The sequence below is a fragment of the Mustelus asterias genome, chromosome 6 (assembly GCF_964213995.1).
Source record: "Mustelus asterias chromosome 6, sMusAst1.hap1.1, whole genome shotgun sequence".
Taxonomy (NCBI): Eukaryota; Metazoa; Chordata; class Chondrichthyes; order Carcharhiniformes; family Triakidae; genus Mustelus; species Mustelus asterias.
The window spans coordinates 49,833,616-50,121,973 of NC_135806.1; positions in this window are offsets into that span (position 1 = coordinate 49,833,616).

Below are 288,358 nucleotides of genomic sequence, written 5' to 3' on the forward strand. Positions count from 1 at the left end.
GAAATCTGAGGAAATTACGTCTTTTGTTATTTTCACCTTGAGATATTTTTCTTCGACTCAACATCTGTGGGATCACTCCCATAGGCTCCTGACCTGGTCTGTACCTTTATCTGCCCTTTGCAATTCAAAGCGAATCCAGCAATTGACTAGAAAACCATGATTATTTCAGCTACATTAGACGTTCCCATGTAATCATTGTGACTTTGGAAGATGACAGGACAAGCATTTTACCAGATCTTGGCTTAGGCTACAAACTGCAAACGGACTTATGGAACACTAATAGATCAGTCAGTGAACCGGTAACAAAGTTGCATAAATTAATTAATTTATGGGGATAAAAGGGAAACTAGCAGATATATTTTGACACAAAGGAGTATTAATATCTGGAATGCATTACAGGAACGGGGCCTTGAACAACAACAAAGAACAATACAGCACAGGAACAGGCCCTTCGGCCCTCCAAGCCCGCGCCGCTCCCCGGTCCAGGATTGAATCCTGAATCCAGGATCCCCGCCCAATTTTCCAGCCTATCTACATACCAATATCCTATCCACCGAGCTGTCCCTCACAGCTACGATGCTTTGTTCATTACAACCTATTAACTTACCCCCACCCCCCCCATTCCAGACCATGTGATCTCCAGGGAGAGGCGAAAACCCAGAGTGAAAAACCCCAGGGCCAATATGGGGAAAAAAAAATCTGGGAAATTCCTCTCCGACCCCCTGAGGCGATCGAAACGAGTCCAGGAGATCACAATGGCCCCGATCGGAAAATGCTTCCCAACCCTAGTCATTTCCACTTCCACGAACACCATATGAATTCCCTGCCCCCGAGACAGGTTCCCAACTATCCGCAGTCTCACTCTGTACTGGCACCAGCAAGATGATCGTAGAATGAAGCCTTGAAACGAGAAACCAGGAACAAAAAAAAAGAAGGATAGGAAGGGTAGGATTAGAGAACCGTGGATAACCAGGGAAATTGAGGGACTGGTCAAAAGGAAAAGAGAGGCGTATGTTAGGTCCAAGCAGCTAAAAACGGAGGGAGCTCTGGAGGAGTATAATGAAAGTAGGAAAATACTCAAACGGGGAATTAGAAGAGCAAAAAGGGGTCACGAAATGTTCTTGGCAGACAGGATTAAGGAGAATCCCAAGGCATTTTATTCATACGTTAGGAACAAAAGGGTTGTAAGGGAAAAAATCGGACCTCTCAGGGACAAAAGTGGGGACTTATGCTTGGAGCCCAAAGAGGTAGGGGAGATCCTAAATGAATACTTTGCGTCGGTATTCACTAAGGAGAGGGATGTGTTGACTGGGAGTGTCTCGGAGGGGAGTGTTGAACCGTTGGAGAAAACCTCCATTACAAAGGAGGAAGTGTTAGGTTTGTTAGAGAATATAAAGACTGACAAATCCCCAGGGCCTGATGGAATCTATCCAAGGCTGCTCAGGGAGACGAGAGGTGAAATAGTTGGGCCTCTGACGCAAATCTTTGTCTCGTCACTGGACACAGGTGAGGTCCCAGAGGATTGGAGGATAGCCAATGTGGTCCCGTTATTTAAGAAGGGTAGGAAGGATAACCCGGGTAATTATAGGCCGGTGAGCTTGACGTCCGTGGTGGGGAAGTTGTTGGAGAAGATTCTTAAAGATAGGATGTATGCGCATTTAGAAAGGAATAAACTCATTAACGATAGTCAACATGGTTTTGTGAGAGGGAGGTCATGCCTCACGAACCTGGTGGTGTTTTTTGAAGAAGTGACCAAAATGGTTGACGAAGGAAGGGCCGTGGATGTTGTCTATATGGACTTTAGTAAAGCATTTGACAAAGTCCCTCATGGTAGGCTAGTGAAAAAGGTTGGATCCCATGGGATAAAGGGGGAGGTGGCTAGATGGGTGGAGAACTGGCTTGGTCATAGAAGACAGAGGGTGGTAGTGGAAGGGTCTTTTTCCGGCTGGAGGCCTGTGACTAGTGGTGTACCGCAGGGCTCTGTATTGGGACCTCTGCTGTTTGTGATTTATATAAATGATCTGGAAGAAGGAGTAACTGGGGTGATCAGTAAGTTTGCGGACGACACAAAACTGGCAGGACTTGCAGATAGTGAGGAACATTGTCAGAGGCTACAGAAGGATATAGATAGGCTGGAAATTTGGGCAAGGAAATGGCAGATGGAGTTCAATCCTGATAAATGCGAAGTGATGCATTTTGGTGGGAATAATGTAGGGAGGAGCTACACGATAAATGGAAGAACCATAAAGGGTGTAGAGACGCAGAGGGACCTGGGTGTGCAAGTCCACAGATCTTTGAAGGTGACGTCACAGGTGGAGAAGGTGGTGAAGAAGGCATATGGCATGCTTGCCTTTATAGGACGGGGCATAGAGTATAAAAGTTGGGGTCTGATGTTGCAGATGTATAGAACGTTGGTTCGGCCGCATTTGGAATACTGCGTCCAGTTCTGGTCGCCACACTACCAGAAGGACGTGGAGGCTTTGGAGAGAGTACAGAGGAGGTTTACCAGGATGTTGCCTGGTATGGAGGGGCTTGGTTATGAGGAGAGATTGGGGAAACTGGGGTTGTTCTCCTTGGAAAGACGGAGGATGAGGGGAGACTTAATAGAGGTGTATAAAATTATGAAAGGCATAGATAGGGTGAACGGTGGGAAGCTTTTCCCCGGGTCGGTGGTGACGTTCACGAGGGGTCATAGGTTCAAGGTGAAGGGGGGGAGGTTTAACACAGATATCAGAAGGACATATTTCACACAGAGGGTCGTGGGGGCCTGGAATGTGTTGCCGGGCAAGGTGGTGGAGGCGGACACACTGGGAACGTTTAAGACTTATCTAGACAGCTATATGAACGGAGTGGGAATGGAGGGATACAAAAGAGTGGTCTAGTTTGGACCAGGGAGCTGAGGCAATCATGAAATCTAAGAGAAAAATAAACCTTTGTCCTGGAATTTCCTTCATCAATGCAACCCTGACGCAAAAATGTTCATTTGCCGATGTTAACTCATGTGCAAACCTCATTACAATATACCCAAGTGTTAAGTGGGCAGAAACCAATCAAAATCTAGTGTGAACAATTGGTACACAAGGAAAGTTGTTGAACTTACATTTTTTTTATATATAAAAATTAAAGTTTTAACTCATGTAACAGTCATTCATGCAAATTTAGCCCAGCATGTTTAAGATTTTGCAATTAGGGAAACATTTCAATTTTTAATCCGAAATACTTATGCCATAAAAATCCATTCAAGATAATTTTTTTAAATGCTCAACTATGTCAATAAAACACAAAAAACGATTGACCCCTGCTGTGCCTGAAAAGCCATTTGTAATTTGAAGAGAGTGTCTGAGCAAACATAATTGCAAGAATCGTGTATGTAAGGTTCTGTAAAACGGGTGTCAAGCTATTATTATGGATGGAGTTGCTCTGGAGTAAAACAATCCCTCATTTCCATCATTTCAGATCAATGAGATTTGGATAAATATTGTACTTGCACACATAACTCACTTGTGCCCAAGATTGCATAATTTCCCTTCATGCTATCTTTTTGATTTGATTTCCACCCAGATCTGCATGTTCACCAAGTCGTCAGAAACTCCTGGTTACTGTTACAACCAGGTTAGGAGGGGTGAACTGATTCCACTCTTTACCCCATTCCTGGGTGGTTATAACAGAGTTTGGATTTTAAAAAGAGGTGTTATTTCCAATTTAATATATAAGTGTGGATATGTTTAGCTATGTGTAACTCAGTGTAAGAAATGAGCCTTGGTTTATTGTGAAACACACACAAAACACAGCAGTCCTGTTGATGAAGGCAGTGCTGTTAATGTTGTATATATGAACTTTCAAAAGGCATTTGTAAAATACCTGAAAACAAACTTATTAAAAAATAGAAGTGCATGATGTTAAATGGAGAGTGGTAATTTGGGTAGATAATTTCTCAACGGCCAGGAGGCAGATAGTAGTGGTGAATGAATGCATTTCTGACTGCAGAGAAGTATATAGTGAAGTGTCCTCGCAGGATCAGTATTGGGGCCATTAGTTTATTTATCCTGTACAAATAACCGAGAGCAGGGAAACAAAGTTCAATTATTGTCTCTGGGTGGTAGAATTTCTGGCAATGTAGGAAATAATTTTAAAAGGCTATTGGACATGTACTTGAAGTGGACAAATTTGCAAGGTAATGGGGTTAAAGCCAGGGTGTAGGACTCAATAGTTTTGTATAGTTCTTTCAAAGATCCAGGCACATCAGGTTGAATGGCATTCTAAACTGTGAGATCCTATAATTATATGATTCTATCTAAGAGTGGTGACTAGAAACATGGTCAAAGTCAAGCTTTTGAAGGCAGGCTTTGAATAAAGGAATGGTAGTTGAGTTGTTTAAGAAGGGAATTCCAGAATGTGGTGCCTGAATGGCTGAAGTCATGGTTGTCAATGGTGAAGCCAAGTGAGCAATGAAACATAGGATGCCAAGATCAGAGAAACCGAGAGGGGAATTTAGACTTTGGCAAAACAGCCACATGTTATGCATCTTTCCTGATCTTCATTTCCACTGATGTCAATAATCTGCTGTGCTAAATGCTGTCAAGAGGTTAATGAGAATGACGATGTATCATACTTACAAAGAATGCAATTAATGATTTCAGTTATGGACATGTCAATGTTGCAGGAGGAATAGAATTCAGATTGGAGTGATTTAAATAGTGAATGATAGATCTCTGAGGTGCTCAGACATTCACGGAGGTTGGCGAGGAAATGCAGCTTGGAGATTTGCAGGTAATTTATCAGTACAGATTGGTCAAGATTGGGTGTGTTGAAGTGTGAGTTAATGATGATGGTTTGAAAGTGAGGGTGACAGTGCCTAAGGACAGGGTACTGTTTATAATGTCCTTTATGAAGAAGGAGTATTGGGTAGTCATCCATTTCTGAAGGAATAAGAGATAAAACGTATGGCTGAGATGTGCTCCGAGAGGACAAAGAGGTGGCAAGACTATAGAACAATAAAATAGTTATGATGCAGTAAAAGGCCATTCAGCCCATTGTGTTTGTGCTGGTGTTTCTCCACATCACAAACCACCAATCCAGCCAACTGAGCTAAGCCGACTCCCTTCAGTAAGAAACCAGCATACCATGAGTCACCATGGAAAGTGAATCTCTAGCTGTGAACAAGCATTCAAACAATCTGTGAATAATTTTTTTGACTTCATCTTTTCTACTTGAGCAAGTTTTAACATCTAAAACTCAATGTAGGAAAGTGTGAGGTTATGCACTTTGGTATAAAGAATAGAGGCGTAGACTATTTTCTGAATGGGGAAAGAATTCAGAAATCGGAAGTGCAAAGGGACTTGGGAGTCCGAGTTCAGTATTCTCTTAAGGTTAACTTGCAGGTTGAGTTGGTAGCTAGGAAGGTGAATGCAATGTTAGCATTCACCTCAAGAGGACTAGAATGCAAAAGCAAGGATATACCGCTGAGGCTTTATAAGACTCTGGTCAGACCACATTTGGAATATTGTGAGCAATTTTGTGAGCAATATCTAAGGAAGGATGTGTTGGCCTTGGAGAGGGTCCAGAGGAGTTTCATGAGAATGAACCCGGGAATGAAAGGTTTGATGCATGAGGAGTGTTTGAGGACTCTGGGACTATACTCAATGGAGTTTAGAAGAATGAGGGGGGATCTCATTGAAGTTTACAGAATAATGAAAGGCCTGGATAGAGTGGATGTGGCAAAGCTGTTTCCATTAGTAGGAAAGACTAGGATCTGAAGGCACAGCCTCAGAGTAAAGGGATGCCTCTTCAGAACTGGGACGAGGAGGAATCTTGTCGGCCAGAGCGTACTGAAACTGTGGAATTCATTGCCACAGAAGGCTGTGGAGGCCAAGTCATTGACTGTATTTAAGTCAGAGGTAGATAGGTACTGGATTGGTAAGGGGATCAAAGGATACAGGGAAAAGGTAGGAAAATGGGGTTGAGAAACATATCAGCCATGATCAAATGACAGAGCAGACTCAATGGGCCGAATGGCCTAATTCTGCTCCTATATCTTATGGTGTTATGTTCTAATCAACCCCAGAGAGGGTCAAAGAGTCAGCTCACCCCTCCTAATATGGTCATAATAATACATTTGTCAGTATAACAACAGCCATTATGTGAAGTGTTTCATGTGATGAGCATCATGTAAATGCATCTGTTTATGAGCCCAAACCCCCAAAATGAAGGAAGCGCTAAGCAGCATAGTATCATTTAGGATAGGTTCACATCTCTAATATGAGACCTACCCTATTTACTGAATACATTGACTGTATTCAAGACGCGGCTAGATATAGCACTTGGGGTGAATGGGATCAAAGATTATGGGGAGAAAGCAGGATTAGGCTATCGAGTTGGACAATCAGCCATGATTGTAATGAATGGCGGAGCAGGCTCGGAGGGCCAGATGGTCTCCTCCTGCTCCAATCTTCTATGGTTCTATGACTACTGCACTGTGGTTGCAGGACGTGCTGTTTATGGGATATACTGTAGCAATGCACAATGTTTCAGTCCCACAATCTCCAGAGACAAGAGCAGCAGTGTCGTGCAAACTGAGAGTGGACTGCGATGTGAAACTTCTACAGACTGCCAAGAAAAACAACTCAAGTTGAAATATCAGGAGACAATAAGCCAGGGAGGGACCTGCCTTTGAGCAGACTACACATGAGGACGAGACTATAACTGAATCAAAACCTAAAATTCCTCACCTCACACAATTACTACAGGACTACAGTAGTCAAAGATGAATATTCCAGTGTCACTATCTTCTTAGCACAATGATTGCAGTCTTGCCAAAAAATCAGCTTTCGTGTGGTTAGAACTTGTAAAACTCATCAAAGTGTTTCACTTCTATTCCTTATTTTCTTACATAACACAATTCAAGTTTAAAATTAGGGTTTTTACACACTTATAATTTGGAAAACTAAACTATGGTTCAAATAGAGAAAATGTATTTACATGTTATGATAATCAGAAGTTAGCCATGACTGATAGGACTTTGGGGTTCATTGAAGTTAAATTTGATCCATTCTTTGAAATGCCCCAGAATGACTTCATTTAATTTCATTTGTAAGCAATGTGTCATATCTGTTTGCCTCACATGGAAGTAACAGGCTGCAGCTGATCATCCATTGAATCCTCAGCATGCCATTTAGCAGCCAAGACTCCTTAGGATTTTACAATTATGTTATCGTTGAAGGTCCTTTGGTCCTTACTGTAAATGAGGAGGTAAAACCATTATCTAAATGTTGGGGTAACGTGACCGTATAATAGTACAATTCTGGAAAATAATCTTATTAAGCTTCATTTGATATACATGCACAAAGCAAATTTCAAGTTATGATGCCATTTAGCCAATTCAAATTGATAGCTATTTGGCAATTAACAAAACAAAATTCAGGGGTTCATCGGGTACACTGGATTGTACAAGAATAAATCATTCAAAACACTTTAAATACAAATGCAGAACTTGTAAAATAAGAAGTGAGATTAATATTGTTACTGTTTCGTGAAGAAAACCGACTTGTTTTCAAAGAAGCAGGGCTGCAGGAGCAGTTGATTTCTGTACGAAGCATCATGTCCAACAGAACAATCAATCATACGCCTATCCCCTATTAGTTGAGAATAGGCTTGAGAGCAGCCGTAATATTTCTTTCAAACACAATGTAAACAATTTAGTCCAATTCAAAGGACATATGATGATTTACAAGCAATAAACCACATAGCGACACCAGGTCACATCAACTCCCCAGAAGAATAGATGCACATGAGGCAATCCAATCCCATGGCAACTAAAACTCCCTCCTCAACTCATATCCCATTTTTACAATTTTAAAAAAATGTGTACAATACAAATTAAGGAACTTAATTTTACAAAATAATAAATTAATTCCAGTTTGAGAACCAAACGCATGTTTTGATATTGATTCCATGGATTCACAGTTATAGCATTTCCTCTGTTCCATCCTTAGAAATTCCACGTGCATATGGAGCAATTAAATCTCCTTCTAATAAGCGTGAATATAAATTGTGAAATAGTAATTTAACAAAATAGATCATGCTCAAAGAAGCTCCAAGGAAAAGAGGCCAGTGTCTGTACATGGCACACCCAAATACATCACTGATGCTATTGAATCAGCTGCAGTTAGAAAGAGCTCACTAACTGATGGTGAATGGCAGTAATCTAATGTAATGTGAGGTGGTGGAATGCCAAAATTGAAATGCTTCCCTAATTGCAGAATCTTAAACATGCTGGGCTAAATTTGCATGAATGACTGTTGCATGAGTTAAAACTTTAATTTTTATATTTAAAAAAATGTAAGTTCAACAACTTTCCTTGTGTACCAATTGTTCACACTAGATTTTGATTGGTTTCTGCCCACTTAACACTTGGGTATATTGTAATGAGGTTTGCACCTGAGTTAACATCGGCAAATGGAACATTTTTGCGTCAGGGTTGCATTGGTGAAGGAAATTCCAGGACAAAGGTTTATTTTTCTCTTAGATTTCATGATTGCCTCAGCTTCAAGGTCCCATTCCTGCAATGCATTCCATACATTAATACTCCTTTGTGTCAAAATATATCTGCTAGTTTCCCTTTTATCCCCATAAATTAATTAATTAATGCAACTTTGTTACCGGTTCACTGACTGATTTATTAGCTGTTCCATAAATCCGTTTGCAGTTTGTAGCCTAAGCCAAGATCTGGTAAAATGCTTGTCCTGTCATCTTCCAAAGTCACAATGATTACATGGGAACGTCTAATGTAGCTGAAATAATCATGGTTTTCTAGTCAATTGCTGGATTCACGTTGAATTGCAAAGGGCAGATAAAGGTACAAACCAGGTCAGGAGCCTATGGGAGTGATCCCACAGATGTTGAGTCGAAGAAAAATATCTCAAGGTGAAAACATTTGGACTCAACTACATTTTGTAGTAGTGAATTCCCCACATTCACCATCCCCTGGGTGAAGAAATTTCACCTCACCTCAGTTCTAAATGATTTACCCCTTGTCCTCAAACTATGACCCCTAGTGCTGGACTCCCCTACCACTGGGAAAATTCTTTCTGAATCTACCCTGCCTAACCATGTTAGAATTTTACAAGTTTCTATGAGATCCTCTCTCACTCTTCTAAACTCCAGTGAATATAATCCTAACCGCCTTAGTCTCTCCTCATATGACACATCTGCCAACCCAGGAATCAGCCTGGTAAACCTTCACTGTACTCCCTCTCTAGCAAGGACATCCTTCCTCAGATAAGGACACCAAAACTGTACACAATACTCCAGGTGTGGCCTCACCAACACCCTATAGAATTACAGCAAAACATCCCTATCCCTATCCTCAAATCCTCTCATTATGAAGGCCAACACCACCCCTCCTAACCTGGTTGTAACAGAGGCTCATCCAGGATTGAACCCACTGAAGAACAAGAATAATTGGAAGTGGGAACTAAATTAATCCCGAGATGTAATCCCAAAATGCCAGTACAGTTTTCTTGTGTATCAGAGTGATCCCTCCTGATCCCTCTGTAACAGATTTTTAAGCAAAATCACCACTTTTGAGGCTAGTGTGTTATTAGAATAGAGTGAAATAACTTTGAATAATTTTAAGGCATTGTTGACTGACAAATTGAAAAGTGTGACATGACAGTTGGAGACAGAATATTGACTGAAAGCCAGGAAATAAGAAATTCACAACAAGTGGCCAGAAATTGAATTGGAAGAGCCAGAGATAAGCACAGAACCAGAAACATAAAAGCTAGTTTTAGTAAAGACACAGTTAGAAGAGAAGAGGTTCAAATTAAACTTTTAGGAGAGAGAAAAGAATAGAGAAAGAGCATTTCAAAAATAGAGAGGCAACAATGGAGGGAAGAATGATAATTTCATCAAACTAGATTGGACGAAGAAAGGAGACTATCCTTGAATCCAGTGATGGTACCAATAAGGGTTAAGTGAGTGTGGAAATTGTGGAGGCTCTGGTCATAATTTTTCAGTCTACCTCGGACTTAGGTGTGGTGCCAGAGGACTGGAGAATTGCAAATGTTATACACGAGTTGAAAAGAGGGTTTAAGGATAAGCCCAATAACTACAGACCAGTTACTTTAATTTCTGTGGTGGGAAAATTTATAGGAACAATAATTAGGGACATATTAATAACTATAAGGACAAATACAGGTAAATTAAGGAAAGCCAGCATGGATTTCTTCAGGGAAAATTGTGCTAAATTAACTTGCTGGAGTTTTTGAAGACGTATTACAGAGGATTGGTGAGGACAATGCTGTTGATGTGGCGTACATGGATTTTGGAAAAGCATTCGATACAGTGCTGCACAAGAGATTTGTGAACAAAGTTATGGCTCATGGAATAAGAGGGAGAGTAGCAGCATGGATACGGAATTTGCTGAGTGATAGTGTGCAGCAGTTAATGGATGTTTTTCAGGCAGGAGGAAGTTTGTTAATGGAGTTCCCCAGGGGTCAGTATTGGGTCTCTTGCTTTTCATGATCTATATATTAAAGATTTTGATCTTGGTGTACAGGAGCAACTTCAAAAGGGCATAAATACATTGGTGGAATAGGCAGGCAAATGAAGCTTAATGTGAAGAAAAGTGAAGTGATTCACATAGCCATCAGTTGCAGAGAAAGAGAGAAAATGTGGTGAGCTAAGTAACGGTGATGGGACCACCAAAAAGAAAAAGAAGAAGCTCAAAGACCAGGTAGAAGGGTGCAATGGTAAGAGATTTAGCCAGAACTTGATCAGTAGAGGAATGGGTGACTGACAGGAAGAGATGGGTCATCAACCAGCATGGTGGTGATTCCAAATAAAATGGGGGAAGCCGAAAGAAGAATCCTGTGTTGAATGTTCTGTAAATGATTATCATTGCCCATTGTGTTCTGAAGTGTAGAATCTTTGGACAATCTCAACCAATTTCTCACATGAACAGAAACAAAGGGAGGAAAATGCTGGAACCATTTTCCCATGAATGTTTATCAAAGGTGAATAGAGATCATTAGCAGTTGTCAATATGTATTTATTTGGAAATAGCATGGCAGATTTTTCAATCAGGCTGGAGTCAAGCACTGAGTTATTAACACTCACCTGACCATTAGTATGTTGTTCCCACTGAATTTTTTAGAGCCAACTTAATTTGCCTATGGATGGGCTCAAGGGCCATATTGCACCTGGTGTTCATATCTTGCAGAGATGGGATGGAAAACAGATGTGTAGGTATCTTTAAAGGCATGTTTACAAAGGCTGATAAATTAAAGGGGTTGGAACCAATTACAAGATGAGTGGTCAGTAGCAGAGTTTATTCTCAATGTGTTCATGGGAACTGAGTGCCGCTTACAAGGCCAGCAATAGTTACCCATCCCTAATTGCTCTGGAAAAGGTGATGATGAGCAGACATCTGATGAAGAAACATTGTCATTTATCTGGCACCCTCGACCACTAGCTCAGGTACTGGCACTATGTGTATTTTAGAAGATAGTATAGAACTGAGATCAACGCATGGTGAGTCACTGGGCATAAATGATCTACAGCCAGACTGGGAGGAAAGGAGGGCAAAATCACAGGCGGATCCTGACTTTGATGGGGTGATGTACAAGTAAAGATTGAGGGCATGCATGCAGAAAGGTTTGATGAATTTGCAAGCATGCCACAAAGCCTCTTGACACTCTAAAGCAGCAGACCATTGCTTAAAGAGTCATCCAGTCTCTGAGGTGCTCCCCCAAGGTAGCCCCAGGCAGTGGGTCAGTGGTGCAAAAAACTACTTTCCTCCATCAGGATGAACCACTGGTTCACCCACCACTACTCCATCAGTGCCAATGCAGGGAAACAGGAGTTATAGAGTCATTGAGTTAAACAGCGCAGAAAAGGCCCTTCAGTCCATCGCGTCTGCACCAACAGTAACTACCACCAAAGGCAGGATAATCCTATTTTCCTTACAGCTCAAATGCTTTATCCCAGGAAAATCCTGGTGAACCTCCTCTGTACCCCATCTAGTGCTATCACATCCTTGTTTGATGAATCGTTCATAAAATCCTATAATATTTATATACTTTAGTGTCTTTGTCAGACCAGCCAATGATTTACTGAATTATGTTTTCTGAAGGCATCACCCTGTGCTTGGCCACTTAATCTCACTCTGCAAGCACCCTGAAGTATTGTCTGAAGACACTTGTGTAGGGCCGAAGAAATTCAAAAGCTTTTCAACTCAAAGTCCCATGCTGATATTTTAAAACGGCACCGGTGGGGTTGTGGCTCTTCATGTAGCCGTACAACCATTCAGCTGTACGTGTTGAAGACGGGTTGTGGACAGGACCTACGAGGTCCAAAATGGCAGGTCAGGTTTGAAATCAGCATTAGGTGCTAAGAAACATCACAATCTTTCCACTCTGCATTCTTCTGGCACAAGCACAGCAAACCCGGGTTATCTTCCTTCCAAACATGGTGATCCAGAATGGAAGTGGCTGGGAGCATTTTGACCACCATTTTAGTTCTGCCAGGATCCTGTGTTGACCCTAGCAACACTACAAAGCTCAGTTTTGCAGCTTTTATGGTTGCTGATGAAATGAGTTTATGCAGTATGGTGGGAAAATAAAATGAGCTGAAGCACAATTGAAAGAAACAGGAAACTTCCTGTTGAATCCCTTCAAGCTGAAATCAATTCCAAAATTTACAGAGGCGCCAGGTAGCAGGAAGCCAGCAATTTTCTGGCATGTTTAATTAAGATTCCCATATTTGTAAAATCGGAATTATTGCACAAGCAAGTACCTGCGATGCCATTGCATTGTTTTTTTTTTGATTTGGAAGAGAGCTGACAGGCTTCTTAGATAGATGAAAATAGAAACGCAGCACATGAGGAAGCATAAGCTTTAAAAAAAAAAGCCGTAAAGTGCTTGTTACGTCAGCTTTAGTTATACTGCAGCCAGCGTAAGGAAAAGTGACACAGGACCATCTCCCAGAGGTGGCGAAGTTAAGATTGGGAGGGTAGAGAATGAGCCAGCAAGAAGAAAATCACAATGCAGCACCAACCATAAAACCCCAGCATAATGGAACATTACTGAGCTGAAAACACAATTTAATACATTCACGTAGCAGATCAATCTCTTTCTAACTTCTTTTTGTTTGAAGAATGGTTTCATTACATTGCAATGCCATGCTGAATAGCGATGAACGGATGACTATTTAATGTAACAATGTATGGGTAGAGGTGCTTTGGAAATGTTTTTGTCTATCAGAAACTCAGTACGAAATGTGCCCTTTTAAACTGATATAGGTGATTTGCTGCATTTTTCAGTCTGCTGAAGTTTTCTTAAGAATACATTTGACGATAAATTGCATCACATTTCTTTGTTACTGAATGACAGGAACTGATTTTCCAATTAATTAAAGTGAAATTGCCACATTTAACCTCAACTGCATCCACAGAGAGGCTTCGAGGCACTCTCACCTCATGTGAGTATTATTAATTTCTGAGTTATCTGCAGTTCACAAGACTATGAAACTGAACAAAAACAGGAAGTGGTGTTAGAATACCTGATATGAAAACCCTAAGCTATGTTATGAAGCCAGACTAGACCCCAACAATTTTCTATTTTGGCATTAATGAGAGGATAAGATGTTTCACCCGCAGGTGCGATTTTTCCTGACAAACTAGGGAGCTTTTATCAAAACAAACTTTATTTAACAACACAGTTTAACTATAACGATTGAATTAGCTTAACTTTTAACAAGTAAACAATACTTAAACATGATAAGATACAATTTTTAATTGCTAATCTATCATTATAGTTTGAATCAAGCAATATTTCTCTTATTGATTTAAACCCTTCTTTAAAATTAATTGGCAAAATACAGGCATACTTGCTTGTACTTAGGTTACCAGTCTTGGAGCTTTCAGAAAGCATCTGGAGAGCGAGAGAGAGAGAAACAGACAGACAGACAGACAGACAGAGGCACATCTTTTTCTAGCAGCCCCTGTCAGCAACTACCCTTTATTTTAAAATGAAAATGAAACTCCCTTCTCTTGCAAGCTCAGCTCTTCCCATCAACCACATGACTCTGCATACCTAGTCTAAAATCCCAGGAGAACATAAAAAGTCCATTACATCTACAAAGTAATACATTCCAAGCTAAAATCAATTATTATCCTGTATTCTCAACATTTGAGCTGTATGGTTTCCCAGACAAATTGACTCTTGTGACAAAACACTGCCTCATAAATTAGCACCACCTTAAACATAAAAAATAGTGAAATAGCACAGTATCATCACAGTGGTGAGAACACTTCACAGGAGAGGCAGCCTCTGTCGAGATAGAAAAAAAAAACAACTTTTCAGCTCAATAGCCTTTCATCAGAAACCAGAAATTGAACAGTCTGCCTTTTATGGACCTAATGGCAAGAAAGACCATCAATAGTCTGCAAGTCTTCTGTCACAGCCCCAGTCTCCTCCTGTGGGCTGCTGTGTGCACTGAAGTCCTTCAGCGCATCTCAAAGCAGAGTGCATGAAATGAGCAAGCTGATACCCACAGTAAATGACTCCTCCCACTGAGAGATCTAACAAAGGCATTGAAAGTTAGAGAGCATAATAGAATTGTAAAGATTGGAAGGAAGTCATTTAACTATGGTTCCTGAAGGAGCTATCCAAGTAGTCTACTCTCTCGCTTATGTTTTTTTCACATTAGTTGAGAATCTCATCTAAGGTTGCAATCTTATTCTAATGCAAGGCCCTGTTCCAACATTACAAATAGCACAGAAAGAAAATCCCAACATAAGGAATAAAAGTGTAGCCATATGGCCACTTGAGCCTGGACCACCATTCAATAAGATTATGACTCATTTTCATTCCCAACTCCACCTTCCTTCCATATTCCTATGATTCCCAGAGTCTAAAAACTTATTGTTCTCTGCATTCACTGTACACAATGGCTGTGAGCCTCTGAGCCCTCTGGGATAGAGAATTCCAAAAATTCACAATCATTATTTGCGGGAAGAGATTTCCCCTTGCCTCAGTCCTAAATGGCTAACCCCCTATGTCCAGACTATACCCCTCTCATTCTGAACTGTCCAATCAGGATAAACAGTGTCCTCACATTTACCTTGTCAATCCCTTTTGTAATCTTATATTTCACTGAGCTCACCTCTTATTTTTCTAAACTTGAGTATAGGCTCATTCTACTGACTCAATTTCTCCTGAAAGAACAGCCCACTCACCCCACAAACCAATTTAGCGAGTAAAAGCAAAATGTTGTGGATGGTAGAAATCCAAACTAAAAACAAAATGTGCTGGAGAACTCAGCAGGTCTGGCAGCATCTGCAGAGAGAGTTAACAGAGTTAATGTTTTGGGTCCAACATGACTCTTCATCATAACTGAAGAGGGGTAGAAATGTGATGGGTTTTATGCTGTTGTAAAGGGGGAGAGAGTCAGATAGAGCAAAGAGGGAAGGCCAGAGATAGTTTTGGGGGTTGTGGAGATTAAATTATAAAGATGTCTTGGAACAAAAGTCAAAGAGAGTGCAAGTGGTAATAATAAAGGAATAAAACAGTGGTCTTGAGCAGGTGTTAATAGCAGAATAAAGGTCAGCACTACCTAAAAGCAAAATAGCAGAATGTATTAACAGCAGAATAAAAGTCAGTGCTGTCTGAAAGCAAATCTATCAATCCAGTGAAATTGTGTTGTATCCCTCTAAGGCAAAACATTCTTCCTTGGATAGGAAGAACAAAACTGTACACAGTAGTCCAGGTGTGGTCTCACCAAATCATAGAAATCATAGAAATCCTACCGTGCAAAAGGAGGCCAATCGGCCCATCGAGTCTGCACCAACAACAATCCCACCTAGGCCTTATCCCCGTAACCCCACATATTTACCCCACTAATTCCTCTTACCTATGCATTCCGGGACACTAAGGGGCAATTTAGCATAACCAATGCACCTAACCCGCGCATCTTTGGACTGTAGGAGGAAACCGGAGCACCCGGAGGAAACCCACGCATATACGGGGAGAACATGCAAACTCCACACAGACAGTGACCCAAGGCTGGAATTGAACCCAGGTCCCTGGATCTATGAGGCAGCAGTGCTAACCACTGTTCCACCGTGCTGCCCAAAGCCCTGTACGATCGCACCAATGTTTCCATATTCTTGTGTTCCAATGTATGCACAGCTCGTTTGTTGCACTGAGCATCATATTTCAGATTACTGCACAAATGCACACTCAGACTGCTTCGACAATTTTGACTCCAGTGTCTTTGTAAGAAAGGTCCACATTTGAATTAGCTTCCTAATTGCTTGCTGGACCTGTTTGTTAACTTTCTGTGTTTCGTGTCCATTGACAGCTAAATCCTCTAAATACCAATGTCCACTAATTTCTCATAATTTAAATACCATTTTGTTTTTCAGTTCTTCCTACCAAAGTGATAATGTTACTTTTCTCCACATTATTACTTCATCTGTCATCTTCTAGCCCACTCGCTTAAACTGTCTGTATCCCATTGTTCTTTCCTTCTCGCAGTTAATTTCCAACTATCAGCAAAATGTATTGCACTCGGTCTCTTAGAATCATAGACTCCTACAGTGCAGAAGGTGGCCATTCGGCCCATCAGTCTGCACTGACCACAATCCCACCCAGTCTCTATCCCCATAACCCCATGTACTTACCTTAGCTAGTCCCCCTGACACTAAGGAGCAATTTAGCATGGCCAATCCAATTAACTCACTCATCTTTGGACTGTGGGAGGAAACCGGAGCACCCGGAGGAAACACACGCAGACACGGAGAGAATGTGCAAACTCCACACAGACAGTGACCCAAGCCGGGAATCAAACCCAGATCCCTGGCGCTGTGAGGCAGCAGTGCTAGCCACTGTGCCACCATGCCGCCCATCATTTAAATCATTCATATAAATTATAAATAACCGAGATGCCTCACTGGTCTTTGTGGCATCCAGATAGTAACAGTTTGCCAACCTGAAAATTACCTGTTTATTCCTGTTCTTTATTTTCTATCCTTAAACCAATCCTCAATCTATTATCATATATTGTTCCCAACCCCCGAACAATTACATTGTGCAACAACTCATCTGACATTGCACCTGATTGAATGGGCAGCTTGAAGCCCAGCTCCAAGGAATACTGTTGCGACAGAGTACTTCTTTAACTTGCAAATTTGGTGAGTCAGAGGATTTGGTGCAGAGAGGGAAGAAGTGCTATTTCAGAACAAGGAGTGATCCAAGAGCAGGAGCGAGCTGAAGTCCAGAGACATAGTAGGTGGCAAAGGCTTTATACTTGTTAGGACAGGGAGGGAGCTGTAAGAAATGTCAGCAGCCTAAATGTAAACAGAACAGGACAGAAGATAGGGAACAATCAAATTAGGGAGCACACTGATGTCTAAAAACAAATAGGGGGAATCTAAAAGGATGGTTAAACATAAAGTGACAGGAAATCCTATTACAAAGTAGAGGTTACAGCATTTCAAGTATCTGGGAACACATATAGACCAGAAGCTAAGCTTCACAGAGAACACCGACTGTATTTTTAATAAGGTTAGCCAGCGTCTGTTTTGAATCACAAAACTGAAGTGAGTCAAGATGTTTTGGAGAGGGTATATAAAAATCTGGTGGAAGTATCCTAACATTTAACATGACATTCTGGTATGGTAACCCAAGTGTGAAATGCAAAAGTAAGCTGGCCAGAATTATCAACAGTGCAGGTAAAATCATTGGCAGACAGCATAGAATCAGAGATTAATAGAATCACACAGCGCAGAAGAGGCCCTTCGGCCCCATAAAGTCCGCACCGACACATTAGAAACACCTGAACTCCCACCTAATACCCATCTGCCAGCATTTAGCTCATAGCCCTGACTGTTATGATGTGCCAAGTGCTCATCCAGGTACTTTTTAAAGGATGTGAGGTGACCCACCTCTACTGCCCTCCCAGCAGACACAGCTCGATAACCTATTTCACAACGCAGTTAAGAGGAAAGTTCAAGCCACCATTGGTGATCCCTTTCATTCTTTGTATCTTCAGTTTGAAAGGCTCCCTTCGGGCCAATGCTTTAGAATACTTATGGCCAGGAAAAATATGTTCAAGACGTCTTTTGTTCCCAGTGCTATAAGCTTACTAAATAACAATGTAAACTCAGCCCGCTGTTTTTATTTAGTTTGTTTTTTCAACTGCAGCAAGTGCTGTATTGGCAGAGTGCAATGTGTTATGCTGGTATGGTATGGGTGTATGAATGTAGGCATACATGAAATATTCACCACTTTTAAAGTAATGATATATGTTATACTGGAGATGAGGTCAAAGACAAATTTCTACCTTTTTGTGGACAATAACGTTCTATTCTATTGTATTCTGTTCTAGAATGTCTGTACAGCGCATAGTGATGGTGATAAAAGAAGGGAGTTGGAGGCAATCATGTATTGTGAGGAACCAGACGTAGGACTTATGGAGCCATGAACACAGAAAAATCAGGACTGAGCATAAAACATTGCAAGGTATAACATATTTAGAAAAGATGGGGAGAGAAAACAGGGAGGTGGAATACTAAAGGAATCTAAAGATAAGTCAAGGAAAGAAATTTAGTTGTTTCGATATCAGTTTATAAAAAGGATGAAGGAGAAAGTAATTACATTTAAGAGAGACAAATCTCCAGGATCTGACTGATAAAAAGAAATATCTGAGCAAATTGCAGGTTCATTAGTCATCATTTCCCAAAGTTCAAACATCTTGCTCTTTGGATTGAAAAATTGCAAATGCCACTCCATTAGTTAAGCAGAGAGGGAGAGTGAAACCAGACAACTACAGACCAGTCAGTTTAATATTAGTGTTCATTGGAATTGATCACCTTGGATAGAGTGACTGAGCACTTGGACAAGAATCATCTGCAGAAAGAGAATCAGCACCGATTCGTGAATTATCTGTCATGTCTAACTAACCTAGTTGAATTTTTTGATCAGATCATGGGCATCGTAGATAGCAGAATATCTAGGAATGTTGTTTAGATGGATTGTCAGAAGCCATCTGATAACATCTCACACCAAATGTTATTGGCATAAATGGGAGGTAACCGTGTGACATGAGCGATCAAGGGTTGAATGTTCCTGCTTGGTTCGAAACCCCAATATTCGTCACAATTCCATTGGCAACCAGGATGTGGTCATGGTGCGATGTTGGTCATGATCGCCGAGAGGCAGCCAATTAAGAAGCTGCCTCTGGAGCGCTGTCTAATTAAGAATGGTGAGAGAACCAGAAAGTGCAGTTGGAAGGCCTGCAGCTGAATCTAGCCAGCAGCCCTGCTGGGAAAGGTTGGTAATTCTGAGAGAGCACAGTAAGAAGTCTCACAACACCAGGTTAACGTCCAACAGGTTCATTTGGTAGCAAATACCATAAGCTTTCGGAGCGTGCTGCTCTTTCGTCAGATGGAGCGGTCTCTGTTCTCCAACAGTGTTCTCCAACAATTCTGAGAGAAGCAGGAGACCTTGAGGATGCTTCAAAATGGAGCTGCAGCTTTAGGAAAAACTTAAAATAATGCATTTCCACAGCGGTAAGGCCATCAGGGTGGGGGGGGGGGGGGGGGGGGCCTCCGGGGGGGCCCTCCATAGGATAGCTTATTGCTGCAACTGTGGCTATTGTCTTCCAGTGGGTCTGCACTGAAGTGACAAATTGGAGAAGTCAATGGTTCACACTCACCACCACAGCCAGCCCCTCTCTATCAGTGGGAAGATACATCTAGTTACCAGCCAGTTGCAAGCCTAGGGACAGCAGGTGCCTGGGACCAGGTATATTCATCCCAGAGAGAAAGTATGAAGCCAAATGTTCCTTGGTTGTGGGATATAAGTGGTGTTCCCCAGAGATCTGTACAAGCACCTCAGCATTTCATATTCTCCATTAATGACTTGGTTGAAGGAATGAGAGAGTTATACATTCATAGAATCCGATAGTGCAGAAGGAGGCCATTTGACCCATCATAGAATCCCTATAGTACAGAAGGAGGCCATTCAGTACATCGAGTCTGTACCGACCACAGTACCACCCAGGCCCTATTCCCATAACCCTGCTAATCCCCCTGACACTAGGGTCAATTAAGCACGGCCAATCAACCTAACCCGCACATCTTTGGACTATGGGAGGAAACCGGAGCACTTGGAGAAACTCACGCAGACACGAGGAGAAAATGCAAACTCCACACAGACAGTGATCTGAGGCTGGAATTGAACCTGGGTCCCTGGCGCTGTGAAACCAGAGCTAACCTGTGCCGCCTTTAAAGTTTATTTATTAGTGTCACAAGTAGGCTTATATTAACATTGCAATGAGTTGCTGTGAAAATCCCCGAGTCACCACACTCTGGGTACACTGAGGGAGAATTTAGCATGGCCACTGCTCTTAACCAGCACGTGGGAGGAAACTGGAGCACCCAGAGGAAACCCACATAGACACGGGGAGAAAGTGCAGACTCCGCACTGACAGTGACCCAAGCTAGGAATCGAACCTGAGTCCCTGGCACTGTGAGGCAGTAGCGCTAACCACTATGCCACCGTGCTACCCAGTAAATATCAATTCATAGACCCTAGCTAGTCCCCCTGACACTGAGGGGCAATTTAACATGGCCAGTCCACCTTCAGGTTTGGAGATGACAATAAAGTAGGAGGCAATGTATGTTGGGTGACTGGGAGGAAGAAGGTAAAATGGAATATAAGGTAAGTGAGTAGACAAAATTATGGTAGATGATGTTCACTGTGGGAAGTATGAGGTCTTCCACTCAGGATTTGAGAAAGACAAAATTGGAATAATTTCTCAATGGTGAGAGATTAGGAACTGTAGAGGAGCAGAGAGATTTGGGTAACTATGTACATAAATCCCCAAAAGGTTAATGCAAGCATGAAAAAGAATCAGATGGCTAATGGAATGTTGGCATTTATCCCCATGAGGGTTGGAATTCAACAATTGCGAAGTTGTGAAAGTACTGTGTACGGTTCTAGGCACCACAATATCAGAAGGATGTAAACACATTGGAGAGATTGCAGAAGAGTTTTACAAGAATGGTTCCAGGGGAATGGCGCTAAGTCATGATGCTCATTTGGAGAGCAGTGCCGAGATGATGGGCCAAACGGCCTCCTGCCCTGTAACAATTCTGTGATTATTCTTCAACTACCTGGAGTCATGTTACAGACCCCATCCATTGACCATGCTAAATTGCCCCCTAGTGTCAGAGGGACCAGCTAGGTTAAATGCATGAGATTGTGGGGATAGGGCCTGGGTAGGACTGTGGTCGATGCAGACTCGATGGTCCAAATGGCCTCCTTCTGCACTGTAGGATTCTATGATTCTATGAATGTATAACTCTCTTATTCCTTCAACCAAGCCATTAATGGAGAATGTGAAATGCAGAGGTGCTGGCACCGATCTCTGAGGAAGACCACTTATTATATCCCACCAATCAAGGAACATTCAACTTTACGTCAATCAAACTCCTTTTTATCCCCATCTCCAACACTTTTATAACTAATAAACTTGCATCAGTGTACAGAAGATTACCCTCTAAATCCCGGTGACTCCTAAACACTCCAGTAGGACTGGCAACACTAGCTTTGAATATCATAAAAAGTTCAACAAAGCATATGTATTAGATCATGGATCAGCTCAAGTGCAACTTTTGTTTTGTTTTGAGTTCAGTGAAAGAAGCTGCTTGGGGCAGAAGTTACAACGGTACTCCTGAGAATCTAAAGATGATGGTGTTGTTATTAACCTTTCTTTTACAAAGAATAGGAACAGAAATTTAACAAACGAGAATGAGATTGAATTAATCCGAAATGGAGCAAAATCATCCATCAAACTGCAGAGCATCACACCTGGAACACAGTGCTGAAACTGAATTATTTTCTGTAAGTAGCCAGGACATTTTCAGAGGGACACGAAATCTCCACAAATAATCCCATTCATATCCTTTCTTTCATTTAAACTGTTCTCAATTTTTGCAGTTTGTGGGATGGTAGAAAATCTGATTTGGCACACTCCCAGTCAGGGGAATCAGCCGACAATCATGAGCTGGCAAGCAGAGTAGGATCTTTTTCCTGGATCATAAATGTTGATTTTTTTCACTTGAATTTCCTGTTCTAACACTCTCTTGCTTCAGAAGTGGGGTGGAATCTAGATACACTAGTACTGTTCACTTGGCTGTGTAAAGAACAAAAGTTAATAGTCACTGAGGTGGACAAGTCAAGGGCCAGGATTCTCTACACCAGGAGATCACTCTTTGGCACATAGAACTGTAGAAAAGTTATAGCACACAAGGTGGCCATTAAGCCCATCTTGTCCACAAGTGCCCTTTCTAATCCCACTTTCCTGCACCCAGCCCACAGCCCTGCAGTCACTGCACATAAAGGTGCAGATCCAGGAGGGTAGGGTCACTGCCTCCACCACTAACTCAGACAGTGAGTTTCAGCCACCCTTTGCATAAAAAGGTTCTTCCTCTTGACCTCTCTACACCTACTGCCACATACAAAACCTGGCGTAATTCCAGATCCTTGTACATATGGTGGGAGAAAGCACATTGACCTCCAGAAGGAATTTAAGTGAACCCACTATTGCAGCATGGACCCTAACGATAAGGGGCATGTTTATTTCCCATTTTCTTTTGCATTGCCCCCTTTGCTAAAAGGGTTGAAGGGGCCAGTGGGGCAACTTGCTCCCTGCATTCCTGGGACCTGTCTCTACCCATAGTCCAGATGATGACTCGTCTCCAGGATTTCTGACAATGTGAGATGGCAGATACCTGACGATGCGGCCATAATAGGTGAGCACTCACAAACCCCATAACAATCAGATCTCTCACAGTAACCCCGACATAACTGCTAGGATCTTATACTATGCATCTTCAAGATGAAAGTGTCTCGTTATTGACATTCCGTATTTCAATGAACGCCAAATTTCACTATTGTTGATCATGTGCCATTTTGAAATTGAAACAATTAAAGTATAGGTTTTGCTTCTTTGCCAGGAAAGTGCCTTCAAAGGGACTGAGAAAATTGTTGTGCTTTTTTTGGGTTAACCAACTAAACTAAATTTAACAAGTTGAGGGATAGCTTAAAAGGCAGCCCCATAAAGGGACACTGCATGTAACTAATCAGAATCTCAAAGGAAACTTAAAATGTCAAAACAAAATGTGATTAAAGGGGTCAATAAAACACTCCAGCCCCCGCTGTGTCTGGGCATGGAAGGCCTCGATGGTGTCCGTCGACAGCACATGCTCCCTTTCCAGGGATACCCAGCGCGAACATAATCATGAAAAAAGGGCAGACTGCCCGGAGTGGGTGACTCTCTCAACTGTCAACTGCCTGGACTTATCAAGGGGCATCTTGGTCATGCCAAAGAGCAGGCCCATGAGGAGGTCCTCCTTCCTCCCTCCCTCTTTGCCTCCCTCCATATCGGGTGCCCAAAGATCAGGAGCATGGAGTTGAAGAGCGACCAAAAAGAAAGAACGAGATTTTTCAGAAAACTAAAAACGGGGTGCAACCTAAATGTGTGGTCCAGATTCCACAAGGCTGCAAAGGACACAGGTATCTTGGCAGTCTGTGAACCAATGCAACCTATGGTTGTATTGGAGTGTTTCATTGGCCCCTTTAATCACATGCAACACCCTTCACCCCAGGCCCCCACTGATAAGGGAGAGGACTCCCGTGTGCAAAGCCCTCCACCAGGGACCTCTGCTGCCAGATGTCAACAAGGCATACGGCAAGCAAGGGAAAGGAGGCAAAAGGTGTTCAGTAGCAGCCCATACAGGAATACCCTCTGCGCTGTGCAAAAGCGCATTGCCAGGAGATTGTGGAGCACTGGCACCTGAGGGGGTGTTCGGGGCTTGGGGCCAATGTGAAATTCCATCCGAGCAGGAGTGCACTCAGACAAGAGCCCACCGTACACCTGATTATCCTTCACACCTGGTATACAATTGAAGCCAAGCAGCACAATTTGAAGGCATTGGATGGCATTGGCCATGAGCTGGTCACCCACTGAGGAAATTGTTGTGTGTGCACCCATGCTTTTGTGAGCATGTTCAGAATCATTGTCTATGGTTACAAAATAATTAATAATCCAGTATTCCTCTCAGTATATTCTCATACTTTACAATCTAAGTGCCGAATGGTTATGAAGCAAATTTGGCAGCTTGGTTTTCCATTATCTTTTTGGGTAGAGGTAGCATATTTCTGGCACAGTGGGCCATAATTCTGATTGTAAGCTCTATATTCTATGTAACATTAGGGAGGGAAAAGCAAGCTTCTCCGTCAAGTTGTGGACAAGGGCAATTTTAGTTTTTCTCCCTCCACTTACTCTCACAGATTAACATACACTATAAGGCACAATTTATTGATAGGTAAGCATTCATTGAAAGTGGCCTGCAATGTAATATATTTTCCTTTGTAATTTCAATATGTATTCCCAAGAAATAATTGCAACCAACAGGTCAATGAAGGAAGTTAACAACTACCAATGCCCTATGTCGCTCACTTTTCTTGTTGGATGTAACATTATGGTGAAAGTTACCTCAGTGCATTTAGGTAACCTGTTTGGGGATGAAGCACGAGGCAAATGACAGAATGCAAATAAGAAAAATTATGCGGACATGATAGTTCAGAAGCAGGAACATCCTTCCTTAGTTACAAGAGCACCAAGGTTTTGAGCTCCTGGGCCTACATAAAGTGAAAGACTTTATGTAGGCTTCATATCTCTTTGACAGTTGTAATGTAATATATTTGCTGAGCATTTTGTTATACTGCTCTCTCTCTCTCTCTCTCTGCTGCCCTCTCTGTTGAGGAGGTGTAAATTAAGTTGTTCAATAATGGCTACCTTCAGTTGAGCATGTGTTAATCTGTGTCTGGTTGGGTTTCCTCCGGATGCTCCGGTTTTCTCCTACAGTCCAAAGATGTGCGGGTTAGGTGCATTGGCCATGTTAAATTGCCCCTTAGGGTCCTGGGATGCATAGGTTAGAGGGATTAGTGGGGTAAATGTGTGGGGTTGTGGGGTAGGGCCTGGGTGGGATTATTGTCGGTGCCGACTCGATGGGCCAAATGGCCTGCTTCTGTACTGTAGGGATTCTATGAAAATCCATGAAATGAAACCTCATCCCACTCTGCACCCCCCCACACACACACACACACACACAGTAAACATTAGGTGGGGGGGGGGTGGAAGGATAAGATAGAGAAAATGAATTTTACAGTACAAGAAGCACTGAAAATTAATATTAGTTTACACAAATTCCAGAGTCCAAGGCCAGGAATCCGTTCACAGAGGCTCTCAAGTTCAGATGGCTGAAGACTGGAATTGTAGGATTTGATTTCAGTTGGTGCTCATATCGCAAGGTGAAGTAGGTGTACAGAGATAGAGTTGGTTCAGTAGACCATGGTACAAAATCCTCCGGCAGAGCCAGGCTTGGCGGACAGGCTGTTGTTCTGCCAGGAAGAGCATGCCATTCCCAACATCGTAATTGGAACTGTATACTGCTTCCACTTCCTCTCTTGTTGGTGTTTTCCATGTGACTATAATTAGAAGCTGAAGTGCCAATGACATGCTCGCAAAACACAATCGATTTCGCAGCGGGGAATGCTGTTCAATGGTGAAAAATGCTGCATTGATGAGGTGCTATTAAAAAACCACCTGGTCAAACAGGGAGCCTCTGTATCACAGCCACAACTTCCAACTCCATTTCCATTAACATAAGACGTGAAAGCACAAAGGTGGCATGGGTATTTTTCAAAATTAAATTTCACTTATAGTTATTTCACATTGCATTGGTTTGACTTTATTCTTGTGTGCATCATTATTTGTTAAGATTAGCTTAGTCAAAGAGATAAATGTACTACTGGCACACCTCGTGGTTGGCACACATTGATGGTTGCAGCAGAGTTAGGGACATTTCCTTTATTGTGGAAGAAACAATGTTGTTTTTTTTTGGGTTCACTCTTCAATGAATGTTCATGTTAGTGTCCGGTGTTGTTCTTGCCACTTAGAGGGACATGGCTGAACTTGCAAGCTCAGCTGCCCTTCCCTTCTGTGCCTTGTAAAGGACATTGTCTGAGATCACACTTAGTGAGGATAATTGAAATTTGTAAGTGAACTCAAAACCGTGTAAGGACTCAGCCAGCCAACACCCTGAAGTGGAAACACATTTGGACAGTACTGATACGGCCCTTTAGGTCCCTCATTTTCTTACCTTGGCTGACTGCCCCCACAACACCCATCAAAGCCAGGATGCCACTCTCCTACTTCATTTCTCTATAACTCCACCCCCTAACTTCTCTTGGATCCTTCTTCCATTCCTCCAAGCCACTGGCTCCACTCCAGAGTGTCCCTCACCACTGGCTCACCCTTGCTGGTCCTGATCCTCAATGCAGGCTGCCACTCTCCTGCTCCTCTCCTTTGCACTGCAGAGTTAAACAAGGAAAATGGCGAACCTTACACAGAACTGCACAAATCTAACTGTCGCGCACCACCTTTAAACAATCAGGAACCGGATGGTATGAGATTCCTGTGAACCATTGATTTTATCTTGAAGATAGGATGTCAACTTGAAAAGTTTTACGCTAATGACTATTCACTGAATGCAAATATATTACAAGTAGGAACCCATCATAGGCCAACGTAATGCTCCACACGCCACTAACTTTATCTCAACTTGCTATCAAGATCTTGGGCTTGTTGCAGCCGTCAGTAAGAACATGTCTGATCTGCAACATAATTCTGGATAGATCACAGATCAGTCTCCTTAATTCAACAATAACCAGGAGTTCCACAATCCATCATGCCATGTTTGATGTTTCTCGTAGGATTCAAACCTAAAAATCTTGCTGGAAAAAAATTGAAGATGTGAAGTTTACCAAGAAATATTATTATATGTTAATTTTTATGAGGGAAATATATAACTGAGCTTCCCAAAGAAGCTAAAATCAAACAGTTATTTAGCATTTTAAATTGAATTTAATATCTTGTTCAAATTAAATGTACATGTTCCTCTAATGTACATATATTAAAATCTGACAGGTACATTTATTTTGATGGAAACTGTATATATTTTTGAACAAATAAGAACTATCCCTTGTAATATTTATAGGAGAAGCACTTTAAATTAGAAAAAATCTTATTTGACTCAAAATTTAATGTTAATTCAATAACATTAGTTGCAACAATAATTAATTTTACACTGGTTATTTCCATACTGCAAAAATGCACACACTTTTTCATTCCTCTGGGTACGTGGCACAACTGGAAAGATTTTTAAAAGTCCATTTACAGGATGGGGGCATTGCTGGCTAGACTAGCATTTATTGCTCATCTCTAGTTGCTCATAAGGTGGTGGTGAGCTGCCTTCTTGAACAGCCAGTGTTCCTAGGGTATAGGCACACCCACAGTGCTGTTAGGGAGGGACTTCCTGAATTTTGACCCAGCAACAGTGAAGGATGGTGCATGACAGTGAAGTAAGGATGGTGCATGACTTTGAGGGGAATTTCCAGGTGGTGATGTTCCCTGTTATCTGCTGCCCGTCCTTCTAGATGGTAGAATTCTTGGGTTTGGAAGGTGTTGCCTAAAAAGCCTTGGTGAGTTGCTGCAGTGCATCGTGTAGATGGTACACATTGCTGCCACTGTGCATCATTGATGGAGGGATTGAGGGTTTGTGGAAGGAGTAGCAATCAAATGGGTTGTTTTGTGCTGGATGGTGCCAAGCTTCTTGAGTGTTGTTGGAGCTGCACTCATCCAGGCATGTGGAGAGTAGTCCATCACACTCCTGACTTGTGCCTTGTAGATGGTGGATAGGCTTTGGGGAGACAGGAGGTGAATTATTCACTGCAAGATTCCTAGCCTCTGTCTTGCTTTTGTAGCCTCATTATTGATATGGCTAGTTCAGTTCAGTTTCTGGTCAATGATAACCCCCCAGGATGTTGATAGTGGGGGATTCAGCTATGGTAATGCCATTGAATGTCAAGGGGCAATGGTTAGATTCTTGTTGGAGATGGTCACTGCTTGGCACTTGTGTAGCACAAGTATTCCTTGCCACATGTCAGCCCAAGCCTGAATCTTGTCCAGGTCTTGCTGCAATTAGACTCCTTTAGTACGTGAGGAATTGTGAAAGATTTTGCATGTTGTGCAGTCATCAGCGAACAGCCCCACCTCTGACTTTACGATGGAAGGAAGGTCATTGATGAAGCAGCTGAATATGGTTGGGCCTAGGACACTACCCTGAGGAACTCCTACAAGGATGTCCTAGAAATGAGGTGATTGACCTCCAACCATCACAACCATCTTCATTTGTACTAGGTATGACTCCAACCAGCAGTGTTGTCCCCCGACTGCCACTGACTCCAGTTTTGCCAGGGTTTCTTGATGCCATACTTCCTTAATGTCAAGGGCAGTTATTTCCACCTCACCTCTGGAATTCAGCTCTTTTGTCCATGTTTGAACCAAGGTTGTAATGAGGTCAGGAACTGAGTGACCCTGGTGGAACCCAAACTGGGCATCAGTGAGCAGGTTATCACTGAGTAAGTGTCATTTGATCGCACTGTACATGACCCCTTCCATTGCTTTATTGATGACCGAGAGTAGACTGATGGGCGGTAATTGACCAGATTGGATTTGTGCTGTTTCCTGTGTGCAGGACATGCCCGGGCAATTTTCCACATTGCTGGCTAGATGCCGGTCTTGTAACTGTACTGGAACAGCTTGGCTAGAGGTGCAGCAATTTCTGGAGCACAAATCTTCAATACTATTGCCGGAATATTGCCAGAGCCCATTGCCTTTGCAGTGTCCAGTGTCTTCAGCCATTTCTTGATATCACGTGGAGTGAACTGAATTGGCTAAAGACTGGCAGTTGTCATGCTGGAGATATCTGGAGGAGGCCGAACTGAATCATCCACTTGGCACTTCTGGCTGAAGATTGTTGTGAATGCTTCAGCCTTATCTTTTATGCTGATGTGCTGGGTTCCTCCATCGTCGAGGATGGGGATATTTGTGGAGCTTCTTCCGCCATTGAGTTGTTTGACTGCTCACCATCATTCACAACTGAATGTAGCAGGACTATGGAGCTTAGATCTGATCCATCAGTTATGGAATTACTTAACTCTGTCTATCACTTGTTGTTCATGCTGTTCGGCACGCAAGTAGTCCTATGTTGTAGCTTCACCAGGTTGACATCTCATTTTTGGGTATGATTGGTACTGCGCCTGGGATGCCCTCCTGCTCTCTTCATTGAATCAGAGTTGATCCCCTGTCTTGGTGGTGATGGTAGAATGGGGGATAAGCTGGGACATGAGGCTACAAATTGTGATGGAGTACAATTCTGCTGCTGCTGGTGTCCCACAGCACCTCTTGGATGCCCAGTCTTGAGCTGCTAGATCTGTTCAAAGTCTAACCCATTTAGAATGGTGGTAGTGCCACATAACACAATCTCGAGTCATAGAGGTTTACCGCATGGAAACAGGCCCTTCGGCCAACTTGTCCATGCCGCCTTTTTTTAAAAACCCCTAAGCTAATCAGAATTGCCCGCATTTGGCCCATATCCCTCTATACACATCTTACCCATGTAACTATCTGAATGCTTTTTAAAAGACAAAATTGTACCTGCCTCTACTACTACCTCTGGCAGCTTGTTCCAGACACTCACCACCCTCTATGTGGAAAAATTGCTCCTCTGGACACTTTTGTATCTCTCCCCTCTCACCTTAAACTCCCCTACCGTTGGGAAAAGATATTGACTACTTACCTTATCTATGTCTCTCATTATTTTATAGACCTCCATAAGGTCACCCCTCAGCCTCCTACGCTCCAGAGAAAAAAGTCTCAGTCTATCCAGCCTCTCCTTATAACTCAAACCATCAAGTCCCGGTAGCATCCTAGTAAATCTTTTCCACACTCTTTCTAGTTTAATAATATCCTTTCTATAATAGGGTGACCAGAACTGTGCACAGTATTCCAAGTGTGGCCTTACCAATGTCTTGTACAACTTCAACAAGACGTCCCAACTCCTGTATTCAATGTTCTGACCGATGAAACCAAGCATGCCAAATGCCTTCTTCACCGCTCTGTCCACCTGTGACTCCACTTTCAAGGAGCTATGAACATGTACCCCTAGATCTCTTTGTTCTGTAACTCTCCCCAACACCCTACCATTAACTGAGTAAGTCCTGCCCTGGTTCAATCTACCAAAATACATCACCTCGCATTTGTCTAGAGTTTCCTTAATGTTAAGATGGGACTTTGCCTCCACAAGAACATAAGAACATAAGAAATAGGAGCAGGAGTAGGCCATCTAGCCCCTCGAGCCTGCCCCGCCATTCAATAAGATCATGGCTGATCTGACGTGGATCAGTACCACTTACCCGCCTGATCCCCATAACCCTTAACTCCCTTACCGATCAGGAATCCATCCATCCGCGCTTTAAACATATTCAGCGAGGTAGCCTCCACCACCTCAGTGGGCAGAGAATTCCAGAGATTCACCACCCTCTGGGAGAAGAAGTTCCTCCTCAACTCTGTCTTAAACCGACCCCCCTTTATTTTGAGGCTGTGTCCTCTAGTTTTAACTTCCTTACTAAGTGGAAAGAATCTCTCCGCCTCCACCCTATCCAGCCCCCGCATTATCTTATAAGTCTCCATAAGATCCCCCCTCATCCTTCTAAACTCCAACGAGTACAAACCCAATCTCCTCAGCCTCTCCTCATAATCCAAACCCCTCATCTCCGGTATCAACCTGGTATCAACAAGGAATACGTGATGGTCACTCCTCGAGATACAATGCATCTGCAGCAGGCAGGTTGGTGAGGATGAGCTCAAATATGTTTTTCACTCTTATTGCTTCCCTCACTACCTGCCGCAGATCGAGTCATTTAGGGCAGCTTGGTGGTACCGTGGTTAGCAATGCTGCCTCAAAGCTCCAGGGACCTGGGTTCAATTCGCAGCTTGGGTCACTGTCTGTGTGGAGTTTGCACTTTCTCCCCATGTCTGCATCGGTTTCCTCCAGGTATTCCGGTTTCCTCCCACAGTCCAAAGATGTGCGGGTTAGGTGGATTGGCCATGCTAAATTGTCCCTTAGTGTCAAGGCGACTAGCTAGGGTAAATGCATGGGGTTCTGGGGATAGGGCCTGGGTGGGATTGTGGTCAGTGCAGACCCAATGGGCCGAATGGCCTCCTTCTGCATTGTCGGGATTCTATGATTTTATGACCCAACCATCTCAGTCTGTGGTGGTACTAGCGAGCCACTCTCGGATACTCTCTCACCCAGAGTACATTCCTCCAGGTGGCGTTCAACATGCAGTACTGATTCATCAGCTGAAAGGGGACAGTATGTGGTAATCAGCAAGAGGTTTCCTTGCCCTGGTACCATGAGTCAATGTTGAGGACTCTCAGGGCTACTCTCTCCTGACTGTATAGAACTGTACTGCTATCTCTGCTTGGTCTATCCTGCTGATGGATTGGTGCTGTCTGGGACATTATATATAAGGTATAGTGTGTCAGGCTGCTGCTAGACTGGTTTGTGAGTCAGCTCTCACAATTTTGGCACAATCCCCCAAACATTGGTAAGTTTGCCGACGACACGAAGGTTGGTGGGGTTGTGGATAGTCTGGAGAGATGTCAGAAGTTACAGAGGGACATAGATAGGATGCAAGACTGGGCGGAGAAGTGGCAGTTGGACTTCAACCCAGATAAATGCATAGTGGTCCATTTTGGCAGGTCAAATGGGATGAAGGAGTACAATATAAAGGGAAAGACTCTTAGTACTGTAGAGGATCAGAAGGACCTTGGGGTCCGGGTCCATAGGACTCTAAAATCAGCCCCGCAGGTGGAGGAGGTGGTTAAGAAGGTGTATGGTGTGCTGGCCTTTATCAATTGAGGGATTGAGTTTAGGAGTCCGGGGATAATGATGCAGCTATATAAGACCCTCGTCAGACCCCACTTGGAGTACTGTGCTCAGTTCTGGTCACCTCATTACAGGAAGGATGTGGAAAAGATTGAAAGGGTGCAGAGGAGATTTACAAGGTTGTTGCCTGGATTGAGTGGCATGCCTTATGAGGATAGGCTGAGGGAGCTCGGTCTTTTCTCCTTGGAGAGACGTAGGATGAGAGGAGACCTAATAGAGGTATATAAGATGTTGAGAGGCATAGATTGGGTGGACTCTCAGAGGCTTTTTCCCAGGGTGGAAATGGCTGCTACGAGAGGACACAGGTGTAAGGTGTTGGGGGGTAGGTACAGGGGAAATGTTAGGGGGAAGTTTTTCACACAGAGGCGAGTGGAATCGGCTGCCGTCAGTGGTGGTGGAGGCAAACTCAATAGGGTCTTTTAAGAGACTCCTGGATGAGTACATGGGACTTAATAGGATGGAGGGTTATAGGTAGGCCTAAAAGGTAGGGATATGTTCGGCACAACTTGTGGGGCCGAAGGGCCTGTTTTGTGTTGTCGTTTTTCTATGTTTCTATGTTTCTTCTATTAGCACTATTGTTGGAATATTGTTGGAAGGCCCAGTGCCTTCAGTCATGTGCAGGACTGACAGGGCTGGGTTTGCCATTGTTGCTTCCAGTGCCTCAGTCGATGCCAGGTGGGCCATTCAATTTCATTCCTCTTTGTTTTATTTTCTTTGTAGCAGTTGGCGAGGCTATTTTTAAAAGTCAACTACAAAGTCACATGTAGGCCAGAGCAGGTAAGGAAGGCAAGACATTAATGAACCAGGTGGGTTTCTACAACAATTGACAATGACTTTATGGTTATCATTAGACTTTCAATTCTAGATTTTTTTAATTTGAATTTAAATTCCACCATCTGCCAAGGTGGGATGTGAACCAGGGTCCCCAGAGCATTACCCTGGGTCTCTGGATTACTAGTCCAGTGACAATACCACCATTCACCCACGAAAAAAGAATTCAGAAACAATTTTCCTTTTAATCACCATTCCCTCTAGCCCCAACCCCTCACTCAATTTGCACAGTTGTCAGCGACGACACATCTGAATTGTTTTCCATTTATAATGACCAATCTGCCTGAATTTCTGCATTTATTCACATAGGTCACTTGCTCCTCCATAACAAGCCCACTCCTGGAGAGGGCCTAAGGCCTTGAAGTGGAGGATGGTGACATGTGGAGAAGGAAAGTTAGTCTTTCCTGAAGGCTTCAAAGGCCAGAATTTGAAACAGCCAACAATGTCAGGGTCTTTTGATTGCTTCCCCCTCACCTGTGGTATGGCTCCGATAATGGTCCAGGGTCTCTAGTGAGTGCATTGCCAGCAACTGACATGACTTTTGCTGGCATTGTCTGCAAATCACAACTATCTGCGTTTGATTGGCTGGCAGCTCTTCAGGGGGCGGAATTTCAATAACAGGGTCCTTTATCTCAGGAAAGGCCTATTGCTGGCCAGTTAGGTGCCTGACTGGCACTTAATAAGGCAGGCTTTCCCAAAGGAGGGGCCATGAGGCTTTTTGCTGGCTCTCTTCAACCAGAGAACATATGTAAATCAGGTACTCTACTCCTTTCCTCCACCAAGAAACTCCAGAAATTCTGGGACAATGGAAAGAGGCTGGAGACACAATGCCTTATTTATTTGTTTCTTGCACTTTGAAACTGTCCTTCTTTCCACACCACAGGAATATCAATCTTTTTAACTCCACGTACTGGCTTTTATCCCATGGTTTTAGTACTGGATAGACTGGGATCTGGAGCATGGTTGTGATGTTGAGCTGCTAATATGGCAGTCCATTAACTTGACCTGTTCTTTTAAAGGCAACTCTTTAAATTCTCTTTGTAGGAATTGTTATAAGAGTCTGTTCAGTAGATCTCATTAAGAGGCTCAGAGGTTTGTAAAGTTGTATATTAGTGCATTTTGATAATACATAACTAATACAAAATATAGCCCAAACTAGGAGCTAACTTCTACTCAAATCTCTGCATACAACTCTGTGGTGTGCCTCTCTGCATAATACTTTGGGCAGTACTGTTCTAGAGTCCCACATGAACCCTTGCTATGTCAAACACCCTTATACTACAGGGATGTGGGCTAAACAGGCATGTCCTGGGATCAGTTAGTAACTGCAACAATTTCTATAGTTTGACAGATGTTTCTAAATTCCTGGCACGTGACAGATGCCACTCAGTTTTAAATTTAATAGGAGGAAATGACAACTTTCTTTCACTTTATTGTTTTCTAAAGATTGTTGTGGATCAGCCAGAGCTTGTGATGTGAGATCTTATGTGTGGCATCTGAAATGTCAGACAATTACTGATTGTGCAGTATAGTTTACAAATTGCAGTACAGATGCTTGCCATTTGTGGATGCATGCAATAAGGTCTTAGTTCTTAAATTTGGGTGGTTTTGCTCTGATGGAACCTGGTATTCCATTCTGCTGTCATATTTCTGGGGGCAGACCTTATCCAACAGGGAGCTTTAGAGTTTGTTACTCACAGCACATAATCTCAATTCTGTATCATATTGGGAGAATATAGTTTTCATTTTACACTGTGTTTCAGCAGCCATTTTAATCCCTCATTTCCTCAATATCAGATTTTTTGATTCCACTATCTTGCAGCATTGTATTGCGTGGCTCCCATGTGTAGCATTTGAATCAAGCCATATTAGTTCAACCTGCACTAGAACTATCGCCTCAACAACATAATCTGAAGTGATAAACATCCAATTTCTGCATAAGATACTAGCATAAATGACACAACTTACTATAAAATATAAAACACAAGTAACTTAGTATTTTTGCCTTTCCAAATGAGTCAGTTGCTGCCTTACCTTCACACACAATATGTAATCATGTCAGACATTCTGTTTATGTGATGTACCTGAATAACCACTTTATGGACAGCATATTTAAAATGTAATCAATAGGTCTGACTATGTTGTTGTCTCACTGATATAGATTCAACAACAAAGCACCTTAGCACGGGCAGACTAACTTGTAAATCAGCTGTTTGCACACTAATGATACATATTTCAAAATAATTGAGATTACGTTACTGAGGTAAACATCCCATGTGGTGCGCAGAACAGACTGAAGATAACTTCTGTTGATTGGTGCATAATTGTCTTTAAAGATCGAGGACGTGAAACGTCCGTTCATTTAACCTATAGAATCCCTACAGTGCAGAAGGAGGCCATTCAGCCCATTGAGCCTGCACTGACAACAATCCCACCCAGGCCCTATCCCTGTAACCCCACATATTTACCCTGCTAGACTCCCTGACGCTAAGGGACAATTTAGCATTGCCAATCAACCTAACCAACACATCTTTGGAAACTGGAGCACCCGGAGGAAACCTGAACAGACATAGGGAGAATGTGCAAACTCCACACAGACAGTGACTCGAGGCCAGAATCGAACCCGAGTCGCAGCGCTGTGAGGCAGCAATGCTAACCACTGTGCCACCGTGCTGCCCTAAGATTCAAACTTTGGTCCCCAGATTATTAGGCTGGATCTCTGGATTACTAGTCCAGCGACAATACACTACTATGTGAGGAAATAAGAGGAATTGAAGGGGCACTCACACTCTACGGACACTATGTCAGGTTTCCATTTAGGTCTCATTTGCTATTGAGGAGATGAACCAGAGCTCTACCGCCGCTGTCTTCCTTAATGACTATCCCTCTCAACAGTACCTATACGGTCAACCCTGCAACTGTTTCTGCATGGACTTGTCTGCAGTATCAAGAAAGAGTTTATTCATTCAACATACAGGTATTAAGTGAAGACTAGAGAATGACCAATTATCCCAGATCTTGCCACTAACTATGTAGTTTCACATTTTCAGGGGAAGAGATTTCAGAAGCAAGAACCAAACTGCAAGATATGTGGCTACCCTGGAGTCATCACATCATTGCATCTGTATACTTAACATCATGCTGTCTTTCTTATGAGAGAGAAACTATGGTTTTAAGCTTTGGTTCATGCAGTGCTAAAGCCCCAAAGCCTAAGGCAATTGAGCTATGATGGGACGCAGACATCCGCGTAAGAAGTAATAAAGCACACATTTGGGATCCAGAAAATACAGTTCTGTTGGTTAGATTTTATAAGGCCAGTACATTACAATAAAATTCAATATAGCAATATGGTTTAACAAATAACTTACTGCCTGCAGCACCATCTACCATATGGCAACACTATGGGGTATTATACTAAAAAAACTCCAGTGGCAGTGCTTGTGATGGATGACCCAGAAGCAAGTCAGAATAAGATTTACCATGGGTGTCCATGAAGGCTTCCTACACAATCACTTTTCATAGAGGTTGTTGGACAGAATTATTACAGGCTTATGAGCAGTTCACCATAATGGGATAGAATGAAGAGCACGTGTTTAGAGTTATAAGTATGAGCAATACTTAATGGCATCCACTTAATTGGAAAGCTATTATGAGTAGGATCATTGATTTATGGTTTTTTTTAATAAAGATTTCTTGGATTTTTATCAGTTTTAGAATTGCATTCCACAATTCAGTCTGTTTTGCTGTGAGAAGTGCAAATTAATCATAGAAACCATAGAAATCATAGAAACCCTACAGTGCAGAAACAGGCCATTCGGCCCATCGAGTCTCCACCGACCACAATCCCACTCAGGCCCTACCCCCACATCGCTACACATTTTACCCGCTAATCCCTCTCACCTATGCATTTCAGGACACTAAGGGACAATTTAGCATGGCCAATCAACCTAATCCGCACATCTTTGGACTGTGGGAGGAAACCGGAGCACCCGGAGGAAACCCACGCAGACACGAGGAGAATGTGCAAACTCCACACAGACAGTGACCCAAGCCGGGAATCGAACCCAGGTCGCTGGAGCTGTGAAGCAGCAGTGCTAACCACTGTGCGCCCTATTAGGGCGGCACGGTAGCACAGTTTTTAGGAAGCACAGTAGCACAGCTATTAGGAAACATGGGGAAGAATAGAATAATTCTACATTACCGCATGACATGTACAGAGTAATAGAATCATAGAGTCCTAGATTGCAGAAGGAAGCCATTTGGCCCATCGAGTCTGCACTGACCACAATCCCACCCAGGCCCTATCCCCATAATCCCATGCATTTACCCTAGCTAGTCCCCCTGAAACGAAGGGGCAATTTAGCATGGCCAATCCACCTAACCCGTACATCTTTGGACTGTGGGAGGAAACCAGAGCACCTGGAGGAAACCCACGCAGACACGGGGAGAATGTGCAAACTCCACGCAGACAGTGACCCAAGCCTGGAATCAAACCTGGGTCCCTGGCGATATGAGGCAGCAGTGCTAACCACTGTACCACCCTAATACACAAATGAAGGAGGCCTCAATGTAAAATTTTTTAAAACCTCAGTTTGAAGGGAAAAGCACCAGAAGGGGTCACGAGAAGGCCTTGGCAAGTAGAATTAAGGAAAACCCTAAGGCGTTCTATAAATATGTGAAGAGTAAAAGGATGAGACGTGAAGGAATAGGGCCTATAAAAGGTGAAGGCAGGAAAATCAGTATGGAACCAGTAGAAATGGCAGAGGTGCTTAATGAGTATTTTGCCTCGGTTTTCACAGAGGAGAAGGACATGGGTGGATGTACTGTGGGCTTGCGGTGGACTGAAAAGATTGAGTATGTGGACTTTAACAAAGAGGTTGTGCTGGAATCTTTGAATGGCATCAAGATAGATAACTCACCGGGTCCGGATGGGATGTACCCCAGGTTACTGTGGGAGACGAGGGAAGAGATTGCAGAGCCTTTGGCGATTATCTTTGCGTCGTCGATGGAGACGGCAGAGGTACCGGAGGATTAGAGGATTGCGGATGTGGTTCCTATTTTCAAGAAGGGGAATAGGGATAGCCCAGGAAATTACCGACCGGTGAGTCTAACCTCAGTGGTTGGTAAGCTGATGGAGAAGATCCTGAGGGACAAGATTTATGAGCATTTAGAGAGGTTTAGTATGCTCAAGAATACTCAGCGTGGCTTTGTCAAAGGCAGATCGTGCCTCACGAGCCTGGTGGAGTTCTTCGAAAATGTGACTAAACACATTGATGAAGGGAAAGCGGTAGATGTGGTTTATATGGATTTTAGCAAGGCGTTTGATAAGGTCCCCCATGCAAGGCTTCTAGAAAAAGTGAGAGGGCATGGGATCCAAGGGGCTGCTGCCCTGTGGATCCAGAACTGGCTTGCCCAAAGGAGGCAGAGAGTGTGTATAGATGGGTCTTTTTCTAATTGGAGGTCGGTCACCAGTGGTGTGCCCCAGGGATCTGTTCTGGGACCCTTGCTGTTTGTCATTTTTATAAATGACCTGGATGAGGAAGTGGAGGGACGGGTTGGTAAGTTTGCCGATGACACGAAGGTTGGTGGGGTTGTGGATAGTCTGGAGGGATGTCAGAAGTTACAGAGGGACATAGATAGGATGCAAGACTGGGCGGAGAAGTGGCAGATGGACTTCAACCCAGATAAATGCATAGTGGTCCATTTTGGCAGGTCAAATGGGATGAAGGAGTACAATATAAAGGGAAAGACTCTTAGTACGGTAGAGGATCAGAAGGACCTTGGGGTCCGGGTCCATAGGACTCTTAAATCAGCCCCGCAGGTGGAGGAGGTGGTTAAGAAGGCGTATGGTGTGCTGGCCTTTATCAATTGAGGGATTGAGTTTAGGAGTCCGGGGATAATGATGCAGCTATATAAGACCCTCGTCAGACCCCACTTGGAGTACTGTGCTCAGTTCTGGTCACCTCATTACAGGAAAGATATGGAAAAGATTGAAAGGGTGCAGAGGAGATTTACAAGGATGTTGCCTGGATTGAGTGGCATGCCTTATGAGGATAGGCTGAAGGAGCTCGGTCTTTTCTCCTTGGAGAGACGTAGGATGAGAGGAGACCTAATAGAGGTATATAAGATGTTGAGAGGCATAGATTGGGTGGACTCTCAGAGGCTCTTTCCCAGGGTGGAAATGGCTGCTATGAGAGGACACAGGTTTAAGGTGCTGGGGGGTAGGTACAGGGGAAATGTTTGGGGGAAGTTTTTCACACAGAGGGTGGTGGGCGAGTGGAATCGGCTGCCGTCAGTGGTGGTGGAGGCAAACTCAATAGGGTCTTTTAAGAGACTCCTGGATGAGTACATGGGATTTAATAGGATGGAGGGTTATAGGTAGGCCTAAAAGGTAGGGATATGTTCGGCACAACTTGTGGGGCCGAAGGGCCTGTTTTGTGCTGTAGTTTTCTATGTTTCTATGTTTCTATCAGCTTTATTCTTGACCAACCCACTAAACCATATTCTGTTCTGATAATGGTCAGAAGCATTAAACCCTTTCTCTCTAGGGTACTGGTTACCAAACTGTATTATGTCAGTAATTTTGGTTTCTAAGGTACATTTTGCACTGATCAACTTTGTTGTAAGTGTCTAATTCTATGATCCCATATGCACAAAACGTCAGGGGAACTAAATCGATAGACCCCACAAATGGGCATGGGGATCGTGATGCACGATTAATCTGTGCCCATTGGATGTAATATAGGAAGCATGACATCTTCATGATATTTGTGTGAAACCGAAGCTAACTACACTGTACATTGGTTGCATACATCAGCAGAGCAGGAGGGCAAAACTGTATCTAGAAGGCACTGTTGAAAGCTAGTCTTCACCTCTTAAAGGAGATATATATTGGGGTTGGAACAGGCACCGAGATCCTGTACAAACTGTAACTGACCTGGAAAGGGACAGGAATCCCTGAACATGAGGAAGACCAGGCACCAAGGTCTTCTGACGCATTACTCGAGGCCTTGTTGGAGCAGATAAAAAACAAGAGACATATCCTCCATCCATGGGACTGGTTGTGGGTGGGGGGCGGGGTGGGGTGATGGGCAGGAGGCCCTCCACAACACAGTAGGAGGAAATAGCCATTGAGGTCAAAGCCACAAATTTATCCCCAGGGAAGTGATAACAGTGCTGTATTCACTTCAAAATCAGTGAATGCTTCTTCAAATGTTATATCTTATCAATTTCACCACCCATTTCACACATTGCTCAAATCATCACCTTCCCATCACTTAACTGCAACAATTTCTATCAGGACTCATACTTAACATTCCTTCTCCCTCATTGCACATTCTCTTCCAATTGCAAGTGGTATAAGCATGTACCTCTTGCATTCCCTTCTCTCTACTCCACAAAACAACTCTTGTCCCTTTTTTCTTTCATTCCTTTCTGTCTCCATTGCCTGGATCTGGCCAATGAATTAGATGGATTGGCCATGCTAAATTGACCCTTAGTCTCAGAGGATTAGCAGGGTAAATACATGGGGTTACAGAGATAGGGCCTGGGTAGGAATATTGTCGATGCAGGCTCGATGGGCCAAATAGCCTCCTTCTGTACTGTAGGGATGTGAAAATGAGTGATCAAAGGGGCCTGCATGGTGTCACAGCAGTTCAGCAAGCTGCCTTCCAGCAGATTACTATCATTGCTCAGGCACCACCACAGGGGAGTGGCAATAACTTCATGGAGCACAAACCTATTGCCCTCCCATTCACAATCCCACCCCTGCCAGCGCTTTTGCAGTTTCCTGTCAGCCAACCCTGTTTCCTGTCAGCCAACCCAGATGGCTGTGGCCCATGCCAAGGTGGTGCCGTCTGAAGACAGGGCTTCTTAGCCCAGAGCCTATCTTCCAAGGTTATCTTCCAAGGCCACTTGCAGTGAAAGTCAGCAGCTTTCCACCTGCCGTGCTGCATCCTCTCTTGGAGCACTGCACAAAAGGCTAAGGGCAGGCAAAGACACATGAAAGGCAGGAACTGTCAATTCTGACAGAATTCCAAAGGGTGATTTATTTAATTTTATGTGACATGTTTTAATTTATAAATGTGGTGTTTGTGTTGGCTTTCATTTGTGAACTGTGGTCCAAGAGGATCCAATGATGGTCAGTAACACAGGAACGAGAAGGATTGTTGATGGGACTTGATGAATGGAGCGTTGTGACTGAGGTTATCAGTCTCACACTTGCGTTAGTTCTTCATGTGTTGCCCTATCAGAAATATATTGCCTCAGTTCCTTTTCCTCCTCTTTAACCTTCAATCTTTCACCTCATAGTTGCAAAGACTGCTGTTCCTGCAGGCTGGCAACATTGTGTAGCATGAAGCAAAACAGCACATATCTTGAGATGAGAACTGCAGAGCTCCACCAAAGTTGTCCAAATCATTAACTGGGCATACTATCTGCTCTATCACCTTTCCCCGGGCAGCATGGTTCTTGTTGTATGCCTGCTATGCATGCATTGCCAACTAGAGTTGTTAGACACATTGTCAATGGATCACCCATATCATACTGTAGTCACTCTTTGGCTTGCTGTTGTGGCTGGAATATAAATTGAACAGTAGACTATTGTAAAATGAAGGCATCATGACTGCTGCAGGATACTGGGCATTAACTTACTTAATGCCTGTGGTCGCACCATTTTGAGGATGTGGAGTCCCTTCATTTTCAGTACATGGCAGAGTTGACATGCAACACCTGCATGAGCGTGCAGTCAATGACATCCTGCACCATGGTGAACCTTGCAAACCCTTGCTTCTCTCTGACAAGCAAGAATGAAGTGAAGTTATCTCTTTTGAATAGGGAACCTCAGTGATCTCTGTGATGCAACAGTGCACTGCAATTGATAGATATCGCTAATCTCTCCAACACCAGTTTGGAAAGAGCAAGTCACTTGAAGTTCATAGCCATGATCGCTTTCACGGTCACTGTTTTTTTTATACATTCGTGGGATATGGATGTCGCTGGCTGGCCAGCATTATTGTCCATCCCAGTTTCTCTTGTTCAGAGGGTAGTTGAGAGTCAACCACATTGCTGTGGCTCTGGATGTAGGCCAGACCAGGTAAGGATGGCAGGTTTCCTTGCCTAAAGGACATTAGTGAACCAGATGGGTTTTTCCCACAATTGACAGTCGTCATCAACAGATTTTTAAAATTAAATTCAAATTCCACCATCTGCCATGGCAGGATTTGAACCTGGGTCCTGAGAACGTTAGCTGAGTTTCTGGATTAATTGTCTAGTGATAATACCACTAGGTCATCACCTCCCCTCGTAGTCCTTGTCCTGTTCTGTGTTGGAATTGTAGCCATAACACTCAGCTGGCTAATCTCCTCAGTGAAGCGCAGGTGGCTCACACCTTGGTCGTTCTAAGATTCAGGGAAGAAACTTCCTGACCACCCTGATTAGATATGCCCTCCTGCTGATAGCCTTTCTCCTGCTTCTTTTCCTATATCTTTGAACAGCTTGTTGTACGTACCCCTAGTCATTCAGCATGTTGTGCTGTATTCCAAAGTGTCTGAGATAGCAGCTGATTTGTGCTAGTGAACGCAATGTATGTTTGATAGTGGATTAGAATAGATATCTTACAATGTATGTTAGAATCATTCATCCCACTCTCTGAAGACTTTTGAACTTGAAACAACTATGAAGAGCAGCAACAAATGTGTAGAATTTTTTCAACAGTCAAAAGAAATGAACTAGTAATGAACCTGTAAGTAAGTTGATCATCACTGTGGGGTAGGGATGGGAAGAGGATGCAAGCAGGGGGCCATTCTTCATGCTGCATAGTGCACGTTCCACTGTGCAAAATTATGAAATGGTGTCAGCTGGAGAATAGAGCATCAGAATAGCAGCAGTGTTGTCAAATCAGTGTAGCATGTTGATTGACATTCTGATCTGCCTGGTCTGGATGTCTTCTGCAAGTACTAACACTTTTTCAAGATGGCGTCCCAGATGCTTTGCATCCACAGAGTATGTGCATGCTGTGAACATCAATTTGAATCCAGTTGGATCCCAAAAAATGAGTGCTACTGAGCTCAACTCAACCATCTTTTGCTGAGGCCGATATGATGAGCCTCTGTGGGGGTAGCTCTAACTCCTGGCAACGGCAGTGTTACAAACTAAGTTTGTCATGAGAACTCACACCAGGGCCTCAGTGAGAAACCATCTCTGTGACATGTTGAGAGAGAAAATTGTAAAAGTAAAGTCTGGCTCAAAGACCCGTGGCCTAGGGCAGAGGCAGAAGTGAATTGGAAACATTTCCGTAAGGGGATGCTTGAGATCGAAAACTCAGAAATAATTTCTGTATACCTGAAGGAAACTGAAAGATGAATGTTGTAGGGGCAGATTTGCCTGTTTCCTGGTGAATTGTATTGGTTGGGTGCAGTATATGGAGCAGAGTGAAAGGAAGATGATTGTACCCTTTTAAGGGAGTCGCTTGGCTATCCATTCATTTTGCTAGCTCCACTAATTGGTGTTATTAGTGCAGCAGCCCTAGAAATTCTGTCAGGAGACTGCTGCTTACATTCAGGTTTGCCAAACCCCAGAAGATCTGCTAGCATCAGAACAGGGCTTTCTGGTGGCCAGAAGTCAATGCATTTCAGTGGGTAACTACCAGAGAGGAAAATCTAGGGTAAAAATGAAAAAAGAAACATTTTTTCTGAAGTTGTAGTTGTGTCGAAAGTCAATCAAGGTGTGCTGACTATCTCCTTTGTATGGACAAATAGGCAGTTGGAATATTTGTGTATAATGATAAGGAGAGTGACATACTGCAAAGGCAAATATAGTTTGATTTCTCATGGAACAATGATTACATTCCACAAATGTCCCGATTCAGGGTTGAACAATTTGGCTTAGAACAAGTTGATATTCATACATACAAAAATTAAGATTTATTTGGTATTTTTAAAGGCCAGTTGTTCCTCTCCCTAATATCCTGTTCTCACCTATTTCTGGGGAAATGGATAGAGGAAAACACAACACTGGAGGGGCATGTTAACTGCCAAAAACAAGTGGACTTGGATCAAGTGGGGCATAAACCTTTAAAAATCTAAAACCAAAAGCGATCCGCCTCGAACCTGCCCACTTCCAGTTTTAACAAAGCCAGGATGTAGCGTGGGCAGGCAACCCAATCCCAGGAGGCTGGTTGCTCACTTTAAGGGCACTGCATATCTCAGATTTTATCTGGAACATTGCTGCTCTATAGAGAGCCTAGCCAGTTAATTAGGATGACTTTCAAACTGGGATAATGTTTGAAAAAAATAAGGCACGCACTCTGGAGGAACTTCTCTACAACATCTGAAGCAAGCAAAGCACCCACCCCCAGTATCATTACAAAAGTAAGACTATTTCCTTTCATTACCCTTTCCAAGCTCAGTATCCAACAGATGTGCAATAGCTACCTTTGAAGGAATTAATTTTTCATATCTGGGACTGTATAAATTTTGATCTCCGATTTTATGCCAACACAGCCTTTAAAGCAGTTTAAATTTAGTTTAAATTTATTTAAAAATTTATCTTTATTTTAAGTGTCTCACCATAAAGATGTAACTTTATTTAGCCAGCAGCTGCTAGGAGAAATCATCAGAGGGTCAGGGCAGCTCTGAGATAGGGCAGCTAGACCTCTCCAATAAGTTCTGCTGTTTACAATTCAAAACAGATCAATTATAGGTTTTCTTATCAATTTCTCCTGCCTTTCATTAGCTTAACATCAATCATCTTCAATATACACAAATCAACAATAATACCTGTCATAAATCTTAGCCAACTTCATCCCATCCTCTGGCATAATGGCATTCTATTAGTCTGTAAAATCCAGAAGCTAACTGCCGTCTTGACTGACCCCACTTCCCATGTTGCCTGGTAACCTCAGAAGTTCAAATAAACGTTCTTATGGGTTCCCTTAAAGGCCACTGCCAAACCAGATTAACACATGATTCCACATCTGGGCATGCATCCATCTTATCTGGACAGTGAATAAACCCTATTCATGAAAAGTGATTAAATGTTCTCTCCGTCCGAAACTTTACTGAGAAATCTTGCCTTTTCTCAAGGTCTAAACATTTTCTTGGAATATGGCTTAGCCCTAATGCCTTTTACCATGATGCTTTGCAGCAAACTGCTGATGGCTAAAATGAACAATATATCTTTAAAAAATACATTAATACATTAAAAATATAGCATGTGTGTTTTAAAATCATAATCACTTGTTTAAATCTCTTACTGCATCTCATATGTGTAACTGCTTTCTTGTTAGCTCATAAGCTTGTTTTAAAAGTCATTTAAATTAATGCTGATAGTGCCTTAATGTCTAATGTTTAAAAAAAACTTACTAACCTATCAGGGTTTCCCCCTTACACCTCCCATTCATCAATCACAAGGTTACGAGGGGAATCTTTGTTAGTTTCTTTTCTTCCACTTAGTGATCTGCTTACATTCAGCGGGTTGCTCATCTTCAATGTTGAAGTTGTGACTGCTTCAATCCTTCACCCCGATGGTTGATTCCACAACCTCATATCAGTTTTGATTTGCTTTCTGTCTGACATTTCGGCTGGGATTTTACCTCCCGCCCACCACGGAAATCGGAGCGGGCGAGGGGCGGACAATGGAAAGGTCAGTTGACATCGGCCGCCCTTCAACTTGTTTCTGTGCCCCATCGTTTTAAATCCTTCAATCACGTGATGTACTAACTACTTTGTTCCATCATGCATGATTTTAAATTCCTATCGAATCACTTATAATCTCTTTTTCATTGAAAACAACCCCAACTTTCTAATTCCTCGTAGCAGACGGCATCCTCATGAATCTGTGCCATTATGTTCTCTTTTTCCTCTGGAAGAAGTCTTACAACACCAGGTTAAAGTCCAACAGGTTTATTTGGAATCACGAGCTTTCAGAGCGCTGCTCCTTCATCAGGTGATTCCAAATAAACCTGTTGGACTTTAACCTGGTGTTGTGAGACTTCTTACTGTGCCCACTCCAGTCCAACATCGGCTTCTCCACATCGTGGCTCCTTTTCCTCAGCATGTTTTCCATTGTGTGGAGCGTAAAGCTGCATGCAGTGCTCCAACTCTGATTTGATTCAGGTTGTAACTGAACTCAACTTTCTTTTTTCCCTGCACACCTTGCCTTGAAATGCAGCATTACATGTTTATGGCTTTATCCAACTGAGGTACTGCCTTTAATATCTTGCGGCAGTGAATCCTCAAATCCCACTCTGCACAGATTTCCTCTACTCAAAAATATATTTATTACCTTTGTTTCACACTTACTGACATTGAATTCCATCTGCCATTTATTTGCCCATTTCAGATTCTTACCAATATCCCCTGGCAGCTTCCTTCCTGCATCTATATATTAGGCAGGAGGAATGAAACAGTCAATTTCTCTCTCTGTATGCAATCTTCATAAAGAACCTGGCACCTCTGCTGCATTTCAATAAATTGTAACAGAGGCTGCTTTCTCAGATATAAACATAACTGTTGAGATGTATTGGAGATAGAAATTATTGGACTGAATTCAGGCTAATTTTAATATCAAATAGCTGATGTGGATCTTAGTTCCCCACAATAGGAAGCTAATGGCGTGCTCCTGCAGACATTTACTGCATCTTGCTTGGGTGCATTTGATATCAGCTAAATTAATAGGGGCTTTATGCGGAGTGATATTTTACCCCGTATTTATGAGTATGGCAATCATCTGAATCCTGTTTCACCTGAAATCTGAAACTTGTACAAAGGGATTCATTAGGCATAAAGAGGAACTGCACATGGAGTGGGCAGCTGAAACTAAATGGGAAAGACAGCTCCTATACTAGAATATTAATTAATTCACTATTAGACAATTTGGAGTGACATCCACTGCCACATTTAATATTATCAAGAACTAGCACTGGGTGTTGCTGGTGTTAGGAATACGTTGCTGTTTGCTTTCACATAATTTAACAAAAAGATGAAACAAATGGAATTACCTGCCAGTTCTATAACAAAGGTTATAGCATAAACGTGTGAGAATGCTGGAGGAAATTGCTGAATGCACAATAAGGTCACGTTCGTGAAATAAAGTGTGTGATCTTACGCAACGTGATTCGATAGTTCCTGCACAGCAGCACCTCTGAGACAGTTTGAATACAATGAATGACAGCTGTGAGAAAAGAAAACTTTTAAAAATAAAATACTGAGCAAAAATAAACAAACAAAAGGAGAACATAAGCTTCATTGTACCAGCAGTACTCTTTCACCTATGATATAATTTTAATATGTATTTACTTGGAGAGTCAATTATCAAAAAGGGGTTAAAATGGTCAAGGCTCCCAACACTCCTGTGTGCATCCACACTCATTCCATGACACTTGGGTCCAAATGCAGAGAGAGAAATGCTGCACCGAGGTAGTCAGAGATCTGAGTACAGTAGCAGGTAAAAGGCTAAAATGTTCTTATATGTTTTATACCCCTTACTACATGTGAGTGAAGTTATGGCATCAAATTTAATCCATTCTGATGGGTGGGAAGAGAGTGCAGCCCTGCTGCCTTGCTTCTGCTTGAATCCCACTGACTCTATTTTAATTTCTAACTGTAATTAAGACCGGAATTTTCTGTTCTGGTGTCTAAGTTAGGTGGTGAATGTAGAAATGGGAATGACTTGGCCATAAGAGACAGGCAGGGGAACATCAGAAGAGATGCCAGAGGCCGTACACAAGCTGGGCCAAAAAATGGCAGAATGATTTTGCATTGTGTCTCCTGTTGTGACTGACACACGAGTGCATGGAAAAGGTGACAACCACCTTGGAGACACAGGTCCAGGAAAACGCACAGTGACTGCTGTGTATGCAGTTGGATCTGCACTCTGTCATTCTAGCCTTGTGTGCATTACACCAGTGGATGTGCAAGAATGCCCCTTCTCCTCGAGGAATCACAGAGATGCCATCAGGCACCCACGGGAGAACATGAGTCAGACATCCTGGGGACTTAATCTTGGGATACTCCAAGGAAGTCCTGTTGCTCCACTTCCCCTCAACCAGTGACCCTATTGCTTCCAGCAGGTCAGGCCAAGGAGGGCAACTGCACCTGAGCAGGAAACCCTTAACTGGTCAGGGCCCTGCAGGCCTCAGGCCACCAGAGGATGCCCTCCAAAGTTACCAGAGCCAACAGGGGTACAGCAGTTGGCAAGCTGCCTTCGCCTCAAATGTGCTTCAAAAATAATAGGTGGGCAAAAAAAATGGAAGGTTTTCTCAATTTGAAGATAGGACATTGCCTCCACAAGGGCTGTGCAGTGGTCACTCCTGTCAATGTTGTCATGGACAGTTGCATCTGCAACAAGTAGTTTTGAAGGCACACAGGTGACATGGGAGTACAATTATTGGATATACTTTTGGCACTTGTAAACTTTGCACAGTTTTGCTGCTAGCTGCTTCAATGGTCACTGGCATTTAAGAATATGGAATTTGGGCCCCCATCAGAGTTAGAGAATGGTTTGCTTCTCTCACATTATCAACATAGTTATCAACATATCAATGATATCATTTAGCATCGCCATGCCCACCCTGACTCCTCCTGTTATCCAGGCTACCTGTTTCATCCATCTCTATGACCCTGCCCACTCCCACAAAATGAAACCTTCAGCCACCCGATTATTATCCTGGAGCCACCATCCTACCACATCCCACTCACCCCCTCAGTGGGACTGTTCGTTCCGCTGTTCCAACAGTTCAACCCCCAGGACTGCACTGTAGACAATAACAACTCTGTCCTCCAGGACCATCACTCTCTCACCATTCCTACCCAGAAACACCCACCCCACCCAGCCACAGGACCCATATACCCAACAAGCAAAGGCCTTCCCTTCATCTCACATCCCTGCACTCTGGCTGCCTCCCTCTCTGGCCCGGACAGTCTCTCTTCCTTGCCCAGAAATCTTCCCTCCTGCCCTGGATAGTCTGATTTGCAGACTCATGAATCCATGCAAATTGGTGACCTGTCACGCATTTAGTCATGAATGCCCTTTAGGGAACAAAATCTGCCATCCTTACCTGGTAGGGCCTACATGTGACTCCTAAATGCCCTCTGAAATAGCATAGCAAGCCACTCAATTGTATCAAAACCACTAGAAAGTATATAATAAAGAACAAAATTAGATGAATCACCCAGCATCAACTTAGGCACTAGAAGTGACAACAGCAAAGTCAGCCCTGTTGATCCTGCAAAGTCCTCCTTGCTAACATCTAGGGGCTTCTGCCAAAATTGGGAAGCTGTACAACAGACTATTCAATCACCAGCCTGACACTGTCTGTAAGGTATGATTCCATGAGTATGACTATGTCCCAACATCACCTGGTTCTGACAAAGGGTCATCTAGATTTGAAACATTGGCTCTATTCTCTCCCCATAGATGCTGTCAGACCTGCTGAGATGTTCCAGCATTTTCTGTTTTTGTTTCAGATTCCAGCATCTGCCGTATTTTGCTTTTATCACCATCCCTGGACATGTCCTGTCCCACTGACAAGACAGGTGGTGGCAGCCCAGTGCTATACAGTAAGGAGAGAGTTCCTCTGGAGGTTCTCAACATTCATCCTGGACCCCATGAAGTCTTTGCTTTGACCAGTCAAAAACAGCAGTAAATATCTCTAAAATCAGCCAAGCCAGCTCCAGGTAGTAGAGTTGTGTTGTGAAAAGCAGTGAACTGTGCTGTTTTATGTGGGTAAATGAGGAGTTGTGCTGCAAAAGTCCACAGAGAATTCTTTGTGGGATCCACTATCATTCCTTAATATTAATATTAATTCAGCTCAATCTAATGATAATAATGTACCACATGCTCATGGCCTCATAACTTGAGAAAATGAATTCTCACGTGGGACGCACTTTAACCCTCGGGACTAATTTTCCAGGACTTTATTGGTAAGTGCGAATGTCACAGCATCAATTGCCTGGCCTAAGGAGCAGAACCCATACAGAATCTGAACTCCTAATGATGCAATTCCTCTCTTAATGAAAGATGGGAGAACCTTTGCTTTCTCTTTAAGTAATGACCCATTAACAAACTGTATTTTCAAACCTTACACCCATCTGGCAGCCAGCAAATCTGTTCGCAGCAGGCAATTGTGCCTTCTGAAATAACTCCTCAGAGGCCAATGTCCCTTCACCAGATTCCTTTAATTTGCAAACTCTATTCCATTCCAAGAGTATTTCAGGTTCACAGGCAGAAGACCTGACACTCTCATTTCTATATATAGGTGGCGCACCCTGATTGAGCAGGCAATAATGACCACTCTTTATGGCCAACCAAATAAACTAAATCAAATTAACAAGGGGACAAATTAAAATGGGCAGCTCCCAAAAGGAGAGGGACCGCTCAAAACAAAGGACAAAGTGGAAAGGAAACTTAAAACATCAAATCAAAATGTGAATTAAGGGGTCAATAATGCACCCCAGTCTCTGGTGCCCAGCGGGCATGGAGGGCGTTAATAATGACCTCAATCAGGGAGCTCATGCTCCAAGAGGCCAACCTTATGTGCCTCGTTGAAGTCATTATACCTTACACGTTGAGTGCTAAACGAACCTGCAAAATGGGAGATCCTGGTGCTTTAAAGTTTATTTATTAGTCACAAGTAAGGCTTACATTAACACTGCAATGAAGTTACTGTGAAATTCCCCGAGTCGCCACAGTCCGGCGCCTGTTCGGGTCAATGCACCCAACCAGCACGTCTTCTTTTTCCAAATGTGGGAGGAAACCGGAGCACACCCACGCAGACACGGGAAGAACGTACAAACTCCACACCGACAGTGACCCAAGCTGCGAATCGAACCCGGGTCCCTGGCACTGTGAAGCAGCAGTACTAACCACTGTGCTACGTTCTGCTTGAGGCTCCTGCTCTCAGCTCCATCACCCAGAACCATATTTGCCAAGGCAGACCAGAAAATCCCAGTAATGGTGGATGTAATGGATTCCTGATGTTCCTTCATGGGGTCCTGTGATCTCCCTCTGGAGTCGTGGCAGATGACCAGCAGAGACTCAAGGGACCATTATTTTTTTCTTCAAATGAGTGTAAACGGGCGGGACCCTGGAAGGGAGTCCAGGTGCAGTAACAATTGATTCTTTCTTTTTTTCCCCATTTTCCCTTTCAATTGTCACTTTTTATTTTTTGTTTCATATCAGATCAGTAACTGTGGTTTGATTTAATACCTTTTTTCTTCAAATCAAACCAGAATTACAACATTTATTGCATTGGTTGAAAGTAATTTGGTGCATTTTCATCCCTTTAAAAACTGGATTGTTGAAGGATTTCCTAATTACCAGCAACGGGGTAAAAGGTTTCAATCAATTATTGATATTCCCTTCACTTTCAAAGCCTTCTCTTTTATTACATTTCAGTCAGAAAAAAATGAATTGTCTTCCCACAAATTCAAATATATCTTGCGGTGAATGAGGAATTGTGACAAAAAGCTGTTGGATTCCCGATGCTCTCCACAGACAGATCTTAATATTCATACAAGCATAACTTGTCAGTGAAAGTGAAAAGCTGAAAAGTGATTTTAAGTAAAATTCTAACCACCCTTTTCATGTAACTAACTTTCTGTAAAGACTCCGGATGGGATTTTCTGGCTGCACTCGCCCCAAGACCGGAAAATCCTACCCCAGGTCAACATTCCTTTGCATGGTCCATGACCTGTCTATTACAATCCTACTGGCGGGTGGGTTGGGAAAATTCCACCGATTGTTTGTATTTTAAATGCCTAATAGGATTCATCATTAAGTTCTATTTAAATATTTTATGCCAGGACTTCCCCAACTGCAGATCATGACCTCGAGAGGGGTCCGTCTGGCAAGATTTTGGGGTCATGAGTTCCGAGGCAGCAATGACAGCCATGGAACTTATTGTCTTTAGCAGCACATGTAGTTTAATCACCTGTTCTCTGAGGTCTGATTGCTGCAACAAGCACAGCCTACAGCAAGCTGGATATTTGTCCAGGCTAACCCAGTAGTCTTAAACTCCTTCCAACACCTGTTTAACAACTCTCTAGCCAGCACTCCCACTCCACTGTCTTAGGTTTCAAATTTTCTGAAGTGTAACTTTCTTGATGTTGGAAACAGTGTTGGGTCCGTTCTCAGATCTTTTGGATCCTATGAGGTCAGGTCAGAGTCTTTCTGTATTTAGAACCTGAGAATCTGCTTACAGCTGTTTCCACTCCATTGCTAGAACTTAATGGCAACAGTATCATAGAATCCCTACAGTGCAGAAGGAGGCCATTCGGCCCACTGAGTCTGCACCGACCACAGTCCCACCCAGGCCCTATTCCTGTAACCCCACATATTTACCCTGCGAATCCCCTGACACTAGGATCAATTTATCATGGCCATTCAACCTAACCCGCACATCTTTGGACTGTGGGAGGAAACCGGAGCGCCCGGAGGAAACCCACGCAAACATGGGGAGTATGTGCAAACTCTACACATGATGTGGAGATGCCGGCGTTGGACTGGGGTGAACACAGTAAGAAGTCTCACAACACCAGGTTAAAGTCCAACAGGTTTATTTGGTAGCCAATACCATAAGCTTTCGGAGCACTGCTCCTTCGTCAGACGGAGTGGAAATGTGCCAAACTCTACACAGACAGTGACCCAAGCTGGGAATCGAACCCAGATCCCTGGCGCTGTGAGGCAAGTGCTAACCACTGTGCCACCGTGCTGCCCAAAGGTGGCCATTCAGCCCATCGAGCCTGCACCAACAACAATCCCACCCACGCCTTATTCCAGTGACCACACATATTTACCCAGCTAATCACCCTGAAATTAAGGGCAATTTAGCATCATCAATCAATCAATCCAGCACATTTTTGGAGTTTGGGAGAAAACTGGAGCACTTGGAGGAAACCCATGCAGACACGGGGACACACCATGCAGGCGCAGACAGTCACCCAAGGCCGGAATTGAACCCAGGTTCCTGGCGCTGTGAGGCAGCAGTACTAACCATTGTGCCACTGTGCCGCCCATGCAGGTCAAACTCCTGCCAAGGTTGCGGCAACACTCTGTTGAGAAGATCAAGGAAACTGCAGATCAAGATTTGGTTCCTGCTATCTCTAATGTTCTAACTATATTAGGGGTTGTGGGTTTTAAACAAAAAGAAAAGATGTGGTTTGCACATCTAAATTCAAACTAACAACAAGAGATTTATTGAAGGAGCTGTTGCCTGTACAGAGGACAAAATGAAACAAAGCAGGAGCCTATAAAACACCCCATCACCATCAAATCACGTGACCAACTCTTAATGCCATCATGCAACCACTTAAATATAAAACACGATCCAAGCTGTAAAGTCAGAACCGACATTGTTTGAATCCTTTTCCTTCTCCTGTCTGAAATCTCGAGCAAAAAAAAAGTATACTTCAGAAGGAATATGCTGCTCATTAGCTGCACTGTTAGGCTGCTCTAGTCTTACTGAATGGTTCAATTCTCAGCAGAATATCAAAGCAGTTTAAAGTTCACTTCAGCGCATCACTTAGCATAGGAAATGCATACTAATAAGCTTGGGTCATTTGTCAGAAAGAATCAGCAGTGCTATTTTGGTTGGATGCCAAGAACAAAAGCTGCTTTGATATAATTCTTTGACTTTATACTACTCAGTGAGAACCCTTACCAAGTGAGAGAGCATATTGGAAACTTGGCCATTGTCTGCACATGCTTTTCCAACCAAAGTAGTCAGAAATCATACTGAACGCATACCTCAATTTCCTGGTGGACAAGTTTCTCCATTGTCATTTAGAATGTTGTGTACAATTCTGGTTGCCACACTACCAGAAGGATGTGGATGCTTTGGAGAGGGTACAGAAGAGATTTACCAGGATGTTGCCCTGTCTGGAGGGTATTAGCTATGAGGAGAGGTTGGTTAAACTCGGTTTGTTCTCACTGTAACGACCGAGATTTGAGGGGTGACCTGATAGAGGTTTACAAGATTATGAATGGCATGGACAGAGTGGATAGTCAGATGCTCTTTCCTAGGGTAGAAAAGTCAAGTACAAGGAGACATAGGTTTAAGGTCCATGGGGAAAAGTTTTGAGAATATGTGCGAGGCTCATTTTTATACAGAGGATAGTGAATGTCTGGAATGCGCTGCCTGGGGAGGTGGTGGGAGCAGGTACCATAGCAACATTAAGGGGCAACTAGATGAATACATGAATAGGATGGGAATGGAAGGATATGGACTCCGTAAGTGCATACAGTTTTAGTTTAGGCAGGCATCATGATCGGCGCAGGCTTGGAGGGCCGAAGGGCCTGTTCCTGTGCTGTACTTTTCTTTGTTCTTTGTTAGCATGAAGTCAGGTCTTTAACATTGTTATAATAACAATGACATTTCATCCAAAACTGGAGAAAATTAAGCCCTTTTCACTCAAGAAAAGAAACCCAAAACTAGGTGATTCAGATCACTTTAGATTTTCATGCATCTGCTTTTTCAGTTCAAAACAGGACCAGCCAAGAACAAAGCAATGGCCTTTGTATTTCTTACCATCATAGTTACTATCTGGGATTGCAACCACAGCAATTAAAGGTTTATTCTACATTATTGTGGGCACGTAAGTGGGCAGGAAGGTGGGCAGGAGGGTTGGGGGGGCGGGATGCAGGGAATAGGGAGTGGACCTATAGGATTATGAAAATCTAAAGGATTTTTTTTATTCATTCATGGGATGTTGGCGTGGCTGGTTGGCCAGCATTTATTGTCCATCCCTAGTTGTCCTTGGAGGGCAGTTGAAAGTCAACCACATTGCTGTGGCTCTGGAGTCACATGTAGGCCAGACCAGGTAAGGACGGGAGATTTCCTTCCTTAAAGGATATTAGTGAACCAGATGAGTTTTTACGACAATCAATATTGGTTTCATGGTCATCAGTAGATTCTTAATTCCAGATATTTTTGATTGAATTCAAATTCCATCACCTGCCATGATGGGATTCGAACCCAGTTCCCCAGAATATCTTTCAGACTGTGGGAGGAAACCAGAGCACCCGGAGGAAACCCACACAGACACGGGGAGAACATGCAGACTCCACACAGACAGTGACCCAAGCCAGGAATCGGGTCCCTGGTGCTGTGAGGCAGCAGTGCTAGCCACTGTGCCACCCTGCCATCCCCAAAGTGCACAGAGTGTAAACTCCCACCCGTGACTGCGATTGAAATTTGAAAAACAAGAGTATTCAACCCAACACTTAACAGCTTTCCGATATCTTCTTGCTGGTTTAATGAGGTTATTATTAATCTCTACCAATCAGCTTTTATCTATCCATAGATCTACTGCCATTGTCTGAAATACCCATCTGGTTCACTAATGTCCTTACCTTTTTTCTATTCAGTTGTGGGACATGGATGTCGCTGGCTTGCCAACATTTACTGCCCATCCCTAGTTGCCCTTAAGAAGATGGTGGTGAGCTGCCTTCTTGAACAACTGCAGTCACGCACTGTGAGTTGACTGAGTTGACCCACAATGCTTGTTTTGGCCTATACATGACTCCAGGCATGACACTGTGGTTGACTCTTAAATATCCCCTAAAATGACCCAGCAAGCTGCTCAGTTGCATCAAAAGCACTGCAGAAAGGTCAATAAGGGATGAAAACAGAAGGACAACCCAGCATCGATTGGGCTTAACTGTTGCTTGGTCAGAATCCTGGAATTCCTTCCCTAACAGCACTGTGGGTGTACCTACACTGCATGGATTGCAACAATTCAAGAAGGTGATTCACCAGCAACTTCTCAAGGGCAATGGGTGATAAATGTTGACCTAGTCAAAGTCACTCACATCCTATGAAAGGAAATAGTAACAATTATCAGTTCTAATTATTGCACTATTGCATTTGACCTCACCGAATCTCAGTGTTGACATTTTGTAAGTAATCTGGGGATTCGGCCCAGTCAAATACACAGGGGATGTGTCTGATCTTACCCCTAATGTGATGGCAATAGTGCAATTGATATATGTTTAAGGGGAATGTTTTTAAAAATTAGCTTTATTTTACAGGCAATTGGTATGTTTGGTGAGAACACAGCTCAGATTTTGGGAGAGTAGGATAATTATTCATTTCAGCCTTGCAAGTGTTTATTTTAAGTAGAGCTAATGGACTTCTGTTTACTTAAGTTGCCCTGGGATTTCTGATTAGAGTGATTGACAGGGTCATGTGATGATGTGGTTTATGTGCAGAGCTGGGTTTGCAGCAGCAAAAAGCAGTGAGTTGCAGTTGATGTCTGGTTGAAGTTAGAACAACTTTTCAGGCTTCTGGAACTCTCTCTGAAAGCAAATATGCCTGGGTTTGCTGGGTATATTTATTTAAAAGTGGGTTTGATCTATCAATGCATGGGGCTTACTTGAAATGGGAACAGCCATAAACTAGAAAGTAAAGTTGCTTCCTTTCATTTTTAAATATTGTTCAACTGTTAATGGTTAAGCTGCTTCATTTGTTAGTTATATTTAACTATGTTATAAAATAAAGTTTGTTTTAACATAAAAGATCCCAGTGGAATTACTCCTGGAGTGAAACATCCTATCCTCACGTTAATGCCAAAAATAAAATTGTTGGGGTTTAGTCTGGCTTTCCAAAACAACTTGGGTTCTGGTCTGGTACCGTAACAACTAACTGGTTGTACAATTCAGCTCCACTGAAAACTAACAAGAGGGAACAGGACAATCTACCATGTTGGTGTTTATTTCCCTTTTCTTGTTAATTTTCACCCCTCTTCATCTTTTTTATAAGCCTAATGTAAAGTCTAGTTTAGTGTTGACCGCTGGCACTTCAGTCAAGTTTCTACAGTTTACGGCGTGGGTCTTGACACTGAGTTTCAGTACAACTGAAGTATGAAATGCTATTGTATTCAGTCCTTACCATTTCCACACTTGCAGCAATAGTTGCTGTTCAGCAATCAGAAGAAAGAATCCTGGTCAATTTTGCACTGCCACACCACTTATAGTCACCTTACTCCTGCTGGACTCACAAACAATAGGCAAAAGGTTGAAGGCAGTGGTCACTTTGATGGCATGTGGTGAACAGGGCCAGCAAGGAGTAAGCCTTTTTCTTCATGGAGGCTGTAGATGTCTGTCACAATGTACAGACTGAACCCCCGGAAATATTGCTGGTCTGACAGATCAAGAAAGCTTAGCCACTGCTTATACAGAGTGTTTCATGTGTAGTGCCTCTGCACTGCTCCAGTTGCATAATTAATACATGTTCATCAACAACCCATCTCTTCCAAGGGTGTCACAGCCAGCACAATTCATCCAATTTAAACCTGAATGGTTGGGCCTAGCTTTCCAAATGCTCCCAATTTTGCCAGCTTGAAACTCCTGTCCACACTTAAACCCATGTACTCTTCAAGATTATATATTTTAGATTATAGGGCAGCACGGTGGCAGAGTGGTTAGCACTGCTGCCTCTCAGCACCAGGGACCTGGGCTTGATTCCCGGCTTGGGTCACTGTCTGTGCAGCGTTTGCACGTTCGCCCCGTATCTGCGTGGGTTTCCTCCGGGTCTCCAGTTTCCTCCCACAATCTGAAAGACGTGCTTGTTAGGCGCAATGGCCATGCAAGATTCTCCCTCACTGTATCCGAACAGGCGCCAGAGTGTGGCGACTAGGGGATTTTCACAATAAGTTCATTACAGTGTTAATGTATGCCTACTTGTGACACTAATAAATAAACACTAATAAATAAACTTTAAAACTTTGAGTAATATGCTCCCCCTGTGTCAGTCTTCACAGTAGAGGAAGAAGATCACTAACTTGATATTTCAAAGAAATTAGTGATGAATCAAGGACATGGAACTCACCAGCATTACTGGAGGCAAGAAAATGGCATTAGAAAGAAATAATGGCATGAAAGTCTGATGAATCCCCAGAACCTGATAGTTCCCACTGTAGGATTTTGATGGCATTATTAAGAATTATACAGATGCTTTCGCCATAATCTTCCAAGCTTTCTTGATTCAGGAATTGTCACTTTAGATTGGAGAATTGCACATGTAACTCTATTATTTAAGAAATTCGAGAGGAAAAAAAACAGGAAATTATGAGCTGTTTGTCTAACATCTGTTGTGGGAAAATTATTGGAACTTGTAATTAAGAACAAAACTGAGCATTTAGAGAAATGTCAGCTGATTAGAGAGAGGCAACACAGATTTGTAAAGGGTAGGCCATGACTAAAAATCTAACTGTTTTTCTGGGGTAAGTAATTAATCGGGGACTGTCTATGGGCTTCCAGAAGGCACTCAATAAGTTTCCAATATTTGGGGGGAGTGGGGGGGGGTGGAATTCCTGAGGAATTCCACCCCGCTCCCCAGGAATTCCTGAGGTTCAAAAATTATGGTCCTATATTTATTAATAATTTAGATAACACAATAGAGAATCAAATATTCCAGTTTGCTGATAACACAAAGATTGGTGAACTTTTCCAGACAGCAGCAGAAAATCAGAAATTCATAGTCCTGAATGACACAGAAGGAGGCCATTCATCCCATTGAGTCCATGCCGGCCCCTTACAGAGCAATCCATTCAGTCCCACTCGTCCACTCAGTCCCCATAGCTCTGCAAGTTTACTTCCTTCAAGTACCAGTCCAATTTCCTTTTGAAATCATTGACTGTTTCCACATTCACCACCTTCATGGCCAGCAAGTTCGAGGTCATTACCAGTCACAGCGTGAAAGAGTTCTTCCACACCTTTCCCCTGCATCTCTTGCTCAGAATTTTAAATCTGGATCTCCTAGTGCTTGTTCAATCAGCTAACTGGAAGAGCTTTTTCCATGTCCATCTCATCAAAGCCTGTCATATAATCTTATATACCTCTACCACACCTCCCTTCAATCATCTTCACTCCAAGAACAACTCCAGCCTTTCCAACTTAACCTTGTCACTATAACCTCCCACCTTCTCTGCAGCCTCTCGAGGACCCTCACAAAGATTGCGACTGCCACAGTCTTAATATCCACATAGTCAGGGAGGTGAGCAGTTTGCCTCCATCTCCTCTGAGACAACAAGAACAGCACTGAGTAGGAGTGTCCAAGAACATTGGCTCCAACACGAGATTGATCACTGTAGTGTTTAGATAAGTTACATTGAGCCCGATTCGCTGATCTCTTCAGAGGGCCGGCAGGAATCTCGATGCCCCGGTGAATGGGATGTCGGCCAAAAATCAGGATTCCTGATAGGCATGAGGGCTCTTGGGATTCAGGTATCCCCCATCTCTTCGCCCACCCACCCCCCCCCCCCCCACCTTCCCCACCCCAAGCAGGAATGACACCAAGTGGACTTCACAGGATGAATATGGTGTGCTGGACCTCGACAGGCATCCTCCCCCCCACCACTCAAACCCCAATAAGTAGGCTGCCAATTAGGCTTAGACTCTGTCAACATTGCGGGCAGGATCAATGGGGTACTTGAGGTGCAGGGAAAGTGAAGGGAAATGAAAATAAACACAGGTGGCTGGAGGATGATAGAAATCCATTGACTTGTCAATGGAATCTTTTTCAAGGCACTGCATGTTATATTTGTTAGAGATCAAAGGGTTCCACTGGAATGGAAAGAGTTTCAAATAATTCAACTTGATGGGAAGCCCCAGAAACTTCAAATCAAAGCAGAGTGCATACATTGAGGTGACTGGACACCCCCACCATTCCCCAGGTGAAATTGAATCTCCTCTCTGTCAGAGGACTTCAAATAGGTCTGCTCACGCCTGCAGCTTCTGGCAAGGAGAAAGAGACATCCCTGCTGCAGAATGGAGTGCTGCAATGATTTAAAATTCTCCCAAGTGACTGTGGACATGAAAATTAAAGTGACCTGGTCACTTCAGAATTTTCATAGCTGGCAGACAGGAATGCACATATTGATCACAGGGCTGCCTGAAATCACCATGCCAGGGGTGAACTTCAGGTCTGCCGGGCCAAGAAGGGGCAGTCCAACCATGACACCCCCATTCCAGGGGAGGGTGGTGAGGTCAACCCCTAACCCCCAACCCAAGCTCACCCAACCCTCAGGACTGTTGAGGGAATATTCCTCTGCAGGCTAGCAGCAGCAGAGGGGCAAATGGCCACTGGGCCTGTTTCCTTGAGCCCCGTTAGGGTCCAAGGTGCCAGGCCAGGGTGTCAGTGCCAGGGTGCCAGGGAACAGTAGACCGTGGGCACTGCTGAGTGCATGGCCTGAAGGTGGTTTGAAGGGGAAGGGGGACTGAGCAAGGGGTTGAGAGGGAAGGGGTGCTAAGTGGGGGGTCTGAGGGGAGTGACTATGAGTCGGGGGTCTGAAGGAGGGGGTCTGAGGGAGGTGGGGAGCTGAGGATGGTCCTGAGTGGGGCGATCTGGTCACCCTCATGCCTGTGTGGTGAGTGGGTGGAGTTACCTGTTATTTGTGGGTGGGGCGGGGGTGGGAGGATGTTCTCTTTGGTGAAAGGTTGGTGGTGTTCTCCTGGTCAGTGGGGGAGGGTTGGGGGGGCACCATTTCATTTTTGGGGGGAAGTGGAGATCGGGGAGCCTTTTAGAAATAATGGCCCGATTTCTTGCTTGAAATGAGCTCATTAACATGTTTCAGGTGGGTAAATCCCGCTGGTGCGGACACTTATTCTCAAAGCCCGAGACTCAGGCCCCTTGCATCGACTAGGATAGCAGAGGTTTGTGAACAGAAACTTTAATGTGCAAAAATGTTCAATGTTTACAATACATTTACGGAATATTGGAGTTTCCATGACCTGAACTGTTCAGTTGAACTTGTTATTTTTTAAATCTATGTTGAATTTAGAGGGGAGCAAGCAGCCAGTGATTTCCAGCAAACATACTCACCACAAACTAAATTCAATCTGCCATTAGAATTTGGGGAACAGTACGCCTTTCAGCTGGGACTAAAATTACAATTTCATTTATTAGTTACTAACAGTGGCCAAATTAGTGGCTCACACCAGTTTACTATTAATGCAATCTCGCTTTATCTTTCTGGCATTTTTCACTACATTAGGTACCAAGAAATGAGTTGACAGCCCCTTGTCTGTGAGGCACAACTCCTAAGATCCATAACGGGGAACACAGCCTATTTTACATTGCATGTGGGATATCTGGACTCTGCCTGGGTGAAGCCGACACTGTCGATCGATGCTGGGAGTCGGGCTCAGGTTCACACTGTTGGAGTTTTCTGGCCACTTGCAGGGAAACACCATTGAGAAATCCCTCAGATTTAACTCCTTGGCACTGCATTCGGTTTGGAACGCCATGGCGACCATCCACTTCTGAGGCAAATTGCAATTCGCGCTCCAAGACAGAATAACGTAGATTGAACTTTCCTTTTTTTAAAAAAGGTAAAGGGATATGCAAAGTCCAGTTCCTCTCAGTGACTTTTCCTCTGATTCCTCTCCCTTGTAATTCCCCTGCTGGGAAATCTCATTAACCAATTGGACATGAGACACGAGGGAATCCCTACGTTTTCCATCCAATCAGCCAATGAGGTTACGCGTGTCAAGCCAGGTATTTAAATGGAGTTAAAGTTTCAGCCTTTTTATTACAAAAAAAAGCAAGAAAATAAATCGGGGTTCAAGGCACCAGGCCAGGGTGTCAGTGCCAAGATGCCAGGGGCAGTGCACCTCTGGCACTGCCAAGGCATGGACCTGTAGGAGGGCCTGAGTAGGGATCTGAGGGGCAAGGGGACTGAGTGGGTTCTGAGGGCTGAGTGGGGATCCAAGGGAGGCTGACAGTGGGGGGGTGGGGAGAGGGGGGGGGCGGTGCTGAGGGTGAAGCCTGAGGTGGGGAGCAAATGGAGGTATTGGGTCACCGGGCAGCCTTTGTGGTGTGGGGAGCATGCTCTGTTATTTGAACAGGGGTTAAATGCCCCTCTTTGCTGAAGGGTTGGTGGTGCTCCCCTGGTCAGTGGAGGGGGTGGGGGAGGGCACTATTTCCATTTTGGTGGGAGGGGGGACCTGTCTGTGACCATGGGGTGCCTTTTAAAAATGGCGCCCTGATTTCTGAACAGCCGGGCTGGCCGGTGTGTTTCGCAGTTTGCTTAAATTTGCATCCATCAGGTGGGTGAATCTCACCTAACAAAGGTTGCCAGTGCCAACCGGAATCACTCCCATTTTCCTGGTAGTGGAAACACTTAGTCTGAAAACGGGAGAATTCTGCCCATCCTTTATTGCAAGAATAATAGTAAGAATGTTTCAGTTATACCAGGCTTGGTGAGGCCACATCTCAAATACTGTGTGCAGTTTTGGTCACCTTATTTGAGGAAGGATATAAATGTATTGGAGGCGGTTCAGAGGAGGTTTACAAGATTGATACCTGGAATGAACGAGTTGTCCTATGAGGATAGGTTGAACAGCTGGGCTTATTTCCACTGGAGTTTAGAATAGTGAGGGGTTACTTGATTGAAGTATGTAAGATTCTGAATGGTGAATGTGGAAAGGATGTTTTCTCCTGTGGCTGAGTCCAGATCTAGGGGCTATTATTTTAAAATTAGGTGTTGCTCTTAAAGGGCAGAGATGGGAGAACTTTTTCTCTCAGAGGGTTGTATGACTTTGGAATTGTCTGGGTGGGATTTTCCATCTGCGCTCGTCCCAAGGTCAGAAATTCCCACCCAAGATCAACGGATCTTTGCATGGACAGCCCCCACCCCTGCCCACTACGATTCCCGTGGCAGGTGGGACGGGAGAATTCTGCACTCTGTCTCAGAATACGGTAGAAGGGAGGTCATTGAATATTTTTAAGGCAGAGTGACAACATTGGTGTTTGTTGATGTGATTATTAGTGTCTGAAAGAATACAGTCATTTGGACCAGCTCACACGTGGAAAAAATGTACCAGCCAAAAATAAATACATAGTACTTACACGCCAAGCATCACTCTTATGGCTATGTACCCAAATTCCGCTCTGACTCGATTTTCAAGTTTGCTGATGACACCACTGTAGTTGGTCGGATCTCAAACAATGATGAGACGGAGTACCGGAAAGAGAGAAAGAATCTGGTGAACTGGTGCAATGACAATAATCTCTCCCTCACTGTCAGTAAAATGAAAGAGATAGTTCATGACTTCAGGAAGCGTAGAAGAAGACATGCCCGTCTACATCAAGGGGGATGAAGTGGAAATGGTCAAGAGCTTCAGGTTTCTAGGTGGCAAGATCACCACAATCTGTCCTGGTCCCTCCACATCGATGTTTTATTTAAGAAAGCCCACCAATGCCTCTACTTTCTCAGAAGGCTAAGGAAATTTGACATGTCCACTATGACTCTCGCTAATGTTTGCAGATGCACCATAGAAAGCATACTTTCCAGATGTATCACAGCTTGGTATGGCTCCTGCTCTGCCCAAGACCACAAGAAACTACAAAGGGTTGTGAACGTAGCCCAGTCCATCATGCAAACAGTCTCCCATCCATTGACTCCAACTACACTTCCTGCAGCCTTGGAAAAGCAGCCAGCATAATCAAGGACCCCACGCACCCCGGACATTCTCTCTTCCATCTTTTTCCGTTGGGAAAAAGATACTAAAGTCTAGGATTATATACCAACCAATTCAAGAACAGCTTCTACTCTGCTGCCATCAGACTTTTGAATGGACCTACCTTATATTAAGTTGATCTTTCTCTACATCCTAGCTATGACTGTAACATCACATTCTGCACCTTCTCCTTTCCTTCTCCCCTATGTACTCTATAAATGGTATGCTTTGTCTGTATAGCGTGCAAGGCACAATACTTTTCACTATACCCCAATACATGTGACAATACTAAATCAGATCAGATCAAATCCAACAGGTCAACAGTGTGTTGGAGTTTGATCCTAGGCTGATCTGTGGGTGCTGTGCCTTACATAGGTACAAGAACTCACCGCCATCTTAGATATGTTCTGACCCTAAACGTGACCCAAACCCAATCATTGACCAGAACCCAGCTCTTGACAAAAATGGCGGGTGAATTCAGACAGCACTTATTGGTATAGTTTGTGAGTCGCAAAATGATTGACTCTCATTTCCAGACCCAAAGATAGAAATTCAGCCTCAAACCCCTGGATTCAATTGAGAATCAATTAGATGTTAAGATGGGAAAATACAATGCGGAAGGAGAGTAGAAGGGCTGGAAAGTCTCCTTCAACTAAACCTGTCTTTTGAACTTCTTAATATTAGGAAGAGAGTCTGAGGGGCCCTGTATTTACCTTAAATCTGTGACTTATTACTGTTGTTCCCTCCAGCAATCGAGTGTTACTGAGATTAGTGCTGTGGGATGAGGAAATGTTTCACATCATCCCACACTATGTTCAGAAGGACAAGTCTGAGAAATTCTTTCCCTGAAGCTGTCCTTGGGTGATGTACAAGAGCATACCAGAGTTGTATGACTGAGCAGGAATGTGTTATAGGATCAGCGTATAGGTTTTAGATAGCACCATAATTCTTAAAATCCTATCAAGTGAACAGGGATAGGAATCAGCCCATCAAGAGAAGGGGCTATTCTGGATAATAAAGCTGAAGAGTAGAAAGGTTATAAGTGAGAGAACATGTTGGGAATGATCTAATTCATTCATTTATTTAGTATAGAATGGGAAGAAGACAAAGACAAGGCTAATTTTACTAAGCTGAGATGTGACTGAGCAAAAGTGGATTGGAAACAGCTACTTAAACATGAATCAACATCAACATCAAAGGAGTGGGGTATATTCAAGGAGAAGATAAACATTCAGGACAAACATATTCCCATAAAATTTCACAACCCTTTGTAGTTTTTTGCGGTATTGGTCAGAGCAGGAGCCATATCAAACTGTGATACATCTTTCTATGGTGTATCTGTAAAAATTGGTGAGAGCCATAGCGGACATGCCAAATTTTCTTAGCCTCCTGAGAATATAGAGGCATTGGTGGGCTTTCTTAAATATAGCATCGGTGTGGATGGACCAGGACAGGTTGTAGTGATCTGGACACCTAGAAACCTGAATTTAGAGTTCCCTGGATGTTAAAGAGCATAATGGGCAGATGAAGGTGAAAAAGAAAAGTTTATTTCAGGTAGAGGTAAAGTCACCAGATAACCACAGGCTGTTCTCCCCTTTGAGGGGGAGAGCTGACAGGCGGTGATTTAACCTGAGGATCACCACACCTCAGGTGAGGGGCAAGGTTGAGAAGACGGGGCCATCATGAATAACATCAGAGAGTACGGGAATTGAATTCATGCTCTTGGCATAGCCCCACATCTTGAACATAAGAATTAGGAGCAGGAGTAGGCAATTTAGCCCCTCAAGCGTCCTCATTCAATGCAATCATGGATGATCTCATCTCAGCCGAATTTCCCACCCGTCAAACCCTTATTAATCTCTCCACCTCTTCCTGAAATTTACTCAATGTCCTGGCATCCACCAGCTCTGGGGTAGCGAATTCCTCAGATTCACCAGCCTTTGAGAGGAGTAATTTTTCCTCATCTCTGTTTTAAATCTGCTACCCATTATCCTAAAACTATGACCTCCTGTTGAAACAGGGAGGCTGCGCATCACAACCAGAATACTCCACTGCTTGAGCGTGCTATATTCCTTGGAGAAATGAGTGACTCCCAAAGTGGAGCAGTCCCACAGTTCGGTGCTGCCTCTCTACGCGTTCTCCTCCAAGCCGCCAGTGAAAGGTGGGGAGGGTGCTCTCTACTGAGGATGGTGTTAGAAGGCCTTCCCTTGCAAATCAAGAAGGCCTGGATAGAGATAGGAAGGGAGGTGAGAAACCGTGGGGTCACCTGACAAACCTGGACCTAGTGCAGGGATGGGCCAACAGCCTCATGGGCTAACACTGGGGTTGTGTAAGCCTCCTTTATACATCTTCATGTCGCAGACTATAAGATGCCACCTTGTCACACCCTCAAAACCAACACTGGCATAGATCATAGAATCCCTACAATTCAAGAGGAGGCCATTTGGCCCATCGCGCCTGCACGGACAACAATCCCTCCCAGGCCCTATCCTCTTAATCCCAAATATTTACCCTGCTAGTCCCCCTGACACTAAGGGGCAATCTAGCATGACCAATCAATCTAACCAGCACATCCTTGGATGTGGGAGGAAACCGGAGCACCCGGAGGAAACCCATGCAGACACAGGAAGAATGTGTAAACTCCACAAAGAGTGTGACCTGAGGTCAGAATTAAACCCGGGTCCCTGGCGCTGTGAGGCAGCAGTGCTAACCACTGCCAGCGTGCCGTCCTTAGATGTGTATGTGTGTGACAGGAATGTGTGGGTGTCTTTGTGTGTGGGGTATGTGAGTGATGGTGTGTGTGGATAGGAGTGGTTGCGTGTGTTGTGGGGGGAGGTGCATTGGTTGTGGCTGTTTTTGTATGTGGATTTTTGTGTGGGGGACTGTGTGTGTGTGCGTCGTGTGTGTGTCATGTGTGTTTGTGCGCAAGGTTGCATATGAAGTGTGTGTGTATGTGTGTGTTGGGGGGAGGGGTTTCTATGGATGTGTGCAAGTGTGTTGGTGTGTGCATGTGGGGTGTGTGATTAGGAGGATTATTGTGTGAGAGACACGGAAGTCTTTGTGTGTGTGTTGGGGGGGGGGGACTGTGTGGGAGTGTGCACGTACATTGTGTGTGGGGGGTGTGTGTCTATGAGTATGTTAGAATGTCTCTGTATTGTGGGGTGTGTGCTTCCATGTCGGGAGTGTGGGCGGCGTGTGATGAGATTGTGTGTGGATGTATCTGTGCATGTGTTGGGGTGTGTGTATGTGGAGGTGTTTATGTGAGGTGTGTGTAGGTGTTTGTGTGGGTGCATATTTGTATGTGGGGGGCTAGTGTGTGGATGTGTGGTGTGTGTGTGTGTGTGTGGGGGGGTGGGTGGGTGGAAGGGGGAGTGTGTATGTGTGACAATGTGAGTTCTTTATGGAGGGGCTGGATGAGTGGGATATGAGGGGTGAGTGACTGGGTGTGTGCAGGAAGTGGGTTGTGAGGGTGTGTGTGCGGGAGGGTGTGTGTAGGATGCACATTTGTATGTGGGGGGGCTAGTATGTGGGTGGTATGTGTGTGTGTAGGGAGGAGTGTATATGTGTGACAATGTGGAGTCTTTATGGAGGATGTGAATATGTGGGGAGTGGGGTGTGAGGGGTGTGCGGTAGGGTGTGTGTGTAGGTGTTTGTGGGGTGCACATTTGTATGTTGGGGGGCTAGTGTGTGGGTGGTGTGCGCGCGTACATGTGTGTGTAGGGAGGAGTGTATATGTGTGACAATGTGGGGTCTTTTTGAAGGGTGTGAATATGTGGGGAGTGGGGTGTGAGGGGTGTGCGGGAGGGTGTGTGTGTAGGGAGTGGGGTGTGAGGGAGTGTGTGTGTGTAGGTGTATGTTTGTATGTGTGTGAGAGAGCGAGAAATGAGCAGTGAGAGAGAGGGGAGAGTGTATCTGGTTCACTCCCAGTCTTGAGGTTCTCATTCACCCTCACCCGCACACACCAATGGGCACTCCTACCCACTCTCACAGTGAGTGAGGGTGAGTGAGTGAACATCCCGAGGCTGGGAGTGAGCTGTTCACACACACATTCCCACCCTTTCATACTATAATGGCCGTCTCTATTTATTACTCATTTTTTAATCATCAGTTGATTGTTGGGACATTTTTGCTCAGCCAGTTGTTCCTTTTCCTACATCAGCTTTTTTGGAAATTCATGTTTAATGTGATAACAAACCTTACCTTTCCGAAATTTGTTCATCGGCCCCCCGAGTGTGAGAGAAATTGAAATGTGGCCGCCCAGGCGATACGTTTGGACAAGCCTGATCAGGTTGAATGGTGGCGCTGCCTCGAGGGGCTAAATAGTTTACACCTGCTCCTATGTTGATTCAGATGGATCTTACATTCAGAACACTGTGCTTGAAAAAAAACATTAAAATTATGGTGTGTGTTATATTCCAAACCCCGATCCTCTATTCTACCCTCTCCTCTGTCACCCTCATACTTGCCCCATCACCCTTGACCCATTTAACATGACCTTTCCTCTCCCCCTTTCACCTTTGAACTTCCCCCGTTACTTTGGACATTATTAACATTTTCATCTGCATGCCATCTCTCCCCACTGTGCCTGCACCCATCACCTTCCCAATGCCCACCTTAACTCTGCTCCCCTCCGTTACTCTCCTTCATTCTTTTGTTTGCTCATGTGAGGCACTCCAGGGAACCTCCAATTACCTGACCTGGACTCTGAAAGCATCCCATACTGAGTAGCTGATGCGCGTTATCACACACGAGGCTTGAGATGCTCAAGGAAATAAAGGCTTTTATTTACTATTACAACAAAGCTACCACGTATAGTACACGATCCCAGACTGAGGGGTCCCAGACAGAGCAGTGACCTTTATACCTCTCCCAGGAGGCGGAGCCCGACTGGGATGTACCGTAATAACTATAATACAGGTGTAACAGCCCAACCCTAACCCCAACAGCAACAAGTAGAACAACCCATCCCTAACCCCAACAGCAACATATATACATACTTGTAGTACTGGCCAGACCCTGGCTCAGTACTATCTAGTGGGAACCAACGATGGTTCACCACAGTAGCATTTCCCCTATTGACTGTGATTGTTCCCTCTGGCAGCCAACACTCCCAATTCTATCATCAGAACATCTCCAATAACAATACCAACCACACCCTTCATCCATCTTTCAATCCCTGCCTTAGCCAGCCCACCACATCCTCGAACAGGACCACCACACCCAAGATGCTAGGCCCTTTCCTTTCCCTCATCACTCTGCACCCAATCAACAACCTTTCAACAACCATCGCCTTGTGCCACAGAGTTCAACATGGAAACCTGGTTACCTTAGTCACAACGGCACAAAGCCAAATGGTGCAGACTACCTTTAAACAACAATGCATCGGGTGCCACGAGATTTTTGTGCATTACTGATCTTAACCCAAGGCTTGCACTTTATTGAAAATTGGTTGAGGTTAATGAGTATTCATGGCAGGCAAATGTAACATAAGTGTGAAACTATCACAAGCTAGTTGGCGGGATTTTCCACTCCCATTTTTGGGGGTTGGGGAGTGGGGGGGTTGGGGGAAGAGGCTTACAGGAGTCCCAAAACAGCTTGTGGACTTACGCCTGCAGGGTTTCCCCAATCAATTGTTCTCTCCCCTGCCTATGATGTAACAGGAATCCCGACTTTAAATCAGCATCCTAATTTCCATCAATTTGAATCTTGTTATCAGGTCTTAACGCCCTCTGGGTTAAATTTTCCATTCACGTGGGTGTAAGGGCATGTCGAAGTGAATCACGACAGGACCCCACCACATGTACCTAAGTAAGCAGAGCCCAATAGGTGTGCACATTGAGTACAGCCCCAGTAGGGAGAGGGTCATGCCTGAGCAGGACCCTGGCAATGCCCCCTTTTTAAAAAGTTTATTTATTTTTTATTTGTGTCCCAAGTGGGCTTACATTAACACTGCAATGAAGTTACTGTGAAAATCCCCTAGTTGCCACACTCCGGTGCCTGTTTGGGCACACTAAGGGTGAATTTAGCATGGCCAATGCACCTAACCAGCATGTCTTTCAGACTGTGGGAGGAAACCAGAGCACCCGGAGGAAACCCACGCAGACACGGGGAGAACATGCAGACTCTTCACAGAGAGTGACCCAAGCTGGGAGTCAAACCTGGGTCCCTGGCACTGTGAGGCAGCAGTGCTAACCATTGTGCCACTGTGCCACCCCTGTACGGCCTCCTGGTGTTTTGACATGGGACCCATCCCTTACATTTTTGACCATCAGTTTAAAATACGAATACTGGTCAATGCTGCCACTGGGCTGTCTTTAGCTTTTCCTGCCCGAGGTGACGCTTGGAAAAAAAATGGCGAAATTCCACCCAGTGCAATTTTCATCTTTACCTCAGCATCTCAACCCACCATTGTAAAATTGAAATTTTGCATCTGACCTAATTAAGTCACCTTGTATGCCCATTTGCTGCTCTCATGCCCTCAATAAACTGCCCCCTCCCTCCATGAATTCAATATTACAGGAAGCGCAGGGATGAAATTAAACAGAAAATTAGACAAGCAAAGTCAGGGCATGAGGACATATTGATGAGTAAAACCAAGGAAAATATACAGATGTCATATAAAGATGTAAATAGCAAGAAGAATGAATTTGGCCTATTGGAGACCAAGAAGGTGGCTTGCATGTGGAGACAGAAGACTTGGGCATGGTTCTTAATTAATACTTTTATGCGTCTGTCTTCACTAAAGGTGGGTATCATGCAGACATCGTGGTTAAGGAAGAGAAATGTGAAATATTGAATGGGATAAACACAGTGAGAAAGAAAATATTAGGGAGCTTAGAATCTTTGAGTCTAGATAACTTGCCAGGCCTGAATGAAAAGCATCCCAGGCTGTGAAGCAAAGCAAGTGAAATGGTGACAGCTTTGACCATATTTTCCAGTCCTATCTAGCTACAGGCTGATATGACAGGGAGACTGCTAAAGTTATGCAGTTGTTTAAAAAGACAGAAAGGGATGAAGATGAAGCAATTACAGGCCAGTCAGCCTAATCTCAATGGCTGGAAAATTATTTTTCTAAAAACCGAGGGATAGTCTTATCATTCAGAAAGACATGGATTAATTATGAATGGTCAAAATTGGATTTGTTAAGGGAAGATTGTATTTGACTACTCTGACAAAGGGACATCCTGATTCAAAACATTGGCTCTATTCTCTGTCCACAGACGCTGTTAGACTTGCTGAGATTTTCCAGCATTTTCTGTTATTGTATTTGACTAATCTGACTGAAATGATAACAGCCAAGATCTATGAAAATAGAATGTTTGATGTTGTCTAAACAGATTTTAGTAGGGCTTTCGACATGTTTTGTATGACAACTGGTCAGAAAAGTAAAAGCCCTTGTGATCCAAATTGGATCAAAAATTGGCTCAAATATGTCAGGAAGTAAAGGATACTGATTAACATGTTTTGTGACCAGAAGGCCATTTCCAATAGGCTTTCACAGGTCTTCTACTGGATTGCTCTCTTTTCGTGATATTTATCAAAGATTTAAGACTTAAATGTAGGGAATATGATTGAGAATGTTGCAATGATACAAAAATTGGGTGTGTGTTTGATGGTGAGCAAGAAAGGTATAAACTGCAGGAAGATATCAATGGACTGGTCAGGTGGGCAGAAAAGTGGAGCATGGAATTCAGTCTGGAGAAGTTTGACTTAATGCATTTGGGGAGGATAAATAAGACAATAAATGTTAGGATTGCGAGAAGTATAGAGGAACAGTGCGCACATATCCATGAAGGAATCAGGACAGAGGGACAAATGGTAAAGATGGCTTATGGGATTCTTTCCTTTATTAGCTGAGGCACAGAATATGAACAGAGTAAGAAGTCTCACAACACCAGGACAGTTAATGAGATTTTGCAAGCCCAGGCAAGTCATGGGGGTTACAGATAGTGTGACATGAACCCAAGATCCCAGTTGAGGCCATCCTCATGTGTGCGGAACTTGGCTCTCAGTCTCTGCTCAGCGACTCTGTGCTGTCGTGTGTCGTGAAGGCCGTCTTGGAGAACGCTTACCCGAAAATCAGAGGCCGAATGCCCGTGACCGCTGAAGTGTTCCCCATGACTTGCCTGGGCTTGCAAAATCTCACTAACTGTCCTGTCTGGAGACAATACACATCTCTTGAACCTGTGCTTAACGCTCTCTCCACTCACATTGTCTGTACCTTTGAGACCTGTAAAGACTCGCATTCCAACCATTATTTTGTAAATCGAGTTTGTGTCTTTATATGCCCTGTTTGTGAACAGAACTCCCACTCACCTGATGAAGGAGCAGCGCTCCGAAAGCTAGTGGCTTTTGCTACCAAATAAACCTGTTGGACTTTAACCTGGTGTTGTTAGACTCCTTACTGTGTTCACCCCAGTCCAACGCCGGCATCTCCATATCACAGAATATGAAAGCAGGGAGGTTATGTTAGAACTATTTAGACCACAGCTAGAGTACTCATACAACTCTGGTCACCACCTTACAGGAAGGATGTGATGGCACTAGGTCCAGAGGAGATTTATGAGGATGTTTTCAGGACTGAAACTTTTGAACTCTGAAGAAAAATTGGATAGGCTGTTTTTTTTTCTTTGGAACAGAGGAGGCTGAAAGGAGATTTAACTGAGGTGTATAAAATTATGAGGGCCTCGAAAGAGTGGATCAGAAGAAACAATTTCCTTTAGCCCAGAGAACAGTAACAGTAAATGTAAAGAGATCAGAGAGGAGTTGAGGAGAATTATTTGACTCAAGGAGTGGTTAGAGTTTGGAACTCACTGTTTGTAAGGTTGGTAGAGGTAGAAACACTAACCACATTGAATATTCATACAAAGTGCCATTACCTACCGGGATACAATGCCAGAACTGAAAAGTGGGATTAGGCCGGACAGCTTTTGGCCAGCGCAGACACAGTGAGCCAAATGGCCACCTTCTGTGCCATAAATTTCCAGGTTTTTACATCTTTTCATGGTTCTTTAATACTGAGGGAGCCATAAAGTATATACCAGAGTCACAATGAGAAGGCTGGTTATTGTATTCCATTCAAGAAGATGACAAGAGAACTGTTTAAATCTGCAATCACCTTTATTTACCAGACATCAGGTGACAGTGTCAGAAAATTACATTCAGCTTTCTCTTAAGGAAAATGCTTTTGAGAGTCGAGTTCAGATACACAAACAACACTAATTTGGCAAGACATTGAGGTTGAATCAATGTTATAGATTTAACAAACTCAGGCAGAGAGAAGTGAGAGAAATTCCCAAGAAACAGCCAACATATTATCATGTCTGTTTCAAAATGAATGTTAGCAATAGTTTATTTCTTTCATTGCCCTTTCATGATGGTACGTTCTACACATCCTCCTTGACACAGATAAATGTATTGCGAGACATGTGGAGCCAAGTGCAAAATTAAATCACTTGGATTGTACTTGTTACATATGATAAGTGCTTCTCATTATTTTAATTTGAAAAAAACCTCCGTGCTGTGAGGTGCATTGTAGGAGAGTTAGTGGCCGGGATACGTCCAAAAAAAAACTAAGTGCCCAATGGGTGGGAAAATGGGAGAATTTACCATCCATTTTTTGGGCATACTTACCTGGACGAATCTCCGACACTGAGCAATGCAGAGTGCCTGAGAGAAAGTTGCGGGGGGTGGGGGGGGGGGGAATGGCCAGCCCCGACCTCACCCACTCCCCCCTCCTCCCCTCCCCCCCCCTGTTGGCCAGCCCTGACCACCCAACCCCCCCACCCACAATGACCAGCACCAATCAGCCTCCTCCTCCCTCCCTCTCCCACTGATCCAGTGCAGGGTGGAAGCGGGTTTCCCCCACCCCCCTCACCAACCACCGATCACTCCACCCAATGGGCCCTGTCCCACAATATGCCCTGCCCCCTCTGTTGTACCCGGGAACACAACAAAAGTCCCCATCCTAACACAGACCACCTCAACAAACACCCCTCCCCAACCACCTAAAATACTACAGAACTCATGCATCCACTACCCTCTTCCCCCAGGGGCACCCCCCAACACCCTTTCCCCCCCCCCCCCCCCGCCCCATACCCACCATTTCTCCCATATGAACACCAACTCTCCCCTACCCCCCTACCCCCCCCTCCCCCCTCCCCCCCCCCCCGACCCCCACAAACCTGACGTAGCCTCAGTCCATCATCCTCTACCACCTAAACCAAGTCAGAATCCACCGGATCAAATGTCCGGACACTTCAGTAACATTTGCTCCCTGACGAAATCCCACAGAGGAAACGGGAACAGGAGCTGGGCAGAAACCCACAAGGAAGAGGCCAACCACATCACCCCATCTAACCTAGACCCTAGAGTCATAAAACCATAGAGACATATATTGGAGGCAAGGCCGTTCGGCCCACCGAATCTGCTCCAACAACAACTACCACTAAAGATGGGTTAACCCCATTTTTCTACAAGTGTTCCAGAACAAGGAATATTAAGTGTTCTCAAAGACCCACCCAAATATAACCTGAAAGGTAGTCAGATTTAGGCCTCGTTTACCCCCCCCCCCCTCCCCCCACCCAACCCCACAAGCAGTGCATTCCAGATAGCCATCACCCTCTGAATAAAAGTCTTTTCTCAAATTTCACCTGAATCTACCGACCTTTATCCTTAAACTATGCCCTCCCGGACGGACCCCTGAACAAATGGAAACAACTGCTCCCTACTTTCTGTATCTGGGCCCCTCACAGTCTTATACACCTCAATCATATCCCTGAGGGAATACAAAAGAGAAGTACTCACTCATCGCCCTCACAATACCTGCTGCTCCCTCACACATGGATAACCCTCCTGGTCCCCAAAGGGCCTGAAAGTCTCCCTTGTTAACACTAACGCTCTAGGTGTTTACAAAATATTTCAGGATTCTACCCAATGCAGTACACAAGCCCCCTTCCCTCAGGACCCTGCCTTACCTCCTCAAGTTTCTCCTTCCTCCCCCACGTATCCCACAAACAAAAGAACCCCCCTTTCCCCTTTTCTTTTTTTCCCCACCACACAAAAGACTAACATGAATAAAAATGGAAAAACTCCAGGGGACAGGAAGACAACAAGCCACAATATAAAGGCATCACAAGGGGCAATAAGGGTTGGACGTGAGCCGAATGAAAAGTGACAGAGCAAGAAGTGGACATGTCCTCTCTCTGTCCGACCCCAAAAACCTGACCGCTGGCCTCCCCTCCCGATCGCCAGCCTTCCTGAACATCCCACCCCGCCCCCCCCCCCCCCCCCCCGCCCCGATTGTTAGCATACCGGACCCCCCAGACCAGACCTGATCTCCCCCGCATGGCCAGCCGCAACCCCCCCCCCCCCCCCCCAGCTCCTATCTACACCCCAATAGCAAGCTCTGACCCCTCCCAATGGCCAGCCCCGAAACCCCCTCCCCCACGATGACCAGCACCAACCCCCTCCTCCCTCCCTCTCCCACCGATCCCTGTCCAGACTGGCACTGGGTACCCCCCCACCACTGATCACTCCCCCCAGTAGGCCCTTCCCCCCTTGTATGCACTGCCCCCTCTGGCCCGCCCCCCCTTGGTACTGCCCGGTGGGCAGTGTCAAGATGCCTGGTGAGCACTGTGCCCCTTGGGGCACCACCTTCGCCCTTGACCTCCCGGAGTGGTTCAATGGCCTCTGTCCCCCACCAGCGGGGTGAGGACGCCTGTTCCCCATTAGTGGGGAACATCGTAAACCCGCTGGTGGGAACCTCTCCCATCAGTGGAGGAAATGCCAGCAGCCAGGAGAATACTATCCTGGACCTGCTAACCATATGGAAATTGTAAACTAGAGCAGTGCAGTGGGCTGGGAAATTCCCAGCCACTATGCTGATAGAGGGAGAGGGAATGTTGCTGGGGACAATAGTGCAAATCACTCTTCTAAAATAATTTGATTTGATCTATTGTCACATGTATTGGTATACAGTGAAAAGTATTGTTTCTTGCATGCTATACAGATAAAGCATACTGTTGATAGAGTACATAAGGGAGAAGGAAAGGAGAGGGTGCAGAATATAGTGTTGCAGTCACAACTAGGGTGTACAGAAAGATCCATTTAATATATGGTAAGTCCTTTCAAAAGTCTGACAGCAGCAGGGAAGAAGTTGTTCCTGAGTTGGTTGGTATGTGATCTCAGACTTTAGTATATTTTCCCCAATGGAAGATGGTGGAAGAGAGTATGTCCAGGGTGCATGGGGTCCTTGATTCTGCTGGCTGCTTTTGCAAGGCAGCAGGAAGTGTAGTTGGAGTCAATGGATGGGAGGCTGGATTGTGTGATGGACTGGGCTATGTTCACAACCCTTTGTGGTCTTGGTCAGAGCAGGAGCCAAACCAAGCCGTGATACATCCAGAAAGGATGCTTTCTATGGTGCATCTGTAAAAATTGGTGAGAAAGTTGTAGAGAATTTCCTTAGCCTCCTGAGAAAGTAAAGACGTTGGTGGGCTTCCTTAAGTATAGCATCAACGTGGAGGGACCAGGACAGATTGTTCGTGAACTGGACACCAAGAAACTTGAAGCTCTCGACCATTTCCATTTCATCACTGTTGATGAAACTTACATCCTATAAGGCAAGCAGCTACATATGGAGTTCAAAGTATTGGAACTCTTCTAAAGTTTTGAAATGGTGCTCTGACAAGTTCTCCACATTTACAGGATGCTGTATGGTAATAGAACAGAAATGACAAAAATAAAAGGATAAAATTCAATGGAGAGGCATAAAACAGAGCCTTTCAGCAAGTGGAAGAAAGCTGCAGCATTTGGCCTTGATTTTCACTCTTGGATCATGAGCGTATAGGCCAGACTCTGCAAATCCAACATGGGGGAAAGTGGCCCAGAAGGTGAGATTTTTGCTCTGGAGTGGCGGGGTTCCCTGGTGATCCGGCCAAACAACCCCGGAACAAATGCAAAGCATGCCGGGTGCCGAGGTGGGCGGGGGGAATGTCTGCCTCGGTGCACCAGTACTCTATCGAAGTTTAAAAAAACACAAGAAAACATAAAACAGCCCTCCAGCCTTCACCCACACTCCCCAACCCCCACACACTCTCATGGTCTATCCATGCAAACCCATGACACCACATGCCTCCCAATTGCCACAATGGCCCCTCATATCTTCCATGTCAACCCATGCACCATGGTCCCTCATATCCTCCAAACCACTTCATGCCCCTTCACTTCAGGTATGATCAAATGACCCATGAGGGAGCTTTTATCAAACAAAGTTTATTTAAGAATACAGTTAACATATAGAAATAAAATTAGCAATAGCCTTAACCAATTACCAACAAGAGGAAAAAACAACCATGATATTGTATAAACCTTAACAACTAAATGAAATGTTCCAACCAACCAAATCTCCTTATAAACATATCCCTGCCAGAGGTTTAACACAGCAAGGGTGCTCATGTGATGTTGGATTCTGCTGCTTTCTTGATGCGTGCACGCGGATCTTTGAAGTCAGAATTGCTTCCCAAAACACCATGGAGAGAGAGAGAACATTGCATCCAAGCCTGAAGTAAAACACCTTCTCACTAAAACAGCAGCCAGCAGCCCAAACTGAAAGTGAAAGAACTCTTGGGAGAAAGAAAGCTGACCCAGCTGACCTGTCAATCATTCTTTCTCCAGCAATTCTGGATCATAACAATCCTGGACACTGCATTAGGCCCAGAGTAAAAATAAACAAAACCCCATAATCCCATTTAAACCATTTAAGCAGCAATAAAAGGACTTCTAAGCAGACAGCTCATTTGCCTGCTTATAACTGAAAGAAAACATGATTAAAAAATACATTTCTTAATGAGATCATTAACTGATCCTTTCTCATTGCAATCTATTATGGCCTACTCTCTGGTCAAATCCAGAACATGATGTTCTAAGAAACTATCCGTATAACACTCTAGGTTACCTTATCTAGGTTACCTTATCCAGTCTTTATGCCATTATAAAGAAACAAGCCTGGCCATCATTTATCAGGTGAGAAGCAGAAGAATGAGAAAGAGGAGAGGGTGCAAGAAAAGAAGGCTGAGATGAAGGCAAGGACAGAGAGAAAGGGAGGCTGCAATAGGCAGATCTTTTCTGCCTGATTGTATGAGAAGAATTCATTCAAAAGCAATACCAAGAACCTCAAACCCCATTGCCCATTCTCTAACAATCCCACATTCCATAACCTATATCATTGACCAACGCAGCATCTTCTTGGCCGCAGTGCAAAATTAAATGACAAAATACACATTCCAAACCAACCTTGTGAATCAATGTGTGCCTTTTGGCATACAAAATTAAACTAATTACCCTTTATGCATTCCCTTAGTGCCTATCTTCCAGGTAGCTTTGCCTGCTCTATTGTTCCAATGCAGAGCTACCTCAGGTTCTGCAGAATGGCTAGTGGAAGGCTGCTGACTGCAAATGCTCAAAGAGGATAACCTAGAGCATCTTTGAGTCTAGAAGGTCTAATTTCAGACTGCACCATCTCCACATAGGTGACAGCGGTCTGGACTGACTAACTAACAACAGCAAGGAGGAATGGCAAGTGATCACAAATGCTGTCGTCATGAGAGGGGGCAGCAGCTTGGTGCACCACTGGGGCTGTGCCTCAGCAATGCTGGTGATCTATTGGAGGAGAGACTGCAGGACTGCTGTGACGCCCTGCAAGCTCCTTTCAACACTGGCATCCACAACTGTGGTGACAGCAGATTGAACTGACACTGCTGTTCCTGGATGTCTAAAAGGAAAAGGGAACAAGAATAAGTTTGTGAAGTGGATCAAGGGGCTTACATCATCTAAATTCTGTAATTTAGCAAAGATTATAGGATGTGAGGGAAGTGGGAATTGAAAAAAAAACAGCCTCAGTAATGGTCCTTCCAGTAAAGTATAGCATCAAGTCCCCAATGAGGTCAGAGGGAGGTAATGGTAATTTCACTGGACTGGAGACTGAGGCAATCTCTGGGGACCCGGGTTCAAATCCAATCACAGCAAATGTTGAAATTTGAATTCAATAAAAATTTGGAATTAAAAGTCTAATTAAAATCTTGAAACCATTGCCAATTGTCATAATAAATGCTGGCCCAGTCAGCAATGCCCATGAATGAATAATTAAATAAAAGAATAGGTTGGCATACTCCTGCCCCTTCAATTAGTTCCTACCATCTCTTATTGTATGCCACCTTCTCCTCAAGTGGTGTTGTGCAATCTCTTTGGGCGATGTAACTGTCATGGTTAAATAGCTGGCTCAAGCTGCGAAATGTAGATGAGAGGTTTGCATCATTGCTCGGTATCTGAGGCTGAGGTGAAGCATTTGAATTTTAGGTAGAACTCCTTACTGACAGAGATTGTTGTTAAGTGAGTGATGGGCGAATGGTGAATTGAGCAGTGGCTGAGGATAGTGATGCAGTTGGTGAGTTACAGCACTTGAAGATGCATTCACTGACTTTGACCACGTCATTAAACTTATTACAGCACTGCAGTCAAGCCTTTGAGTCTGTACTTCTGGCAGTAACCTCCGTGCCTACTCGCTCCCATTGCCATTTGACCCATGTATTTCAAAGTCTTCTCGCCTCCTTCATTGAGACTGAATATCTCTCATCCTTTCTACTTCCTTCACCATGTCCTTCAGTGTACTGTCATAATATCTTGTGTCACACTACCTCTAGTGATCAGCAATTATTCCTTGTTACGCAGTGCTATTCTGAATACATCAGCACCTGCTCCAGCCACAAATTCACCTTCCCTTTAAGACGTGGAATCAAGCTTTGAGCGGTGCAGGCTTGCATTAAGTAGTGCTAGCAAATAACAATATAGTGTCCCCTGTTAGCATGTGCAGCCAATGAATAGTGCGTTCCACATTGGCTGCACAAAGCAAGCACGGTAATGAGAAGTGAGCACAAGGATAGTGTGCTATCTGTGCTATATTGAACCAAAAGGGCTAATGGTGCATCAGGATCTGTAGACTGGCTTTGGGGGGTATCTGTTTTAAGTGTTCATTTCTACAGAAATGGAACACATAGCAGGGAGATAATATACATTTATATAAAATGTGGATTAAACCACTCTTTGAAAACTACAAACTACAAAAGGATACTGAAGTATAATTATACGGGTCTGACACAAGGGTTAACATAGGGCTGAGTACAGTACTGCCCACATTGTGATGCAAGAGAACATGACCCGCACCTAGGGGGTCAGTGTAGTGTTGGACAGAGTTGTGTGTAGCAGCAAACATGGAGACAGCTACTAGCTTGGACCTTTACTGCACCTATGTATCTAGTTTCTAGTCATTAAGAAATACTGGTGAACCACCTAAAACTATGAGTACCTTAATAGGACCGACCGAACTATGCTCAACACCTTACAACATGAAACTCTGGAGAAAGGAGAAAAATGATTCACAAGGCAGTTGCCGAAATTGAGAGGATAAGAGGATACACCCATCGGGAATGATTGAGCAGGCTGGAGCTCATATTTCTGGAAGTGCAAACCATAAACACGGATTACAAACTTTCCGAACTGAATGTTTTGTATCTGTGTTGTAGATACCATGCAATTTGCCATACTTCATCCTAGTTTTATCATCTAACTTCCTTTTAAGTTTTAATCTGTCTACTTGCCCACAGAACTCAACTGTTTGATATATGACACATTTTCTTCATAGGAATGAATTTGATCCATTTCACTTTTAATTTGAAGTCACACGGACTCGATATGTTAATTCTATTTACCCTCTCCACCAATGCTGCCAGACCTGCTGAGTTTTTCCCGCATTTTCTGTTTTTGTTTTGGATTCTAGCATCTGCAGTATTTTGCTTTTATCTATCCATTTATACTGTGTCAAAAACTGTCTTGAATTTGCTCACACCTGCTATGTGGAGGAGTTAACACATGTTCACCATTTGAGTTCATGTCATGTATACCATTGACTGAATTTTAGATAAGAACTGTGTGAGCCAAGCATATCTCCTGGCCAGATAACATTCGCCAAACCATACAGGTTGGTAATCACAAAAATGCATTTGAATGCTGTGTGGTCTCAGCATTCTGGCATACATGGAATCCCTACAGCACAGAAGGAGGCCATTCAGTCCATTAAGCCTGCACCAAAAACAATTCCACCCAGGCCCTTTCCCCATCGCCCCATGTATTTACCCTGGTAATCCCCCCTGACAGTAAGAGGCAATTTAGTATGGCCAATCCACCTAGCCTGCACATCTTTGGAGGAAATCAGAGCACCTGGAGGAAACCCACACAGGCACAGGGAGACCGTGCAGACTCCATACAGATAGTGACCCGTAGCCGCAATTGAACCTGGGTCCCTGGCACTGTGAGACAGCAGTGGTAACCACTATGTTACTGTGCCACCCATACTTTCATTGTCTGAGACTTCATGTAAAAATGAGCAATTATTCCTTTGTATGTCAGTCACTTAAGCATTCAACCATAATATAACTAAAATTAAAGTATAAAACATTCATAAATAATGTCAAAATGATCAGTGTTTATGAGGCAATATTAAGATTTAATCTGGAAATAGTGGAAGGACAATATTCCCACACCCTGTTTATTAATGGCATGAACAATTAGAAAACACTTTGTACTCGGTTACAGATTTAAGCAAGATTTGTTGTGAAACCATTTTTTATATGAAAAAATATTTTTCAATTTATTGGTTGGATGCTCCTAATCGACATTTTTTTTTGAAAAACCAAAATCACATTCCAGTGACTTGAGATCACAGTCAAAGATGGCTGCACATTTGCATCACTGTACCTCCTTACATTCCAAAAATCATTACAATGAAGACAACCTGTTTGAAAAGCCACACCAGGAAGGATGGCTTTGAAAGAGGATGAATGGAGGTCATCACCACCTCAAATCCCACTGGCAAAGTGCACAATCAGCTGGGTACTCAATTCAGTGGAGACAAACCATTAGACATAATCACTTGGACAATGGGACTCTGGCGGAGTGAGGCATTCCCAGCCATGTCCTAATCAGGTTACAATTGGAATACACGAACCATGACCTGATTTGAATCACTGGCCAGTTAAAGATAGAAGGTCATTTGACAAACTAACCCGCTGTATGTTTTGATCACCTGCTTACTCTGCGGAACTAAACAAGTCATGATGTGGAGATGCCGGCATTGGACTGGGGTAAACACAGTAAGAAGTCTCACAACACCAGGTTAAAGACTTGCAAGTTTATCCAACTTGCAAGTTTGTGAGCCGTGTCTACTAATTTTCACCGTCCAGGTCCCACAGACAGAGATTTTAAAAATAACTCAAACTAGTGCTGTTATCTTCAGAAGTACAGATAAATCACCCATTTACAACTTTGAACTGCCTCAAAGTCAAAAGCAGCAAAATTGCTAAATTTGGCCTGAAGCCAGTGAAACTATAAATCTTCAAGAACTCCTTTAATTTTACTGGACTCTAAATTAATTCACCTATCCTCCCCACTCTGTAATCTATTTGTGTGTGTGTGTGTGTGTGAGTGTGAGTGTGTGTGTGTGAGTGTGTGTGTGAGTGTGAGTGTGTGTGTGTGTGTCTGAACTTCGAGTGTAAAAGTGCAATTAAACTATCCTCTTTTTAAAAGAAAAACTCATGAAAATCCTGTCTTTTATGGTCACAGAACCTAAACAGTTAGACCCCTTCCTCACCTGACCATAATATATGGCGGACTCACAAGATCTACCTAATAGGATTGAATGGAACACAAGAAGATGTGTAGCAGAATCCTATTAAAATTTTAAAACCAAAAATTAGATCAATGGCTGGAATTTTACCATCCCGCCTGCTACGGGAATCAGAGCGGGCGAGGGGCAGAGCATGGAAAGGTCCGTTGAGCTCGAGCGGGATTTTACAATTTCAGGACGATAAATTCCTACCCAACATGTCACTAACTACAGAGAAGGAAAACCTGACAATAAGAGAACATTGATTTTCATCCTCCTATGTCCTTCCCTATTAAAATACACAGGCAAAGGGATGAGTATTATGCTTGCATGAGATGTACATCAGGCTGTAGACAGGTGCCTTTGTGGGGCATCTCCTGCACATATTGCAATCCTAAACACAGTATCAAACTTGAGTGAGGCGGGCAACGCAGCGTGGTGAAAAAAACAACACTCCTCATGGGCTTTTCTCTGACATTGATAGATGGCTCCTCTTTTATTGAAAATAATTTCAATACGCTAAAGTATTAAGAACTAGAAAGCATTTGTGCATAAAAGTACTTACACAAAAGTAGGTTTTAATCATTTATTGACTTAAATAAAACTTCCCATCACAGATCTTTAAGAGGACTCCAACACTGCAAAATAAAAACACAGTTGACAAATTTGTTCTGATGCCAAGCAGCAGAGACATTTGCAGTGATCTAATACCATCAGCATTTAAGTTGCACAATGACTGATAAACAGCATTATCCACTGGAAGATTAAACGCTGGTGGTGTTGCATTATGATGCTAAGCCATTTTAAATCATATTGTGTCCCTAAATTCTCTTACAACACAGTAATAAAAGTCGGTAGCATTGGTGCCCAAAAGGTATCTCATTGAGTCTGACCTTTAGTCATTTGTGATATAAATAGACCCTTTGGACTGTACCAATCAAACACAAGGTTAGTGGTATGACTGCGGTTTCAAGACTGACATTGAGATTATTGTTGGTGGCGTCAGTTTCCTTCATACTACAGTATATTTTAAACAGGCAGCAAAAACAGGTTAAGATTTTGGAAGCTACTCATAAAATTCCTGTTCCTTCATCATTTTAAAGTCCCTCAAAGTACATAATACACACTAGGAGGTTCATTTTCTTCACGTATACTGTAAGATGATATCAGTTTATTGGATTCCACAGAACATGCTCACTTCTCGGAACTTATATGAATGTAGTTGGTGTGTTTCCAAATTGATAGAGAAATGTTTTGTTTTAAATCTCAGCTCTGAATTAGTCAACAACACTACAACAGTACAATTTGAATAGAATTAGCGCATTCTGCTGCATTGGCATTGCTAGAGTGTTTAACAGCTTGAGTGAGAAGGATGTTGGGTCATATCTGTGATACTCCAAATGATGGTTTTCAGTTCTTGACATACTGGAAGTTTGCCATGGGTTCTTCTGGTAAGATGCCAGTTCAGCAAAAAGATCAGCAGATATGCCTGATGAGATGCATCAATATTTTTACTGTCAATTTTTCATCAAAGTTATGAAGGGTACTTAAATTAACATTGGAGGGAATTCCCAGTGTAGTTATGCAAACCTGGAAAGGCACAAGACTACGGTCAAGATGTCCTGCACAAGAAAAACAGTAGGCTCTTCTCACAGTCATCCTTCAGAAGAGTGCAAAGAACAGAAAGAAATATGCTCTTTGAGTCTGCTCCAACATAAAGAAAAATTGATGGCGAAGCTTCTCCCTCAACTCCACTTTCCTGCTCTATCCCCATATCCCTTGATTCCCTTAGTGTCCAAGAATCTATTGATGTTTATCTTGAACATACTCAATAACTGAGCTTCTACAGCTCCATAGGGCAGAGAACTCCAAAGATTCATAGAAACATAGAAGTTAGGAATGGAGGAGGTCATTTGGCCCTTCGAGCCTGCTCCGCCATTCATTATGATCATGGCTGATTGTCCAACTCAGTAGCCTAATCCTGCTTTTTCCCCAGAACCTTTGATCCCATTCGTCCCAAGTGCTATATCGAGCTGCCTCTTGAATACACTCAATGTTTTGGGATCAACTACTTCCTGTGGTCATGAATTCCACATGCTCACCACTCTTTGGGTGAAGAAATGTCTCCTCACCTCTGACCTAAATGGTCTATCCCGAATCCTCAGACTGTGACCCCTGTTTCTGGACTCCCCCACCAGCATCCCTGCATCTACCCTGTCTAGTCCTGTTAGAATTTTATAAGTCTCTATGAGATCCCCCCTCATTCGTCTGAAGTCCAGCAAAAACAATCCTAACCTCATCAATCTCTCCTCTTACTTCAGTCCCGCCATCCCTGGAATTAGCCTGGTAAACCTTCGCGGCACTCCCTCAAGAGCAAGAACATCCTTCCTCAGAAAATGAGACCAAAACTGCACACAATACTCCATGTGTGGCTTCACCAAGGCTCTGTATAATTGCAACAACACACCCCTGCTGTTGTACCCAAAACCTCTTGCAATGAGAGCCTTCTTTACTGCCTGCTGCATCTGCATGCTTACCTTCAGTGACTGGTGCACAACCTCTCGATGAAGAGACTTCTCATTTTCTGCTAAATGACTGATCCCTCATTCTCACTTTGCAATCCTTATTCCTAGCCAGGGAAACATTCATCCAACATTGATCCTGTCAAAAAGATTAAGAATTATTTTATTTGTCAATGAGACCACTTCTCATTCTTCTAAACTCCAGAGAGTATAGGCTTGGATATACTCAACAACTGAGCATCTGCCATTCTCATGGTTAGAGAATTCCAAAGATTCACAAACCTCTAAGTGAAGGGAATTCACCTCATCTTAGTCCAAAATGGCTAAAGCCTTATCCTGAGACTATCGCTTATAAACTTAGACTCTCTGGCCAGGGGAAACAGCGTCCCAGCATCCAGACTGTCAAGCCTTCTAATAATCTTATCCATTTCAATTAGATCACCTCTCAATCTTCTGAACTCCAGGGAATATAGACCGAGTCCACTCGATCTCTTTTCACAGATCAACGCTCTCATCCAAGGAATCAACCTACTGAACCTTTCTCGCACTCCCTCTGAGGCAAGTATATTCTTCCTTAAGTAAATAACCAAAATTGTACATGGTATTCCAGGAATGTTCTCACCAAGGCTCTAGATAATTCCAATAAAAATTATTTACTATACTCCCATCCATTTATAATAAAGACTATCATACCATTTGCTTTCCTAATTGCCTGCAGTGTTTGCATGTTAACTTGCTGTAATTTATGTACAAAGACATGATGGGCCACTCTGGATACTGGCATTTCCAAGTTTCTCACCATCGAAAAAGAAAACCTGCATTTCTATTTTTCCTACTAACAAGGATAACTTCACTTTTCTCATAATATTCCACTTGTCATGATTTTGCCCATTCATTTAACTTGTCTTGTCTGAGTCCTTTTGCAACCTCTTTGCGTCCTCCTCAAAGCTTACTTTTCCACCTAGCTTTGTACGGTCAGAAAACTGATCCCTTTATCTGCGTCATTGATAAAGATTGTAAATATTTGAGGCCGAACCTTGATCCGTTCTGTCCCCACTAGTTACAGCTTGCTGACCTGAAAATGACCTGTTCATTCGTATTATTTTCTGTCTGTCAATCAATCCTTAATCCATGCAAAGATATTCCCATGATGACCCCTACTTTTGTGAGATAATCTCTGGTGTGGCAATTTGTGAAAATCCAAATATAGTAGAGCCATTGTTTCCTCCATCAACCTCAAAAACCACAAAAAAATTTATGAACTACGTTTCCTTTTCATAAATGTGAGTTCATCCTGTCCAACCAAATTTTTGCTTGTAGAAGATGGCAACAAATGGAATTATGGTGAAGAGGAGAAGTCAGAGCTTCTCTGACAAAGAATTGAATATACTCATAAGTGAGGCTGAAGATAGAGGACGGTACAGTGGCACAGTGATTAGCACTGCTGCTTCACAGTGCCGGGGACTCGGGTTCAATTCCTACCTTGGGTGACTAACTGTGTGGAGTTTGCACGTTCTCCCCATGTATGCGTGGATTTCCTCCGGGTGCTCTGGCTTCCTCCCAACAGTCCAAAGATGTGTAGGGTAGGGGGAATAGCAGGGTAAATACATGGGGTTATGGGGCCGGGATAGGATGCTCTGTCAGAGAGTCGGTGCAGACTCGATGGCCCAAATGGCCTCCTTCTACACTGTAGGAGTTCTATGATTCTATGATGATAGGCACAATCAAATCGTAAGGTGTGGAAAGACAAAACCACCAAGGAATGTTCAGAGCGCTGCCTGGAAGGAAGTGGCTGCTGTTGTTAGTGCAGCTAGCACCATGCATAGACAGTGGATCAGAAACTGCATGATTTAATGTGTGCTGCCAGGGTACATATATATCTACCTGCATTAACTGATTCCTAAAACTTCAAAGCCCAGTTTGTGAATTTAAAAATCCTAAAGGTCACAAGATGTTTTGTGTGCTAGGTTTCTGAGGTGTCCTAAAACAGTTGCCTTGGAGATGTCTCTGAATTAGTTTCTGTTATACCTGTTGATATGACAATGCAGAAAGGTAGATATTAAGTTTCTGAGGTGTCATAAAATGCCGTTGCCTTGGAGATGGCTTCGATTTTGTCATAAGTGTTATCGTAGAATAAGATATCCCCCGGGGTACAAGCTATTAGCTGTCTCCAGAAGTCGTAAAATGTGTCACAGGACAGGACAGCAAGATTTTTTTTAAACTTTAATTTCTATCTATAGACAAAGCTACCACATAATGCCCAGGAGCGTTCATTGACTGGGGAAGGGCTGCCGTATATCAGGGACCCTATAGAATAGGAAGAGCACACATGGAGGCAGACTCGTGTCTCCAACACCATGATAAACAGCAGTGTGTTAGATGCAGGGATGAGTAAAGGTGATGCTAGAAAAATGCTAAGTGCTTGCACCATCAACTTGACAACTAATTTGTAACAAAAAAATAATTGTGCTAATTTTTACTCTCACAGATGCCATGGACACATCAAATGGCAATCGAGGTGAGTTTGCTGCAGTATTTGATTGAACTGAAAGGGGCCAGGTTGGAACGGAGGTGAGTACATCACAGCAATGTAACATGGTGGCTGCAGTGGAGGATGGAGAGACTTGTCAGGGAGGTGAGGGTTCTGATTTAGAAGGTGGTGCTGATGACAATCCAATCATTTAATGGTGGCTGAGGAGGGGGAGGTCTGTGATGATGCGGCTGCTGTGTTGGAAGGGGGGGCACTCTAGGCGGTGAGGTGCCTTGTGGCAATTCCATCCATCTCCACAACCACAACCACACAGGCAACTTGCAGCCCATGCAGCTGATGATGAAAGTGCCGAGAGGATCCTTGACCTCTAACATCAGGATCTGTCACAGGGAATGGAAAGTTACAAGACAAATTCCCACGTGCTTCAGCAAGCCTTGATTGATCTAAAAACAGAGCCAGCACCTGCAAAGGTTAACTGAGGTTCCTATTCAGCATGCCCAGATCATTCAAGAGCAGAATGCGTTTATAAAGGAGCATAATGAGATTCTGTGTGAGATTCTGGCTAAAATTGTAATGTCAGCACTTTCTGGCCAGCAGCAGCCCAGTGAAGGGACATTTGCTGTTGGGCATGCTGGAGTACCAGCACCTTTTGGCCAGCAATGAGCTCTGCACAGAGAAATCTGCTGCTGCACATGCCTCTGACATGCAAGAGGTTACATCACAGGGACGGGATGACACAGAAGGAATTATGGACCTCCTCACTCCCTCCAATACTGCCTCTTCAACCTCATTCACTCCCCATTTTATCATGAGGGATATTTTGTCTGTGTTCCTCCTTTATTGTTAAATGACCACTAACTTGAGTGCACGCTGTACTTTGTTACATTTGTCTTTTTAAATAGTCATTTGGCAGTACAGAACATGAATATTGCTGAAAAAAGAATATTTTTTGTCAAAGCTTTTCATCCTGCACTCATCAGGACAGTTCGCAAGACTGCCAATATCAAGGAAAACATCAAACTTATAGGCTGGAATATTGCTGGCACGTCTGCCCGAGGCTCGTAAGATCCCACCCAACGTCAATGGAGAATGCTGTTCTGTGAGCCTCGCCCGCCCTGATTCCGGGGCGGAGGTGCTGGTAACATTCCAGCCATGCTGTCTGAGAACCGAGTGCTGATTGATTGGCACTCTCTTCGCATACAGTATAAATTTGCAGTTTCCATCAACATTGGTACTCTTGTGAACAGTCCTGATGAGTGCACGATGAAAAACTTCGACAAAAGTAAAATGTATTTTTCCAGCAATACTCAAGCTTTTGACTTGTGCAATTATTAGCATATTTATTCATTTGTTTAAAAGATGCACTGTTGCACTTGGATTTGTTGTTTATTTGAGTTATGTTATCCACTTATTATCATCTATCAAAGTATTTTGTAATTTTGATGCTGGAATAGCACACATGTGATGGTCTGTAAAGTTTAATGAAAAAATTTCATTCACAAAAATCATGGAAAAGATACAAAACTTTCAATATTTGAGAATAGAATAACTTTTTATGTAAAGAGATGAACTTTGAAATATTGAATAGTAACTACCTCAGAAGTTTTTTCACAAGTTTTGAACAAAAATAAAGCAATTTTTTAAAACTTCAGAACACTTGTCTTATTTTGGAAGGTTGGAAGGAGGGAGAGATGGACAGACAGGGGATTTTCAGAACTCGATAGGGTGGATCGTCCCAAAAATGCACCCGGTGTTGGCTCAGGTGAGAAAACCGGTGTGAAGCTTGCAGGCTTTAATCATTGTATTGAATAACACTGCATTTTAAAAGGGCAGCAAGAATCAGTCAGTCAGTCAGGGGGAAAGGCAGGGCCTGAACACATCAGCAAGGGCAGGAATACTGAGATCGAAAACAAAAGCGCCCCTCCCACGCACCACCACCTCCCTCCCCACAGACACGCCACATCACAAAAACACCAGAGCACAGCCCCCAGCCCCCACACAACACAAACATCGGGGCATCCCACACATGATGGAAACATCGGAGTTCCCCGCCACAACGTAGGCATCAAGGCACAAATCCCCCAACACCATGGTCTGGTGCAACCTCAAGTTGGCCGGGACAAATGGGCACTTCCCCAGTTGTTTGCACTCACACTGTGCATCTTTATTCGAGCATCACCTTCCATTAATGGAACCTCTACCTGTTGATGAAGGATACAGCCTCATCTATTCGCACCTTCAATCTAATACATGTTTTACCGACAGCCCAATCACTTTTGGGAAACTTGTGGAATGCCAGGGACTTCGCCTTCATCCTCACAGGGCAAAGTCAAAATGAATAAACTTCGAAACGCTATGAAAATTTGCCTCAGTTAGCTGGTAAATCCAGGCCCTCGTGGTATTCTGCAAAATGTTATCCAATTTTTTCTTTATTCTTTCATGGGATGTGGGCATCATTGGCTGGGCCAGCATTTGTTGTCCATCCTTAAATGCCCTTGAACCATTTCAGAGGGCATTTAAGAGTCAACCACATTGCTGTGGTTCTGGAGTAGGCCAGACCAGATAAGGATGGCAGATTTCCTATACTAATGGACATTAGTGAACCAGATGGGTTTTACAACACTCAACAATGGTTTCATGGTGATCATTAGACTCATAATTGCAAATCTTTACTGAATTCAAATTTCATCATCTGCCATGGTGGGAATGGAACCCAAGTCCCCAGACCATTACCCTGGGTTACTGGATGAGTAGCTCAGTGACAATACCACTGTGTCATCGCCTCCGCAATGTCACCGATGCCATATTGAAAAGAGCCACATGCAAAATAATTAATTTCCACTTTTAAGGCAGTGCAGCATTTTGAGTTTGACCTTCAACATTTCACAGAATGAAATTTCGCTTTCTTACTGAAGGGTGGTCTCCTGGCACATGGGGTGATCTTACCAAAAAAATTTTAAGTGTCAAACAAGTGTGAAAATCGGAGAGAATTGCACCCATTTTTCGGCGGGTTCTCAGTGGAATCATATGGGAGTTGGGCCAAGTGGGATTCACACCATAGAGGGAGTGGACAGGGTCTATTCTCACCAGAATGCTGACTGCTCACATTAGAGGGTGCCATTGCACATGAGTCAAATGAGTCAATCTCAGTGTACAGGGCAAGTGCAGACAGTACACTGAGCGATCTCTCATGCCCCCCCTGCCCCCCCCCCCCCCCCGATCGCTGGCCTCCACTCCCTATCCACCGATTGCCACCCTGATACCTCCCACTGGCTTCGAGATGATTGCCACCACCGTTACCCATCCCTCCATCCCTCCCCCCCCCCCCCCCCCCCTCACCCCCCACCCCGGTCAATTGCCGGCCCAGCGATCCCCAATTGCAGAGTGTGGAGCTCCATCTTGCCTCCCCTTAGGCCCCATCACTTCATGTCCAATCCCTCCCCTTCAGGCCCCACACCTTGGCACTCACCGGTGGGCAGTGCTAAGGTGCCAGGCTGGCAGTGTCAGAGCGCATGGTGAGCAGTGCCAGAGTGCCAGGCTGGCAGTTCAAGGCTGGCACTGCCCAAGGGGCATTGCCCCTCTTCCCCTGACCAGCAGGGGGTCCTCAATGGCCTCCAGTCCCACCAGTGAGTCCACCACATCAGGTCCCTGTTGATGGGGACCATACATGATCCTTTCCGATGAGGAGCTCCACCGGTGAGGCCGTTAAGGCAAATAAGCCCAGATGATAGTGTCCCAAGCTCACTTAGAATATTCAAATTTGAATTTAAATATTGAAAACAGCCTTGTGTCCTTCCCGGGTATGAGGCGGTTCACGCCGTCAATTCAGTGTCAGTAAGATCGCAAGAGACAAGAAACTGGGTGAAAACCCGATTTTTTGCCTTTCTCACAATCTTACCAGCTTGCCACGTCGATCGACCAGTGTGACAGGTCGGTAAGATCTCCCCACAGCTTTTCTTGACATCATTTCATATGACTTTCTCTGCCTGTACCCTCCCTGGGGTGGAACGCTAATCTTCTTGCTCATGTTGCATGACTTTCTTCGGATGGATCCTGCGCCTACGTTAAGCACTCAATGTAAGTAGCATGGTTCCAGTAAGCATTGCAGAAGTTATTAGGTGCCAAGGGGCGAACATGACCCCAGATCAAGTTTGGAATTTGCATTGAGTTCTGAAATATCTGCTAGAGAAATTATGCACATCAGCTTACTAGAGGTTTCATATGTCATTTTAAACATTACACTTCAATAAGGCATTTGAAATAGCCGAGTTACATAATTAGATTCAAGAAAGTAAATGCAGAACTCTTTTTTGCATATATTAATTTACTATTTAAGAAGCTTAGAGAGTCCAATATTGCATTAATATAATATTATAATAATAAATTAAAATAATAAAGAGACTCTTAAAACTGGATTCCACAATGCTGCATTAAAATGCATCATAAACACATATTTCACAAAAGAACTTTAGCTGAAGCCTATTTAAAGAGACCTTTAAAAGTTAAACCCATCTTGCTACATACAAAAGCACTTTTTAATGCATAAACACCCGGATTGTAGGAAAAAGTTGTAATAATGGTAAAAATTTCTATCTTTCTTGCATTTTCTGTACAGTTACATGCACTTTGAACATCTATTAAACATAAAAGATCGTTTTCACCTGCCTAAAGAATTTCTGTGAAATGTCTGCTACGTCTCTTCACTGCTGTTAGACCAGGAACAAAAATGTGTAAAGAGAAACATTTAAATACTTCTGTTTCTTGAGGATAGCTAGCCGAAGTCTGCATTGATGTATCTCTTTAAATAGAAGCCCTTTAAATTGTCAATGACAGCTGAGCAGTGTAAAAAGCCAGTAAGGAAGTGTGATCATAGCACTTATTTGCCACACATGTGCCTGTGTTGGGACTTCCACAGGATCCCAACACACAAGTCTCAGGTATGGTACTGGATCGACATTACAGGAATGGAAATTAAGGCCCATTTTATTCCAACATTGTCCACTCGACTGGTTAACTGCTCCATTGGTTCTCTGTTTTCTCTTGAATAGCTGGGTTTAAGTTCACTACCTTCCAATCCAGGTGAACCATTTTAAAATCTAGGGAGTTTTAGAAGATCACAATCAATGCATTCACTATCTCTGTGGTCACCCTTTTTAAAAGCCAAGGATGCAGTCCAGCAGGTCCAAGGGATTGTTGGCTTTTACTTCCATTAATTTCTCCAAAAAGTATCTCTTTATTACTAACTCCTCACAAGATCCTTGGTACTCCATTATTTCCAAAATTACTTTTTCTGTCTTCGACCATGAAGACAGATACAGAAGGTGGAATCTCACTACCCTATGAGATTCAAAGGAGTCAGGACTATATAAGGGTCCTGACACCATTGGTATCCAGGCCCCATCCACCTATGCAATCTTTGCAGAGGTGGCCGATTAACAGGCTGCCTCTGGGAACCCCGTCCAATTAGAGACCGTGCGGGCTGTGCGGTTGGGTGGGCCAGTTGGATCACCAAGGCTATTGGAGGAGCAGACCCATCTGGAGAGGTGGCGCTGCCCATCTAAGTGGGATCTGCGAGCCCCTCAAAATGGAGGCGCCCTCTGAAGAATTTTTTTAAAATCGGTGAAGAGAAGAAATGGCCACAGCAAAGTTGGACAGCGCCTGAAAATGGGTGCAGGGATCGTATGTGGGATTACCCCACATGCATTGCTTCTGATGCAGGCAAACTTTGTACATCATGCTAATGTAAAGGGTTGCAGTAAGCAGCCAGTGCTAAGCACATTGTTGAGTGGCGGGACGGCTGAACAGGAGGTGAAAAGCTGTGAGAGGTTAGCATGAGTTCAAGCAAGCTTGCTCTGGCTAAAGCCAATCAGCACCTTTTCCCTATACTGCCTAGTTGAAAAGGAATAGAACTTTCACAGATATACTAGCCACAGATTTTTTTTAAAATCCATACTCTGAAGGAAAGATCATCCGCACAATTTGCCTTATTGCTGCCAATTTATGTCACAGACCATTTCCCTCAACCTCTTAGGATTGCCATCTGATACTATATCATGGCAACAACAAGGATGAAAATAAAGGAGCTACAACAGGAACCTCACTACAGATTGATAAAATGGGAGATTTTTTTTTTACCACATTATGTGAGTAATAGCTAGAAATGGAAGATGGTGGTGTAACAGATGAGACTGATGATCCTTATCATTTGGATCAGATTGCAACTGACAACCTATCCTCAGCCTCTGAAATGGGGCCAGAGGATCAATTGCAAACTGTGAATGTCTGGGTGATTGGTGATGTGTAATGTTATTTCTCCTGTCGATGATGATCCTGTTGCTCTTACACTCCAAATAGCTTCTTGGCAGGTTTAAGTTGGATCGGTTCTTTTTTATTTTTTTTTAAACCGAATTTTAACTGAATCCAGTACTAATTCCTTTGAATGATATGTAACAATGCTGTGTGCTTACTGTGTGAACTGTGTACAGTTCAATCACCCTAATTCTTAAATTTAATTTTAAAATCTATCAACGGGATTGAAAACACAGCTTATACAAAACTTCAATAAAGTGTAAAAATAGTTTGAAAGTGTTCCATAAAGCTCATTTTCATTTGAAATGAGAGAGTAGAAATTTCATAGAATTTACAGTACAGAAACAAGCCATTTGGCCCAACTAGTCTAAGCCAATGTTTATGCTCCACGTGAGTTTTCTTCCCTGCTGCATCGAAACCTATCAACATGTCCTTCTATTCCTTTGTCCCTCATTTATTTATCTGGCTTCTCTTAACTATGCCTCAACTATCGCATGTGGTTGCACGTTGCACATTCTAACCATTCTCTGGGTACTGAAGTTCCCCCAAATTCTTCCTTGATTTTAGTAGTGACCATATGATATTTTTGTAACAATCTTCAGTCAGAAGTGCCAAGTGGAATATCCATCTTCCACAGTCTTCAGCCAATTCAATTCACTCCATCTGATATCAAGAAATAGCTGAAAGCACTGAATATTACAAAGGCCTTGGGCCCTGACCATATACTGGGAATAGTGAAGGCTTGTACTCCATAACTAGCTGTTCCCTTAGCCAAGCCATTCAAGTACCAGTAACAACACTAACATTTATCTGGCAATGAGAAATTTTCCCAGATCTGTCCTGTCCACAAAAAGCAGAACAAATCCAACCCAGCCAATTACCACACCATCTCTCGGACATCTGCAAAGTGATGGAAGGTTGTTGTCAACAGTGCTGTCGAGCAGCATTTGCTTAGCGATAACCTGCTCATTGATGCTCAAGCTGAGTTTCGCCAGGGCCACTTAGTTCCTGACCTCAGTACGGCCTTAGTTCAAACACGGACAAAAGAGCTGGACTCAAGAGGTGAGGTGAGAGTGACTGCCCTTGACATCAAGACTACATTTGACCAAATGTAGCATCAATGAGCCCTCACAAAACTGAAGAAAAGGGAGAAAACTTTCTACTGGTTGGAGTCGTAACTAGCAGAAAGGAAGTTGTCTGTGGTTGCTGGAGGTCAATTATCTCAGTCCCAGGACATCACTGCATTCCTCAGGATAGTGTTCTCGGCCCAACCATCTTCATCAATGATCTTCTCTCCATCATAAGGTCAGAAGTGGGGATGTTCGCCGATGACTGCACAAAGTTCAGCGCCATTCGTGAATTCTCAGATACTGAAGCAATTCATGTCAAATGCTTCAAGATCTGGACAATATCCAGGCTTGTGAAAAGTGACAAGTAACATTTACATCACACAAGTGTCAGATAATGACCATCTCCAACAAGACAACATCTAACCAACCTCCCTTGACATTCATTGCTGAATACCCCAGTTAACTAACTAGGCCAGCCATATAAATATTGCAGGAGCAGGCCAGGAATCCTATGGCAACGAACTTACCTCCTGACTCCCCAAAGCCTGTCTACCATCTACTAGACACAAGTCAGGAGTCTGACAGAATACTCTCCACTTGCCTGGGTGATTGCAGGTACGACAATACTCAGGAATCTTGACACCATTTTTAATGAGGCTGATCTAATGAGTAAAGTAAAGTTTATTTATTAGTCACAAGTAGGCTTACATTAACACTGCAATTAAGTTACTGTGAAAATCCCCTAGTTGCCACACTCCAGCGCCTGTTCAGGTACACTGAGGGAGAATTTAGCATGGCCAATGCATCTAACCAGCACATCTTTGGAGTGCGGGAGGAAACTGGAGCACCCAGAGGAAATCTACACAGACACGGGGAGAACATGCAAACAGCACACAGACAGTGACCCAAGCTAGGAATCGAACCTGGGTCCCTGGCGCTGTGAGGCAGCAGTGCCAACCACTGTGCCGCCTCAATGAACGCACCCATTTTAACATACATGGCATGGGAGTGTGCCGTCAGCATGATTTCCAGTAGCCAGTGTGTAGCAAAACTTGGAACAGTCGTGGGACTCCACAAAGCCACATTTGACTTTGTTGTCTGAATAATTCCATTCCCTGTCACAAGTGAAAATAATTATGTGACTGTAAACAAAAAGGCAGAGTAGAATCACTACAAAAAGATAACAGACTGGGAAATGGGGGAAACAATGGCACAAAAAAGATCAGAAGGCAAGTTTTCCAACTTTGCACTTCCAGTTTCACTCACCCTCTACCCACAGTCTCCCACAAAGTTTCAGCCATCAATCAAAGGTTGAGTCAGAAGGTTGTGGGTTCATATGCTGCACTCCAGAGACTTCATCAGATAAATTAAGCTGACATTTCAGTGCAGTGCTGCACTGTTATTGATGCCATCTCTCTGATGAGACATTAAGACCCCATCAAACCTCTCAGGTGGGCATAAAAGATCCCACAGCACCATTCGAAGTTCTCCTAGTGTCTTTTCGCACAGGAACATCTCAAACAGATGACCCGGTTATTTACTTCATTGCTATCTTTTAGGGTTCACTTTGCAGAAATTGGCTGCTGCATTTCCTATATTAGAGGTGGCTCAGTGTTTAGAATCATTGAACATTACTGCACATTAGGAGACTATTCTGACCAGTGTGCCAGTGCTAGTTCTTTGAAGGTGTTATTGAGCAGAATTTAATCCAGTCCATTTTAGAGAGAAACATGGCAGCCAGCTCATTTAATTGGAGGGGAGGTCACACTTCAGTCTCCCACTGGTAGGAAAATCACTTGCAATTAAGTTGGAGATGGAATGGAGCCACTGCAAGAAACTTGCCAGCTCACTGCAGGGTATGAATTAGGCTCATTAACGAGCCAAAAGACGCCCACTATCCCTGAATCCATCCACAATTTAGCCATGCTGAAGGATTAACTGGGAGTCACACAGCCTTCCCAGGCCTGCTGAAGTCTTCCCAGCTAACCCTGTCGGGTTTGTCACTGGCCTGTTGGGGCCATTGAAAGGCACTTTGTGCTTGATCGAGAGACTATGCATCAGAGAGTGATGCAATAAAAGTATTGTCCCTGCCCTTTCCTCAGATGCCCATTGGGTTCTCCTGACAATCAACACTGGTTTCACGATCATTATTAGACTTCTTAAGTTTTTGTTTAATTGAATTCAAATTTCACCATCTGCCATGGTGGGATTCAAACCCAGTTCCTGGGTCTCTGGATTATAAACCCACAATAAAACCATTGCGCCACCACACATCCCCAATATCCTAGCCCCTTTTGGAAGGGATTATTGAATCCATTTCCACCACTCTTTCACGCAGCTTCTTTCAGATTACTTAACTTTCTACCTAAATTGAACTCACTTCCTTTCATCTTGTGTTCTTTTGCCAGTTACCTTAACTCTGTGCCCTCTGGTTACTGACCCTTTTGCCACTGGGAATAGTTACTAATTATTTACTGCATCAAAACCTTCATGATTTTGAACAACTTTCCTTAAATCTCCCCTTAACTTTCTTTGCTCCAAGGAGAACAACCCCAGATTCTCTACTTAATTCTTGTAATGGAAACCTTCACTCACATAATATAATTCAAGTAAATCTCTCCTGCATCCTCTCTGGAACCTTGACATCCACCCTCAATTGTGGTGTCGAGGTGAGTCACAATACTCCAGCTGCTCCTAACCAGTGATTTATAAAGCTCTAATATAACTCCCCTGTTTTTCTACTCTCTGTCTCTGCTTATAAATCCAAAGATTTAGGACTCTTCTCAACTTGTCCTATTACCTTCAGAAGTTTGTGCACATTTAGACCCAGTTCTTTCTATTTCTGAAGCCCTTTTAAAATTGTGCCATTTAGTTTATATTGCCTCTCCACACCCTTCCTATCAAAATGCATCACTTCACACCTCTGTGTTAAATTGCATCTGCTGTGCCTGCCAATTTCACCGGTCTATGTCCTGCGAGACGTCCATAACTATCCCCCTCATTGTTCACAGCATTTCCAACTTCTGTGTAACTGTAATTATTATGCATACACAAATCCAGCTCAGTAATATAGATCAAAAATGCTCTGATCCTAATATACTTAAGTTTTAAGTTTATTTATTAGTGCCACAAGTCGGCTTACATTAACACTGCAATGAAGTTACTGTGAAAATCCCCTAGTCGCCACACTCCAGTGCCCATTGGCTACGCTGAGGGAGAATTTAGCATGGCCAATGCACCTAACCAGCATGTCTTTTGGACTGTGGGAGGAAACCAGAGCACACAGAGGAAAAGCACGCAGACATGGGGAGGACATGCAGACACCACACACACAGCAACCCAAGCCAGGAATCGAACCTGGGTCCCTGGTGCTGTGAGGCAGCAGTGCTAACCACTGTGCCACCGTGCCACTTGTTACAGATCAAAGACTTCAAATGCAGGGGAGAGGGTTTCAACAATTTCTACTTACTGGGAAGCCACAGCAACTTCAGATCAAAGCTGTTTGCATACATTGGGGCTGAGTGCATAGCTGTGCAGACTGCAACACCCCTTCCAGGTGAAATTGACATCTCCTCTCTGTCAGAGGACTTCAAAGGGGTCTGATTATACCTACAGCTTCTGACAAGGAGAAAGGAAAATCCCTGCTGCAGAATGGAGTGCTGCAATGATTTAAAATCCTGCCAGGTGACTGGGGGGCATGAAGGTTAAAGTAACTTGGCCACTTCAGAATTCGCATGGCTGACAGGCAGGAATGCAGAAATTAATCACAAGGCTGCCTGAAATCACCATGACAGGGGTGATCTTCAAGTCTGCCAGGGCTAGAAGAGGCATGACACCCCCATTCCAGGGGCGAGTGGTGAGGTCAACCCCTTGCCCCCAAACCAAGCCTACACAACCCCCAGGACCCTTGAGGGACCTGTCCTCTACAGCCTGGCAGCAGCAGAGGGGCAAATGGCCCACTTGATCCATCTCCTCGAGTCCTCTGGGCACCAGGCCAGGCTGTCAGTGCTAGGGTGCCAGGTAGTGAACTGTTGGCACTGCCAAGATGCTTGGTCTGAAGAGAAGCTGAGTGAGGGTCTGAGGGGGGGAGGGGAGCTGGATAGGGGGTCGAGTCATATAAACATCATGCCTGTGTGGTGTGGGGAGGATGTCTCTCATTGTTGAGGGGGTTGGTGGTGCTTCCTCGACCCTCGGGGATTAACATGCCAGGTCATCGTTTGTGAGGTCCTGTACCAAAGTCCGCCCGGTGCAGGATCCGCCGGGGAGGTGGGTGAATAGCAAAGGCCCTTTGGCTCAGGCTGAATATTTGAGACATGCTAATAGGCTTCCCATCCGCTCTGGCTGGGAACCTGATCGGCACCGGCAGGGTGGCCTGGGATGGTCACACTGGCTGTGGCGGCTGGCTCAAAACCTGCTTTCCTGCTGACTCACGATTCTCTGGGCCACCGCAAGTTGCGATCAGGGCTAGAGGGCTCAGAGAATCCCTCCTCCGAGACATCTTTTGGGAAATTCTGCCAATTGTTTTAATGAGGGAAGCAGAAGGCAATTTGCACACAGCAAGGTCTCATACACAGCAATGAGATACATCACCAGGTATTTTCTTTTAGTAAATATTAGTTGACACTAGGACACTGGGGAGAACTCTGTTCTTCAAGAAGTGCTATGGGATTCTTCATGTCCAGTGGGGAAGACAGACACGGGGCGGGATTTTCTTGCCACCCTGCCCAAAACCGGAAATTCCCACCCAAGGTCAACGGACCTTTAAAGGGTCTGCCAAAGTTTCTGCCCCGCCCACTACAATTCCCGTGGTTTACCCCAGGTCTCAGTTTAACATCACAATTAAAGGACAGCACTTTACATTTCAGAAGAGGTTGTGTCCTAAAGTGGGTCATAAACCCACAACTTTCTGATTCAGAGGTAAAACTCAGTCAAAATTCACAGCTCGCTTGGGTTTGTGTGTCACTGTTGCTCCCATTCTTACTTGGCTTGTGCTGCTTTGTAATGCACAGCAATGATAATGGAAAGTTACCCTTTATTGCAAGCAGGTAGCGTACAAAAGTAAGAAAATCTTGCTACATCTGTACAAGGCAGTAAAAAGATCACACCTAGAGTACTCTGCAGTTCTGGACTCCTGATTTAAGGAGAGATATATTTGTACTGGCAATACTGAGAAGGTTCAGAAGCCGATTCCTGGGATAAGAGGGTAGTCTAATGAGCAAAGGTTGAGCAGGTTGGGCCTGTACATTTTGGAGTTTAGAACAATGAGAGGTAATCTTATTGAAAGACAAGGCTGAAACATTTGTAACCATGTCCAGCCAGAACTGCTGAATGGATGACCCACCTTGACCTGCACCTGATGTCCCCAGCATTACAGATGCCAATCTTTGACCAATGTAATTCATTCCACAGGATACTAATAAAAAGTTGGAGGCTAGATATTGTAAAGGCTGTGGGTCCTGATGATATCCCAGATGTAGTATTGAAGGCTTTGTGCTCCAGAACTAGCTGCACATTCATTAAGCTGTCCCAGTACAGAGACAACATTGGCATTTACCTGACAATGTGGAAAATTGCCCCAGGTATGCCCTGTCCACAAAAAGCTGACAAAATCAAATCCAACCAATTATCATCCCACCAGTCTACCCTCAGTCATTAGCAAAGTGATGGAAGGTGTCACTGACAATATTATCAATGTTATTATAGAGCAATACCATGCCACTGACTCTCAGTCTGGGTTCTGCCAGGGTCACTCAACTCCTGACCTCATTACAGCCTTGGTACAAACATGGATGAAATAGCTGAACTCAGAGGTAAGGGGGGTTGAGAGTGACTGCTCTTTTTTTTATTCAGTCATGGGACAGGACGTCACTGGCTGTCAGGAATTATTGTCCATCCCTAGTTGCCCTTGGAGGGCAGTTGAGAGCCAACCACGTTACTCTGGCTCTGGAGTCACATGTAGGCCAGACCAAGTAAGGACGGCAGATTTCCTTCCCTAAAGGACATGAGTGAACCAGATGGCTTTTTCCGACAATCAACAATGGTTTCAAGGCCATCAGTAGATTCTTAATTCCAGATTTTTAAAAATTGAATTCAAATTCCACCATCTGCTGTGGCAGAATTCAAACCCGGGTCCCAAGAACATTAGCTGAGTTTCTGGATTAATAGTCCAGCGATAATACCACTCAGCCATCTCCCCCTCTCTTGTCATCAGGGCAGCATTTGCTCAAGTGTGGCATGAAGGAGTCCTCGCATAAAATGCAGTCATTGAGATTCAAAGTCACAGATAAAAAAATTTTTTTACAGTCTGTGATCAATGTGTTTTCTTTTATGGTGTGTTTATTTTCTTACCATCAGAGTGAGTTTCCCAATTTAAATAGTTCCAACAGTAAGGATTTCTGTATGTTTGAAACCAAAGAAGTTTACTTATTATCTCACACTTGCTGGTGGGGGAGGAGGGAGGTTTAAGAAAAAATGATGTCTCACTTATTTATCTCAGACACCTTCACTTACATGAAGATTAGATGTAGACGAAGGAAATAAAATGTAACTGTCTCAGTCTCTTTCTGTGGCAGGCCTGCAGTTTCTTAGATGTGTTGATGCTTTCAGTTGAAATTGAGATTTTGTAAGCAAAGCATTCTCAGTTAGCTTCAGGGATTCTTATAGTTAAATTTCCAAAAGGTTGGTTATTTGGTAAATTGGAACAGTTTAGGGAAAGTCCTTCTCGTACTTTCAAGGTACGGTCCTTTATTATCTTGGCTGCGTAGTTGATGTTGAGGTCAGGAATAGGTGTGTGAAGGCTCTATAGAATGTGACTATATCAAAGGAGGAAGTGTTGGGTATCCTAAAATGCATTAAGGTAGACAAGTCCTTGGGGCCAGATGGGATCCATCCCAAGTTACTACGGGAGGCAAGGGGAGATATAGCTGGGGCCTTAACAGATATCTTCACATCCGCTTTGACCACAGATAAGGTTCCAGAGGACTGGAGAATAGCAATGTTTAAGAAAGGAAGCAGGGATAATCCAGGAAATTATAGGCAGTGAACCTGACATCAGTGGTGGGGAAGCTTTTGGCAAAGATACTGAGGAATAGGATATATGCTGTGGAAGAAAATGGATTAGTTAGTGATAGGCAGCATGATTTTTTTCAGGGAAGATCATGTCTCACCAACTTGATTGAGTTTTTTGAAGAAGTGACAAAGATAATTGATGAGGGAAGGGCTGTGGATGTAGTTTATATGGACTTTAATAAGGCATTTGACAAGGTCCCACATGGCAGACTGATACAAAAACTAAAATCACCTGGCATTTGGGGTGGGCTGGCTAGATGGATACAGAACTGGCTTGGTCAGAGAAAACAGAGTAGAGGTGGAAGGATGTTTTTCAGAATGTAGCTAGTGTTGTTCTGTAGGAATCAGTGCTGGCACCTCTCGTGCTTGTTGTATATATAAATTATCTGGAGGAAAGTGTGGGTGGTCTGATTAGTAAGTTCATGGATGACATGAAGATTGGTGGAGTTGCTGATAGTGCTGGGGATTGTCAGAGGATACAACAGGATATAGATAGATTAGAGACTTGGGCACAGAAATGGCAGATGGAGTTTAATCCAGACATATGCGAGGTGTTGCATTTTGGAGGATCAACTGTGTGTGTGAATTATACTGCAAATGGCAGAATCCTTAGGAACATTAACATACAGAGGGATCTGAGCATGCAGGTCCACGGTTCCCTAAAAGTGGCAACACAGGTGGCCAAATTGATTAAGAAGGCATTTGCCATGTTGGAGCATTGAGTACAAGAGTTGGGAAATCATGTTGCAGCTTCATAAAACCTTCATTAGGCCGCATTTGGAATATTGCGTGCAGTTCTGGTCATCACACTACCAGAAGGACGTGAAAGCTTTGGAGAGAATGCAAAGAAGGTTCACCAGGATGTTGCCTGGTCTTGAGGGCGTTGACTATGAGGAGAGGTTGGATAAACTAGGATTGTTTTTACTGGAAATATGGAGGCTGAGGGGAGACATGATAGAGGTCTACAAAATTATGAGGACATAGAGAGGGTGGATAGTCAGAGGCTTTTTCCTAGGATGGAAATGTCAATTATAAGGGGCACAGGTTCAAGATGAGGGGGGGAAAGTTTAAGGGAGATGTGCGGGGGAAGGTTTTCACGTAGAGAGTTGTGGGTGCCTGCCAGATGAGGTGGTGGAAGCAGGCACCTTAGCAACATTTAAGGGGCATCTGGACGGGTACATGAATAGGAGGGAATAGGGGGATATGAACAGAGTAAGGGCAAAAGGTTTTTTTTTACTTTAGTTAAGGCATCATGATCAGCACAGACTTGGAGGGCCAAAGGACCTGTTCTTGTGCTGTACTTCTCTTGTTCTTTGTTTGACTTACAAATGGTTCAATGGCTGTAATGAAATCAATGGCTGTAAAAATCCATCTAGTTAATATCCTCCAAAGTAGAAAATCTGACATCCTTACCTTCTCTGGCCTACCTATGACTCCAGACCCACAGCAATGTGGTTAACTCTTAGCCCCTCTCAAGGGCAATCTGGTACAGGTAACAAATGTCAGTGATGCCCAGATCCTCTGAAGTAAAAAACAAAAGGGTTGGATGAGACGTCGAAGAACATAATAACTGCAACATTAATTAACTAATTGCTAAAGGGTATGAGACTGACTAGCATTGATACCATGTGAAACAAAAAGCTATAGAGGAAAAAAACAATTGAATGAAACACAATTGAAGGGATTAGCAAATACTTCTACAAATAGAACATAGAACATAGAAAGTCACAGCACAAACAGGCCCTTCGGCCCACAAGTTGCGCCGATCACATCCCCACCTCTAGGCCTATCTATAGCCCTCAATCCCATTAAATCCCATGTACTCATCCAGAAGTCTCTTAAAAGACCCCAACGAGTTTGCCTCCACCACCACCGACGTCAGCCGATTCCACTCACCCACCACCCTCTGAGTGAAAAACTTACCCCTGACATCCCCCCTGTACCTACCCCCCAGCACCTTAAACCTGTGTCCTCTCGTAGCAACCATTTCAGCCCTTGGAAATAGCCTCTGAGAGTCCACCCTATCCAGACCCCTCAACATCTTGTAAACCTCTATCAGGTCACCTCTCATCCTTCGTCTCTCCAGGGAGAAGAGACCAAGCTCCCTCAACCTATCCTCATAAGGCATGCCCCCCAATCCAGGCAACATCCTTGTAAATCTCCTCTGCACCCTTTCAATGGCTTCAACATCTTTCCTGTAATGAGGTGACCAGAACTGCGCGCAGTACTCCAAGGGGGTCTAACCAGGGTCCTATAAAGCTGCAGCATTATCTCCCGACTCCTAAACTCAATCCCTCGATTAATGAAGGCTAGTACGCCATACGCCTTCTTGATAATCTAAATAAATGGAAAGTTAAAATGGTGGCGGAGGGGAACAAAAGATGTTTTGTGTTTTATGCCTCAAAGATACATCAGTTTCTATACATGCTTTATTCACAATGCTTTTTTAAACTATTTACTGCCATACTTACAACAGCTAGTCTCACCCTCTCCCTAAGTGACCACACCCAGGTTTATCTAACCCCACACAAAGAACAGATACCAGACACACACAATGAAGCAACTACAGTTGAACTTTTCTTTTTTCCTTTGCAAAACTCCATTACTGCATAATTAATCCTTATTTTAAATTAAACAATTCTGAACCCCAGAAGCATATATGTATTGAGTCATTTCTTAGAGTTTGGAGTGTTTGTCTCCTCTGAGTCCAGTGTTTGAGATGTGAAAGTTTCTGATGACGGCACTGAGCTTTACAGAATTGAGGTTGTGGTTTTGCATGGTCAACTCAATGAGGTGGATGATCTGCATCACAGTTGCTCAATGGAAATGGCAATGTATCCCCATAATCACTGTGCCCAACATATCCTGGTCTGTGCACCATCAAGCATCTTGCATTTCACTTTGTGTTGTCATCTAACAGACAAGTATTGGTACCGAACAACTGTTTGGTCTGCTTTGGTCCTGATAGAGATGATATTAGTTGGTGGTTGCGATTTGGCTGTTGGATGCAAACCCAATCGCCAACTTCAATTCACGGTTTCTTTGTGCCCGTTTGTTTGTTGAAGTATTCTTTTGCTTTACTTTATGTTTTTGCGATTTCTTCTGTTTTCGCTCTCACGTTCTTGTTGGATGGCTTAAGAATGGTCAGCAGTATGCGAAGATTACAGCCAGTCATAAGCTTGGCTGGTGTCTTTCCAGTTAGAGAGCTCGATATGTGTGAAAGAGGATATGAACGTGTTCAAACGTTTTCCCCTCTGAAATTCTAGCTCTCAGACTGTCCATGTTCACCATTGAATCATTAAATGCCACCATTCGATTGCATGTTGAATTGCAATGTCAGGTGGTGGTGAATTCTATAGCTTGCTAGGAATTCTGTGGACTGGCTGGTAGCAAAATGTACTCCACTGTCTGTAGCAATTGTCCCCAGAAAGCCCCATTTTCTAAACAACTTGCTTAGAATATGAATGATCAAAGTGGTAGTTATGGAATTTGTTGTAGCGATTTACAGCCATTTGCTGCGTAAATCATGAACAACAAGCAGAAAATGTTGAACGCTAGCAGCTGCTTGCCTTTCGGTTGAATTCAGTTTCCGGCAATGGGCATGCTGCAGAAGCAATTGGTCATTTGCTGCCTTCTGTGACTGTGAGAGTAAGGGTCCAATTGCACTTTTTGATGTATCTATTGTGACATATATATGGGGTGAACTGCGCAAGTACTGAGGAAGGTGTAACTTTGCCTTCGCCTGGACTGAGACTAACTGCTGTAAGAATGGGAGCAGATAAAGAAACTGATGTACCATCTCTGTATATCTCAGACGCATAAAGCACAGCAACTGCCGACAAAGATGGGACTTCCAGGTATAATCTTATTTTCTTCTGGGGAGAGGTAATGTTAAGTTTATTACTGACACTCTTCAAACAACTTTTTTCTCATGACTAAGCTATATTAATTGCATTTTAATAGGGGATAGGGTAGTGGGTGGGCCTGGGTAAGATGCTCTTTTGGAGAGTCGGTGCAGATTCAATGGACCGAATGGCCTCCCTCTGCACTGTAGGGATTCTGTGAATATTAATTGAGTTTAATTGGATGTTGGTACTGGACATAAAGTGGGGCTTTACTTTGGTTCCTATAAATAGGAATAGACTGAAACTGGGGTGTGTCTGTTTGCAATCTGTATTTCTGCACTAACTGAGTGTAAGAGAAGGTTTATTTTGGAGATTCCAGGATCATCATTTTCCAACAACAACATCTCCGGGTTAGCTGGAGCAGAGCTGATTATATTTTGCTTATTACTGGAAGGTGACACCAGGCATTCCTGCTGCTGCTCTTTCTGCTGGGACCTGGGGTCTGAATGCGGGAGAAAGGAGGATGGAGAGAGTGAGAGCAAGTCTGTCTACAAGGAAAGACAACTGAGGTGCTGGCTCCCAACATTGCGAAAGGGAGAGAAAAAGAGGAAACAGCAGTTGCAGCTTAAGTAACATCTGCTTTGAAGGAGGGAGGAAGACAGAGAAACAACTGGAATGCTCTGTCTGGAAATGTGGCTGAGGCATTCAAGAGGGCATTAGATGATTATCTGAAGAGAAACTATGCACAGGGGTACCGGGCAAAGGCAGGAGAGTGGCACCACGTCATGGTGCTCGTTTGGAAAGCCTGTGCAGACACAATGGGCCAAAATGGCCTCCTTCTGCGCCATAACAATTCTGTGAACCACAAGAACAACAAAAAAAGGGCACTTACAATCAAGAGGTGGATGCTTAGTGCACTTTGTTGCTCAGAACTTGTACTGAAGATGGGGGAGTAAAGGAGACCAACTGAAGATTGTGACATGGGGTGTGTGTATGCTGTTGCAAACTGCTTAATTTGTTCACTCTGTTAAGAAACCTAGCCTGGGATACCAGGAGCTGTCTGGGAGAAGATTTAATTTAACCCCAATGTTAAAAACTTTTGGAGGACTGGTGTCCGGGCAGTTATGGCTTTCCCAAGTGATAACATCTCCTATCCTTACAGGTAAGGACACCGACAAAAACTTTAACCATTAAGAGGGTAGCAGCTCAAAAGCACCCAGCTACCCTATAAACTTCCTTCTTCACTGTCTCTCATGTGAGAAGAATTTTTTTTCCACAGCTTGGTCTGCCTGCTGATTGATACTGTGATCCACAGACTGCACGGAACGGTGCAAGCCATGCTCGCATCCTTTCTAAAGGAGTGGTCATCCTTCCTTTCACATCGGGGCCCTTTTGTGCAGCCCAAGGCTGTCATCGGGGATTAGGGGGTGGGTGTGGCCTGCTGGTGATGGGGTCTGCAGGGATTTATGTGAGATTGGTGTCTCTACTACTCCTAGTGCTCCTATGGACACAACTCAATTTACTCGCTGAAAAAAATAAGGACATAGCATCATCAAGAGATGAATGCTTAGTGACGTTATTACTAAAAATTTGCTGTTGATAGAGGGGATGAAAGAAGTTAAGCTGAAAGATCTGAGTTGGGGAGTGGGGGGTGTGATATTGCAAAAACACCTAACTGTTAAGCTCATTCAGAGACTCTGACTCATTAGTTTTTGCCCTCAGGCAGCTGGATCTTCTTTGACGAAGATTAAATTTATGTTAACCCCTTAACACCTATTGGAGGACTCAGCCTGGACAGTTCCATCTGATCCAGATGAAGACGTTGCTTCTCCTCTACAGAAGAAAACCTACAATAAACTGAGTAACTATCATGAGTTTCCCCCTGGAAGTAACGCACGTACCGGTAACCTCCCTTCCTCCTGTATCTCTCTCGGTACCTCTTTCCCTCTCTGGCATTGTGGTTAGCACTGCTTCCTCACAGCACCAGAGACCCGGGTTCAATTCCCAGCTTGGGTTACTGTCTGTGCAGAGTCTGCACGTTCTCCCCATGTCTGCGTGGGTTTCCTCTGGGTGCTCCGATTTCCTCCCACAGTCCGAAAGACGTGCTGATTAGGTGCATTGGCCATGCTAAATTCTCCCTCAGTGTACCCGAACAGGTGCTAGAGTGTGGCAACTAGGGGATTTTCACAGTAAATTCATTGCAGTGTTAATGTAAGCCTGCTTGTGACACTAATAAATAAACTTTAAAACTTTGATCAATATTCTCCCTGTGTCAGTCTTCACAGTAGAGGAAGAAGATCACTAACTTGATATTCCAGAGAAATTAGTGATGAATCAAGGACTTGGAACTCACCAGCATTACTGGAGGGAAAAAAATGGCATCAGAAAGAAATAATGGCTCGAAAGAGTGATAAATCCTCAGGACCTGATAAGTTCCCACTCTGATGGAAATCTTTGTCACTTCTTTGGACGCAGGTGAGTTCCCTGAGGAATGGAGGATAGGGAATGTGGTCCCGTTGTTTAAAAAGGGTAGCAGGGATAACCCGGGAAATTATAGGCCGGTGAGCTTGACGTCCATGGTAGGGAAGTTGTTGGAGAGGATTCTTAGAGACAGGATGTATGTACATTTAGAATGGAACAATCTCATTAGTGACAGACAGCATGGTTTTGTAAGAAGGAGGTCGTGCCTTACAAATTTGGTGGAGTTTTTTGAGGAAGTGACAAAAACGGTTGACGAAGGAAGGGCCATGGATGTCGTCTATATGGATTTCAGTAAGGCATTTGACAAAGTCCCACATGGCAGGTTGGTTAAAAAGATTAAGGCTCATGGGATACAAGGAGAAGTGGCTAGATGGGTGGAGAACTGGCTTGGCCATAGGAGACAGAGGGTAGCGGTCGAAGGGTCTTTTTCCGGCTGGAGGTCTGTGACCAGTGGTGTTCCGCAGGGCTCTGTACTGGGACCTCTGCTATTTGTGATATATATAAATGATTTGGAAGAAGGTGTAACTGGTGTTATCAGCAAGTTTGCAGATGACACGAAGATGGCTGGACTTGCGGATAGCGATGAGCATCGTTGGGCAATACCCCAGGATATAGATAGGCTGGAAAATTGGGCGGAGAGGTGGCAGATGGAATTTAATCCAGATAAATGCGAAGTGATGCATTTTGGAAGAAATAATGTAGGGAGGAGTTATACAATAAATGGCAGAGCCATCAAGAGTATAGAAACACAGAGAACTTAGGTGTGCAAGTCCACAAATCCTTGAAGGTGGCAACACAGGTGGAGAAGGTGGTGAAGAAGGCATATGGTATGCTTGCCTTTATAGGACAGGGTATAGAGTATAAAAGCTGGAGTCTGATGATGTAGTTGTATAGAACGCTGGTTAGGCCACATTTGGAGTACTGCGTCCAGTTCTGGTCGCCGCACTACCAGAAGGACGTGGAGGCGTTAGAGAGAGTGCAGAGAAGGTTTACCAGGATGTTGCCTAGAATGGAGGGTCTTAGCTATGAGGAGAGATTGGGTAAACTGGGCTTGTTCTCCCCGGAAAGACGGTGAATGAGGGGAGATCTAATAGAGGTGTACAAGATTATGAAGGGGATAGATAGGGTGAACGTTGGGAAGCTTTTTCCCAGATCAGGAGTGACGATCACGAGGGGTCACGGGCTCAAGGTGAGAGTGGCGAAGTATAACTCAGATATTAGAGAGATGTTTTTTACACAGAGGGTGGTGGGGGCCTGGAATGCGCTGCCAAGTAGGGTGGTGGAGGCAGACACGCTGACATCATTTAAGACTTACCTGGATAGTCACATGAGCAGCCTGGGAATGGAGGGATACAAACGATTGGTCTAGTTGGACCAAGGAGCGGCACAGGCTTGGAGGGCCGGAGGGCCTGTTTCCTGTGCTGTACTGTTCTTTGTTCTTTGTAAGATTTTGAAGGCATCATTAAGAATTATGCAGATGCCTTAGCCATAACCTTTCAAGCCTTCTTGTTTCAGGAATTGTCCCGAGCAGGCACGAGTGTGTGGTGAATAGGGTATTTTCACAGTAACTTCTCTGCAGTGTTAATGTAAGCCTACTTGTGACACTAATAAATAAACTTAAACTTATTTTTTGGGAAGATATTCCTGTCACCTTCTGTCTCCCCAATGATTTGTTGTTTGTTCCTGCTTATCCTCGGACTTGTAGAAATGAGCAGACCCACCACATTGGAAGGAAGGGTGGTCATTTCTTTCCAGCTTTCTTTGTAGCCTGTGACGATGATCATACCTCTGATGACTCGATGTGGGTGGGACTCTTCAAAACCAAATGCTAAAATCATCTACTCCAGTGTCAGGCAGCGTTGTGGCAGCACTATTCCTGTAGTCCTGTTCATTTGAATTGCTCACAATGAAACCCAGGGTAAGGATCTACACACACCCCAACATGATGATTGAGGTATTGTGTCTAAGGCATTGCTGGATTTGGTGGTCCTACAGCCAATGTTGCCACCTCAAATGTATGGCAAAGCAGTGTTCTTCCTGAAGACTTGAGTGGACGGTGCACGTGGCCCTCGAGAGGCAGATCTCTCAGAGGTGGATGGGACATTCTTGCTGGTAGACCGTCTGGAGCCCATTGTGCAATTAATTATCTCAAATACCCTTCCGTTTGTCCCTGTTGAGCTCCTTCTCTATTACCTTCAGGAACAGGGGGAGATGAGGTTAGGGTGCCGATCCTGTTTGACTTCAGGGAGACCAGTCTCCAGCATATCTTCTCCTTCTGGAGCCATGTCTACATTGAGATGGTGTGGGTGGAGGATACAAAAGGTGGATGGCTCCTCACTATCTCAACTCTCCGGCCTGAAGTCAGAGACTGCAGCCAATGTCACCGTGGTTGCCGGTTTGGGTGGAAGGGATTGTCTACGCGTTAGGAAGATTCTGCAAAAACCCCAAAACACCGAAACAAGCCCCCTAGATAATGTGAACCAGTCTGGGAGCGAGCCCCCCGATTGGCCAATCTACATGGAGGGGTTTCCTGTGGGGGCTGGTGTTGAACACCCTCCACCTCTTCATCCTCATTGGTCACCCGGACACCATGACATTCCACCCTGCTGTCCAAAGGAGACAGGGACCTGGGTGGAGGGCTCTCTATATGGGAGTCCTCCCTTTGTCCCTCAGGGTTTTAGTGTGGGGGATGTTCCATATGGCCGCCCCATGCAATAAAGGTTTGAATCAATTCAGGGACTCCCAGGACACCTGCTATCTCTGTGAGTGGAAGGATCTCTGTTTGACATTTGTATAGAGTGAGTGAGATTGAAGCTCCTTTTCCATCACCTGAAGGGGTTGCTCCTTAATTTCTGGTTGCACTTCAGCCCCATGCTTTTGATCTTTAACCATCCGGTGCGGTGGAGGTCTGGCACTGCACTGCTCCTGGGCCTGGCTAAGAAAGGCAATAACAGGTCCAGACAACCTAACTGCCTGCTTCTCCTTCATGGTTGCATCTGTTGTCCCTGAAGAGGACACAAACAGTGTCCACCTGTACATTTGAGCTTGTCTGCAGCTGGTGGGCATCTAGGTGGAGTCGGAGGACTCAAGTCCATCATTGCTCCTGGAAAACCCATTTCAATTTGAGTTGACAAGTTTCAATTAAAATCTTGTTACAGTGCTGGATGGCATGGTAGCACAGGCGTCTCACAGCGCCAGGGACCCGGGTTCGATTCCCGGCTTGGGTCACTGTTCTCCCCGTGTCTGCCTGGATTTCTTCCGGTGCTCCAGTTTCTTCCCACAGTCTGAAAGACGTGCTGGTTAGGTTCATTGGCCATGCTAACTTCTCCCTCACTGTACCTGAACAGGTGCCAGAGTGTGGTGACTCAGAGATTTTCAGTGTAACTTAATTGCAGTGTTAGTGTAAGCCTATTTGTGACTGATAAATAAACTTTACTTTAAAGTAGGTAATTTGTTTCCAAAAAGAGGTATGAACAAAATTGGAATTGGGATTTGGGTTAAGGAGATTCACATTGATGATATGTAACTCTGAATAAATGTTCATAAATGTAAAGATTGGCTCCTGTTTTATCCTTCACTACCAGGCTTTCTGAAGAGTAACAGGATATGTTCCCTATTAAGGCACTCTGCTCAGTTGTTCAGGTTCCTATTTTTAAAAAATCAGTATCGTCGGAAATAATAGAAAATCATGGAAATATTCCGCAGATCTCCCAGTATCTGTTTTTTAACAAAAGTGAAAACCCAGGTTAACATTTTGTACATCTGTCTTCAAAACGATTTGGATCTGGCCTCCAGACATCTCTCTATTACAGAGGGCTACTGGAAATCTATAAAGTATATTGTCCCCCTGTTTACATTTTATGAAATTATTTATTTAATCCAAGTCCTTTCTCTCTGAAATGTCATGTGAAGTTTTATTGCAGCAATCTGGCTATTGGAGGTCTCATTCTTAACTCCCCCGAGTATGCAGAAACCATCGGCTCAGTGCTTTTAGATTTATAAAATTCACCTGTAATTGACAAGGAGGTCAATGCAACGGAATGTTTCAGCCTGTCAAAAAGCCTCCTGCTGGATGGCCAAGTGAGTTATGCTTCAAAACCTTATTGTATGTAATAGAATATAAAGGAGAAAAAAATGGTTATAAGTTATAACCAAACTTAGAATCATATAATCATGGAATCCCGACAGTGCAGGAGGTGGCCATTCAGCCCACTGAGCATGCACTGACAACAATCCCACCCAGGCCCTATCCCCATAACCCCACATATTTACCTTAACACTAAGGGGCAATTTAGCATGGCTGATCCACCGAACATGTATCTTTGGGCTGTGGGAGGAAACTGAAGCACCTGGAGGAAACCCATGTAGACACGGGGAGAATGTGCAAACTACACACAGACAGTCATTCAAGCCGGGTATCGAATCCGGGTCCCTGGTGCTGAGAGACAGCAGCGCTAAACACTGTGCCATCGTGCACCTCCCCCCCCACCCCCCACCCCCCCCCCCCCACCCCCCCCCCCCCCCCCCCCCCCCCCCCCCACCCCCCCACCCCCCGCCCACACTCCAACACTCCGGCCATGACTTCGCTTTGACTAATATGCTCACACTGATGTTAAACATTTCTTGGATATTTTAGATCCACAGCATAATTTTCTCTGATAGAATAGTCCTCAATTTCAATCCCTCCATCACCAACACTCAGTAGTAGCAGTGTGTACAATCTACAAGACGCACTGCAGAAATTCATCAGAGATCCTTAGACAGCACCCTTCAAACCCACGGCCACTTTCACCCAGAACAGTGGTTCCCAAAGGGTGCGGCACGCCACACTGGTGCGGCGCGAGAGGATGGCAAGTGTGGCGGGAAGATTCAAGGATAATCAAAGAAACATTTAAATATGGATAGATATTTTTCCAAAGTGAGAGCAAGAGCATCAAGTGATGCTGAGGATGATGTCCCATGATCATATTATAAACTAGTTGAGTTCTATGTTATGAATCAAGCACTGCTAGGAGTTGTTTTTTAAAAATGTATTTCTTATCAATAAAAAATTTGGTGTGGCGCGAGCAAATTTTTATTCCGAAAGTGCAGCCCAGTGAAAAAGGTTTGGGAACCACTGACCTAGAAGGACAAGGGCAGCAGATACATGGGAACACCACCACCTGCAAGTTCCCCTCCAAGCCACTCACCATCCTGACCTGGAAATATATCACCGTTCCTTCACAGTCACTGGGTCAAAATCCTGGAATTCCCTCCCTAACGGCATTGTGGGTCATAGAACATAGAACATAGAACAGTACAGCACAGAACAGGCCCTTCGGCCCACGATGTTGTGCCGAGCTTTATCTGTGGGTCAACCCACAAAACATGGACTGCAGCGATTCAAGAAGGCAGCTCACCACCACCTTCTCAAGGACAATTAGGGATGGACAATAAATGCTGGCCAGCCAGCGACACTCATGTCCCACGAATGAATAAAAAAAAGACACAGGGAGAAAGTGCAAACTGCACACAGACAGTGATCCAAGGCCAGGATTGAACCCGGGTCCCTGGCGCTGTGCCACCGTGCCGCCCAAAAGAAAATCACAAGCAAAGTGATGAATATGAACAAAACTTTGATTGTTATTGTAGGGAGAATCTAAATAAAAGGATCTGAACGTCAAGATAATAAAATAGACTCCTTTAGCAATGTTAAGACTGATTCTGTGCTCTCAGCTTAGCATTGCATTTACTGGAACAGCATCACGGAAAATTGCTGGTTCACAGCTCATGATTTTCCATCTATTAATTTTAGCACACATAAAATCATGAACTGTGCATTTTCATTTCTTGCAATGTGCACCCACAAGTGATTATGTAACTTACAAAGCTGGCTTGCAGAATGAGCTTCACCAAATCCTGGTACAAAGATATTTAACAAAGATCAAAAGATGCAAATTTGTTTCACTCTTTTCTTAACTGTTATTATATAAAGCTGTTCCCTGAACAGCTGGACAGTAAAGACAAAGAGCTGACTCTCTGTGTTGCAGATATATTAATTTATGCAGCTTATACGTGAGTAAATCAATTATGTATCAACGTACAATAAATAAACATTTTTCAGAAGCCAACTTAAAAAATTCTCCTTGATATCTTGCAGATTTTTAACGGAATTATGGCAGCCTCACCAATTTTCCCAGCAGCCTCTTCAAACAAAGTAACCTCTGAATCATTGGGCGGGATTCTCCAGCAACACTCGCCTCAAAACCGGAGAATCCCGTCCGTGGTCAATGGACCTTTGCATGGTCCGCCCCCCTGCCCGTGACAATTCCCATGGCGGCAGGACGGGAGTGTGGTGAACCATCGTTGGTTACCACTGTGGGGTTATTCCAATGTTACGGTTGGGTTAGGGTGTTGCCACTGTGGGGGTTGTTATAATGTTGTTGGGTTAGGGTGTTTACACTGTGGGATTAATATACCTGTGGTGGATGTTGTTATGGCACATCCCGGTCGGGCCCCGCCTCCTGGGGAGAGGTATAAGACCCTCTGCTCAGGCGGGACCCCTCCAGTCTGGATTGGTGTACTTGTGTTAGATAGTTCCATTGTTTGTCAATAAAAGCCTTCAATCGCTGAAGCCTTGTACCTCGTGCTTGATTGTCGCGCATCAGGGAGCATTCTGGCCATTATGAGTAAAGATCTATTAGGTAGCCAAAAGAATTATTACCAGAAAAAATCTCTAGTTTATTATTTTTATTCTTGTTTAAACTGATAGCTTCAGAGAGATATGTTTTGCGACAAACTCTTTGGAAAATCTCTTTGTTTGTGTGTAAACCTGTAATGTAGGGAGAGTGGGGGGTTGAATGGTGGTTGCGGTTGTACAGTAACGATGTTCCACAGAACAGTTAAAAAGCAATTTTCTGTTTCATTGTTTGGATTTTCGATTTCCAGCGGCTGCAATATTTTGCTTCGTGTTTCATGTGGTCAGCACAGTGGTTAGCATTGCTGTCTCACAGCGCCAGGAACCCGGTTTCGATTCTGGGCTTGGGCCACAGTCTGTGCGGAGTCTGCACGTTCTCCCCATATTTGCGTGGGCTTCTTCCAGATGCTCCGGTTTCCTTCCACAGTCCGAAAGACGTGTTGGTTAGGTGCATTGGCCATGCTAAATTCTCCCTCAGTGTACCCGAACAGGTGCTGGAGTGTGGCAACTAGGGAATTTTCACAGTAACTTTGTTGCAGGGTTAACGTGAGCCAACTTCATTGATTCATAGAATCATACAGTGCAGAAGGAGGCCATTCGGCCTATCGAGTCTGTACCAACCACATCCCACTCAGGCCCCATTCCCATAAACCCACACATTTATCCTGCTAATCCCCCTAACATTAGGGTCAATTTAGCATGGCCAATCAACCTAACCCGCACATCTTTGGACTGTGGGAGGAAACCGGAGCACCCGGAGGAAACCCACGCAGACACGGGGAGAACATGCAAACTCCACACAGACAATGACCCGAGGCTGGAATTGAACCTGGGACCCTGGTGCTGTGAGGCAGCAGTGCTAACCAGTGTGCCACCATGCCGCCCATGATACTAATAAATAAAATAAACTCATAGCTTCATTAGGGTAGCAAGTGTATGGCAAGGGATTGAGAGGTCTTTTTGTTTAAGCATTGAGATGATTTTGTTTTTAAAATATTAGCTTTTTTACCACATAGATAACCCTAAGGTCTAAAATTACTGGGGAGACCTGGTAAGGAAGGATCTAAGACCAAGGCAAGCATATCGGCCACGATTCTCCCAAAAAAATTCTTTATACCAAATCCACGTAAAAACTGGAGTAAATCCCGCTGATGTTTTCAGCAGGATTTTCAAAATGAATCTCCCACATTCTGTGCAATGCAGAATGTCTCTGTATTGAATCACTCCAAAAATCGGGGGCGGTGCCTATTCCTGCTGGAGAGGCTGGCAGCATAACACTGAGCGGGCCATTGTGCATGTGCCGATCTGTCCCAGTGGAGATCGGCGCATGTGTAGTAGCCCCACATGGCTGGCCGCTAAGGAGATTGAAATGAGAATTTAAATATAGAGATCAGTTCTGAGCTGATTTCAGGCGCGGAACTGACAACGCAAGAAATCTGGCGGCCAGAGACTTGCAGAGGCCGTGGCGTCCAGCGAGAAGCCCACTAAATCGGCCTCCGCTTATGTATTCTGGCCAACTGCACAGCTAAAGCAGCACAGTGGTCTGGGGGAATCGCCCCCATCATTTATGTTCTTGGTCCAGTCTAGAACCACAAGCTTTGGCTAGCCTCTGTATTTCAGCTGAGCACCTCCACTCTTTCAGCATCTAGGACATCAGTCTCCAAAGAGGATTATGGGGAGAGAGTGGCAGAGGAATTTTATTCCGCAAACCTACTATTGCACATCTGAGCCAGCAGAGCAGCTGAGGTGCAAAGCAAAAGAACAGGAAGGACCGGAATTTAAATTTCCCACTTCGTCAAGCATGATTTCCTCTTAGCAAATGCATGCTGATTTTGCCTGATTATACCACTGCCTTCCAAATGCTGAGTTATGAAATCCTTTATAATGGACTCTAGCAACTTCCCCAATACAACATTAGGCTCGCTGGTTTATAGTTCCCCTCTTTTCTCTCTACTCACTTTTTGAATAACAGGCTTGCATTAGCTACCGTTCAGTCTGTAAGAACCAATCCAGAGTCCAAAGAATCTCACCTTGAATAGTGACAATGCGAATTGAATTGTTCCAATCAGATCGTTGAAGCTCTGTAAGATACTTTCCTATATCCCAGCCCCAATAACTTGGAGAGCAGAAGAGATAACCTTCTTTAATCTAGTGCCCACTAGAGCAAAAGGCATGCTGGGCTTTATTTGCAGGGGCATAGAGTACAAAACAAACAAGCTATGTTAAGTTTATATAAAACATTGGTTTGCCATCAATGTGTCCAGTTCTGAGCCTAAGCTTTAGGAAATATATGAAGGCAATAGTAAAAGTGCAGTAAAGATTGACAAGAATATCTCCATGGATGTGGAACTTAGTTACTCAGATAGATTAGAGTCGTTGGGACAGTCTTCCTTGGAGAGGGGAAGTTTTAGAGGAGATTTGATAGAGGCATTCAAAATCATGAAGGGTTTGGACAGAGTTGCTAGGAAGAAACTGTTCCCATCGGTGGAAGGATTGCGAACCAGTGGACACAGAGTTAAGGTAATTGGGAAAAGAAGTATTGGTAACATGGTGAAAATGATTTTAATGCCACGAGTGGTTTGAAGTGTGCTGCTGAGAATGGAAGTAGGTTCAATTGAGGCAGTCATGAGGGAATTGGATTATTATCTGAAAAGGAAGAATGTGCAGGGCTGTGGGAAAAAGGCAGAGGTCTGGCACTTGATGAATTGCTCTTCAGAGGGGCAGCGCAGAAATATTGGGCTGAAAGTTCTGTTGCCATTCTATGATGCTATGTCAGTAGTCAGTGCAGCAATGGAGGATTTATTAACCACTTTGAGTGTGAGTATCCTCTGCAGATATATCTAGAAATTATCATGTACTGCATAGTGACATGTACTGCTGTAAAGCAATCCACTAGCATAGTGGATTCAAATCATTGGATGGTTTCAAGAAGGAGATAGATATATTTATAATTTTAAAAAGGGATAAAGGGATATGGGAACAGGTTGGGAGGTGGGTTTGAGACCGGGAGAGATCAGCCATGATCTGACTGAGTGGCGGACCAGGCTCGAAGGGCTTAATTTGCCTACTTCTGCTCCTAATTTCTATGTTCTTATGTTCCACCATGCTGCAGCATTGGACTCCTCAACCATAATTATCTTTTCATAATCCATTCCTAGTGCCTACTAATAGGTCTGATATTCAGCAAACATCCTTCTTGTGAAAGCATAATGAACAGGTGGCTGTTTGTAATATATATAAATGATTTGGAGGAAAATGTAACTGGTTTGATTAATAAGTTTGCGGTCGACACAGGTTGGTGGAATTGTGGATACCGATGAGGACCATCAAAGGATACAGCAAGATATAGATCGGTTGGAGACTTGAGTGGAGAGATGACAGATGGAGTTCAATCCGGACAAATGTGAGGATTTGGAAGGTTGAATACAGATGGGAAATATACAGTAATTGGCAGAACCCTTAAGAGTATTGATAGGCAGAGAGATCTGGGTGTACAGGTACACAGGTGACTGAAAGTGGCAACATAGGTGGAGAAGTTAGTCAAGAAGGCACACGACATGCTTGTCTTCATCAGTTGGGGCATTGAGTTTAAAAATTGGCAAGTCATGTTGCAGCTTTGGTGCAGCGAGGGTGACTGGGGTTCACCACCGGAACCCCAATCCAATCCCCTTCCCCAACAGTGCAGCGCTCCCTCAGCACTGACCCTCCCACAGTGCGGCGCTCCCTCAGCACTGACCCTCCGACAGTGCGGCGCTCCCTCAGCACTGACCCTCCCACAGTGCGGTGCTCCCTCAACGCTGACCCTCCGACAGCGCATCGCATCCACAGCACTGACCCTCCGATAGTGCGGCGCTCCCTCAGCACTGACCCTCCCACAGTGCGGCACTCCCTCAGCACTGACCCTCCCACAGTGCGGCGCTCCCTCAGCACTGACCCTCCCACAGTATGGCCCTCCCTCAGCACTGACCCTCCCACAGTGCGGCGCTCCCTCAGCACTGACCCTCCGACCCCTCGTTACTGATGGGATAGGCCAGCAGAACACGACCCAGATGGCGATCCCAGCGAGTGCGCGACACTTACCAGGAACGCACACAGCATGAAGAAACTGATGAAGTAGACAATAGCAAAGTTACTCCCACACGTGAACTCCTCTCCGGGGCCATAGTCAGACTCTGGATCACACCTTTTCCCTGGCAGGCTGGCCAACATAATCTCCTGCCAGGCCTCACCAGTCGCACACCTGCCCAAGCCAAACACAAGAAGGGTTACTGCCCCTGTTAGCCAGGGGAATGGAAGCAAAACCCCATGTAAACAGGTCACGCTGCATTCCCGGCCTCCCACTACCAACAGCGTTCTAGAGCGCTGTTGGTGGTGGGATTCATTTTGGTAGGACTAATTTAAATGTGGTTTACAGGGTCAAAGGTAGGGTTCTGAAGACTGAGGAGGAACAGAGAGATCTTGGGGTCCATATCCACAGATCTCTAAAGGTTGCCACTCAAGTGGATAGAGCTGTGAACATAGAACATAGAAAGCCACAGCACAAACAGGCCCTTCGGCCCACAAGTTGCGCCGATCACATCCCCACCTCTAGGCCTATCTATAGCCCTCAATCCCATTAAATCCCATGTACTCATCCAGAAGTCTCTTAAAAGACCCCAACGCGTTTGCCTCCACCACCACCGACGTCAGCCGATTCCACTCACCCACCACCCTCTGAGTGAAAAACTTACCCCTGACATCTCCTCTGTACCTACCCCCCAGCACCTTAAACCTGTGTCCTCTCGTAGCAACCATTTCAGCCCTTGGAAATAGCCTCTGAGAGTCTACCCTATCCAGACCTCTCAACATCTTGTAAACCTCTATCAGGTCACCTCTCATCCTTCGTCTCTCCAGGGAGAAGAGACCAAGCTCCCTCAACCTATCCTCATAAGGCATGCCCCCCAATCCAGGCAACATCCTTGTAAATCTCCTCTGCACCCTTTCAATGGCTTCAACATCTTTCCTGTAATGAGGTGACCAGAACTGCGCGCAGTACTCCAAGTGGGGTCTAACCAGGGTCCTATAAAGCTGCAGCATTATCCCCCGACTCCTAAACTCAATCCCTCGATTAATGAAGGCTAGTACGCCGTACGCCTTCTTGACCGCATCCTCCACCTGCGAGGCCGATTTAAGAGTCCTATGGACCCGGACCCCAAGGTCCTTCTGATCCTCTACACTGCTAAGAATGGTACCCTTCATATTATACTGCTGCTTCATCCCATTGGATCTGCCAAAATGGATCACCACACACTTATCCGGGTTGAAGTCCATCTGCCACTTCTCCGCCCAGTCTTGCATTCTATCTATGTCTCGCTGCAACTTCTGACATCCCTCCAAACTATCCACAACACCACCTACCTTGGTGTCGTCAGCAAACTTACCAACCCATCCCTCCACTTCCTCATCCAGGTCATTTATGAAAATGACAAACAGCAAGGGTCCCAGAACAGATCCCTGGGGCACTCCACTGGTCACTGACCTCCATGCAGAGAAAGACCCCTCCACAGCCACTCTCTGCCTTCTGCAGGCAAGCCAGTTCTGGATCCACAAGGCAACAGCCCCTTGGATCCCATGCCCTCTCACTTTCTCAAGAAGTCTTGCATGGGGGACCTTATCGAACGCCTTGCTGAAGTCCATATAGACCACATCCACCGCTCTTCCTTCGTCAATGTGTTTGGTCACATTTTCAAAGAACTCAACCAGGCTCGTAAGGCACGACCTGCCCTTGACAAAGCCGTGCTGACTACTTTTGATCATACTAAACTTCTCTAGATGATCATAAATCCTGTCTCTCAGGATCCTCTCCATCAACTTACCAACCACTGAGGTTAGACTCACCGGTCGGTAATTTCCCGGGCTGTCCCTGTTCCCTTTCTTGAATATAGGGACCACATCTGCAATCCTCCAATCCTCCGGAACCTCTCCCGTCTCCATCGACGATGCAAAGATCATCGCCAAAGGCTCCGCAATCTCCTCCCTCGCCTCCCACAGTAACCTGGGGTACATCCCATCCGGTCCCGGCGACTTACCAACCTTGATGCCATTCAATAGTTCCAACACATCCTCTTTCTTTATGTCCACATGCTCGATCCTTTCTGTCCACCGCAAACCAGCAGTACAACCACCCAGATCCCTTTCCACCGTGAATACCGAGGTAAAGTATTCATTAAGCAGCTCCGCCATTTCTAACGGTTCCGCACAAACTTTTCTCCCTTCACCTTTTAAGGGTCCTATGCCTTCACATCTCATCCTTTTACTCTTGACATATTTGTAGAAAGCCTTGGGATTCTCCTTAATCTTACCCGCCAAGGCCTTCTCATGACCCCTTCTCGCTCTCCTAATTTCCTTCTTAAGCTCCTTCCTACATCCCGTATACTCCTCTAAATCCTTAACACCTCCTAGCTCTCTGAACCTTCTGTACGCCTCTCTTTTCTTATTCACCAGGTTCATCACAACCTTCGTGCACCACGGTTCCCGTACCCTACCAACACCCCCCTGTCTCATCGGAACGTTGTCATGCAGAGCTCCAGACAAACATTCCTTGAAAATCCTCCACTTTCCTTCGGTACTTTTCCCCAAGAATGCCTCCTTCCAATTTACCCGTCTAATTTTCTCCCTGATGACACTGTATTTCCCTTTACTCCAGAGAAACACTTTCCTAGCCTGCCTGATCCTATCTCTTTCCAATGCTATCGTGAAGGAGATAGAATTATGATCGCTATCCCCAAGATGCTCACCCACCGAGAGATCCTCCACCTGTCCAGGTTCATTAGCCAGCACCAGATCAAGTACAGCCTCTCCTCTAGTAGGCTTATCCACATACTGTGTCAGGAAACTCTCCTGGACACACCTAACAAACTCCTCTCCATCCAAACCCCTAGCCCTAGGGATATCCCAATCTATGTTTGGGAAATTAAAATCTCCCATCATGACAACTCTGTTATTCCTACATCTCTCCAGGATCTGTTTCCCCATCTGCTCCTCAACATCTCTGTTACTATTGGGCGGCCTATAGAAAACACCCAGCAACGTTACCGACCCCTTCCTGTTCCTAACCTCCACCCACAGAGACTCTGTAGTCAATCCCTCCACGGCGTCCACCTTCTCTACAGCCGTGACACTATCCCTGATCAACAGTGCCACTCCCCCCTCTCTCTTGCCTCCCTCCCTGTCCTTCCTGAAACATCTAAAACCCGGCACCTGAAGCACCCAGTCCTGTCCCTGAGACATCCAAGTCTCCGTAATGGCCACCACATCACAATTCAAAGCAGCAATCCACGCTCTAAGCTCATCCACTTTATTCACTACACTCCTGGCATTAAAATAGACACATCTCAGACCTTCAGCCTGAGCACTTCCCTTCTCCATCACTCGTCTAACCTCCCTCTTACCCTGTTTACATTCCTTATCTATTTGCGAGCTAACCTCCTCGCTCTCAGTCCCCTCATTTCGATTCCCTCCCCCCAACCTTTCTAGTTTAAAGTCTCTCCAGTAGCCTTAGCCAACCTTCCCGCCAGGATATTGGTCCCCCTGGGATTCAAGTGCCACCCGTCTTTTTTAAACAGGTCACACCTGCCCCTAAAGAGGTCCCAATGATCCAAGTACCCAAATCCTTGTCCCTTGCTCCAGTCCCTCAGCCACGCATTCATTCTCCACCGATTCCTGTTCTCACTCTCCCGTGAAGAAGGCCTATAGTGTGTTAGCTTTTATTAACAGGGGGTTGGAGTTTAAGAGCCGTGGGGTTATGCTGCAACTGTACAGGACCTTGGTGAGACCACATTTGGAATATTGTGTGCAGTTCTGGTCACCTCACTATAAGAAGGATGTGGAAGCGCTGGAAAGAGTGCAGAGGAGATTTACCAGGATGCTGCCTGGTTTGGAGGGTAGGTCTTATGAGGAAAGGTTGAGGGAGCTAGGGCTGTTCTCTCTGGAGTGGAGGAGGCTGAGGGGAGACTTATTAGAGGTTTATAAAATGATGAAGGGGATAGATAGAGTGAACGTTCAAAGACTATTTCCTCGGGTGGATGGAGCTATTACAAGGGGGCATAACTATAGGGTTCATGGTGGGAGATATAGGAAGGATATCAGAGGTAGGTTCTTTACGCAGAGAGTGGTTGGGGTGTGGAATGGACTGCCTGCAGTGATAGTGGAATCAGACACTTTAGGAACATTTAAGCAGTTATTGGATAGGCACATGGAGCACACCAGGATGATAGGGAGTGGATAACTTGATCTTGGTTTCAGATAAAGCTCGGCACAACATCGTGGGCCGAAGGGCCTGTTCTGTGCTGTACTGTTCTATGTTCTATGTTCTATAACCTTAGTTAGGCCGCACTTGGAATAAAGTGTTCAATTCTGGTTGCCACACTACCAGAAGGATGTGAAGGCTTTGGAGAGGGTACAGAAAAGATTTACCAGGATGTTGCCTGATATGGAGGGCATTAGCTATGAGGAGAGGTTGGAGAAACTTGATTTGTTCTCACTGGAACAATGGAGGTTGAGGGGTGACCTGATAGAAGTCTGCAAGATTACGAGGAGCATGGACAGAGTGGATAGTCAGAAGCTTTTTCCCAGGGTGGAAGAGTCAATGGGTAGGGGGCATAGGTTTAAGATGCGAGGGGCAAGGTTTAAAGGAGATGTACGAGGCAAGTCTTTTTACACAGAGGATGGTGGGTGCCTGGAACTCACTGCCGGGGGAGGTAGTGGAAACAGATACAATAGTGACTTTTAAGGGGCGTCTTGACAAATACATGAATAGGATGGAAATAGAGGGATATGGTCCCCAGAAGAGTAGGGGGTTTTAGTTCAGCCGGGCAGCATGATCGGTGCAGGTTTGGAGGGCCGAAGGGCCTGTTCCTGTGCTGTAATTTTCTTTGTTCTTTGAAATAAGATACCAGTGCCCAGTTGAGGGAAGGCACTTCTTGGATTCTCCAGTTAGGGACGAATACCTCCTCACCTTTCACTTCAATGCTGCCTGTTCATGCATAATCTGTTCTTGTTTGCTTCCCTTTGATCTGCCCTATATTTTTGCTCCATGCTTGTGGCCTTGTGCTGAGCAGAAAGAGGATGTGTGTTTATGCTGGGTTGGCAGCATCTGAAATCTCAAAAGGAAGACACTGTACTTATTTTACAAAAGTGCTGTGTGTGGTGTTTATTTTAAATTTGATTATTAAGCAGTTTTGAGTGTATAGTTAATAAATGGTTACAAACGTGCAAACAATAAATGGACCATAGTTACATTGTCTGGGAGCTGCTTCTATCAGACATTTTTTTTGTTTTGTTTTCTATTAGTTCATGGGATATGGGTATCATTGACAAAGTCAGCATTTATAGCCCATCCCTAATTATGTTTGATAAGATGACAGAGAGCCTTGCAGATGGTGGACAGGATTTGGGGCATCAGGAGTTGAGTTTACCGCTGCAACTTTTCCAGTCTCTTAACTGCGGTCATACCCATATACAGCTAAGGCTAGTTAGATTCTGTTCAATGGTAATCTAGGTTTTGTTACTGGGCGATTCAACAAAGCTGTCTGGAATGATGAACATTTTGGATGCCTCCTTCCTTCCTCCTTCTAAGGTGATCATCAGAGACATGATGGAAACACTTTCACTTTAAGATGTTAGGTTATGGAAGATGCAGCTGATTACAACGCATCACAAGACACCCTCTGGCAAGTTCTGGAAGGCTCCCCTCAGTGGCCCACGCAGTGGTCTTAGGATGTTGATGGTCCACTCCACGACATCCCGAGATGCAGCATGACTCTCGTTGCAGAAACAGTGTCCAGGTTTGGTAAATGGCAGAGGACAATCATGATCTACAAGTACAACTGGTAGCCCTTGTCATCCAGCAGCCACTGTCTGGTTCAGTATGGTGACTCAAGGATGGCTGGAATGACTAACTGGCATAGAATATAAGCACTATGAATGCTGCCAGGTTAGTGGGCGTTCACCAGCATGAGGGTCTTTACATGGGGAAACATCAGCTGCACATTCAGAAAGTAGAATTCCTTATAGATCCAGTACACCTCCCCCTTGAGATGTAGAAATTGTAGACTCTTGTGCATGAGGTCGATTATTCCCTGCATCACTGAGAAGCCTATAAGCCCGGTAAAGCCATATACCCTTTCCTCTTTGTTTAGAAACAATGAAGTTCCCTCACCTTGTGCACAGAGCCATGGTGACTTCCTTGTTGTTGTGATACATGACAAACTGAAAAATGTTGACAATGTCACCAGGCTGAGCCTGGAAGCATTCTGACACATTTTGTCACAAGGAGAGATGATTAGGTTCTCTCTTGTTTCAGATGGTTATTTCTTGGTACTTTTGTGGGCGGATGTTATTTGCCACTTATGAACTAAAGCTTGAATGTTCTCTAGGACTTGCTTCATGTGGCCATAAAAAGTCTCAGTAACTGAGGAGCTGTGCACCTAAGCCTTGTGCTATCATCAGTGAACATTCCTACTTCTGACCTTATGATGGAAGGTCATTGATGAAGTAGTTGAAGATGGTTCAGCCTTGGACAGTACCCTAAGGAACTCCTGAAGCAAGGTCCTGAGGCTGAGATGAAACTACAACAACTACCTCCCTTGGTGCTAGGTTTGACTCCAACCTGTTAAGAGTTTTGCCCCTAATTCCCATTGACTTCAACTTTGTTAAGGCTCCTTGGTGTCACAGTTGGTGAAATGATTCCTTAATGTCAAAGGGGAGTCCCTTCCCTCACCTCTTGAATTCAGCTCTTGTGTCAATGTTTGGGCTAAGACTGGAATGAGGTTAGGTGCCAAGTGGTCCTGATATAACCAAACCTGAGAATCAGTGAGCAGATTATTGCTGAGTAAGTGCCACTTGATAGCACTGTTGATGTCACCTTCCATCACTTTGCTGATGATTGAGGGTAAACTGATAGGGCCATAACTGGCCAAATTTGGTTTGCCCTGCCATTTGTGGACAGGACACACATGGGCAATTTTCCACATTATTGAGTAGGGGCTGTTGTTGTAGCTGTCATGGAACAGCTTTGTTGGGGTCATGACTAGATCGGGAACATAAGTTTTCAGTTCCACAGCCAGGATGATGTCAGGGTTAGCAATCTTTACTTGTGTCCAGTGCCAACAGCCATTTCTAGATATTTATATGTAGCAACTTATAATTACATTTCTGTGTAAAGCATAATATAGTATATAGTACTGTGTTAACCTCATTGAAATACTCCATAATCCTCCTTCACTGTAATATTCTGTTTGCATTGATCCTACGGGGAATCCATTATGCGTAGTGTCAATTGTACGTAACATTGCAGCCTTTTGTAGGACACGGTGTTAGATAATATGCCGAGTCCAAGGTCGGCTCCTCAGAGTTATTAACAAGATGATCACATGTATACTGGAGACATAATTACAGAGGGTCAGCACACACAGTTATCGACGGTAATGCACACATGCAAATTACTTAACAAATGCTTCGCTTCATGTGTCATTATTTCACTAAAGAGAGATGACAGAGACCATAAATGAAAATGTTGCATGTTCTGTTAATCATTAGGTCAAGTTTTCATTCAGTCACGTCAATGTATAAGCATAATTACAGGATTTAGGGGAATTGTATCAATTAAATAGAACCAGAAGTGCGCCTGAACTAATGATTAATCCATTTCAGCAACTGACCTTTTTTCTTTTGTCAAATGGATTTACGACCTGGTTCATGAGTTTTATTAATTTAATATGAATGAAAGTCACTGTTTTAAAAAAAAGAACACACATGGTGACAGCTGCCTCTGGACAATTAATAAATCTGCATTTCATTCAACGTGAAAGATGCTCATAAAGAAAGTTTAAAAGACCATTCGGCCCCTCAAACCAATCCCTCACAACAGATCATGCTCCATTTGCTCTGTCATGGATTAATAACTAATAATAGCCTGAGGGGAGTGAATAGCTATAGGTAAAATACTGAGACGTTTCTCAAACTCTCAAATTAATGGAGTGAAAATCCAGGATATCAATTTAACATTACAATCTACATTATTTAATAGAAGGCTCTGTTCCACATTTGATTATTCACAAGTATGTAATATATTTAAATTCACAAAAAGTGTAACGAGAAGCAGCTCACGCATTCCTATTCACTGTGCCACAAAAATGTTGCTGGATGCAACACAGTACAATACTCAGGTGGTTAGTGTCAACATGTTTAAAGCACGCATAATTCATGGTTGAAATTAAATCAAATAACTCGAAGATTACTAATTCACCCACAAATTACAAACCTCTTTTTAATGCATCACAACAAAACCAAAGCCATGGGGGCTGATTAAGGAGGTCAAAATAACCTAAATTATAAACAAAAATATTTTAAACACTAAAGAAGGAGCATCCTCCTCTTTTCTTTATCTTCCAACTCTCCCTTCTGCTCACCACACTCGACTGGTCCTGTCTCTCCTATTTTTTCTATTTTGTCTTGATGTAGTCTCTGCCGCTCTCTCTCCCTCTTTAAGTTACAATACATTTTTAAGAAGATCCTTCCACTTCAAAGGTACTTCTGCTCTCAACACGGGCATCAGGAGAGATCAGAGGCTGAGGAGATGAGGGCAGCACTGGGAGCTGGAAAAACTGCCTCAGCTCTTTAGAGCTGCTGGGCCTTGGAGAACTGGTAAAGTCTGCTCCTGGAGTGGTCAAAAGCCGTCAGGCCTTTTGCAAGCCACTAAACCCAGGAACGGTAAATAGCTTGAAAGTGCTCAAGTCAGCTTGGTGCAAAGGGTGAAAGGGAACTGGTGGAAGATTCATACGTGAAAGAAACAAAACTCATGAACCACAGGAATGAAGGGTTTGTCATATGAGGAGCAGTTGAGGAGTCTGGGTCTATACTCGACAGAGTTTAGAAAGATGAGGGGGGATCTGATTGAAACTTACAGTATACTGAGAGGCTTAGATAGAGTGGACGTGGGGAGGATGTTTCCACTAGTGGGAGAGACTGGAACTTGAGGGCAACATCAGAGTGAAGGGAAGCTCTTTTAAAACTGAGATGAGGAGGAATTTTTTCAGCCAGAGGGTGGTTAATCTGTGAAACTCTTTGCTGCGGGCGGCTGTGGTGGTCAGGTCATTGAATGTCTTTAAGACAGAGATAGATAGGTTCTTGATCAATAAGGCGATCAAGGGTTACAGGGAGAAGGCAGGAGAATGGAGATGAGAATCATATTAGCCATGATTGAATGGCAGAGCAGGCTTGATGAGCTGAATGGCCTAATTTTGTTCCAATATCTTATGGTCTTATTTAGCACATCAGGCCACCACCTGAATGTCAGTGGTATTATGGCAGAGGGCACAGTCTGAGGAGCATTGCTATAAACAACAAGTTGGGAGATAACTGATGTAACTGAGGAAGATCACTCGCAGATCCAACTGAGATTGATTTGCAGATGGTAGTTGATAAATTTTCATGAGATTTACAAAAAAGTTCAAGATTCGTGGAATGAATAGCAACATCATTAACTGGACTGAAGGTTTCTTCAGCGATAAAAAGTGAAAGCTGGTGACAAGTGACATACATCTCCTGTCTGTCAGAGGACTTCAAAGGGGCCAGCTCACACCCCTGTAGCTTCTGACAGAGAGAAATGGAAATCTCTGCTTTAGAATGGAGTGGTGCTGGGATTTAGAATCCTGCCAGCTGTCCAGGGCCACTTCAAACTTTCACAGCTGACAGGCAGGAATGAAGATGTTGATCATAAATAAAGGTGCCTGAAATCACCATGCCAGGTGGTCTTCAGGTCTGCCAGAATCTGAGGGCGAATGGGGAGGGGGGGGGGAGGTCAGGTTGGGTCTCCCTCATGCCTGCATGGTGTGTGGGGTGCTGACCCATTATTTGAGTGGTGTGCGGGAGGATGCCTCTCTTTGCTGAGGGGATAGTGGTGCTTCCTTCTAGGATTTTGAGGGAGGTGATGTGTAATGGTAATGATGATGTGGAGATGCCGGCGTTGGACTGGCGTGGGCACAGGAAGAAGTCTCACAACACCAGGTTAAAGTCCAACAGGTTTATTTGGAATCATGAGCTTTCAGACCGCTGCCCCTGATCACTCACCTAATGAAGGAACAGCGCTCATGATTCCAAATTAACCTGTTGGACTTTAACCTGGTGTTGTGAGACTTCTTACTGTAATGGCAATGACCACGGATGAGTAATCCAGAGGCCCAGGCTAATGCTTTAAGGACATGGCAGCTGGTAGAATTTGAATTCAATTCATAAATCTGGAATTGAATATCTCGTCTCAGTGATGATGACCATTGTTGATTGTTACAAAAATCCATCCGGTTCATTAATATCCTTTAGGGAAGGAAATCTGCAATCCTTACCTGGTCTGGCCAAAATTTGACTCCATTCACACAGCAACTCTTCATTGCCTTCTTAAAGCAAGCAAGCCAGTCAGCTCAACAGGAATTAAAGATGGGCCTTGCCAGCGATGCCCATATCCCATGAATGAATAAAATGATTTGTGTATGTGGACACATAGATCTCTCTGTTCTTGCACCACCTTTATTTTTTTTTAATGCTGCTTCTTGTCATTTACGTATCCAAATGCTTCACTGCATTAAACTTCATCTGCCATACGTCTGCTCATTTCAACAGCCTGTCTATTTCCTCCTCACTGTTCTTATTACGTTTTCGAGCCTTGTTTTATCTGTAAACTTTGAAATCATGTAACTTCGACCCAAGTCCAGGTCCCTAATGTAGATCAAAATAAACAACAGTAACTACTCTTCAAAATTGATCCATAAAATATTCTGAAGAAATCAGAATCCAAGAAAACATAAATGGATCATGGACCTAAAAATTCATTTATGTAATGTCTGTTTTTGGAGAACTAACTGGCTTCCTGAGCCTATGTAATTTGGAGAGGAATGAGTGCACAGTCATTACAAAGCACTGCCTGACAAAAAACATCATCCTGCAGTGCCCATAGCATTAGAAGCTGCCCATGTCCAAGTGCCTAATGACTATATCAGACATTTACTGCAAGCATGGTTTCCCCTGAGGGAATTGAGACCAGCGGTATACTAAAACTGCATGTAGTCTAACAGATGGTTCTTAGAAGGATCATCTGCAAGGCTACAATCATCAAGGTATGTTTTTGTAGATATACAAAAATCCAACCAGTTCATTATATTCTTTAGGGAAGGAAATCCGCAACCCTTACCTGGTCTGGCCTATATTTGACTCCAGACACACAATTTGGAGTCAGAAGAAATAGAATTGCTCCTCCCTATCTTACATTAAAAGCATGGTCGACGCTGCCCATTCATTGTCATTCTCATCCCCAGCCAACACTACCACCTTTGAACACAGCCCTCTCCTGAAAGCACTCCCTCTCTCAGCCATTCCATGGTACCTCCTCCCTCAGCTAGCCATCACCACAACTATTGACCCGGTCACCCACCACCACCCCCCCCCCCCCCCCCCCCACCCACCCTTGCCCCACGCCCCTACATTGTCACTCCCTCTGTCAGTCAACAATACTTCCCTCAGCAACCACTATCTCCTGATCTATGTATTTTACTCTTCCCAGTCATTCTGGTTCCCTGTTTTTCCCCATCATCAGTTGCCTGAGGACCACTGCGACAGCAACAACATCCCAATTTTCAATCGGGTTTCACCAGGGAACTCTCTGCAAGTCACCAACTCTATGGTAATGGGGCCCATGGCTCAATAATGGGGGTTCCTCGCTCAGATCTCATCATTTAGTCATTGGGATGGATCCCTGCATCTTGCATGCTGCACTTGGCCAGAAATGAGCCTGCCCTATTTGAAATCCTGGGTCCATGAAGATGCCCGGGCAAAAAAGGAAGGCAGTCAAGGATGAAAAATGTAGATGTACATTTTCCTTTTACTACATTGGGAGAAATCTCTTAATAAATCAAATAATTTAAATACAACCAATGAAAAAGTGGATTGTACAAAATCTGTGAAACTAATGAACTTGGTGGGCCAGATGATTTTTCTTCTGTTCGATGCAATGCCTTCTAACATTTTTAATTCCATGCGTTCCTGAACAGAGTAAGTGTGCCAGAGATTTTCTTTCTGCAATATATAAATCTGATTTGCCTCGCTGTAATTTAGCGATGAGCAAGTACCTGGTTTTCCAGCTGATTTAATGATAATATGTGCCTGGTTTTCCTACTGCGTTAGCGATGAGTATGTACCTGATATTCCTGCTGATTTAGTGTATAGATGGTATTCCTGCTGGTTTCATGATGAGTATGCGCCCGGTGCTTGTGCTGGGATAGATATTCTTCTGATCGTTATGTCGAGCATAATGACAAATTTGACACATTAATGCACATCCGAAAAATATAATCCATTCAGTCACCCTAGCAAAATTGTAAATACATTTCAAACAAATACTTAGCAACAGTGCTGAAAAGTATTAAACAGAGAAAATCTCCACAAGCACATTTACAATTTCACGACACATAGCTACAAGTGGATTCATCCCCCAGCGTGTGAGCCTCGATTTTAGATTGTGTGAGTGTTTAAATGTTCAGTCAGTCAAAGCCAAATGCTGACAAAAATCAAATGTTCACTCATGGTGCTTACTAGAATGAGCTTTTGGGCCTTAAGGCATTTCAGCTTTGCCTTTAGAAACCATAATATTTAACTGTTCCTTCAGCTACAGTTTATTAATGCAAACCATTCATCACTCAACCACCAACTAGACTACAAAGGAGCATAAATTCATTCGCCCCACACAAAGGGTTGTCAGGTGGGTACTGGCATACATACTGCCACCCTGGACCATCATCTAAGCTATTAAAATGCTCTCACTGGATCACCATAACTGGACACTCTTCATCAACAGATCATGTGGCAGGACTTTTTTTTAAAATCACCAAATAATTCTATTAGTTAAATAATTATTATTAGATGCTAGTAGCAATATTGATGTGGTCCCAATATCTGGATATCATGCAAGGGTAAATTGGTGGAACACAATTCCATAAGCATAGAGAGCTGTTCTATAACCTGTTGTGTGCACAATACCCAGACTCAACCTGCCAAATTTTGCCCCATTCACTTAACCTGTCCATATCCATTTGTAAATTTCTTAGGTCATTATTGCAACCTACTATCCCAACTATTTTAGTGTCATCTGAAAATTTGGCTATAGTACCTACTATCTCTGCATCCAAAGACCAAACTCTGTGACACCTCACTTGTTACATCTTGCCAACCGAAAAATGACCCATTTATCCCGACTCTCTGCTTTCTGTTGGTTAACCAATCCACTATCCAAGCTAATACATTACCCCTAATCACCTTGTGTATGAACCCTTTGTGTGGCAACTTATCAAATGCCCTCTGGAAGTCCAGACATACTACATCTACAGGATCCCTGTTATCCAATTCCTTGTCACATCTTCAAAGAACTCGAATAAAATAGTCAAATATGATTTACCCTTCATAAAGCCATACTGACACTGATGGATTGCATTTTGGCTTTCTAAATGTCCTGTTTTAATTCTTTTATAATGGATCCCAACAACAGATATTAAACGAATTGGCCTATAGATTCCTACAATTTGCTCCCCTCCCTTTTTGAATAAGAGAGTTATATTAACATTTTTCCAACCCACCAGAACCATTCCATGTAATTTTGGAATATTACAACCAATGGATCCACTATCTCCAACGCTACTTCTGGCCATCAACCCCTGGGGACTTGCCTGCCTTCAATTCCAATAGTTTGCTCAGTACTTTTTCTCTAATAATAGTTCCAAGTTTCTCTCTTTCTATAATCTCTACATTTTCTGTTACTATTGGGATGGTACTCGTGTCCTCCGCCTTGAAAACTGAGGCAAAATATTGATTGTGTGTCTCAACCATTTCTGCATTCCCCACTTTTAACTCCCCAGCCTCATCTTCCATGGGACCAAAATTCACTTTAGCTACGCTCTTCCACTTCATATACTTATGGAAGATTTTGCTGTCCATTTTTATATTTTGCGCTCATTTTCTTTCTTAACTTACCTTTATTCTTTTTATCACTTTTTTAGTGACCTGTTGTTGATCTTAAAAGCTTCCCAATTTTCTAGTGTGCCACTGGCCTTTGCAATATGGTATGCCTTAGTTTTTGCCTTAATGTTATCCTTAACTTCCTTCCTTAGCCATGGAAGTCTTTCCCTATTACCAACCTTCCTCCTCTCAGGAATATATTTTAGTTGGGAGGACTTGAATATCTCCTTAAGCATCTGCCTCTGTTCATGAACTCTTCTATATTTCAGTCTTCCTGCCCAGTCCACTAGGGTCAAATCTGTCCTCATGTCTGTGTAATTTCCTTTGTTTAATTCTGGAATGCTGGTGCGGGACTCGAGCTTCTCACCTTCAAACTAAATTTGAAATTCTATGATGCAATGATCACTCTTCCCTCGAGGATCTTTAACTATGAGATCATTTATTAGTCCTACCCCATACCAAATCTAGAAAAGCTCGCTCCCTGGTTGGTTCCACAACATATTGCTCCAAAAAACAATCTCTAATACATTCAATGAACTCTCCCTTGAGGCTATCCTTGTCAATTTGATTATTCCAGTTAATATGCATTTAAAGTCACCCATGATTATTGCCATACTTATCTTACAAACCCTCAGTATTTCTTGGTTTATACTGTGTGCAACTACAGAGTTACTCTTGAGGACCTATATATTATTCCCACCAGGGACTTCTCTCCTTTGTTACTTTTTTCTACCCAGACTGATTCTACACCTTGGACTCCAATGCCTATATCATTTCTCACCACAGCATTGATCTCTTCCTTAACTAACAAAGCTACACCACCTCCTTTTCCTATCCTTCTGAAATATTGAATATCCTTGAACATGATTTGAAAAGGTGTTGTTGCATTTGAATTTAAATGGTGTTGCAGTTCAAGCTTTTACCTGAAACCTTTTGGAAATGCAATTGTTTCCTTTTTATGAAATTGCTTAACCTTCTCTTGCCCCAATGGTAAACTGCCTGAAAGGAGATGATCCATTAAATTTATATTCCATTATTATCTAGTAAGGATCTATTACAATGATTTTTTTTAATGCTTGCATGGGAAAGGGCTGGTAGGTAGACACAGCATTTGTTGCCCATCCAAATTTCCCTTGAACTGAATGGCTTGCTAGGCCATTTCAGAGGGGAGGTTCAGAGTCAGCCACATTACCGTGGGTCTGGAGTCACATGTAGACTAGACCAGGTAAAGATGGCAAATTTCCTTCCCTAAAAGACTCTAGTGAATCATAGTTTCACGGCATCATTAACTGTGACTAGCTTAATATTCCAGATTTCATCCATTAAATTTCCACCAGCTGCCTCGGTGGGATTTGAACTCCAGAGCATTAGCCTGGTGTACTGGGACCCATGGAAAGTGTAACAAAGTGAAGCAGTGCAAGGCTAGGCATTTTGTATAGATAAGAATTTGTGTTGTGGGCTATATTTTGCCCCTCCTTTATTTATTCCCCAATATTGCATCTTTCTCTTCTCTACAATGTGACTGGCATTTTTGACGCCTGCTATCTTATCACTACACAACTTTTCTGATCCACTGCCCATCTCATGGAGTCCCTCCCCAAGCAACTTCTGCTGCAGTAAGAGGTCTATATCTTATCTTCTTATCAAGGTAAATGCTTACGTGTTAGCTAGAACATAAAGCGGGAGAATCGCTGAAGAGGTCCGTGGTCCATTGTAACTGTGCCATGTCTCCTTCAAACTTATGGCAGACAAGCAGGAGGATCTTCATGGAAGTACACAGAAAAATAAGTTTTCAACGAGAGGTTTGAATTAAGATAAGCAGTTTAGTGGGGCCTTCACGTTGTATCAGCTGGAAAATACATGACTGCAGTGTACAGAAAGCTTGAAAAATGTCCCAGTACTCAAATGACCAAAAAGCATTTGCAAGAATTTAAAAAACAACAATATTGGATTTCACTCTTACAGTAATATCTTTCATGTTGCCCTTCAATTTTTCAGCCTCTCACCTTTGTGAGACGCAAGACATCCTTGTCTGATTAGTGTCAAAAACATTCAATGCATTGACAGTCACTGCAGCTAGCAGCCTCACTATTTCAGTGATAACTGGTGTAATGAGTGGCACAGGGCACAGTGCAACAGTTGCCGTGTTTGCACTATAGAAAATGCACCTCTTGTATAACCATGAATGACATACTTTAAAAATCCCATCTAGTGCTGTTATTGTGTATTATGGTGGGCATATCATTGACTGCATGCAAGGCTTGAGATGAATAACCAGGTCACACTTGCATCACATCTTAAAAATGCAGTACAAAAAGTTTTGCTGTTCAATGAACTCCAGGGTCAGGAGTTTGCACTTCCATTAACTTATCCAGTCATTTGACGTTACAGCCTCCAATGGTACTGAGACCTATTTCTCTTCTAGGATAAAGATGATACCTTCTATTCCATGTCCTACATAGCACAAATATTTCACAAGTATGATTGTGCTGACAGCAATTTAACCTGAACCATCTGGCAAGGTGTACCGGCGTGACCTGTGAGCAGTACTGTAAATCCCAAAGCTGCATTTCTTTAGGGATTGGTATGGGGAAGCATCACTGAAGTAAAGCAAATGATGTTGAATGGTACCTGCAGCACATTTTCGGGAAGTTAGATATAATTTATTTTCTGCCTCAATTTATCAGCGCAAGGTACCACATGATAAATGCAGCTGTCTGTTTTCCATTATGGAAACAAACAAAAACAAAAGATTAATGGTGGCATTTACAGCAAAGCAGGTTATTTGTCCAGGAATCTTATTGCTCTTCAGAACAGTAGCACAAGGTGCAAAACAATATTTTATATCTTGGTTGTCAAGGATTGTGCTTCAGTGGCCTATGACAGAAAGGCAGGTAGTAATTCCACACACACACACACACAAAGAAAACACAGGTAACAGGTAGCTGCAGGACGGATACTGTGGAAATTTTGCTGCTTTTCATAATCTCACTGACATGAATTTATTTTTTATTAGAAAACTTTACAATGGTATTTATAAAGTGACTAACACAGAATGAAAGGGGGAATGCAAGCTTAAATTCTAAAGCAGGTTTAGCTGTCCTTGAAAGTGCCTGCCATAAATCTTAGATGAAGCAGAAGAAGATTCTGATCTCTGATTCATTCCTTTCCATCCTTCAAAGGTAAATGATCCTGATGGAATTAGAGCTGAACAAAATTACTTTCGTCTGTGATCTGCATATACAATAGTCTGCAAATCCATCATAAGAGCAGTTAAATCCTTTAGAGCATTCATGCTTGGATGGTGAGGACTTTTCAATAAAAGGCACTTTGAATTGAAGTTACAGAAGGCTTTGGCGCTATTTAATTTTTCCTGTATCTATTCTGTACAAAGGCAGTCCTGGATATGACTGCTCAAAGTATACATTAAGGAAACACTATAAATGCAGTGTAAGTACTTGCCCACAGTATTCATATTAATAATGTTGCATGGTATAATTTTCATAGCCATTACCTGCAAGTAAATGGAGACTGTGAACTATAATTTGCATTCTCAGATAAAGGTACCCACCCCAACCTCCCTTTTTTTGTTAGTTCTACCTTCTTTAATTTAACAGAGTTTTGATTGCTAAAGGAAATATCCAGAAGCCCGTATTCCGTTGATTAATCTGCAGGAGAAATAATCATTCATGGATATTTTGAAAATATTTTAACAGATCACTTCCAGTGCCAACCAAAGGAGTGACCTTGAAACTCATTTATAATCTGGATTAGAATGGACAGCCATACACAGTTGCCCAGTGTCCCTGAAGCAACAGGACATAGCAAGTCCTAGTTTACATGGCACAGCAATCTGATTCGCATTCTATCATCCTGGTAGTTGCATGATACAATGTTAATGGAATTGTTGATTAATCAGTCTCTATCAATTAGTCTACAACAGACCCAAGCAGTTGAGTCAGGCAGCAGCGAACTGGTGTAAACTTGGCAGTTCTGCTAGCAAGGACTTGAAAAGAAACCGGCAGCACAACCACCTCAGAAACATGCCCCCCTACCCAACAAGTGCTGTGTCTCTGAGCAACCTGCTTGATTTTAGATGAGATTTCAAGTGTGACAAGAAGAAAGAGATGAAAAAAGAGACAATTTATAAAAGAATTGCCAGTTTTTAAGTTCCACGGGACATTGCATTCAGTTATGATCAGGTTGGTCCCTATGGAATATTCTTTCCCCAAGCTTAAACTCACATTGCCTTGGGTCAGTTCACATACTGCACAGAAAGTAAAATTAAATTACCAGCTTGAAGCATGAGCTATGTTCTTTTTTTTTGCTGCAGTAAACAAGAGCAGATTCGGACCATTTACACCATCTTCAGATGCGCAATGTCCTTCAAATTGGAAAGGATTTTATTTTCTTGCTTTTATTGCAGTTATTCTTTGTTTGCCACACGCTGTCACATTATATTACATTCATAGAATGCAAGGCACAGTGCATCGAGTGAGGACATGTGAAGTTTACAGTGTGCTTTACAGGTTGCCCCTGAGGGCGAGCTGTGAAGAGTAGCAACAGTACTGAGGTAGCATGTTGTCTTTTCCACCCCCACCACCCACCTTCTTGAATCCAAACAAAAGATCAAATGAACAACTGCATCACTCTTACTACAAGTTAGCAGTGGTTGCCAGATGTGTACTTGCAAATGTTGACCAGCACATTTTTTGATTTGATTTATCATCACATGTATTGGTAGACAGTGAAAAGTATTTGCTTTTTTCACGCTACAGACAAAGCATACAGTTCATAGAGGAGGAGAGGACTGAGTGCAGAATGTAATGTTACAGTCATAGCTAGGGTATAGAGAAAGATCAACTTAAGGCGAGGTAGGTCCAATCAAAAGTCTGATGGCAGCAGGGAAGAAGGTGTTCTTGAATTGGTTGGTACGCGACCTCAGACTTTTGCATCTTTTTCCCGATGGAAGAAGGTGGAAGAGAATATGTCCGGGCTACCAAATGACTTACAACCTCAAACAGCAAATCTGGTGAAGCTAAGAGTTTGGCTTTTCTCTTACAGAGCATCACTGAATGGACCTACCTCGCATTAAGTTGATCTTTCTCTATACACTAGCTATGACCGTAACACTACATTCTGCACTCTCTCCTTTCCTTCTCTATGAACGGTATGCTTTGTCTGTATAGCGTGCAAGAAGCAATACTTCTCAAGTGGACACGCCAAGCTGAATGGGCTTGGCTACACTGCCTGAGCAACCCACAGAAAAGCCTGGAGTCCAACAAGAAACCATCCTACAATACAAGCAGTAAAGGGTGGAAATACTCAACAGATTCAGCAGCAACTGTGGAGAGAGAAAGAAACCTTCCAGATCAATGACCATATACTTTCTCTGACAAAAGATCATCAACCGGAAACATTGCAGGGACATTTGGCAGGCAAATGGAGGTGGGCTTAGGTGTGTGCAAGGTATTAAATCCCCTAAAATGATGTCAGGTTGGGATCCTGACCACTTCCAGGTTTCAACCAGATGGATTTGAAGGTGAGTGGGAAACTCCCAACCAACTATTGACTTCTCTTTTAACCAAGGACTCTGGTTTAACGGGCACAGGCCTATCTCGTGAGTTCTCAGCTACTTGTGAGAGGCACCAAGGTGAGTTCACAGAGGAGCACTCCTTCTTATAGATTGCTTTCACTGCTGGATAGGTATTACCAACTTCTGGGAAATCACTTCACTGGTCATTTCACCCGCCTTCAGCTGTAATTCCCTGCTGCCAGCCATCAACATCTCTGCTGGAAAACAAGAGGAGCAACAATGCTAACATTAATAGCAGTGGCAGGAGAAAGATCAACATCAGCTGCCTTCTCCTCAGACAAAACCACTCTACAGGGCAGATTCGATGGGCACAGGGATCCAGTTCCAAGGAAGTGGGACCTCTAACACACAGGATCTGTTAGCAGAGGATCAGTTCTCTCAACATGGTTCATGATCTCACAACAATCATCGCTGGCATCTGCACCCTCCTGGAACAAGATCATCATCATTATGGAGCGGGTGGGCACACATTGCCAGTTGCTGATAAGGTGTCAGTCACCCCACTGCGACCACACCCAATCCTCTGCAGTGTGTCTTTCCCTCTCCCCCAAAGCTGTGTGTTCTCTTCTGCAAGGATAGAAAGATTTATGAATATTCAAAATGGCTTGTGCGGATATGAGGAAAGGATGACATTTGTTGAGGGTGACTGTGAGACATTAATGTGCGAGGGAAATGTAGAGTTAAAGGCTTACCATCAGGAACACCTGATACTGATGGAACTAATGATGCACCTGTGAAGGGATGTCACGTGACCAAGAGGCTGAGATTTCGTGGGAGGAAAGTGTACAACATAGCATAGAGCATTGAGATGTATATATTTCTGTAGAAAAAGAAGAGTAGTTTTCACACTTCTCAGTCTATGGTAACATTCCTAGGGCAATAGGCAAACCCTAAGGTGACCCCACCTAGACCCTGAATTCAAGATGACACAGGAAATAGGCTGAGAGTGAATGTGAGTTTTGGCTCTCAGATGGGGATCTGAGATGTCTGGAGATACAGAATGACTGCAGATGCAATATGTGTTGGTCTGAGATGTGTGTTCATTTGAGTGTTTTGCAGGAGGTTGCTGGGAAAGTCAAAATTTACGGCTCGGCACCTGTAACTATTACGTCACTCGCCTGTCCTGCCCTCCTGGATGCTCTTGGAGATCCCTCTCCAGGCCAGAGGGCCAAATTCCTACTGCTGACTTCCTTGGCCTCTTCCATGCACCCCTGCTTGGTTTAAGAGACTGCTCTCTTCCTCTCATCTTTTGGAATGAACACACCTCAGTGCAATCCCTCAGATCCTACAGTAAGACCTCCAGCAACAGAGAGAAACCCCAAGTGCAGCAGTCCCAGATTTCCTTTTCATTCCTATGGTTGCTTCAGCCTCAAAAATCTATGTGCAGTTCACACCATTCTGATTCCTTTAGTTAGAAATCCTTGCTTTGATAGATCCAGCATGCCATCTAGGCTGCCCTTCCTGATAGGTCAAGGAACCCAGAAGCAGAATGCTAATGCCGTAGTTCAGCTAAAGAGCCTTGGGAAATCATGCTGCAGATCCCAATGAGTTCCCAACCTGCTAATGTTTGGCCAAGCACTAAGGCCTGGATTTTTGTGGAGTCGTGGAGACTCTGGTGACTTTGGAAAATGGTGGGCAGGACCTGAATTCAGAAGTCCTACCCCCATATCTGAGAGATCCCATTTTCACCGGTGGGGGAAAGTAGCAGGGTGTGACTCACACTCAAGGGAAACCCAAACTCATTAGGGCTATTTGAATTCAGTCCTGAGGTATGTAAAATTGTCATGATATTAAGTTATTTAAATCCCTAACTTTTTAAAAATTAAAGAAGTAGCCTGCCTATGTCAGTGAAAGTTGGAAAAATCCTGTTCTAGAGGTTATAATTGTTGTTTCTTGATGTTCTTCCAAGGGAATAATTGTTATGCCATATGAATATTTTGCTGCTTTCCACAAGCTATAATTGTCTCAGCAGTGGGAGTCCTAAATTCACAGTTTGATTGAGAGCTCAAAGTGGCTATTAAAGGATTAGATATATTCTTTGGTGTAAAGTTATGAATGAATGGCTTTCATGAATGGTGATGTTTTTGTAAATATAGTGAAGGTGGTACTATTATTTAGATCTTTATCTTAGTTCATCTCAACATGGCTCCAAAGGTCTGCCCATTGTGGATACTTGGTGCGTTGGTATAGCGGGGAGGGGGCGGAAGTAATGACCAGAGGTCCTAGGTGGGTAGGTATGAGTCCATGCTGAGTTGGCATGGGGGCTATAAGGGATCATAGGGTTGGTGAAGGGCATGGAATGTTATGAATTGGCATTATATTGGCATGTGGTCTACAAGGGGTCATGGGTAGACATTAAGTTGGTATGGAAGCATGGAGGTGGCATGAGAAGAGTTGGGGAGGGGGAGCAGAGTGAGGACTAAAGGACCTACAATTTAACAAAACAACTGTGATGAACTCCCAGAGAACCAAGGCAAGCTTTTGCACCTTGATAGTTCCTGTGGCCACCTCCAGTCTGTGTTGGGGGTGGCTGGCTTGACTTTAACCCGTACACACACACAGCCAGAATGAAGATTGCGTCATTCAGGGGAGTTTTTCCTGAGGCGGGCATGTTGTGTTGGGAGCAAAAGTCCAAGCCCAGGAATTTAAAATTCCACCCAATTGGAGCAACTTTCAGTCACATTTACTGTCAAAGAGAATGGCAACGCGAGCTGAAAATCCAGAGTGAATTGGGAAATGTCATTTCCTCCAGTGAGATTATATTGTGTAAGTTTCCCTGCACCATGTCAGGGACATAGTGAGGTTCGTGCCCACAAAGGGCAGGAACTTCATTTAAATGTCTTATAATACATTTTAACATATCAATAGGCTCCCTGCCATATATTCCCCCCAGCCATCTTTTGAAATCTCGCCAACGTAACATCGGCAAGGTTTGCGACATGTTCCACCCCACCCCCCTGGCCATGATCATCAGCCCATTGCCGGCCCAAAACCACATCTAATGAATCCATGAATCTCCGAGACCCCCATGAGCCTCCCACTGGGGCCTGCCCCTTGGTCCAGGTTGGCACTGCCTGAGTGGCACTGCCAGGATGGAATGGGCATGGTACCAACCTGGCAACACCAACTTGTGCCAAGGGGCAGTGCCAGGGGCATTTCCAGGGCAATGCCTGGGCATATCCCTGATCCCCAGGGGCTGTACTCTCTAAGTCCCTTGGGGAGACCCCCACAACAGGTTCGCATCTCTGTGCCATCATGTCAGCACCGTTTGAAGAAATGGTGAGGGGTTAGGATACGGTGAGGGGGTTAATTATATTAAAATACATGCAAATGCATGTAAGTTAGGTTCACACCCATTATGGGTATGAACGTAATGAAGTCATCTGCGAGGGAGGGGGAAGATCCAAACTTGCATTATTGCTGGGGAGAACTGCAACTTTCAGATGTTCAGCCCCCTCCAGCATTTACACAGACGGTGAACATGGGTTCAACATTACCCCACCCCCCCCCGCTCCCCAATCCCCAGTTTCTCACATCACAGTTGTTGCCTGACCTGCTAAACATTCCCATTACCTTACATCAAAGAATGTACCTAATCCTTTAATAGCCACTTTGAGCTCTCATGATGAGCCAAAGTTCAAATAGACAAGATTCTGCATCTTCATCTCATAGATGAATGGTAAAATTATTTTGATGTCTTATCTAACTAATATGAATGGTCCTTCTGAAGGTCTCATTGGATGAAGTGAGGAGACTGGCTATATATTTATAGGCAATAATAGCAGAGGAGGCAGACATTCAGCCATCAGATGTCTGCCGGCTGAAAGAGATTCAGTTCCATAAGGCAGGAGCCTTATGGAACTTCTCAGGGATAACCATGCGCTGCAATTTTTAGAGGCTTTCGGCCTCCACCCCACCCACAAAAATTTCCCCTCAACTCCCCTCTAATCCTTTTGCCTATCAAACTTTTAATCTTTGCCCCCTGATGACTCCTCTGCTTTTAGATACAAGTCTTACCATTTCCACTCTGTCAAGGCCCCCTCATTATTTTATGTACCTCAATTGAATCTTCCCCCAGCCTATCCAATCTTGAAGCTTGACAGAGTTTGAAAGAATCAGTAAGAGAAAAAAGCAATAATATGAAGCTTATGGGTTCAGCGAAAAGTAAAAAAAAGCCAATGGAAAAAAAGGTATTGGAAAACATATCCCTTTCTAGGAAGGATCAGAGATTTGAAAAAATGCAGTGTTAAAAGACAGGGCCAGACAGAACAGGTATGGTGAAAAGAGGAAGCACTTCAGGCTTAATAGAATGTGAACTGTTTGATCTGCACTGAAGCTGTCAGTCAGAAAAGCTTTAAGCAGCTAATGGACCATTAGTTCCTTGTAGAAACAAACGTTGTCTGATCCCCTCTTTAATCTGCTCTGGAGCTGTCAATCAAAGCAGTTCTAAGAGGTATCAGAGCTGCTAGAGCTCATTCAAGATAGAAAGGGGAATCTCCCTAGTAAAATTGGATGCTCTCCTTTTCATCAAAGCACTTCAAAGAGGTCTCAGAGCATTTGGGGCTCATTCAAGCTGGAAAGGGGGAATCTCCCTAGTGAAATTGAACACTCCTGTCAATCAAAACAGTTTAAAGAGGTCTCAGAGCAACTGAAAGTCATATAAGCTAGAAAGGGGATCTACCTAGTGAAATTGAATGCTACTGTCAATAAAAGCAATTCTAAGAGGTTTCAGTGCAGCTGGGGCTTATAAAATAAAGCAAGTGGATCTCCCGAGTGAAACTGACAAGCCTGTCACTCAAAGCACTTCAAAGAGGTCGGCTAAAACCTGGGGCTTCTAAAATCAACCAAGGGCAATCCCTACTGTAGAATTTAGCTGTGATTTTTAAGGCTTCCAGATGTTAGGGGGACTGGATTTTAATGAGACCAGGCCACTTCAAGGGTTTTACAAAACACAGACAATAATAAAGATTTTTTTACCAGCAAGGTGCCTGAAATCACTGTCCTAAGAGTGATTCCCACATAGGGCGGCACGGTAGCACAGTGGTTAGCACTGCTGCTTCACAGCTCCAGGGACCTGGGTTCGATTCCCGGCTCGGGTCACTGTCTGTGTGGAGTTTGCACATTCTCCTCGTGTCTGCGTGGGTTTCCTCCGGGTGCTCCGGTTTCCTCCCACAGTCCAAAGATGTGCGGGTTAGGTTGATTGGCCATGCTAAAATTGCCCCTTAGTGTCCTGGGATGCGTAGATTAGAGGGATTAGCGGGTAAAATCTGTCGGGATATGGGGGTAGGGCCTGGGTGGGATTGTGGTCGGTGCAGACTCGATGGGCCAAATGGCCTCTTTCTGTACTGTAGGGTTTCTATGGTTTCTTCTATGGTTTTCCATGGCAACAAGAAGTCCAGCCATGAGAGCCCCATCACGAGGGAGAGCCCCGAGGTCAACACTGCTCCCCCAGCCCGAGACCCCCATCCCCAGGTCCCCTGAGGGTCCCACCTCTACCCCCCCCACCTCCACCAAGCCTCCCCGTGCAGCTTGGCAGTGGCAGAGGAGCCCATGGGCACAATTGGAGGCAGTCCTGACCTCCTTGACCCCATCCCCCCTCAGAGTCCATGCCATCTGGTCCCCGATTGTCAGAACCAGTAGAGATTGGCACCTGCAGGACTTTTCACTGCTTTGGTGGGAGGGCATCCCAGGAAGCCATTGAATCAGGCTTCCAGCCCACTAACTGTATTACAATTTACTTAAATAATTCATAATCAGGTTCTTACCCACTCAGGACAAGAATCTGATCTGACCAGTCGCAGTGGGGCAAGTGACTCGCAACAGGTTTGATGCCCGGCAAGAATCCCGATTTGGACCTCACGCGATTCAATGGGCCATTGGGAATCCCAGCTGGGGCTAGCGGCCCCGGAGAATCACTTCCATTCTTTCTACCTAATTCACTATTGTTTTGCTCTGTCGATGCTACTAATGAACAATAAGATTCCTAATTAGACAAACCAATATTGAAATTTTTTAAAAATAACATGAGCACAGAAGTGGGTGTATACCAAAAGAGCATGATATCACTACAAAAATATAGAATAAAAACATAAATAATAATGAAAATCTGGAAGGTTCGATAGCAAGGCAGCCAATATGCAATATGCAATATACACTTGGGCAGCAACTTCAAAAACCCTTGATAGTTAATTAAATAAATATATTTTAAGAAAAAAAACATGGGCAAACAGGAGAGATAACAACAGGAAGTACATTGATTGATGCCATGTATTCTATTCTCTGGCATCATTCATCCATCAGCATTAATTACTCATCAGCTAGTCGATCTGACAGCAGGATCTTACCTTCTAAGGAAGGTCTTCTTTTAAAAAGTAGAAATTCAAACAAATACTGCATCCCAAAACACTTCTATTCCACAAAAGTCATCTAGTTTCCTCCTGAATTTGCTAACAGAGCCTCCCTAATTAAATAGAGAATGACAGAAAATATAAAACACACAAAAATGCTATTATGTCTAACACGTTTATGCTGGAGTTCATATCCAGTCTCCCTTCAAACCTTTAACTTCACGCAGCCTTTCATCTTATCTTTCTATTCCCTTTTCTCTCATACTCATTTAGTTTTCTTTTGAAATCATCTGAGCTATTTGCCTCCATCAGTTCCTGTGCTGGCAAGTTCCTCATTCTAAGAGTAAGGGAATTTCTCCTTGTTTCCTTATTGAATTTATTAGCACTGTTCTTGTATTTATGACCCCTAGTTATGGATTCTTCCACAAGAATGGAAACACTCTCTCCATGTCTACCCTGAAATTTTAAAGAACTCTATCATGACTCCTCCAAGTTCTCTCTTTACTAAAGAAAAATGCTACAACCCGTTCAATCTTCCCAATAGCTGTAATTTCTCTATTTGGTTACCATCCTTGTAAATCCTTTTTTGCACTTCCTCTAGTGTTTATGTCCCTTTTATAGTATGGAGATGTAGTGATTTGTAGTGATTATCCCTTTAAGGACAACACAGCAGACTAAGGGTCAACTGGCTTGGGGGAACCAATTGGGACATAGAGTGGGTAATCACCCCAGGGAGTGGAGTGCTCTCTTAGCCAGAAGACATGTAGGGGCTAGGTAGGGCAGCTGTGCTGACTGCTGTACAGTTCTTCTTATTAATAAATACCTTTTGTGTTTCTAATGAAGCCTATGAAAGTGCATCGTTATAGGAGACTAGGAACCGTGCACATTTCAAGCCTGAGTCTTTGTGTCTTTCGTGGATTTTAAACTGCAGCAGCAGGTTTGTAACATTTGTATCCAAAGCAGCAGTCAGTGTTCCAACATAGCAAAACAGGCTTTTGAATTGAACGAATGAGTTTAAAGTGAGCACGCAGAGACACAGAACCAATGGAATTCAAATGTGATGTTTGTTGACAGCCTCAAGCCACTCAGATCGCAGGAATACTGTGAAGTAATTCCAGCTATATAAGCCTGGACAAGGGGGAATAACTGGCAGAGTAAGCTTGCCACCTCTTTAGTCGGAAGAAGGCAGCAGTGAGGCTCCCATATAGAATCCTACGGTTTAATATGCATAATTTTTTTTTTCAGAAAATCACCTTCTAACGAGAAAGAGATACCAACTCAGAAAGTGTTCCAGATGGAAGCATCAGAAGAAAGTTCATACTTCCAACAGACGCCTGGTATAATATTATTTGAGAGTGACTATATTCTATAAGGATTTATTTCATTAGCCCTGAATGATCTTGTAATTTGAAGAGCATTCTATTGGGGGAGTTTATTCAGTTTGTTAGTTTTTTTAATAAGGTTGTCACCAGTTTTAAAATAAAGACCTGTTAATTGTTCATGACAGATGTCAGATCCTGCTTTAATTTACCAAAACCAGTAACTTCCTACTCCCTCACGCACATTCATATAAGTTTGTGAGGGTGGTTCCAAAATTGCACAGAGGGAAAAATCACCTCCGCATCATAACAGGATGTAGCATTGGATCAAAGTCTGTCCTCAATGGATGATTAGGTGATACAATGAGCAGGAATTAATCTGCAGTCAGTTAATGAGAAGCAACTCTTCATTATAGATTACAAATGCAAAACGAAATAAAAGATCCCAGCAGCAGATTGTCAGCTGTAAAAAGATTTTCAAAACAGATCAATCATTTCTTTGAAACAAAACCAAACAATTGCAGGGATGATTGTGTTCTCTTGCTTTTGTTTGGTTTAACATTCAGAGTTCTTGCCCTGTTTTTAACCTCAGAAATCAGGAAGCTTCGATCACCGCTCGAGCCTACTGGCAAATCGCTGCCACACTATTCATGATTTTTCAATATCCACTGACGGTAAGCAAGGTGTCTCACTGTGTAGTGTACTAAAATAAATGTAGGTTCACTCTGCAAACTGATGCATTGCATGTTGTTTCCGTTACGAGTACATGGCATTCCCATCATACTGACCAACATTCCAGATTTGAAATTGTTGTGTAAGCTTAAAAGGGCAAATCTTTCTGACAAAAAAACTCTGGGACAAAACAAAACATTTTTATGATTTAAAGCTGTTTACCAGATCATTGTTAAACTGTTGTCTTTACTATGGCAGTCAAAACTTAACATCAAGAGAATGATGCACCATGATAATATCAGGCTCCAATTAAGTTTTTAAGTTACAAGTAAGGCTGGCTGTTGTGATGCTTAAGGATCGGACCCAAAACCATTTGGCACCTCTGACATTGCTCCTGTCTAAGGTGGAGGTCGGAGAAGTGCCCCCTGAAAACTTTTGGAGCTTAGGACCCCCTGTTGAGAGCCCCCTCCTTCTCTGCCTGCGCACAGCTTCCCTCTTTGCAACCGATACACCATTCCCTTGACATTTTTGCAATCTAAGAGGGACTTCAACTCTAGACCCCATAACATTCGAAGACTTTCTGTTGACGAGGAAGAGAACCTCTCGAACCCCCACCCCACTGTCAGGATGCGGCAAAATGGCCTCCAGAATCCAAAAAGTCACTAAAACTCCTCGAGGAACACACCTTCTACAAACATTGCAAGAGCCAAGGAAGGCAAAAGCCCTTCACCCGGAAGTTGGATAGCTGGCTAGTGAGGGATCTCTCATGCAGCTGAACCCAGGTTCAGGTAGGTGTGAATAGAAGAGGACATTAACTAGACCCAGGCAGCCCAAATTGGCAGAACTTACGTCAAATTAACCTGAGAGCCGCATGCACGGCAGGCCCAGGCTAGTGCCCTCTCAGTCAGGGCATGTCACATTGGTGCACCAGAAGTGGGCGGTGATATTCCAGCCACCATAAATTCATGTGAGGACTGCAAGCTCAATGACCCAGCTCACTTGTTTATATAAAGTTGGTTGAGGAATAACTGTGGGCAAGGTCACTGGGGATAACTCCCTTGCACATCTTTGAAATAGTGCGATTTATATATCCAGCTAAAATGGCCTTGATTTAATATCTCATCCAAAAAATGGCACTGCACAGGTGTGCCAGCTGAGATTTTCTGCTTGGGTCTCTGGAGTACGACATGAACCCACAACTTTTGCCTCATATCCCAGCATGTTACCAACTCGGCCATAGCTGGCACAGGTTGCAGGCGCAGTAATCTCGGAAATAATCTGTAAATCAACCTCTACACATCGCGGAGACTGATTAAAGCATGGTGTTACAAGATGCAAGGAAGTGAGGTCAATTTCTTTGGACACTGAAATAACTTCTCATGGAGTCAGTGGTAGCCATGATGTGGAGATGCCGGTGTTGGATTGGGGTGGGCACAGTAAGAAGTCTCATAACCACCAACAGGTCTATTTGGAATCACGAACTTTCCGAGCGCTGCTCCTTCAATCATCTAATGGGCTCATGATTCCAAATAAACCTGTTGGGCTTTAATCTGGTGTTGTGAGACTTTTTACTTCTCATGGAAAGGAAGGATATATAGTTAGGAAACATTCACCTAAATTGAAGAGGCACATCGATTTCATTTACTAGGAAAAATGAAAAATTGACCAGTATTTAAACTAATGATGTGGGAGCAAGGACAACAGGCGAGACCAATTATTAGGCAGGAGTCATGATAGTGCAGCTAGCAGAACAACAAATCAATTTCGACTTCCCATCCACATGCTATCCCTCAGCAACATCATCTAAAAGCATAAAATCAATTTGCACCTGAATGTTGTCAGTATCCAGCTCTACCTCACCACTGCTGGTCTCAATTATCAGATTGTTTGTCCAAATTCAATATTAGCTGAGCAGAAATTTCCTCCAAATCCTGGGAAGACCAAAGTCATTGTATCCGGTCCCTGCCACAGCTCTGTCTAAACCTGAACCAGATTGTTCATAACCTTGCTGTTATATTTCAGGTGAACATTCAGCTACTTACTTGCACTGTCACTTAAGCCACCTATTTCCTTTTCTGTAACATTGCCTGACTCATCTGTTGCTCATCTGTAGCTGAAAACTTTATCCAGGCATTTGTTCCCTCTAGATTTGATTATTCCTGGCCAACATTCTACCCTGTGGGTAGATGAAGTAGTTCAAAACCCTGCTGCCCCTGTCCTAACTCATAACAAGTCCTGCTTACCTGCCGCCCCTCTGTTTGTTGACCTACATCAGCTCCTCGTTAAGCAAAGTCTCAATTTTAAAATTCCCATCCTTTTTTTACCAAATCCTTCCCTACCCCTCTTATCTTCTTCAGCCTGCCAGCACTCCAATATATTTGCACTCCTCCAAACCTAGTCTTTTGACCATCCTCAGTTTTAATTGCTCCTCCCTTGGGGACCCATGCCTTCAGCTGCTAAGGCCCCAAGCTCTGGAATTCCCTTTCTAAAATCCTTTTGCTTCTCAACTTCTGATTCTTATAACGTACCTCTTTGACCAAGCTTTAGGTTTTCTGCCCTGATACCTCCTTGTGTGTCTCCACGTTGAATTGTGTTTTTTTTAATTCATTCATGGGACTTGGGCTTCGTTTGCTGGCATCCATAGTTGCCGTTGGAGAGTTGAGAGTCATGGCTCTGGAGTCACATAAAGGCCAGACCTGGTCAGGACAGATTTCCTTCCCTAAAGGACATTAGTGAATCAGATGGGTTTTTTTCTGACACTCGTTTCATGGTCATCAGTAGATTCTTAATTCCAGATATTATTTATTGAATTCAACTCCACCATCTGCTGTGGCGGGATACAAACGCGCATCCCCAGTACATTAGCTGAGTTTCTGGATTAGCAGTCTAGCGATAATACCACTAAGCCATTGCCCCCCCCTTTTGATAATACTCCTGTGAAGGTGCTATATAAATGTAAGGTGCTGTTCTTGTCATTAGATGCCATGATTATCAGGAGCTCAAAAATAAAATGAATGAGTTAGAAATAATGGCATATGGATGGTAAGAGATGTCAGATTTGCCGAAGCCTGAATAAAGGAAGGTGATGACTGGAGGGACAAATCCTCAGGGGCCATATAGAAGTTTATATCCCAGTCAGAGGTCACTTGGCTCATTATATCTTTTTCAGTTCCTTGCAAATCCAATCGAAATTGCCCTGACTTTTGCTTGCATTGCTGCATCTTCCTGAGCTTCAAGTATTTATCTTGAAAGTTGCAGTGGCCTCTGTATCAACCATTCCCTGTGGCAAAGCATTCGACACTGTAACAATTCTTGCAAAGAGAAAGGTCTTCTTACTTTTCACTCTCAGTGACAATTTTAAATTAATGACCCCTCATTACTGACTCCCCAAGCAGAGAAAATAGTCCTTCTCTTTTCAAGCCATCAAAACTCTTCAACATTTTAAAAGCTTCTGTTAAACTTCCTTCAGGCTTTTTTTTTGCACCATTGGAAACAGTCCCAGCACCTCACAATTCATAACAACAGTTCCATAATATACTCCTGATATGTACTTTAGGAATAAAGAGTAAAGTACTTATCAAAAAAAGTGTTTTTTTTAAAGCTTATTAGTGTCACAAGTAGGCTTACATTAACACGGCAATGAAGTTACTGTGAAAATCCCCTAGTCGCCAAACTCTGGCATCTGTTCAGGCACACTGAGGGAGAGTTTAGCATGGCCAATGCATCTAACCAGCACATCTTTTGGACTGTGGGAGGAAACTGGAGCACCCGGAGGAAACTAACACACGTGCGGGGAGAACAGGCAGTCTCCGCACAGAAGGTGACCCAAGCCGTGAATCTAAACCCAGGTCCCTGGCGCTGTGAGGCAGCAGTGCTAACCATCGTGCCATTGTGTTTATCTGTTGCTGAGGGGAAGAAATTGAGAGTTCCATTCTTTCTGGAAAAAATATGCAGGTTGCTGTGCGAATAACTAACTGTTTATTATTTCCAAACCCTCGGAACATTGCATCAAATACTAGCAAAGAAATGGAAAAGAACGTCTTATTTCTATGATGTGCTTACTTCCACCAGGGAGCTGTTTTGTTAAACACGTGCAAATATCATGCAAAGCAAATTTATAAAGAATCTCTTTGGCTGTTTCTAGAAGATAGAAAGCGTCCACATAAAATCCAATAGAGGTGGATATATTGTTGTGGGATACCATAAGGAAGATTGGTAATACAGCCTCAAGATTTAGCTGTAATCATGCTAGATTTTAATCTTCCTACACTGCAGAAGTGTATGCGTGCACAATAGATTGTAGTCCTCTCCAAATGATAAAATGTGCAGAAAACATTTCCCCTAGCTTTTTTGACAATAATCTTCAAATCTTTGTTCTCCGGCTACCAAACCATGCACTGGTAAAATCAGGTTCTTCTTATTTACTCTTTCATGAAAGTTTTTCGTAAAGGTGGAAAATGCCTGTGGATTCCATTCTCGAATATTGTTCAGCCATCGCTTTTAATTAATGCATCCGTGCAGTCAATTTAGTGCAACTGTTTGGACAATAGATCCTGGAAAGGTGAGAAAGCATTGTTGGAATATTGTGGTGATTGTCCCTTTAAGGGCAAACAGCAAAAAAGGGTCACTTGGCTTGAGGGACCAATTGGGACTGAGGGTGGGTAATGACTCTGGGAGGTGGAGTCTTCTCTTAGGCAGAAGACATCTAAAAAAAACATGTAGAAGACATGTAGGGACTGGGAAAGCCAATGGCCCACTAGTCCCTGTACAGTTTTTCCTAATTAAGAAATACCTTTTGTGTTCCTGACGAAGTCTGTGAATGTGCATCATTACGTTAGCAATGAGGATGGGATGGATTATTGATGACACTGCCTGTGGCCCATCACCTGTGAGTATCCTGTTTTAATCGAAGTCTGAAGAAAATAAATATTCACCCAAATGCCTGTCTTTGGGCAAACAGACCCATTTGAGATGTTGTGATATTGCCGGGCCTCTTGGGGGGGTGGGGGGGGTGGGGGGTGGGGGGGGCGGGGGGGGGGGGCGGGGGGTTGGGGGGGGGTGCAATGCAGTTGGAGATTTCGAAGTGTATGGAAAAAAGAAAAAATGAGAGAGGATAAGCCTCAGAAGCAAGAGCTGTGATTTTGAGTTTGGAAAACAGTGGAACTTCAACTTATTTGCTGCAGAGTTTTTTGAAGAGAAAGAGAAGAGAGCACAGAAAGCAGTGTCCGAATGAAAAAGGGAAAATGCCCCAAGGAGCTGCAGTGATGTCTTAAAAAGTGCTGGAAAGTGAAGAGACTGAGACTCTAAGTTTCTGATCTGAGCAGAGACTGGATCCGGGTTTCATTTCTGCATTGAGGAACTGCAGGCAGTGAGGTTTGGAAGTTCTAGGGAAAAGCGAAGTCCCCAACCTGTTCAAAAAAAGGTTTAAAAGTTTTTTTAAAAACGGCCCCAAACGGAACATTCTGGATCTCCCAGTGAAATTGACAAGGGAAACCAGCATTTCAGGGTAAGGAGGGAGAATGGATTCTCCAAGCAGCAAAAGAGAAAAAAATTGCAGAGATCACTAGAAGGGCCTTCTCCTTGAGACAGAGAAGTTTTGAAAATTTTTAAAAAGCGTCAAAAAGGAGCAGTCAGGATTTGCACCAAGACTTCAAAAGCACGGGAAAAGCACATAGGGAAAACTGGCAGCTGCTGAGAACAGTTTAAAAAAAGTTGGCAGTCTTAAAGTGGTAATGCATTTAAATTGGTAGAACATTTAATGTGGCAATGCACTTAAAGCAGCAAGCACAAAAATAAACGGCAATGGACAGAAAAATTGAAGAAGACACCAGATAGAGAAACTCTCAAAAGAGGCCCATAAGCAATCAAAACCTCAAGGAAGAGGCAATGGAAAACCTCAAAGAGGAGGGCAATGAAAGACCCAAAATGGACCGCACTGAAAGACCCCAGGAGGGCAATGAAAGGCACCAAATGACGGACAATGAGAGAACTGCGGAGTGGAAACAAGTCAACACTTTGCCAAAAATGGTTTAGCTGAAGTTAAGACAAGTAGGAATGATAATTCCATTTGTAAAATGTATGTGTCCAGTAAGAACATGATGGATTTCCCACGGAAGAAACGCAGAAATTAAAGACTTCAAAAGAAACTAGGAATTTTTGAACATAAAGAGGAATCAGCAAGAGAAATTAAAACTCTAGAGAAGACATTAAGACAACAAGATGAAATGACTGACAGCAAACTTGGAAACAAAGTTGTAAAAAATTGACAAACTGAAGTTAAGAAGGAAATGAGACAAAGAATAATAAATTGATCTCCATGAAAAACAACCAGAGAACATGAACAAGTCCAGTGAAGAATTGAATCAGGAGAATAAGAGCTTGAAGAAGGAAACTTGACAACAAGAAATTAACTGAAGAGGTAAAACACTAAAATTGACAGCAAAATCAGCAATTCAGACAGAGAAAGAAAGTGAGATTACGTGCCAGAACAAGATTGCTGAAATGGTCACGTGAGTGGAAAAGCAGTAAGCCTGTATGGAAGAACTCCATGCAAGACTACATTTGGAACTGTACATAGCTAAAACCCACCAATAAAGATGTTCATGTTTGGACCCACAAATATCAAGACCTCATTAATGAGCCATCACCACTGCAACAATAAAAATCCCATATGAAATACATAATGTGGCATGGTGTCGTAATATGACATTTCAGTTTGAATCAAGCTAGATCCCTGGAATTATTCTGTGACTGGACCCATGTTGTAACTAGTAGACTTGGGGGGATGGATCATCTGTAAACATGTGGATCACTTGAGAAGTGGAGAGATGCACCAGCAGTCAGTGTTGCCATCAAGAAATGTTTATGAACCTGTAAGCACTGAAATACCTGATTGACCTATTATACACATAACTGATGTCTCCATGAAAGTAAAGAATAATGAACTGCCTGTACCAGGCCATGTACTTATTATTGCAGTTCCTGTTATTGTCAATCTGGTGGATGCATCTCAGACGACAGAATTATGCCACTCTACCAGAAACAGAAAAACTCCTCAAAGACTTGATTTCTAATTGTCCAACTCATTGTGTACAATGTTTAGTTAGAATTTAGGCCTGAATAACTTGGTTATTGAAGATTGTATAAAATGAGTTAAAGGGGAGGGATTTTGATGATTGTCCCTTTAAGAGTAACACAGCAGAAGAGGGTAATCTGGCTTGAGGGGCATAATTGGGACTGAGAGTGGGTAATCATCGCAGGGGGTGGAGTCCTCTCTTTGGCAGAAGACATCTAGAAGACATATCGAAGATATGTCAGGATTGGGACAGCCAGTGGGTTGCTCCAGGGCAGCCGGGGGGTGCTGCTGGTCTCTGTACAGTTTTTCTGAATTAATAAATACCTTTTGTGTTCCTGATAAAGTCTGTGAACATGCATCATTACAAATATGTACACTATTAAAATGAAACAAAGAGGTGAAATGAAGGATGAGGATGGATTACAAAGCTGGAGGCAGTAGCTCTTTGTTAATTTTAGCCTGACACGATATATAGCCAATGAAGCCAAATATCAGCCCCTAACTAATCTGGGATCACATCTATCAAAGTTAATTTACCTTCCATTGTGAGCAATTCAAGTACGCAAGATGGGAAAATTACAACAATGATTCTGCAGACATTGTATGGTGTGTTTACTGTAGCAGTGGGAATATTAATGGAGTTCCTGGTGAAAACTATTATTTACCTTAATTACAAAGCATTCCAGTTAATTATAGACTTGCATTCTTTAATTCTGTTAGGTGACTCATGAGTGTGGTGGATGCTCTGATGGAGGGTTTCCCCAAATAAGCTATTAAGTGAACCATGCAAGTATAATTGTTTATGGGATACATGTGGTACAAACATGATTGTAATAAAATTAAATATGAACAAAAAAGTCTCCAGGCAGTACTCAACCCATAGGTTTCCTTTTCACAAATTCTGCATCAATATTGTTTCCAAGATTAAATTTCCGAAATATGGAATATATGAGAGCCAACTTTCACAATTTTAATGGGTGGAAAATCAAGGGATGGAAGGCGCAAATTGCCAATATGCACCCTGGGTCAAGAATCTGCAACCAAGGTGCACATCTGGAAAAATTGACCCCATGGTATTTTGAAAATATCATAATTTGCACTCTGATGTTGAAGGCAGCTTAATGAGAGAAAAGTACAGAATAGAATACAAAAGAATTGTCAATAACGTTTACATTCGTCTCCTTTTTCACAACTTCTGGTTGGTATGCGTTCAATTAAATGAAAAGAATGAATCATCTTAATGGTTTAAGATTCTTAAACTCTGGCACATGAGCAGATGCAAAGCTAAAAAAAAAGAACGAGTAGAAAAGAACATTGCTAATATGTATGGACCTTTTTTAACTTAACCGTTGAATAGCCAATACATCCAAGGAAATTGCTTGTTCATTAGCACATAAAAAATATCCCATTGAGTAGATATTAGTTTCAGCTATTTGTCAAAAAGAATAGTGGCCTTTTTACCTCTCCACTTTTTTCTTTGTGCGTGTGTGAGAGACAATGAATTTACATTGTTAACGCCTTGTGAAAAACTGATCAGCAGAGGCAGTTAAAATAGACTCAGAGACTTAGCCATCACTGTCTCTCTCATTTCCCGCAGCCTTCAATGTTAAGCTGCTCCACTGAGCAGGCAACAAGGACATTTTGGTACAACAGGCAGGGTCCTTTTATAAATATACCAATCAGGATCGGTCCTGACTGTTATTTTAAACCTGAGCATGGAAGCCCTTGTGACTTTTCAGGTGGATCAGGACATCAAGAGGAGGAGCTGGGGCTAAAAGAGACTGACTCAGGCTCATCCTTCTACTTTTCCTTGATAGGCCTTGAGAAGCAGGAGTGTTGTGTAAGCTTGGCCGGAATTCTCCGATCTCGCACGCCTTGCTACTGCTGCCAGCGAGAATGGAGAATTTGACGCTTCGCCAAATCTCCATTCATAGCAGCAGGGACAGAGAATTCCAGCTACGGGCAAGGATGAAGAATGCAGCCCCTAATCTGAGCTGTTTTTGTGGTAAGGACTATTATTTGCCTCATTGTCTATGGGCGAGAAAGGGTTCCTGCTTCCAACTGGTGTTCAGTGACTCAAATTGGATGAGGACAGAAATAAACCCCCAGCCTCAACCATTCTCAGTATCTTGGATCAGAAATAAAGAATGGTCATTTTGGAAAGGTACCAGAAAATAACTACTGACCATGGAAAAATACTCTTTAAGGTCAGGACCCATTGAGAAACAATCCATTTTATTACCAGTGTAATAGCTACCACATATAGATCAGATCTGGGGATAAGATATAAAATTTAAACAACATAAAATTACCTGCATTTGTCTTCCTGTTGCTGTTGTTGTTTCAAAAGTGGACAAATGTTTTTCTGGCAATGTGCCTACAGAAATGTGTTGCATGACTGCAGAGCCAATGAGGGCAAATAAATTGTCCTACTAAATTTGCTATTTTCATGAAAGAACATGTCCAAAATGATTTAATAGGCATCAAAACTTGGATATACGCAAACTGACCTGAATCAGACCAAATGCACTATGCTGAGATTCAGGAAATATTGTTGCCACTTGTCTTACTCTCTCCGATTATTTCTCAGTGTGAATGAAGAAAGCAAAACAGGGGAACAATGAGATCTTTCCATCCTACTGACTGTCTCTGGCAGTAATTATAGATTTTCCACCAGCAGACTCTCATTAAAAGCTATCAGTAGTTGATTGCCTAATTCTTCCTGTTATATAGCAACACTGAAGAGAAATATAGACTCTGCACTTCTAGCAATAAGTGTTTGACACAGAATTCTCAAATCGCTAAAGTCATTAATTTATTTGAAAAATAGGCATAATTGAAATTTTAAAAGTAATTTGAAACAATATAAATCTTCCAAAATGTGTTGTCAATACACACGCTTTGCTTTAGCATTCTAAGCTAAGGAAATGTTGATAGAGATATCCAACGAGCAAGGAACATTCAATTTTTAAGGGGTACCGCACAATTAAAAAAAGACATCTGTTAAGTTTGAAGTTTTCATAAGTTTCAATGACAGGTGATTGATTTTTCCCCTTTTATTTAATCTCAACACTATGTCCAGTGTTATTGTGCTTCTCATTCTATCTGGCAAAGGAGGAAGTGCTGCAATCCCTCACCAATCTTTAAACGAAATGTGCAAAGATCTCAGGCAAACAATTAGTCATAAAGAGTTAGGTAATTTAAACAGTTATCTATGGGCATATATATTACCTTGTAATGCTACATTAATCTTTGTGCTTAAGGACAAAGAATGCAGAAGTTTTTCAATTCTGTCTCTTATGACCTCAAGTTACATTCTCCTCTGTTTCAATCTCTGCATTTAAATGAAATTGTGATAAAAGCACATTTAGCTGAAAGGCCCCTTGCTGTCAGAACTGCTTGCTCTATATTAAAACCATGGAATAAAATATAGATGGCTTCAGGAGTTATTGATAAAAGCCAAAGAGTGTATTATTAAAGTTTATTACTGCTGAGGTAAAATTTTCAGTGTGATTATTATTCAGTTCTGCTTTTGTTACAGAGCTCACTTTCTTTCATCGGTGTAATTCCCATAGCAGTTCACATCTATAAATATTATGCATTTGGGGAATGACCTGACCATTATAATGTCAGGGCACAGCACTTTCAACCAGGAGCCCTGACTTCAAAATTCCATTCTCAACTATCATTATGCTTGGTCTTAAGCTTAAGGAACAAATTTGGTAGCATAAACCTTCTGCTGGATTCATCAACCTTTGATCAATCGAGGTGATGTGATCCAAATTTATTTGCCTGTGTTTTCCTCCACTAGCATGCATGGGAGGCAGTGGTTAATGATAATGTTCTTGGACTAGTTGAACCGAGGACTGGGTCCTGGGTTCAACTCCCAGCATGGCAGATTGTAGAATTTAAATTCAATCAATAAAAAAATCTGAAATCGAAAGCTGATCTCAGTAATGATGACCATAAGTCAATCTTGCTCACTAATGTCCTTGAAGGGAAGAAATCTGCCATCCTTACCTGGCAACAAATGGTGGCCTTGCCAGTGACAGAATAAAAAAGGGAGAGTGTCAGAAACAGTGGGTCCATTGGCTGGTCCCCTGCTAGCTGCAATCCCACGCTTGTAAATGGTGATGGGGAAATGGAGCTTGGCAATACATGATCCTGTTTCCCTGTTACTGCCACCCTATCGTAATGTGGACGGCTGCAATCCCTAGCACTGTGGCATTTGGGGGAAGAGGGTCTGGAGTAAGTATTTGTCCTTTGCATTAAATCACTTCACCTCAGCTAAAGTCCTTCTTTTATCTTTGGTGCCCTCTGCACCCCGCAAATAGGCCTCCATTTCTTCAGATGCTAAGGTGGCAGTCCCACTGCAGCACAACCTGAAATGCCCTTGCTGGAGATCCTGTCAAAGCTTGTGCTGTATATATATAGCGACTCCAAAAGCAGGAAAATGGATCAGAGTCATGGAGGGCTCAGGGCACTGAGTCCCAACCCAACCCCGGTGCAAAATCCAGCAGATTCTGTCAACACCTCACCTCAACCTCTGGCTAAAGATTAGAATCCTGAGCAGTTATTGATCACACTTCTTCATATTTCAGTCTATTTGTTTTGGGCATTCAGTTGTTTTATAGCTCTCGTTTTTAATAACATCTTGGTAAGAATTACTGCAGTTATCACGGCAGACAACCAATAATTCTTCACATTACCATATCCTCCTTTGCAGTTACGATAACACAATGTTACTCGAGTCCATGTTACATTTACTACACTAGTGGAAGGAAACACAGGGCCCAGTAAAATAGTCTCCTCCGGCATTTTTATCCACAATTGTATTCAGTTTTTGTCTGTGCCGGCTCTTGGTCGGTCACTTTAAGGAAAGTGCCTTTTGGGTTTATTTGATGGGTGGTGCCTGGCACACGACACACGCAGAGGACTGGTGTGCATGATGCACATGTGGCTGCCATCAGTCTGTGGCAGTAGGGGTGACAGTAGCAGTGAAGCAAAAAAAACAGAAGGTAAGGGAAGCCCAACAACAAATTACCGTGGTTGAAGAGATTGTTTCCATGCAGAATGGAATGGGATTGATGTGAAGGATGGGGATGCCAAGAGAAGAATGGGAATGACACGGGAGAGGCAGAAGGGATGGTGTGGAAATGGCATGGAGTTGTGGATGAGATGATGGAATTGGTTAAGTGTGGCAAAATTGGAGCAACAATTATCTAATATAACTTATTTGGGATGGCACAGTGGTTAGCACTGATGCCTGACAGCACCAGGGACCCGGGTTCGATTCCGGCCTAGGATCACTGTGCGTAGTCTGCACATTCTCCCCGAGTCTGCATGGGTTTCCTCCGGGTGCTCTGGTTTCCTCCCATACTCCAAAGATGTGCGGGTTAGGTTGATTGGCCATGTTAAATTGCCCCTTAGTATCAGGGGAACTAGCAAGGTAAATACGTGGGGTTACGTGGATAGGGCCTGGGTGGCCTTGTTGTCAGTGCAGACTCAGTGGACCGAATGGTCTCTGTCTGCACTGTAGGGATGCTATGATTCCATGATTTGAAAGCTATTCTTTGTGCTAAAAATGAAGATTCACTCAGTTTGAATTCAAAATTCAAAAGTATTAGGAAAACTGTCTGATGAATTTAAAAATACATCAGCATTGATTTTATAGATGAGGATGATAACAGTCTATGTACCTCCAGAGTTTCTGCACAGTTTAACTCCAATGGTCATGACATCTCAAAGCTCCACTCAAGGAAGGAACAATTATAATGTTGCTAAGAAACTTGAATCCTAACAAAGACATCACAATGGAACAAGATTGAGCGTGAGGAAGCTGCTTTCTTTGATAATGGATGCTGAAATTATAATAAACAACTTTCAAGGAAATAAAGGGAGTATCTTACCAAAAAGTGGCAGAGTGATGTATCTGGCAAGAAAAACAAAATGTTTTTCTCCAGAAAAAGGTTGGTTTTCTCTCCAGATCTTATGACAATTTGCCACAAAAATCAAGGGGGCGCGTTTCACACTGCTGTGCAGGGAGTGGGGCCTAAATACGCTGGCAAAACCCAACTGCACAGGGATCAAGGCACCATTTGTAAAGGGTGACCTGATCAGAACAGAATCTGAGTAAACACCCCACCCCACCATGGAGGTCTCGGGGTGGGGGGATGGGTGGTCAGTTAGAATCACCCACCTCCCCTCGATCATTGACCCCTTCATCTTCCCCCATCCCCGATTTCAACCCCTACATTCCTCCCTCCCACAGTTGGAGCCAGCACCTTGTCCCCCCACCCCACTCCTATCCCCCCCCCCCCCGCCCCCCGCACCATCCCCCCTGTCCCCAACGGCCATCACCAGCATCCCCTACTCCTCTGTCCACTCCTGGCCCACAACCAAATCTGAATGAATCTCAACCCTTCCCCATGAAGCTCCCACTGGGCCAGCCCTTGCCACAGGTTGGCTAGAGTGACATGGTGTCAACCTGGCAGTGCCAACATGTGCCAAGGAGCAGTGCCAAGGGCATTGCTAGGCCACATCCCTCTCTCTTGGGGGCTATATTTAACTGTATGCCCCCAGGAAGACCCCCACGATAGGTTCACATCTAAGTGAACCTGTGGTAAACCATGTTGGCGTGATGTTACGTGGGCGCAGTTTGAAGATATTGAGGTGGGGTCAATATCTGGCGAGGGGACGGGTTAATAATGTTGAAATGAATGGAAATGTATGTAAAGCGAGTTCACATCCATAATGGGCATGAACCTGATGACATTGCCAATGAGGGGTGGGGAAAACCGAAATCACATTCTTGCCGGCCAGTTCTGTGACTTCTGTATCTTGAGGCCCTGCAGCAACCTTGCAGTCAACAAACATGGGCTCAAGATAGCGCCCAATGTATTTATTCCTTGAATAATACTGAGCCCATTAAAGGCAAACATGCTTTTCCAACTCAGGATAAACAGTTCATAATTAGACTTTCATATTCTCATGACTATAAACAAGTCGCAAAACTGGATTCCTGACAAAATTTGTCGTTCTATTACTAAAGCTGTTTTAGATAGGCATAGCTTTATGTAGCTTTTGCCGGAGTGAGAAGTTTTGATTCTGTTAAAGTCTTTGGTGCAAGGATAACTAGAAATGCTTTATTTAAAGAATTATTACTGCAATTAGGATACCAATTTGACCACAAACGTTTTGCAGGTCATTCCTAGCAACTGAGAAATGAAAGTGTTCAAGGAATTTGAAGAAGACACATAAACCGGGATTTTCTTGGCAGGCGCTAAGTCTGAACATCAGGACCAAATGCGGGTATCGAGCCTGTGAGAGCAGGTAGGCAGCCAGACATGGTAGCACTTTTCCCGGTGGTGACCTCTTAATTGCTTGTCGCCAGTCTGCCAGCAATAATATCAGTCCAGTCAGAGGGCTGGAAGCTCTGCAACCTTGGTACTGCCACTGAGAGAGATAACCTCACAGTGAAGGCAACAAGAGGGCATCTCCATTTTTAGGCACCCACAGAGTGGGGGAAAATTAAGTCATTTTTCTGAATAGGCCAGGCAGGCAGTCCTGTGCAAAGAGAGGAGTAACCCCTTCCACTGGCAGATTGGGGGCTGTGGGGGCAGCCGTGGGAGCAGCCATTGCATCAGGGCCTCTTCCTGGAGCCTCCTGATATGATTCCTCAACCCATCACAGGAAGCCGCTGGATAACTATTTCTATGTAGCTGGCAACTATCCCACAGGGCAAGGGGCCATTTTGCCACTGGCAACATGCCAGCAGTCCAAGAAAATCGCCATCAATTTGGCTTTTAATTATTGAAATTAGCCACCTGCATCTTGTTGGTGGGTGGCTGAGTTACTACCGCCATTAACTCTGGTAAAATGGCTTGGCTGTGGAACTGCATCAGGCTATCCTCCTGACTTGGCTCCGCAGTGTGTTATTGCCTCTCAGCCATTTACTAGGCCATCACTCACGGGCTAGTAAAATCTTTTTATTGCAATTTAGATTTCTCTTCTGGATTGTTCGTTGCAGTGTCCAGGAGAATCATCTTCAATTCCCAGATGCGCCGGAACAACGCTGGAGAATTATCATAGAATCCCTCCAGTGGAGGAGGAGGCTATTCAGCCCATTGAGCCTGCACCAACAACAATCCCACCCAGGCCCTATCCTCATAACCCCAAGCATTTACCCTCCTAATCCTCCCTGACACTAAGGGGCAATTTAATACGGCCAATCCACCTAACCTGCACAACTTTCGTCAGAGATGGTCAGTTACACCCAGAAGGCACCATTTCACAGAATTCTGAGGATCCAAACTCTTGTGTAGAAGGTCTTTTTGTGTTGAATGAATAGTTAAATTAGCTGCGATAATAACGTTTTTTTACAAAATTGTTTTCATTTGCAGTCTCCATTAAAATTCTAGGCAAATTAATTAGATTATTGTAGGATATTGGTTTTAGGTTTCCCATCAATATATTCTTAATTTGGCTGTTGTTACACCTTCAGCTAACCTTTAGTTAAATCAGACACACAAACAAACTAAGCACAGTGTGCTAATCACAGTACATCCTCCCTCTGCAGACAAGAAAGGTTTTTCTAACAATACAGTCTGATATCTAAATTAATGTTTATAATTCACTCAGATAGAAAATATTTTTTGGAAAATGTCACTCCACAGAAGGAAGATGTGCCACACTGGGAGGGAGCAAATAAAGTTTTTTAATTCATTTGTGGGACATGGGCATTGCTGGCTGGCCAACATTTATTGCCCATCCCTAGTTGCCCGAGGGCAGTTGGGAGTCAGCCACATTGATGTGGCTCTGGAGTCACATGTAGGCCAGACTGGGCAATGATGACAGATTTCCTTTCCTAAAGGGCATTAGTGAACCAAATGGGTTTTTCCAACAATCAGCAATGGTTTCATGGTCATCAATAGATTCTTAATTCCAGATTTTTTTATTGAATTCAAATTCCACCAACTGCCATGGTGGGATTCGAACCCAAGTCACCAGAACATTCTGGAGTTTCTGGATTAATAGTCAGGCGATAATACCACTAGGCCATCAGCATCATTCAGGTTGTTTGAAAGCCTTAATTCTGACATTTGTCTCATCTGTCTTGATGCTTTTGACAGTCGGAGGCAAGTTCATGAGTCTGAAAATAGACTAAAAACAAGTCTGTGTTCAGCAGTGCTCCCCTCAGAATCTCACCGCTACAAAACACTACAAAAAACCTTTCCTACCTCTTAAATCCTGCTGGCATTTAAACCCCAAGCTTGGTGCCACTCTTTTGATTTACCTCGCGCTCCCCTCATACTCTTTTCAGCCTTGATGATTGATGGGCCTTCTCTGTTCATCTAAGTTTCTCAATAAAAGAGCAAGCAGTTTCAATTAAAAGTATTGCAGAAAGCATGTCAGCTGTAATGTTGCTATCAAATGATTTATTTTCCATTAAAACTCAAGACCTCGTAATATAACGTATGGCGATTCATTTCCTTCAGAATGGGATTTGTTTAAAAAATCAGTCTTTCTTCTGTTCCCGATGCTGCCAGCATTCACCTCCAGGTCACTTCCTAAAGCATCCCAATGTGGCCCAAACTGTATTTTTTACAACACCTTGGGCAAACACGTGAAGGCTGCTGACAGCAATGCAACAGTGAAAAAATAATTGTCTGAGGGCACTTCCCTGACACACAGCTGAAGAGATTCCTGTGATTACTAGCACTGTTGTCTTTATTCAGGAGGTATGCCAGAAATGTGAGGGGCGATTTTGAGCCCAGCTGAACCGTGAGCGTGAACGGCGATGCAGCCCGAAAATATCGGGAGAGTTGGAAAACGAGTTTCTCGCCAGCGAGATCTCATTTTCCGATTTTCCACTCCCCTTGCCAGTGCAGTAATGAGGGTCACAGAAAGGGCAAGAACCTCATTTAAATTCATTTTGATAGATTAACAGAACGGCAAAGCAAAATCCCAAAAGAGTCGGGAAAAGTAATTCTCGCCAGCAAAATCGTTTCCTGATTTTCCATACTTTTCGCCAATGGCATAATGAGGTACCCACCCAGGAAGATCAGTAACCTAATTTAAATACATTACAATATCATTAGTGAGCCCTCCCACCACAATCTCCCGCCCCCTCATTAAATATTCATTGGGTGAAGGTGTGGCATCACGCCGCCGCGATTTACAACAGCTGTATAACAACAAGAACCTGATGACCTCACCTACAAAGCAGATATTAGAGGTGAGCGCTCAGGTCGCCATCACCCTCCAGGGCGTAAATTGGAAAAGGGACACTGGAGTGGTCGAGGGGGACCCAGTTAAGTGGAACTCGGAGAGGTGGGGGTTTGAATCTTGGCATTTTGGTAGTGGAGGGGGAGCTCACAGGCCTTAGCAGCCCTTCATTGCTGTGGGCCTCTTGGTCTCAAGGGGTCTGGCAAATGATGTGCACGGTAGCACTTCTCAGGTCCCCCTTGCTGGGCTTGTGGTGATATCTCCACTGAGTATTGCCCCAGTGCTTATGCGGGCAGTGACGGGGGTGCGGTGGGTTTGCCCCAGTGCATGTGGGCGGTCCCCCCATGTCCATGGGAGTGGGTGGAGGGGATGTTTGTTTTAACACAGATCAGGGCAAAGGACCTCATTTAGATTTGCTGTCAGGTCCCGCCCCCGCTAGCCTGACAGCGAAAACCACAGAGTGCAAAATTCCGCCGGTATGGCACATTAGTCAGTCTTGTCTCTCTGCTGTTAATGAATTATGACATGTCATTGAAAGGGGCCAAATGCTCAGTGACAAAGAGAGGTGGATTCAAGATTGAAAATCTTCATTAAACAACTCGGGTGAATCTTTGCACTCATTCGTCCATTCAAGAGCCTCAGGAGAAAAACATAAATGGTGTTTCTGACCCTCTTTTGGGGTTCCCATGGTTCTTACACCAAAGTTCTGGTGGACAACCCCACCCAATATCGCCTGTGTTAAATGAGTGAACGTGAAGCTGACATGGTGAGTTACACATGGAAGTTCACATGAGTTACACATGAGTTCCACAAACCCCAAGAGGCCAACAGCGAACACAATGAGACAGCCAATGAACCGGAACAGCCGACAGAGAGATCCGCAGTGCAGCAGCCGAAGAGGAAAGAGTCGAATTGGAGTCCTCCGGAAGGCCGTTGCCCTCAACTCAACATGTATGCCCAAGCCGTCAGAAGGTGCATCAATGCCAGATTCATCAGCCGCACTCACAAGACAGCCCCGAACATCATCCAAGCACAAGGCAACACCATCCGAGCTCTCAAGACCAACCGCAACATTGTCATCAAACCAGAAAAGTAGGGGCTATTGTCGTACTGAACAGAACGGATTACTGCAAAGAAATGTACAGACAACTGAACAATGAGGAACACTACAGATAGTTACCCACAGATCCAACCAAAGAACACACCCGTCAACTCAACAGACTGATCAAGATCTTTGATCCGGATCTTCAGAGCACCCTCCGTGCTCTCATCCCACATACTCCCCGCGTTGGAGATCTCTACTGCCTCCTGAAGATACACAAGGCCAACACACCTGGCCGTCCCATCGTATCGGGCAATGGGATCCTGTGTGAGAACCTCTCCGGCTATGTCGAGGGCATCCTGAAACCCATTGTACAAAGAACCCCCAGCTTTTGTCGCGACACTATGGACTTCCTACAGAAACTCAGCACACATGGAGTAGTTGAACCAGGAGCACTCCTCATCACAATGGATGTCTCGGGACTCTACACCAGCATCCCCCACGACAATGGCATTGCGGCAACTGCCTCAGTACTCAATGCCGACAACAGCCAATCTCCAGATGCAATTTTACAAATCATCCGCTTCATCCTGGACCACAATGTCTTCAACTTCAACAACCAGTTCTTCATCCAGACACATGGAACAGCCATGGGGACCAAATTCGCACCTCAATCTGCCAACATCTTTATGCATAGGTTTGAACAAGACCTCTTCACCGCACAGGACCTTCAACTAATGCTATACACTAGGTACATCGATGGCATTTTCTTCCTTTGGACTCATGGTGAACAATCACTGAAACAACTATATGATGACATCAACAAGTTCCATCCCACCATCAGACTCACCATGGACTACTCTCCGGAATCGGTTGCATTCTTGGACACACGCATCCCCATCAAGGACGGTCACCTCAGCATTTCACGGTACCGCAAGCCCACGGATAACCTCACGATGCTCCACTTCTCCAGCTTCCACCCTAAACACATTAAAGAAGCCATCCCCTACGGACCAGCCCTCCGTATACACAGGATCTGTCAGATGAGGAGGATCACAACAGACACCTCCAGACGCTGAAAGATGCCCTCATAAGAACAGGATATGGTGCTCGACTCATCAATCGACAGTTCCGACGCACCACAGCGAAAAACCGCACTGACCTCCTCAGAAGACAAACATGGGACACGGCAGACAGAGTAACCTTCGTCGTCCAATACTTCCCCGGAGCGGAGAAGCTACGACTTCTTCTCCGGAGCCTTCAACATGTCATTGATGAAGACGAACATCTCGCCAAGGCCATCCCCACACCCCCACTTCTTGCCTTCAAACAACCGCACAACCTCAAACAGACCATTGTCTGCAGCAAACTACCCAGCCTTCAGGAGAACAGTGACCATGACACCACACAACCCTGCCACAGCAACCTCTGCAAGACATGCAGGATCATCGACACGGATGCCATCATCTCATGTGAGAACACCATCCACCAGGTACACGGTGCATACTCTTGCGACTCGGCCAACGTTGTCTACCTGATACACTGCAGGAAAGGATGTCCCGAGGCATGGTACATTGGGGAGACCATGCAAACGCTACGACAATGGATGAATGAACACCGCTCGACAATCACCAGGCAAGAGTGTTCTCTTCCTGTTGGGGAACACTTCAGTGGTCACGGGCATTCGGCCTCTGATCTTCGGGTAAGCATTCTCCAAGGCGGCCTTCACGACACACGACAACGCAGAGTCGCTGAGCAGAGACTGATAGCCAAGTTCCGCACACATCTCAGGGGTAGGGGAGTCTAAAACTAGAGGGCATAGGTTTAAGGTGAGAGGGGAGAGATACAAAAGTGTCCAGAGGGGCAATTCTTTCACACAGAGGGTGGTGAGTGTCTGGAACAAGCTGCCAGAGGTAGTAGTAGAGGCGGGTACAATTTTATCTTTTAAAAAGCATTTAGATAGTTACATGGGTACAATGGGTATAGAGGGATATGGGCCAAATGCGGGCAATTGGGATTAGCTTAGGGGTTTAAAAAAAAAGGGCGGCATGGACAAGTTGGGCCAAAGGGGCTGTTTCCATGCTGTAAACCTCTATGACTCTATGACATGAGGACGGCCTCAACCAGGATCTTGGGTTCATGTCACACTATCTGTAACCCCCATGACTTGCCTGGGCTTGCAAAATCTCACTAACTGTCCTGGCTGGAGACAATACACATCTCTTTAACCTGTGCTTAACCCTCTCTCCACTCACATTGTCTGTACCTTTAAGACTTGATTACCTGTAAAGACTCGCATTCCAACCATTATTTTGTAAATTGAGTTTGTGTCTTTATATGCCCTGTTTGTGAACAGAACTCCCACTCACCTGGTGAAGGGGCAGCGCTCCGAAAGCTTGTGGCTTGTGCTACCAAATAAACCTGTTGGACTTTAACCTGGTGTTGTGAGACTTCTTACCGTGCTTACCCAAGTCCAACGCCGGTATCTCCACATCAGAGTTACACATGAGCAGATTAAAACAAATCTGTTCAGTGGCTACCAGCATGAGAGAGGAAAAGCTGTGACTGATTGCAAAAAGAAATAATCACCTATTCTACAGCACTAAGTAGACACAGTATGGCATGGTTCAACTTTAGCATTCCGTCTACCTCCTTTGCAATCAAAATCTTTACCTTGGCCTAATGAATTTTAATCTCCATCACTAATACAAACAAACATTTTAAGCAATAACCGTCTCAAAGTGTTGTTATCATCTCATCATATTGTCGAGGTGGTGATGTATTGAGCAACGTCATGTTAATGGGATAATGCTCAAGGAGAATGGAAAGACCTGGTCAGCTTATTCTTTCCTAATTTCCTGTCCCTTATCTCCCGTTCTCTCCAGGATATCATGATTTTTTGCTGGGCTACAATTTCAAAAGTACTAACACTGCTCCTTTAAGCAGCCCAAACAACATTCAACAGTCCATCACTCAAACCAACCTCCCACCCATTCATTCCGTTTACACTTTCCACTGCCTCAGAAAAGCAGCCAGCATAATTAAGGACCCCACACACACCGGACATTCTCTCTTCCGCCTTCTTCCATCGGGAAAATGATACAAAGGTCTGAGGTCACGTACCAACTGACTCAAGAACAGCTTCTTCCCTGCTGCCATCAGATATTTGAATTGACCTCCCTTATTTAAGTTGATCTTTCTCTACACCCCAGCTATGATTGTAACACTACATTCTACACCTTCTCCTTTCCTTCTCCCCTATGTATTCTATGAATGGAATGCTTTGTCCAGATAGCACGCAAGAAACAATACTTTTCACTGTACACCAATACATGTGACAATAATAAATCAAATCAAATCTTCCATGGGTGAGCCTGCACAGAATGCAGGAACCATTTCTACTTGTGGATGCATTCTAGCTGAGCCTGACCTGCCCTCACCTTAGAGCTGCACAAGCACTTCCTGGATTGAATTCTTCCATCGTTAGCCCTGGACTACTGAGATCAATTATAGCAATGTTACTGTCACCCTGGCTGAAATTAGTGTGGACGTAGCAGGCAGAATTTTACGAGAGTGATTCTAAGTGTCCAGTTGGTGTGAAAATAGGAGAGTTCCTGATTCATTTTTTGGGTGAGTTTTCATGCCCAATCTTATGCACATAGTAATTGAAAAAATGGTGTAGACAATTTCTAGCTGCTGCAGGCGATGGGCTGGACTTAATTCATCAGCTAGTCTGTACAGGGAGCTACTCACATATGCAGACTTCTGATTCTGCACATGCTCAATAGCAACTGCAGAGAACGAGCTGTCAGGCCCCTGCTACTACAGGCAATCTGAACAAACTCCGCTCCCCACGCCCACAGCCATTGCCTCCACCCCTGCCACCCAAATCGATCGGGCCTCCCCAATCCGATTGCAACTGCAGAGCGGCAACGGGCTCCCCTCCCCACCCCGATCCAATCCCATTGCAGAGTGCACAGTGGGCCCCCCTTCCCCCGATCCTGTTACAGAGTGTGCAGCACCCCCACTCCCACAATCTGATCCCGTTGCAGAATGTGCAGCGCCCCCCCCACCTTCCCCCTGATCCGATCCCATTGTAGAGTGCACAGCGCCCCTCCCCTCCATCACGATTGGGCCCCTTTTCATGCAGCACCCCTATAGGTCCCACCCCCACAGGCTCCATAAACCCCACCCCTGAACCTGTTGTCATATCAATTAGATGTGCTTTTACTGTGGTGATTGATTGCTGCTCTGTCCTGCAGGGATAAGTTGACCATTACGTGGACCAGCACTGCACACATGTTGAGATGCATTAGAGCAATTTTTCCAATGAAAAGGTGCTTCATACATTCAAAACTAAAGAGAACATTGCCTGGGAACTTCCCTACCATGAGCTAAACAGTTTTTTTAAATGTCTAGAGTGCTTTAACATAAAGAAAAGACCACTGCTTAAACAAAGAAAAATAAACAGCCATCCACTCCATTTCTTTGAATGGTAGCCCATTAGCTTTGAAATAGATCGAACATTCTTCTGTACTATAACCATTCCATGATTTCATGGATGCACAGAAGGAGATCATTTGCCCCATTGCAACTGTGCCAGATCTATACAAGAGCTACTCACCTAGTTCCTCTCTCCTGCCTTTTCCCCCATTTCCCTGCCATTTTGTTTTCTCTGCAGATAATTGCCCAATGTCCTTTTGAACGCCATGACTGAATCTGAATCTGCCACACATTCAGGCAGTGCATTCCAGATCCCAATCACTCACCACATCAAAACATTTTTGTTGACAATGAGAGAGGAAAAGCTGTGACTGATTGCAAAAAGAAAGAATCACCTATTCCACAGCACTAAGTAGACACAGTATGGCATGGTTCAACTTTAGCATTCCGTCTACCTCCTTTGCCATCAAAATCTTTACCTTGGCCTAATGAATTTTAATCTCCATCACTAATACAAACAAACATTTTAAGCAATAACCGGGCGGCACGGTAGCACAGTGGTTAGCACTGCTGCTTCACAGCTCCAGGGACCTGGGTTCGATTCCCGGCTTGGGTCACTGTCTGTGTGGAGTTTGCACATTCTCCTCGTGTCTGCGTGGGTTTCCTCCGGGTGCTCAGGTTTCCTCCCACAGTCCAAAGATGTGCGGGTTAGGTTGATTGGCCATGCTAAAATTGCCCCTTAGTGTCCTGGGATGCGTAGATTAGAGGGATTAGCGGGTAAAATATGTAGGGATATGGGGGTAGGGCCTGGGTGGGATTGTGGTCGGTGCAGACTCGATGGGCCGAATGGCCTCTTTCTGTACTGTAGGGTTTCTATGAATGCTTATTTTGCCAATCAGCTCAGGGCCAAAATACAGAAAAAAAAACTAAAGAGTTTATCCTTGACTTTCATGTTTCATCGAAAAAAAAGCAAATTCTAGTTACTTTCACTGAGTGTTTTCATGGCGGAAAGAGTTACAGCCCATGTGTATTGATATGCTCCATTGGATGGACAATCTTGCAGTTAGGCTGCATGCTGGGAGCTGTAGCCTGCTAGTGTGAGTCACTTCAGCTTACAATAATGGATTTGGAAATGTGTATGAACTCAAGGCTCATGATCATACTTCTGGTGCAAATTGTTGCAAGCGCTTCAAATGCTTTCCTTGTAAATGTTGATACTTCTAGGTTGTCTGTTATGTTACAAAGTTTATCCAGTTGTAGGCACTTAGATTGATGGATAAAAAAGGACAATGGTGACAAAACAAATTTTGAAAAAATCTTTCAATTCTTTTTTTCAATGTTGGACTTTGCTAACTCTTCATTCTCGGTATGTTGTTATCAAAAGTTATCTCTCATCAGAGAATTATCTACACATTGGTTAGTATTATTTCATACATGTACAGTTATGAAATACAATGATCCACAAGTACAAAATTTGACCCAGGCAGCTTCAATGATAACTTTAAAAATTGCACGTAAGAAAGCATGGTACCCTTGGTATGTTATCAAAATATGCATGTGAATTGAAACTTTTGTTTTATAGACATGCACATAATATAGTTAAGGTGCATTTTTATTTCAAGTTTATTAAGGTTATTTTTGCTGAAGTTAAGGTATCAATGGACATCTGGTCCCAGAGCAGAATTTTACCATTAGACCATAAGGCATAGGAGCGGAAGTAGGCCATTCAGCCCATCAAATCTGCTCCACCATTCAATGAGATCATGACTGATCTGATAGGATAATCCCCAACTCCAATTTCCTGCCTCATCCCCATAACCCTGGATTCCCTTATTGATTAAAAATCTATCTCAGCCTTGAACATTCTTAAAGACCCAGCCTCTACAGCCCTCTGCGGTAAAGAATTCCGCAGATTCACTACCCCGAGAGAAGAAATCCCTCCTCATCTCTGTCTTAAATAGGTGACCCCCTTACTCTGAGATGATGCTCTCTGGTCCTGGACTCCCCCACAAGGGGAAACAATCTCTCAGCATCTACCCTGTCAAGTCCCCTGAGAATTCCATATGTCTCAATATGGTTGCTTCTCACTCTTCAAGACTCCAATGAGTTCAGACCCAACCTACTTAACCTCTCCTCATTAGAAAATGCCTCCATAGTTGCGATCAACCTAGTGAACTTTTTCTGGATTGCCTCCAATGCCAGTGTATCTTTCCTTAGATAAGGGGACCAAAACTGTTCACAGTATTCCAGATTTTAAGTGGGGTAATTTTATGAGCGGGTGAGAGGAAGAGTTTTGTTCACGTTTCCCTGCCCAGAAGCCAACTTGATTGGCAGATTTGTCTCCCTATTGGGTGGGGAATACCACACAGGAGGCCGCAGGTCAGGATTAGTTAGGGAGCCTGCAGCTAAGTTAAGAGATGGTTCTTTGGCTCCAAGGGGGAAGAGCATGTAATGCGATGGCAGGGAAAGAAGCAGGTAAGGTTGATGGGCCGAGAGAAAACAGCCCTGCCCCTCCTGGCCCACAAGCAGTGCTATAAAAGCACTTAACTCATAGATGAGTGAGTCCTCATCTCTCTTGAGCTTTTGCTTTCCCCGAGACCTGGGAACATTGACCAGTCAGCACTGAATCTACAAGAGAACTTAAATATGAAGCACACAGCCACACTATGATATTATAGTGGCCTACCCACTTCCTGAGAGCAGGTTGGCTGTCCAGCCTCTGTCCCACCTCCATTAAAACTGGATGTGGGCATGTTGGCATCAGATTTGAAATTTAAATAAAAATTAACAAACCACCTGATCCCAGTATACCTATTTATTGTGGTTAAAAATTACCTAGTGACCGTAAATACAAGATAGACAGCAAGAAATCCAACATGGAATTCGAAAGAAACTTAGTCGCCTAAACAGTGGTAAGAACATGGAACTTGCTACCACGGGGAGTGGTTGAAGCAAATACATTTAAGGGGAAGCAGGGTAAACATTAGGGAGATGGAAATACAGGGTTATGATGGTAGACTTAGATGAGAAAAGATGGGAGGCAGCTCAAGTGGAACATATACACCGCAGGGATTGTTTGTGCCAAATGGTCTGTTTCTGTGCTGTATATCCTATGTAATTTTATGCAACCTCCATATGATTTGATTTAAAGTGTTATTTTACTTCCTGATTTAAATTGCAGTGATTTAGTTTTACTTCACAGCCTATTGCAGGGAAGCTGCATACTCCAAACGTAATAAAGTCTAAATAAACTTAAAAACAGAATACTTTTTTTGTTAAGTGCAGACACTGGAAGATTCTCTTCCAGCAGTTTACAAGTCCTTCCAGATCCTTGTCAGCCAAACAAAATAATAAACAAAATATATGGTAAGACACTCACATTCTGAGTACAATATCATCCCCACAGAAGATGTGATTCTGCCTTCTGGATTAGAAAACAATTTGACCAGTCCATTAGCGCCTACTATAATAGATCTGCTAGAGTTGTGTTTTAATCATTTTCTCCAAGGTTTAAATTTAGTGGTAACACAATCTGTCTTACTGCCTCCATGCGTTATTCGGATTGATGTTATTAATTGCTTCAATATACAGCAAAGACCATTTCTTATAATAATGGGCCTTCTTATCGTAAAATTTAAAGTGCCAAACCATTCCTCATTCATATCCACGAATTCTAACCATATGTTTCTAGAATATATCAGGGAACTAAAAATTTTCAGCTTAAACACTCTGAACTGGATCCTAAATGATACTGCAGCTCGGTTACATTTCAATTCATGAGCCTATCTGATGAAGCTCACTTGATCCGCAATGCCCTGTTTATAAGGCTGAAAATTACTGCTGGCAACATTATTGAATGCTTAAAGGATCCCTATGATTTTCCTCTGTTCACCATTTGAACAGAGCTGTTAACCTACTTGTTGTAAGTGGTCATCCATTTTTATCACTGATATTATTTTCGAACCTGTGGTTTGAAATACAGCGTTAAATTCAAGAGCCTGTTTGGTCATTTCAGATCGTAACTTCTTTTCAGTCACATGATTCTGCTTGAAATTCTGGAGCCAAAGGATTGAAAAATCTATTTTTGTTAGCTGACAAGAAGATCCAAGGGAAAATAGGTGGGAGAAAGGACCAGAAGGATATTGGGGTTAGATGAGGGAGGGTGCTTATGAAGAGTATAAAACTGGAATAGATTTGTTGGAACAGCCCCAGGAATCCAGTTTCAATTCTGGCCTTAGGTGACTGTGTGGAGTCTGCATGTTCTCCCTGTGTTTGCATGGGTTTCCTCCGGATGTTCCCATTTCCTCCCACAGTTCAAAGATGTGCAGGTTAGGTGCACTGGCCATGGTAAATTGCCCTTAAGTGTCAAGGGGATTAGCAGAGTAAATATGTGGGGTTACAGTGGGTGGGGTTATCGGTGCAGGCTCGATGGGCCGAATGGCTTCCTTCTGCACCGTAGGATTCTATGGTTCTATGATTCAAATTGCAGGTGTCTGTGCTGCAAGTGTTATATAATTGAATGCAACACCACGGCCAGAAATGTAGCATTTAGTAAGCATTGGAAAATACACAGTTTCTGGTTTACCTAAGGGAAATTTCTGAAAGGTTACTGCCCCAGTACTGCAGCAAGCAGTTGGAGAATTGAGTAAACTCCATAAACATCTATGATAAGTAGTCAGCCACCAAAAGCTTCAATTTTCATTTAGAATTTTTATTTCATTTCTCACTCACGTTTCATGATATAAAGGTATCATTACTTACGATTATTAAAGATTTCAAATCCTTTTCATGATCAGAGCAGTAATGTGATCTCACCCCCCTCCCTCTTGAACCAACAAATGGTAACAGCAGCAACTACACTGTTTAGGTCACAAGAAAGAATTTGGTTCGAGAATTTTGTTTGAGATTGTCTTTAATAATCACAATCACTTTAGGAATTCAGATTATTGTGTGTCAGTCGCTGTTGTGATGTCATCCAAACTATTAACCCCGAGTTATCATTCCAGTCTTGTAACACATGCCCAACCCTTACAATTATTCGCTTTAGTGAATTCCGAAAATGTAGAAATTATTTTCCAGAAGATCGATATTTTTCTTCAGTTTTTGTTTGCAGATTTTGATGGCAGACTCATTTCTCTAAGGCACAGTTAGGAATTAATGTCACAAAACTGAGCGTGTAGAAACTTACATCAATGAAAGGGCATCAGAGTGTCAATCTGCCGCCTGAAAATAATAATGTGTTAAGAATTGGATTGCTTCCATTTTCACTTGTGGGGGTTGAGATTTGCCTCTGCTCGGGCTGGTTGAGGCACGCAAGACACAAAGTGCGGCTCCCCATTTTCATTATTGTATTATTCAGCTGAATGTGACCCATGCTGCTGTCTAACTGAAAGCTCAAAGGCAGAGGCCAGCACAGAAGCCTGAGTGGCTGGCACATGTTCCAGTTAATCTGTCTGTACCTCTTGAAGGCACCCCTTAGGAATTGGCTGCGGGGAGGAAGACACCAAATGAAGCAACAGGGAAGAGAGAGGATTCCTAGATTTTTGAATGTGGCGCAGGAGTCCTTAGTTCAGGAGGTCAACAGGAAGATGGAGGCTATGTTTCCACAGGGGTAGATGGGGGTGGATGCGGATGGTAGATGAGAAGGGTGCTCTAAAGGCCCTTGGGAAAAATCCTGAGAAAGAAACGGGACCAGACCAGGAATGTCAATTTCCAGAATCTGGTCCTGAGGACCTGACAGCAGGGCCACAAGAAGCTCAATGACCTCACACGGGTGGTCAAGGTCAATGAATGCTATTTCAAAGAGTACTTCCCACACCAACCATAAGACCTCCCATGCTGCTGAATGCATCCATCAGCAATCCATAGCAGCCATAATTCAGACCCATCCATCTCACCATTGTACACCCACTAATGATGTCAGCTTCACACCTACTTGGAGCCCCCACATGCCTCCAGCTATTCAGCTGCAGTAGGTACATCACCCAAACCACATATTACACAATGCTGACATTCCTTCCTCTCTCTTGTATCATCACCTGATGAAGCGGCAATGCTCCGAAAGCTCGTGCTACCAAATAAACCTGTTGGACTTTATCCTGATGTTGTGAGACTAATTATTGTAGAACAGAGCGACACATAACTGCAGGGAGCAGAGAGGGGATACGTTAGCTGGCATCAAAAATGTCTGCCACAGGAGGCTGTGTCAGTATCATGGGGCTGGCCATTACATTCAGTCCTGATTCAGGATGATGGTATGTTCCTGCCTTACGTCCCTTCCCAAATCCCATGCCCACTTGCATTCTGCTATCTGGCATGTAGTGTAAGCTGGAGATGGTGTGATCATGGACTCTTGCTTTCACCCTGTTCCCTCACCCCAAAATTCTCCTTCAATTTTTCTGCTTTCAGATAGGAACGTCTGCTGCCGGGCCCACCCCTGCAGCCTCAGCTGGAAGAGCATGAGCTGCACCAGACCTTTGGTGAAGGAGTGTCTTCAGTTAATCTGGCAGTTACAACAGACAGCTCAAATATTGGTACTGAGTGTACCTTGGAGGGTAGTGTAGAGTTACGGTTTGTACATTGAGAGTTACTGGGCACAACTGAGCTGCAACCAAGCAAGATGGGGTAGTTCAGGTGCAAACTCAATGGAGAATGAGGTGGCAGACTAGTCTTGCTACAAAGGATTCATATGAGGACTTCAATGGGTGTTTTTCCGGTTGGAGGAAGGTAACTAGTGGCGTGCCGCAGGGATCGGTACTCGGGCCGCAACTGTTTACCATTTATATAGATGATCTGGAGGAGGGGACGGAGTGTAGGGTAACGAAGTTTGCAGACGACACAAAGATAAGTGGAAAAGTGAATCGTGTGGAGGACGGAGAAGATCTGCAGAGAGATTTGGACAGGCTGAGTGAGTGGGCGAGGATATGGCAAATGGAGTATAACGTTGATAAATGCGAGGTTATACACTTTGGAGGAAATAATAACAAATGGGATTACTATCTCAATGGAAACAAATTAAAACATGCTACCGTGCAAAGGGACCTGGGGGTCCTTGTGCATGAGACGCAAAAGCCCAGTCTGCAGGTACAAGAGGTGATCAAGAAGGCAAATGGGATGTTGGCCTATATTGCGAGGGGGATAGAATATAAAAGCAGGGATGTCTTGATGCACCTGTACAGGGCATTGGTGAGGCCGCAGCTGGAATACTGTGTGCAGTATTGGTCCCCTTATATGAGGAAGGATATATTGGCATTGGAGGGAGTGCAGAGAAGGTTCACCAGGTTGATACCGGAGATGAGGGGTTTGGATTATGAGGAGAGGCTGAGGAGATTGGGTTTGTACTCGTTGGAGTTTAGAAGGATGAGGGGGGATCTTATGGAGACTTATAAGATAATGCGGGGGCTGGATAGGGTGGAGGCGGAAAGATTCTTTCCACTTAGTAAGGAAGTTAAAACTAGAGGACACAGCCTCAAAATAAAGGGGGGTCGATTTAAGACAGAGTTGAGGAGGAACTTCTTCTCCCAGAGGGTGGTGAATCTCTGGAATTCTCTGCCCACTGAGGTGGTGGAGGCTACCTCGCTGAATATGTTTAAAGCGCGGATGGATGGATTCCTGAGCGGTAAGGGAATTAAGGGTTATGGGGATCAGGCGGGTAAGTGGTACTGATCCACGTCAGATCAGCCATGATCTTATTGAATGGCGGGGCAGGCTCGAGGGGCTAGATGGCCTACTCCTGCTCCTATTTCTTATGTTCTTATGTTCTTATGTTCTTAATAGGTCAGACTACAGGAGAACGCTGATGTTGATGCACATCAAGGTACTTTGGTGTATTGGTAGGCTTGCGAGAGATTCTCCTATCACTGCCAAGGAGCGTGGAAAAATCTGGCTCCAACCTGACGTGACCTGGATCCCATCCTTTCCCTACATGCAAACAATATTCAGGTAGATGACAATACTTGGGGAACTCATCGCAATGCAGCACCTGGTGGCCAGTGACTCAGTCTGCAGTACAGCACAAGCACCCAAAATTTTAGTGTTGCAGTGGAAGCCCAGTTGAAGATCATGAGATCCATGCTTGTCATTTTTCAGGCTCATTCTGTGGCCATCATGGGTGCGGAGCTCAGTGTTCATGGGGGAATGCAGGCTCTCATAATAGTGCTGCAATCTGATCTCCAACAGGTTAGTAAGGACACAGGGGGCACACCATGGGAGTGGCAATGTCTCTGTGGAGCATGAACCTGCTGTCTTTTCTCAAGGTGGCACCATTGTGCTCCCTTCACTGATACTCCACCAGTGCCTTTGCAGTTGCCTGTCAGCCAGACAGCTGAGAGTGCTGCCCCCACACGTCAAGGTGGTGTAGTCCGAAGCCATGCCTTTTAGGTCCAAAGTTGCTTGAGATCGCCCTGCAGAACCATCAGCCATCTCCCCCACAGAGTCAGCAGCTTTCCACCAACCATGCTCGAGCCACTAGCATAATACTCCACAGAAGTAGCAGGATAGGCGGGCACACACAAGATAGGCATCAATGGAATGAACAAGGTTGAATGGGTCAGTTTTGTATGTATTATTGTTAGATGTGTTGTTGGATAAATTTGTCATGGGAAGGTTTTTTTTTGGTGGCTTTTATTTCAGCATTTTGACCAAGAGGATATTACAGAACATAGGGATGGATTAAGAGGTGGAGAATTATGCAGCAATAATGGACATCCAAAGGGAACCAGAGTCGCAGTAGACACAGACGGACAGCTCTTCTGGAATGAAAGGGTCCCTGTTGCTTTCTCTTCTTCCTCTCTTTCCTCCTTCCCCTTCGCATAGCTTCCTCTCCCTGCACCCTTAGCTCCATCCCCCTGTCATGCTGCAGACCAAGAGACACTAACAACAGCTCCCATAACTGTAGCAGCTTTTCTCTGAACAAGTCACAAAACTCTTCCGACCTCTCCAATCAGGGGGCAGCAACTCTCCCTTCCAAACCCAACCTGTCACCAAAACCCCTCCAAGAACACACAACAGGGCGGCACGGTGGTTAGCACTGCTGCCTCACAGTGCCAGGGACCCTGGTACGATTCCCTGCTTGGGTCACTGTCTGTGTGGAGTTTGCACATTCTCCCCGTGTCTGCGTGAGTTTCCTCCAGGTGCTCCAGTTTCTTCCCACAATCCAAAGATGTGTGGGTTAGGTTGATTGGCCATGCTAAATTGCCCCTTGTCAGGGGGACTAGCTAGGATACATGCATGGGGTTATGGAGATAGGGCCTGGGTGGGATTGTGGTCGGTGCAGATTTGATGGGCCGAATGGCCTCCTTCTGCACTACAGGATTCTATGATCGGCAGTATTTCCATTAACTTTGCAAGAGCAAAAGAAAGTCAAAAGCACCTCACCTGCAAGTTGAATGCCAGGTTCTTTAAATAGGGCTTATATAGGGAGGGTTGCGGGGAGGTCCCTCCTACAGCTGAAAGCACATCTGGCTGTGAGTGGTCAGGACACTCACAGATCTGTTGATCCAAGCTTGCAGAACATAGAGTCATAGAACTCCATAGCACAGAAAGAGGTCCATCATGTCTGTGCTGACCATCAAGCACCTAACTATTCTAATTCCATTTTCCAGCACTTGGTCTGTAGCTGTGCATGCTATGACATTTCAAGTGCTCACCTAAATGCTTCTTAAATGTTTTGAGGGTTCCCACCTCTACTACCCTTTCAGGCAGTGTGTTCCAGATTCCCACCACCCCCTGGGTGAAAAAGGTTTCCTCAGCTTGGCTCCTCCCTCTGCGACTGGATCCTACAAATGCAATCAGTAAGGATAGGCAACAACACTTCCTCCATGATCATCCTCAACACCAGTGCCCCACAAGGCTGTGCCCTCAGCCCCTTACTGTACTCCTTATACACCTGTGACTGTGCGGCCAAATTCCGCTCCAACCCGATTTTTAAGTTTACTGATGACATCACCGTAGTGGGTTGGATTTCAAACAATGATGAGACAGAGTACAGGAAAGAGATAGAGGGCGGGATTTTACGACCTCTCTCAATCCGAGACCAGAAAATCCCTCAAGAGGTCAACGGATAGTTCCATTGTCTGTCCCTCGCTCACTCCGATTCCATGATGGGCAGGGCATTAGAATTCCGACAAGAGAATCTGGTGAACTGGTACGACAACAATAATCTCTCCCTCAATGTCAACATAACGAAGGAGATAGTCATCGACTTCAGGAAGCGTAGTGGAAGACATATCCCAGTCTACATCAACGGGGATGAAGTGGAAATGGTTGAGAGCTTCAAGTTTCTAGGTGTCCAGATCACCAACAACCTGTCCTGGTCCCTCTGTGCTGACGCGATAGTTAAGACCAACGCCTCCACTTTCTCAGGAGGGTAAGGAAATTTGGCATGTCCACGACAACTCTCACCAACTTTTACTGATGCACCATAGAAAGCATTCTTTCTAGTTGTATCAGCGCTTGGTATGGCTCCTGCTCTGTCCAAGACCACAAAAAACTGAATGAAGGGAAATTGAGGATCTGATTAAAATGAAAAGGGAGGCGTACGTTAAGTCCAGGCAACTGAAAACAGATGGAGCTCTGGAGGAATACAGAGAGAGTAGGAAAGAACTCAAACGGGGAGTTAGAAGGGCAAAAAGAGGTCACGAGATGTTCTTGGCAGGCAGGATTAAGGAGAATCCTAAGGCATTCTATTCATACGTTAGGAACAAAAGAGTTGTCAGGGAGAAAATCGGACCTCTCAGGAACAAAGGAGGGGAATTATGTTAGAACTCAAGGGAATAGGGGAGATCCTAAATGAATACTTTGCATCGGTATTCACGAAGGAGAGGGGCGTGTTAACCGGGAGTGTCTCGGAGGGAGGTGTTGACCCGTTAGAGAAAATCTCCATTACAAGAGAGGAAGTGTTAGGTTTTTTAGGGAACATTAAAACTGACAAAGCCCCAGGGCCTGATGGCATCTATCCTCGACTGCTCAGGGAGACAAGAGATGAAATTGCTGGGCCTCTGACGGAAATCTTTGTCGCTTCTTTGGACACGGGTGAGGTCCCTGAGGATTGGAGGATAGCGAATGTGGTCCCGTTGTTTAAGAAGGGTAGCAGGGATAACCCAGGAAATTATAGGCCGGTGAGCTTGACGTCCGTGGTAGGGAAGTTGTTGGAGAGGATTCTTAGAGACAGGATGTATGTGCATTTAGAACAGAACAATCTCATTAGTGACAGACAGCATGGTTATGTAAGAGGGAGGTCGTGCCTTACAAATTTGGTGGAGTTTTTTGAGGAAGTGACAAAAACGGTTGATGAAGGAAGGGCCGTGGATGTCGTCTATATGGATTTCAGTAAGGCATTTGACAAAGTCCCACATGGCAGGTTGGTTAAGAAGGTTAAGGCTCATGGGATACAAGGAGAAATGGCTAGATGGGTGGAGAACTGGCTTGGCCATAGGAGACAGAGGGTAGTGGTCGAAGGGTCTTTTTCCGGCTGGAGGTCTGTGACCAGTGGTGTTCCGCAGGGCTCTGTACTGGGACCTCTGCTATTTGTGATATATGTAAATGATTTGCAAGAAGGTGTAACTGGTGTAATCAGCAAGTTTGCGGATGACACGAAGATGGCTGGAATTGCGGATAGCGAAGAGCATTGTCGGGCAATACAGCAGGATATAGATAGGCTGGAAAATTGGGCGGAGAGGTGGCAGATGGAGTTTAATCCGGATAAATGCAAAGTGATGCATTTTGGAAGAAATAATGTAGGGAGGAGTTATACAATAAATGGCAGAGTCATCAGGAGTATAGAAACACAGAGGGACCTAGGTGTGCAAGTCCACAAATCCTTGAAGGTGGCAACACAGGTGGAGAAGGCATATGGTATGCTTGCCTTTATAGGACGGGGTATAGAGTATAAAAGCTGGAGTCTGATGATGCAGCTGTATAGAACGCTGGTTAGGCCACATTTGGAGTACTGCGTCCAGTTCTGGTCGCCGCACTACCAGAAGGACGTGGAGGCGTTAGAGAGAGTGCAGAGAAGGTTTACCAGGATGTTGCCTGGTATGGAGGGTCTTAGCTATGAGGAGAGATTGGGTAGACTGGGGTTGTTCTCCTTGGAAAGACGGAGAATGAGGGGAGATCTAATAGAGGTGTACAAGATTATGAAGGGTATAGATAGGGTGAACAGTGGGAAGCTTTTTCCCAGGTTGGAGGTGACGATCACGAGAGGTCACGGGCTCAAGGTGAGAGGGGTGAAAGTATAACTCAGATATCAGAGGGACGTTTTTTACACAGAGGGTGGTGGGGGCCTGGAATGCACTGCCAAGTAGGGTGGTGGAGGCAGGCACGCTGACATCGTTTAAGACTTACCTGGATAGTCACATGAGCAGCCTGGGAATGGAGGGATACAAACGATTGGTCTAGTTGGACCAAGGAGCGGCACAGGCTTGGAGGGCCGAAGGGCCTGTTTCCTGTGCTGTACTGTTCTTTGTTCTTTGTTCTTTGTTAAGCCCAGTCCATTGCGCAAACCAGCCTCCCATCCATTGACTCTGTTTACACTTCCCGCTGCATCGGAAAAGCAGCCAGCACAATCAATGACCCCACGCACCCCAGACATGCTCTCTTCCATCTTCTTCCGTCGGGAAAAAGACACCAAAGAACAGCTTCTTCCCTGCTGCCATCAGACTTTTGAATGAACCCACCTCATATTAAGTTGATCTTTCTCTACACCCTAGCCATGACTGTAACACTACATTCTGCACCTTCTCTATGTACGGGGTGCTTTGTCTGTGTAGCGCGCAAGAAACAATACTTTTCACTGCATACTAATACATGTGACAATAATAAATCAAATCCCCTCTATATCCCCTGCCCCTTGCCTTACTGACTCCTTTACTAAGGGAAACGTTTCTTCCTATCTACCCTAATCATGTCCCTCAGAGTTTTGTACATCTTGATCAGGTATCCCCATCCTCAGCCTTCTCTGCTTTAAGCCTAACTAGGCTCTCTTTATAGCTGAAACATTATAACTCCAGCTTTCACAGCATCGGCTCTGGAGAAACTAAAGAGCCAAATATTGTAGTCACTATCTTTTGAGCCCTGATGCAAATATGATTTTGTCCTAATTTACTTTGCTTGCACTCTTTTTAAAAGCATTTAGCTCTGTTGGCGAGGTAAGACATCCACTGAGACAGTCTATTGCTGTCCTCATCAAAAATGCACAGCATCATTCCAGCTACTGCCACTCAGTACAAAAGGAAAATACTTTATTTTGCAAATCCAACCATCGTCAATACTTATTTTAATATCTGTCTGAGACAATGCTGTACAAAGGTGGAAAAATAATGCTCAAGCAATGTGAAAGTAGAAAAGTGCAGAATGCTTCCATGGTGGCTTATGTGGCAGATCATGGTTGCATCATTTCTCACATTACAGATGTTAAAGCTTGTGATAGCAAAGAAAATGTTGTGTTATATAATACAATTTGTCTCACCCGAAACTTTATAGTTGTCCCAAATTTTGCCGATGAATGCCTGGTAAAAAAATGAAGGCAACTGTAAATAATATTAAACCCAATTATAAATCATAGAATCATACAGTGCAAAAGGAGGCCATTTGGCCCATTGAGTCTGCATCGACCACAATCCCTAGCTGGTCCCCCGACACTGAACGCAATTTAGCATAGCCAATCAACGTAACTCGCATATCTTTGGAGAGTGGAAGGAAATCGGAGCACCCAGAGAAAACCCACGCAGACACGGGGAGAATGTGCAAACTCCACACAGACAGTGACCCGAGGACGGAATTGAGCCCAGGTCCCTGGCTGTGAGGCAGCAGTGCTAACCACTGTGCCACCGTGCCGCCCAATCTTGATGAACTGATAGTTGAATGTTTTGGGGGGTTTTTTTGCTTAACTAAGGACACGTCGACGGAGCAGCATAAAATAGTGCCCACAGCACTTTTAATGATCTGTAAACATCACAACAACTAAGTCCACTTCATAACTGTTTTACTGTTGCAACACATAGGAAAAGTATATTGGCCAAAGGATGCTTAGTCTTTTTACTTTTATGAATTATAAGGAGTTCCATTTCTTTCTGTGGGAATTGTGTGCTCAGATTTTGAGTTGATTCATACAAGGCGAGGCTAATGATTTATGGAATCAAGGATGTTTGTGAGGAAGTCATATGAATAAAATGATTAATATTCTGTTATTCTGTTATTTCCTGTGGAATTGCTTTTGTCTATGGAGGACTCACTATTAGAAATTTAATCTTCCAGATTTGTTTTCCATTAGAATATAATAAGAGAAGCATTTTTATCCTTTGGAGATAACTGATTTTTCTTTACTGAAGATGCAATAACATTTAACTTTATTGTTTATCGGAAAGCAATGTGAAAGCATTTTCCAAATTTCAAGGACTCACAAAGGAACATATGGAGAATAGTGGGTAAATAAAAACAAGGTAGCAATCCAGAGTTCATATAATGTCACAGATAATGAGAGTGTAACTTGTTTATAACAGTCTTCAGAATCACAATAACAAGTCACACTCCTAAATTCAAGGCAATGGCTTTTGTTCATTATGAAATGCATACTATAAAGTGAAGGAAGATTTTACTGAAGTTTTAAAATCAATTATTGTTGCAGCAAAGCCTGGAATCAACCAACAGTATGCTCTGTGACAATGCTGCGCACGGAACGATATCCAAACTGAATACTAACAATCATTATGTTATTGTTACAAGCTTGGTAATAAATGATCATTGCTGATCACAGCAAAGATTTATGGCCAGTATATGTAAAAATATTAATTACTGGGAATGCGATGTAATTAATTGAGGAGTCCAGATTATGTCATAAGCTATGATAGTAAAATGTGACTGGTTGAAGATGAATAGCGAAAGTATAGCATACAGTAAACAGTTCTAACTTTTATAAGATCGAATATTTAACATGCTTCTGCTTTTACTGCAGTCAATAGGCTTTGCAAAATGGAATGAATGCCTTATAATGTAGTCAAAAGGAAATTAATGATTTTTAGTGCTCTGCAGATTACTGGTATTTATCAGGCTCGATACAGGGTACAAACTGTCATTTCATGTGATGATATCATGGAAAATGAGTGTATCTTTCACATTCTTTGTGTGTCAGCAGAATTCAGAACCTGTTTTGAACTGTGAATCCTTTGTAGAATATTGAAAGAGGTTGAGAAAGAGATATTTGAGGTGTTAATTATAATTTTCCAAAATCTTTGTAAACAGAAACCCTGTCAAAGGACAAAATTGAAGAAAAGGATAAACCAGGATTTACAGGCAACTCGTTCTTACTTCAGTTGTGCATGAACCTCTAATGGCCAAAATTCTTTGGCCCGCTCAAATGGCTGATGTGCAGTGGTGACCTCTTTCCTAATCTCACTAATGTATTTGAGTTTAGAGCAGAGGCAAGTCATTTGTAGGTAGTCAGTGCTGGACCATGTCCGAATGGATGCACTTGTTACAGAAAGGGGGCAGAAGGTGTATTGTTGGATGAAGGGCCAAAGAAACAGCATACATGTGATCTTCCAAGCCACCTCTCCAACCTGTATGCCAGGTATGGGGTCATAATGCTTATCCACCCGACATCGACAGCTGAAGCAACAACAGCAAATCCAGCCCTGTCCATCCTGCAAAGTCCTCCTTACTAACATCTGGCAGCCTGTGTCAAAATTGGGAGAAGTATCTCGCAGACTAGTCAAGCAGTAGCTTGATATAATCATACTCATGGAATCATAACTTCTGGACAATGTCCCAGCCAGCTCAGTCACCATTCCTGGGTATGTCCTTTCCCACCAATAGGACAGAACCAACAGAGGTGGCAGCATGGTGGTATATAGTCTGAAGGGAGTTTCCTTGGGACTCCTCAATATTGACTGTGGACCCTATGAAGTCTCACGGCATCAGGTCACCATCTAAGGCATAAGAAAGGCATAAGAAAGAAGTGTGGGCAAGGAAATCTCCTGCTGATTACCACCTACGCACCCCCGCCCCCCTCAAATTATAAATCAGTACTCCTCCATGATGAACATCACTTGGAGGAAGCACTGAGGGTGGCAAGTGCACAGAATGTACTCTGGGTGGGGGACTTCAATGTCCATCACTAAGAGCGACTCGGTGGCATCACCACAGACTGAGATAAAAGCAAAATACTGTGGATGCTGTAATCTAAAACAAAAACAGAAAATGCTGGAAAATCTCAGCAGATCTGACAGCATCTGTGGGAAGAGAATAGAGCCAATGTTTCGAGTCTAGATGACCCTTCGTCAGACCTAAGAGCAAAGAGAATCAGCAGAGATTTATATTATGAGGTTTGAGGGGTGGTGGGGGGAGGTGGAATGGGACAAAGCGAATGTAAATGAGGATACAGAAGGCTGAGAAGGTGCTAAAAGGTGACCATTAAGTGATCAGAATGCCCCGCCCCACCCCCCTTCAGGGCAACTGCTACATTCCTCAGGCAGTCCTTTAACAATCTGCACCTCTGTTCTGCCATTCACCAGTCTACCAGTTACAGATGCATCAGTCCATGAAAGTATTGATAAGAGTGACCACGACACAGTTTTTGTGGAGACCAAGGCTGGAGTTTTCCATCCCCACGCAGTGTGCTTTCCGGCAACAGCAGCAGCTCGCCATTGGCTGCCAGCAGAATATTCTGATCCAGCCAATGTCTAGGTTGTTTTGTATGGCTTGCCCCTCCTGCTGCCAGGGATCCCCCTGTGGGGGTTGCCTTCAGCAGGACAAGAAACAGGACAAATCCAACCCAGCCAATTACCATCACATCAATCCACTGTCGATCATCAGTAAAATGATGGAAGGGGTCATCAGCAGTGCTGTCAAGCAGCACTTGCTTAGCAATAATCTGCTCACTGAGGCTCAGTTTGGGTTTCGCCAGGGTCACTCAACCCCTTACCTCGTGACAGCCTTGGTTCAAACATGGACAAAAGAGCTGAATGCCAGAGGTGAAGTGAGAGTGAATGCACTTGAGATCAAGGCAGCATCTGACTGCGTACGGCACCAAGGAGCCCGAGCAAAACTGGAGGGAATGGAAACCAAGGGGAAAAGCCTCCACTTGTTAGAATCATATCTGGCAAAAAGGAAGATGGCTGTGGTAGTTGGAGGTCAATCATCTCAGTCCCAGTACATCAGGGCAGGACCTCAGGGTAGTATCCTCGGCCAAACTATCTTCAGCTGCTTCATCAAACACCTTCTCCATCATAAGGTCAGACATGGGGACTGTACAATGTTCAGCATCATTCACGACTTCTCAGATATTGAAGCATTCCATGTCCAAACGAAGCAAGACCTCAACAGTATCTAGGCTTCAGCTGACAAGTGGTGAGCAACATTTGCTTCACAGAAGTGTCAGGCAATGACCATCTCCAACAAGAGAGAATCTAACCATTGCCCCTTGACATTCAATGGCATTGCCATCGCTAAATATCCCACTATCAACATCCTGGGGATTACCATCGACCTGAAACTGAACTGAACTATCCATATAAATACTGTGGCTATAAGTGTAGGTCAGAGGCTAGAAATAATGCTGCAAGTATCTCTTCTCCTGACTCTCCAAAGCCTCTTCACCATCTAAGGCGTAAGAAAGGCATAAGAAAGAAGTGTGGTGGAATACTCTTCACTTGCCTGGATGAATGCAGTTCCAGCAACAAAAGGAACTCAACACCATCCAGACAAAGTAGCCCACGTGATTGCTACCCCTTCCAGAAAAAACATTCAATCCCTCCACGACAAACATTCAACCCCTCCACGACAAACATTCAATCCCTCCACGGGGCAGCACGGTAGCACAGTGGTTAGCACTGCTGCCTCACAGCACCAGGGACCCGGGTTCAATTCCTGGCTTGGGTCACTGTCTGTGTGGAGTTTGCACATTCTCCCCGTGTCTGCGTGGGTTTCCTCCGGGTGCTCTGGTTTCCTCCCACAGTCCAAAGATGTGCATGTTAGGTGAATTGGCTGTGCTGAATTCTCCCTCCATGTACCCATGGAGTTGCCGGAGCGTGGCGACTAGGGGATTTTCATAGTAACTTCATTGCAGTGTGAATGTAAGACTACTTGTGACTAATAAATAAACTTTACTTTAAATGAACACTGGCAGCCATGTGTACCATCTACAAGATGCACTGCAAGAACTCACCAAAGAAATACTTTCCAAACTCACAACGACTACCATATAGAAGGACAAAGGCAGCAGACACATGGAAAACCACCACCTGGAGGTTACCCTCCAAGTCATTCATCATCCCGACTTGGAAATATATCACCGTTCCTTTACTGTTACTGGTCAGAATCCTGGGATTCCCTCCCTCTCAGCGTGACGTGCGTGCCTACATGCACTGCAATGGTTCAAGAAGGCAGCTCACCACCACCTTCTCAAGGGCAAATAGAGATGGGCAGTAAATGAACTTTAAAATAGTAACAGTTTTAAACATGAAATCTTGTCATGTCATTCTTTCAGCTATCAACTCGAAGTTGATAGGTCTTTACAGGGATTGTAACAGGTGCGATAAACATTTGTGCCTGGTAATTCCTCAAGGGTTCCCTTGAGCTGGCACTTTCTGTGGAAGATGAACAGAAACTCTGGTTATGCATTCTGAGTTTCCACTCACCTTCTGCTTTGGCTCAATCAGCCAAATCAGAAGAACCCTTATGAAATACCCCTCAAAAGACCCTTAATAAAGTGGAAAAACAGAAGTGTTGTTGCATAAATCAAGCCAGGTGCTTTGCAGAACCCCTATTTTTGATTAAAAAGACAAATGCAATGAAGATCTCTGGAAAGAATTATTGGTAAAAGAAAGGTTTGCGTTCATATAGCACCTTTCACATCCTCAGTATGTCCCAAATTGCTTCATAGCTGGTGAAGAAATTTGAAAATCTAGTGACTGTCATAATGTAGGAAATGTGGGAGTAAAATTGTGCACATCAAACTTCCACAAACAGTAATGTGAAAATAACCAGATAATCTTTTTTATTAATGTTGATTGATGGATAAATATTGGCCAGGCCATTGAGGATGACCGTACTTTTTCAGCATAGGGTCGAGGGATCCTTTATGCCCAGTGCAATCAGTGCTTCAGTTTATATGCCAACCAAAAAGCAGCACTTCTGACAGAGCAGCACGGGAGGATCAGGCTAGATTATTGTGATCAAGTTTCTGTGCTACTTGAATGTACAACTTGGAGGTAAGAGTGCTGCAACTGAGCCAGTAAAATAACAATGTTAAATTTGTACAAGACATTGAATTGGCCACAGATATACGCAATTCTGGATGTCACACTATAGAAATTAATAGCCATGGAAGAGCTGCAGTGAGGATTCATTAGAATAATACTCTGAAAAAAAGGTTCTAAATATGAGAAAATGTTTTTAAAAACTGGCTTTTTTTTTACTGAAACAGAAGATTAAGAGGAGATCGAAGCAATGATAAAGTGAAAATAGTTGGGAAATGCTGGGCATTGTATGAGTGACATTTCAAAATGTGCTCAGACTGTGCGCTTGCTAAAGTATCCCCTTTTCTGAAGAAAAATATATATCCCAGATTGAATCTAAAGAATTGTGTCTTCTGGCTATCGTTTCTGAGTTTATCGGCTAATAAAGAATGGCAAATTGAGAAATGACTTTATAGCCAAAGTCATTGACCTCCATTGCAAGAGGACCAATCAGCAGAAGTGCAAAAAGTGAAGGGACTAATTCCTGGATCATCCAAGAAAGGACACCCCAGTAGTTCCAACTCTGTCCTTTAGATGGCCTGTATGTCAGATTTGTTCTGGCATCCAGTTATTCAATTGAAGGGAAGCTGCGACATGGGAACTGCTCCTCCATGGACCATGCTATGCATGCTGGGCCTTCAGCCCCAGGCAGTGTTGGATGGAAACTAGTGGCCTCAGCTAGGATCCTGGATGTCAGGAATGCATTATCAAGCCCATGGATTTTCATGGGCATCATCATATTAACATGGGACATTATTTATGACAACTTGAATGATATGCTATTTGAAAGGATAGACATATTACACCTCATAATTAATAGTGGGCACATTTTTATCCTAAGTTACCCAGTGAGAAGCTAATGGGACAAAAATAGAAACTGCTAGAAAAACTCAGCAGATCTGGCAGCATCTGTGGAGAGAGAAGGTAGAGTGAAAGTTTGAAGTCTGTATGATCCTTCCTCAGTGCTTTTACCATATGGGATGTTAATGGGGTTGGATTGGTCGTTGTTTTATACCCCATTCCATTTTATTTTCTATTGACTTCAATTATAAGTATAGTCAGGTGGACTGTACTGGGGTGGGGGATAAAACTGTTAGCAATATGGCCTTGTTAAGTTTCCACCCAGTGGGTTTGGTAAAAATCACCCCGATGTATTATTCAGCTAGGGTGAAGGTGGAACTATCATTTTTGAAACCACAAAGTTTAATTGCGGTTAAGTAAATGTATCCTCAGAGCAGAGTGTTTTGGTCAGTCATTTTTGCAGATTGAAACAACAACAACTTGCATCTATCTAGCACCTTTAGAATAATGAAAATAAAATCCCAAGATGCTTCAGAGAAGCATTATAAAACAAAACTTGTTTTGTATAGTGAGATAATGGACTGGTTTTGGCGTTCCTAACACGGGCCCCGGCCACTGGCAGGAGAACCGGCTGGAGACACCCATTGCTTAGGTAGGGAAGGCCTGACAGTGGCAAATGTTTGTCAGGCATAGTTTTCATAGGGTAGGCTTTCCCCAGTTCAGGTTTCCCATGTTCATGCACCATCTGATAGTGCTGGCAAGAGGCCCAATCCATTTTGAAGCTTGGATCACAGTAACATTCGGCTAGTGGAACTCAAGAGCTCCAGAATAGGCCAGCCTTGTTCCCGGTGACTGCAACATCCAGCAAGATCAGCCTCTGCCAGAGACGAGTAGTAGATCCATGGTAATCCAAAGAGTTTGAACTTGAGAGGAGGGAGGTCCAGTGGGACAGTTACCTCAGGTAGTTCGTAGAGCCAGGAGGCATTGTCTTGCTCTCTTGGCCCCATAAAAATGCCGTAAAATGTAGCTGAGCACTCCTCTTCAGTTGGATCACCTGCTGAAAATGGCCAGAGTGTGCATGGCCCAGTACTGCCACAAAAAAGATAATCCGGGTTCCCGATTTGCATATTAAACATGTTTAGTTACATCCCGTCCAGTTTTACTTTCCACTGAAGTCAGTCAGGGTTTAATCCTTCTTCAGAACTTATGCAACACCAAAGGCTGAAATGTTAACTTCTCTCCACAGAGTCTGATTGATCCATTTGACCTGCATTTTGGTTTCAGATTATCAGCAGTAGCAGTTTTTTTAAATTAAATTTTTGGTTTTAGAGACATTAACATGTGTTCCATCCCTACCTTATTGAGGTGGTAGACATTCCTGAGAGTACACAAATAAACAATAATGCGCTGCAGTCAATCCAATGGCTTGCGTCAACTGCAAAGAATTTCATTCTGCTAATGTACAGTTTAAAGTTCCGACATAAAAGTGCACAATTCCTCTGCTTTCTTGTCAGCCATTCATCTTTAACTGCAATATTTGAATGCCATGCAACAATATAGGGCAGAAAAGCTGAAACTAAAATGCAAAAATGCTCACAGAGATGCAATTTATTCATTGGCTTTTCTGGTATACGTAATAATGGAGGATCATAGATCAAAGAATCCTACAGTGCAGAAGGAGGTTATTCGGCCCATTGAGTGCACCGACCACAATCCCACCAAGACCCGATCCCCATAACCCTATGCATTTGCCCTAGCTAGTCCCCCTGACACCAGGGGGCAATTTAGCATGACCAATCCACCTAACCCGCACATCTTTGGACTGTGGGAGGAAATCGGAGCACCCGGAGGATACCCACACAGACACAGGGAGAAATGCAAACTCTACACAGACAGTGGCTCAAGCCGGGAATCAAACCCAGGTCCCCGGTGCTGTGAGGTAGCAGTGGCAGCCACTGTGCCACCATGCCGCCCAGATAATAAACATCTCCGCGTGAATTAAAATGTGATAATTCCATCAAGTGAATCAGTTAATATAACTGACTTCCAGAGCAAAGCATGAGTAGTTTATCACCATTTAAATGGAAACACTGCTTTACCTGTTCGACAGATGCATAGGTGTGAATGCAATCATCTTAATACATACCAGATGTTTTATCATATATTTCAGAAAGTGGCTCTTTGATTTTTCTGGTGAAGGTAAAAGGAACCATGTACAATTTCAGACAAAAACTCTTATTAATTAATGATGTGATCTGAAGATATGTTTGAAAAAGAAGTTGCCTCCACAATACTGCGAGGCCCATCATGGATTATTGAAGAACACCTAATCTGATTTACTTCATACGCCAATAGAACTACTTAATATTGTAGTCATTGCTGGTCAGAGTGCAGAATGGGGGACAGGTTTAAGGTAAGACAGTCTCATCCATACTTTGGATGAAGCATGCATTTCTGGCTGGTTGAATTAAGTTTTTTGATTAACTGATATAGGTTTGAATGTTCATGGAACTGTTTATTAAGCCCTCGCTCAAGCCAGTATTTGGCCACATAGATTGATGTAATTAACAATAGAAGATGGCCAGTCAACAGTTCTTGAAAATGACCTTTAACTGCATCACTGATATTAATGATACAGGGTAGATGTTAATAGAGTTGAAGAAAATAGAAACGTAGTTGCGAGATAAGCTTTGAGCCAGTGAAGTTGATGGATGTAACTCGGTTCCATGCATTATATAGCAATCGAATAAATTGCATGCATCACCCAAAGCCTCATCTAACAGTTCGACATAGTCTAAATAGCAGTACGCGTCTTGGCAAAAGGTAAAACTCTTTCTGGAGGAATAAAAGTGTAGTTAGGCTAGAATTTCAATACAATGCAAAAGCATTGTAAGCTGTTTTAAAGGGCATTCATCTTCCCACTAAGCATCTTGAGTTGATGCATGACGGTAATTTTAACCTAATCTCTCCTGGTGGGAGGAGGTGGGAGGTAACTGAGGGGAGAGGATCGATTGCCCATTTCACACTCATCCCCATTTTAATTTCTGCGTGTAAGACAAGTGACCTATCTGTTCCCAATTAGCCACCAGACAGTTTAGGTTTAAATTACCCTTGTGAAGTCTGGAATCGACCAATGTGATGGAATAATTCCACGTGCCTGTATGGGTGTAAGCTGGACACTATCTGGACAAATCAGTTTAAATGTTTGTCAACACAGCCGCTGGCTGAAACCCCATTCCCTCTCGCATGGCACACCAAGGCTGCATATTACCCATCAAGGCTTCTTGGAAAGCATCTTCCAAACCTGCACCTTTCACCACTTAGAAGGACAAGGGCAGCAGGCATATGAAAGCACCATCACCTTCAAGACTCAAGGATGAGTGTGAAATGGGTAATCGATCCTTCCCCTCAATTACTTTCCACGTCTTCCCTTCAGAATAGATTAGGTTAAAATTATCCTCATGCATCAACCCAAAATGCTTAGTGGGAAGATAAATGCCTTCTAAAACAGCTTACAATGCTTTCACCTTTAACTGAAATGCCAGACTAACTACATTTTTATTTTTCCAGAAAGAGTTTTACCTTTTGCCAAGACATGTACTGTTCTATAGACCATGTTGAACTATTACACAAGGCTTTGGGTGATGCATGCAGTTTATTCGATTGCTATATAATGCATGGAACTGAGCCTGACTTGAATATATATCACCATTTCTTCTCTCATGCTGTATCAAAATCCAGGAACAGTTCACCTTATAGAACTGCGTGAATGTCAGCAGTTCAAGAAGGCAGCCCATGCTCACCTTTTCAAGGTAGATGAGATATTAGGCTTGATAGTAACACCTATATCCTGAGAATGAATACATAAAAGGGGAAAGAAGAGACCAGATTTACAACAGTAAAACTTGAATGTACATGCAACTTATTAATTGGAGTAAAGAAGTACTCTATAAAGAAAGACAAAAGAACACATAAGCATCCTGGTAACGGGATCAATGTGCAAGCTGTCAATTAGAAGACAGGATATTATCACCTCTATCGAAATTGATAAGGCACATGCGTGGCTTATAATAGCTCACTTTGTAAATTGTGTTGTCAAGACACAATGCTGAAGCCATTATTGCAGCAAATGTTGTATTACTTGAAGGTCATCCAAAACCACTGCTTCCTGGAGCAGTTCAGATTCCTTCCAGTAACAACGTCATCCTCTTACGTCACTTGGCACACTAGCAAGTTGTCATCATGGTGTCACCACTCTTTCTTCACTGGTACGGTAAGTTAGCCTGTTTACTGTCATCTGTTTTATTCAAAAGACACATCTCTCAAAACTCCTCAAAACATTTCAAGCAGCAGGGGAGTTCTTTATGAATTAGTGTTCCTGGCTCAGGGCTTTTCATGACAGGAGTGTGCATCGGTAAATTAGAGAGACAGAGGTCACTGCGCCTTACACAATTTTCCAGTCATTAATTTTAATGACTGGGGAATGCTGTGTGCTGTGCTGACTCCTATGCTGAAATTCTCAATGTGCACTTCTGTTGTGTAAAGTTCTAAAGCTGGGAGTATTCAGTCAATCAAAGGTGCCATTCAGTCAATGACTTTGAAGTGCTGTGATCGTTGTCATCTAGATAAAGCTGGCAGTCATTTTGCACATAGCAAGATCTCACAAACAATGATAAACAGAGTGGCCAAATAAACTACTTTGATCATGGTGTTGATTGAGGGAAGAAAATTGGCAAGATACCAGAAGCTATCCCTATTCTTTGTTCAATTGTGTCTAAAGCCTTCAACATCTACATAAAACCACAAAAACACACAGGCGGGTAATGTTAGAACATAACCACAAATTTCTCAAATGCAAGTCACTTCGCTCTTATTTAGATTTTTAAAAACTTATTCAGCAATACTCTTCCACTGTTGTGACAAGACAAGAGTGAATCACTTATTATGCATTTCATGTAGAGGTATCCTTGGCACATAATAGAAATTAGTGGATTATCTCGAATCCCCAGATAGTTTTGCATTTAACATGGTGATAGTCAAGGAACAGGAGTGAGGGCAAATACAACAGTGTTCACAGTGTACAACCCTGGCAGTCATAATACGTTCATAATACGTTCATAACTGCTAATTCCATCCAACACGGATTCCTCAGTGCTTCACCCCATATAATGAGATGCAATGAGGAGCGTGCCTAATTTACATGGACCCATTAGGCACTTACACTACTAGGGGCCTGCCTTCCTCAAGCAATTGGAAAATAGGACCTGGTTGGTGATTCTGGGAATGGTGTGTTGGGTTCCCCTGGAAGTAAATCAAATCAAATCCCAAATATTTTATTTCAAAGGGGGCTACATATACTTATTTGAAAAGAAGTAGAGTGGTCCACACCAGTACCAATGTCATAGCTTTGACTAAGAAAGCAGTTTTTCTGTGGGAGTATGAGCAGCCAGGGGCAAAATTAAAAAGCAGAGCCACAAAGGTAATAATTTCTGGATTACTACCTGAGCCTTAAGCAATTTGGCATTCGGTGAATATGATCAGGAAGTTGAATGCATGGCTCATAGATTGGCATGGAAGAAATGAGTTTTGATTCATGCAGCATTTGCCCCAGTACTGGGGAAAGAGGGAGCAGTACTATTGAGACACCCTCTGCCTGACCTGTGTTGGGACATGTGTCCTTGCAAGCTGTATAACTAGGGGTGCAGAGAGGGCTTTAAACTAAATATTAGTGGGGGTAGTGTTCCCTTGAGAGGAGATTTGGAACATTAAAGTGAATATGCAAGCTAGCAGTTTGGGTAACGGGAAGGTACAGCGTATGCAAACATAAAAATGGATTGGCAAATATGGTCAGAGTAGGGAAAATGGCTTCAAGCTAACAGAAGGGTAGGAGAATTCAAGTGAAAGAAGTTTACAAATCCAAAGATTAAAGTTGAGGCAATAGAAAAGTATGTGGATGTGGCTAAAGACAACCTGAGTGGGACAAGAAGGGATAGAGTATTTAACAGTAATGGTGCATCAAATAGCAAAGTCCTTGTTGGAAATCGTAGTTAAAAAAATTGAAGTAATTTTATCTGAATGTGCAGAGCATTTGAAATTAGATGATTTAATGGCACAGAAAGGGATAAGTGGTTTTGATCAAATCACCAATGCAAAGACATATTTTCTAGTCCCGCCCACCCCGAGACCAGACATTTCCACTCAGAGCCAATGGGCCTTTAAATGGTCTGTAAAATTTTCCATTCAGCCCATGACATTTCCTGCAGCGGGCAGGAACAGAAAATTTACCACATGGTTACAAGGTGACCAAGATTGGGAATTAAATATTCCAGGGTATACAATATTTTGAAAAAACAGATAGAATAGAAAAGGAGGAGCTGTAGCCTGATAATTAAGGATGTTGTAAGGATGGGTAAGAGAGTTTGTTTCTACACTTGATTTATTTATTTATTTTTCAGTGATTTTTGTGTTTAAAATCAGAGGTTTTTCCCGAAACTGGAAGTAGGCCCAGGAGAGGCCTGGGAAGGTTTTTTGATGGGTTTAAAAGCAGGCCGCACTTTTGAGCGGGCAGTGTTATAGCGGGCAGTGGAGTGAGCAGGGAGCAGAGTGAGAGCTGTAAGGGCTTTGGCTCTAAGGGCTTAGGCGGAAAAGGTGAGGCGGGGTAAGTTTAATTCGTTTTGTTCTCTCTTCAATTGCAAATCTTAAGTTCAGTCCGTGTGGATTCCGAGGAAAAGGGGGGGAAAATAGCTCATTGTTCCATTGGAGCAACTCTATCTGCGAGTGGTATTGGCAAGGTATCTAGAGGGTATGGGTGTGAAGGCAGTGCAATGTTCCTCTTGCAATATGTTTGAGGTGAGGGACGCCGTCAGTGTCCCTGCTGATTACACCTGTGGGAAGTGCACCCATCTGCAGCTCCTCCAAAACCGTGTTAGGGAACTGGAGCTGGAGATGGGTGAACTTAGGATCATTAGGGAGGCAGAGGTGGCCATAGACAGAAGTTTCATGAATATAGTCACTCCAGGAAAGGAAAATAGAACAAAGAACAAAGAACAAAGAACAGTACAGCACAGGAAACAGGCCCTTCGGCCCTCCAAGCCTGTGCCGCTCCTTGGTCCAACTAGACCAATCGTTTGTATCCCTCCATTCCCAGGCTGCTCATGTGACTATCCAGGTAAGTCTTAAACGATGTCAGCGTGCCTGCCTCCACCACCCTACTTGGCAGCGCATTCCAGGCCCCCACCACCCTCTGTGTAAAAAACGTCCCTCTGATATCTGAGTTATACTTCGCCCCTCTCACCTTGAGCCCATGACGCCTCGTGATCGTCACCTCCGACCTGGGAAAAAGCTTCCCACTGTTCACCCTATCTATACCCTTCATAATCTTGTACAACTCTATTAGATCTCCCCTCATTCTCCGTCTTTCCAAGGAGAACAACCCCAGTCTACCCAATCTCTCCTCATAGCTAAGACCCTCCATACCAGGCAACATCCTGGTAAACCTTCTCTGCACTCTCTCTAACGCCTCCACGTCCTTCTGGTAGTGCGGCGACCAGAACTGGACGCAGTACTCCAAATGTGGCCTAACCAGCGTTCTATACAGCTGCATCATCAGACTCCAGCTTTTATACTCTATACCCCGTCCTATAAAGGCAAGCATACCATATGCCTTCTTCACCACCTTCTCCACCTGTGTTGCCACCTTCAAGGATTTGTGGACTTGCACACCTAGGTCCCTCTGTGTTTCTATACTCCTGATGACTCTGCCATTTATTGTATAACCCCTCCCTACATTATTTCTTCCAAAATGCATCACTTTGCATTTATCCGGATTAAACTCCATCTGCCACCTCTCCGCCCAATTTTCCAGCCTATCTATATCCTGCTGTATTGCCCAACAATGCTCTTCGCTATCCGCAATTCCAGCCATCTTCGTGTCATCCGCAAACTTGCTGATTACACCAGTTACACCTTCTTGCAAATCATTTATATATATCACAAATAGCAGAGGTCCCAGTACAGAGCCCTGCGGAACACCACTGGTCACAGACCTCCAGCCGGAAAAAGACCCTTTGACCGCTACCCTCTGTCTCCTATGGCCAAGCCAGTTCTCCACCCATCTAGCCACTTCTCCTTGTATCCCATGAGCCTTAATCTTTTTAACCAACCTGCCATGTGGGACTTTGTCAAATGCCTTACTGAAATCCATATAGACGACATCCACGGCCCTTCCTTCATCAACCGTTTTTGTCACTTCCTCAAAAAACTCCACCAAATTTGTAAGGCATGACCTCCCTCTTACAAAACCATGCTCTCTGTCACTAATGAGATTGTTCCGTTCTAAATGCACATACATCCTGTCTCTAAGAATCCTCTCCAACAACTTGCCTACCACGGACGTCAGGCTCACCGGCCTATAATTTCCTGGGTTATCCCTGCTACCCTTCTTAAACAACGGGACCACATTCGCTATCCTCCAATCCTCAGGGACCTCACCCGTGTCCAAAGAAGCGACAAAGATTTCCGTCAGAGGCCCAGCAATTTAATCTCTCGTCTCCCTGATGGGTGACAGTGAGAGGGGCTGGGAGGAAGCAGTCAGTGCAGGGATCCCCTGTGGTCGTTCCCCTTAGTAACAAGTATTCCGCTTTGGATACAGTTGAGGGGGACGACATACCAGTGGTGAGCCGCAGTGAGCGGATCTCCAGCACTGGGTCCGTCCCTATGGCTCGGGAGGGTAAGGGGGAGAGCGGGAGGGCAATAGTTATTGGGGACTCATTAGTTAGAGGGATAGATAGGAGGTTCTGTGGCAGCAAAAGAGACTCATGGATGGTATGTTGCCTACTGGATGCCAGGGTCCGTGACGTCTCGGACCGTGTTTTCCGGATTCTTAAGGGGGAGGGGGAACAGTCACAAGTCGTGGTACACATTGGTACCAACGACATAGGTAAGAGAAAGGACGGGGATTTAAAACAGGAATTTAGGAAGCTGGACTGGAAGCTGAGAGCCAAGACAAAACATGTGGTCATCTCTTCTATGTTGCCGGTGCCACGTGATAGCGAGTTGAGGAAAAGGGAGAGAGTGCAGTTAAACATGTGGTTGCAGGGATGGTGTAGGAGGGAGGGTTTCAGCTACATGGATAATTGGAACACATTCTGGGGAAGGTGGGACCTGTACAAACAGGACGGGGTGCACCTGAACCAGAGGGGCACCAATATCCTGGGAGGGAAATTTGCTACGGCTCTTCAGGGGCGTTTAAACTAATTTGTCAGGGGGGTGGGAAAAGAAGTTGTAGTCCAGCAGTCAGTGTTGAGGGTAGTGAGGTATTGGGGAAGGTATCAAGGTCAAGGGTGGGTAACAGTCGACAGGAAGGTGGGTTGAAGTGTGTCTACTTCAGTGCAAGGAGCATCCGGAACAAGGTAGATGAACTTGGGGCGTGGATTGGTACTTGGGACTACGATGTTGTGGTCATTACAGAGACATGGGTAGAACAAGGACAGGAATGGTTGTTGGACGTTCCGGGGTATAGATGTTTCAGTAAGTGTAGGGAAGCTGGTAAAGAGGTGGAGGAGTAGCATTGTTAATCAAGGATAGTTTAACGGCTGCGGAAAGGCACGAGGGGGATCTGCATACTGAGGTAATATGGGCTGAAGATAGAAATAGGAAAGGAGCGGTCACATTGTTAGGAGTTTACTATAGGCCCCCAAATAGTAATAGAGATGTGGAGGAAGAAATTGCTAAGCAGATTATGGATAGGTGTGAGGGTCACAGGGTAGTTGTCATGGGGGACTTGAACTTTCTAAATATTGATTGGAACCTTCGTAGGTCGAATAGTTCGGATGGGGCAGTTTTTGTGCAGTGTGTGCAGGAGGGTTTCCTGACACAATATGTGGATAGGCCAACAAGAGTTGGGGCCACATTGGATTTGGTACTGGGAAATGAACCCGCCAAGTGTTAGATTTGGCTATGGGAGAGCACTTTGGAGATAGTGACCACAATTCGGTGTCTTTTGCTATTGCAATGGAGAGGGATAGGGCCGTACGGCAGGGCAAGGTTTATAATTGGGGGAGGGGTAATTATGATGCGATTAGGCAACAATTAGGGGGCATAAAATGGGAACAGAAACTGTCAAGGAAAGGCACTAACGAAAAGTGGAACTTTTTCAAGGAACAAATACTGGGTGTCCTTGATAGATATGTCCCTGTCAGGCAGGGAAGAAATGGCCGAGTGAGGGAACCATGGTTCACAAAAGAGGTGGAATGTCTTGTAAAAAGGAAGAGGGAGGCTTATGTAGGGATGAGGAAAAAAGGTTCAGATGGCTCGAATGAGGGTTACAAGTTAGCAAGGAATGAGCTGAAAAAGGGGCTTAGGAGAGCTAGGAGGGGGCATGAGAAGTCCTTGGCGGGTCGGATCAAGGAAAACCCCAAGGCTTTTTACTATTATGTGAGGAATAAAAGAATGACCAGGGTGAGGTCAGGGCCGGTCAAGGACAGTAGTGGGAACTTGTGTAAGGAGTCAGTAGAGATAGGAGAGGTGATGAATGAATACTTTTCTTCAGTGTTCACCAAGGAGAGGGGCCATGTTTTTGAGGAAGAGAAGGTGTTACAGGCTAATAGACTGGAGGAAGTAGATGTTCGGAGGGAGGATGTACTAGCAGTTTTGAATAAACTGAAGGTCAATAAGTCCCCTGGGCCTGATGAAATATATCCTAGGATTCTTTGGGAGGCAAGGGATGAGATTGCAGAGCCTTTGGCTTTGATCTTTGGGTCCTCACAGTCCACGGGGATGGTGACAGAGGACTGGAGAGTGACGAATGTTGTTCCTCTGTTTAAGAAAGGGACTAGAAATGACCCTGGTAATTATAGGCCGGTTAGTCTTACTTCGGTGGTTGGTAAGTTGATGGAAAAGGTCCTTAGGGATGGGATTTACGACCATTTAGAAAGATGCGGATTAATCCGGGATAGTCAGCACGGATTCGTGAAGGGCAAGTCATGCCTCACAAATTTGATAGAATTTTTTGAGGAGGTAACTAAGTGTGTTGATGAAGGTAGGGCAGTTGATGTCATATACATGGATTTTAGTAAGGCGCTTGATAAGGTCCCCCATGGTCGGCTTATGATGAAAGTAAGGAGGTGTGGGATAGAGGGAAAGTTGGCCGATTGGATAGGTAACTGGCTATCTGATCAAAGACAGAGGGTGGTAGTGGATGGAAAATTTTCAGACTGGAGGCAGGTTGCTAGCGGAGTGCCACAGGGATCAGTGCTTGGTCCTCTGCTATTTGTGATTTTTATTAATGACTTAGGGGAGGGGGCTGAAGGGTGGATCAGTAAATTTGCTGATGACACCAAGATTGGTGGAGTAGTGGATGAGGTGGAGGGCTGTTGTAGACTGCAAAGAGACATAGATAGGATGCAAAGCTGGGCTGAAAAATGGCAGATGGTGTTGAACCCTGATAAATGTGAGGTGATTCATTTTGGTAGGACTAATTTAAATGTGGATTACAGGGTCAAAGGTAGGGTTCTGAAGACTGTGGAGGAACAGAGAGATCTTGGGGTCCATATCCACAGATCTCTGAAGGTTGCCACTCAAGTGGATAGAGCTGTGAAGAAGGCCTATAGTGTGTTAGTTTTATTAACAGGAGGTTGGAGTTTAAGAGCCATAGGGTTATGCTGCAACTGTACAGGATCTTGGTGAGATCACATTTGGAATATTGTGTGCAGTTCTGGTCACCTCACTATAAGAAGGATGTGGAAGCGCTGGAAAGAGTGCAAAGGAGATTTACCAGGATGGTGCCTGGTTTGGAGGGTAGTCTTATGAGGAAAGGTTGAGGGAGCTAGGGCTGTTCTCTCTGGAGCGGAGGAGGTTGAGGGGAGACTTAATAGAGGTTTATAAAATGATGAAGGGGATAGATAGAGTGAATGTTCAAAGACTATTTCCTCGGGTGGATGGAGCTATTACAAGGAGGCATAACTATAGGGTTCAAGGTGGGAGATATAGGAAGGATGTCCGAGGTACGTTCTTCAGTCAGAGAGTGGTTGGGGTGTGGAATGGACTGCCTGCTGTGATAGTGGAGTCAGACACTTTAGGAACATTTAAGTGGTTATTGGATAGGCACATGGAACACACCAGGATGATAGGGAGTGGGTTAGCCTGATCTTGGTTTCAGATAAAGCTCGGCACAACATTGTGCGCCGAAGGGCCTGTTCTGTGCTGTACTGTTCTATGTTCTATGTTCTAACAATAGTGAGAAAGAATCTTGGCTCAGAAAATCAGGAAGTATTATGGCTGTAGATTAGGAATAACAAGAGCCAGAAAATGCTGATTGGAGTAATTTGTAGGCTTCCTAACAGCAGTTATAACACTGGACAGAGTATGAAACAAAAAATTATTGGAGCTCATAACAAAGGAAATATAATAGTTGTAATGGACTTTAATCTTCATGTAGACTGGACCAAATTGGCAAAGGTGATCTTGAACATGGGTTTATAGACACCTTTTGGGACAGTTTCCCAGAGCAGTGTGTTAGGGAAAAAACTAGGAATAAAGCTATTTTAGAGCTAGCATTGTGTAATGAAGCAGGATTGATTAATTCATCGTAAAAGATCCACTGAGAAATAGTGATCATAACACAATTGAATTCTACATCATGTTTGTAAATAACATTTTCCAAGCACAAGCAAGAATCGTAAATTTAAGCAAAGCAATTACACAATTAGGGGAGAGCATCTGGTTAAGGTTAATTGAGTATGGCTAAAAGGTATGGAAGTAAAGAAACAGTAGAAAACATTTAACGAAAATTCAAACTGTTAAAAAAGTATGCTCCACTGAAAGAAAACTCAGTGAAAAGGACCCATCAGTGGCTTACTAAAGGGGTTAAGGATAGTATTAGATCAAAAACAGGGACTTGTAAGCCAAAAACTCTGACCTCATCTGCGGCTGGGATTCTCTGTTGCCGCTGAAATGAATGGAGTTTTGGCCGGTTCATCAAATCCTCCATTCCCACTTGCAGCAGGACAGGCATGGACAAGATTGGAGAATTCCACCCAAAACATTTCAAAGTTTGGTAGCACATCTGGATTGGAAATGTTTTAGAAATCAAAAAAGGACCACCAAAGAGTTGATGATAGAAAGAAATAAAATAAAATGAGACTAAACTAGTCAGGAATATATAAACAGAATGTAAGTTTAAAGTTTATTTAAGTGTGTCACAAGTAGGCTTACATCAACGCTGCAATGAAGTTATTGTGAAAATCCTCTGTAAATCTACAATGAAGCATGCTCACGGACTTTGTCAGCAACACAAAGATATTTATTAACAAGGAAAAACTGTATAGAAGCCGGCAGCCTTCTGGCTGGCCTGGAGCAGCCCACTGGCTACCCCAGTCCCTACATGTCTTCTACATGCCTTCAGACTGACTTCTGCCCAAGATAGGACTCCATTCCCTGGGAAGATTACCCACACTCAGTCCCAATTTGTCCCTCAAACCAGCTGACCCTTTACCCTTAAAGAGACAATCACCTTTATAAGTCTATAAAAAGTAAGAAGAGAATAGAAAAACTAAATATTGATCCCTGAGAAGCAGAGACAGAAGAAATTATGGGGAATTGGAAAATAGCATTGAACAAATATTTTGTGTTTGTCTTCACAGTAGAAGACACAAGTTACATACTACAAATATAGGGTAATCTAGGGATGAATAAAAATGAAAAAAGTAAGGTAATTAACATCAGCAGAGAAAAAGTAGAATCGCAACAGTGCAGAAGAAGGCCATTTGGCCCATCGAGTCTATAATTAACTATCTGACAGAGCATCTTAGCCAGGCCCACCTCCCCATCCTATCCCTGTAACCCTATGCATTTATCCGGCTAATCCCCTTAATCGACACATTTTGGGACACAAAAGGGCAATTTAGCATTGCCAATCCACCTACTGGAGAAACTTGAGGGACTAAAATCTGAAAAATCTCTTGAACCTGATGGCCTACACCCTAGAGTTCTAAAAGTGACAACTTCAGAGATAATGAATACGCTGGCTACATTTTCCCAAAATTCCCAAGATTCTAGGACAGTCCCAGCAGATTGGAGATTAGAAAATGTAACACTGTTATTCAGGAAAAGAGGGAGAGAGAAAACAGGGAACTAGAAGCCTGATATCAGTCATTAGGCAAATGCTGGAATCTGTTATCAAGAAAGTCTTAACAATGCACTTAGAAAAGGTTAATACACAAGAAAAGGGCTCATGGAGTTGGGGGGGTGATATGTTAGCATGGATAAAGGATTGACAGAAAGCAGAGAGTAGGGATAAATGGGGCATTTTCAAGTCATAGAATCCCTACAGTACAGAAGGCAGCCATTCAGCCCATCTCTGCAATGACAACAATCTCACCTAGGCCCTATCCCCATAACCCCACATATTTACCCCGCTCATCCCTTTAACCTAGGCATCCTGGGACACTAAGAGGCAATTTAGCATGGCCAATGCACCGAACCCACACATCTTTCGACTGTGGGAGGAAACCGGAGGCCCAGTGGAAACCACTGCAGACACAGAGAGAACGTGCAAACTCCACACAGACAGTGACCCAAGCCGGGAATCGAATCCAAGTCCCTGGAGCTGTGAGACAGCAGTGCTAACCACTGTGCCACCGTGCCACCCGATGGGCTGTGACTAGTGAATTGCTCCAAGGTTCAGTGCTGGGGCTTGAGCTGTTTACAATCTATAATAATGTCTTTAACAAAGCAACAGAGAGTAATGTATCTAAGTTTGCTGACAATACAAACATAGATGGGAATGTAAGCGGTGAGGAGGACACAAAGAGGTGCAAACAGATAGAGTTTGCTATTTTTTATTCTTTTGTGGGGCATGGGTATCACCAGCTGACCCAGCAGTTATTGCCCATCCCGAATTGCCCTGAAGGGGGAAGTTAAGAGTCAACCACATTGCTGTGGATCTGGAGTCACGTGTAGGCCAGACCAGGTATGGATGACAGATTTCCTTCCCTGAATGACGTTAGACTGAGTGAGTAGGTAACAATATAGCAGATGGAGTATGTGAGGAAGTGAGATTTTTGGTCAGAACAATAAAAAAAGCAGAATCCTTTTGAAAAGGTGCAACCAATGTTGTCAATATTGTTGTTCAGACATTCTTGGCTATACTTGTATGAGGAACACAAAACGTTAGCATGCAATTACAGCAAGCAATTAAGAAAGCAAATGGCATGTTGGCCTTTATTGCAAAGGATTGAAGTACAAGAATAAAGACACATTGCTACAATTGTATGGAGATTTTGTGAGACCACACCTAGGATACTATGTGCATTTTTGGTCTCCATACTGAAAAGAAGGGTATACTTGCATTTGAGGCAGTACAGTAAAGATTCACTGGATTGATCCCTGCGATGCGAAGGTGATGCGAGGCTGAGTAAATTGGTCTATATTCTCCAGAATTTAGAAGAATGACGGGTGATCTCATTAGAACATAGAACATAGAACATTACAGCGCAGAACAGGCCCTTCGGCCCACGATGTTGCACCGACCAGTTAAAAAAAAAAAAAACTGTGACCCTCCAACCTAAACCAATTTCTTTTCGTCCATGAACCTATCTACGGATCTCTTAAACGCCCCCAAACTAGGCGCATTTACTACTGATGCTGGCAGGGCATTCCAATCCCTCACCACCCTCTGGGTAAAGAACCTACCCCTGACATCGGTTCTATAACTACCCCCCCTCAATTTAAAGCCATGCCCCCTCGTGCTGGATTTCTCCATCAGAGGAAAAAGGCTATCACTATCCACCCTATCTAAACCTCTAATCATCTTATATGTTTCAATAAGATCCCCTCTTAGCCGCCGCCTTTCCAGCGAAAACAATCCCAAATCCCTCAGCCTCTCCTCATAGGATCTCCCCTCCATACCAGGCAACATCCTGGTAAACATTGTAATCATTCAAGATTATAAAGGATGGATGGATTGATGGATTGGATACTGGGAGGGTGTTTCTGCTGGCTGGGGAACGAGAACAATGGGGCACAGTGTCATGGTAAGGAGCTGATCACTTAGGACCGAGATGAGGAGACATTTCTTCACTCAGAGCATTGAGAATCTTTGGAATTCTCTACCCCAGAGGGTTGTGGATGCTCCATCTTTGAATATAGTTAAAGCTGAGATAGGCAGCTTTTTGGTCTTTCAAGGAATTAGGGAATAAGATGGGCAGGCAAGAAAACAGGGTTAAAGACAAAGATCAGCCATGATGATATTAAATGGTAGAGCAAGCTTGATTGGCTGTATGGTCTTCCGCTGCTCCTATTTCTCATGTCTTCACCATTCTTTGAGCATTCAAGCCACAATTACTGCTTGAGCCTTTCCGACCCCCAAGTCGGATTCACATCTCACACTCAGCAGTCCTCTTTTTACTTAACATATCTACCTCAATTGTTTTGTTTCTGTAAGGCCAAGAATGTGGAAACTCACAAATTGGGAGTCCCACATTCAATCTTCCCTCTCCTCTTAGCATGGGAGGATTGCATGTGGGACTTGTCACTCTCAATGTTTTGCTCCAAAATAGACCCAGTGGTAGCACCCAGGTGAGGCTAGGACATGGCATATCTTAGACCTGAAAGAGCTTGCAACCATTCCAGGATGCTCTTGCTGAAATTATAACATAGTCAAAGAACTTCAGTTCCATTTGGCAATATAATTCACTGAAATGACATACAATTGCAGATATAAAATGAAGCGAAATCCCACCCAAGGGCTTGTCCTGAATATACTCTGGCACATAATCAGGGATGTTGGATTATATTGTGTTCATATGATTTTAAAAGAAGCAGCCCAAAAAGTAAACAGGCTAACATTTTATGTTTCATAAACTTGACAAAATACCCTATAAAAGCTTATATTGCAATTGATTTTCTTTGTCGAATAATAACGCAATAATTGCAAAAAGCTTGACGAGGTAGTTGGAATGGTGGACATATTGCTAAAATATTACATTTAATCATTTTTAGCTTAATGTTTTATTGAAAGATAATACCATTAAAAGGATCGACAGGTTATCTCTATGATATTAACTTTAATTAACTACGGTCTATTTATTCCATTCGCGATCTATTTAATTTACAATTTTTATAACAGAAGTCATTAGTTTTGAAAACATTTTGTAAAAAAAAAACTTATTTTAGGTGATTTGATTTTCTTTACCTTCCGGGAATGGTAACATAGTGGTTGTGTTACTGGACTTGTAATCCAAAGATCTGGAATAAAGATTGGGACGCATGAATTTAAATCCCATCCTATCGCAGCTGGGGAACTTAAATTCAGTTATTTAAAAGACTGTAACATCTGAATTCCCCAGTGTCGGGTTGGGGTAGGAGGTACCCCAGAAATGCACTGGGGAATGCCTCTCTGAACTTCACAGGTAAGCATTTGCACAGCAATTGCCCAGAAATGCAAATTTCTTCCGGACACTGTGAAAATGCGAGTTAAATCACAAACCTCGGATGGTTCCCATAGGGTTACACTAATAGTTCCTCAGAAAAAGTTGAAAGACTTAAAAGCTCTTCTAACTTTTGGGTAACTAGTGTAAAGACCCCAACCCCAACCACCCCTTCCAGCGTTCCAATTTATCAGCATAATCAAGGACCGCACGCACCTCGGACATATTCTCTTCTATCTTCTTCTGTTGGGAAAAAGATGCAAAAGTCTGAACACATACCAGCTGACTCAAGAACAGCTCTTCTTCCCTGCTGCTAGCAGACTTTTGAATGGAACTACCTTATATTAAGTTGATCTTTCTCTACACCCGAGCTGTGATTGTAACACTACATTCTGCACCCTCTCCTTTCCTTCTCCCCTATGTACTCTATGAACGGTATGCTTTGTCTGTATAGTGCGCAAGAAACAGTATTTTTCACTGTATACCAATACATGTGACAATAAGAAATCAAATCAAAACTTCTCCCGGAGGTCCCAACCCCCCCAATGTCCAACCCCTCTGAAGCCCGTGCAAAATCCCCTGTCTTATTTAAAGTCCAAGGTCCGGTACACTTCTTCTCCCAGGACTGCCTGTCGTCTCAGCAGTGGCAACTATTCGATTCAGGCACAACTGGGACTACAGTACTGCCGGTCAATCAGGTTGGCCCTTCAGTACTTGGGGAGTATTGCCTCTCAAGGGCAGGACTTCTTCCCTGATGGGAGCAGAAGTCCCACTTGGAGTCAGTTAAGACTGCCCCCAGTGTAATTTTGCTGCTGGGGGAGCCAGATTTCTGGTCAGTACAGTACAGATGTGTCTTTCAGTCGAGGGTAGTGGGGTGGATAATCCATTCCCATTTTTTCTCTGCTGTGTATCATGTGTAGCATGAATGAACATAGTAGTGACCTAGCATTCACCTCAGAAGAGGGGCAAGTGAGGATAAAGCTTCAGGAATTAAAACTTATATTATTATAAGCCTTTCACCTGTGGGACTATGTTATCATAATATTGCATGCCTGTAATATTGTAGAACCATAGAAAGGTTACAATGCAGAGAGAGGCCATTCAGCCGGTTGTCTCTACACTGGCTAAGAGATCAAAGAGAAACTAGCCGCACAGTTTAATTCCACTTTCCAGCACCTGGTCTGTAGCCTTGCATGTTACAGCACTTTAGATGCAGGTCCAGGTACCTTTGAAATGAGTTGAGCATTTCAGCCTCAACCACCAACTGAGGTAGTGAATTCCAGATGCCCACCACCCTTTGGGTGAAAAGATTTCTCCTCATGCTCCCGTAATCCTTCGACCAATCACCTTAATTCTCTCCTGAGCAATTATGTACTTCCGGTATTGTGGTGATCAGAATTGTACACAAAATTCCAGCTGATGCCTAGCCAGCATTTTATGCATCATTACATCCCTGCTTTTGCATTCAATACCTCGTCCAATAAAGGAAAGCATTCTGTGTGCTTTCATGATCACCAGGTCCACCTTCCTGTCACCTTCAAGGACCCATAGATGCACTCCAAGGTCTCTCACTTCCTCAATGCCTCTCAATATCTTCCCATTTATCGAGTATTCCCTTGCTTTGCTTGCCCTCCCCCAATGCATTACCTCACACATTTCCAGATGGGATTCCATGTTCCACTGCTCTGTCTGCTCAGTTAAACCATTAATAGAATTCTGGAGTTGACAGCGATCATTTTCACTATCAACTACGATTTTTGTGGCATCTGCAAATTTCCCAATCATGCCTCCCACAGTTAAGTCTACATAATTAATATATACAACAAACAGCAAGTACCCCAAGATGGAGCCCTGTGGAACACTACTGCAAACTGTTCTCCATTCGCAAAAGCATCCATCAACCATTACCCTTTGTTTCCTGCCACTGAGGCCATTTTGATCCAACCTGCCAGAATCCCTTGTATCCCATGAAATCGCACTATTCTGACCGTCTGCCATGTGGGCCCTTGTCAAATGCCTGACTGAAATCCATGCAGACCATATCCACTGCATTGCCCTCATCAATCCTCCTTGTTACTTCCTCAAAAAGGTCTATAAAGTTAGTAAGACACGATCTTCCCCAACATAATCATACTGTCTATCACTGATCAATCCGTGACTTTCTAAGTGACAGTTTATCCTATCATTCAGAATTATTTCCAATAATTTTCCCACCATCAAAGTTAGACTAAGCGGCCTATAATTTTCTGGCCTACATCTTTTTTAAGTAGGATACAACATTCGCAGGCCTCCAATCAAACCACTGATAGTTACTTACGATGAATCACCTTATGGAGTGGGAGCAGTTTTGTCCTTCAAGATGTCAGTTGGAGTGGAAGGACCAATTGCATTTGCATCAAGAACATTATCAGATGCAGAAGCAAAGTATTCTCAGATAGACAAGAAAAGTCTGGCAGTAATTTATGCAGTGAAGGAGTATCATCAATATAGATGATAGACATTTCACCATAGCATCAGATCACAAGCCATTGTTGGGTTTATGCAGAGAGGATAAACCAGTGTCACCAATTGCCCCTGCGATGGTACAGAGATGGGCTCTATTGCTAGCTGTGTGCAGCAGCTACTCTTTCCAGCATTGTCCAGGGGTGCAAATATCGAATGCGGATGCACCCAGACATTTACCCCAGCCACAGACAGTACCTTCACCACCGGTCCCACAAGTGCTGCCTCTGTCCTTAACCGCAATGCCTCTAAACAATCTGCCTTTAATGGACAGGTTGGATCAATCACCCAATAGCCATGAGGTTTCAGTTCCTCTTCTCTAACCGCAATGTTTACAAAGCACTTGAGATGCTTTCAACCGTGAAGCGAAATAAAAAAGCAAAGCTCCTCTCTAGGGGGTAAGTGCTCCAACCTGTCAAAGGACTTCAAAGGTGTAAGGCACCAAATGCTACTCTTTCAATGTTAAAAGGGAAACTCCATCAAAACACTTCAAGGTAGTTTCAGAGCAGCTGAGCCTTATGAGAGAAAGCAAGGGGATCTCCCTGGTAAAGCTGACAGGTCTGTTCTGTACAGCACTTTAAAGAGAACATTTAACACCTGGAGCTTATGACATTAACCAGAGCTGTGAAATGGAGAGCCTTTGTGATTTTGAAGGCTTCCAAGTGTCCAAGGTCCCCCCGCCGCCCCCCCCCCCCAAACCCCCCCGCTCCCCACAAATCCAAGGCCCCTTTGGGGAGCCTCTCTATGCAGCGTGGCAGTGCCAGAGGGGAAGAGTGACACAGTACATACCTCTCTTTCCCCCCGTTGGAGTCCAAGATACCAGGTCAAGGTGTCATTGCCAGGCTGCCAGGGGACAGTGCAAGGTTGGCATTACCAAGGGGAGAGGCCTGAAGGAGGGCTGAGGGGACAGGGCCTGAGGAGCCCCGATTGCGGATTGCCTCTCTTGTGAGGCTGGGGAGCAGAGTCGGGTCACCCTCATGCCTATGTGGTGTGAGGGGTAGGATGCTCCTCTGTGCTGAGGGATTGGAGGTGCTCCCCTTGTGAGCGGAGGGTCATCATATCCGTTGTGGGAGAGGAGGGGGCCTGTCTTTCAGTGCTGAGGTCAGGGTTGCCTTTAGAAATGGTGCCCGATCTCTGTAAAGCCAGCACATTGTATGTTATGCATATAACTGTAAAGGTGGGTGAATCACACATGATACGCACTACTAACATCAGCTCTGGTTTTCCTGGTGGCAGGAGCACTTAGAGTGCAGTCGGGTGAATCGTGCCCTATTGATTGCAAGAAAGAGAATAGGAAACCATCCACAAATGCTGGCAGTGAAAGGCTTAAACTTGTTTTTAATTTTAATAATAGATAACCATGTGTCTCAAATAGGCCAAACCTTCTGCAGGACTGAAATCTGTATTTTGGAGTACATTGAGTACAGTACTCATGAATTAAATAAGATAATAATGGATGCACATGTGTACTGATATGGCATATGGAGAGTAGAGTGAACATTGAATGGCACTTGTATCTAATCCTTACTCAAGACAGCCTGTGACTCCAATCTGTCAGCTATTATTTGAACAAATTTTGCTAGTTTACAAACAGATCATCCAGTTAAAAAAGGCAAAACTCTCGGGTGGAGAAGAGTAAATATTTTCATTACAAAGTGCCTCCCCTATCAATCCAAATCATCAACATTAATATTGTAACAAGTGTATATAATCAGTACTCCATCCGAGGAAAGTTGGCCAACTTGATGCTGAAGAAAAAGGCAAAATACTGCAGATGCAGAAATCTGAAACCAAAACAGAAAATGCTGGAGAAACTCAGCAGGTCTGACAGCATCTGTAGAGAGAGAATAGAGCCAACGTCTTGAGTCTGAGTGACTCTTTATCAGAGCTGAAAGCAAAGAAAATCAGACAAGATTTATACTGAAGATGGTGCAGGAGGGTGCAATAGAACAAAGGGAATGTAAATTATGATGATAAAGGCTGAGAAAGGTGCTAAAAGTGTCCATTAAGTGATCAGAATGTGTGAATGGCAGAACAGAGGTACAGGCTGTTAGGGGACTAACTGAGGAATTTGACAGTTGGCCCTGAAGGGGGGGTGGGGTGGGAGAGTGGAGACAAGAAGAAGAGTGAGATTTCAGAAGTGGAAAAATAGAAATAAGAATGAAAAAAGTGCTAAAATGGATGAATGAGATGAAAAGAAGAAATAAAATAAATGGAAATGGGGTGAAGGTGGAGGGGAGAGTTCATGTTCTGAAGTGCTGAAGAGGCAAGTTCACGGGCGCAGAATTTTCACCTCAGGTTTTCCTGGCACAGACAAGGGAAGCCTGGCTGGAAATTTTACACCGTCAGCCTGTGATTTCTAACCATTCAGATTAATGATAAATATGGTGGGGGGGAGGGAGCATCATTTCTCAATATGCTCTTCCATAAGGCACCAGGAACACTGGAGTGAAGAATCCTGACCAGAAAATACCCAAATGCAGCTTAAAAACACAGCAGATTCTCATTTGCCCAGTCAGTTTCAATTAAATAGGAATAAGCATATCTCCTGACCCTGTATGCTGATCTCAGTTCTCTGGCACAGATAGAAAGTTTAATAACAACCAGAGTATGATTTTTCTTTGTGGAAATATTCTATAATATTTACTGAGGAAGAGAGCAGAAAAGAAGTCAACCTTGTTTTAATTGCAGTGCTCCTTCCCTTGCTTTCCGCGTAATGACGGTAACAACATTTATGGTTTTCTTTCTCACCGATAAAATCAATGAAGTTTGCAATGAAGGGTCATTAGAAAAAGATTAATGAAGCAAGCAATTCATTTTTTGTTGAATCCTGTAAAGAATCAGTAGAGTGAATGTGAGTGAAGATGTTCTTTCTTCTTACACTACATCCATTCATCAGATGAATTTAACACAGGGGGAGTGAATTTTCACGGGGAGCCTCTGGCCATTATAACTTTGGCCAAAGAATTGTGGAAAACGCCATTTTTCTAACATTTTCCACGGCTCTTGGGCCAACGCTTTGGCTAATAATCAGGAGTAACAGCCCTGTAGCATTTTGAACTTCCAACATAAGCTGTGCCACAAAGTGGTAGGACATGGTCTCTGAACTGATTCATTCTGTATTGAGGAAACCTTGGACAGGTGCATTGAAAAATAAAGGCTTCTAGGAGACAAAGAAGTTTTTTGGTTTTTCGTCTCTGCATTAAACTCAGCCATTCTTGGGAGATGATTTTCATATTTCAAATTGGCTGCTTTCCCAAATCCATTTTATTGCTACTCCTTTATGTAATTAATGTGTTTCAATTTAGACACTAATTTAGCATTGATCATTTTGACTAATATTCCACATTCTTATAATTCTGTGTGGGATTTATTTTTTCTGATCTCCCCTTTACGTATCTCGTGTTTATTCGTGAACGTGGCCTCCTGTCTTTGACTTAACTATCAAATCCAATAATCAACTCCCAGAATTTCTCTGTCATTCCAGCATGCCCCCACTATAAGTTTGGTGGGAGACCACCCAGAACTTGGCTGACTCCCTAATGTGCTGGTCCCATCCACAAGACTTAGGGATTGGGGGAGAAGTTGAGGCCGGGGTTGCAGGGTGTAGGGTTGAAGTGGACTAGCACCCACCTCTAAAAAGGCCATTAATCTAAAGGTAAAGAGTCAGGGTTGTGGACTCCCCAAACTCTGAACATTAGATGTTTCTTCAGAAGGAACTCTTCAAAATGCAGCTAATGTAACAACAAACCTTACTCCAACTGGGCCTCTCCCAACTTCCCACAATTCTACATAGTCCCTTATTTATAGTGAATCAGTTAGTCAGCTGACTATTACATCACTCTGTGATTGGTTCCATGTTTTACTGCGTCAACTGACCCTTACATCTTGTTCCCATTGGTCACATTACATCCAATACAAATTTGTCACTGGTTACATTCTAACATTACATAGCACCCAAAGCAGCAATGCCCAGTTATGCCCAGTCTCACTTGGCAGTTCCTGCAAAAATGAAGTCAACCTGGGAGGCCAAGCTGCAATTGAGGCCTAAATCTCAAAAATCAGAGGGACTATATTGTAAGCCCTGACACAGGAGCCCAGTGGGATAGATGGAATTAGCTTTCTGAAGGAGAAGCCTTCTCCCAGCACAGCAGGCTTTCTTCACCTTTTCCAGCACCTCAGTAGGGGGAGGAGGGAATGCCAGAGAAGCATCCCGACACCAAGAAAGGCCTGTGCCTTGAGGTCCCACTGCCAGACCTCACAAACTTTGCCAGTGGTAGAGGTCATAGAGGGTTGCATAGAATATGTTGCACTGAAACAGTCTTCACTTAACTCATTGCACATTTGTGCGCCTCTGGCAGATCAAGTAACTTCTATTCATTCTTTCAAAATTTTCTCCCGGTGATCCTCCCTTCCTCAACTTCACTCCACATTGCCTAAAATCTGGTTCTCTTATTCTTTTCTATTTTTAACCTTCTTATGCCTTTACTGGTACTCTCTCTTCTGGTCTTACATAGAGCATGCAGCACAAAAAAGGTAATTTGATCAAAACAGTCCATGTCGACATTTACACTCGATGCTCCCATCCATCCTCAACTAACTCTATCAGTATAAACCTCCATTCCATTCTCCCTCATGTCATCAGCTAGCTTCCCCATAAAGGCATTGATAATCTTCGCCTTTGGCACCAACTTCCATAAACCCAGCATCCTCTGGATAAAGAAGCTTCTTCTGAATTCACCATTTAATTTCATGGTGACCATATTATATTGATTGTCTCTGGTTTGGCTCTTGCCCACTAGTGAAAACAAATTCTCGCTTCCTACTCTATCAAAACCTTTCATAATTTTAAAGATGTCACCTCTCAAGTCTTCTTTTCTCAAGAGTAAAGAAACTCAGGCTATTTATTCTTTCCTGATAGCTATAACTTCACAGTTCTCTCTCATTCCCTCTGCAGTGCCTCTATATCATTTTTATAATATGGCAATCAGAATAATATACCGTACTCCGTATGTGCTCTACCAGCTTTGAAGCAAATTAACAATCTTTCTGCTTTTCAATTCTATCCTTCTAGAAATAACTCCTAGAGTTTGGTTTGTTTCTGTTATGGTTATATTGACCCGTGTGGTAACTGTTAATGATTTGTGTATTTGTACTCCTCTACTCCATTTACATTTTAGAGTTTAGATTGACAGTGGTCCAAGGTGTACACCCCTGGGTATTCCGGGCCTCTATTTTAAGTTTATCTTATCAGTTCCTTGTATCACATTCAACACTTCCATCAAATGCTTCCTCAAGAACCATTCATTCCCCCAAGAAAAGAAGTTAAGTCAGAGAGAAAATTACTTGACATCTCTCATGCATCAGGTTAAAGAATACTATTGACAAAGGTCTGAGAACAGGTCAGTTAGACATCCTCAGGCCAAAAAGATCAGAAAGTGAGTTGAATGGGAGAAAAATACTTTTTAAACAATATAAATGAATAAAGTGAATTGGTACAGCACATTCAATTCTACGGGGTAATTGGGCAAAGAAAAATACTATTAACCTTTTGTCTATTCTCAGTGAGTAAGCAGTGAGGTGCCTATTCCCACCACTAGTTTCCCATGGTGATTGAGCTTTTGGCCGGAACAGTTTATATCAATCTGTCCAGTGAACATGAGTATACAGGATATTGGTATGTTTCCAGTGAAACATTACTGCTGAAGCTCACACTATCTGACCTGACTGTTTTGGCCAATAGGTCTGGAACCATAATCTGCTATTTGCGAAGCCTATTAGACTGACTTTACAAACTAAATGAGGAAACAAGATACAAAACCTGAAAATGTGATAAATAATGGGAAGGATAGTGACAAACTGCAAAAGGACAGAGCCAGACTGGCGAAAAGGGAAGGCACGTGGCTGATACAATATAAAGCAAAGATATTTGAAATCTTGATAGAAAGAATAAGCAGCAGCAATGTGAGATCAGTGATACTTCAGTGGATTATAACTCTAGCCCAAAATATAGATCATCCTAGATCAAGAGCACCCCCTCAGCAATCACCCTCACCCGAGTTCAAGGAAGCAACTTCCCACAGACACTTATTTTGAGTCTGTAAAGTCATAGAAACCCTACAGTGCAGAAGGAGGCCATTCGGCCCATCGAGTCTGCACCGACCACAATCCCACCCAGGCCCTACCCCCACATATTTTACCCGCTAATCCCTCTAACCTACGCATCCCAGGACTCTAAGGGGCAATTTTTAACCTGGCCAATCAACCTAACCCGCACATCTTTGGACTGTGGGAGGAAACCGGAGCACCCGGAGGAAACCCACGCAGACACGAGGAGAATGTGCAAACTCCACACAGACAGTGACCCGAGCCGGGAATCGAACCCGGGACCCTGGAGCTGTGAAGCAGCAGTGCTAACCACTGTGCTACCGTGCCGCCCTAACCACTGTGCTACCGTGCCGCCCTAGTGAACCACATCTCCCACTAAGAAAGCATCTATTAAGAGATCTTTCCCAGATAACCTGTTAAATAATTTTTTGGCCCAGTTATAACTGCCCAGATGTTATAAGGGTCCGGGGGCTCTCTTCAAAAATTATATCTTCACATCTCCAGAAAATATAAGGGAGATGGGTTTTTATATTACATGCAGAAGACTATAAAAGAGACGTTACACTTTACCAACTTGGTCACATGTTTATTACAGAACAATTTAATATGCAGTAGACTTTAAAGTGGATAAGTACATTGCAGCGTTAATGATTATGAAAGATAAAAAAACATCGTGGCGAATTTTACCATCCCGCTCGCCACAGGAATGGGAGTGGGTGAGCGGCGAACCATGGAAAGGTCCAGACGGGATTTTCCAGTTTCGGGGCGAGCAAGGCCAGAAAATCTCGCCCATTGTCTGAATTCTAATATAGAACCCAATTAAACTTTAAAAATAAAATGTCACAACTAATATCAATTTAAGAGTCCCCATCAGTATTCAAAGTAATATTTCAGATAAATCCCTGAGCGGGCAGCTGTTGGGCAGTTGGTTACAAAATCCAACCCTTGACGACTGGAAAATATTGAGCGGGCTCTCCCAGTATCCTTCTAAAATATTCCTGCTTTTCTGAAAGGAAAGTGAAACAGTCATACCCTTCTAAACCAGATTACATAATTCTTTAGCAGCAATGGGTATTGCCTCTTTGAATAACTCATCCTTTTGGATGTGTCCTTATTATTCATCATGATTTAATTGTTATTATGGCTTTATCATCCACTCTGTGAGCCTGATATATGGTCATCATGTTCCTAAATATGTCCTTAATATTTTTTCTGTTTACCTACAATTGATTCTATTTTTTATAGTATTATATATTAAACTTTTAATAGAGGCATATATTTTTTTAAGTCTATTTCTAATTTTCTGAGGTAAGTACAAAGAATGTCTCCTGAATATATAAAGAGAGACAATAAAAGCTGTCCAAGCTCCTTTGAAAATGACTTGAGAGCTTTTTCCTATCATTCCATAGTGTGAAGACAACTTGGAAGGCTCTGGTGTTACTTTATGTGTGGCACAGATAACGGGTGCAATCCTCCCGTTTTGGGACTAAGTGCCCACCCAGCCGAAAGATGTTAATAAGCTCTCTTCGAGCAACCTGCCAGCCAGACCTGCAGTTCCGAGACAAACATAGAAACATAGAAACCCTACAGTGCAGAAGGAGGCCATTCGGCCCATCGAGTCTGCACCGACCACAATCCCACCCAGGCCCTACCCCCACATATTTACCCACTAATTCCTCTAACCTACGCATCCCAGGACACTAAGGGGCAATTTTAGCATGGCCAATCAACCTAACCTGCACATCTTTGGACTGTGGGAGGAAACCGGAGCACCCGGAGGAAACCCACGCAGACACGAGGAGAATGTGCAAACTCCACACAGACAGTGACCCGAGCCGGGAATCGAACCCGGGACCCTGGAGCTGTGAAGCAGCAGTGCTAACCACTGTGCTACCGTGCCGCCCTTGACAAGGCTGCCATTTTTAAATGGCTCTGCGATCTTGCACTTGGAGGCAGTCCCCCTTCCCCACAAATGAAATGGTGCCCATACGATGCAGGCATGTGGGTGACCTGAGCTGACCCATCCCCCCCTCCACTCAAACCCCTCCCCCTCAGAACTCCCACTCAGCCCCCTCCCTCCTCAGAATCCCCCCACTCAGGCCCTCTTTCCCTTCCGATCCCGCACTCAGACACCCCTCCCCAGCCCCGCTTCAGGCCACCAACCTTGGCAATGCCCACAGTGCACTGTCCCCTGGCACCTCGGCACTGACACCCTGGCCTGGCACCCTGTGCCCCAAGGAGGCTCAAAGAGGTAGATCCAGTGGCCATTTTCCCCTCTGCTATTACCAGGCTGGAGAGGAAGGGTCCCTCAGCAGTCCTGGGGGTTGGGTGGGCTGGGGGTAAGAGGTTGATCTTGCCACTCTCCCCCGGGGTGTGGTGGCCATGGCTGGATTGCCCCTTCTAGCCTGGCAGACCTGAAGATCACTCCTGGCATGGTGATTTCAGACAGCCCTGTGACTGCATTCCTGCTTGTCAGCTGTGTTTAGCTCAGTTGACTGGACAGCTGGTTTGTGATGCAGAGTGATGCCAACAGTGCGGGTTCAATTCCCATACCAGCTGAGATTATTCATGAAGGCCCCGCCTTTTCAAATTCGACCCTGATCCCCACCCTTATTCTACCACTTGGCTTTCCAAGTGTTCGGTTCCCTGTTGCTCGTTCATCACTTGCTTTTGAGGGTTAAATCACCAGTAGTCAAGCTCTCCCCCTCAAAGGGAAGAGCAGCCTCTGGTCATTTGGGGCTAAGGTGACTTTTCATCAGGGAACCTGTTGGATCTTTATGATTTTCAAATACCATTGCAAAAGGCATAGAATGTTTACTGAAACCCCGGTGGGTTTAAGCAGAGTTCAACTGGCCATTAAGATAAGTCATCATGTATGTAGGTGATGGGGGCGTGGAAATTGGATCACACCGGAAGTGGAGCAGGATTTCGGAGCAACGCTTCCTGCACCAACTTAAAAAGCCAGTGGCAGGACCACAGTAAATTGGACAGTTGGCTTCATTTCTACATTTTAAAAAATATATTCATTTGATGTGGGCATCAGTGGCTGAGCCAGCATTTATTGCCCATCTCATTGCCACAGTAAGCTATAAGCAGTAGCCATGAAGGCAGCCCACATGTTGAAGGGGGTGAAGGGAGAGCATGATTGGCTGGCTCACTAATGAAGGAGCTATGGATCTGCCTCACAGTGCCAGGGACCTGGGTTCGATTCTCGACTTGGGTCACTGTCTGTGTGGAGTCTGCACATTCTCCCAGTGCCTGCGTGAGTTTCCTCCGGTTGCTCTAGTTTCCTCCCAGAGTCTGAAAGACATGCTGTTTAGGTGCATTGGCAATGCTGAATTCTCCCTCTGTGTACCTGAACAGGTGTCGGAGTGTGGCTATTCGGGGATTTTCACAGTAACTTCATTAGTGTTAATTTAAGCCTACTTGTGACACTAAATAAATAAATAAATCACAGCCAACCTGACTGTTGACCTAACTTTCAGTGTATGGTTCCAACATGCAGAAAACCTATTCAAAATACAAGAAGAATTACCTTAGAAAATTCAGTGATGCCAATCTTCTTCACTACCGGATTCAGAAAACTCAAACTTAATCGATTCTAGAGTCTTATAAATGCTCTGCACCCACTGATCTGACCAGTAATTGGAAAAGATCATCTTAAGTACAGCTTTAAAAAACTAAAGTGTGTGAGGCACCTCTGGCAATGAAACCTTTGACCACAGGGTATTGAAGGATTTATCAGTGTTATATTTTGTCTGGTAGAGGGGTGGTAGGAATGAAATGACTCCCACACATCACACAAAATTAAAAATGACAGTTAGTGTAATCACTTTCAGCTGTAACCTTTTACCAGAAAAAGATATCTCAAAATGATTTGTGTAAAGGGCAATGCTTTTGCAATTATTTTTCTTAATATATATTCAATCAGGCTTATGATTGTCAAAATAAATCTGCAGGAATTTGCTCAAATCATATGAAATTATTGATCTAAAATGTTCAACGATAAATCAGTCAACCGGGATCATGTGATAAAATGTCCCAGTGAAGAACTGTGCAGCTGATTTCCCTCTTTACATGTTAGTAAGGTTAGTGAGGTTTTAAGAATTAATATATGACCATATAGATGTGTACATCTTCCATTGTTCATCTAAAATCAACGTAGACTGTTTTAAGATATTCACGGTAAATTAGTGAACAGATAATTGTAGAGCACGCAAGGACAATGACATAATAAACTTGAGGTTTTGTCTTCCAAAATTGTAAGGGCAATCTTCAAAGGTAAGGAACGAGTGATGAACCAGGACAGGGGAAGACAGAGTTGTAAAATTTGGCTGGCAGGTCCATGATGCACATCATGCAACTTTCTGCAGCAAATAATCTTTGGGAGAATTTGTTGCGGGAGAATTTAAGCCTCATTAGAAGCACACAAATCCCGTCAGTTCATATTTTTGGCATACTTCACCCTAACATAGAGCTTGCTCATATAAAATTAGTTTATAACTAATTCTTTGACTCAGCTTCTCAAGGAGCAACACTGCTGCCTCACAGCACCAGGGACCTGGGTTCAATTCTGGCCTTGGGTGCCTGTCTGTGTGAAGTTTGTACATTCTCCCTGTCTCTGCATGGGTTTCCCCTCTCAGTCCAAAGATGTGCAGGTTAGGTGGATTGGCCATGGTAAATTACCCCTTAGCGTCCAAAGATATATAGGTTAGGGGGATTAGCAGGGTAAATATGTGGGGTTATGGGATAAACCTGGGTATGAATAATGGGCTGAATGGCCTCCTTCTGCACTGTAGGGATTCTTAGTTAGATGGTTAAAATGAGATTACTGCTCTGCAACTTTTTTTTCCCCATTTGTTATTGATATTCTCTTTCTTTCTGTTTTTTGCTGAACAGGACAACTATTTTTAGTTACACTTTTTGGCAATCCTCTCTTACAGTATTGCTGATTATTGCTGCACAGTAGAGAGGGTGGGAATTTATTTGTGTGTTCCAATTGTACTGCATGATGAAAGGAACCTGAGCACTTGAGGCAACAACAAATTTAGTGCAAAGACACCTGAGGTGTTTATATTTCTTTACCGATTGAAGTCTCCATTTCACACATGTTTTGTGCATAACTATGCCATCGCTTGGACAGTCTGTAAGGCAGGAAGGGCCACCAGTTCATGGGCATGCACAATCAAGGGTTATCCAAGACATAGCCCATGAGCTACTGTGGCGTGGCTGCAAGACCCCTGCCAATTTCCTTCCTTGTTGTGCTTATTATCACAAATATAACTTCATCACTATCAGGCTGCTTAAAGTTTGTTAGGTCTGTAAGACTTGGAAAAGGCTGCTCAGTGATTGGAGGGCTTTGACCATTCACCAAGTAGCCTGTTCCAATCCTTTAATCACTGATTTTAGAGGGCTGAAAATTCTCTCCCACTCCCCGTGTTGTGTTCATGACTCCAGAGGAGAGAGAGAGAGAGAGAGATGCTATTAAATTCTTGGAGATGCACCATAACCTGAAGAATCATAGAATCCCTACATTGCAGAACGAGGCCATTCAACCCATTGAGCCTACACCGACAATAATTCTACCCAGGCCCTATCCCTGTAACCTACATATTTACACTGCAAGTCACCCTGACACCAAGTGGCAATTGAGTATGGCCAATCAACCTAACCCGCCCATCTCTTTGCGACTGTGGGGGAAAACCGGAGGAAACCCACACAGACACAGGGAGAAATTGCAAATTCAATCCAGGCAGTCAGCGAAGGTCAGAATTGAACCTGGGTCCCTGGCGCTGTGAGACAGCAGTGCTAACCACTGTGCCGCACGAAGGAAAGGAAGGAAAACAAAGTGGAGAGATAGCGAGATCAAGAACCAAAAAAGGTTAGGAAGAAGCAAAAGATAGCTCGATGGACTGGAAAACAGAGATGAGGGATTGTAAAATAGAAGAGAGAGGATCAAAGGAAAAGTTGAACAAAATAGAGAAAATGGAGAGAATGAGGGACAGTGGGTAGATTGAAAGAATAGAACATCAATTTGCATGTGTATAGCGCCTTTGGTAAAGACATCCTAAAGCAGTTTATAGGACTTCAGCAAACATTATTTGAGCGACATAAGGAGATGAGCAAGAAGTCAGTCAGAGGTAGGTTTTAAGAAACACCTTAAAAGACAAGAGAGAGATGAGGAGATGAGAAAGTTTTGGGATAGAATTCCAGAGGTAAAGTTAGGCAGCTGTAGACAGGAACACCAAAGGTGAAGCAGTTAAAGTTGGAGTGAGGAAGAGGACAGAATTGCGGGGTTTAGGGGTCATATATTTCAAATGGTTGTAGATCTCGAGCAGGTTACAGAGATAGGGAGGAGTGAGACCACAGAGGGATTTGAAAACAAGGGTAAGAAATTTAAATTTGAGTCATTATTCAAATGGATGGGGGCAACCAGGATGAGCGAGGGTAATTGTTTTAATTGAGATTAAAAGTGGAGTTAAGGATGCGGTTGAGCAAATCAACAGATGCAGAAATATTGTGGTGAATGGTGGGCCAAAGAGTAGACAGTTGAATTTTAAAGTGAAGATGTAGGTGTCTCATGGAGAACATTTTCCACAGTTGGACACAGGAGAGGTTGGCATGGGGAAGGGGATGTGGGTGGAGAAGGATATAAGGAAGTGATCAGAGATGCCTTATCTGTGATTGGTATTATGGAAGTCGTCACATGAGATGGCAAGTTTGAGGGGGGTGGATAGGGGAGTGTATGTGGAGGGAGAGATTTAGGGAGGATAGAAAGAGAAAAGAAAACCAGAAGAGGAGAGAGAGGATTAAATAAGGGGTAACAAGATAAACTTGAAAAGAATGAAATACTTTACCAAGAATGGAACTTGGCAAAGGAGGGTAGGATGATTGATGGGAAAAAATAATGGAATGAGCGGAAATCAATAACTTGAAGTCCCAGAGCCACACACATCTGCAGTAAGTCTGTTAAGTGAGGCCAGTGAACCTGGAGCCCAGTATTTTATTAAATCAAATCTTAATCTAAGTTTTAAAGAGAGGATGAATATTAATAGTTTAAAATTAGACTTTTGAATTGTTAGCTGGTTACAATTGGTAGTAAAATGAATGGTCGAGATAGAGTCATAGAGGTTTACAGCATGGAAACAGGCCCTTTGGCCCAACTTGTCCATGCCACCCATTTTTTTAACCCCTAAGCTAGTCCCAATTGCCCGCGTTTTGCCCATTTCCCTCTATACCCATCTTACTCATGTAACTGTCTAAACGCATTTTAAAAGACAAAATTGTACCCGCCTCTACTACAACCTCTGGCAGCTTGTTCCAGATGAGTCATGCCAACTCCAAGAAGAATGTCACTTAGTGTTTTCTCATGTTGATCCTCATGACAGGATGGAATATGATCCTGTGAGGCGTGCGACTCTCGGGGCTTCTGGTTCAATGCCTAGGGCACAGGTAGAAGATTGGGAAACAGAAAGGAATCCAGACAGCAAGGAAAAAGAATTGGTTAATCAGCGCAAAGCTATGTCGAAAGCAAAGGCATGGCAGTCTACCAATCAATCATAAAACAGAGGCCATTCAATCCATCGTGTCTTTCCTGGCTCTCTGAATTACCACTTAGCCTCACTCCCATAATCTTTCTTCAATGCTCTCCAAGATTGTCCTTTCAGCTCTACACAGAAATCAGATTTCCTTTCAAAGGTTAGCACTGAATATGCTCCCATTGCCCTTCTTGTTCATGTCAACTTGCTGGGTGGCACAGTGGTTAGCACTACTGTCTCACACCTCCAGAGACCCGGGTTTGATTCCGTCTGTGTAGAGTTTGCACGTTCTCCCTGTGTTTGCATGGGTTTTGTCCAGGTGTCCCGCTTTCCTCACACAGTCCAAAGATGTGTTGGTTAGATTGATTGGCCATGCTAAATTGCCACTTAGTGTCAGGGGGATTAGCAGGGTAAATACGTCGGGTGACGGGGATAGGGCCTGGGTGGGATTGTTGTCGTTGCAGGTGCAATTGGCCAAATGACCTCCTTCCGCACTGTAGGGATTCTACGCTGAGTGGAAGCATTTCGTCTCATCCGCATTCCCCCTCCCCCCACCCCCACCACCCCCTCCCGACTGCTATGTTAATGAATTTATATCTGTTTCCTCTGATTACCAAACATCCCTCCAATTGAAACAATGTATCATTATCTACTTCATTAAAATCGCTCATCATTTTAAACAGCTCTATTTAAAGTCGCCTTAACCTTCTCCCTTCTCTGGAGAGCAATCCCAACCTTTCTTGTCTCTTCGGAAACTGAAACCTATCATCCTTGGTGTCATTCTTAGTAAATTTTCTTTGTTGGTTAAAAAGAAAAAGGAGGCTTATGTTCGGATGAGACGTGAGCACTCGGGTAGTGCACTAGAAAGCTTTAGATTGGCTAAGAGGGAGTTGAAGAGCGAGCTTAGAAGGGCTAAAAGGGGACATGAGAAGACTTTGGCGGATAGGGTTAAAGAGAATCCTAAGGCGTTCTATAGGTATGTCAAGAACAGAAGGTTGGTTAGGGCAAGTTTAGGGCCAGTTATAGATGGCAGAGGGAAGTTATGTGTGGAACCGGAGGAGATTGGTGAAGCATTGAACCAATATTTCTCTTCGGTGTTCACGCAAGGGGACATGAATATAGCTGAGGAGGACACTGGGTTGCAAGGGAGTAGAATAGACAGTATTACAGTTGATAAGGAGGATGTGCAGGATATTCTGGAGGGTCTGAAAATAGATAAATCCCCTGGTCCGGATGGGATTTATCCAAGGATTCTCTGGGAGGCAAGAGAAGTGATTGCAGAGCCTCTGGCTCTGATCTTCAGGTCGTCGTTGGCCTCTGGTATAGTACCAGAAGATTGGAGGTTAGCGAATGTTGTCCCATTGTTTAAGAAGGGGAACAGAGACTTCCCCGGGAATTATAGACCGGTGAGTCTCACTTCTGTTGTCGGCAAGATGTTGGAAAAAATTATAAGGGATAGGATTTATAGTTATTTGGAGAGTAATGAATTGATAGGTGATAGTCAGCATGGTTTTGTGGCAGGTAGGTCGTGCCTTACTAACCTTATTGAGTTTTTTGAGAAAGTGACCAAGGAGGTGGATGGGGGCAAGGCAGTGGACGTGGTATATATGGATTTTAGTAAGGCGTTTGATAAGGTTCACCATGGTAGGCTTCTGCAGAAAATGCAGATGTATGGGATTGGGGGTGATCTAGGAAATTGGATCAGGAATTGGCTAGCGGATAGGAAACAGAGGGTGGTGGTTGATAGTAAATATTCATCATGGAGTGCGGTTACAAGTGGTGTACCTCAGGGATCTGTTTTGGGGCCACTGCTGTTTGTAATATTTATTAATGATCTGGATGAGGGTATAGTTGGGTGGATTAGCAAATTTGCTGATGACACCAAAGTCGGTGGTGTGGTAGACAGTGAGGAAGGGTGTCGTAGTTTGCAGGAAGACTTAGACAGGTTGCAAAGTTGGGCCGAGAGGTGGCGGATGGAGTTTAATGCGGAGAAGTGTGAGGTAATTCACTTTGGTAGGAATAACAGATGTGTTGAGTATAGGGCTAACGGGAGGACTTTGAATAGTGTGGAGGAGCAGAGGGATCTAGGTGTATGTGTGCATAGATCCCTGAAAGTTGGGAATCAAGTAGATAAGGTTGTTAAGAAGGCATATGGTGTCTTGGCGTTTATTGGTAGGGGGATTGAATTTAGGAGTCGTAGCGTTATGTTGCAACTGTACACAACTCTGGTGCGGCCGCACTTGGAGTACTGTGTGCAGTTCTGGTCCCCACATTACAGGAAGGATGTGGAGGCTTTGGAGAGGGTGCAGAGGAGGTTTACCAGGATGTTGCCTGGTATGGAGGGGAGATCCTATGAGGAGAGGCTGAGGGATTTGGGATTGTTTTCGCTGGAAAGGCGGCGGCTAAGAGGGGATCTTATTGAAACATATAAGATGATTAGAGGTTTAGATAGGGTGGATAGTGATAGCCTTTTTCCTCTGATGGAGAAATCCAGCACGAGGGGGCATGGCTTTAAATTGAGGGGGGGTAGTTATAGAACCGATGTCAGGGGTAGGTTCTTTACCCAGAGGGTGGTGAGGGATTGGAATGCCCTGCCAGCATCAGTAGTAAATGCGCCTAGTTTGGGGGCGTTTAAGAGATCCGTAGATAGGTTCATGGACGAAAAGAAATTGGTTTAGGTTGGAGGGTCACAGTTTTTTTTTTTTTAACTGGTCGGTGCAACATCGTGGGCCGAAGGGCCTGTTCTGCGCTGTAATGTTCTATGTTCTATGTTCTAAATCTCCTCTGTACTCTCGCCAAAACCTTGAGATCCTTTCCGATGTATAGTGCCCATTCTGTGTTCTCCTCTCGTACAATTATGTTCTAGATTCCAGCAATGTTTGCGAAAGTTGATGCAAAATATTGATTTAGTGTCTCAAACAAAACCTTCATTCTCCACTACTCTTTTCTTTAATCCTGAGTAGTCTCTCTTTAACTATCCATTTTCTCTTCATATGCTTATTTCTATTACTTCTTAGTATATGCTCATCTTTTCTTGTCTTGCCTTCATTTATTAGAACATAAGAACAGGGAAGCAATGCTGGAACCATGTAAAGCATTAGTTAGGCCACAACTTGAGTATTGTTTGCAGTTCTTACAGAAAGGGTGTAATTACATCAGAGAGGGCACAGAGGAGATTTACAAGGATGTTGCCAGGACTGGAAAATTGCAACTTTGAGGAAAAATTGGACAGGCTGGGGTTGTTCTCCTTGGAACAGAGGAGGCGGAGGAGAGAATTGATTGAAATGTGCAAAATTGTGAGGGGCCTGGACAGAGTGGATGGGAAAGGCCTACTTAAAGTCAACTTTAGCAGAGAGGTCAGTGACTAGGGGACATAGATTTAACCTGATTGCTAGAAAGATTAGAGGGGAGATGAAGAAATCATTTCCAGCCAGATGGTTGAGGGGTTCGGGAACTTACTGCCGGAAAGGACAATTAAGACAGAAACCCTCAATTCATTTAAAAGGTGTCTGGATAGGCACCTCGAGTGCTGGAATCTGCAGGGCAATGGACCAAATGCTGGAAAGTGGGAATAGGCTGCGTGGCTTGTTTTTCAATTGACACAGATACAATGGGCAGAATAGTCTCTTCCTGTGTTGTAAAACTCTATGATTCCACACTTAGCCTTTCTAATCTTGCATTTCACCTCCCTGATATAATACCCATAATTACTTTACATATTGTTAGCCCTAACTTTAGCCTCCATTTCCCTTCCAAATTACGGTTTAGGATTAATTTCTCTGTTTACCCATGGAACTCTGATGCATCGGCTGTTCACCTGATGGAAATATATTTTATTTTGCTCTCCGAGGTTCATATAATTGAAGATCTCCCACTGCTGAGCTGTCGACCTGCTGGCTAACTTTTCTGCCCAGTTAATTTGCCTTTAGCCTGGAAAATTATCCTTTTTCCAGTCCAGCACCTTTTATCGTCCATAGGTTCTGTCATCCACTGTGATATTGTACTTTTTATGTTACATCCCTTGAACCAGCAAGATGGCTGTTTACTTGTTTCCAGGTCATTGGTTGAGCAATGGTCTAGTGCGTATATCTGTATATGCTCTATAATTTAGCTGAACCATCATTAGTATTATGTAAATGTATCAATATTCAATTAGCCCTCTACTTCTTCTCTATTTTCCGTTTTTCCCTTGTTCAAAGACAGGGAAAAAATAACAGTTTACCTCGAGCGCTTTCTTTCATTTTGAAGCAGTTTAAAGACCCGTCAGAAAAGCCATTTACTTCTCAAAGGCAAAGCAAGGACGTGAAACCCATGTGTGGGAGAGAATTAGTTTCTTAAGTGCACATATTCTGCATAGAGCCAAGTTAATTAGAAAAAGCAGAAACCCATGAATACCACACGATTTAGTCATTCTATTCTGACATTGTTCAAGCCCAGTGAGCTGTTTCTTATCAGTAAGGCTTTAATAATTGGCTTAGACATATCAAATAAACTTTCTAGAGAATTCTGTAGTAGCAGGTATGACATTCTAATAGGAGTTTTATTAGCCGTTTCTCTGTGAAGTAATGTATTAGGAATCACTGTGACATTTTCTACTCTAAGGGGTTTTGGCCTTGTTCATTTTTACACTTGCTGTGAAATAAATTTATTCACGGCAGAGATCTAATCAAATACGCAGCACTGTTTGCCCTAGTTTGCGGAGCACTGTGCTTCTCAGATTTAATAGAAAGTGACACATACATCATAGAAGAAAATGCATCGTTTTCACTCAAGCATAACTGAAAAGCAATAATCCTTATGACTCCACAATGTAGTGGGAATTCAGTCTTCCACCAGCATCAAGCCTGGCATTATTGCAAACGTGGAAACCAAATTCGACTTGTTGATTTTTTTGGGGATCTGCTGCATCTTACTTTGAGGAACAACATCAGTCAGACTTCTAGTGTTTACATTTCACTGAGTCCTGACAATGCAAATCGAATTGACTCTGTCCCTTTTAATAAGCTCGACTGCAATCAATTTCATTACCTCCGTGAGAAAGTCAACGGCCGGAATGTTACGGCCGTTCACATCAATGGGATTTTCCCATCACGCTTCAGTGAATGGAGTTTTGGGTGTCAAGTTTTCCTTGGCATGAACTGCCGGTAAGATGGCACCCAATATGTTATTTTCTTTTCAAACATGAATTAAATACAAAAAAAAACTGGTGGAATTTTCCAGTCCTCTCCTGCGGGAAACAGGAGGGTGCGGTTTAGTGGCAGACATGGGGGGAACAATGTAGCAAAGCTTAAAAGTCAGTTTCCTGCTGGTGTAAAATGGAAGCATTGTCTTCTGTCCCACATGCCATGGCGGGTTGCAATTCCGGCCAAAGGCCAGTGTGAAACTGACTTGCATCCCGTTAATGGGATGCAGATGAAGACCTGACCAGAATCCCCTGCCTTGCTGATCGTTCAAGCCACCAACGGGAAAGCACGCTAGTCCAGAATATGTCTGCACTAAAATGGCATTTATATATCAGCACTTACCTGAAGAAGGCCTGTGACAGTGTTCGAAGTTCAGGATGGAGGCCTCCAGCAACTGTGGGTCTTTGGAGTACACAACAATGGGTGGGGGAGCATTTACAATGTAGATGTTCCAACTTCAGAGTGTTGTTAGAGGTCCATCTTCTATCTTCAATATTCAGCTATGTCTGGGCTCATTTAAAAATGGAGCCTGGGTATGACGATGGAGCATAAGTCATCCAGCCCACCCTGCCATGCGATATGTTGCAAAATCCCACAATGCCTATTTAAGGAGGCTGGGGTTGCGCAAATTCCCAGCTGCTTCTCCATCAGGAAATACTCCTCAACCTCACCTCTGCCTCGGAACTTAGTCCTAGAATGGAAAATTCCTCTCAACGTAACTGCAAGGTTTCCTGTCATAGATAGTTAAAGTAGTAAACAGCAGGTAATACTTCATAGCATGCGGGTTTAAGGGAAGCAGAAAGAATCATTATTGGAGACCTTTTGCCCATTTGTAAGCTAGATTGTTTGGCTGCTGTATCTTAGATCATTCTCATATTGAATTCCAACTCTTTCATCCTCAGAGGGTAGCCTCAACAGTTTACTATAGCGATAAAACTTTCAGTGATGCACCAAAACCATGAACAGAAAATCATTTCAGCCATTTGCTGTATTGGGGGGTTAGAGTGTTTCAAGATGAATTAAATTAATTATGGGCTGAATAATTCTTGTGACCATTCTCAGTTTAAATGATTGAACACGTGTATGTGTAATTATTTATCTCAATAATGATCCTGCATGGGCATCCATATTCTATCAACGTTTTAATTTTGCTATGTCAACTGTCATGATGTAGTTTCATTCTATGGTCACTAGGTAGCACTGTTTCTGAAGGTTTTCTTCCATCTTCATTGGGATCACTATTGGGCACTTACAAACATATGAATTAGGAATAGGCCATTTGGCCCCTCAATCCTGCTCCACCATTCAATAAGATCATGGGTGATCTGATTGTCACCTTAACCCCACATTCTTGCCTAGCTCCAATATCCTTTCATTCCTGTGTTAATCAAAAATCTATCCAACTCTGCCTTTAAAATATTCAAAAATTCTGCTTCCAGTGCCTTTTGAGGAATAGGGTTCGAGAGACTCACGACCCTCAGAGAAAACATTTCTCCTCATCTCTATCATAAATGAGTGACCTCCTATTTTTAAACAGTGGCTCCTAGTTCTAGATTCTCCAACAAGTTTTAAGTCTAAGTTTATTTATTATTAGTGTCGCAAGTAGGCATACATTAACACTGCAATGAAGTTACCAAGTGGAAACATCCTCTCCACATCCACCCTGTCAATACCCCTCAAGATCTTAAAGGTTTTGATCAAGTCACCTCTTACTCTTAAATTCTAGTGGATGCAAACCTAACCTCTCCAACCTTTCCTCACAAGACAACACGCCCATTCCTGGCATTATTCCAGTAAACCTTCTCTGAACTGCTTCTAATGTATTTGTATCTTTCCTTAGGTAAGGAGACCAATACTGTACACAATCATTTAATGTGGTCTCACGAATGACCTGTACACTATATTAAAACACATATCAACAACTCTCAGGATGCAATGCCATGAAAAATACATACATCTTACTAGGTAGAAAAGCAATAAAACATCATGATCGAATATGCTAAGTTGCTTCTCCATAAGAAAGTTTTGGATACATGACTTCCCACCTTCTTATCTCCGAGCTGTGGGGAGTAACTAACTAAATTCTTCCTGACCTTCTATAAAGCTTTCAGTTTGATGAATTCACTGCACTCAAAAGAATGTTCTTAAATTAGGCCCCTTTTATACCTCTGAGTAAGTTGTCAAGGTTTATTAGAAACTCATAAATGCAAGCCTCACTTCAAAACTAACAGACTATCACATCTGTGATTGAACCAATCCTGAGGTCTGTATATATTTGATAAGTGTGTGTTCTCCCCTTAAGCCTGTAAAGAAAGGAAAAAATGGGCTGAAATTGACGCCAACAATACTGATCAAAGATCAGCCAGCAACTTGTGGTGAGAAAGTGAAACCCCATGAATTGTGAATCACCACAAATTAGGAGATGATTTGCATCATCCACTCTTAGTTTTACAAAAAAAATACTCTAACTTCCTCAAGCATTTCATGAATTTGCTGTATTTACATACAAGTTTCCCAGTAAAGTTGCCGCAGAAAGTTGTCCAGTTTTTAATTGCGCATATATCCTATTAACGAAGAACAAAGAAAATTACAGCACAGAAACAGGCTCTTCAGCCCTCCAAGCCTGCACCGACCATGCTGCCCGACTTAACTAAAACTCCCTACCCTTTCAGGGACCATATCCTTCTATTACCATCCTATTCATGTATTTGTCAAGACGCCCCTTAAAAGTCACTACTGTATCCGCTTCCACTATCCCCCCGGCAACGAGTTCCAGGCATCCACTCCTCTCTGTGTAAAAAGTCTGCCTCGTACATCTCCTTTAAACTTTGCCCCTCGCACCTTAAACCTATACCCCCTAGTAATTGACTCTTCCACCCTGGGAAAAAGTTCCTGACTATCCACTCTGTCCATGCCCCTCATAATCTTGTAGACTTCTATCAGGTCACCCCTCAACCTCCGTTGTTCCAGTGAGAACAAACCAAGTTTCTCCAACCTCTCCTCATAGCTAATGCCCTCCATACCAGGCAACATCCTGGTAAATATTTTCTGTACCCTCTCCAAAGCCTCCACATTCTTCTGGTAGTGTGGCAACCAGAATTGAACACTATATTCCAAGTGCGGCCTAACTAAGGTTCTATAAAGCTGCAACATGACTTACCAATTTTTAAACTCAATTCCCCGGCCGATGAAGGCAAGCATGCCGCATGCCTTCTTGACTACCTTCTCTATCTGTGTTGCCACTTTCAGTGACCTGTATACCTGTACACCCAGATCCCTCTGCCTATCAATACTCTTAAGGGTTCTGCCATTTACTGTATATTTCCTATCTGTATTAGACCTTCCAAAATGCATTACCTCACGTTTGTCTGGATTAAACTCCATCTGCCATCTCTCTGCCCAAGTCTCCAACTGATCTATATCCTGCTGTATCCTCTGATGGTCCTCATCACTGTCTGCAAATCCACCAACCTTTGTGTCATCCGTAAACTTACTAATCAAACCAGTTACATTTTCCTCTAAATCATTTATATATATTACAGCAAAGGTCCCAGCACTGATCCCTGAGGAACGCCACTTGTCACAGCCCTCCATTCAGAAACATGTGTTAGTGACATATTAGTGACATGATAATAGTTAATGACTGCCAATGGACTCCCCTGGCTCAGTGGATTAAGGAGATTCACTGTTAATACATCAATAAAAGTTTTACTCATTGAAGGGCTGGGTAGGGAATGGCTGTGGGGTAGGGGGGGTGGGGGATGAAGAAAGGAAGCCTCTTAAGAGGGTTCTTTAGGCTCAACAATGGAAGGTTGCTAAAGTAGTCGGTGTAACCTCCACATTCCAAGAACTGCCATGCAGTGCAGGAAGACCTCACAATGCAGGCCAAGATAGGTCTAGGCAACTGTTCTCAATGTACATCCCGTATACATGGTATTAACTTCACTCACCTCCTTACCATTCATGCTTTTTTTATGTTATCATCAGAAAAACCCAGGTATGCAATGGGAAATGTTGAAAACAGTGGAGCTCAGAGATAATTGACAGACAGACAGGAGAGGCTGTAAGAACAGGGAGGTTGGAAAAGCTTGATAAAGGTTGGCCAAGGCTCATCATTTGTGCTGCCAGCATTATATGTTTTCTGAAAGTATTGCACGCACTTAAACTCAGATGCTGTCTCTTCAAGGGGAAATGTCACTGTGCACAATAAAACCTGTTCTTCAGCTTTTTACCTCATATGGAGTGACCCAGAGGAAAAGGCCACATTCAGGTTCCCAATTGCTGTCACTCACTCTAACTCTATCATGACATTTTACTCCTGCAAGCATCAGCCCAGGTGCATCGACTTGGAAGGCCATAGATTTTAAATCCAAAGGGATTACATTGGGTGAAGCACTGATCCTAGTAAGGATGAGGGCCTGGGAGTGCCCATTGCTCCATGGTGGGTGAAGAAATGACTGCCCTTTGCTGTGGTGCCAAATAGATTTTAAGGGCCCAGTCCTCTAAAGAATGATGATTCAATAGCATCATTCTAATGAGTAGAGAATGTAACCTTTTTCCATATGTGGTTGAGACGACACAGAAATTGGAGGAGGTCAACACTGGCACTTGATACGCTGCAACACATTGAAGTTTTACAGAAATACCTTCGAGTTAGTGGCACCAATGCAATTCCTCTTATAGCAAGGGCTTCTTATGAACAATGAGAGACTGAGCAGATTGGGTTTGTACTCGGTGGAATTTAGAAGGCTGAGGGGGGATCTTACAGAGACCTATAAGATAATGAAGGAGCTGGATAGGGTAGAGGTGGAGAGATTCTTTCCACTTAGAAAGGAAGCTAGAACTAGAGGGCACAGCCTCAAAATAAAGGGGGGCCAGTTTAGGACAGAGTTGAGGAGGAACTTCTTCTCTCAGAGGGTGGTGTAATCTCTGGAATTCTCTGCCCACTGAAGTGGTGGAGGCTACCTCGTTGAATATGTTTAAATCACAGATAGATGGATTCCTGATCGGTAAGGGAATTAGGGGTTATAGGGATCAGGCGGGTAAGTGGAACTGATCCACTTCAGATCGGCCATGATCTTATTGAATGGCGGGGCAGGCTCGAGGGGCTAGATGGCCTACTCCTGTTCCTACTTCTTATGTTCTTATGTTCCACAGCTACAGTAGATGTTTTGATCCGGGGGCCACCCTGAATGCCAGACTTTCACAGGGCTTCAAGAATGGATTGGGATCAGTCTGTTATGCTATCAAGCATGAGTACTTCAGAACTGGGCCCTGCACCAGTAAGATGCCAGGAATAGTCACAGATGTTGCTGTCTCTGCAGGGAGTGGCAATTAACCTGTTTCATTTAAACTTGCTTAATGAGGGAAATTAAGACATGGGTCATCACTCAAAGGAAGAAACCGGTACTGGTGTCATATTTCCTTCATACACCTCTTTCTCAGCAAGCTTTCTATTGCAGACAGTTTGCCTTCTTTCACCAGAATATTGTACTAAAGAGAAAATATTTCAAGGACCATATAACATGACAGAAAATTCGCAAATTGAAAGGACAGAGAATGGAAAGGCCAATCCTGAAAGAAAGCTAGCTGAATTACATACTTATGACAAACACTGCTTTGGACATTCAAACCAGATAAATGCCACTTATCACAAGGTCAGAAAAAAACACAAGGAAACTAAAAAAATAAAACACACAATCTTAAACAGTGCTGCACTGCCTACTTTACATATTACAACATAAAGAGCACCATGCCAACTGTGCCACCTCAGCTCTTTATATTGAGTGATTTAGAATAAGTTGAATGTGGCTCCGGGAAACAGTTTACGATAAAAGCCCAAGGCAGCTGCATTAGCCTCAGATGATTGCTGTTCCCTTTTTATTTGCTGCAGTTGCTATTGTTCTCAAGAAAGCTCCATAAACAATTCTCTCTGTTAGGCACAATGCAATGTGCAGCAAAAATCTAACGCACTTTCCTTACAGGGCTGTCCTGTAAAGTCTCCCCATAGTGAAATCTAAAACAAAAAATATATTTTTAGAAACATCAAAATGTTTTCTATTTCTAATTTTATCTCTTTTGGAGGGCTAGGCTGGTCTGGGTAAAGCCTCGAATGATTTTCAGTCATAGGCCATAGCTTTGGAATCAAGCTTGTATCAGTCTGTAAAAACAGTGACAGAAAATAAGCAATTTTAAAGAAAAGCTGAATGCAAACGTGCTCCAATTTAACTCACTCAGTAGGGATAGATACAGGAGCAAGAACAATCAGAGGAGCAAGGCCTGGGTGGTCCCTGACCTGTTGTGGAAACCAGTCACATTCAGAATTGCTAGCAGCATGAGAAAATGCTGGGCATCCACTGTGTTGGCGATGGGAAAGTCAGACCAGGTGTGCAAAGTTGGTGATAAAATTAATTAATTTGGGAATCCTACCAAAAAGAGTTCCATAAAAATGAGTGAGTTAAAATGGGGGGGAAAATAACAGTAATAGGCCTGCAATTCTTGATACTTTCCAAACTCAATTTTCAAATAGATGGATGAGGGCGTACAGAGAAAATTCTAATCCGGTGAAACTTCTTCAGTCATACATAGCGATTTTATGGATGGAGTGCTGATTGGTTATGTGATGGGAGAAGCAACAGAGAGGGTAATGCAATTCATGTTGTCTCTACGGACGTTTATATTGTACATTGACAAAGTAACACAGCCTACTCCTGTGCTGTATGATTCTATGATTTTTTATTGATTCATGGGATGTGGGTGTCACTGGCTGGCCAGCATTTATTGCCCATCCCTAGTTGCCCTTGAGAAGGTAGTGGTGAGCTGCCTTCTTGAACAGCTCCTTGAGGTGCAGGTACTCCCACAGCGTTGTTAGGGAGGGAATTACAGGATTTTGACCCAGCGACAATGAGGGAATGCCGAGGAGGACACTGGGTTGCAAGGGAGTAGAATAGACAGTATTACAGTTGATAAGGAGGATGTGCAGGATATTCTGGAGGGTCTGAAAATAGATAAATCCCCTGGTCCGGATGGGATTTATCCAAGGATTCTCTGGGAGGCAAGAGAAGTGATTGCAGAGCCTCTGGCTCTGATCTTCAGGTCGTCGTTGGCCTCTGGTATAGTACCAGAAGATTGGAGGTTAGCGAATGTTGTCCCATTGTTTAAGAAGGGGAACAGAGACTTCCCCGGGAATTATAGACCGGTGAGTCTCACTTCTGTTGTCGGCAAGATGTTGGAAAAAATTATAAGGGATAGGATTTATAGTTATTTGGAGAGTAATGAATTGATAGGTGATAGTCAGCATGGTTTTGTGGCAGGTAGGTCGTGCCTTACTAACCTTATTGAGTTTTTTGAGAAAGTGACCAAGGAGGTGGATGGGGGCAAGGCAGTGGACGTGGTATATATGGATTTTAGTAAGGCGTTTGATAAGGTTCACCATGGTAGGCTTCTGCAGAAAATGCAGATGTATGGGATTGGGGGTGATCTAGGAAATTGGATCAGGAATTGGCTAGCGGATAGGAAACAGAGGGTGGTGGTTGATAGTAAATATTCATCATGGAGTGCGGTTACAAGTGGTGTACCTCAGGGATCTGTTTTGGGGCCACTGCTGTTTGTAATATTTATTAATGATCTGGATGAGGGTATAGTTGGGTGGATTAGCAAATTTGCTGATGACACCAAAGTCGGTGGTGTGGTAGACAGTGAGGAAGGGTGTCGTAGTTTGCAGGAAGACTTAGACAGGTTGCAAAGTTGGGCCGAGAGGTGGCGGATGGAGTTTAATGCGGAGAAGTGTGAGGTAATTCACTTTGGTAGGAATAACAGATGTGTTGAGTATAGGGCTAACGGGAGGACTTTGAATAGTGTGGAGGAGCAGAGGGATCTAGGTGTATGTGTGCATAGATCCCTGAAAGTTGGGAATCAAGTAGATAAGGTTGTTAAGAAGGCATATGGTGTCTTGGCGTTTATTGGTAGGGGGATTGAATTTAGGAGTCGTAGCGTTATGTTGCAACTGTACACAACTCTGGTGCGGCCGCACTTGGAGTACTGTGTGCAGTTCTGGTCCCCACATTACAGGAAGGATGTGGAGGCTTTGGAGAGGGTGCAGAGGAGGTTTACCAGGATGTTGCCTGGTATGGAGGGGAGATCCTATGAGGAGAGGCTGAGGGATTTGGGATTGTTTTCGCTGGAAAGGCGGCGGCTAAGAGGGGATCTTATTGAAACATATAAGATGATTAGAGGTTTAGATAGGGTGGATAGTGATAGCCTTTTTCCTCTGATGGAGAAATCCAGCACGAGGGGGCATGGCTTTAAATTGAGGGGGGGTAGTTATAGAACCGATGTCAGGGGTAGGTTCTTTACCCAGAGGGTGGTGAGGGATTGGAATGCCCTGCCAGCATCAGTAGTAAATGCGCCTAGTTTGGGGGCGTTTAAGAGATCCGTAGATAGGTTCATGGACGAAAAGAAATTGGTTTAGGTTGGAGGGTCACAGTTTTTTTGTTTTTTTTTAACTGGTCGGTGCAACATCGTGGGCCGAAGGGCCTGTTCTGCGCTGTAATGTTCTATGTTCTATGTTCTATGTTCTATATATTTCCAAGTCAGGGAGGCGAGCGACTTGGAGCGGAACATTCAGGTAGTGGTGTTCCCAGGTATCTGCTGCCCTTGTCTTTCTAGATGCTGGTCATGGTTTGGAAGGTGCTGCCTAAGGAACCTTGGTGAGTTCCTGCAGTGCATCTTGTAGATGGTACACACTGCTGCCACTGTTCATCTGGTGGAGGGATCAAATGTTTGTGGAAGGGGCAGCAATCAAGTGGACTGCTTTGTCCTGGATGATGTTGAGCTTCTTGAGTGTTGTTGGAGCTGCACTCATTCAGCAGGTGGAAAGTATCCCATTACATTCCTGACTTAAAAGGTTGGTGAGATATGGCATTTGAAGGCACTTTCTCTACCTTTACTACTCAGGTAAAGTCAGTGGATTTTATGTGGCAATGCACCCAGGCCCTCAGAACTTGAGTCCTGGCATTAACCACCGCGGCTACCTGTCTCCACTATTTTGATAAAGTTTGGCTGGACGGCCTCCTGGTCGTCCCACAGCCCCGCATCTCCATGGAATAATATCACATTTCTCTTCCTCTTCATTTCCTGCACCAAAGTGTCCAGTGTAGCTTCAGAAAATCTTGGAGTCCACTGTTTGCTGTGTTGTGCCATTACTGAGTATTCGCCAAGTCACTATCACTTTCAGAATAGCTTTCAGCATCAGGTCCAGCCACACTATACCCCCTTAAGAGATGCAAGCTGACTCTAAGCAGTAATGCAGGCTGGCTTCAACTTGTGCTGAACTTTTACGATTTTGCACCCCCAGCTGATGTTTTACAACCACTTAAAAGCTCACTTAGCACTGATTACAATCGTTTAAAAGAACAGGCAATACAAGTTGTTTGTGCTGCCTGCTTCAGAAGCAACGGGTGAGAGTAATTCAATATTTCGATTGCCATGCCCATTGTCAGGCCCTGACCAATTTTGCCCCCAGGTGTTAAAGTATTCTTCAATATGAATAATGACTTAAAATGAATATTGATAGCACACAAAACTAATTGGGCATTGTAACAAGAGGAAAAAATCTAATTAGATCCAATGGAACCACTACCTCATAAAGTGGAGTTCTGTAGTGGTTCCATAGTGACATCTCATATATTTAACTTTATGTAATGTCAATTAAGTGGCTTTAAACCTAAGAACTCTTGGCCTTTTTAAAATTAGGCTGAGGATTCTAGCGCTAGGTTAGGAGATCAGGCTGTTGAATTCATTGCTGTGGAACAATGTGTTTAAAAGGATGATATTACTCCTATAAAGTATCTTGAGAAATGCTCTCCTGTGTATTCATTGAGGACAGAACAACACAATAAGCGATGCAATCCTATTATTTAATCATTAGTATTATCTCATGTTACAAACGCAGCGTTTTAACAATTTATATAAAAATGACACATAAATATTAACAAGCATGAAAATGCTGATTGAAGAAATATTCCTAGGGTGCAGATATCATTCTTGATCTAGTGCAAAATGCAGCATGCATGTGGCAGCTCTGTGGTGAAACTCTGAGAGGCTAGAGGATAATAGCTATCTTGCAGTATGTCCATTTTTTGGGCTTAGGTTGGCTGCAAAACATACCAATTTAGCAGTTGAAGGAGGTGCATCCGATCTGAGCAGGTGGTGGTCCCACCACAGTAGTCATGAGACTTATTTTTTTAATGCTAGTGGACACTTAAATCAGGTGTTAAACCCCATGTATATGCAGATTATATGCCTAAAGCCTGTTAAAGAATCCCTTTGACAGGTGAGTTAGATCAGACATTGGGCTTTCCCTGTGCAGGATTCTTCAGCTGAACCCCTGACTGACTTATTTTCCTGCTTTTTAAAAAAATAGAATCCTCCACATGGAGACAGAAGACAACATCGGAATCTATAGGAGTCATGATCGTTCCCTTCCATTCCAAACTAGGACACCATTGACAAGGCTGGTGGCCAGAAGTTGTTTCCTCCCACTGGATGAACTGCCTGTGGGGATGCAATCAGCATCAAGAACACACCTCAATTATTCAAAGACCAACCTCTATCGATCCTCTTGTTTCAGGTTTCTGTCCCTGGCTGGTTCTAGAGCTGAGTTCCAATAGGATAGCTCTTTAAAGTTACCATTTTAAACTGGCCTTTTCTCTTTCATTTTAAAAATAGACCTTTTTGCAGCCTGTCTTTTGAGAATCTGGCGAACAATGCAGCTCTATTCTGAACCTTTGCAGTCTCTTCGGAGTCTCTTGCTATTTTCAAAGATGCATCATCATCTGCGTAAGATGTCTTACAAGGCAATTTATCGGCTTAGTGAAAGGGAGAGTATAATGATGTACTTGGGATGCAATGAGATCACCACATCACAGGTCAAATCTGCTCCAAATATGAAATTAATAAATAACAAGAATAGAAATAGCCAGGAAAGCAGATGGTAAAGTTTCATGCTGTGGTGCCTGCAGCATCTACTCTTTCAGATTGCTGCATTTCTCTTTGAAGAAAGGTGCTGCTGATTTTTGACTGAGTCTGAGCATGGACAGGAAGTCTGTTGATAGCAATGAACAGACTCCTTAACATGCTTCAACCTCCAGCACAATAGATTGGTCAATAAGGGAATGAAAGCAGACCTTGAAGCCTGAAATTAGCAATATTCATCAAAGTCAACCAGGAGACAGTAGGTTACACAATGTGTATGAAAAGAGAGTGTATACTCTCAAAAGGGAAACACAGAGATTAGGTCGAGCATAGCCAAGTTGAAGCAAGAACAGTGGAACTAAAAGAGTGTAGAGCAGTGTAGTACCTTGATCTCATGAATATTAATAAACATGTAATAAAAAGATGGCAGGGTTTTGAGTAGTCTAGTTGTAAAAAAAATCATGCAGGCTATTTTAAAGAAACACTGGAGCAGAAGTGGCATTTATTTCTTGTAAGAAATGTTATACAAGATAACCTGCTTGTTGGCTCCAGAATAGATTATGTCAGCCACCTGGTGAACCACAATTTAATGCCTGTGTATGCAGCAGCCATCATATTGGCCCCATATAGTGTTAAACACAACAATATTTACATTGTGATATACCATATGCACTTACTTGGTAGCTTTTCAGGCTTGAACTCACATGTCCATTGTTTTTCAGATTCCTAAATTATTTATGCTTTTGAAAAAGCTTGCGTGACTGCAGTGTGCTATAGATAGAACTGTTTTATTATTTAAATTAGTTCAGGGGTTCCTCAGAGTACTGTTCTCTCTCCGGCTCTGTTCTCCCTTCGTTTAAATAACCACCCATCATCCAATCTGTCCACTCTTTTACTGCAGACTCTATACTGACATTTTTCAGGTCACAGCCCCTCACAGGATACAACCTGTCTCTCAGTGGAATGGCAAAGCCTCTACACCATTGCTTCAATAGGGCAACTTATAAATGTTGGAACTTTTAATATGAGCGCTGTGGTTACACTAAATCTGAGTGTCTCTTAAAAGTGGTTAGGGTAGAAGAGTGGCAATCAATAAAGAAATTAGAGGTCCCACTGAGAAAAATGACCATATTTGGAGGGAAAGGCTACTCTGAAACAAGGAGTAATGCTGACCTGCATGGTTAACAAGGGGAAGAATGCAAACATTTTAATAGTTTATCTTGAAAACATCTTTATTGTTCAGTGCTATCAACATGGTGCACTATCACGAGGGAGATTACAATGCACTTTATCAATTATATCTTTTTAACTGCAGTCATGCTCACGTACTTCATGGCATTTTGTAATGTTGCAATGTCAAAATGCTGACTTTGTTACCCATTAAATATGATAAGTAACACAATAGTGTTTCTTAATGCTGTACTTTCACATTCTTGCATATCTTGGCTAGTGTCTGTGCAACTTGAGGCAGCACATAGCTTCTCTCAAATTTCTTTTTCTAATTTATGTCCTTTTTACATTGTTACAAAGAACAAGGAAAAGTACAGCACAGGAACAGGCCCTTTTGCCCTCCAAGCCTGTGCCAATCACAGTGCCTGCCTAAACTAAAGTTATGTGCACTTACGGAGTCCGTATCCTTCCACCATTCCCGTCCTATTCATGTATTCATCTAGTTGCCCCTTAAATGATGGTATCGTACCTGCTCCCACCACCTCCCCGGGCAGCGCGTTCCAGACATTCACCACCCTCTGTGTAAAAAACCTGCCTCGCAAATCTCTAAACTTTTCCCCAAGCACCTTAAACCTATGTTCCCCTGTACTTGACCTTTCTAACCTAGGAAAAAGCATCTGACTATCCACTCTGTCCATGCCACTCGTAATCTTGTAAGCCTCTATCAAGTCACCCCTCAACCTCCGTCGTTCCAGTGAGAACAAACCAAGTTTATCCAACCTCTCCTCATGGCTAATACCCTTCAGACCAGGCAACATCCTGGTACATCCTCTTCTGTACCCTCTCCAAAGCCTCCACATTCTTCTGGTAGTGTGGCAACCAGAATTGTATAAAATATTCTAAATGAGGCCTAACTAAGGTTCTGTACAGCTGCAACATGATCCGCCAATTTTTATACTCAATGAAGGCAAGCATGCCCTATGCTTCCTTGACAACCTTATCCACCTGCGTTGCCACTCTCAGTGATCGGTGGATATGTACACCCAGAGCTCTCTGCCTGTCAATATTCCTAAGGGTTACGAGGATGTATATTTTTGTAAAAACATAAAAGTTTCAGGTTCAGACTGAAAACATGAATGTTTCTATCAGGAAAACAGCCAGATTTTCTCTCCAGATCTTCCGACACTTAGTCAAAAAAAAAGCAGGGGGCACATTTTCCACCATCAGTCTGGTGAGGCGGGACCTCACGGAGCCAGCAAGGTCAGCTCCACAGAGATCCAATCTCAAAGTAATGACAAAGGTCCCCTCTCCCCACCCGCCACCTCTGTTCCCACAGATATTGCAACCCCCAGCAGACAAGGGGAACACCCCCAACTCTTGACCACAGAGGGCCGACCTTCCCCCTCCCCTGCCCCTAACACCACGCAGCCATCAGGATGACCCAACAGCACACCCCTCCCCCCCACCAATCACCCCGCATCCTCGCCAGCATCAGGGCATCGCCCCCCACCCCGGCCCAAATCACTCTCGCTGGCATCAGCGCATTGGGCAGTGTCAGGTGTTCAGGTCCAGCCATGGTCCTGGCCATCCAAGGGCTACATTGGCCTCCAGCATGTCCATCTCATGGATTGATTCACGCCAGTGCGATGTCACATCGGCAGGGTGGGTCAGGGTGGGACATCTGATTAACCCGACAGCAATGGTGTCAAGCTGTTTAGGAATATTATAATGTATTCAAATTGATGGTAATCCAGTTCAGGCCCTCACGGGGTGTGAACCTGATTACATCGCTGGGGAGGTGGTAGGTTGAGAAAGATCTCACTGCTGCAATCCCATTATGGCTCTCTCATGAGAGTTAGCCAGAAAATTGTGGCCTCATCTCCAACTGGCTTTACACTATCCTGCGACTTTACCAGTGCTTCTGAGACATCAAAATGCTATTACTTGTTCTAAAACAATGACTGCAGCAGACATGGACTGATAGAATTTCTCTAGAATATACAGCCAGCAGGGTATTTTAATAGGCTATTTTATCAAGCAGAAAAGAGATCAAGGCCATACTGTACTGAAATAAGCTGAAGCTGTTTGCCCTCTCTGTGTCTCTCTCAGAAATATTGTGCCCAGATTTGCAAAGTAACCAACCTGAGAAGAAAGTTTTATTGCGAACCGTTACCTTTTGGAAATCTGCTCCTTACATCTACACCTGGAAAGCAACTGAACAAAATGGCCGTAACATGAAGTCAGTGGATCAAGGCCAACCAAAGGATTGCTAACCAAATACCACTTTCTTTATAGCTTTTTCACAAATTTTAAAAAAAACCTTCAGCCTTCCTTCTTATTTTGCCAGCTCTACTGCTGTGTACAGCACAGGCGCAGGCGAACGTGCGTGATGAATGAATGAATGGTGGTTGCAATTTACCTAATCTTTTTTAAGTAGTTCAGGAAATAGTTTCAATAAACTTATCTTGGTCTTTATTTAACCTAAGAAAACCTGTCCGACTAATTCTTTACAATCTAAAAGAGAAATAGTGGAACTCATTGCAATGCAATATTGGAAAAACTACATCTTCTCTAAATTCATAACAAAACATGTTATGATCTGAAACCAAAAGAGAAAATGCTGGAAAATCTCAGCGGGTCTGGCAGCATCAGTAAGGAGAAAAAAGAGCTGATGTTTTGAGTCCAGATGACCCTCTGTCAAAGCTAAAAGGCATAGAATGTGGGAGATATTTATACTGCAGGGTGAGGGAATGAAAGATGAGTCATAGCTACAGAAACCAGGGGAAAGGCTGCTAATGGCAGTCCACAGTCCACTATGTGGCAGTCCACATAGAGAATAAAGGATGTGAATGGCAAACGGCAGAGAAGCTAAAATCAGAGGGTAAGCTGTGAGAGATGAAGATGTTGGAGGGGGATGGCGGGGGGGGGGGGGGGGGGGGGGGGGGGGCAGAGGGGAATGGGTGGGAGATGTTATGATCAAACCTAGGGCTGAGATTTCCAGCCCCTCCCACCTGCAGGGTCTTGCAGTCCCACTGATAGCGACCCCCAATGTATTAATATTGTCAACAAAAATCCCTCAGTGGAATTCATGATCCAGTAACCATATCTGGCATCAAGCTTGCTGAAATCTTCAGCCCCTGCAGATGCTGGTCTTATCTCTTCCAGTGTTGTATTAGGATAGTAATTCCTCTTCGTTGTTTGATTAAAATCTTTAGGATCCAGGTAAATTCTTAGCTATCTATTTGGCTTCTCTCTCATCACGATGGAATTTACTCAATCGGTAGGCTCTGTGACTCTGGTGATCATCTTATTTTCTTCCATCACGTGGATCTCTCTTTAAAGCTTCCTTTTTAGTTCTATTGGTACTTCACATGAGGCAATGAATCAGTGCTTTCATTCACTGGGTCAACAGTGATCTGATATTCAAAATCTTCAAAGCATCCAAACCAGATCTTCCTTGTTTCTAATCAAAGGACGCATTGCAATGGATGTACTACTTTCAACTGTCTATATCACCTCCTTCATCTCATAGATTACTGAGATAAGCTGCAGCCCTTTGCTCAGCCCCAGGATAGCAGGACCATCTGCTGTAGTGATGTAGAACCTGCAGTCAACATCTTTTCCTTTATGTGTCCCTCTGATTTGGATTGTTCCTCGCTGTCAGATCTCAGTTCCCCTGTATGCTTTTTGCATGATATTGCTAGCTTTCAGCACGCTGTAACTCTTAATTTTCAGGCAAGCTTGTTTAGTATAATCTGAGTGTTACTCTGTGCTCCAATATCAAGCTTCAGATTTATGGTTATGGGCTTATTTTTCACCCTCTGCCTGATGAGAATGCTTTTTTGAATTTCTTTTTACAAGGAACAGTTGCATCCAGGCATTTCATGCAGTCGTATGCTTCTGACCTCTATTGTGTCCTCAAACTCATTGTCATCTTCTAGCTCTGATGAAGGGTCATCAGGAACTTGAAACGTTGGCTCTACACTCTTTCAGATGCTGTCAGACCTGCTGAGATTTTCCAGCATTTTTTAGTTTTGTTTCAGATTCCAGCATCCGTAGTGTTTTGCTTTTATTCCAGGTATGAATGTTTTGCTTCTTTCTCCTTCGCATTCACCATGTTGCTTTGTCTTTGATAACTCATTTACCATCTTCTTTCTTTTTTTCCCTCAGTGATTTGGCTTTCTAAAGGCTGAACAGTTTGATGCATATGCAGGACATTTCCTTCTGTCTATGAACCCATGTGATTGAGCACATCTTTCTGTCTGGTGTACATTCCTTTATTGCTGTTTCACTGTGTCAGCTCTGCTGCCATTTCTCTTGATTTAACTTAACGTTAGCCATTTGGGTAGTCAGTATATTCATCTATCTACACGTGCGCTCTGGCAGTGTCTACAGCCAGCAGAATTGGAAGTTTATGCTTTCCATTAATTCCTTTTTGTACTTCAGGGTATACTGAGCCCCAAAAGAGCTGATCTATCAATTTTCATCTACGGTTACATTTTATGGCTGCATTTTCCAGTCTTCGGAAATTGTCAACAGGTTCACTTGATTCATGTCTCAAGCTTTGAAACTCAAGGTGGATCCACTGGTTTGACTTTGACTGGAGGCATGTGAAAATTTCAGACATTTTGCCCGAGTTTCTGCTGTTGTCTCCACTCAGCTCCCAGCTAGTATTCAATTTTAACCCTTTCTTCCCTGCCCACAAAGGACATAGCTGAACCTTTCCTCTTTGCCAGTGCCTTTTAGAAAGATACTGAATGTTAGTTTGCATTTCATTAAACTTCTCAGAGGCCACCACATTATTAGCTTCCCAATGGCCAACTTGGGGTTGATGAAAGAGAAATATGTGGATAAGTTCTTCTGCCAAGAGTCCTTTTCCCCCTTCTTCCCTCACCCTGTCAGGTTGTCTCTGTTCAATCATGCTAAGACACAGCAAGCCCTGTGTGGAGGGGGATTAGGGGTGGTAACTCCCGCACCTATGACTAGGAGCCAGTGATCAAAGCTGAACCTTAAAGTCAGAACCAAGGCTTTCCAACCACATGCAATATCACTTCCCACTGACTTCATCAACGTTTAAACAGCAGTAGGAATCTCACAGCATTTTCCCAAACTCAGCAAGAGCCAGCGGAAATCAATCAGCAACCAACATGAAGCTTGTTGATGATTCCTTTAAATAGCACTGATGGGGGTCTTTCCTGCTGCTGAAAACATGTTCAAATGTTGATGTTTCAGAGAGGACGCTCACTATGAGTGTAAAGGCTGAAAATTGTAGCGTTGCTGCCACATCAGCACCACACACTGACCATACTCACGATCCCCCTATTTTAAACGGTGGCACAACGTTAGCAATATAAAGAACTCATACGACACCAGGAACAACACACGCAGTATCTCCTATGCAGCATGACAACTCATCGCTGAGAGCGATGAATGCCAAATCCACAAGATAGAGGCACAGTAAAATATGTAACATTTGGAACAGTTCTATTGATACAGAGACATTATAGCATTATATATATTTAAAGAATAAGGGATGTTTTATTGATATATTACTCAAACTAATTGTATGTGAATATATATCCCTCGGTGACACATTCCCTGTTGTCCAGCAATCATGTTCAGAGTAACAATGCTTCAGTCAGTCTACCAGCCACATGGAGAGATGCAAGAAATACACTCAATGAAGCTCCAGCATTTTTGAATCTAAAGTGTGTTTATTTCTAACTAATGGGAACCAGAAAGACATAAACCTGTTCAATTTTCAACGGTACAATTTTTAATATAGCTCTACTTTAACAGATTGCCATTTCTCATTTTAAACATCACAAGTGTTTGGATTATCTTCCTAGGATTGGGTTTACTACTGGAGTAAAGTCATTAATATTTTAATTATGAATATAATTAACCCGCTTGAATAGACAGTTACTAATGCAAGACAGCAACATTTAATTCATATTAGAAATACTTCCATATAGATATTTAAAGGAACCTCTTTGAAAACGGCTATTAAAAAATGAATGGCTTTTATTCTTGCACCAAGCCTGCCTCTGCTGAAAGAGCTGTAGCCTGTGTCCTTGCTTCCGACAGACTGAAGCTCTAACAGCGCAATATGCAGCATTAGGCTTGTGGCCATGTCTGGAACTATGCCAGGCACTGATTTTGCAAGGCTTCAACAGAGTTAGGCAGAAAGTAACTTCAATTTGAAAAGGGCTGCACCAGCCTCCACAGGGGTAGGGGTAGGTAAATAGTTCATACTGTAAAACGTTTGATATTGAAACCATTAAGCTACTTGGAAAGAAAAGCATGATTTAAAAAAAATTAAACATTTCTGTACCATTTCACACATAGTTTGTTTTAATTGAAGGATTAATCAAGTGGTAATGGTTATATATAATCACCTGCAGCAGTAATGAGGATATAAATAATCCGCATTATTCCTTTGTAGAAGTGTTGATAGGATAAGTAACATTATTCTGCGAGTCTGAAGGCATTATTATCTCTACTGGGTATTATCATTCCCACTGCATATGCCTGAAAGGTTCAAATATATCAAGGGATGCAGCTTCCCCTCTGTCATTGTTTTATTGCTGTGGTGACGATATACCATGGTAATACAGCATGCACAGTGGACAGCTGAAATAGTCCTGTTGTTCCTCCTAATAAAAATGACATTTAAGACTGAGTTTTGTTTATGATATAGCAGCTGAATTCTTCTTCAAATAATAAGGAAACAATGTTTCTTTAGTCTCATCTCCAACTAACAAAAGAATAGTCCTCTGCTTGACTTTTGTTTTGTTTTTAATCCTGATAAATTTGGAAGTTAACATATAGTAAACAATAGACTCCCTGGAGGGTTCATGAGGCTATAATCTAATCAAGGGGCTCAGATAACCTCATAAACTGCAAGACTAGTTTACAGCTACCCAGGATTAGATTAGAGCTATGTAGTCACTCCAGGCTAGCTATTATTTTTTGACGAGTGTTTTTATTCAGTTTTGAACCAGGTCCCATGGACCATATTGATGTTCAATATCAAAGGATATGAAGATATCCACAATAGAAAGGAGGGAGGAAGAAAAAAAGGAAGATTTACTAATCAGTTTGTTACAACTTTCACAAAAATTGCCAAGTGCTTCATGTTGAAAGACTTACTTTAAAATGAAGCGTGTTTCGAGTGATTAAATACAGCAAACATTTTCTGCAAAATGTTCCACAAACATGAGTGGCACAGTGGCTAGCGCTATTCAATTCCAGCCTTGAGTGACTTTCTATGTGAAGTTTGCACATTCTTTCCGTGTCTGCATGGGCTTCCTCCAGATGCTCCGGGTTTCCTCCCACTGTCCAAAGATGTGCAGGTTAGATGGATTGGCCATGTTAAATTGTTCCTTGGTGTCCCAAGGTGTGTAGGTTAAGGGGATTAGCGGGGTAAATACATGGGGTTATGGGGGTCAGGATCTGGGTAACATGCTTTGTCGGAGAGTCAGTGCAGACTCAATAGGCTGAATGGCCTCTTTCTGAACTGTAGGGATTCTATGGGATTATATGAACACGATGCAAAAGATTAATAAGCATGCCAAAGTCTCTAAGTTCATCAAGCAATAATCAGTGTTTGACTACAAGAAAGTAAGTCGGTGGAGGTATTTTTAAAATTGATACTGGCAGAAAATTGAGTCACAAAGGGGTGATCCCCATCTGATTTTCCTTACATTTGACTTGATGCATAAGAATATCAGCCAGAGTATATATTCACAAATCACCAAGTTTCGGACAATTAAAGTGCATGTAAAATCCTAAGGATGCCAAAGTTCAGTTCCAAAGAAGACTCATATTGAACTCAAAATGTCAACTCTGTTTCTCTCTCCACAGATGCTGCCAGACCTGTTGAGTTGTTCCGGCAGTTTATGTTTTTTTTAAAGTTTTTGACCACGCTCAAATCAAAATTGTTCCAATTGCACTCAAATAATATACACAAAATACTTCAGCTTCCAATTTACATCCTTGTGAATTGCATATTTTTACACTAAAATAGTCTCTACATTTTGACACAATTCTTTGGTGCCGTAAGCCCCTGATTCACCATTGTCAATTACCTCAATGCCTGAATATTCATTTTACTCAGATTTATTGTGTACAGTGACATTGCCCACAGGGAAGGTGAAGAGCTGGAACAGCTGGGCGCCATTTCCACTAGTATGCCATCATATTCTAGCAACTGGCATTTCTGAGCTTCATTGCCAACCCAATGATATTTTTGAGAATCATTATGTGTGTTTTGATGCCAAACTGCATTGAATACAGATGGTAGATTTTTAACACCAGACATTTCTCAGGAACAGTATGAGGTACCTTGAACGTTTCAGATGAATAGATCATGAGTTGTATGTGTGCCAGGCTTGCTGACTCCAAAATCGTTTCAGTCCACATCATATATGTAATAGCTCTGACCAGCTGTTATTCTATATTTATAGCACTTTCTACTCAAGATTGATCGAAATCAAGTGAAGCATTCAGCAAAATGTTGAGCATCTAATACTGACCTTGTTTCACAGCAAATAGATCACTGGAATAAGAAAAAAGCAGAAACATTTAATTTTGGCTCCTGATTCACGGAAAATAAATGGACGCTATAAATATCATTTGAAAATTTTCTGCCTCTGACAGCTGAGCAAAATTTCATACTTGCAAGTAAAATTCCTGAATCAGTATGTAGGAATCCCAAACACATCTTCATTGCTGTATTACTTGGTTGAACATGCATTCTGAGCTGAGGAATATGGCAGTCAATTTCAGTTCACTTGTCCCTTTACTGGCTCATTCCCTGTGAGATCACTGCCATTTTATATTTGCACATTGCCTAGCAGGTTTGGTCCTAACTCCAGCTGCTTTACTGAAGTCCTTCTCCAGGAAGAATGGTTACACACTGCTTTTAGAACTCTGCGCTGGAGGACTGACCATCACTTCACCAGCTTTGGGTTTGATTCTTGTCATAGAATATCTGCAGTGCAGAAGGAGGCCATTCAGCTCATTGAACCTGCACCGACAACAATCCCACCTAGGCCCTATCCCTATAGCCCCATGTAACCCCCTGACATTAAGGGGCAATTTAGCATGGCCAAATGTTTGTGACTTGCATGCCATCTCTCTGTGGTGTCATATATGACGTTGTCATCAGACAGAAGCTATTAGGACTAATGTGGTGAATTTTGGGCGCTGTATGATATTTAAAACATCCCTACACCCAGATCATAGAAGTACTGTTCTTCCAGACATGCATACATTTCTCCAGAATATGTGCTCAACCAAGGAATTGTTTTGTGTTCATTGTATGATACAACACTTCTGAAGTGTTGTAATAATAATTAAGTCCGCCGGCTGTAAGTTTTTAAAACAAATCTCACTGCTGTGCCTTTAATTTCAGCACAAATTCAGAATGTTTCTTCGTTCAATAATGACACATCTTTAACTGGAATATAATGTTCCCTTGCTGCTGGTGTCTGATTAATGCTTGCAATAATACACAGCAATTCATTTCATCCTTTTAACACCTCAAGTCCAGGGAAATGAGATGAGCAGCTGATAAAAGCTTCCCTAGAATGGCAAAGAATGATTTGTTTCATAGAAAAATAGAGCTTGATGCTTATCGCTGAATGTTAACTCTCCATTCTCTGTTTTTATAGCTAATTTGGCTTTGACACATTTAATAATTAACGGACTATAACATTCCCAATCATCCATCTAGTCCTGGGCTGTGATTCTCCCAAATGCTTCTTTCAAAATACTTCAACATTTCCTGCCGTTCTCTTCCAATTATTCTCATTATAATTTTATTGCATTCTACATTACCCCAAACGATGAGCTTCAAACACAAAATTATGTTTGTCTCTTGTGCTCCGCTGACATGCTGCAGCGCTGCTCCCTTTCCATACCATTTCCCTTTTATCCAGGGCATTTTCAGATCATTCTTGGGTGTCATTTACAAGGCATTTATATTACCCATCCATTGTTACTCTGCGAAGATGCAGTTCTGTGTCGGTTTAAAGCCAATGAGTGGGTTGATGGGCCATTTCAGAGGGCAGTTCAAAGTCGACAAACGTTTTTCTTTGGCCAGATCACAGGTTTGCTTCCCAAAAGTTGAGCAGTTACAATATTCTGGCAGCTTTATTCCACTTTACTGAAAGCAGTATTTTATTTCCAGATATTAAAAATGTATTCACATTCTGAAACTGCCTTAATGGGATTTCAACTCTCATTCTCTGGGTTCTGGATTATCAGCCCTATCCCAAAATTCTGTAGTCAGCTTTCCAGATATTGATGACAGAAAATTTGCAGATCCTATAAAGGTATTTAATAATCAACACGCTAGCTAAGCTGTTCTTAATTTGCACACAAAGAACCAAGATCTGAAGCAATTTTTGCTTTTTACCCCGTTCAACCATCGGCATTATTCAGCAGCAAAAGTTATGTTTAACCCTAGCATGAAGTGGTATTTTCGACAGTGTGGTATGAGCATTCAGGCCTGGGATCATTAGCCTCAGCCGTTTCCTTTGCAGCCCCACCGTCCTCACACCTAAGCCGCAGTCTTTTAAAATGAGGTACCAGAGAGGTGTCAAGATTGGGAGAGCCATATCCCTGCCTGAGTCAAACGAGTGCTGAAAATTAGAGGGAAAGATTAAATAATTTTTGCGAGGGGAGCTTACGAGTGGAAATTATTATTGACTTGAAGTGGAAATGACAGGGTAAATACGTGGAATTACGGGGATAGGGCCTGAGTGGGATTGTTGCCGGTACAAGGTGCGGCACAATCACACAGTGATTAGCACTGCTGCCTCACAGCGCCAGAGACCTCCAGGTTCAATTGAACCTGGCCTCAGCTGGCTGTCTGTGTGGAGTTTGCACGTTCTCCTCCGGGTTTCCTCCGGGTACTCCGGTTTTCTCCCACAGTCCAAAGATGTGCGGGTTAGGCTGGTCCGCCATGCTAAATTGGCCCTTGGTGTCAGGGGGATTAACAGGGTATATACGTGGGGTTATAGGGATAGGACCTGGGTGGGAGTGTTGTCATTGCGGGCCCAATGGACCTGCTGCACTGTAGGGATTCTATGATTCTATGAAAACAAAGCGTAAAGCCAAGGCATTTGAAAATCACGTCTCTCAACTGTTAAACTCCTAAAAAACACTCCAAGTTTGCTTATTTATGAAGTGACAAGAGTCAGCACAGTTCAGGCTCTGTGCTACATGAGTAAATGCCTGCTCTGCCCCCAGAGCTCTGCACAGCTGTCAGAAGTGCTGCTCTGTGATGTGCTGACATGAGGTGCATTTTCTTTGCTTCTGTTGAACAAACAAAAATTCACAGATCTCAGCCATTTTTAGTCGAGTGCTACGGCATGATTAGTGCACACTACAATCTTTATCAAATGCTATTAGGGAATCCTCAGCTGTGGTTCCACAAAGTTGGCTAGTTCCATCAAGCGGCAATATCAGGTTTTACATCCTTTGCAGCAATGGAGGTCTGGTACCACTGACATGAATAGAAATAGCAATGCTTCTTCAGGATGCCTTGTGTTATAAAATTCTGTTGTTTAAAGCTTACTTACTCGGTACCCTTTACCACGGCTCAGACTTTGTGGTCCAAAGCAATGGAACAGTGCTCACTGTTCATTATCATTATAGCTGCTAGCAGACTTTCCATGAGTTTGTGGGCAGTGACTTATCATTTTGCAGACCCATTTCAATGTAATGTCTCGACACGGGATCTAGGGTGTGTATGAATAAGACTAGCCGTCGTGTATCACTACAGATTGAAGAATCCCTACTGAGATATGCAGAGCTGAAATTAGGCTTGGTAACACCTGCCTTTTGCACACTGTGAGGCTCTTAAAGGTTTCATGGTGGCATCCATGGTAAGAGTTTTAACAACACCAGGTTAAAGTCCAACAGGTTTATTTGGTAGCAAATAACATTAGCTTTCGGAGCGCTGCTCCTTCGTCAGATGGAGTGGAAATGTCCATCTGACGAAGGAGCAGCACTTCGAAAGCTAAGGGTATTTGCTACCAAATAAACCTGTTGGACTTTAACCTGGTGTTGTTAAAACTCATACTGTATTCACCCCAGTCCAACGCCGGCATCTCCACATCATGGCATCCATGGTGCCAGACAGCATACTGATAAAAGGATTTGCACTTGTATATCTAACCTCTGCTTGAAGTTGCTTATCAGTGCAAGCCCAATTTGATGCCATTTGGAGATCACATTGCAGCCTATACCCTCAATTAACCTTGCAAACCTCAACATGTGTTAACAGTACATAGGACCACATGGGCAACACGGTGGTTAGCACTGATGCCTCACAGAGCCAGGGACCAGAGTTCGATTCCTGGCTTGGGTCACTGTCTGTGCGGAGTTTGTATGTCGCCCTGTGTCTACTTGGGTTTCCTCCGGGTGCCCCGGTTTCCTCCCACAGTCCAAAAGGCTGTGGATTGTGGTCAGGTGGATTGGCCATGCTAAATTCTCCCTCAGTGTACCCGAACAGGCGCCGGAGTGTGGCAACTAGGGGATTTTCACAGTAACTTCATTGCAGTATTAATGTAAGCCTACTTGTGACTAATAAATTAAGTTTACTCCTCCTCCCCAACATCATTAGCTACTGACAGATTAACTGCTGCTTATAACTTTGGCATTTGTTGCAATTCTACGTGCTTGCGTGCTTCTCCATACATGTTAAAAGTTGCCAGATGTGGCTTCAGCAAGTGGTCTGTCTGATGCTAAGAATTCCTTTGGTGGCTTAAAAGTTTGCGCGTTAAACCAGTTGCTTCCAGACAAGGGTGACCTGATGTTGCCTCCTTTGGAATCAAGCTTGATAGGGAGAATGCGCAGAGGTGATACAGAGTAGGATGAGCTGTTGAAAAAGGGAGGAGGAGGAGAAGAGAAAGACTGTCAGCACGAGGCCACATTCAGAAGGTGCAAAGCTGTCACAGGAAAGCTTGTAGGAGTGCTGGGACACCCTGGAAGCTGCACTGTACTCTGGTAACTGGACTCATGATGAACACAAGCTGAGATTGCATGATATTAATCGGAGATTCCACTGCAACACTGAGGCTTTTGGTGAATGCTGATTGTGCTGCAATGGAAGCTGAGCCATTGGTCACCAGATCCTGCGTCATGGTTGGTTCCAAAATTGTGTTGACAGAAGTGGTCACCCATCCCTTGTTAGGAAAGGTGGGCTCTCAACTCTGTGCAAAGCCCTAAGCCAAGTTTGTGCCTACATACCTCTTGACACTGAATGCAGTTTTTCTGGTGCATCAAGCATTTGAATACGTTTTTTTATTCATTCATGGGACATGGGCATCACTGGCTGGCCAGCATTCATTGCCCATCCCTAGTTGCTCTTGGAGGGCAGTTGAGAGTCAACCACATTGCTGTGGCTCTGGAGTCACATGTAAGCCAGACCAGGTAAGGGTGGCAGATTTCCTTCCCCGAAGGACATTAGTGAACTAGATGGGTTTCTCAGGCAATCAACAATGGTTTCACGATCATTAGTAGATTCTTAATTTCAAATTTTTTAAATTATAGAATGCAAATTCCACCATCTGCCATGGCGGGATTCAAACCCGGGACTCCAGAACATTAGCTGAGAATATGGATGTACATCCATATTCTTCTATATATGAATATACATACAAATTAAGTCATTTGGCCCATTAACTTTAATTTCCTGTCTACGCTCGAGAACCGTTGTCTTCCTTGTTAATCAAGAACCCATCTAACTCAGCCTTAAAATATTCAAGGACCCTGTTCCTACTCTTGCTGGTGAAGAGAATTCGACATGCTAGTGACCCACTGAGGGGAAAGAAATTTCATCATAAATGGGCGACCCCTTATATTTAAACTGTGTCCCCTCATTCTAGTATCTTCCCCAAGGGAAAACATCCTCTCAGTATCCACCCTGTCAAGTCCCCTCACAACTTATAAGCATCAATATCGCCGCTCATTCTTCAAAATGCCAATGGATCCAAGCCCAATCTGTCCAGCCTTTCCTCATAATCTCTTCAACCCAGGAAGCAGTCAAGCGAACATTCTCTGAACTTCGTAATTAAAACCTTTCTGAAGTAAGACCTAAACCGTACGTGGTACTACTTATATGGTCTCATCAACACCCTGTTCAACTGTAACAAAACTTTTCAATTCCTCTACCTTTGTATCATCCGCAAATTTAGCTGACATTCCATCCTTTTATCAAGTCATTGATGAGGATTGTAAATATCTGAGGCTCCAACACTCATCCCTGCGGCACTTCACTAATTACAATTTGCCATCTTGAAAGTTACCCATTTATTCTTATTATCTGCTTCTTGTTAGCTAACAAATCCTCGATGCTTGTTCATATCTTACCCCCTAACCATGAGCTCTTATTTTGTGTAGTAACCCTTGATGCAACACCTCAGCAAATGTCTTTGGGAAATCCAAGTACCACATCTATAGTGTCCCCTTTATCTAGGTTGCATGTTACTTCCTCAAAGAACCTTAATTCATCAAATATGATTTCTGCTCGATTACATTAAGACTTTCTAAGTGCCTTGCTTAATAATGGATTCTAGCACTTTCCCTATGACAGATTTTAGGTAACTGACCTGTAGTTTCCTGCTTTCTGTCTCCCCACTTTCTTGAACAGAGGAGTTACACTCTCTATTTTCCGATCTGATGGGTCCGTTCCAGAAGCCAGAAATTTGGAAAAATTGCAACACTTCTACCATCTCCACTGCCACTTGTTTTAAGACCCTCCTTGATTTAAGTGCACTCCTGGTCACTTGTCAGACTTTAGTTTTAATAGTTTTCTCAATGACTGCTTTAAGCTACTCCCCCTTTTCACCTCTTGATTTGCAAATATTTCTGGGGTGTTATTTGCATCTTCTACTATGAAAGCAGACACAAAATATCTGGTCAATGCTTCTGCTATTTCCTCATTTCCTGTTATTAATTCCCCATTCTCTCTCTGTCCCTTGGTGACCAACACACCCTTTAATTACTCTTTTCTTTTAAAATGTTTGAAGAAACTCTTTCTAGCTTACTATCTGTTTTTATATTTCAAGTTAACTTTCTGTCACATTCTAATTACTCCATCTTTAATTTTTGTTTAGTCATTCTTCGCTGCGTTTTAAATTCTGCTCAGAATTTGTGGAATTACATGCATTTTCTTTCCATTTGATGTGATCTTTATCTTCCTTAGTTAGTTACGGTTGGTGCACTCTCCCTCTAGAGTCTTTCTTTTCAACTGGAAAGTACTTTGCTGAGTGTTATGAAATATCACCTTAAATATGTGCCACTGCGCTTTTACTGTACTACTCTCTAATCTAATTTTCCAGCTCATAGAATCCCGACAGTGCAGAAGAGGCCATTCAGCCCATCGAGTCTGCACTGACTCTCTGACAGAGTATCTTACCCAGGCCTCTCGCTCGCCCTATCCCCGTAACCCTCCATATTTCCCACGGCTAATCCATCTAACCTACACATCTTGGGACACTAAGGAGCAATTTAGCACTTTAGCCAGTTCTGTCCTCAGCCCTTTATAATTGCATTTCTGTACAACAGCAAAACAACCGGAATCTCCAGAAAATGCTGGAAATACTCAGCCTCTGTGGAACAAGGGACAAAGTTAAACAGGCAGAATTTCCCCAGGCAGGTGGAGGCGGGTTTGAGAGCACGTGGGTGGATTATTAGTTGAAATTGATCTTTGGCCAAGGTCCCAATATGATCCTGCCCTTTTCCAGCTATCCCCAAAGCAGGATTGAAGGACAACAGAGAACTCCCTCGGGGATCTATCAGGTAAGTAAGTGGCCGAGGCTTTTAAGAAGTCAATTATGAACTGTTTTCATTGGATAAAAGCAAATTATTGCAGATGCTGGAATCTGAAACCAAAAGAGAAAATGCTGGAAAATCTGCAGATGCTGGAATCTGAAACCAAAAGAGAAAATGCTGGAAAATCTCAGCAGGTCTGGCAGCATCTGTAAGGAGAGAAAGGAGCTGATGTTTTGAATCCAGGTGACCTTTTGTCAAAGCTCCGAGGGGGTGAGACGCCCAACACACAATCTATAAACAGAGCATCAGCTCTCTCGACATGACTGAGCTCAAACTGACTCAGGAGGCTCAGGATTTCATGGGAAGTCACTGTTGACATCTGGAACAACATTTCCTGCCCAGTAAATCAGGTGGGGGTGTAATGTCAATGACTGCAAAGGTGCCCGTCATTGGAGGGACCCTGCTATTATGCCCGTGCTCTGCCCCCACTCCCCCACCTTCTTGGGTCTCTGCCTCACTTCAAGTTGTGTACCCTTTCCTCTTGCAAGGAGAGAAAGCAGAAAGGTGTGAGCGTTCACCCAGACAATAGGCTAAGAAGGGGTGTGAGCATTGGCTGTTTGGATGTGAAGTGCCTGGAGAGAGAGAGGAATGAGTTGAGCTGCAAGGTGTGTTGCCCTGAGGAGCGCTGTGCGGGGAGATTCTGAGAAAGTCAAAAGGGTTTGGCACCTGAAAGTGTTATACCACTCAACCTGTCCTGCCGTAGTCTTGAATCCTCTCAATGCATTGTCTCCAGGTTGGATGGGGCACAGCTCTGTTGCTGACTTCCTTGGCCACTTCTATCCATGCCCTTGGTTGGAGATGTTGTTGTCTTCCTCCTCTCTTTGGGAGAACACACCTCACTGCAGTCCCTCAGATCCTGCAATGGAATCTCCAGGTAAGTGAGAGAGAGCGAGGGAGCTGCCAGGTCTCCTCCCATTCTGTGGTTGCTGCAGCCTCAAGAAATCAAAGCCATTTCGAACCAATGTTGTGTTTCCTTGATTTCAAAACCCCACTTTTGACAGAATGGGTGCATCATCCTGCCTGACATCCCTGATTGGCTGGAGAGCTCGGAGGGGTGGGTGATGATTAGTTTGCCAGCAATGGCCAGCGTGGCAAATCAGTCAGTCCAGTTCCCGGTACAAAAATGGTCTCTCTTTTCGGAAAGTTCAAAGGTGAGAAGATACCATCCAACCTGCAGGTCAAAACCGATGAAAGCTCATCAAAACAAAATATTAGCCCTCTTCTCTAGCACTGCCAATGAAATTGTCATTGGAGTCTTCTCAGCAGAGCTGGTATAAAGCCCTGCTCTCTGGTAAGCTGTCACCTGCACTATCCAGTCTTGTGCAGTGCAATCATGCCTGCTGTGTCAGCAAGGGCAAATCCCTCCTCTGTGCTACCCTCTAGACTTGGTGCAGAATCAGTATCTGAGCTGGGAGCTGCCACTGTTCAATAAAATGATCATGTCTCTTCATTATATTCTTGCTCTTATTTCCTTGCCTGGGCAAGTCACAGTTCTTGGATATCTTAAGTGTTGAATTGTGGTGAGGGGAATAGGAGAACTTAAGTGCATGCATGTTCACATCATCTCTAGCTTCCCAGTCAGAAAGCGATGAGAGTAGGACGATTTAGGTGAAAAAAACTCAATAAGTTCAGCCCTGCCAATGCCATAGCCTTTCCCATAATTGCCAGCTCTCTCTCCCCCAAGGGGGTAAGAACATGCAAACACACCTCTATCCCTCCAGAAAGTTCTTGCTGCATTTGCCTTTATGCCAGAAAGTGTCATGCAATCTGTTTGGATGATGTGGCTGTCATTGTTGAAGAGCTCGGTGTTGAGCAGCCTGTGAGAGCTGGGATTGTGAATTGCAATTGTGTAAGTGTGTGAGGGTGAGGTGAAATACGTGAATGTTAGACACAAGGCATGACTGATAGAGATTGTTGGTAATTGAGTGAAGCGACTGAAGCGAGTGTGGTGAATTGACCAGTGTCTGAGGTTAGTGGTGCAGTTGGTGAGTTATGGCATTTGAAGAGATATTCACTGACGTTGACCATTTGTGTGAAGTCATTGAACTTCTTCCAGCACCACATCCAAGTCTTGGGGCTGCACACCTAGCACTAATTTCTGCAAATATCCCTTTCCACTGTATACTGCTGAAAAGAGAGATATTGCCTCAGCTTGTCTTGCACTCATCAGGGGCATCTCTTTGCACTCTCTTCTTATCCAATATCCAGATAGTTCGCTGTTCCATTTCAGCACAGAGGGCATTTCTCCTCCTTTCCCTCTCCTCCCCCAAGACCCCCAGTGCAGAATCTGAGAATCTGGGGATCCACTGTCTGATAAAGTCAATAATTGATCTCTCTTTCCCAGGATGTGGAGATGCTGGCATTGGATAGGGGGTGGGCACAGTAAGAAGTCTCACAACACCAGGTTAAAGTCCAACATGTTCATTTGGTATCACGATCTTTCGAAGCACTCCCCCTCATCAGGTGACTCACTCCAAAAGCTCGTGCTACCAAATAAACCTGTTAGACTTTAACCTGGTGTTGTGAGACTTCTCTTTCCCAGGACAGATTCAGTTATAGAATGACACTATGTACCTCAGTCTCAATACACCTTCTCTGTAAGAGGTGCAAGTTTGTTTCAAGTTGGCCAAACTAGCATTAAGAAGTGAATGTTATTAATGATATTGGTTCCCATGCTGTTGTGTGCAGACAACAAATAGCACAGGAAGCAGCGTGCAGACACAAATCATTGTAACAAGCAGGCAGCAAAATGTTGGCATGTTTCCTGCATTCCACTCAACAGCTTGGAGCGTTTGCATCATCAATGCCATGTCCATTTCCAGGGGCTAACCAATTTCTAGACTAATCTAGGCAATATATATCAGAATACTTAATTTGATCGTACACAGAACAAAAACATAAAAAAGTTGGAAAGGAACATGAGACTGAGCAAGAGGCATAAAAGAGCCAATTTTTAAAAATTTAAATTTTTAAAAATTCATTTTTCGCTGGCTGGGCAAGCATTCATTGCCCATCTCTAACTGCCCTTCATTTCAGGGGGCATTTGAGAGCCAACCATTACTGTGGATCTGGAGTCACATGTAGGCTAGATGGCAGATTTCCTTCCCTAAATGTTTTAATATCTCCAGCAATGATTAAATTATGAAGGAATGAAAGTCCACACTAGTAAAAGTGGAGAAACTAGAAAAAGGTTGGAGAAACTTGGTTTGTTCTCACTGGGACAATAGGGGTTGAGGGGCAACCTGATAGAAGTCTGCAAGATTATGAGGGGCATGGACAGACTGGATAGTCAGAGGCTTTTTCCCTGAGTGGAAGAGTCAATTACTAGGGAGCATAGGTTTAAGATGTGAGGGGCAAGGTTTAAAGGAGATGTACGAGGCAAGTTTTTTTACACAGAAGGTGGTGGGTGCCCGGAACCCGCTGCGGGGGGGGAAGTAGTGGAAGCAGGAACGATAGTGACTTTTAAGGGGCGTCTTATCAAATGCATTCATAGGATGGGAATAGAGGGACAACCTGGAAGGGTAGGGGGTTTTAGTTCAGATGGACAGCATGGTCGATGCAGGTTTGGAGAGGCAAAGGACCTGTTCCTGTGCTGTAATTTTCTTTGTTCTTTGTAAAATTAATTTTTCAGGACCAAAGCGATTGTTTGGCAGTTACTAAGATGGAAAATGCACTTGCAACAGAATGAACAAGCACTAAGTTTTCTGCACGTTTACTGGTTATGTATTGCAACTTCACGCCCTTCAAGTACTTTAATGTCAAGGTGTAAGGGGAGAAATCCTAATAGGTTAGTAAAGACTTTTAAACCATTAGACATTAAGGCACTGACAGAACTACCAACATTAAGTTAAACGACTTTTAAAACAGGCTTATGATCTAACAAGTAAGCAGTTTACACACATGAAATGCAGTAAGAGATTTAAACAAGTGATTATGATTTTAAAACACATATGCTGATATTTTGAATGCATTAATGTATTTTTAAGAATCATTGTTCACTTTAGCCAAAGGCTGATTGATGCAAAGCATAATGGTAAAGGGCATTAGGGCAAAGCCATATTCTAAGAGAATATTAAAGTTGTAAATGCAAGTTTTATCAGTAGAGTTTCTAATGGTTAAAACATTTAGAATGCTGAATCAAATTTTATGAATAGGGTTTATTCACTGTCCAGACAAGATGGATCCATGCCCAGATGTGGAATCATGTGTTAATCTGGTTTGGCAGTGACCTATCGGGGAACTCATGGGAATGTTCATTCGAACTTTGAGCTAACGTCTGAGGGTACTAGACAACACAGGAAGCGGGGTCAGCCAAGACAGGAGTTAGCTTCGGGATTCTATAGACTAATGAAATGCCATTATGCCAGAGGTTAAGATGCAATTGGCTAAGGTATATGACAGGTATTATTGTTGATTTGTGTATACTGAAGATGATTGATTTAAAGCCAATGAAAGGCAGGAGTAATTGATAAGAAAATCTATAATTGATCTGTTTTGAGTTGTATACATCTGAATTCATTGGAAAGATCTAGCTGCACTCAAGAACTGCCCTGACCCTTTGTCCTAGCGGCCACTGGTCAAAATAAAGGTTACGTCTTTAAACTGAGACACTCGCTTTGTGAGTCTTGTGTTGTCTGAAATTTCTGTCAGTACGCGGCCACCTCGAAAACCCCACCAACACAAGGCTCTCAGCAAAATACCAGTGCAGTAAAGCCTGCAGGCGAGCAGCACAAATCAGACAGTACTTCACTGCACATATGGGGACACTAGAAATCATTGCCTGATCTAGCTCATAATAGCGTTTAGTGTTGATGGTCTCTCAGTTATCTCTATCGCAAAATCCAGGCCCAGGTCTATAATAGATTGCGCGCAATTCTGTACCACCCATACAGCTGTCGTTGATTTTGTGTAAAATTGATTATGTCTGGACATTTTTCTCCATTCCTGCTGTAAGCTATGAATTCCTTTACTGCCTTCTTTGGCAGCGATGCTTAACATGTCGATGATAAACACGTGTATCTCTTGCCAGAGTCAGATGATGGACAAAGTGTCAGAGTCTTTATGTCTCTCGCATCTTACAGGGAAATTGGTAGGGTTTATTTTTCCAGTCAGGTTTGATTGTTAGTAACTACCAGTGGTGTTTTGTCTGGGTTGCGAGCAATTGCAGTGTTATGCTATAGGACCTCCATGAATGAGGTATTGCCTGGCTTGCAACCAAGATACAAGTTAAGATTAAAGCACGGTATAATAGCATATAAATCATTTCGATGTAGGTAACCTAAGGCATACATTGTGCCAGTAGAGCAGCATTTGCTGACTCTTCAATACAAATCCCTTTTGTTTACACTTAAGACTATCTCCGATAAGACTCTCTTCAGATTATCTGTAGAAGTAACAGTGCCTTACAATTTACAACAATGCCTTGTAACTTAAACCGATCTCCTTTCGCAAAACTTTATATTTGTTTCGAAAAAATAATAAAATTATCACTATACTGATATTTAGAATAGGAAATTAAGTTTTGTCTGTTTTAATTTAGCACTGCAATGAAATCGCTGTGAAAATCCCTAGTCGCCACACCCCGGCGCCTGTTCGGGTACACTGAGGGAAAATTTAGCTTGTCCAATGCACCGAACAAATACGTCTTTCAGACTGTGGGAGGAAACCCACTCAGACACAGGGAGAATGTGCAGAGTCCACACAGACAGTGACCCAAGCCAAGAATCGAACCTGAGTCACTGGCGCTGTGGGGCAGCAGTGCTAACGACTGTGCTTAAGAGGTTTGCATTGATGTGACACATATTTCTCCATCAGTGGCTCATGCTGTTTATTTGGTATTTCTGAACAATATCCTGTGTTGAAATACGTTCTAAACCTTAGCTGTTTGTGGGGGGTAGGTTGAATGTGGTGAGGGTACATAGAGGGTATGAGGGAAGAACATAGGGGCTGTGTGGAAGAGCAGAGTTGGCCTAGGGGCATGCGGGAACATGAGGGTTGAGGGAGCATCAGGTGGCATGGATGAGGCATAGGGAGTGTTTGGAAGGTGAAGGGGTTGTGAGGGCTGGAGTGCATTTCTTTTCGCTGGGACAAAGCCCCATGGCACCCCTCTTAAATAGCCCCCTTCAGCCCTTGGCCCTCCTGTAGCTGCCTCCACAGTTCTTCCCAGGTCAGCGGCCCAATTCAAGGCCATACTCAACTCCCAATGAAGATGGACACTTTCTCCCGAGCAGACAAGCTGAGATGGGAATTTTCCTGATTCCCACCCACCCACCTCAAAGATGAAAATCCAGGCCATTTCTCAGACTGCAGATTGAAACCATCTGATCTTTGGCCTAATACTTTGCTTCACTGGACAAACAGGGAAGCTTCTAAATGAAGCTTTTTGATTAAAATGCCACAATCAGTTTAACAGTCTACAATGGTTACTGACTTTATGAATAAAGGAAAAGCAGTGCTAGCTTTTTCAGCATTACACATGAACTGAGCACCATTGTTGTGTAATTCCAGCATTTTCTGGCTTTACAAGTATTAATGTGATGGTTTTCTTAAATAACAATGTAGAAAACATAAGAGGAAAACAATTTACTCATTTCTGCATTTTGTATGGTTGTTAGCCTCTCAACTGCTGTACATTAAATAAGTTGCAACCTCATCATATGAGAGCTGTGTTAGCAATCAAGGAACTGGTGCTGGAGCAGCATAATGCTCTGAACAAAACTGAACTGGAAACCTGAACAATTCTGATTTGCTCTGTATGTCTCTTTTTTCCTCACAAAGTCTGATATGGTTCTAACCTGAACTGTATCATGATAAGTATCATGGAGGGTAGGAGATGACCTAGTGGCATTATTGCTAGACTATTAATCCAGAAATTCAGCTAATGTTCTGGGGACTCGGGTTCGAATCCCACCACAGCAGATAGTGGAATTTGAATTCAATAAAAAATATCTGGAATTAATAATCTACTGTTGATCACAAAACCATTGCCAGAAAAACCCATCTGGTTCACTAGTTTCCTTTAGGGAAGGAAATCTGCCGTCCTTATCCGGTCTGGCCTACATGTGACTCCAGAGCCACAGCAATGTGGTTGACTCTCAGCTGCCCTCGGGCAACTGGGGATGGACAATAAATGCTGGCCCAGCCAGCGACGCCCATGTCCCACGAATGAACAAAAAAAAAGTAAAAAGACAAATCCACATAAAATAAAAAATCTGAAGCTGATACTGTTGGAAATACAACTCAAATTTATATCTGAAAAACAAGGAATAAAATTAGGTTAATGTGTGTGTATGTGTGTGTTTGTTTGAATGCCCTGCACAAGCATTAAATAAGAAAAAATTCCCTTGAGTTTACTTGCTACATGTGTGCATTCCCACCATGAGAGTTCTGTGATGGCAGATGGCGAACCAATAATGGACTGTGATTCAAACAGCATAAAGTTGGGTTTTATTTTTAATCCATTATTGAAGCCTTTTTTTAAAAATTACCTGCCAGTTCTTATTCAAATGGTGGGTGTTATAATATTCTTGGTATCATTAGACAAATGCAGAATATTTGCTGGGTCTGCAAAACAAACCCTATATTAAGACACATCTCATTGTCCCATACATCTTACCTGAGGCTTACTCTGGAGAGTAAATCATGTGATGTTGCATTTCCTGTGATAATGTAACAGTTTCTGGATAGCATATTACGCAGTTAGAATTAACCCCTTACACTCCTACCAGAGGGTGCACACTTAGTAGTTACCAACCATCTTATCTGTACACTGCAACTCTGAGGGTGGGATTTTCCGGCCGTGCTCGCCCCAAAACTGGAAAATTCTGCCAGAGGTCAATGGACCTTTGCATGATCCACCTGCCCCCGCCCGATACGATTCCCATGGGGGGGGCGGGATGGAAAAATTCCCCCCTATTGAATATTAGATTTCAACTTGGTTACTGCAAATAGCTGCTTTTTTATTACTTAAATTTGAAGAAAATATGTTTCTGAATTATATAATATGCACACTTACAAATTACAAATCTTACAAATGTTGTACGAGAGTTCTTGCCTAATCATCATGCATGTCACATTTACCAGATGTATGGACTGTCTTACATAAGACATTGGTGAATGCTATATTATTTCATCTGATATCTGGGACAATGCTTTAATTAGAAAAGAGCTGTAAAGATTCAAAATAAAGTTAGCGGCCTGGGCTTGAAAGAAATCTGGAAGTTCATATTGTGTAATTATGCTGCTGAAGAAAACATTATATTTAACTGGAGTATGAAGTATGTGATGTGAAATATCACTGTTTACCAAGAACAGGAGACTGGAGAAATTCTTTTCCATCAGGCACATTACATATGCAGAAAACATAAGACATCGCAACAATGCGTATGCATTGAGATGCATAGGTTAGAGGGATTAGTGGGTAAAATATGTAGGGATATGGGGGTAGAGCCTGGGTGGGATTGTGGTCGGTGCAGACACGATGGGCCAAATGGCCTCTTTCTGTACTGTAGGGTTTCTATGATTCTATTCTATGATTCTACAACTCAGTGAAAATAACTATCTTTTTGTGAGAGGAAGCATGAGAGATTTCAGTATTGTTACTGGATAATGCAGGAAACTTGCTATCCACTGTCCAATGAAAGGTAATCTCTCCACCAATCCCCAACTCCCTATGTAACTGAAAAGGCACATTGACAAACATTTGAAATGTGGGTTATGTGGTGTGGTCTACACAGAGGGATCAATTATTACACATATGTTTAAATGCAATGCTTAGCAATGAGGTTGCTTATTTTTGTGCAGGAGTGTTAATTTGACTGGAGGCTGAAGTATGCGCTTTCACTCTTTCCAAGAGTGTGGGAGAGAAATCAATACGGCACGAGAATCCTATAAATCTCAGTCACTCCTCTCTCTGGAGTAGCAGGGAACAGATCACTCTAGACCAATGAGGCCATGCTGCCCTTACGACTGGGAGTGATTTTAAGAAAAAGGGTTTGAAGAAAGGGCGTTTGAACAAAACAGAAGACAACTTTTATTCAGATGCGGAGAGAGAAACAGAGTTAACATTTCGAGTCCGTGTGACTCTCCTTCCAAAGAAGAGTTACATTGGCAGCAGGGTGGCACATGGGCGGCACGGTGGCACAGTGGTTAGCACTGCTGCCTCACAGCACCAGGGACCGGGTTCGATTCCCAGCTTGGGTCACCCTCTGTGCAGTTTCCTCCCACAGTCCAAAGATGTGCAGGTGAGGTGGAATTGCCAAGCGAAATTTGCTCTCAGTGTACCCGAACAGGCGCCAGAGTGTGGCAAGTTGGGGATTTTCACAGTAACTTCATTGCGGTGTAAGCCTACTAGTGACACTAGTAAATAAATAAACGTCGGATTTGAAACATAAATTTGTTTCTTCCTCTACAGACACTAACAGACCTGCTAAATTTTTCCAGCATTTTCTGTGTTTATTTCAGGCCTCCAGCATCCACAGTATTTTTTTATTTTAGAAGACAACTTTCATTGGTTCACTTGAAAACATTGTGCTCCGGCCTGCTACTCCCCATCCTGTGCTGCTGCACTGTAGAAAAATTGCACTTCTAATGGTGTTGCAGTTTTTCACCATGAAGGTGACAAGCATTCATTCTTCTTCAGCAGGGCCTGTTGGGGAATTATGACACTGCAATAGAATAGTGTGATGATATAAAATAAAAGGCCCTAGGTAATAGGTACTATCCAAAGACCTTCATTGCGAGATAATGTTCTCTATATCAGATAGTTTGGTACATCAGTCCACAGGCAATGAGTGCACATCTGTTCATGTAGAAAAAAATTGTCATCAAAACCTCCTCTCTGGCAGTAATAACATACTGTGTTAGGAACCTTCCCTCAGTGCAAGCATTTAAAGTAAGTACTTACATTTTAATAACCTTGAACCATGTAGGGATGATCATAGTAGTGCCTTCACGTTTCTCAGGATGTGAAATATCCAGTTCATAACTTGGAAAATATAGAGCTACAAACTTAAAAGAAGTATGATGCTGCGATGTGATCATTTTCCATTTTACTGGAATGTGCAGAATTCAATGATCCGTCACTAATTATTTCTACACAACAATAAAGAAAAGCATGCTTTTAATTTAGGAAGATGGATCCTGAAAGCTAATGCAGCAAATGTACGGGAAAGGTTTGTTCCATTTGGGCTTGAATAATGCTGCAGTTTGAACTTTTATTGGCAGCTAACCTGGATGGTGATGTTCGGGAAACATTGCAGCAAATTGTCTTTGTCAAGAGTAGCTGAGGCTGCCTAAAAGCTGACCAGCGAAGTTACAACACTATAATATTATCCAGAAAAGAAAGTAATTAGGTTACCGTGGACATGCTTCCAGATTTCTATTTGATTCAGAACAAGGATACAAATGCAGCTGCTCCATATTTCTAAGGAACTATTGATTTTGGCTCTTAAAGGTAATTTTATCACCACGTATACTCCATTCATTGTGAATAAAATAGTTAGCTGATGATAGCATTATACATCTAATACATTTTACATTTCTTATCCATTGCTTTGAAACAAAAGAAATTCATTCTTATTGGATATTTCATTACTTTCCCCAGAACATCCCAAAGTATTTCACGGCCATTGAAGAACATAGAATAGAACCCGTTGAACCCCCACAGTGCAGAAGGAAGCCATTTGGCCCATCGAGTCTGCATCAACTTTCCAAATGAGCATTTTACCCAGGCCCACCCCCTGCCCTATCCCCATAACCTTGTGCATTTACGATGACTAATCCACATAACCTGGACATCTTTGAGCTGCAGGAGGAAACCGGAGCACCTGAAAGAACCCCACCCAGACATGGGGATAACGTGGAAACTCCACACAGTAACCCAAGGCCGGAATCGAGCCGGGGTCCCTGGCGCTGTAAGATAGCAATGCTAAGCACTGTGCCACCCCTTTGAAGCATATTCCTTGTTGCAATGTAGGAAAATGCAGCAAACAATTTGCAAACATCCAAAGAACCATGGGTAGCAATGGGATAAATGATAGGACAATATGCTTTTGGTGGTGTTAGTTTAGGGATGAATGTTGACCAGGATAAGAGGAGGATACTTCCACTCTTCTTGAAATACTGCAATTTATTTCTACCCACCTGAGAGGAGACAGAGCCTTGGTTTAATATTTCATCCAAAAGATGGAACCTTTGATGCCAAAGCATTCTCAGCTCTGCACTGAAATACCAAACTGGATATTGGCACTGATTTTACAGTCAGTGGCAAAGGTGCATTGCGTGCTGTTGACCTCAGAAAAGCTTTCCACAGATATTTAGCGTACATATCCTCTAATCTAATGACACTTTGGGCCTGATTTTACCAGAGTATTGTGCCCGTTTTCGGGCACAAAAACTTGGTAAAGTCGGGCATGAGGCAAATACCATGATCTGCGCCCAACTCCGCACCTGTTCCCCCTTTACCAATACCCGAAAATGGTCGCATTTGCATGCATTTAAATTGACTTAATGGGCTGCACGCCCAACTTTACCGACACTTCCCCCTTTACCACCGCGCTCACCCATCTGGAATTGGCGCGAAACAGACATGCTCCATAGAAGTCTGATTCTGGCACTCCATCAGTGAGGGTTGGTGAGGAGGTTAGTGCCGGGCATCCTACGGCATTTAGGATCTCTGCTTGAGATCGTGGGGGGAGAGGGGGTTGGGGAAGGTGGTCCGCTGCCACTCTGCCTGTGATCAGTTGGGGGGGGGGGGGAAGGGAGGTCCACTTGTACTCTGACTGAGATTGTGGAGGGGGAAGGGTGGGAGGGGCCCATGATCAGACTGGGTGGCAGGGGTGTGCGGGAATAAGGGGGTCAGTAATGCTGTGGGGGTGGGGCAATGTCTGTGGGGGCCAGGGGGAGGCATTATCTGGCCCGGGGGGGATGTGGTAGGGGAGTGGCATTCTATCAGGTTTTTTTGCGCATGTGCAGTTGGAGGCGCCGATCGGAGCTGCAGGATTTCGGGTGCATTAAGCCCCGCCCACAGGCTTGTGCAGCGCGATTCGGACTTGCTGATATTTTTTCAGGCAGAGTGTGTATGGGGACGCTTCAGAACGGATCTAAAAGTCGGATCTGAAACACTCCCAGTTTCAAGTCCGCCCAGCACTTAGAATCAAAATGGTAAAATAGGGCCCTGCGAGTTTGGCACCACTTATAGAGGAACTTTGGCATACAGCAACAGTATAGACAGCAGACTGCCTGAACAGCCAATCAGATTAAAGTTTTCTCACAGGGAGCAAAGCAGGAAGTACAAAGTATGAATTACATTTCACATTTTATTTGTTACACAGGAAGTGAGATAAAGCTTAATTCATGCACATAGGATTAAGGGAGAAGCTGAAATAGCTAAAAAGAAATTCCAATAAATATAAATAAAAATACATTATTTTAAAAACCATACATTTTTAAAAGTTCTTCAGGACAAGTAGGATTCCACATTTATAAAACTATTTTTTTAGGTAAGTGAGATGGTTCAGCAGTAATTATAACTTAGTACGCCATTAAATACTCAGTTATTCCAAAATGAAAAAGACATTTTCATTGTTTTCTACAGCAAGAATAGTCACTAAGAAGTTTAAGTTCACATCAAATCAGTGACCCTGGGCCCAATTTTACCATCAAGTTGCGTCCATTTTCAGGTGTGAAAAGTTGGTAAAATTGGGCGTGAGACGAGTAGCGCGATCCGCTCCTGCCTCCATGCGTGTTGCCCCTTTAACAAGGCCCGAAAATGGCCACGATTGGGACCGTGCCCGAAACGGGCACGACGGCCATTTAAATGCATTTGAATGCATTTAAATTGAATTAATAGGCTGGACGCCCAACTTTACTGGCACATTCCCCCCTTACCACCGCGTTCACCAATCCAGAATCGGCACGAGACAGGCATGCTCCATAAAAGTCCGATTCGGGCACTCCATCAGTGAGGGTTAGTGAGGAGGTAAGTGTACAGAGTCCCCTCTGCTACTCACAGGTGTTCTTTTGTTGTGGCCATTTTCTGTCTTGGGTTGGTGGCGGCTTTGCGAGTGTGTGGGGGAGTGGGGGCTGTTGATCAGCAGGGTCTCTGATGTTTGTCTTGCAGCACGGACCCGGGTCTCAGCACTGACCTCGGGTTTCGGTGGCTGTCAAATTGACTGCCACTCTGAACTTTTATGTGACTAGCTCCTTCCAGACCCCTAGCGGAGATGTATGTGGCATCTCCCAATCAGCCGTGCACATCTCCGTGAGGCAGGTTACTAAAGCCCTGTATGCCCGGGCTGGGCAGTTCATCAAATTTAACCTGGAACCAGGCCCATCAGGAAGCCTGGGCTGCAGGGTTCGCAGCCATTGCGGGGATGCTGAACATTCAGGGGGCCATCGACTGCATACACGTCGCCCTCAAGGCCCCCCGACAGAATCTGCGAAGATTCATCAACAGAAAGGGGTTCCACTCTCTAAATGTTCAACTCATGTGCGACCATAAAATGAATGTTATGCATGTCTGCGTCAGACATCCAGGCTGCATGCACGACAGATTCATTGTCAGGAGCTCGGTCATCCCGGAGGCATTTGAGGAGGAGCCCAGGCTGCGGGGGTGGCTCGGTGGGTGATTTGGGTTACCTGCTTCGGACATGGCTGATGACACCTGTGCGGAGGCCTGTGTCTGAGGCGGAGACCCGCTATAATGAGGGCCATGTAGCCACCCGCGCAATAGTGGAGAGGTCCTTTGGGCTCCTCAAAATGCGATTCCGGTGCCTGGACCGACCTTACAACCAGTGACCTCTTCTCGCATAGTGATCATGTGCTGTGCCTTACGCAATCTGGCTCTACAGAGAGGTGACCTCTTGGAGGAGGAGAACGTGGAGACTGACCAGCCAGGTGTCGCTGGGGAGGGTGACCAGCAGGAGGAGGAGGAAGAGGAGGAGGAGGAAGATGAGGAAGAGCACGCCGAGGAATACCAACCAGGCGCTCGAGGGCTAGCAGCCCAAATGAGGCATGCGAGGGCGGCAAGGGAGGCCCTGATCACCAGGTGGTTCACTCGCTAGGGGTTTGTGTCTGTGGGTTGCACCCCCCCCACCCCAAAATTCCTTCTATCTCCTGCAATATTGTCACACCAGAGTTCTTGGCAGGCAGGAGGGTGATGGCGACTCACTAAGCACCATGATGATGATGCCCTGGTGCAAACTAGTCTGACTCCAACCTGAGCTCTGCATGCACGCTGGCACCTGGGCCCATGTCTGTGTGATGGGTAAGGGATCTGAAACCCCAATACAGGGCCCTGGGGTGGGTGGGGTGGAGGATGCGAGGGAATCGCTCGTGGGATCTGGAGAACCAATGGCTTCCTTTCCTCAGTGACACAGCATTGAGGGGCCTCCCCAACTGACATCAACATGAAGCATCCCTCCGGCGATCATTAACGGAAGAGGATTCCTATTCAAGACAAATTTGAGACAAATTAGTCACAGGTGGGTGATGAATAAACATTTAATTGCAATAAAGATATTTAAATAAGACGTTCTAACATAAAAACTTGTGAACAGAAAATGTTAAGGTGCTTAAATATCTTTCTAACTAGTGCAGCCTTCACCCGTGCCATCTCAATGCAACTACAACTTCCTAACTTTGCATGGCCTACCACTACATCTCAGTGACTCCCCAGAATATACATCGGAGGTGGAGGGAGCCAGCTGCCTACCTCGCCCCATGGCCTGTGATGTACGTGGCAGATGTCCTCTGGAGGCCTGGACCTTGAGGTCCCTGGCCTGCTTCCAGGTGTCTGGGATATTTCCGTGACACCCTCTTCATCCCGCTGCCCCTGAGATGCCCCGGTGTCAGGAAGGGGGGAGTCAGAAGGTGTAGTCACAGTTTCCTGACTGGAAGGTATGGGCTCGAGCCATTCCTCCTCCCTTGGGGTTCCTATGGGCCCCTGGGTCACTCCATGGGACGGCAGTGCTTCTGCAGTGAGCTCCAGAAACTCCGGCATCACCTGGCACTGCCAGTCCTGGAGGAACACCTGTGTCCTACCCATGGTGGTCGAGCCCTCTGCGATGGCCACTTGAGTCGGGGGCCACCTCTCAATGGCCGCAGCAAGTGCCCTCTGAGATTGGGCTGTGCCCGGAAACCCCTCAGTCGTGGCCCTCTGAGACTGGGTCGCGCTCTACAAGTCATCAGCCATGGCCCTCTGAGACTGGGCCATGTTCTCAAGGGCTGCTGCCATAGCCTGCTGTGTTTCAGCGCTGTTCCGCTGGTTCTCCTGCAAACTCTCCAGCTTCTCAGCCATGGGCCGCAGAATCTCGAGAAGCGTATTCAGTCCCTCAGCTGTGGCCTGCTGTGACTTGGCCATTGCTTGGAGCCTGCACTCATGTGAGGATCCCCTGCCCAGGCTTTCCACTGCAGACGCCACCCTTGCAGTATTGGCCTAAGAAGGACGCAAGACAGGCAATAGCTGGTCCGCCGGAAAGTTTTGGGACTCCTCCCAGCAGCCTTGCAGTTGGTCCAGTGTGGCCGTCAGCCCCTCCTGCATTCCCTGGCTCTGTTGCTGCATCTCCAGCAGCTGAGGGAGAAGTGATCTCAGAGGCCCAGCATGTAGCCTGGGGCCAGCTGAGCCCTCGCTCCAGGAGGCCCCCGCGTGCCAGAGGCCTCGGATGTTCCCTCCTCCACACGATGTACATTATCAGATGTGTCATGCTCACCAGAGAGTGACCCAGAAGCCTAATCACTAACTGGACCCACTGACGTGTCAGTATCTGGGATGGTGAGTAGTGAGGTGGAAGCTGATGCCAAAACTGTGCCACCTTCAGATGTCCCTTCACCCATATCCTCCAAGGACTCATCTGAGCTGTCTTGAGCAGGATGGGCAGGAGCTGCAGTAGGGGTTTGGAGTCCAGAAGGCCCCGGGGCGTCCGGATGTGTCCCTGCAACACAGGACACAAGGTTAAGTGCAAGGGAGGGAGAGGAGTCTGGGATGCCAAACACGTGATTCACATTTCTCCATTGAACATAGAACAATGCGCCAAAAAGGTTATATCACAGGAACAGGCCCTTCAGCCCTCCAAACCTGTAGCGACCAGGCTGCCCATCTGATCTGTTACTCCTGACCCTTCAGGGGACCATATGCCTCTATTCCCATCCCATTCACAAAGCTGTAGAAATGCCCCTTAAAGGCATCCACGTCCTCCCCCGGCAGCAAGTTCCAGGCACCCTTTACCCTCTCTGTGAAAATAAATATGCCTTATACATCTCCTTTAAACCTTGCCCCTCGCACCCTTGTGCCCCTAAGAAGTTGCCTCAAAGTGAGTGGAGGAATGACAGGTGCTCACGTCTTGACGGTAGCCCGACCATGCTGTCGCTGACAGCCCGCATCTCTCCTTCTCTTGAGAGCTCCAGCGCCCACTCCTCAACGGGGGTGAGGACCCAGAGGTGTCCTCTGGGTGACAGTAGAGGGAGGTGTCACACAGCCATCGGAGTCCAGAGGAAATGGGGGCCTTGTGTGGGAGGGTCCGGGTTGGAGGTGAGGGGGATCACTCTGCCTGATATCTGTAGGGTGGAGGGTGGATCTCTTTGCCTGAGATTGGTGGGGGGGGCGGGGGGGTCCGCTGCCACTCTGGCTGAGATCATTGAGGGGGAAGGGAGGTCTGCTGCCACTCTGCCTGAGATCAGTGGGAGGAAAGGTGGGTCCGCTACCACTCTGCCTGAGATCATTGGGGGGAAGGGGGGGGGAGGGGGTCCGTTGCCACTCTGCCTGAGATCAGTGGGGGGGGGGGGGAGGGGGTCCGTTGCAACTCTGCCTGAGATCAGTGGGGGGGAGGGGTGGGGGGGGAGGCCCACAGCCACTCTGCCTGAGATTAGTGTGGGGGGGAAGGGAGGCCCACTGCCACTCTGCCTGAGATCAGTGGAGGGGAAGGGGGGTCCACTGCCATTCTGCCTGAGATTGGTGGGGAGAAGGGGGGGAGGGGCCCAGGATCATTCTGGGTGGCGGGTGTGTGGGGGGATAAGGGGGTCAGTAATGTTGTTGGGGTGGGGTAATGTCTGTGGGGGCCAGGGGGAAGCATTATCCAGCCCGGGAGCAATGAGGCAGGGGAGCAGCATTCTATCATTTTTTTCTGCACATGTGCAGTTGGAGGCACCGATTGGAGCTGCAGGATTTCGAGTGCAATAAGCCCCGCCCACAGGCTTGTGCAGCACAATTCGGAATCGCTGATATTTTTGCAGGCAGAGTGTGTATGGGGGTGCCTGAGAACGGCTCTAAAAGTTGGATCTGAAACACTCCCAGTTTCAAGTCCACCCAGCACTTAGAATCAAAATGGTAAAATAGGGCCTTCTGTGTTTAAAGTTTATTATTTATTCATTACTCACAAGCAGGGGTGACATGAACACTGCAATGAAGTTACTGTGAAAATCCCCTAGTCACCAAACTTTGGCGCCTGTTCGGCTACATTGAGGGAGAATTTAGCACGGCCAATGCACCGAACCAACATGTCTTTTGGACTGTGGGAGGAAATTGGAGCATCCGGAGGAAACCCATGCAGACACAGGGAGAACTCTGCACAGACAGTGACCTAAATCCGGGACCCTGGCTCTGTGAGGCAGCACTGCTAACCTCTGTGCCACCGTACCGCCCTAAGTTGATTGCATCTGTAAAGACTGCAGCAGCGCACCTTAAGTGTGGAGGGGGAGAGCATCATTGACAGTGACTTTCAGATTTTTGCATTTAATCGCTCATGTGGGGAGGCCAGGATTTGCTGTCAGCTTTATACAGTAATGACAGCAAGCGCTTACAGATTCGCACCATTACAATTGCAAATTCCAGGTCTCTGTGCTGGACCGGGGGTTAAAGTGCTGATTCAGAGACCAGGGTGCTACCACTGAGTCAAGCTGATAACTTTGAGTCAGGTTCACCTGGACTTCTGTCATCATATCGCATAATGTCTGTGTTTCACATTTGAGTGTGCTGTAGGTACTTTGTGTGATATTACAATGAACTGGGAGCTGGAGGGGTGGTAAGAACATAAGAACTAGGAGCAGGAATAGCCATCTGGCCCCTCCGCCATTCAATAAGATCATGGCTGATCTTTTCGTGGACTCAGCTCCACTTACCCGCCCGCTCACCATAACCCTTAGTTCCTTTACTGTTCAAAAATGTATCTATCCTTGCCTTAAATACATTCAAAGAGGTAGCCTCAACTGCTTCACTAGCAGGGAATTCCACAGATTCACAACCGTTTATGTGAAGAAGTTCCTCCTCTAAGTCCCAAATCTGTTCCCTCTTATTTTAAGGCCATGCCCCCTAGTTCTAGTTTCACCTGCCAGTGGAAACAACTTCCCTGCTTCTATCTTATCTATTCCCTTCATAATCCGATATGTTTCTATAAGATCTCCCCTCATTCTTCTGAATTCCAATGAGTATAGCCCCAATCTACTCAGTCTCTCCTCATAAGCCAACCCTCTCAACTCTGGAATCAAGCTAGTGAATCTCCTCTGCATCCCCTCCAGTGCCAGTATATTCTTTCTCAAGTAAGGAGACCAAAACTGTACACAGTTGATGCGCTACCCAAACACGAGGCCTGAAGCTCAGTAAATGAAAGGCTTTTATTTACTGTAACGAAGCTGCCAGAACTTATATACACTATCCCAGACTGAAGGGGTCCCGGCCAGAGCAGGGACTCTTATACCTCTCCCAGGAGGCGGAGCCCGACTGGGATGTGCCACAACACTACAGTACAAAGGTGTAACAACCTTACCCTAACCCCAACAGCAACAATAGCACAATCCAACAGTTACATATGTACATCCTTGTAGTACTGGCCGGCCCTGGCTCAGTACTATCCAGTGGGAACCAACGATGGTTCACCACATTCACCCCTCCTTTGAGAACAAAGGCCGGCGGGGTACAAAAAACAGAATAAAGTGTCAGCAGTCTATAAGTTCAGACGGTCAGGGGGACCACACCGTCGTTGTGAGCTCCTCAATACCGGCGGTGACACCGGAGTAGGCACTTGCGGTGGCGTTCTCCCCAAGGCGGCGTCCAGCTGTTCTTACACGGACTCACAGGCCGGTTGAACCTGAGGAGACGAAAGTCCATGGGATCCTGACACGCCCTGCGGAGGCGACCATCTTCTGGGCTCAGGCAAGCTGTACATGGGAGTAAAAGGGTTAAGCAATGGTCCCGATGCTGCCCGTGCCGTGTCCGGGGAAGAAACAAGAGATAAAGGGTTTGTTACAGGGGGTATGGGAGCGACAGGGGTTGTTACGTCCCCTGCTGGCGCCAGGTCTCGGATCGAGACCGTGTCCTCTCGCCCGTCAGGGTATGCCACATAGGCATACTGAGGGTTGGCGTGGAGGAGATGGACCTGTTCGACCAACGGGTCGGACTTGCGGGCCCTTACATGTCGCCGCAGGAGGACGGGTCCTGAGTACGTCAACCAAGACGGTCATGAGGTCCCCGAGGAAGACTTCCGAGGGAATGAGAACATCCTCTCGTGGGGAGTAGCATTGATTGCCGTACACAGGAGGGAGCGAATAGAATGGAGCGCATCAGGGAGCACCTCTTGCCAACGGGAGACTGGAAGACCTTTTGACTTCAACGCTAGTAAGACAGCCTTCCAGACTGTAGCATCCTCGCGTTCCACCTGTCCATTACCCCTAGGGTTGTAGCTCATGTTCCTACTAGAGGCAATCCCGTAGGAGAGCAGGAATTGCCTCAAGTCATCGCTCATGAACGACGAGCCCCTGTCGCTATGGATGTAGCCGGGGTACCCGAACAGGGTAAAGAGATCACGGAATGCCTTGATAACCGTGGCAGCGGATGCATCTGAGCAGGGAACAACAAAAGGGAACCGAGAGTACTCGTCAATGATATTGAGGAAGTACACATTCCGATCTGTTGAGGGAAGGGGGCCCTTAAAATCGACACTCAGTCTCTCGAAGGGACGAGTGGCCTTGACTAACTGTGCCCGGTCAGGTCGGTAAAAGTGCGGTTTGCATTCCGCGCAAACCCGACAGCTCCTTGTTTCTGACCTGACGTCCTCCACCGAGTAGGGCAGGTTGCGGGCGTTTATAAAGTGGTAGAGCCGAGTGACCCCAGGATGGCACAGGTCATTATGGAGGGCGTGCAAACGGTCCTCCTGTATACTCGCGCATGTTCCACGCGAGAGGGCATCCGAGGGCTCATTGAGTTTCCCTGGATGGTACATGATGTCGTAGTTATAGGTGGAGAGTTTAATTCTCCACCGCAAGATCTTGTCATTCTTGATCTTGCCCCTCTGCGTGTTGTTAAACATGAACGCCACGGACCGCTGGTCCGTGATCAGGGTGAACCGTTTTCCCGCCAAGTAATGGCGCCAGTGCCTGACGGCCTCCACAATGGCCTGGGCCTCCTTTTCCATCGCTGAATGCCGAATTTCGGGGCCTTGGAGGGCGCGGGAAAAAAATGCGACGGGCCTGCCCGCCTGGTTAAGTGTGGCGGCCAGGGCGAAATCAGATGCATCGCTCTCCACCTGAAAGGGGATGGACTCGTCTACAGCGTGCATCGTAGCTTTCGCGATGTCGGCTTTCAATTTATCGAAGGCCAATCGGGCCTCTGGCGTTAAGGGAAAAGTTGTGGACTTAATGAGCGGACGGGCTTTATCCGCGTAATTGGGAACCCACTGCGCATAATAACAGAAGAAGCCTAAGCATCTTCTCAGTGCTTTTGCACTAGTAGGTAAGGGAAGTTCAGAAAGGGGGCACATACGGTCTGGATCAGGGCCAATGACCCCGTTTTCCACCACGTATCCTAGGATGGCTAAACGGCGCGTACGAAGCACACTCTTCTCCCTGTTGTAGGTCAAGTCCAGGCGAGATGCAGTGCGTAGGAAGTTCAGGAGATTCGTGTCGTGGTCCTGCTGGTCATGGCCGCAGATGGTGACATTATCCAGGTACGGGAAGGTAGCCCGCAGCCCGTTCTGGTCCACCATTCGGTCCATAGCACGCTGGAAGACCGAGACCCATTGGTGACACCAAAGGGAACCCTGAGAAAGTGATACAAGCAACCATCCGCCTCAAACGCCGTGTATTGTCGGTCCTCTGGGCGAATGGGGAGTTGGTGGTAGGCAGACTTGAGGTCTATGGTGGAGAACACCCGGTACTGCGCAATCTGATTGACCATATCAGATATGCGCGGGAGGGGATACGCATCCAGCTGCGTATATCGGTTAATGGTCTGACTGTAGTCAATGACCATCCGGGGTTTGTTCCCGCTCTTGACCACCACGACCTGCGCTCTCCACGGACTAGCACTGGGTTGTATGATCCTTTCTTTGAGGAGCCGCTGAACCTCAGATCTAATGAAGATCCGATCCTCAGCGCTGTAACGCCTACTTTTAGTCGCGATGGGCTTGCAGCCTGGCACAAGATTCTGGAACAAGGAGGGTGTGGTGATCTTCAGCGTCGAGAGGCTTGCGTTGGGCAATTTGGATGCTGCTGCTGTTTTCCCACTGCCAGTGAAGGGAGTGGCCCACCGTACTGTAGGATTACACTCCTCAAGTGGACCATGAAGTTTAGTCCGAGAAGTATTGGCGCGCAAAGATACGGCAGCACAAGGAGCTTGAAACGCTCGTAAACTGTGCCTTGCACCTTCAAGGTTACCACGCAACTCCCTAGCACAGCAACAGACCGGGACCTTGATGCCATAGAGATTGTCTGTTTGGCAGGTTGAATCTGGAGTCCACACCGCTTCACAGTGTCTGGGTGGATAAAGCTCTCAGTGCTCCCGCTGTCAAACAGACAATAAATCACATGGTCATTTACCTGGATGTTCATCATAGATTTGTCAAGTCTATGAGGCTTGGCCTGGTCCAGGATGATCGACGCCACCGTTGGTTCATGAGCGCCACTGCAGGCAGCTGAAATCGATGAGGAGGAACCCTGCTGGTCGTTCGTGGTCAGTGTCGACCAACATGGCCGCCCCCATGAGTCGCACGTGGGTGAGGGCGCCAAACTCAGCGACCCCTGGTGGTCATACTCCTCCGACTCCGTCGACTGTAATGGCGTCATCCTGGTCTCGCACATGGACGAACCCCGCGATGACTTCAACGAAGACCCGAGCTCTGAAGAATCGCAGGCCGCACTGCCGTTCCTGGGTTTAGATCGGCACACTTTTGAATAATGCCCTTTTTTACCGCATGCGGTGCACAATACAGCTTTAGCGGGACACTTTTGCCGAGTATGCTTCACTCCTCCACAGAAATAGCACCGCGGGCCGCCTGGGGCTGCTGCCGTCGTCTGGCTCGAGTGGGAGCACGCCATTACACAGCATTTCGAACCCGAGGGACGAGGAGGGATTAGCGACTGCTCCTGCCACGTTGTCTCCACATGGTCCTCCGGATATAATACTAAGCTTTTTGAGGCCGTCTCGAGCATCTCTGCTAACTCAATGGCCTGGGTAAGATTAAGGTTACCCTTCTCCAACAGTTTAAGTCGAATGTACGACGATCGGACCCCGGCCACAAGCGCATCTCGGGTGAGGTCGTACATGCTCTGCTCAGCCGACACAGCTTTGCAGTCACAGTCCCTGGCTAGCTGTAGGAGCTCGTTCGCATATTCCTCCATCGTTTCGCCAGACTGCCGTCGTCGAGTGGCTAGGAGGTAACGAGCATGTGTCTCATTGGGTGGTTTGATATAGCGCTTCTTCAGAAGCTCGAGGGCCTTAGTATAATCGGTGGCCGCACGGATCGCGAGGTAGACAGTGTCGCTTACCCTCGCATGGAGGACCCGGAGTCTGTCATCATCTGTGGTGACCGCTGCGGAGGCTGCCAGGTAGTCTTCGAAACACTTCAGCCAGTGGTCGAAGGTGTTAGAAGCGCCCACCGCACGTGGATCTAGCGTAAGGCGTTCCGGCTTCAGAATTTGCTCCATACTCTCTCTCTTTTTTTTTCGACGAGAGTTTAACGACAGTAAATAAAATTGATGCGCTACTCAAACACGAGGCCTGAAGCCCAGTAAATGGAAGGCTTTTATTTACTGTAACGAAGCTGCCAGAACTTATATACACTATCCCAGACTGAAGGGGTCCCGGCCAGAGCAGGGACTCTTATACCTCTCCCAGGAGGCGGAGCCCGACTGGGATGTGCCACAACACTACAGTACAAAGGTGTAACAACCCCACCCTAACCCCAACAGCAACAATAGCACAACGCAACAGTAACATATGTACATCCTTGTAGTACTGGCCAGCCCCTGGCTCAGTACTATCCAGTGGGAACCAACGATGGTTCACCACAACAGTACTCCAGGTGTGGCCTCACCAGCACCTTATACAGCTGCAACATAATCTCGCTGTTTTTAAACTCCATCCCTCTAGCAATGAAGGACAAAATTCCATTTGCCTTCTTAATTACCTGCTGCACCTGCAAACCAACTCCTTGTGATTCTTGGTATTTCCGACACTCGCCCCTCCATTTTCTAGAGCATATACAGCCCGCATTTAACATGGTTGCTAAGTGCAGCCATGCCCACCAAGAAGGGCTCAGAAAATCACATGACAGACTAATGAGGAATCAGTGCAAGAAAGAATCGACTGTGCAGCCTTATCAGATTATATATGCTGAGTGCTGAGTTCTGCTAAAAGAGGAAGCTTTAGGGAGAAAGTGAGGAAAGTGTGGGATTCCTGTGTGGGTTACCTATGGTGTGCATATTCATCGTGTGCTCTGTGGACAATAAAGTTGATTTTAGTTTGGCTGAGGACTGAATGAGAACCACCTCAGTAACTGGAACCTTTTCCGCTTTTGTGACGATGAACTTGGCTACGTACCTTCAAGTGGGTTAATTAATAAATTGTTCATTAATTGGACTTCTGGGTATCTACGTTGTGCCTCAGAACCCCGTCTATGTCGGTGCCCAACCCCTTGCGACATCAAACCTGCCACAGTTAGTCGTGTCACTTGCTCCTGTAAGTGGTGTCAGCTTTATTGAAATTTGCTATCTAATCTATTTCTAAGATAAAATAACCCTGTAGGGGAGGTTAAAATAATAGCCCTTTGTGACCTGAACTGGCGTTCTGACTTTTGTGCATATACTTACTTAATTTCTCCAAAGGTGGATTGAACACACACATGGGTGATGCAAGGCTTGATACAAAACAATAAGTTGCTTTATTTCAGTGACTGAACATACTGAGCAACAATTATGATCGGATTCACTTTGTTCAATCAGTACAACTTATCTTAGTGTAATACAAAATGTAATGCCATGTTCCCTCACATTATTACTTGATTAAAACCAGATGCTATCTATCTTCTATCATTTCAGCCCTTGTCACATGCTCACAGTGTTGCCTTTAACAAAACTGGCCTGCCTTTTGGAGTTCTCCTGTACTACTATCTGCCTGACTCAAATGTCAAGCTTTTGACTGCTCGCTACCCAAGAATGGAATCTACTAGTCTGCAAAGGCAATGACATCTGCTTCGTCCAAATGAATAGAGTTGTTGCAATGGCAATGAATGTGAATGATCCCGAGAATACTAAATTATAATTCAATTGTCTCCAGCACATTAGTTAGATGGAGCGTCTGCATGTAATCTCTCAGCCCTGCTGTAAAATAAATTTAATCTCATGAGTGCTAAACTTAACTCAATGGTAACATCTTTAGTATATATTTTATCAAGATTCTCACCAACCCACCTACGACGCATAGTCAGAAATTCTAAAACATAACAGCCTGAAATTGGCAACTATACAAAGTAGAATGATCTAAATGCCCATAATTTGGCCTTTAGAGAAATGAGGACAATGAGGGATCATTTTTAGTGCCTATTCTAGAAGAAAAAAACTACTTGATGTATTATTTGAACTGGAAATGTTTTTTTTGATTATCTATTCAATATTGCTTGGTCATCATGCACTATAGATTGAAGAGGAAAGCCATGTAGTCCTGGGAGAAAAAGCAAGTCCTGAGCCTACGCAGGTGAACAGCACAACGATTGTCCCAGAAGGGGGTTTTATCAGCAGCCGCCAATTCAGAGAATGCCATCAGGAATACTGTCCAATGAGGACAATCTCTTGTTTCAGCTCTGCTATCAATAAAAGATGCCTGAGATTGCAGAGAGATGGAGCAAGCATGTTGAGGTGCCCTCTAAAGCTGGGTAGGAATTTTTTCATGTGCTGGGACCAGCCAGGCAAGTTCTGGCAATCGGAAGGGTGAACCTTTCAGAGGCAGCACCAGAGCTGTGAGGGCAGCCATTTTTGCATGGGTGGGGCACCGTAACTCATGAACTAACTTGAAAGGCCCCCTCTCTCCCAAAAATCTGCTGGGAGGGCCACGTTTTCTCTGAAGTCCTCCTCACAAATGAGTGGGAAGGGGAGCTGTGTCGATATCAACAAGGTCCCAGTGCTATTGTGAAAAAACATTTACAGATGCACCATAGAAAGCATTCTTTCTGGTTGTATCACAGCTTGGTATGGCTCCTGTTCTGTCCAAGACCTCAAAAAAGTACGGAGGGTCGTGAACGAAGCCCAGTCCATCACGCAAACCAGCCTCCCATCGATTGACTCCGTCTATGCTTACCACTGCCTCAGAAAAGCAGCCAGTATAATCAAGGACCCCATGCAACTCAGACACACTCTCTTCCACCTTCTTCCGTCGGGAAAAAGATACAAAAGTCTGAGGACACGTACCGACCAACTCAAGAACAGCTTCTTCCCTGCTGCCATCAGACTTTTGAATGGACTTACCTTGCATTAAGTTGATCTTTCTCTACACCCTAGCTATGACTGTAGCACTACATTCTGCACTCTCTCATTTCCTTCTCTATGTACGATATGCTTGTCTGTATAGCGCGTAACACACAATGCTTTTCACTGTATACGAATACATGTGACAATAATAAATCAAATCAAAGAAATATACATCAATTGACGAGTTAGTTGGAATAATTGCCAGTCTGTCTCTGGTCAGCAGGTGACCAAGCTGGTGCCACTCCTGCTTCTGGGCATCTGCAATGGCAGTAATAAATCATCAGCTTTCCCTCCTCATGCCTTCTGCTGCCATTTTCCATGCCCTCCCACTTCCCAACCTTTCAGGATTGCTGGTAAAATTCAATCCCATGTGTTTTTCATTACAATCGTCCTTTCTATAAAGGACAGTCAGGGGACAGATGAAATTATCCTTCGAAAAGTCATGCCTGTGGTCGGAGTCTTTATGTAGGTCATCTTAGGTATAGTTTTTTTCTCTAACAATACCTATTGAAGCCAAAGCTCAGCTGTTTACCAGTTTTCTAAAGGTTTGATTCTGTTTCTGCCTGATGTGCTTATGTTCCTGACTAGATCTGAACCAAAAAGAATAGAGGGTGCAAGGCACATTGGATTGGATTACCAATTCAATCTCATCCCAAATAGAACTACAGTTTTTCTCTGTAGTTTAATTTACTTTTAGCCCTATCACTTTCTTGTTGCTACTGCCATCGATATCTATCAAACATGATCCAAAGTGACACAGGACCTCACAGAATATATGACAAAGTGAGCACCCCCACCCGCCCCCCCCCCCCCCCCCCCGCCCCTCCGCACAATGCTCAATTCATTCAAACACCGAATTGTAAGAGAACTCCTTCCCTTCTGTGTAACAGTATTTCTAGGTTTACCTGCAAGAATCCTCAGGAGGTAGAATCAAAAGACAGCTCATCATGAAGACTGAGCTGAGAGGGAGTTTTATTTATAAGGCCCGCATGTGGGAATTTTTGATGTGTTAGATGGGCTGGATAAAGGTAAGCTCAGTCATTTAACATAATGATTTTTCGTGTTAATCAACCACTTTCCCTGATTAATCCCGAGGGCTATGAGCAGACTTCAAAGTTTCAAATTATTACTATTTTCATGGCACTTTAATTATAAGAGTGCTTTTTGCATATCTTTGAATGTTAATCATGACAAACTCGTAAAGCTTGCATTTTTGTGAGCCACAGGGAATACTTAACAGTAAATCAACATCTTATATTAGCAATCAAAGGTTTTCAAAAGGAGTATGTAGAACTGTCAGGTCATGTTACAAAATAAATAAAAACATTGAACTTTTCATGAGATATACAAATTGATTAAATGTGTGTTTTATTAGTAATGGTCTTCCAGTATAGTGAATGCTCCCCCATAACATTCGGACATTACATGTATTTTTGTGACTTCCACATCACTAGGGGACCTGTGTTCAAAGAAAACAGCCTTGCAGCAAACTTTTCTGTATGATTCCCAAAACAAATCATATAAAAAATAATTAAACTTAAAATTTGTATTTATATGGCACTGTCCACGATCTTAGTACGTCCAAATTTCTGTCCAGCTCCTTGAATAACATTTGGTGTAGAAATGGCAGCAGCAACAAGAAAGTGATAGGCCAAAAATAACATTTGGGCAGGTGTTCTAGTGAAAGGGCTCAGCACTGAAACGTTCACTCTGATTCTCTCTGCACAGACGCTGCCTGACCTGCTGACTATTTGCAACATTTTCTGTTTCTAGAATAGACGTGTCCAGGATCAACAACGAACCAAGTGGCAGTACTGGGTGGCAGGGGTCTGCAGAGTAGAGACAATTGTTAAAATAACTGAGTATCCAACTCTTGATCCTCGCCTCACACAGATTGCTCAACTAATCCAAATTATACAGAATATATACAAAAAAATCAATATTTCCAAAACGAGGGTGATCAAAAATTCAGACCGCATTTTTAGTTGCAGAAATTTCATTATATCCCTTCTTTCCAGGGATAATCTTCACCCCACCGCACTCCACCGATCCCCCCCCAAACCCCCCCCAGAAGTTTAAAGTTTAAAAAGTTTTTAAAAGTTTAAAGTTTGTTTATTTATTAGTCACAAGTAAGGCTTACATTAACACTGCAATGAAGTTACTGTGAAATTCCCCGAGTCGCCACAATCCGGCACCTATTCGAGTCATGCACCTAACCAGCACATCTTTCAGAACATGGGAGGAAACCGGAGCACCCGGAGGAAACCCACGTAGACACGGGAAGAATGTGCAAACTCCGCACAGACAGTGACCCAAGCCGGGAATTGTACCCAGGTCCCTGGCGCTGTGAATCAGCAGTGCTAACCATTGTGCTACCGTGTTGCCCCATGGGTACCCAGGTACCCACAGTGTTGGGGTAACTGCCTATCGTAGGCATTAGGGCCCTTGAATGTACCATTAGGTGCCTAATAATTGTTCCAGGATCCCGGTGCCAAGTTTGGCAAAACTGAGATGAACATGGGGCGGAATTGGAGTGGGCGAGGAGCGGAATATGGAAAGGTCCATTGACCTCGGGTGGGATTTTACGGTTCCGGGACGAGCAAGGCTGTAAAATCCCGCCCCAGTCTTTTTAGTTTCTCAGATCCATGAGGTTCAACCAATGACTATCAGGGGCTGCTGAAGAAGAGATAAGTTTTCATTCACCTCAAAGCGGAACAGGGAGGTGCAGAAGTTTAATCCAGATGGTTTCAACTATATGTTTTATATCCCTTTTCACAAAGTGCCACTTAAGAATTGTGTTTTTGTGAATATTAATGAATGTAGTAAGGAAATACAAGAATTTATTGAATTATGGTAATGTGCAAGACACAACTTGCAGTGAACTTCCCAGTTGGTGCCTTCAGACAGCATGTCAAACCCAGTTTAATTGTTTATGAGGCAGAGGATAAAAGCCTTCCTCGCAAGGAAGAAATATTTTTAGCACCTTCCATGATCACTGAACCTCTCAAAGCACTTTACAGCCAATGAAGTCCTTCTGTAGTGTAGTCACTGTTGTAACACTGGAAACATGGTAGCCAATTTGTGAACAGCGACTCTTACAAACAACAACATGATAATGGCCAGATAATCTGTGTGATGTTGATTTGAGGGATAAATATTGGCCAGGACACTGGGGATAACTCCTTTACTCTTCTTTGAAATAGACCAGAATTTTCTCACCCTGTCTGTTATGGGAATCGGAGTGGGTGGGTGTGGGCGGGGCGGGGGGGGGGAGGTGGAGGACCATGTAAAGGTCCGTTGACCTCGGATGGGGTTTTCCGGTTTTGGGGCCGGAACATCCCAGCCACAGTGTCATGTGATTTTTTTTTAAACATTCACCCAAGCAGATAGATGAAACCTCAGCTTAACATCTCCTCTGAAAGACAGCACCTCGAGTCGCATGGGGTTAATACTGCACTGGAGTGTCAGGGTGTAAATCTGCTTAAACCCTGGAGTGGGACTTGAACCCTTTTTGACTCAGATGAGAATGCTACCAACTGAACCACAGATGACATCTTAAAAAAATTGAGTCATAAACTTCATTTGGAATTTTAACATTCAGCTTTTGTATAATCAAGTTAATCAATTAAATTAGAGAAATGCCACTGATGTGAAGTTTTCATCGGACAATGCATGGAACCATGGATTGCCATCCGTAAAACATTGGTTGAAATCACATGCAATAAAAATGAATTGTCTGATTTGGACATCACAATGCAGTTAAACTGAGTACAAACTTATAGCATCATAAAAATGAAACACACATACCATGAAATCTTTCTGTAACCGATTAAAAATGGAATTTGACTTATTAAGGTATCTTTTTGAATGATTGAGTTATGGACACCATCAATCATAAAAATGGGTGGGGAATTTGACACCAGATTTCATCCATTGAGCACACCATTTAATTTTCCAATCAGGTCTTTTACTGGCACCTCATGTTTTGGCCAGGGTGTTGTTCATTATGTTAAAATAGGTCCTGTTGATATGGTTCAAATGTTACCTTGCCTAATTTTCATATAAATAACTGGCAAGGCCCTCCAGCTCTCACCTCTCACACCCCATCATTTTCACAAACGTCATTTGCCTCATGTTTGCCAACTCATGCCACCTCATGCCCTTCTACCCACCCCTATGGCTCTTAACTTAGTGTCAACTCATGTCAATCAATGACCCCTACTCATCTCCATGGCCCTTTATAGCCCAAAATGACAACTTTTGCCAACCTAAGACCCTCTCCTCCAACTTATCCCATGGTCCTTTATAGTCACTATGCCAATTTGATGACAGATCATGCCTAACCATGCCCCTCACCTACCACCCTTTGCTCATATACCTTCCATGCCAACTCACCCTGTCATACTGAAAGGAAATAAAATAAAGTTCTATAACAGGCGTCACTACATAAAAAACTGTCTTTAACAAAAGCCCATTCAATATATTTAAATCCCTTCCATTACTTAATCCCTTATAAAAACAAATATTTGTATTTATAGCTCCACATCAAAAACAGCCAATTCGTTTATAACCACTTGGAGCTGCTAATCAAACTGAATTTACAACCCCCCACCCCCTCCCACTGTGATAATTATTAATAACATCGAGAATAACCTCCATTGTGTTGTGAGGCACTATCACCATGCTAAATGGGACAGACTTCGTACAGATCTAGCAACTCAAGACTGTGCATCCATGAGGTGCTGTGGTCCATCAATAGTGGTGGAACTGTACTCCAGCACAATCTGCAACCTCATAGACCAGCATATCCCCCACTCAACCATTACTATCAAGCCAGGAGATTAACCCTGGTTCAATGGAGAGTGCAGGAGAGCATGTCAGGAGCAGCACCAGACATATCTAAAAATGAGATGTCAACATGGTGAAGCTACCAAACAGACTACTTGCATGCCAAACAGCATAAACAGCAAGTGATAGACAGAGCTAAGCAACCCCACAACCAACGGGTCAGATCTAAGCTCTGCAGTCCTGCCACATCCAGTTGTGAATGGCGATGGACAATTAAACAACTCACTGAAGGAGGACGCTCCACAAATATCCCCTTCCTCAAATATGGAGGAGCCCAGTGCAAAAGATAAGACTGAAACAGTCACAGCAATATTTAATCAGAAGTGCCAAGTGGATGATTCATCTTGTCCTCCTCCAGTGGTCCCCAGCATCTCAGATGTCAGTCTCCAGACAATTTGATTCATTCCACGTGATATCAAGAAACAATTGGAGGCATTGGATATTGCAAAGACAATGAGCCCTGATAACATTCCAGCAATAGTACTGAAGACTTGTTCTCCAGAACTTGCCGCTCCCCGGGCCAAGCTTTTCCTGTACAATTACAATACTGGCATTCACCCAACAATGTGGAAAATTGTCCAGGTATGTCCTGTATGTCAAAAGCAGGACAAATCCAACCCAGCCAATTACTGCCCAATCAGTCTACTCTCGATCATCTGTAAAGTGGTGGAAGATGTCATCAACAGTGCTATCAAGCAGCACCTGCTCAGCAACAGCCAGTTTGAGTTTCGCCAGGGTCACTCAGCTCCTGACCTTATTACAGCCTTGGTTCAAACATGGGTGAGGTGAGGATGACAGCCTTTGACATCAAGGTCGCATTCGACCGAGTGTGGCCCTAGCAAAACTGGAATCAATGGGTATCAGGGGGCAAACTCTCCACTGGTTGGAGCCATACCTGGTATATAGGAAAATGGCTGCAGTTGTGGAGGGTCAGTCATCTCAGCTCCAGGACATCTCTGCATGAGTCCCTCAAGTTCGTGTCCTAGGCCCAACCATCTTCAGCTGCTTCATCAATGACCTTCCCTCCATCATAAGGTCAGAAGTGGGGATTTTCGCTGATGTTTGCACAATGTTCAGCACCATTCGCGACACCTCAGATATTGAAGCAGTCCATGTTCAAATGCAACAAGATCTGGACAATATCCAGGCTTGGGCTGACAAGTGGCAAGTAACATTTTCATTACACAAATGCCAGGCAATGACCATCACCAATAAGAGAAACTGTAACCACTGCCCCTTGACATTCAATGGTGTTACCATAACTGAATCTCCCACTGTCAACATCCTTGGGTTATTATTGACCAGAAACTCAACTGGACTCACCACATAAACACAGTGGCTACAAGAGCAGGTCAGAGGATAGGAATGCTGCGGCAAGTAACTCACCTCCTGACTCCCCAAAGCCTATTCACCATCTACAAGGCACAAGTCAGGAGTGTGATGGAATACTCCCCACTTGCCTGGATGGGTGCAGCTCCAACAACACTCAAGAAGCTTGACACCATCCAGAACAAAACAGCCCGCTTGATTGGCACCACAGCCACAAATATCCACCCCCTCCACCACCGATGCTCAGTAGCAGCAGTGTGTACTATCTACAAGATGCACTGCAGCAATTCACCAAAGATCCTTAGACGGCAAAACCCACGACCACTTCCATCTAGAAGGACAACGGCAGCAGATACATGGGAACACCACCACCATCAGCAGTAGAGATGATAGGCAATACTGAACATCTAACATGGAGGTTGTACCTTTTATCCTCCAAGCTTACATACGGTGATGTCACCATATGGCTTCTTAAAGATACATGTCATTGTCTGTATTGGCAGCATACAATATCAC